At 35.6% G+C, this 288,358-nt stretch overlaps 26 protein-coding genes, 4 long non-coding RNA genes and 1 pseudogene across 47 annotated transcripts; 14 read left to right on the plus strand and 17 right to left on the minus strand.

The window, feature by feature from the left end:
- Positions 1–1,142: 1,142 nt before the first annotated feature.
- LOC100650514 (carboxypeptidase M) lies at positions 1,143–13,267 on the minus strand. 5 transcript variants are annotated; one of them, XM_048409978.1, is made up of 10 exons: positions 13,196–13,220; positions 8,348–8,589; positions 8,022–8,155; positions 7,274–7,410; positions 6,850–7,037; positions 6,537–6,566; positions 5,518–5,813; positions 5,103–5,279; positions 4,824–4,916; positions 1,143–4,550 (listed from the first exon to the last, which is right to left on the minus strand). In XM_048409978.1, the coding sequence occupies exons 2-10, from the start codon at positions 8,586–8,588 to the stop codon at positions 4,365–4,367; spliced, it is 1,482 nt and encodes a 493-aa protein (XP_048265935.1). In that variant the 5' UTR covers position 8,589; positions 13,196–13,220; the 3' UTR covers positions 1,143–4,364. The 5 variants fall into 5 exon arrangements, with proteins under 5 accessions (XP_048265935.1, XP_048265931.1, XP_048265941.1 ...); XM_048409974.1 differs by lacking the exon at positions 13,196–13,220 and adding an exon at positions 10,455–10,921; XM_048409984.1 differs by lacking the exon at positions 8,348–8,589 and having other exon boundaries at positions 13,196–13,267.
- Positions 13,268–16,485: 3,218 nt separating this feature from the next.
- LOC100650632 (sentrin-specific protease 8) lies at positions 16,486–17,743 on the plus strand. Of its 2 annotated transcripts, none has more exons than XM_003393586.4 (2): positions 16,486–16,641; positions 16,894–17,743. In XM_003393586.4, the coding sequence occupies exon 2, from the start codon at positions 16,929–16,931 to the stop codon at positions 17,601–17,603; it is 675 nt and encodes a 224-aa protein (XP_003393634.1). In that variant the 5' UTR covers positions 16,486–16,641; positions 16,894–16,928; the 3' UTR covers positions 17,604–17,743. The 2 variants fall into 2 exon arrangements, with proteins under 2 accessions (XP_003393634.1, XP_003393635.1); XM_003393587.4 differs by having other exon boundaries at positions 16,503–16,817.
- A 49-nt stretch (positions 17,744–17,792) lies between these two features.
- LOC100650951 lies at positions 17,793–28,490 on the plus strand. 2 transcript variants are annotated; one of them, XM_012316509.3, is made up of 11 exons: positions 17,793–19,372; positions 21,474–21,744; positions 22,120–22,246; positions 23,201–23,344; positions 23,519–23,646; positions 24,568–24,759; positions 24,895–25,094; positions 25,442–25,591; positions 25,828–26,005; positions 26,134–26,461; positions 26,996–28,490. In XM_012316509.3, exons 2-11 carry the CDS (start codon positions 21,595–21,597, stop codon positions 27,325–27,327), a joined length of 1,929 nt encoding a protein of 642 aa, XP_012171899.3. In that variant the 5' UTR covers positions 17,793–19,372; positions 21,474–21,594; the 3' UTR covers positions 27,328–28,490. The 2 variants fall into 2 exon arrangements, with proteins under 2 accessions (XP_012171899.3, XP_048265878.1); XM_048409921.1 differs by lacking the exon at positions 17,793–19,372 and having other exon boundaries at positions 21,617–21,744; positions 22,164–22,246.
- Positions 28,225–34,862, plus strand: LOC100650836. Its single transcript, XM_012316500.3, has 11 exons — positions 28,225–28,354; positions 28,458–28,628; positions 29,102–29,372; positions 29,881–30,044; positions 30,216–30,366; positions 30,634–30,804; positions 30,887–30,982; positions 31,066–31,252; positions 31,991–32,316; positions 32,915–33,106; positions 33,571–34,862. Exons 2-11 carry the CDS (start codon positions 28,548–28,550, stop codon positions 33,720–33,722), a joined length of 1,791 nt encoding a protein of 596 aa, XP_012171890.1. The 5' UTR covers positions 28,225–28,354; positions 28,458–28,547; the 3' UTR covers positions 33,723–34,862.
- Positions 34,863–36,370: 1,508 nt separating this feature from the next.
- Positions 36,371–48,610, minus strand: LOC100642438. The gene is made up of 6 exons (XM_048409943.1): positions 47,568–48,610; positions 38,681–40,717; positions 38,093–38,440; positions 37,484–37,717; positions 36,682–37,167; positions 36,371–36,536 (listed from the first exon to the last, which is right to left on the minus strand). Exons 1-6 carry the CDS (start codon positions 47,607–47,609, stop codon positions 36,516–36,518), a joined length of 3,168 nt encoding a protein of 1,055 aa, XP_048265900.1. The 5' UTR covers positions 47,610–48,610; the 3' UTR covers positions 36,371–36,515.
- A 249-nt stretch (positions 48,611–48,859) lies between these two features.
- LOC105666821 (integumentary mucin C.1-like) lies at positions 48,860–51,943 on the plus strand. Its single transcript, XM_012319029.3, has one exon. The coding sequence runs from the start codon at positions 48,952–48,954 to the stop codon at positions 49,648–49,650; it is 699 nt and encodes a 232-aa protein (XP_012174419.1). The 5' UTR covers positions 48,860–48,951; the 3' UTR covers positions 49,651–51,943.
- Positions 51,944–52,713: 770 nt separating this feature from the next.
- LOC100642556 (protein quick-to-court) lies at positions 52,714–70,453 on the plus strand. 2 transcript variants are annotated; one of them, XM_003393680.4, is made up of 9 exons: positions 52,714–52,860; positions 53,089–53,829; positions 56,574–57,143; positions 61,043–61,321; positions 61,978–62,523; positions 63,249–63,485; positions 63,716–63,811; positions 64,839–64,940; positions 66,466–70,453. In XM_003393680.4, the coding sequence occupies exons 3-9, from the start codon at positions 56,637–56,639 to the stop codon at positions 66,673–66,675; spliced, it is 1,977 nt and encodes a 658-aa protein (XP_003393728.2). In that variant the 5' UTR covers positions 52,714–52,860; positions 53,089–53,829; positions 56,574–56,636; the 3' UTR covers positions 66,676–70,453. The 2 variants fall into 2 exon arrangements, with proteins under 2 accessions (XP_003393728.2, XP_012171914.2); XM_012316524.3 differs by lacking the exon at positions 64,839–64,940.
- On the minus strand, positions 57,708–58,465 carry LOC125386281. Its single transcript, XR_007226285.1, has 3 exons — positions 58,299–58,465; positions 58,083–58,218; positions 57,708–58,027 (listed from the first exon to the last, which is right to left on the minus strand). It is a non-coding gene; the product is annotated as an uncharacterized LOC125386281 (long non-coding RNA).
- Positions 63,322–64,062, minus strand: LOC125386283. The gene is made up of 2 exons (XR_007226287.1): positions 63,844–64,062; positions 63,322–63,515 (listed from the first exon to the last, which is right to left on the minus strand). It is a non-coding gene; the product is annotated as an uncharacterized LOC125386283 (long non-coding RNA).
- Positions 70,454–70,694: 241 nt separating the features above from the next.
- On the minus strand, positions 70,695–72,812 carry LOC100651068 (60S ribosomal protein L11). The gene is made up of 5 exons (XM_003393589.3): positions 72,741–72,812; positions 72,188–72,331; positions 71,782–71,931; positions 71,559–71,706; positions 70,695–70,888 (listed from the first exon to the last, which is right to left on the minus strand). Exons 1-5 carry the CDS (start codon positions 72,744–72,746, stop codon positions 70,761–70,763), a joined length of 576 nt encoding a protein of 191 aa, XP_003393637.1. The 5' UTR covers positions 72,747–72,812; the 3' UTR covers positions 70,695–70,760.
- Positions 72,813–80,465: 7,653 nt separating this feature from the next.
- On the minus strand, positions 80,466–81,351 carry LOC125386280. The gene is made up of 2 exons (XR_007226284.1): positions 81,218–81,351; positions 80,466–81,132 (listed from the first exon to the last, which is right to left on the minus strand). It is a non-coding gene; the product is annotated as an uncharacterized LOC125386280 (long non-coding RNA).
- Positions 81,352–81,752: 401 nt separating this feature from the next.
- On the plus strand, positions 81,753–83,114 carry LOC100651395 (malignant T-cell-amplified sequence 1 homolog). The gene is made up of 6 exons (XM_003393591.4): positions 81,753–81,971; positions 82,058–82,210; positions 82,284–82,384; positions 82,511–82,644; positions 82,732–82,799; positions 82,878–83,114. Exons 1-6 carry the CDS (start codon positions 81,961–81,963, stop codon positions 82,957–82,959), a joined length of 549 nt encoding a protein of 182 aa, XP_003393639.1. The 5' UTR covers positions 81,753–81,960; the 3' UTR covers positions 82,960–83,114.
- LOC100651274 (bromodomain-containing protein 4) lies at positions 83,091–86,635 on the minus strand. Its single transcript, XM_003393590.4, has 10 exons — positions 86,229–86,635; positions 86,059–86,105; positions 85,904–85,984; positions 85,588–85,794; positions 85,428–85,512; positions 85,219–85,341; positions 84,984–85,156; positions 84,788–84,889; positions 84,514–84,702; positions 83,091–84,443 (listed from the first exon to the last, which is right to left on the minus strand). Exons 1-10 carry the CDS (start codon positions 86,290–86,292, stop codon positions 83,262–83,264), a joined length of 2,253 nt encoding a protein of 750 aa, XP_003393638.2. The 5' UTR covers positions 86,293–86,635; the 3' UTR covers positions 83,091–83,261.
- A 666-nt stretch (positions 86,636–87,301) lies between these two features.
- Positions 87,302–89,324, minus strand: LOC100651513 (vacuolar protein-sorting-associated protein 36). 2 transcript variants are annotated; one of them, XM_012316560.3, is made up of 6 exons: positions 89,093–89,324; positions 88,842–89,037; positions 88,403–88,764; positions 88,312–88,344; positions 87,894–88,109; positions 87,302–87,834 (listed from the first exon to the last, which is right to left on the minus strand). In XM_012316560.3, exons 1-6 carry the CDS (start codon positions 89,186–89,188, stop codon positions 87,661–87,663), a joined length of 1,077 nt encoding a protein of 358 aa, XP_012171950.2. In that variant the 5' UTR covers positions 89,189–89,324; the 3' UTR covers positions 87,302–87,660. The 2 variants fall into 2 exon arrangements, with proteins under 2 accessions (XP_012171950.2, XP_003393640.2); XM_003393592.4 differs by having other exon boundaries at positions 88,180–88,344; positions 89,093–89,320.
- A 298-nt stretch (positions 89,325–89,622) lies between these two features.
- On the minus strand, positions 89,623–151,744 carry LOC100651631. Of its 2 annotated transcripts, XM_048411730.1 has the most exons (15): positions 151,442–151,744; positions 112,759–112,832; positions 101,820–101,955; positions 100,345–100,444; positions 100,096–100,229; positions 97,965–99,128; positions 97,642–97,861; positions 97,456–97,563; positions 97,279–97,373; positions 97,141–97,207; positions 96,755–97,080; positions 96,282–96,414; positions 95,948–96,202; positions 95,526–95,645; positions 89,623–95,448 (listed from the first exon to the last, which is right to left on the minus strand). In XM_048411730.1, exons 3-15 carry the CDS (start codon positions 101,900–101,902, stop codon positions 95,266–95,268), a joined length of 2,988 nt encoding a protein of 995 aa, XP_048267687.1. In that variant the 5' UTR covers positions 101,903–101,955; positions 112,759–112,832; positions 151,442–151,744; the 3' UTR covers positions 89,623–95,265. The 2 variants fall into 2 exon arrangements, with proteins under 2 accessions (XP_048267687.1, XP_003393641.2); XM_003393593.4 differs by lacking the exon at positions 112,759–112,832.
- Positions 125,642–196,467, plus strand: LOC100642797 (radial spoke head 10 homolog B). Of its 2 annotated transcripts, none has more exons than XM_048411779.1 (11): positions 125,642–127,512; positions 158,712–158,847; positions 159,859–159,976; positions 191,605–191,923; positions 192,332–192,507; positions 193,193–193,393; positions 193,515–193,618; positions 193,683–193,769; positions 194,322–194,469; positions 194,663–194,871; positions 195,135–196,467. In XM_048411779.1, exons 4-11 carry the CDS (start codon positions 191,873–191,875, stop codon positions 195,431–195,433), a joined length of 1,275 nt encoding a protein of 424 aa, XP_048267736.1. In that variant the 5' UTR covers positions 125,642–127,512; positions 158,712–158,847; positions 159,859–159,976; positions 191,605–191,872; the 3' UTR covers positions 195,434–196,467. The 2 variants fall into 2 exon arrangements, with proteins under 2 accessions (XP_048267736.1, XP_048267743.1); XM_048411786.1 differs by lacking the exon at positions 125,642–127,512 and adding an exon at positions 158,404–158,520.
- Positions 156,455–158,560, minus strand: LOC110119868 (annotated as a pseudogene).
- LOC100651747 (tetraspanin-7) lies at positions 166,351–172,306 on the minus strand. Its single transcript, XM_003393594.4, has 5 exons — positions 172,093–172,306; positions 170,907–171,095; positions 170,475–170,645; positions 169,516–169,647; positions 166,351–169,113 (listed from the first exon to the last, which is right to left on the minus strand). The coding sequence occupies exons 1-5, from the start codon at positions 172,168–172,170 to the stop codon at positions 168,958–168,960; spliced, it is 726 nt and encodes a 241-aa protein (XP_003393642.1). The 5' UTR covers positions 172,171–172,306; the 3' UTR covers positions 166,351–168,957.
- LOC105666644 lies at positions 173,668–178,016 on the plus strand. Its single transcript, XM_012318076.3, has 6 exons — positions 173,668–174,538; positions 174,607–175,013; positions 175,086–175,185; positions 175,242–175,343; positions 175,691–175,846; positions 177,770–178,016. The coding sequence occupies exons 1-6, from the start codon at positions 174,245–174,247 to the stop codon at positions 177,833–177,835; spliced, it is 1,125 nt and encodes a 374-aa protein (XP_012173466.2). The 5' UTR covers positions 173,668–174,244; the 3' UTR covers positions 177,836–178,016.
- LOC100651868 lies at positions 178,656–180,375 on the minus strand. Its single transcript, XM_003393595.4, has one exon. It carries the CDS (start codon positions 180,220–180,222, stop codon positions 179,203–179,205), a length of 1,020 nt encoding a protein of 339 aa, XP_003393643.2. The 5' UTR covers positions 180,223–180,375; the 3' UTR covers positions 178,656–179,202.
- On the plus strand, positions 182,063–183,096 carry LOC110119869 (the record flags this gene model as incomplete). The annotated part of the gene is given in 2 exon segments (XM_020866516.2): positions 182,063–182,188; positions 182,918–183,096. Coding segments are annotated over 2 exon segments (297 nt in total), but the record flags the coding sequence as incomplete, so codon positions are not given.
- LOC105666645 lies at positions 183,099–186,926 on the plus strand. Its single transcript, XM_012318083.3, has 6 exons — positions 183,099–185,087; positions 185,156–185,562; positions 185,634–185,733; positions 185,790–185,891; positions 186,285–186,440; positions 186,861–186,926. Exons 1-6 carry the CDS (start codon positions 184,794–184,796, stop codon positions 186,924–186,926), a joined length of 1,125 nt encoding a protein of 374 aa, XP_012173473.1. The 5' UTR covers positions 183,099–184,793.
- Positions 187,122–191,611, minus strand: LOC105666646. Of its 2 annotated transcripts, XM_048411819.1 has the most exons (3): positions 190,424–191,611; positions 189,017–189,235; positions 187,122–188,100 (listed from the first exon to the last, which is right to left on the minus strand). In XM_048411819.1, the coding sequence occupies exons 2-3, from the start codon at positions 189,229–189,231 to the stop codon at positions 187,740–187,742; spliced, it is 576 nt and encodes a 191-aa protein (XP_048267776.1). In that variant the 5' UTR covers positions 189,232–189,235; positions 190,424–191,611; the 3' UTR covers positions 187,122–187,739. The 2 variants fall into 2 exon arrangements, with proteins under 2 accessions (XP_048267776.1, XP_020723993.2); XM_020868334.2 differs by lacking the exon at positions 190,424–191,611 and having other exon boundaries at positions 189,017–189,291.
- Positions 196,468–196,717: 250 nt separating the features above from the next.
- LOC100651983 (eIF-2-alpha kinase activator GCN1) lies at positions 196,718–210,792 on the minus strand. Its single transcript, XM_012316601.3, has 13 exons — positions 210,690–210,792; positions 210,508–210,610; positions 209,630–209,825; positions 209,182–209,521; positions 205,257–209,067; positions 203,692–205,177; positions 202,961–203,597; positions 202,509–202,853; positions 202,190–202,383; positions 201,893–202,104; positions 201,220–201,473; positions 200,915–201,136; positions 196,718–200,821 (listed from the first exon to the last, which is right to left on the minus strand). Exons 1-13 carry the CDS (start codon positions 210,702–210,704, stop codon positions 200,693–200,695), a joined length of 7,944 nt encoding a protein of 2,647 aa, XP_012171991.2. The 5' UTR covers positions 210,705–210,792; the 3' UTR covers positions 196,718–200,692.
- A 633-nt stretch (positions 210,793–211,425) lies between these two features.
- Positions 211,426–216,592, plus strand: LOC100642917 (inhibitor of nuclear factor kappa-B kinase subunit beta). Its single transcript, XM_048411748.1, has 13 exons — positions 211,426–211,957; positions 212,033–212,232; positions 212,313–212,471; positions 212,554–212,771; positions 212,840–212,944; positions 213,025–213,160; positions 213,249–213,437; positions 213,535–213,746; positions 213,870–214,154; positions 214,582–214,725; positions 214,801–215,118; positions 215,223–215,301; positions 215,475–216,592. Exons 1-12 carry the CDS (start codon positions 211,849–211,851, stop codon positions 215,284–215,286), a joined length of 2,139 nt encoding a protein of 712 aa, XP_048267705.1. The 5' UTR covers positions 211,426–211,848; the 3' UTR covers positions 215,287–215,301; positions 215,475–216,592.
- LOC100652104 (translocation protein SEC63 homolog) lies at positions 216,496–222,329 on the minus strand. The gene is made up of 12 exons (XM_003393597.4): positions 221,914–222,329; positions 221,120–221,222; positions 220,923–221,037; positions 220,725–220,830; positions 220,350–220,573; positions 220,100–220,261; positions 219,635–219,863; positions 219,352–219,497; positions 219,095–219,242; positions 218,471–218,954; positions 217,006–217,297; positions 216,496–216,916 (listed from the first exon to the last, which is right to left on the minus strand). Exons 1-12 carry the CDS (start codon positions 222,035–222,037, stop codon positions 216,776–216,778), a joined length of 2,274 nt encoding a protein of 757 aa, XP_003393645.1. The 5' UTR covers positions 222,038–222,329; the 3' UTR covers positions 216,496–216,775.
- Positions 222,330–222,415: 86 nt separating this feature from the next.
- LOC100652220 (ceramide phosphoethanolamine synthase) lies at positions 222,416–227,614 on the plus strand. 3 transcript variants are annotated; one of them, XM_048411775.1, is made up of 6 exons: positions 222,416–222,561; positions 223,641–223,974; positions 224,115–224,443; positions 224,534–224,674; positions 224,746–224,900; positions 225,348–227,614. In XM_048411775.1, exons 2-6 carry the CDS (start codon positions 223,675–223,677, stop codon positions 225,749–225,751), a joined length of 1,329 nt encoding a protein of 442 aa, XP_048267732.1. In that variant the 5' UTR covers positions 222,416–222,561; positions 223,641–223,674; the 3' UTR covers positions 225,752–227,614. The 3 variants fall into 3 exon arrangements, with proteins under 3 accessions (XP_048267732.1, XP_012172035.1, XP_020723994.1); XM_012316645.3 differs by lacking the exon at positions 222,416–222,561 and adding an exon at positions 222,847–223,209; XM_020868335.2 differs by lacking the exon at positions 222,416–222,561 and adding an exon at positions 223,462–223,574.
- On the plus strand, positions 227,528–230,883 carry LOC100642316 (SET domain-containing protein SmydA-8). The gene is made up of 5 exons (XM_003393600.4): positions 227,528–227,669; positions 227,947–228,381; positions 228,981–229,358; positions 229,477–229,812; positions 230,511–230,883. Exons 2-5 carry the CDS (start codon positions 227,960–227,962, stop codon positions 230,815–230,817), a joined length of 1,443 nt encoding a protein of 480 aa, XP_003393648.1. The 5' UTR covers positions 227,528–227,669; positions 227,947–227,959; the 3' UTR covers positions 230,818–230,883.
- Positions 230,884–231,918: 1,035 nt separating this feature from the next.
- Positions 231,919–241,313, minus strand: LOC100642193 (protein NDNF). The gene is made up of 7 exons (XM_003393599.4): positions 240,837–241,313; positions 236,589–236,719; positions 235,370–235,679; positions 234,489–234,732; positions 233,908–234,141; positions 233,069–233,224; positions 231,919–232,390 (listed from the first exon to the last, which is right to left on the minus strand). Exons 1-7 carry the CDS (start codon positions 241,127–241,129, stop codon positions 232,022–232,024), a joined length of 1,737 nt encoding a protein of 578 aa, XP_003393647.1. The 5' UTR covers positions 241,130–241,313; the 3' UTR covers positions 231,919–232,021.
- On the plus strand, positions 234,135–235,729 carry LOC125386282. Its single transcript, XR_007226286.1, has 2 exons — positions 234,135–234,281; positions 234,384–235,729. It is a non-coding gene; the product is annotated as an uncharacterized LOC125386282 (long non-coding RNA).
- A 16,167-nt stretch (positions 241,314–257,480) lies between the features above and the next one.
- LOC100643031 (protein jim lovell) lies at positions 257,481–274,361 on the minus strand. 5 transcript variants are annotated; one of them, XM_048414499.1, is made up of 4 exons: positions 274,149–274,361; positions 273,543–274,041; positions 266,254–266,610; positions 257,481–263,698 (listed from the first exon to the last, which is right to left on the minus strand). In XM_048414499.1, the coding sequence occupies exons 3-4, from the start codon at positions 266,442–266,444 to the stop codon at positions 261,520–261,522; spliced, it is 2,370 nt and encodes a 789-aa protein (XP_048270456.1). In that variant the 5' UTR covers positions 266,445–266,610; positions 273,543–274,041; positions 274,149–274,361; the 3' UTR covers positions 257,481–261,519. The 5 variants fall into 5 exon arrangements, with proteins under 5 accessions (XP_048270456.1, XP_012172056.1, XP_012172069.1 ...); XM_012316666.3 differs by having other exon boundaries at positions 274,257–274,354; XM_012316679.3 differs by lacking the exons at positions 273,543–274,041; positions 274,149–274,361 and adding an exon at positions 271,528–271,628.
- Between the last annotated feature and the right edge of the window lie 13,997 nt (positions 274,362–288,358).

Here is a 288,358-nt window from a genome sequence, read left to right on the forward strand (position 1 = left end):
GGCAGTCGAGTTTGAACCAAGATAGCGATAAAGTCGAGTTGTAACCGGACAACGAGATCGATTAGCGAAACCGAAAGCGATACGCGATGCGATCAAAAGAAGACACGTGTTAATAAATATATTGTTGACCTAAACATCGAGTGATTATTTAACGCACTACACCCAATATCACTTCAAATATAATTTCAAAGCCACCGATCAGCGTGCAGCTCTAGTACCGAGACCATGGCCGAGTTCCTCCAGCGCATTTGATAGATAAATAAGTAAAATAAATACATAATTACACAACCAAACCGCGAATAAACTTTCCCCGGATTCAAAGGTTTAATCGTACGATAGATCTTTAAACAGTTAGCTTTTCGACGAGTATACTTGTCATGCGTGACAAGTAGTTAGAATTTGCTGTCTAAATTGCAATTTAGTAATCGCGGTAAGTTGTAACAATGAAATTAAAACATAGGACAGTTATTTCGTTACAAAGTATACTCGTCATCGCTTACTCTTCGAGACACATTTTAGGTACACGCTTTTCAAAGAGATCGCAACAGCTAACTGGTTAACAGAACATCGTCTTATTTTCACGTCACACTAATATTCAGCTTCTATTTTACGTTATGCTATTTAGCAATTCTTAGATACAGCTCCAACTGCGAAATAGATTTATCTTGTACAATTATCTTGCCCAGTTAACGCCAATATTTTTGTGGCAGCATATCTGTCTTCTTAGGACGTTTCGATTCGAAGATGCCTCACGTAGTTGTTTTGCCACAGAGAATTAACACTGTACGACGCACATAATGTAATAAACAAATTCTGGACAAAGCAATTTCGTTCCTACGTGCAACCGACAACCGGCGACAAGTCCAAACCTTCCGGCACCCCCTCCCCCAAACAGTATAAATAGAAGACCATGTTCTCCAGACATAGTCAGTCAGTCGCGCGAATCAATATCAGCATCGAGTCATCGAGATCATCAGTGGAGCGAATTGAATTGAGCGACATTGAATTTCAAGAATCAATGAATAAAGCTTGGAAATTTGAAGGCGAAATGATGCACAGGCTGCTGCTCGCACTATGCAAAAGTGTATGAAATATCCAAAATGGAGCAACTGTTACGATATTTAAATAATCTTTCACGGTAGTGAATTTCCGGAGATTTTTGTATTTATGTTTCCTAAATTATAGATTAAAATCTTACATTTCTCAATTTCTTGTATGGAAATATAAAATTCCTATGTTAAAAGCCACGCATACATACATACAAGTACATAAGTTTTCCGCATCGTCGAGAGATCTAAATGCTCGCACTATTAATGTATATCAAGCTGAGCTACTACATACTTCGAAAATGATTTCAGTCATTGTACATTCTGGAAATAGTTTGAAGGAGAAGTTTTTTTGTTTAAACTAATCAAAATAATAGTTGAAGTTGTGGAAGTTATTTATTAGAAACTATTAATTTTTAATTTGACTGCTTTTTAAATTCACATATTAGTATCAGTTTTATTATAATCGAACAAAAAAGAATGTTACAAACAAAAATTAGTCAACACTCAATCAAACAATAAATTGCAGTACCAAAAATTTGTTAAATGTCTTTTTTCAATAAATAATCAAGGTTATCTTTATTTTTGTAAATAATACTAAAAAAGTTACGCGGTAGTTACTTTTTTAGTATGATTGTAAAGTCATAAAATTCATTTGGAAAGTTATGAAAATGTTTAACTTAAATCATTTTAAGTAAGTGTTGATAACAATACTTCTCTATTTCAAGAGATAGAATTCAATATATGAATTTAATACATATAATATAAGAAACTAGTAATAAGAATGCAATAACCTCTTTGTAACAGGCACTGAGTCTAAAGTACAAATATATAATAATAATAATAAGATAACAAAGGAAATGTTAGCTGGAGATAAATAGTTTTATGTTTTAAAATCCTCTTCAGTAATTTGAATTAATATTTAAGGCTATTCTGAGCTATTTTATTTCGTTATATTGTGGTAATAAATTTACTAAACAATTCTAAATTACGATGTAATATGAAATAACGATTTGCTTTAAATGTATGACTTAAGTACTTACATTTATTTGATTTCGATAATAATTTAACTTCTAGTTAAATTTTTATTTTCGATTTGCTATCAATGCTATTACATAATTAAAAATTTCAAAAATATTCATCATATTAAAATAATATATCGAAATTGGTACTCAGTCGTAACAGTTTTAAATGTTGCGTGCTATACTTACAATTAGTATCTGAGTTACCAACTTAAAGAAAACGAATATATGGAAGAGTACAAAGTTATAGAGGAAAATAAAAAATTATTGTTACTATCTGCAGCTTAAAAATTAGATCAATTATAAGTATACTTTATTTGTGAATATTAAGTTAATCTTTCTCAATATATTATTGTGCAAAACTGTTTGTTCAAGATATATTATGGAATTATTTTATTGGAAATTACGTTTTCCGCAAACTATTAACTATTAAAGTTAAAAATATTGAAATCCATTTATTGCAATTAGTATTTTGAACAATTGCACTGAACACACATACTGCTTTACTTGAATATATTAAATAGCTAGTTTAAACTAACTTTAATTAGAAAATTTTAATACACTTTTGTATAATTCAGTTATAATATAAGGTTCTTTTTTATTGACGTATCTATACTTTAATTTTTTATTCTTTGGATACTAAATGCTCTACAAAAATATTAATTTCGTACTTGAAAACATTGAATATAATTTTTTTATGATATATATAGATTTTCGTACTATCTATATCGCAATAACTTTCTTTTTCGCTATAATTGCATTTTGTCTTTAAATTAAATATTTTCTCTGTTAATACGACTTCTATAGCAAAATATTATATAGCATATAACGTCGATATTGCGTAAAATTCTTTCATTTAATATATATATATATATATGTATATATATATATATACGCGTATTTTAAAAAATATAATTTGTGTTTAATATGCAAAGAAAAATATATTACAGCAGGTCCCTTCGTTACGCGAATTCTCGACTTTTACCTACTTTTATTTTATTTTATTCGTATGACTAATTGCAGACATTATACGAGGACAACAAAACATATAATTTGAGTAGGTAATAAACGATAATTTTTCATTGAAAGATGAAAAATTATCACGCAATTTTTAAGGCCATTTTTGATGCTATTCTTAAGAAGTTTGAGAATGACAATTTCGATAGTGAAGGCACAATATTTCGGCATGCCTCTTATGTAAAAAACAAATATGATAAACCTTCTCATACATATGTTGCAAACAGTGCAATTAAAAACTATTTTTTTGGACATTATCTTATTGTGTGCGAGTAAAATAATATATATATATATATATATATATGTATAGAATATATAAAATAACTGTGTTTGTTACTTTCATTAGAAGATGATAACGAGTAATTTTTTTGTTTCATTAAACAGTCTTCCTTATTATACGATATGTGGTATGAATTTAAACTATTACGAATACCTATGAAAAGATGTTATTCCTTGTATCAAATATTGTTTCATGACATTTTTGGAGTAGATAATTCGGATCATTATAAGAACAATTAGTCGATATTTATATCTTATATTATGAACATTAGATGTAAATGTTGACGTATGAAACATTTAATTTTCGTTCAAATCATCTTTTAATTAATTTAACTTGTAAAACTTGACGTTCTCTTAATTAAGAGACTAGAATTTTGTTCATTAGGAGATTAGAAATAAAACTTAACGAGAAGAAATATCTAGAAATAATTTTGTTTGCTTAAATAATAGAATTATGGAAATTAATTTTTAAGTGTTTAACAAATATTTTTTATTATAAAATGAAATTTTCTTGGAAGATTAAGTATCTCTCCCAGTACTAATAAATATTTCAAACCATGTATAAAAGTAAAAATAAAAATAATTAATACACATTGTTAATTTTTAAATAATATAAATAAGAAATCTGAACATACGTATATAAAAAATAAATTATCGAAGTTATAGAGACATGTAAAATTAAGAAAATATAAATATTTGCTCACTATATAAATTATGATATCTACACGTTCAATTTTATCTATATACTTAAATTTGAGCTCTGCATCTTTGCTCTGAACTTCTTCAAATAACAAAGTAAGTTTCTTCGTTATTTGAAACTGATTCAATTTCATCAGTAATATCCGTTTTATAAATTATTATATCATCATTTATAACAACAGATAGAGTAACAAATAATGATAAACATTTTCAACATCGTTTCGCCTCTGTTGGTCATTATGAAATTAATATGAAACAGCAATGTTGTTAAAAAATTTGTTGTCCGCTAACTCATAATTAATCACCCAAACCAATTATTAACGAAGGAGTTGAATCCGTTACTAATGGATGAAAAAATTCCGCTATTTGTCTCGGATGCAGTATTGGTTCCAGAATGTGGTCGAAAATGTATCACATGGTCCCGATTAATATGGTCCCTGTTCCCATTATAAAAATTGGATCCAGTTTCATCCTCACCTGGATGTCTCTATTATCAAGCCATGTAAAATAACTTTCAATTAATAAAAAAATTTCGATGGAAATAAATAGATAGATAGGTAGAAAGAAAGAAAGATAAAGAAAGAGAGAGAGAGAGAGAAGAAGAGAAAGGGGGAAGATAACATTTCGAATCTTTGTCTTCGAATTAAATAATATGGTGACTCGGTTAGATTTAGTCATTTTTGTAAACAAAAAAAGCCGAGAAAATGGAGGTATAAGTATTTGTTTACATATACAAATGTATTCTTTAAATTCTACTTACACTTGCTCTGTATAATGTTACGTTGAAAGAGGTCGGATGTTGTTCTACTACTCTAAATTCTACATCACGTGGAAGATATCCATTTGCATATACCTACAAAATAAAACGATAAATATCGTACAAATGACTAAATTACTGTATCGAATGTGGTTTAAAATTATTTTCGAATTTATAAGATATCAACATAACATTGGCTTTATTTATCACAATTTTTAGTTTTGAACATATTAAATGATGATGCAAGTATGAAAATTGTTAACTTGACTTTCAACAAGTTACCTCTAGTTTATACATTCCTGGCAGTAAAATTCTCCAAAATTCACCATATTTCGTAGTAAGGAAACTAACGTCTCGTGATTTCACTTTGATAGATGCTCTCTCAATGGGATTTCCATTTTCGTCGATAACAAATCCACGGACGCCCCTATGAGCTTCCGCTAAAAATTTAATGAGTGCCTAAAAAGAAAATTAAAATACATTGTGTAAATAAAGTACGCATATAGTATCAATTTAATTACGGTAAACTGTGTTTGCATTATTTTATTATGACTTTCACCAATTAGTTTTCCATATTAAGCATCTATTTAAAACATTGGCGAGATAATTCCAGGAACGAAGAGAAGGTACCTTGCAAAGAAATGTTCGACAACGTGCTGCTCTTTTGAAATATATTCTTGTCACTTTAATAACTTACCACGCGATTTTCTTCCCAGTAAAATTGTAAATCAGAAGCAGGAGGATATTTACAACACGAAAGTTCCAATGTAATTTCCATACACCCATTCCATACGTAGTTGAAATCCTGCATTCCACCGGTAAGTGGATACCACTGTGCTCCATTAGTTATACCATTTTTAAAGCCTGGTTGAGATGGCGAGCAGGGTAATCCTTGGTACATAGATCCGTGGTTTCGGGAATACACCAACGATAAATGTTGAAACACGTCATCGTCTGGACAAATGCTCGGCGCCGAAGTATAACTCTGAAACACTAAATTGTTCGTATATATGTTCGATCTGATATATCCTTTCGAAGATTTGTAACATTTTTACAAAATTTTCATATTGAAATAAGAAGTTAGAACTGATAGAACTACGTTATGAAATCCATTAAATGTATTACAAGTTATGATTTATTTAACTCATTGACGATTTATTCCGAGAAACTCTTGGACACGCCGATATGTCGGGCCTCTGTATTTTGCCATACTGACGTGAGTGAAATATCATTGTTATTAAAATTTAGTAAAATCTCCATTTACAAAAATCTTATGTTGTTGTTTAATTACAAGCAAATACCAACGACAGTTATATCTTCGATAGCAATAATACTTTTTTTTTATCTTTTCGTAGAAGCAAGTAAGATAGGTAATAGCTTTGTTTGTGGAGTGATCGTCAAAACAAATGACTTTCAATACATAACATGAAGATTGGAAGATGTGTTGTCTCTTCCGGAGGATATTTGATATTCGGGACAGATATATTTTTAATTGAGATAGACGCCTCACTGTTTCCGTAGAAGCTAAGTTGACTGAGATGATATCTCTAATGCTTAACATATAAACCAATTATTTTCAAACAAATAGTTGAATTATTATTATTATTATTTGCTTTTAATAAAAAATTATTTATCTGCCAATAAAACGTTTTTCACGAGGCCCTTTACTTTTTTTCCACTCTTAATTTTCTTAGCAAGTTAGTAAATATACTATACCTGCACATAATGGCGCTGACCGGCATATTCCTGACAGCATGAAAAGTTATACAATACCATCAGATTACTTTCAATTACATTAATTACGTAATACAATTCACATCACAGCATTAGTGTGTCATGTTGTAGCATGTTTAGATACGGATGTGTAGGTCATTATTATCTTAATCTATATTCTTAACTATGTATTTTTAAAATATAATATTGCTGATCTTTTAATTTAGATATGAAATACATTTCAAAGTAGACGAATGTGGTACAATTAACGTGAACGCATATGAACACGTATGATCACGTATAAAAACAAACTTACGCGAGTTAGGTGTGTTATCGAATGGATAACTTGCAACCAAGGCACCTCCGTGTAGGCTTCCAGACAGAACGAATTGAATTTTAGAGACCCATTCCTTTACAGCTTCTGTTTCCGGTTGACTTTTTTTGTTATTCTGTTTGAAGTAATCGGGGAAATTTCGATTCAGATCGAAACCGCGTGCGTTATACCTAAAGGAACATAGTTATTCGTTTAGACGTAAGAACAAGTTAGATGGTATAGAAAAAATACCTTAACAATGGCTGAAAAATTACTACGACAAAAGTAGATAGGAAGAAAAAGATGTAAATATATTTCATACACGTGCCCAAGATCTTTTTACCGTGTATCTGCTTTTGGTAAAATTATATTTCTTCCATTCCGTACTTTTTAATTTTTACCTTATAGAAACATTGTAAAGCCTTACCTGCCTTGACCACCTTCGCAATATCCTTCCTTCGAAACTTCAAAACCGTCAGGATTCATTGATGGAAGAATATGAATTCTGGTATTGTCTAAAAGCCACGTAATATATGGATCTGATCCATAACTGGTTACGAGGAACTAGAAGTAAGAAGTAGAATTTCTGTATATTAATACCGCTTTATCATAACGAGATCTACATATGTATACGTATAAGTGAGGATAATTTAAAATCTGAAATGTATCATCGAAGATTTTCAATTAATTCAAATATATCGAACTTCTTCATGAAGTTTTCAAAAATAACTTCTTTTCCTCTTAAGCTTTACTCCTTTCTTTTCTACATTTCGTAAACAAACGTGTTAAAAGTATGTAACAGATTTTTAACGAAGCGAGCAAGTTTTGAAATATCTTACTATTTGCGTAAAAAATTTCGCTTCGAATTAACGCGTTAAATCTGAACGTTTCGTTTAAAAACGTACTTAGTAAAATGGTATACATTAATAATTGTAACACACAATATCAAAAGAGGAATAAGGAATTTTAGGCAGGAGCAAGAGATATTAATGCATTCTATAACTATCGGAAATATTAACTACTGGTATAAAATCCTCGAATATATGCAGATAAATTCAATGTATGAAATACAGGCGTTTTTTCTTTTTACGTAAATGCACATATGACGCTGCTCTTTTTCAGAACGTGTAGAAATTCGTTAATGAAGTTGTAACATGTATTATACAGCTACTTACGCGAATTAGATGTAACATTAATTCACGACCTACAGCTTCATTCCCATGTATATTGGCCACATATTTTACATCGGGCTTACCGATCATATGTTCGTAAGGCGATGAAGAAACAACCATTACCCACAAATCGCGACCTATAAAATATGTATATCTTTGTATTATTATAGATATGTAACGTCACAGAAATCAAAGACATATTTGTATTTAAGTAATTGATATAATATCGCGATACAGTCATAGAACGTGAATATATCTGGATAAATATTTTAATACTAAAATGGTACTAATTGTAAGTAGAAGAAGGGAAAGTTTCTCGAGAAGCATACCTTTCACGGATTTTCCTATAGAATATAAGGCAGTGAGATTTTGAAATCGAAGAGACGTTGTTCGAAGAAAACGACTCATTTGCTCGTAATTATGATAGGTGAAGTCGATACTATACGGTTCTTCGTAAACGTGAAAACGAGCATTGTAGTGATTCGTGAGATCTTTGTTAATGTGTTGCGAGGCGGCGGCAATTTCATGAAATGCTCCGAGAATGGTAACGAAGAAAATCGGTCCATACATTCTGCGAATTAAACAACAACTTATTTCATAGGAGCAAAGTTTCGATGCCAAGAATTTATTGGTTTCGATACTATACTGTTTCTAATTAACAGGAACCAGTTGTCTGTAAGCGACGATATTATAACGCATTATGGGCATATTTAATAAGCTTGTCACGCATACTTATACGTATGAGGAAATATCTTATTATTCTTATTATATTTTTCTTTCGTCATTCCCCGTTTTTATGTAGTATACTACATAAGGTATATTATAGTATACTGCTGTAGGTTTATTCGTTATTACATATATTTTTATATGCAATATTAATATTACTACATATATCTATTATACATTATTCGTAACTTATTCGTGACTAACACAAGTCAATTACGATTTACTCGTGACTAATATAAGTCAATTTGTGTAATATTCGCAATTGCAAATTGTGTGTTTAACTTTTGCAAAATTATGCTTTATAACTTTAGTAGTACATAATAGATAAAATGACTGTAAAACGGTATCATTTCAGGCTCACACGATGCATAAAATCAGATCAAGGCTTGATATCCCTCTATGTGAATTATAACGAACCAGTAGGAACTAAAGAAAATTGCGATACATATATTTTTTATATATATATACATATCAAATGTTTTCGATCCACATAGATTCAACTTTTATATGTTAGCTTCTTCACAGCTATTTTCTATACTATTTCCTATTTTCCTCGTTATTTTCGCATTAAGATCGATTTATGTCGAAAGGAACATAATAATCATTTATTAAGCGGAGTCAGCGAGAATCTAAAAATATAAGGCTTCGCTAAAAAAATTGGGTTACAATTATTGGCTTCGGACAAAATTAGTCGTCGATCAATCAGAAAATACGTACTTCTATAAAATCTCTGCAACGGTTAACTATATTCGTTCGAGAAAATCTAAAGATTTAAATTATACCGAACTAGAATAAATTTGAGTATTTTACTAATCATATTTTACTTGAATTAGATTGCAATAGAATTCTATTAGATTTTATTCGATACAAAATTCCTCATTTCGTTATTTTTTCAGCGATTTCGTTTAAATATTCAATATATTATTATTATATGAAATAAATTAAAGATACATAAAGATTATGTAATATAATATATTAAAGTAGCAATCCATGCAATATCCTAATCACAGTGTAATCTATACAAAAGTAACGAAATATCATTGTTATTCTTTTATTTATGTAACATTACAATTTCTCATGATTTCATCGCTGATAATGGGATACTCGTATTTTTTAAGTTTTCTTTGTCGCTATATTTTTATAATTATCGATTTTTAATAAATTTGATTAAATAATTTTACATATTATTAAGTATAATTTCAATTATGTTGCATATAATATAATCTATAGATAGATGATGATTTTTTTACTATTGCTATATAATATATATACAATATGTTTATATTAAATACAAATATTCACATTTCTCATTTTATTTTATACAGAATTTTAGTATACAAGCGTAATAAATATAGCGGAGAATTAAAGTAGTGTCTCTACAGAGCTGTCCTCGCGTTTCAACTTGACCGTGTACTTTCTCCTATATTTTTAAGACTCGTTTGCTATCCAACGCTCCTTGGGAACGATTTTTCATATTCATTTCCTGAATAAATACATTTCACAGGTGCGTCATCTTAAAGCGAAATAATTTTAATAAAATATTGGAACAAATATTGGAACCATTTGACAATATTGCAAAAGGCAACGATGAGTTGAGTAATATAATCCGTCGTATAAGTATCTATTGTTCATGCGATTCTCTACATAAATCTCTAAATGTGTAAACAAAAAGCAGATAATAGATGTATTTTCGGAGAGAAAAGAAATTACCTGGCTTGTTAATTACGTAAAGCGCAGGAACGTTGGTGATGGAACTGTCCAATTCGGTGAATCGTACGCGTGGAGGATCGGCGAATTTGTGAAAAAGATGCAAAGAACACGAAGCACGTGGCGACAGAAAGGTCGCCGAGAGAAATCTGATTCTTCGTTCGTTCAGACAGATCCTCTCAATGACATAGTACACTAGTAACAGTAGCAGGGCCGAGGCCGTTTCTCGCGGTTGAACACATTAAGATTTTCGATCTTTTACAAACACGGTTACGCGAATAATCATAGAAAAAGAGAGAATAATTCCACGGGTACGATAAACGGAATGGAATCGCGCTGAAGGAACAGTTTATTTCACCTGCGAGAGTAAGCCAAGGTGCGTGGTACTGTGAGAACTTACAAAGAGAAGCGCGAAGTGTGCCGCGCGCTCACTACCACCACCTCCACCACTACTAATGAAAGCCACTTCCTTCGTCGCTAGCATCTGACGTTCTAGAACGGCTACCACTACACCTTCGTCGTTTAGTAAATACGTAGTTAACACCATTGCGCCCTACTACTACCACTTTCGGCAAAACAATGAGTAACACACAAACGGTGTCATTCTGGCCCCTTCTCTTCTTTTCTCTCCTCTCCTCTCCTCTCTTCTCCGCCTCTCTCTGGCACCTCATCAATTCCTCATCCTCTTCTCCCACTTCTACCTGCCTCTACCTCTGTGTTCTCCAAAAAATTTCACCGATCTGATAGCAGGATATTTAAAAAAAAAGACTCTTTGTTCTATTCTTCCTGTGTATTATAGCAATGGGCGGATATGCGTAATGAAAACTAGACAGATCACGCTTGACAATACGCTTTTTGAATCACCTACATTTCCAATAGCGTACACGTTACACGCGCTTTCTTCTACTTCCTGCATCGCATTAGCACGCGTACTTGCAAGTACGTTCGTTTCGACTAGCTTTGTACGATAATCGTCGCATAAAATGAAAAATTCTTTGCTAAATCCTTTTCGTGCACATTATTTTCTCTGCGGTGCCACTACTTTCTTCCTTTTTCTTCCATTTCTTCGTGTTCGTTTAAGTTCTCATAATTTTAGAAAAAAAAAAAAAAAAAAAAAAAAGAATCTGCACCGTTCAGTACCTCTTTTTTCGTATGCGCAACTTTTTTGAAGTGTCGTTAGTTCGTTTCTCTAAATGGAAGCACTTGTTCCATGAAAATCCGGTTTCACGTCTTAGATGCTTGAATTCCGAATTTTTTGCATTCACGTGACCGCATATGCGAGGGGAACTCTAGCGGAAAATGAGAAACCTACTTTACAAAATATGAAAACAGAACACGACTTACGAGAGATGGTTGTACGTACAAGTTCACCTTAAATAATGGTGCTGTACGAATACGAGAGAGAAAGTAAGTGGAGCGAAATAATCGATATTTCATTTGAAATTATCGAATAAATGAAAGCGTTTCTAACAATTGAAAGCAAAAAGTAAATGAAGATGTTTAAGCTCGTTTCCTGAACGAAATTCCTGAACGAATATCATTCTATATGAACACTTTCAGTTTTGCAGGCTCCTATTTTTATATTATTTATTTATAATATTATAAAATATCTATAAAATTGTATACAAAATTTTGAGCTATGTAAATACTTTTTTAATATATTCTTTTGTTTAACTTGTGATATGTTACAAGATATATAATATTTTCAGTATCAAAAATGTTTTACATTATTAAATATACTGAAAAATGATAATAATACAATGTAATAAATACTAATTAATTAACTATACTTTCATTAATATTCTTTCGTTATTAAACTAGATGCCAATCATCTATTTTTTAACAAATATTCTTTTAATTTTTAATTAAAACAAAATTGTATATTTATAAATTTTAGAACTTGTTTGGAAAATCTGAGGTCGTTGAACAACGAAAAAAGTAATGTTACAACTATCACAATTGTATTCATCACGGAATAAGTAATATGTCGAAAAATAATATAAACATTCCATATTTCATTTAAACGAAGTTTACATTGTTGAAAATCTCGATAACTTTGATATTTAAATGTTGTAGGTAATTTTATTTATGTATATATAGAATTAAGTTTTTCATAATTTACATATTTATTTTTATTACTGAAGCATTATACTTTACACAAATTCGGTATGTGAAAAGTGAAATGCAAGAAATCGAATGACTATTTACACAGATTAACACTTATACTGGAACACAAAAGCAGCGAAAGTTGTCTAAATTTGTCATTAATTATCACTGATATTTTTAGAATCTTTCGTTCATTTTCTCTAGTATTCCTTAGTATACTACCTATAGGTGACCCTCTATAATAATAAGTAGTTACTATTTAATCCTTTCGTATTCAATGTCAATGAGGTAAAATACAGTAAGCATCGAGCAATTACATGTAGCGAACAAGGCTGCATTTTTATCATTTCTTCGTAATCTATAGAGGATCTAAAGATGCAAGAATGCATATATTGTAGAATGCGAAAAAATATATAAAATATCCCAAAATATAATACTCGTTACGATATTTAACAGCTGAAACAAATCTCTACCTAGACAATTGTCTAAATATGAATTTGCATGAATATTTGCAATCTAATGATAAACGATAATCTAAAAATTGGTAAGCCAGTAAGAAGAACAGGCATTACTTTCGTACCAGCCCTTGTACACGTTTCAAGAGCTATCGAGATCAGTGTCCTACTAGCAGTGCTTACCGAGTAACAGATCATACTCTTGGATGGATCGTTGAACCCTGAAGTGTGGAACATGTTTGAAAAAAATTCCAGTCAGAAGTGTGTCACAGCAGTGTATGATACTGGCTGTTGAGAGTGGAAGTGGGGGAAAATGGGGGTGATGGTAAGGGATAGAGTGGGGAGGCTGGAGAAGAGAACTTCTCACGGTCGATGATCTACCTTGAGATGACCACGGGACCTCATTCTTAAAGGTCAGTGGATATTTTCAGCTTCTAATTTTAATAGTACTTAATATTAGTACTTATTACCCTATTTTATTTTATTAACTGCAATTTTAGATAGTTGAAGCAATTTCGGTATGTGGCTACTGAAAATTCCGTGCGAGAATTTGCGAAGGGGAAGGCGTGCGTGAAAATCAGAGCTTGATGAACACGTACGCTCAGCAAGTATACGGGAAAGGAGGAGGGTACTCGAGAAAAACGTATAATTCCTAGATTGCGCGAACGAATTGTAGCGGAGTGTACTGTCTGTAATGATTAACAAGGTCCTATTGGCATTTTCGTTCCCGTTGAAAGTGTTTTCGTTATGAATGAAAAATAAAATGGAACTAAATTTATGTGTCCATGAAGAGACGAGCTGTGGGTATTTTTATAAGATAATATTGCTTCATTGAAATTACCATTATCGTATCAAACAAGATATCAAGAAAAAATTAACTTAAACGGTTAAATTTGATATATTATCCTATACGATTAACATTGTTCAATTTCGTCTTGTTAATACGTTTATATTGTTTAAATCAATTGCGGTACTTAATTTCTTATTTAGCAAGTGTAAATACTTCGCTGTTACATACGTTACACAATTTCGAGTCTGCATACTAATTCTTTACGAGCGAAGCATGTTTGAAATTTCATACCTGAACCTTAATACTTTTAACCCATACTTTAGTGAAAGGACTATGCATTTTCCCTGTATAACGTGCTTCGGGATGGTCGGTGTTACTTTTTGCGTTACGTCTTTAAGAAAATAACAGTAGTAAACTTATATTTCTTCTCATTAGTTGCGTTTTCGATTTCGTTACAGAATGTAGCTCATTAAGATTTAAATGGTATACATATGTAAATTTAAAAATTTCGTGAAATAGTGAATGTAGTGAAAAATTACATTTTTCTCAAATTCAAATACGTCATCGTGTTAATATACGAAACTATACTTTGCACAAATATTGTAGATACAAACGTACATTAGGTTGAGAGAGAATATAGAGCCGATCGAAGTTATATATATAACTCATATATATATTTTCTTTTCTAATTAATGAAAAACAGCATTCGTTAAAATGTAGACATTTTTAGCAACAACTTGTAACCGTATTTATTCTTTTTCTTAAAATATTCAATTGCTTCTGGATCAATACATTTTTCGAAATGTTTTTAATTACTACGACTTAATTACTGCAGTGATACTTTTCTATTTTAATGAGTTGCCGGAGTTATTGAAACAAATTTGTATGAGGAGAAAGAAATGAATATAACGATTTCTTATAGATAGGGATAATATTTATAATAATTTAATAATAATAAGAGTGAATGTAATAAAATGTCTTTTATACGAAATAATTATAAATAATTTAATTTAAACCACAAGTAATTATGCATCAGTATGAGCGGGTGCTTTAACTTTGTATCAGCTCGGCAAAAGTCGGACGAAATCGACTCGAGGCTCGGGAGCCCGGGATTCTTCGGTTATTAAGAGGAGATAGTAATGTTTAGATATATTCAAAATTTAAGACCGTGTTAAGATTTGTAAAAGTATAACAGTAAAAGACTTTGTTTAAATTCATACCATAACGTTTAGTTACGGACAGGTAATAGTAGTTTAATCGTTTATTTATTATCTTTTATTTAGCAAAAGTTAATATTCTATGTCTCGTGATTGTATTAATTATAAAAATATCGTTCAACTATAACGACCGCTAAAATTTTATCTACTATACGGTTATGTGAACTTTTTAAATTATGTATTTGTATGTAAACAATTACATATTTAATGATGCACATTCTTAATTTTTTTAAATTTAAGGTCTTTGAGGTTTAGCATACCTCGCATTGGAAATATATTAAATATCGCAAGATTAGTAAATCAGACGAAATATTATGCTGATACCTGGTGTCGATTAACTGAGAAATATGGACCTGTTGTTGGTATCGGACTAGCTTTCGACAAAACACTGATTATAGTTTGTAGAAAATCTGCAGTCACAGAGATGTTAAATTGCCCTGAATTCGATGCTAGAGTAAATGGATTTTTATATAAATTTAGAAGTGGTGGCATTCGACAAGAAATATTATTTATAGATACTGATATATAACTCAGCCAAAGAAGGGTTAATTGAAATCAAATTTATTTCTATTTCATAATTTATAATTTGTAAATAGAATTAACTATTCTATGATATCGATTTAGTTATCATATATCAGTACGTTAAAGAAATATTTTTAATATTTGACAAAATTTAACTTAATATTTAAAGATCTATAAGGTATATATAGAATGTTCCAATCTTTCTCTGCAAAATTTACTAGTATATTCTATAAACAATTCCAATTCCTTAGCCTCCGAAATCACCAGATATCACGTCCATAGACTTTTGCTTGTGGAGAACTGTAGAATCTTACACGAATTAATACGCATCAGAAGATAATGTAAAAGATTCATGACGTATTTACTGCAATTAAGAAAATGAATAAGAAATTACTATAAAATACTAACTTCTGAAAAATAATTTTGAAAATAATTTCGTACTTTCAATTTATTTTATTTTTTTTTTTATTACTGTTGAAATACGCCGTAATAAAAAATTTATCAATGAATTTTTGTGATATTTATTATTTCAGTATTTCAATCTATATGATTTTATTAATTGACATATTACAGTTTTATATTCAAATTGTCAGACTCTAATAATTTATATTCGAGAATGGCGTATTGATGTGAAATGTGAAACACAAGCATTGACTTACAAATGGCGGCGCTTAATGCGCTACACCGTGGCAGAACTGCAAGGTTCGTCATAAAATGCGGGAAAGTCAAAAAGAAAATATTTTACAGAATGAGGCACTTGATATTATCAGGTTGAATATTTATTATTGTTGCCAATGTAATCGAAACACGAAAAATTGTATATCGTGAGATAAATAAAAACAAATCCTCTATCTCTAAACTAGAGTATGTTGAATGAATGTGCGCCATCTGTGAGATTGTTGTCATAAGAAAATAGTGTTTATTATTTTATATAAGTTTCTTCTCTATTTTATATTTTAATTTATACATGACATACGTTATAAGATACGAGAGGATTCGAATTTACATTTAGTACATAGAGAAGAAACAAACGTGGTTTGGTTTTCGTTATGTCGAAAGTGATGAAGAAAGTTGTTAAAAAAGATCTTTAAATTTCTATGGTAATATATATAATATGCAGTAGATGGTACTAACATAAAACAGAAAAGTTATTTATATATTATATTTACTTAAAAACAATCGAATCGAATTCTGATTTAAAAATGTTAATACACATTAAATTTCGTCAACTTGTTAAATATTTAATTTATTGTATCATGATACATTGGCGTAAATGGTTTGATTCTATTTATTTCACATGAATATGCTGTATCGTATAGTTTGAAGTATAATTCAAATTTAACTTTCCACAGATTTTTATCTGCATTGTTTTTGATTGCTTGACAACATGGCAACAAACTCATCAAATGAAGTTGTTTTGAGCTACTACGATTGCTTACTGAGAACAAGTGATATTGTATTGCTTCAAGGATCACATTGGTTGAATGATGTTATAATAGGATTTTATTTTGAATATCTGGATGAAACATTTAACAAGACTGAGAGAAAAGACTTTTACTTCATCAGTCCTGAATTAACGCAATTGTTAAAAATGACAGATCCAAATCAATATATTATATTTTTGGACCCTTTTAGTATATCAGAATGCAAATGTATCTTTTTCCCTTTGAATAACTGTGATAAAAAAGATACAGCTGGAGGAACACATTGGAGTTTATTAATATTTTGTAGAGGAGATAAAACATGTTATCATTTTGATTCGGCAAAAGGATATAACGGTAGTATTGCCTTAAAATTTGCAGAGAATGTAATGAATTGCGTACTTGATAAGAATGAAACTAACAGGAGGTTTGTTGAGGTAGATAGTCCACAGCAAAAAAATAGTTATGATTGTGGAATTTATGTGTTATGTTTAACAGATATTATTATAAATCATTTTTTGAAAAATGAAATATTAGATGGATGTGATTTTAACGAGGTTATAAAATTTGTAAATACAAAACGTACAGAATTATTAAACTTGATAAATGAACTTAAACGTAAACCACTTATTAATTTATGATAAATATCATGTAAATATACAATTATTACATTTAATTATTTTTGTATAAATGTATTGTAAGTATTCTATTATCAAGTAATTTGTTTACAATTTTATGTTTCACTTATCATGTAACAAATAAATTTGCAAATATATTAATACTTACTAGCATTATTATTTTACATATTCCTGTATTTTATATATCTATATAGTTATAGTATATAGAATATTATATTATATATCAATACATAATATATTTACAATTTATATGTTGGTGACGTTGATGTACATTCGTGAAATAAAGAATACCAGTTACATCAATTCCTAAATTTATAGATATACTGTACTGTACAGTCGGACACTGTAACGCGGTACTCCCATAACGACGACTAAAAATTGCGCCATGCGTATGACACGATGAAGAAGTTGTTGGAAATGACTCATTTCTGATATGAAAATATGCGTACGTTTGAATTTATTTGAAACTTAGTTTTGCATTAACTCTTGTGCGACAAGGAGGGATTGTTTACAGCGTGCATTATGTAAAAGTTATTATCGCGGAACGCATATTATTTTGTCATACTAAAAAAAGACCACATATTTATTTAGTTATAGTCTTTTTTGTGCTCTTGGATTCATATAACGCGAAATCTGTATAACACGGAACGTGTATCTCCCGTTATAGGCAGTCCTACTGTATTGTACCATAAACTGTGTTGCAAGGAAAATCTAGACTATTAATAAAACAAATCAGAGAAAGAGATTAAATTTCGCAAAAGATAATAAAAATAAGATGTAAAAAAGAACTAAATATCAATAAAGATATTTGAGATATAGCTATGTATTCAAGTAAAAGTAAATTAACATGTTTAGTTCAGATGGATACAATTATGTGCGAAGATATAAAACTTATGTCCAACAGTAAATCACGGATTTTATAAAATATATATAAACATGTATCAATCATACATAACATAAATATAAACATATTTGTGTGTGTGTTTAAGTTATTCAAAAAATTGTACGTAAAATTAAAAAAAAAAAATTATTATCGAATATCAATAGTAGATTTACTTGCAGGCAGATAAAAATAAATCCAGGAATTAACACGGAAAGAACTAAATTTATAAAAGAATTAAATTAAAGAAATAAAAATTAGATAAATATGAACTAGACAAATAGGAATTAGATAAATAGGAATTAGAAAAGGTATGTTTGAGGGAACGAGCGCAAAATTTGAAGAACCTTACGTAAAAAAGGATATGATAGTAGGATGGCCAGAATTGCCAGAAAGAAATCTTGGGAAAGGAAATCAAAGAGAAAAATGTTTAGAGTTCGTTAAAATCTGTTAAATCATGATAAAAAATTGTATTAAACTGTTATATTTTCTGATGAAACAAAAATAAATTTATTTAATGTGAGCTCTATAACTCCGCTAATCTTCACCATCAACACAGATGTACGTTAAATTTTGAAAGTAATTATGTATTTGATTGATGTTGTTATTGACATATAGATCTAATTATGACATGACGTACTTTAGGTGTTACTCGAGATAGTTTGTGTGATATGACAACAATAATAAAATAGGTCTTATAGGTATAGGATATTTAATAAACAAAATAAACCTCAAAACAAAAAACTCAAAAACAAAACTCTGCTGTTATTATTGGTATAAGATTATTATAGATATAGGATTGATATCCTATACCTATCATCACTGTTCTGTACACAGTGCTCCGCGCAGCCGGATATACTGTAATCTTGTAAATAGAAAAGAATTTCATCAGGTAAAATTTTGATTAATCTAGCCGTAGGTGTTCACTCTGAAAGTAGCGGTATTTTGAATATTTAAAAATCACCTGTATATCTTTAAATGGAATTATAAATTTTTGTATACATCGATCGATCTTTATATTATCTATAAAAAGCTATTAAAGCACTTATATCGAGAACTGATTAATTTCAAACATGTTTTAATCTTAACCTTAATCTTGTAAAATTTATTACATGGAAAATGACAACGCAACATTTCCATATTTCTGTTTGCTTTGCCTTTCATACACTCAGTTTGATGAAACCTTTTAAACTATGTTATTTCAGGTACAAATACAGATTGATCTATAAAAAAGATATTGCTATTTCTATATTCAGAGGTAAGATTACAGTAGTTATTACTATATTGTACGGATAAATCTATCACACCGTTCTGAGCCGAAAAAACCTTTATTGCACGTGCTTACATAGACTAGGGGAAAAAACAAAGGAGCATCTTAAGAACTATCGATCGAGTCTATCGATCGCATCTAGAACAATCTTCTAGTTACTGTTTTTTGTAACTAGCGCATCCGCATGTGGAGGGCGAGCACGAACTCACGTTGTCATTTTCAACAAAAGATTTATAAATCTACTTGAAAAAATAGACTTAAAAATAGACATGAAAAATGTGTGACTTAAGATCCCGATAGTGTGTTATTTGAAACCGTTTAATTTCGCTTAATAAAATATTTTTCCATCTTCTACAGTTTCGGATTTATAGCTTGACTTTTTGACAATTTGTTACGTGGGAGACCTCGTATATATATACATGTATACATATGTACGTTCATACGTGCGGACATACATATTATACGTGTAAATGCTTAAGTACTATCTATTTAAACATTGTTGCACTATCGGCATATAGTTGATCATCATTTTACATGACACGATAATTTTACAGCACAAGCTGAACGTTTTGTACTTATACAGTTTCATGTATATTCAGTATAGCGAATATGTACTATTAAACATTACAGAATCTTTAGTAACGTTTTTTAAAGCACTCCACATACAATTGTAATGTATCTAAATCTTTAAAATAATATACATATTTTAAATGAAATATGAAAAACAATAGCTTCCAGGGTAGAATCAGTACATAAAGCTCAAGGATAAATTGATAAGCATCGTTGCATTGCAATGCAACACTGTTATCGCTCTTTTTGTTCAAACGAATCTCTAGTACAACATGAGATTCTTTTGCAAACAATAAATTTATGCTTGGTGGGCTAATCATAGCTAATCATATATGTGAAACAGATAATATTTAGCTCCGACGCAGCCATTGAATAACATAATGTCCAAGATGCACAATCCGAAGCTAAGAAATGTTGCCAAATGTTAATCTCAGTCATCATCAAGCATGAGTCAATGTGTTTTCGAGATGTAATACACATCTTGAATCGCAATTGTGGATACGTTACTTTAATTTTTCATGCTTCGAATGCGCAAACCGTCCATCGAGAATTATCATTGTTTTTCAAGTTTCTATGAATTTTTTACATGTATTAAGAATTTCGTTTTAACATAGCCAAATATACTATAATCTAGATAAGTTGATTTGAGTTGAGTCGTTGAATGTGCTAATATAGTGTTGAGTTCTAAAAGTAAAAATTTACTAAGTGGAAGTTTAATAGTGGAAAGAAAATGTTTTTGTATTGTTATGGTTCGATATTATTTAGGAACTTTATAATAATGTATAATATATTTAATAATCCAAAGATTATTCATTTCCTTCAATTCATCCATTGTAATGAAATTTCAAGATATTATAAACGTATGATATAAACGTGTCCCAACTGTATAACTTGAAACATTAAATTGGAGCATAGCATTGCATACATATATCGCATAAGTAAAAAAAAAAAAAATTACTGCGTTTATTAAAATAGAGCAAAAGAACTTTTGATCTATAAATGTGTACGAAACATACTTGTTTTAATCAATAAATATTTAATAACATAGGGTTTGGTAATTACTGTTGTTAATTTAAAATGTCTTATACGTTTAATAATGATTGTATCGCAACTTTAATAGAACAGAACGTATAATGTTTCTTAATATTTTCAGGTATTAGTTTATTATTTTTAAGAGATTAATGTAGACAAAACAAGAGATTAATGTAGACAAATGTAGACAAAATAGATGCACAAATTTGCGTACAAATCTTGTGGAATTCAGTCGTGTAATCATGTCTACTAAAAAAGACGAAGTGTTATTTAGTGAAAATGAAAATACGCCAGAGAAAGAAACAGAAAATGTACATAATTCCGATGAAAATTTTGATCCACCTGACGGTGGCTGGGGTTGGGTTGTAGCAGTAGCAGTTGGATTTTCTAATGTAAGTTATGTTTATTCTCAATTCTTAGTATCTTATAATATAATAATATTTTTATGATAAAACTTTGAATTAATGTTACAAATTTTATGTGATTTATGATCTAATGTAACAAAGATGTACATAATCTAAAAGATTTCTTCCTACGTAAAGCTTATTGTTTATATTATAATGATTTATATTAAATGTAAATCAGAAATATGTAATGTTTGATTTAATTACGAAATTTGTCATTTTTATTATATTCTGTAATTTAGAGCTTATCTTATTAATAATGTGAAATCATCGTTAAATTTTCATTCTCGCATAAAGAAATATTTTAGATTGGGAATCTATGCTTACTAAAAATATAATCAACTATGAATGGAATTTTTACAGCTTTGTGTATTAACAATGTTGCAATCTTTCGGATTAATATTTAGAGACAGATTTGCAGAACTGGGAATCAATTCGTCACAAACAACGACTATAATAAATATAAATTTTGCAGTAAATTCATGCACTGGTAAGTTGTTTTCCAATTATTCGTCTTCCGTACTGATTTTTCGCTTACGTGCTCCACTTTTTAACTACGTTTCATCGTTAATTATCTTTTCGCTAAACATGACGATATAAAACTCTATCAGCTTACGAAACAGTGCGTTACTGTGCGTAACAGTTGTATTGATAAAAACAAGCATGATTTTATCTTAACACCGAATCGGAATTTTGTGCTTTTCCATTATCTTATAACATATCGCTAGGTGCAGTTACTACCTATCATTTCATGCTGCCAATGGTAGTTATGTAATATTACGAACGAATATCCCACAAATTCATCGAACTTAATTAAATGCAACGATTGTACTTGCTGACGAATAGTTATAGTCATAGATCTTGAGAAGAATTTAAAATGGAAAAGCTTAAGTAGTTGCGATAATTTAAACGTGTTTTCCAAGTAGCGAAAAGAAACATTAATCTATAAGTTACGTTGACCGTAATTTATTTATGTTAGCACGCTGTTCACGTTATATGATATTTATATTTTATTATAATATTTCTTAACATTGACACGCCTGGTTAAATGACCGGTTTCAAAATTTAATTTAAAATTGTACATTCGTTGTTATTTCGTTTATTTATTTAACTTTATGGGAATTCTTATATTAACAAAAGTTAGGAAATTGATTAATCAGATAATACAAGTTTAATAATACAATTTTATGGAAATTCTTATATTAACAAAAATTAGGAAATTGATTAATCAAGTAATACAAGAATGTACATAAAGTTAGATGAACAAAAGAAATAGCAACAAATGTACAATTTTAAATTAAATTTTGAAAGCGATCATTTGACAAAGGTCATTTGATGTTATTATTACTATCTGTTATTCTTGTACCATATCCCCATGATTATAAACAGCGATAAATTAATGAATTTATCTAAAATTCTTTAATAAAGATGTTTTACATTGTAGGTTTAGCTAATGGTCCCCTGTTTAGAAAATACAGTTATAGGCAAGTAACTTTCGTAGGCTCTCTAATTTGCGCTGTATCGATCACAGCATTGTCGATGACAAGAACTTTTACCGGAGCTTTAATTTTCTTTTCTATTTTATACGGTAGGTTAAATGTGATAATACAAGATAGATAAATTTGGGTAATGTTAACAGCGAAATATAAACAACATGATAAAATGTTCATCGCGCAAATTTCAATGATATTCTATTTATAAGTTTATTTAAAAAAAGAAGTATTAAAATACAGATGATTAACGTTTGAGTTGCTGATTTCAGGTGCTGGATTTGGTATAACGATGTCATCAAATACTATAGCTTTAAATGCTTACTTCAAAAAGCAACTAAGAACCGCTATGAGCCTTAGCTATACCTGTGCTGGCATAGGACCAATAGTAATGCCGCATGTAAGTAAGTATAATTTATACGAAGGAAAATAATAATTTTTGAATGTACAATAAATAAAGAAAAGTCAGGTAGATTATGCTTAAATATTTCCGTGCAATTTTCAATTGTGTAACAACTTTTTAATTTCATAAAAAATTAGTGCCACATAAAATAATTCCCAAATTATTGATTCTAGACAATTAGATTAATACAGTGGAATAGACTATTTTTTTCTGAAGTATGACGAAATTGAATATTTCCTTACAAAATACACGGATAGTCGACAAAATGATATAGAGCAACGTTTATGTTGTTCAAGGACTAACTTTACACACACGATTGTTACTTGTTCGTCATAAGCCATAAATGTACGGAGCTTTGTGTTCTTGGTTAACAAGATACCGAGATTAAACATTGCGACGTTTTCTTATGGTTGCATTAAAGTTTAAAAAACCATTTTAAGAACTTGAGATATCATACCTGCAAGTATGATCTATAAATCTATAAAAGTAATCTATGAGGAAAAATATAGTTTTAAAAAATTTCGATATACAAGTACAATGATATAACAAATATTTAAATAGCGCTATGTTGTATTAACGAAATAAAAAAGTTTATCATGAAATAAATTCTTTAAATAGAAAATATGGGCAGCTGTACATACTGTCTTAATTCTAGCGGATTTTTTCCACAGAAAAGATGAATTTATATTAAACGTTGCTTACCTCTTTTAGCTCCGAAAGTTAAGTTATAATAATAACACAATAATATAATAATTTATTTGTACAGTAGGCCCATAGCTAGTTACAAAGAGGTTGCTACACTCTTAGTCCTAATTATATTCCTATTTCATTATGTTATATTATATTACTTAGCTCTTTCTTAATACAAGAGCTAAGTTATAGTTGATACAATATAGTAATAATTATATTAATTTCCAGATAATTACATTGCTGATGCCAATATATGGTATGGAAGGCACTATACTTATTTTTGGCGGTTTTATATTTAACTCCATAGTTTGTGCTCTTCTGTTGCAACCTGTTTCTTGGCATGTAAAAAAGAGACAAGATATAGAAAAATCTCCGAATATCAAAAACGCGAATGCCGAAGAATTGCCAATGACTGATAATGTATAGCGTAAAAATAAATATCATGAGAATCATTTAATAACATATATAAACAATATAAGAAACAATTATAATGTTAAGAAATGATTCTTATCAACGTTTAAAACTTGTATTAAAAAGTAGTTATATTTTTTCTAGATAACAACGAATGTTACTTCTCAAAGTAGATCGTTGGAAAATGTTGCCAAGAATACGCAAAGTAATTATAGTATTTTGAATCTTGTGAAAGAAAAGTTTGGAAGCCAATATTTGTATTACGACGATAAAGAATATGGTGCTTGCGGTATAGACGTAATGAATCCTGGAATACCAATGATGTCCCGAGCTAATGATGGATGGTAGGTGTGAAAATGTATGGAATAACAATAAAAACTGAGACTCATAGTGATTCGTTTTGTCACTAGAAGTGTACACTATAGAAAGTGATAAGAAACAAGAGAAACAAGATTCTTTATAAATAATCGTTTCTTTTGAAGCGGAATGTTACAGTTCGAGCTTCATAAATTTATATTTCAGTTATTAAGTAAAACGTACTATGCGCAGGTAGTAAACTAGCTACTCTACTAAGTAATATTTCTTAAATAACATGCTTTGCATGCACGTCGTTTTATGTGCAATAAATTTAAGATCTAAAAGTTTTCTTTATGTGTAGCAATTTAAAAGATAAGAAACGAAATATACACAGGTTCTCTAGAAGAAATACTTCAACTACGTCGCTGACGTGTAAATCATCGAAAAAGGAAAGCTTGCCACGGACTTCAAGCTCAACGCCATCATTAAATTTATGTAAACAATCCAGCCTTAATAAAAGATGGTCGGTTAAAAATCTTAATAGGTAAATATATAGAATATGGATATTTCGCTGCCAAATCTGACATCGATATTAAATATTTTGATCTTCCAATACTTTAATCTTCGATAGTAAATAAATCAGCTTTTTGCTATTGCTAAATCTAAATTACTTATTTTGTAATTAATATTATGTAACACTTAGTTAATACAAATATAAGCGTAAGTATACATATATACATACGTACATGAAATATACTATTACGTTAGAACTATTTACAGATCAAACAGTGAGACAGAAAAAAGTCGAAGAAGACATTTAGCTCCATTGGTTATCGCTAGCGAATCTTGCGAACATGGTGCGCATCTTGAAGATTGCGAAGACCCAAATTGTCGGCATAAATCGCAAGAAAATTCAATAATGCTCGAAGAATTTGAAAATAATCAATTCTCGAAAGAGGTAAGTTTGATTAAAGTTTTAAAAGTGTAAAAGAAAAGCAAAGAAAAAGAAAACAAATGAAGAGATAAGAAAATTTAAAAATAGAAAAATAGAAAACTAGTAAATATAGAAAAATATATTAATTTTAGGAATGTGTCGAGGAAACGACAAAGAAAACATTCTTGGAAGCATTGATAATCTTTTTCGGCCTGCATCTTCTTCGCGATTTTGTTTACGTGAATATAATTTTGGGTATTACCTTCGCCGATTTCGCAGAGATCAATTTTTCGGTCTTAACACCGTTCATATTGAGCGAACGTGGATTATCAAAAATTGAGATTGCGACTGTAATGTCAATTCTTGCTAGTTTCGATGTGATCGCTAGATTGTCAATTCCTACAATTGCCAAGCTTGTCGGGTGGCAAAATAGGACATTCTTTCTAGTCGGTGTTTGTGCAATGGCGACAGGTCGTATTGGTAAGGAATCAATACAGTCATTTGCTTGAAATTTAGTAATTTCTTTTAGTATATAATAGAACTAATTACATGGAAATGATAAAATTGAGAATGTCTATTCACTTTGATCTTCAGTTTATCAATATGGTATATAAGACGACGTCTCTCATCTTTCGATTATTTTAATTAATAATATTTTATACGTAATTAGTACTATCTCGTTAATATGTGAATTCTTGTATATGATATCATTTACCGTTTTGTATAATACTAAGACATTACGGACTATCTTTCTGCTTACTTACATAATTCCCATCGGAACTGCGTAATATGTACTTACGAGGAACCAATTAAATTTCTCATTTTTATCGGATCAAGCTATAAAAATGGAATGACAATATTTATCGTATTTCTATGATGTTCTTTAGTTCATTTCTATAATATATATACTATTATACGTATATGTAAATGATATATTTAATTTCATAGATATAGATCGTAAGAAGCATCATATAAAGAACATATAATTTGTATATGTCTGTCAACTTCTTTCAGTTTTAGCACACGTTCAAAATTTCGGAGTTACCGTGGCAGTTGCGATTCTAATTGGTGCTGGAAAAGCTTTCAAAACAGTCTTTATGGCCCTTGTACTCCCTAGTCATATTCCTCTGTCGAAGCTTCCGGCTGCGATTGGTATACAACTTTTAAGTTATGGTATTGTTTCATTGACCTTAGGACCAATAGTTGGTTGGATTAGAGACGTAACTTCAAATTACACAATTATGCTTCATTTTTTGAACATTTTTACGTACTTGACTGTAATTTCGTGGTGGTTAGAAATCTACCTTACGAAACGAAAGTCAACGGGAGCAGAAGAAGAAAAATAAATTAAACATTTAACACGCTGACGATTCATGCCACTCTAACACCGAGTACTGTTCTTCTTCTTTTTCGTTGACGTAGAATGAATAGAACATCTGGTTTCTTTTTTTTTTTTTTTTTTTTGAATATGGAAATTTTCATTATTTAAAACAAACTTATGAATTAGCAGAAAATAATCAGTTTGTTAGTTCAGTCTCGTTTAGATCACTGGAACTGAATTTTCTCGACATTTAACAATGTTTTTCTATGATATGGGATCTTTACCATGACAAATAAACAAGCACGTATCTTGTATTTATTTGTAACAAAAAATGGTGTATGATCATATACATATATATTGATAGATAACAAATAATTAACAATGTATTTAAATTATGTAAATGTTAGCATTGAATTTTAGATACGAGCTTTTCTGAGATAAGAAGAAAATATGAATACTACTGATTATCTAACCTTTCGTATTATTACGAGCAATTTTAATTCATTGTCATAGGCTGATGATATTTATATAGACTTGAAGTGCTAAATGACGTAAATATAAAAATTAGGACAACACGATACTATATGATTTTACATTAATAACGAAATATTTTCAGTTTACGCGATATGCAATGACAAAGCATTATAAAGATAAAGATTAGATTAATCAGCGGTACGTACTTGACTTTATCGTTTACAAAGTAGAATTCACTTTGTGCGAAAACTTCTCTCAGTACCTGCTATGTTAGCAATGTAAGACTGATATCAACGTCGTTTATTATAATTACTCTATTATGCTGTAAAATTGTCTTAATTTCGTTTAAGTACATTGTTATGAAATTGTGTGAGCGTGACTCATGTTTTTTATGTTGAAAAGAATGGCAAGATGTGTTCACTAAAAAATATGTAAAACCTTTTACGCTATAATACTGTTATTTGTTATTAGCAATTAATCTATTGTGTTAATTTTTTAAATTGTTATTACTATCAGTGTTATTAGAAGTTAATCTCGTTTAAATGTAAATGATATAACCATATGAAACGCAACATTAGGTAATATAACTTTTAAATATACGTAAGATGTTAACCGAACAATTGTAAAGAAGATTATTTAAAAGTTAATATATTTTCTATTGTTAATGTTCTGTGGACAAAGATGATATAAATAAAGAAGCCACTGCAAATAATATTTTATTATGGTGTGATACAATCTGAACAAGAATAAAGAAAAAAGAAAAAGAACAAAATGAGCGCATCAGACACTGCTAAATTACCTCCAGATGGAAGCTGGGGTTGGATGATTGTCCTGGCATATTCATTGAACGGGGTACGTTGAACGTAATAATAAATTTATAGCAACTTTATATTTATAGCAAATTTATATTTTAATACATCGTTCAAATAGTACAGCTAGCAAAATGATCGTCAGGATGTCGTTATTGAGCCTAAGTATCAGCTTTTTCTAATAAAAAATTTCCATGTCACTTCCTTAATTAAAATAAATTTCCATCGATATACTATCGGTATTACTTAGAATTGAAATATCTCCTCACCCGTAGCACGATAATTTCATATCGTTGCTTTATCATAGTAAAGGATTTATGATTTTTTTCAAGTGGCTTCTGCATTCTATTGTCTGTAAAATAACAATAATTTTTATATTAGAGTAATTTCTATCTTTTTATTAATCGAAATAAAGGTTTTATCATTTAACTAAGTTTATACTTGAAAATTTACTTTTATGTATATTAATGAATTTTTTTCCGACTATTAATAGTATTGAATTGTTCTTATATATAGATATGTACCGTATCGATTATGCAAGGTTTTGGATTAATATTTAAAGATATTTTCCCTCGTTTTGGATTCACTGCGACGGAGGGAACAATCATTATTAATACAAATTTAGCTTTCGGCATGCTCCTTGGATTAATAAACGGTCCGCTTCTACGACTTTTCGGATATAGGAAAATGGCTATGATCGGTAGTATAATATTCAGCAGTGGAGTAATTATAACAGCATTCGTCAAATCTTTTACCTGTTTAATTATCTTCTATGGTATATTCGCATGTAAGTAAAATTTCCATTGTATACTATTATAAAAGGCAATTGTTTGAATATCTAAATAATATAAATAAATAATAAGAAGATTACCATATATACAGGGTGTTTTCTCTATCTTGTGCATTTAAATATCTTCGTTACTTTTAGAGAATAATGTAAAGACTAATTTTTAAAAAACTAGCTATAAAATTCTTTTCTATTGCTTCGTTTAATGTAATGTGTTGGGCTTTCTTCGTGTAATAAACAGAATACGATTGCTGGCTTTCTGCAAAGAGGAAGGCCTCGCTTTCTATTTTTAAATTAATTAACAATAGTTTGTTCCATCATTTACCAAGAAAGTATCAGTATCAATCATTACATAATCATATGAATATGTCAACTCTTTGTCTTATGACACTCTTGCTATCTACATAAGCAAGCATTAACTATTTATGTCCATGTCAAATGGAAAATATTATATTTAAACATAAACGTTATTTATGTTTTAATCCTAAACAGTATTTTTTCTACACAGCATTGGGTACATCGATGACATTATCTGCTTTTTCGTATGCGTTAAACTCTTACTTCACAACAAAAAGGGGACGTGCAATATCCTTAGCAATGACACTTATTGGAGTTGGCCCTATAATTGTACCTCAAGTGACCACTTTATTAATTTCATATTATGGATCTCAGGTATTTTTAAACACATTGTATATTAAGAAATTTGTATAAAGGAAATTATATTTTAATTCTACTATACATATTAGATAATATTTCTTAAACTAGATAAAAATAATTTCAAATAGAAACGTTTAATTAATCCTATATTTAGAATTTTTACATTTTTCAATTTTATATTACTAGGGTACGATATTGTTATATGGAGCGTTCACTTTGCACTCATTAGTAGGTAGCTCGTTACTGCATCCACTCAAATGGCATACGAAAAATGCTACTAAATCGGAAAGTGTGAACGGTGAATCGTCGAAGAATGAGAATGAAAATACAATCAGAGGTAAACATTTCTTCAAGGAGTAGGAGCAGAAACAAACTTTTTTTTTTTATTTAATTTTTACTGTTATTCGATATTTATTTAATTGCAATTATTACCCAAAATTTATATTCTAATTTATATTATAATTATTTTAAATTCATCTTTTCTTATTACTTCAAAATTAATTTTGAAAACAATAATGGACTGTTGATTAGCTTTTCATTTATAAATATTTTCAAGATTAACAAAATTTTGAAAAATTCTAGATTAAAATGAAATTTGTTTTAGAACGGAAGCGCAGTATTTTCCAAGACGAAGAAAGTTTTAAAAGCTCAATATTAGACTTAGTTAATGTACAAAGAAAAACGACTGTTTCAAGCATCGATCACGATGCAGAAATTGGAAGTATATATGGATTTGATATACCCTATGCTCGACAGATGTCTGAAACATTAAGTGGTAAGCGATAGATTTATGATATATCCAGGCTACTGCACCTTAATTATATGAATGATGATTATTAAAAGAACTGTTAACGCAGCTTCGTTAGGAGAAAAGGAAGTTGATATGTACGTAATTGCCGAAAATGGTCAAACGGGAAAAGAGCGTCGAAAAGTTCAGTCTTGTAATCGTCGGTGTAAGTATATTAATTTTTTTTAAACGAGACTAATTAAGATATAAACAAATAAATAATTGGAAATACATACGTTCTTATTTTAGTAAAAAGCATTGAAACAATCAATCTCGGGAGCAGTATAAAAATTTTCGAAGAGAAACCTTTAATTAAATGCAGTAGCATAGATGAACTTGAAACGAATAATTATCAAAGTACGATGGAAAACGATACATTATTAACGAAAAATCATGCAAACTCAGTGTCGAATGGAAATATTGACAGCAATGGAAAGTATGTATACACGTTCGGATTAACGTGAAATTTAAAGGGAATGAGATTTATTTGGATATAAACGTTTTACTGAAATTAATAATATAAAATATATGTCTGTGCGCGTGCATATTCTAGTGTGAATCTCGGAAAGCTTGTGATACCTCGAATAATATATTACTGTCTTCTTGTTGAAACTAAGCATATATCGGATATTATGTTAGCGTAAAACTGCTTCTTTAACGCTTGATACCGAAATTGTTGATTATATGGTAGTTTTTGGTCAAATTTTTAAATATATATATAATTGAAAAAGGAGAACCTTAATTATAATTTGATGATTATTGCCTTTTGGTTTACTTTGTTACGTAGAGTCACTCGTTAAAAATATTTTCCTATTTTTTCTCAACGCTATGTATGACTCTTAGTGTGATGATAAATGTCGATTCGAAATAAATACAAAGAAGTGTACTTTGGAAAATAAATATTTGTTTTAAATACTTGATTTTTTCAAGGATATACGCATTCTTTTCAAAAGAATCGTAAAGAATATTTGGTACGAATTTTTCATTTTGTGGATCTTAAGAAGTCTCGTGGATGACTGTTCAAACCGATTGCTGTAAACAGCTTTAATAAATCTTAATCCCTCGAATACTGAAGGACGATAACAAACAGTGATATACTGAATTCAAAGAATGAGGGAAAAAAGAAAAATATTATATCTTAGCTGTATTTAATATCAAATTTAAACAATTTTAGGTCTGAAAAGGAATCGACAATGACACGAATATTCAAGACGATATCAGAGTATTTTGATCTGGATTTATTGCGAGATCCGATCTATGTAAATATAATGTTGGGAATGTCCATAGCTATTTTTGCTGAAGTAAATTTCTCTCAATTAACACCATTTTTCCTGTCGGATATGAAGATATCAAACAATGAAATAGCGACTGTAATGAGTGTTATTGCCAGTGTAGATTTGGTATTCAGAATTCTTGCTCCTTTCATCGGCGAGTGGCTTCAGCAACCACCAAGAGTAATGTATCTAGGAAGCTTATGCCTCTTAATTATCAGTCGATCAAGTAAGCATCCTATCACATATTTAATAAAAGAACATTAATTTCTAAATTAACCAAGTAAAAATAAAATAATGTTTCATAAGCACTTGCCTCATCAAAAAAAAGGTATTAATTCGCCAATTTTTCATAAATATACATAGAGATGTTGATAAGAATTCTTTGATAAAAATATTTCAGAATATTTCTAGATTTTTTGAAAACCAAGAGCAATAAAAAGCTTGGTCGTAGGTATAAACGACCCAGCTTGCTCGCGGAGGATTGAGTCTACATAGGTAAACTGGGTCGTTGATGATCCAAGTGCTTCGACCTTGAATTTTTTCCTCTGAACCTTTTACTTTTATTGGAATTACTTTGGAACACTTTTATGGACAAATTTTTTATTTAATTTAAAATTTGACTTAATAGTAATCTTTCAAATTTTTCGAATCTAGTAGAGTAAGAAAGATAAGTTTGAATAGAAACCAGCTAGTTTGCCTATGGGGCACGTGAAAGGACATTTTTGGCTACGATGAATTATTTAAGATTTAAAACATATGTTCAAACTTACTATTTTAGCATAGAATATCTCTTCGTAACATGAATCTGTTTAATCTCATTACAGCTTTATTATTCGTCAATGGATTTATTTCATTGATAATCGTGGCTGTTGGATTGGGAGCTGCTAAAGGGATACGTTCAATATACATGAGCTTAGTAATACCTTGTTACGTGCCAATAGATAAATTACCTAACGCATCGGGAATCCAAATGATTGTAAATGGAGTAATTCTTTTGTGTGCTGGTCCTGTGCTTGGTATGTACAAAACTAAAATACATCACGTATATTTGTATATTTATATGTATTATTATTATGTGTAGTATTAGTAGTATTATTACATTTCTTACCACAATTACGTTCATGTTTTAACTGAATGATATTACAAATCAGATTCATACTTTGAGTAGACTGCTTGAAATTTCCTATTTAGTTTAATGTGATCTTCCATGTATTATAAAGTGTCCATTCTGGTATCTAACACATAATTGTTAACCCATTGAGTTTCAATAATTCTTGCAAATAGTTTTTAGGAATCTTACACATGGAATTAGTAACAGCGAGAATTATCATTGAAGAATTATATTTAGTGAAATCTTTTTCTATTTTCCTTAAAGAAATATATTTTTTAAGCGTGTTATATATGAAAAACAAGGAATACGCGATACATTTAATAATTTTCAGAAATTATGCAATTATGTTATTGTTTGTAATTATTGCAGGTATAATGCGTGATAATTTTGGAAGTTTTACACCTTGCATAATTGTGATAAATTGTGTTACGGCTCTAACAGTCACAATATGGACAGTGGAAATGTTAATCATCCGAAAGAATAAAATGCAGGAACGAAAAGAGCAGCGAGACTCTCCTTGAATTGTTCAAGACTCTATACTCTATACACTTATTCGTAACTAAAAATAATGTTTTTATTAAACTTGAATCAATGTATATCACTGTACACGAGACAGAGCATTTTTATCACGAGCTGCCACTGGTACATATAACGTGCATTGTAGTTGTGATTTTTCCAAATTTTGAGCAACGTTCGATGTTACGTATAACATTTTTCCACTGAAGAAACGAAGTCGATAAAATATTTCCATATGATAAGAAGATGAAATATTTACTAAAGTTTACTAACGAAGACATTAGGCTATAATTTAATATATTCATTAAGATAACTCGTGAAATGTTATTGACATATATCAACAGAGATTCATTTTTCAAAACACAAAAGACAAAAGAGATTTCATTTTTCACTTATACACTTAATCGTCCATTTTTCGTTTTAATTAAATCTTTACAAAACATTTCGAATGACAAAAATACATTATAACACGCCTTAGATGCCTGCAAAACGGCTTCGAAGAATTTATCGCTGAAAAAGAATATTTTAATAAGACAATCACGAAATTATTCAATAAGTTAATAGGTAATTTCTTAAAAAATTTGTTACGAATTTTTCGAACTATCCAATAGAATGATTAAAATTTGTTAACTAATTTTAAAAATTATTATATGTATTTAAAAATAATACTTGATGCGACATTTAAAGTATTAACGATTATACTTACATATAGTGTTTATTAAAGAAAAGTTTGTACAGCACTTTCTATACGGATCACAGCAACTGCTATATCATCTTAAGTTTAATTAAGGTCGTGTGCTTATTCAATGTTGTTTGCCACAGAACAGACTTAATGATGTGAAGTGTTTCGTTACCGCAACTCAGGTCTTTTAACAATCACGATCTTCCGCACAACGACAATAGATTCTTTTTTCTCAGAATCTTCCGGTAAAAGTTCTCACACGCTGTTAAAGGCATAACACAAAGGATTAAACGTTTTACATATTTTAAAAAGAGCCGATTACACGGATTAATGTAAATATTCAAAAATAAGCATGATAGTACCAAGAAGTTCTAACTGATTCGGGACAAATGTAATTGTACATATGTATATATGTATGCTTGAGTAAGTTAAATGAATAAACGATTGTTTTTTAAAAACCCTATTTTGAAAAAATTAATTTCCATCGTAGGAAAATATACATACGCTTCGTCATTTTATATTTTTCTACGCGTGTGTATATAATATTTGCAAGTATATATAACGTATATACACATCTATAACTCATATATAATTTAGGTCTATAATTTACAAATAATTTGGTACTTTGAAAAAAAGCATTTTATATATCTTATTTATTATATTTAGTAGGAGAATTCGTTTGTTTATTAATGTTTCACATTACGGAAATCTTTCTTTAAGATCATTGTAATAGATAGAAGTAAGTTAATAAAAAGTCAAATTCTTCTTTGAACGTATGTATTCAGTCAATATATACAAGAAGAATGAAATTATTAATTCCGATAATTTCAATATGCATTTACGAATCCAAGATAAATTTTATACAAATGTGTCTCTTTTTTTTCAAGTATTCACTCTTAGAACTTTCTAATCAGCTTTAAACCAATTTCTGATATAATTCTCGTATCGTTCTGTAAAAGTTTAAAGCACAATAAAATTAGAGAGTGTCATCGTAAATTTCAGTCACGAAATCATGGTAAAATGGTCGCACTTTTCAATTGATGAAACAACGTGAACCGGAATACGATCTCCTTTCACCATATAATTGAGAAAGTCTTAAACATTGTCAAACACGTAGTACGCGGAATACGTATGAGTGCATCACTGTAGCATCTGAATACAAATAGCTCTTTTTGGGTGGCTTCCAAGTGCGCGAAATCATCGAAAGTGACGGTATAAGAAAACGTATATTTAGTTATATATCCAGAGAAAAACTTATTGAGATAGTTAAAAATAAAGTTGAGTTTCTAACTTTTAAACTTACTTTGAATTTAGTTACATTACATTTACATTTACATTAGTACATCTAGTAGTAGAGTTTAGTACATTACAGAGTTGATTCTGCCCCTCTTAAAAATAGCCAAAAAATAGATAATGGTCCCTCTAATTTTATAACTACACTTCGTCGAGTCGAAGAATGTTTATTTTTATACATTTCACACGTTCTTGTTCTACTCTAATGCTGTAAAGGCAAACTTCAAATTCAGAATTGAAAGAGATTTTTAACAACATCAGAGTAATGATTAACGTTATTATGATCTAATTTATTCGACAGTCTATAGCAACTTGTAACTGTTGAATTTTCCACTATTTTACAAAAATAATTATGGATTTTTGTGGATACAACCTTGTCAGTACGTACTTACAATTAATTTAATCCTATTTATCAAACTTATAGTATGTTTACTTTTACGTATTTACAAAGTAATTACACGATCAAATAACAGTTACGTCGATGAAATTGTATTTTTATAGCAATTCTTCGTATAGAGCAAAAAGGGGAAATTCGAAATTAATCCTTAATTCGCAACGCTCGTAACACGTTACCTTTTACAGACGTATCTGCTTATGTTACAAATAATCATCTTATTGTTTTTATATAATAATACGTATGAGTCTACACTGGCCGTAACAAAGTTCAAGTTGTACACATAAAACGCTAAAACAATTTTATTCGTGTCCTGTTACACGCAAATCAAGTAATAGAAAGTCTTTAAGATTAAAACGACCTAACAATTAACTATTCACAATTAAAAATTGTGCTTTTCAGCCTCCATATTTAAGAGATTCTTGCTTGTCATCGTTTAGCTCGTGACACCTGTAAACAATATCATTGTTATTGTCTATAAATTATCTATAAATAACGAGAGAGAGAGAGAGAGAGTTAACAAATAGCAATATTTCTACCATTTCCAAGGATAATAATTGACAGAATATCTTCAATATTTTCAATAATTTATCACCTTCGAGTGTCCAGAATAAAGTATCGGTCCATCCACGATATCTTCTGCTGCTTCTTCTTCATTTTCGTTCAAATTTAAAGAAGCAAACTCTTCGTGTTCCATAATTCCCCATAGAGGAATGTTTTCCTTCCCGGTGGATGCAACAGCAAGATTATTTACCGCTTGCGGAAGCACTTGATAGGCTTTTTCGATCGCTTCAAATTCACTGAAATTATTCTTGCTGTTGCTTATGTCACTGGCGGTCGATTCACTTGGTCGCTCCGTTTGTTCTGTCTCCCCTTGCCCCTTACGATTTTCCATGTCATTTTTCGAGGCTACTTGTGATATCGGTTGTGGCGTTACCACGTAAACTCGTTCTTTATTTATAGATGATATCGATACAGAGTCTGATTTCCACGTTGACTTTTCTTCTATCGTGGGCTTATCTACGCTGTGCAAATCGTTAATTGTCACTTTCGGTTTATCTATTCGTAGAACCTTCACGGCCTGGAAATCAATATTTAAAACAATCAATACGAATAATATTATTTTGTTATTAATATTGTAATTTACTGTTAATATCAGTTAATATCGTTGTATGATGTCACTTACAAGTTAGACGATAATAATATAACGATTTACCGATTATTATATATAGATACATAGAATTATTATTTCTAGTACTGTATTATATAACGTAATGACTAATGTGCTAATTGATATCACCAAGCAATATTACTAATAGATTAGATAATGATCTAGTGATCGTAACAAATACGTAAAAGGTAAAATGTGGAGTACACATTGAATCACATCAAATTACCGATTGGGTCTCCTCGATACGATTACTCGCAGAGCCTTCGTGTTCTATCTCGTTGAAACTAAAGCCAGCCAAAGAATAAGTTTTCACAATTTCATTGTGATTTTTCGACTCGTTTATACGATCGGCTGGTTCTGTTGTTGTTAAGTACTCCGTTGGAATTTTCTTCGATGGCGAAAGATAAGGGTGCAAGGAACTAGGTAAAATTGTACTGGACGTTGTAGGTCTTGAATATTCCTACGGGTAAAAATCTTATATTAGTTATTTTCCTCTTTATGCCTCTATAAAAAACATATTCATTGTAAAAAGCATCAATATCATTTTTAATAATGTGAAAGATTCGAAAAGGTGAGAATCAATTATTGCGAATATGTGCCATGATACGTTTACAAAATTAAAGAGGCAAGACTAATTTGATGGCAAAATTTTATAAAATTTTAATTAATACATCTTACTCTTTATTTTCCAAAAATAAGGAGAATAAAGAAAATTTTGATTTCAAGAGAAAGAAAAAATATGATAATTATAAGTAATAAATAATAAGAAATATCGAGATATATCTCACTTATATTAATGATAATTAATTAATTAACTATATATCTATAAGCTCACTTGTATTGTCCAGTTATCGATATTCTTTTGCAACCTTCGCACATCGATGGAAGTGTTTGCTCTTGCTGTAGTGCTTTTTGAATCTTCTACGGTAGTTGAAGATGGTCTTATCGATTGCACGTTCAATTTCTTTGAGTTATTGACATTAAATTGTGATTGAAATTGATTGACTACTTGAATATCATTCCTAGATTCTTGTTGAAGATAATTGTCAGCGTTCAATCCGGTTCGAGAAGGAATCTTTCTTGGCTGCGTACGTTCAAAATTAGTTTTAATACTCCAATCTCCGTAAGATTGTTGGAACGGAATCGGTGTATATTCCGACGTGTATGGTATAATAACTTGTACCTAAAACATTACGTTATTTTCATAAATTCGTAATCTTTCTCGTCGATAATTGAATTTTACTTTATTTCCATACAATTTATTAGAAACTATGTAAATAAGGTCTCAATGAAAATTGCTGAATACGTAAATAAATATCTTATGTTACTTGTAAATAATTAAAATTTCGAATTTTATATATTCCACCGTTATATTCAAGTTTCGTAAAATCCTAACTACATTTATACGAATAATTTTGCTCACTTGTTTATTTCGCTTCATATTCTGTGGCTTTTGAAGCGTATCTCGCGTATCCTTCGTATCTATACTCTCTTGCTTTTCAGAATTCTTATTTCCTGAGAAAGAATTATTCCATCGAGCAAGATGATTCAAGGAACCGTGATTCTTCGATGAATGATTTCTCAAGTTTGGTGTATTTATTAGCAAACTTGGCCACAAATATCCTGCTTGTCCGGATGGTGGAATATACGAGACGTCTTGTTGATTTGTATATTCTCTATTACCTGTCGACGTCTCGACATGTTGATTAATATTACTATTGGAGAAATCCACGGTTGCGATTGTTGAAGGTCCAAAAACGCTATTAATATTTTGAATAGCCGGAAGAGAATACGATTCGGTCGACTTGACAGAATCGGATGAATCTTCAAAAAATATATTTTCGGTTTCTAAATTATAATCTGTAGTTGTCTTCGCTGTATTGTCGGATACATTATCGATATCGGTATAGCCAATAGTGGAAGTTGGCCATTGTATATCGGCGCGACTTTCGTCTTTTTTCGTCAGATCTAGCAGCGGCGATTCCTCAAAATGTATCGGCCTTTCGTTCGAAACGAAAGAACTCACGAGAGACGATTGCGTCGTTACATGAGAATCTTTAACGACGCTACCGCTAGGCGACAAATCGCCGGAATATTGATAATTCAAACTATCGCTTTCTTGATTGTGAAAGGTGGAAGTTGCGAAGCTAGCCGATGGTTTCAGATCCGGCGATAAGTAATTGAAATCGGTGATAGGAGTTGGATTTGGATGAAAGAGTTCATGGTATTCGTTACCACTTTGACTAGGAAATTCGTGATTTTCGAGATTCGACGATCCTGGAGACTGAGCATCGAGAATCGAACTATCAAATGATTCTTTGTGGTCTGCAGGCTCTTTGTTGATCTCGATCTCATGGCTTTTAGATATGGCACTTACATGTCCTTGATTAATCTCTGTTCCAATGGATCTTTGATCGTCATTACCATAAATATTATAACGCTCGTCCTTAACATCAGGGCTTTTGTGTACTTGTTCAGTTAACGGTGTCACAGGCAAAGCTGGTGATTTGAAATGTTCCACATTTTCGATTGCAGGAGGATTTTGCAACGGCCGAGCAAAGGGCTCTGCTTTGTAAAGGGGAGGTATCGTGTCATGGTACAGCAGTGGGTGCGGCAATGCGCTGTTGAAAGGTGTTTGTTCAACAGGTATTTGAGAAAGTTCTGGTATTCTAATCTCATGCGAAGCCGCGTATTGGACGTCGTGATTTCCTTGATTGCTAGGAGGAAGATAACCGTTTGAAAGTTGCGTAGGAAGCGGATACTTGTCCGAATGAAGTCCGCTATCTTGCATCGGAATCCAAGGAACTTTGTTACAAGGATTACAATGTTTCCCTTTATTCGCCGCTACGTAACTACCGCGATTGTCTTTCGGAGTTGGGAAAGCGCGTTGCATACCGTGAATGATCGTTGAAGGGTTGTAAAATTGTAAGGATGGGCGAGCAGGAAGATTAAGAGATGCATCCGGATGTCCACTAGAAGGAGCTGCTACAGGTGGACCGGCATGTTGAACAGGAGGAAATGGACCGATAGAAGAGTGCAAAGATGGATCAATTTGAGGTCCAAATGGAGGATGAAGAGACGGTCCAGGTTGCAAAGCAGGATGCAAATTATATGGTGGAGGGCCGTAAGATTGAGTTAGTGGAGAATAAAGAGGTGGTGGTTCGAGGTGTGATGTCTTTAGAGGAGTAGAAGTTGAAGAGACATAATTAAAAGGGTTCAACCAGCTCATCAATTGTGTAAAGTATCCTGGAGATTCCGCCGCCGAAGGATTTGCTACTCTTCCAGACCTCACCGGATAAGGTTTCGGTATTGGAGGTGGGACTAAATATTCATTTAATCCGGCCCTTCTACTGCGCCGAATAATATTTGGACCATTATCGAAGGATGGTTCACTTGGATCATTTTTCAAGCATGATGACGTACTGCATGCAAAAACGAGCAGTGATAGCGTTAACGTAACCTAAAAGCATATAAGTTGTTAATTGGATTAAAGATGAACACCGAACTTAAACCGTTTTTATTATTATATTTATATATTTTACATACAGATAGTTTCTAGTACGAAACTATGCGCGATATAGATAATTTTATGTTTTAGAATATTCGATGAATACGTTGCATTTATCGAAACAATTTGATGCGTTTCATGAGAAATGAGATATATTTGATTCAATGATAATTAAAATAAATACATCGCATTCCTAACAGCAGATGAAAATTCATGAACGAATACGCTTAGAAAAGCTTGTGCACTTCTCACAATGGTCAATAACCATGGAAAATAAACACAGGGTAAACTAAAGTGGGTCACTTCCTGAGGAACATTCATTACCGCTCTGAATTATGCCAGAACTATGTAGTTTCACTTGGATTAGACAATTACACTAATTTTTCGTATTCTCCTACTTATATTAGTAATTATATATATAAATATTCTTCTTCTATCGTCTCATATGTAATTAATTATGTCCATTATTGATTCGATGAGATATAAACATTTGGGAAAATAATCGAACTTTACCATAATCTGGAGCAGAAGGTAAAGCAAAAGGTAAAACTCATAGACGTAGGTGATAAGAAAACTTTCTAATATGAAAATCTTTGTTTAATTTAATCTAGAAATAGGATCTTTGATAGAAATTGAATGAATTTTGTAAAAGTTGCAATAAGGAATCAAGCAGAAACATTTCTGCAATATGATAAAGAGTAAGGAATAATTAGTAGCCTTCATCTTCGTTATTGTGTTTGTAAGTTCTAATATTCAACTAAATTATCGAAAACAAAGGGTGAGGAGTGAAAGGGGAGCAAGGATAGCATAAAATCGAGCGCAGAACAGATTTGAGCGACCAGCTATTGCTTACGAGTTTCTCACGAGACATAAATTCAATGGTGTTCCCGTGGAATTCCACGTGCTATTTTACGTTTACCGTGAAATACGCGGACGTGTGAGAGAGAACGAGAGTACTCGCGGATCACCGTACTTACAGCGAGAACCGGAACTGCATAAGAAAGTGAACAAATGAAAAAAGAGGATAGAAGAGATCCCTCATATCACTTTTAAACCTATTAACATCAAACTCGGTGTGCTTTATATTCTTAGCAGCGGATAAGAAGTAGTTACTCAAGCGAAAGTAGCAAACAGTATCATTTTGTATTATCGCTTTGAAACAAGTCCCAGTAGGCAGAGTTACTTGACCTGTTATTACGTTTTCAAATTAACTTCGAATAGATAATATGTATAATAACATTTTAATTGCATAGTGAACTTCAAGCCAGCCATAAGCAAGCCATTCTACCGTTATAATAAGTAATATAATATATAAAACAATAATATGTATTGAAAAGGGAACCCTTAACAAAACCATGAAATATTTTTTAATAATAAATTTTATTATTAATAAAATTAATAATAAAATCTCTCAATTATATTTTACAAACGTTAAGTTACGTATTGTACAAATATATTTAATTCAAGCGGAATTCTAATTTCAATAATTTTACGCGTTGAAAATTATTTCATAGCTAATTTTGAATTACATTTAAAATTAACATTTAAAACTTAACATTTATTTGCAAGTATAAAGAAGTAAATAAGTATTTTATGAAGTTATAACATTTTAAAGGTGTATTCTAGAAATTAGGATATATACAGATAAAATAAGTTTTATAGAGAAAATAAATAATTGCAATGTAGAAGTTACAAGAAAATAATTATAATTATAGCTCTTGTTTCTTTATTTGTATCATTAAATGTATAGAAATATTTTTATTATTGCCGATGTGCCATCGCTTAAATATTAACGCGTTTTTTGCCTTTTCGTAGAATTGAAACGTTTTTCTTCAAGGCGAAGATTGTATTTTCCCACTTTTTCTCTTACATAAAGTACGTTCGCGTTAAATTTATTATTTAAAGCACATTCGTCAAGAAGGAAGGAAATATTACAGTAAAAGAAAGTCTTAAATTATTATTCAGCTAATACAATTTGACTAATAAAGATTTCATTAAAATGAAATGAATGAACGAAGGTCATTAAAATTACATTGTCGTCTAATTTTGGCTATCGAAAAGTAGTATACATATAATCGGTTGTGTTTGATCGTGAGATAAACTATTCTTCATTGAAGAATAGGTAGTTCACACACTGTAATAGTCGAAGTATATAAGAGACGCTTGTGTAGCAGGGGTAATGTAGGTAAGTGGGCTGTGGGTATTACGAGAGTCGACCTATAGTGAGAAGATGTAATATGTGGTTGCATGTAATCAGTATAATGCGTATTCAACAAAGTGTTGGTGTGCTCGTGTGAGCAACACGTGTGCTAGAATAAATGCCAGCGCTAATCGAGACTAACCAATGCCAATAACGAGTATGCAATTTTCTTCTGGTTGTCTATCTCAAATCGAGATAATATCAGAAAGCTTTCATTCTGCTTATCGAAAATAATTTCTGTTGTCCTTAAATCTTCTAATCGTAGGGAGGATAATTGTACAGTAACAAACAAATGTATGTCTGTCTGTGTATTTCTTCGTTGTTACAGTTCTTCATTGATATTTTAAGGAAGTTAATATATCGATGAATAGGATCTTCTAATACTAAGATATTTAGCTTTTAGGAAAATATAATAAAAAGCAATTAATATTGCAAGTTTTTCAATCCTATTAATTTTAGTTGTAATAATCGATCGTACGTATAACTAAACGAACTTAAATGTTTTAGAATTATAATTAAATGAAAATAGAAATATATAGGTCAATCGAAATCAAAATGAATGCTTGCGATATTGATACGAAGAAAGTAAAATTTATTTTAGTAGCGAATAAAATTTGGTCATTTTATATTTCGTCGTATGTGTTTTATGTAAATGTATGATTTAATTACTCTACATGCCACCTTATGTATATAATATAATGTATTAAAGAAAGAAATTCTAATCGTTTTTGTGATGTAACTATAGTAAGAAATAAACTTTCAAACAGGAAGGCTCCATTCCTTGAGAACTTGATGAGAGAAGATAAAGTGAAAATCTTGAAGTCTTATTCCTCACAACGAACAAGCTCTAACGGTTTTAACGAAGCAGTTTACATAGGAAGGACAGTTGTGGAAATACCTTGATAATGAGAGGTGTAATTATCTCGTGCGTTAGATTTCTTAAACGAATGTCAGGAAATAATAGATATAAAATATATTTAATATCTTCCCTAATTTTGTGAAATAAATTCTATTTAGTACAGCATCGCGAACATTATAATATAATGATAAAAAAAAGATGAGTAAATATAAAATATACAATATAAAATATAAAATAATATAAAAATATATAATAAATAAATATAAAAATTAACTTTCTGAACTTTTCTTGTTTTTTCAATCTAAACAAGACTACCTATAAATTTTGCTTTTCCTATGTTTTTGTCGAAGCAGAGATATTCCTCTTAAATACTAAATAATCAATACTATGATTAGAATGTTAGAATGTTACTAATAAACACATAGAAAGCGTCATACATTCCATACTATTACGACTATTATTCCATAATTAGTTTCTACAATTTTATAAGTTTACATGAATGAGGATAATCAACTTGTAATTTATAAAATTCACTTGTAGAACTGTACTCGTTTTATCATCAATCTTGTTACTGTCGTAAAAAACAAGAAAATCTATCAGCACTTATAATTTGATACTTCAGTCTTATCAAATTTCGCTAATAACATTAGTTATGAGAGTATCTTGTTATTGAAAATTTTATAGAAAAGAAAAAATTGGTAAGGTTAAATGCTATATAAATCATGTGACATCTATATAATGTACAAATATTTGTCAGAAGACGAAAGTTTTTATGAGTCACGTCAATATTTAATAAGGCCATAAAGCTTATTCGAAGATGATCGGTATTGACACTGATAAGAGGAAGAAACGTGCAAACGGAAAGCGACAGATTTAGGTCGTAGACGAAAGAGTTTCGCTCCTGTGTTGGCACTATGCCAAACGACAAGGATCACTCGAAAGCGTCCAGCATATGTTTCCCTCACATCGTTCACGATGTCTTTGTTGGATCGTGAACGATTGGCGATTCACGACGTATACAAATCAGACCTAACTTTCAGAAGCTTTTGTAACCGGACATGTCTACAGGTTAATTTCTTGTTTCTTGAAAATCTGCCAAAAAGTTTGTTAGTGGTTCAAAATAGTCAGTAGTCAGAAGTTTAAAGGAGCATTCAAATGTTACATTATAAAAATTCATGGGAGGTATTAAAAAATAACACCGGACATGTAGTTGCCAATAATAAATAAACGTTTGCTACTTCTTTCTTTTTTTAACTATTAAAGGTATACATATTTGTAATTATACTAATATGCATTGTTTATAGAAATTATCCTATTAAAAAAATTGTTTAAAAATTGTTCTATTACGAGCTGTATCTATCGATAACGTTTGGAGAATTTTTTCTAAAAATTTGAGAACATTATAAAGCATTTATTTTTTTTATCTTTCCCTAATATCTTTGTTTTTATTTTTATTCCAATTAACATCTTATTTCTATCTTGATTTCATTGAATTTTCGAGTTAGCGATAATTCCTGCTTTTGAAATAATAATACAATAAAAATAAAATAAAAATAGAATACAATAAAAATAGGTGACGTTAATGTTATTGAAAGTGGTTTCGTCATAAATGTAAGAAATTTTCTTATAATCTTGAAATCAATATATTAGGTCATCCCATAAGTTCGTTCCGTTTTTCGAGCGGTTATATATGTTAAGATTGTTTACATACCTACCTTTCAGTTTCATGAAAAAATGTAACCCCCCTCTCGTTGTACAACTTCTTCCCATTTTTCAAGTGCATTGGTCCCTTATCGCCGTATGTTTATAAATCGACACATGAAATGTATACACAAAAGTCGGCACGAACTTATGGGATGACCTAATACTAAGATACCAAGCTAGTTTTAAATTTCTTTACGAACACTTATGAGTGATAGATTATTAGAAATAAGTTAAATTTCTATTTCATAAAATAAAGGAAATGAATACTCGTATTATCTTACTTGAAAATTCGCAACGTCAGCTAATTGAAAATTCGCAAAGCGAAAGTAGACTAGTCGTAGGTATATTTCTTAAAATAGTAGTTAAATTTGGTCATGTCGCTGGAGCGTCGTTTTACCAGACTTTGAATTGGTGATTTTTAACTTTCGCCTTGTACGCGTCGCATGATAAATCAAGCACATGCTCCACTACAGAATTTTACGTACAAGAACATAGACACTATACAATGTTTCATTCCAATAAACATTATATTTTCAACATGTTTTTTAATATATAACATAATAATTTAAAAGAAACTATGTTTAAAGGAAAACAAATTTAATTTCATTATATTTTTGAAAGGTGCTATTATTTATGTCATGGAATATTTGTAGAAATTCTTCTTTAAAAAGCTGAAGAAGGAAAATAAAAGTATACTTTCTGATAAGAAATAAATTATTTTAATTAATAACACTGTTCTATTTTCCCACCTTTTTACTTTTTGTATTAAGTTATAAACAAAAAGAAGATTTAGAAAAATTCTTATTGAAAACAAAATCAAAGCAACATAATTAATATTTATTATTTATTATATTCGCTAATACGACGTTAAAATGTATCTATATGATATAAATAAACTTATTGTAAAAAATAGTAATTTATCTCTGTCAGTATAGCTTTCGCCTCATAAAATCTATGGTTAAAAAGTCGAACATCTACTCTCACAAGTACAATGCAAAATCAATGAAATACATATGTATAGAGTTTCTAACCATTAATTTGTAACTAAGAGTGTATCCTTACAAACAAAAGTTTCAATTAAACAAACACTTATTTCATACTAAATAAATAATTGATGCTGTTATAAAATAGATTAATTTGTAAATGTAAAATTGAAGAAACGTAAAGAGGTATAGGAAAAATTTGGAGGATATTTCTAACAGTTAAGAGCTATTTGCATATTCATCTTTGGAAGTTAAATTTTAAACATCGTAAAATAATTAATTACAAATGTAAATTTTTATCGACAAAACTGTAAGTAGGTAAAGTCAAATAAAATAGTAATTAATATTTTATACGACTTCTAAACACGCATTTCATTTTATTCTTGTACCTAAAGTAACAGGTACATACTTGGATCGATGCTGCAATCAACATTTCGACAATAAAACAGAAAAGAAATAGTCTCATTGTTAGTACACTTTTGCAAACGAATTATGGAAGAAATTTGTGAGAAGTTTTGTGAAAAGAACTATGAAAAAGCTTTGTTGGAGTTCTATGAAAAGAACTATGGGAAAACTTAATTAACAAGCTTTACTAATGCTAACACTAGGTTGAAACTGTCAGATTTGTTTCATACAAATTAACCCACTCCCTCTCTATTCTTTTTAAACTTACACAGTGTATAGGTATATATATATATGGCAAGCTATAATTTTAATAACATAAATTTTATAATTTTCCTTACATTATTACACCTACATTACATATAAATTGTTAAATATAAATATAAAATTCAATGCAGAGTAAATAGAGTAATATAATATATGTATAACATGTACAATGTGTAATATAAGATTAAAAAAATAAATTTCTAACGTCAATTTTTGCTACTTATCCTGTGTCAAGATTTGCTCGATATAAGATACATTGTTTAATCAATGGACTATTGTTACATGTTTAATATAATAAGTTTTAATAATTAAAATTACTATGTCACGAAATATAACTCTGTTATTTAATAAACTTTCGTAATGTTTTAAAATGTTATTTATACTCACTCGAAGCAGATTCATGTTTCGCATACTGTTATGTAGGTCCATTTCGTCAGGAACATATCACAAGAAACAAGGTGAAACTTTTTAATTCAATGGTCACACATTTTGATTCGATAAAAAAGAATTTATTGAAATCACTGCAAATACTGTTTGAAGATTACAACGATGTAAACTCGATGTATTATTTTTGGTAACACATAATTAGAAAGTGCACGATGCGAAAGAGTTACTGAACTTCCTCGCGGCAAGATCAAGATTGAAGAGCAAGGACGTCAAATAAAAGGATTTTATAGAAAACTTCGAAGAGTAAGGAGATTGGAGAACGAAGAAAAAACGGGAAGAAAGGTGCACGCTTCAGTAAGGTCAAAGAGAGAGTCCATTGGCGCGTCTTCCACGCAAGTCGCTTATATACATTTGCTCCTTCTTTCCTTCCTCTTCTCTTTCTTTCTTTCTCTATTCTTTCATCCTTTCTCTTACTCTCGAAGAATCGAACTCCTTTTCTACCTACCAATCTCTCTCCTACAATGTATACCTCTACGAAAGTTTTCTTACCTGCGAACCCCCTGTTGGAGAACGATCTAACTTCGAAGGAAACTTACGTATCTGTTGGGGTTGTTCGAAACAAATGTTACAAACCATACAACTGGTGAACCGATTAACTATAATATACTCTATTTACCGAATAACCTATTTCAAATAAAAATACATTTTTTACAATATCTAATACTGTGCTTAATCACTATACTTGCTTATTGCTATATAATATTTTATTATACATACTTGTTCTTGTTAATCGATTAAGTAATCAGGATCGTTTCATTAAACTCAAATAAACAATTTTTTGCGCTTTACAAATTACCCAACAAAGCCTGCATAGGTATTTTCTATTTCAGACAAACGAATTTTCGTCAGTTGGACAGATTAATGATATTTCGATATCAAATTTAAGAAGCAGCTTGATTTTAACAAATTTAGCTAATTTACTACCGAACAAAATGTGTAAAACGTATATCATGTGAAATAAAAAATTTAATTTCTTCTTCTTTCTACGCTGTTTTTTTTTTTTTTTTTTTTTGATTGTTTATCATAAATTCTTTCAGAAGAAAATAGCTCTAGCAAGACTAATTATTAATAGTACGTTCATATGTCGTACACAAAGAAGCAATAATAATCCGCATATCTCTTTTACTCATAAACCAAGTATCATAAGATATTTATTTTCAGCTCGTATTTTCTCAGAATTTAACAGATATTCGTAATACGCGATAATAAAACAATAAATTCAACGATGATAATATATTCGCTGCAGTGATGAAACTAAGAAACATATTCTCTTTGATTTTCGGCAAACGAGCATCGTTTTCTGTAAACCAGTAAGATACGCAAAATGAACGTATTCCTCGTTGCGTTTGAAATTCTCTTCATCTTTAATTCGATTTCCATTGGGGCGCCTCAAATAATTCCATCTAACCGAACATGTGTAATGCAAGGAACATTTGAAATCGTGGATGGAACGTGTGGTAATTATTATATATGTGTTTTTAACGGAGTTGAATTCGTGTCATACGATATGTCGTGCTCGCCTTCGATGGTATTTGATCCCTTGCTAAAATATTGCACATCGCCTTCGAATTATATCTGTAAGCAAGTTACATCATCGACGTCAAGTTCCACATCATGTTCGACATCAAGTTTGACGCCCAGTACGACGCCCAGTACGACACTAAGTACGACACTAAGTACGACACTAAGTACGACGCCAAGTACGACGCTCAGTACGACACCAAGTACGACACTAAGTACGACGCCAAGTACGACACCAAGTACAACACCAAGTACAACACCAAGTACGACGCCAAGTACGACGCCAAGTACGACGCCAAGTACGAAATGCGTTACAAATGGTAGATTTCCAATAGATGACCCCTACTGTGAGCAATATTATTTCTGTTACGTGAATGGTGCAATGATCATCAGATATGATCTTAAGTGCCCAAAGGGTTTAAAATTTAATAGAGTAACACAAAAATGTGTATTACCTTGTCCAGGTATCAATTCATGTCCACCTTGTGCATTGTCTAAATAAATTTTCTTGAAATAGATTATAAATCTCTTAAAGATATTTTCAATATATCGTTCGATTATGTTCTCATTAAAATTACATCATAGATAATAAAATTATCGTATGTATATGTGAGATTAAATATTGTGAAACAAAAAATTTTCTGAAATGTAAGAACGTATTGAATAATTCATCATGATAAAATCTCTTTTGAACATGTATCTAAGTTTTAGATGCGAATGATATAAATTTTTGACATAGATACGATATAGATACAAGAATGTTATATATTATGAGATATTCAATATGTATATATGTACATTATATTTTACTTATCTTATTTCAAAAAGAGTTTTAATTACTTGATCTACTAATACAGACAAAAGATATAGAATATCGCTTATAACGTAGTTCCATGATGGTGATTGTATGTGTAAAAATGAATCAGTAATGTAGAATACAATCTTTTTGTACAAACAAATTACGTCCAATGGATAGAGTAAAAGACCAACGAAAAAGAAAAACAAGAAAATGTACGAAAAGAGCAAACAGATGACCAATATCTTATTTCTGCGAACAAATATATCGACCAACTACATCGATCTTTACAAATGTATTAAAAGTAATGCTTAAAATTAAAGCTGGGACTTAAAATTCAGGGTTAAGACTAAGATTTAAAACTATAACTTAAAACGAAAAACAAACAATGAATCCTTCGTTGATCTCCACCGTCTAACACAGTTGCTTAGTATTAATTTAATCGAAATCTTAGAACTAGAACCTATTTAAAAGTAAAACTAAGGTATTTTATGGAGGTTAGAATATTATTAAACTTATACCATATATTATATCCAAGAATATTAAAATGCACGGCAGCCTTTCGTATCAAAAGATTTGAAGCAAAATTTTAAAAAATGAAATTATAACAGTCTGTTAAAAATAATAGTAAAGAAATGTTTAACCTTTCGTTCTAAGTTAAACAATGTATCTTTGTAGAAAAAGCATGCATATATCATAAATTAATTCTACTTATCAATAAAATATCTATTCTATGTTATACGTTTCGTTTGTTTTAATTTAATACATAATTGGACAGAAGAAACTGGATAAATTGTGTAAAAGATTCTTAAACATGCTTGTATTATATTTGATACAGGAGTAATTAATATTATGTTAGCGGGAACAGAACATGGAAATCTTTTTGATAATAAAGGAGTACTGAGTATTGAAGTTTATTAATAAGGATCTGAATGTATTTAGAAGACTTGTAATAACACATATAGTGTGCAAGTTAGTATTATCTATTTCCATGTAGAAAATTATTATGGACACCAAATCACGTTATATTTGACGCTTAAATAATTTCATTAAATATGTTTTCGAAACCAAAGTACCACAAGGTATGACAAGAAATTTAAATTCATTAAGACAAAAATAAAATTTAAAAATGACTCTGTTAGCCTTATGCACGATGATAGAGATATCTTTCAAATATCTGTCAATAAAAATGTTATTGATTGTCGTTAAAAAATTATTGAATCGTGCATGAGTAGAAGTCCTGGAAGTTTAGCTCGTATGTAAACTTAAATAATCATGTTTGAATATTGAACTTATTACCAAAAGAACCAAACCATGTAACTTACCAATCGTAGCATGCATGATTGGATAACGAAATTTCATTGCCTTTGTTTTCATTGCCATGTCATTTGCTTCCTCAAATCCATAAACAGAATTTGATTTTATGACTTTGTTCGGATATGAAATGTTAAACTCAAAAACATAAAACATAAAACATGATTGTGTTTGAAATAGTTAAGTGAATAGCTAAATGAAAACTGAAGTACTACCTTAAAAATTAAAATATAAAATTAAATGGAAATAAGATACCATTTGAGAAATTTCAAAGATTTAGTTAATATCAGATAAAAAGAAATAATTTATTAATTTAGTTATTATGAATTGATAGTGTAACTGTTCTAAATTTACTGTAGAATTGTTATAAATTAATAGCATAATTATTATAAATCGATGGTATATTGTTGTAAATTAACAGCAGAGTTGTTTTATAAATGGTATATTTTCTTCCGAACAGCAGTGTACGAAGTTTCATGTCTGTATGAGTTTGCGTGCGAGTTCAATACTTATACATTTGTATGCTTATATGTACTTGTTGTGATGCACATACGAAGTGACTTAACCTTGCCAAGATTAGTCGAAAGTTAACGATTTTTCCAATGTAATACAATCAGATCTAAATGTCATAACATAATAATTAAATTGTTAATAAGTAAGTGAAAACGCTAGTTTATGGCAAAAATAATTGTATTATAGTAGTTAAACATGAAATTGACCAAAGGAAAAAGAATTTATATAATATTTCAGTTTGTAATAATAATAGATTTTTCGAAACTCTTTTACAAAATTTTTAATTTTTAAAACCGAGCATAATATTTTAATTAATTATTAAATGTATAAATATCACGTTTTCACACATACACACAACTCTGTTGTTCAATTGAACCTGTCGTGCGACAAATACCTAACTTCTAAGCATTTACAATTTCTTGTTCAACTGTCCTGTTTTTGCGTCCAGGCTTTCAGGACATAAATTAAAATATCGTACATAAGCACAGCGCAACAGCGGCTTAATTTTATTTTATTTAACATTAATAATCTCAAAAAAAAAAAAAAAAGAGAAAAGAATGTAATAATGCATGGCTACGTCGTACCGTCGCGTATCGGTACTCTTGCCTGTACCACCCTACAATTAGAATCCAGCGTTTATTCTGGAAAAAAAATGATGTAAAAAAAATATGCAAAAAACCTGGAATTAATAAACAAAGATAAAAAAAAAAAAACAATTTCTTGTTCAGATAAATGAATTCAATAACCAAAAATTTATTTAATCGAGCACTACCTAAAATTTTGTTTAAATAAACAGAGCGCGTTTAGATTAATTACAATCGTCGCGGTGACATTATAAATTATAGAGGGCGCGAGAAACATTGACTTTTAGCGGTCGGTATTTCAGACGAGATCCCATTTAATTTCACGTCTATTCTATTTTTAGTTAATGATATTACAGTATATATTACTTGATATTACATGTGACGCCATGACCCGTAAGATGTGACAAGTCTATTTTTATCGTGTTCGACGATTAAATTGAATTACAAATTTTTATATTCGCCATAGCAAATAGAGAGTGTAAGAAACATTCTGATCTTTTTCGAGGTTGGTATTGCAGAACGTGAGACACAAAGTCCTTCGTCGATACTACCATGCAGACGAATATCCACATAGTGTTAGATCTATCCTGTACATACATACATCTCTATCCGTTAAAAAGTCGCCTGCTAACTATCAATAAATAGCTCACACGTATATACACTCTGCTCGAATTTGACGAGCGAAATACATACGGTGTCCCATTATAATTTCTCATTTGTTTTTATATCGTAGTTAAGAAGATCAAAATCAATGAGTCATGTTATTCATAAACGCAGCAAGGAACCAAATAAACGAAGAGCAAGGAAAACGCCACGTATTGATCGTCGGATAAGTAACCGCTTATTGGAAACATTCTCTTCTAGAGGAGAGAAAACAACGACTTTAGTATATTAAAATAACCTGACTTACCTACAATCAGTTAATCGTTATTGTATATGAAACATTGTTAGATGGCGCTAATATATCAAAACCACGACATTGTCAATGATCGGTGCCCATAATACGACATCTCGCGATTGCTCTAATGCAACACTGCTTGCACGAGTCGTGTTAGGATCGTGGGTGGATAATGTTCGGGTAGTGAGCATGTTATTTAATCCTATTCTAAAAGTGCTAAAAGTACGACGATGAGAGTGGTGTTCAGTGGTTTATTCGTCGAATATTCCTTACATAATCCATAAACATTGGTTTATTAGCATAAACATATTCTTATAATTTACGTTGTATAACAGATTTAGAATCGCTGAATTAATACTCGCAGCTATATTCAACTCCTACACACGATAAGCCCGCGTGGCACGAATTAACAGTGAAACCAAATGTTCTTTATCCATAATTTTTCTGTGTTTTATCTTCGTTTCTAAGCTCATAATCATAATAATTGCACATAGGCGTCTATAATACATGTTAGGACTTTCTGAAGACTTGTACAAGCGAAGGAATCTGTTATTATTCCAAATTCATGTTTTAAAGGTAAGATACGATTCCTTACCTGATTTAATTATTACTTTCTAATTGTTAATTACTTCCCATTCGCACGACACGTCATAAGAAACTTACAAAATATGGTAGCTGGTACAACATAGGTAAACTTTATCTATGTAAATTGCTTAATTCGAATCAGTCATGCGTACATCGATTTAATTTCTAATTTTTCTTTCTTTCATATTTTGTAAGAACTAGTCAGAACAGATGCAAGATTATGTAATAGTTACCAAGCACTTAACGTGAATATTTTAAAAGAAAAAAAAGGATGGTAATACAAGATATAAATTTTAAAAGATGTTATCACTATTAACTCGTGCATTTATTTCCTAATCAAAAAAAAATGCAAAGAGTAATATTGTTTTGAGAATTTTAAGGATAATGTGGACACTGCATAATGCTGCAGCATGTTCTTGAAATAGGACACCAAATGATCGATTACTTTATACCAATAGACCTTTCCCTGCTCTAATTCGTGTCGGTTGTGTGTGATACGATGATACGAAACCACACGAATTTTAGTTACATGACAGAAAATATCAACAAATATAAAATTCTGCGAATGAATACACGATCGCTGAATGTCAAAATTTCACGTTCTTCGTATGTTGGTAATATTTATGTGAAGATATTGTGGAAAAATATTAACTCATTCAAAAATCATACATGTTTTATCTCTCTCTAAAGTAATGTTAATCTTACAGGTATGTGATAAGAAATAAAAAGCGCATTTTGTAAAAAAAGAGATAAGAGTGATATTGAGAAGATAAATACATTTAAATATGTGTGTCTAAAAAAACTGTTGATAATGCAACGTTTATTTAACCACTAATGATGAAGGATACGTAGATAAGTATTTCGTGTTAAATATCAAGCCTTCATCATATAATTATTTATTACGCAAAAAATATTGTTTTTGTTAAAAGACGACATTTATAAAAGAAGATATTACAAAAAAATTTCAATTAAAACCAGACGAACGTTAATTAAATAAGAAAATTTGAGATTGTAATTGTAATAACGGTATAACTCCTTTAACCCACTATAGAATAAACCTAATAACCTTTGTCTCTATTATAACGCGTCATTGAAGCCAGAGAATATGTTTCCTTCACACGATTTCTTTTTTTTTATTATTATTAAAATCTAGTCGAATTACTCTGTGAAAAGGAAGATAGAAACTGCCTTTCCTTCGGGGTGTAAAATTCCGTTCAAATTAGTCAGCATAATTTTTTTACTCAGATTCTTTATTAATTAATTTAACAATAGAACGATTTTCTTTTAATACAATTGATTTCGTAATGATACACAAGTGTAAAACGGTGTAAGATAAATGTAGACACATCTCGGTTAATTGATAATTTCATATCTTATTTCTTGTGTATATACAAGTACAATACTTAATGTTTCATTTAATTGTATTTTTAATATTTACGCTACGTTTTCTACACTAGTGTAGGTTCTTACCTATCTAGGAATTTAAAATAATAACCATCTGAAAACTGACCAATATTTTTCACCTTAAATTATACGCAGATTTCAATTGCGGCTTTTAGTTTTATATAGCTTGAGTTAATTCTAAAATACTAAAAATAGATTATATTTATACTATCTTAATAACTTATAAAAATAATTTTAATATTTTTGTGATATATAGTAATGAAGGCAGAATAATTTTAGTATTGGTAAAATTTAGAAAAAGAAGAATTACTGCAATAGTTTTAAAATTATAACTGTTTACTTTCTTAAACAATTTAAAACTCTGAGTTGTACACTCATTTTGTACTAACGAAGAAAATTCATACCGAGCAAATATACTTGTGGACAAATCTGTTACGAACGGAAATAGTTCCATTAAAACGAATAATCCAACGCAATGAATCTTTGTATTATAAGGTCGATATTCTTCAAGTGACCAGCTTTCAGCATGATATAGTTGGTACATCTAGAACTTACAATAAAATTTTTCATACAAATAAAATATAAAATTTGTTGTATATCAAAATTAATCACGTAGTCACATTGAAAAAAGATATTAGAGTAAGTTTTTTTTACGCAAGCTTGAAATGCAATATTCAATTAAAACTTACAAAATAATGAACAAAGTTATAGCTGTATAAACATTGCTATTAGATTCTACTTTTAATAAATATTTGTACATCATCAACTGATTTTCTACAAATATTGCAGCTAGTGCATTATAAACTCCAATGAATTTCCGGCTTTTGAATGCAGATCTTAAAATGTTAATAAACCACGTTAGTGCTGGTATTATAGTCAAGTATGTATGATCCCGTTTGTTAAACGGGATAGATTCTCACATACTATACAGTTAAACGGAGCAATTTTAAAAACTGAAATACATATATTTATTGTTCATTGTGTATTATTAACTACAATAAGGGAATACTATATTAGTAGTGATAGTACATTATATTATATTTATTAACAATATTTTATAATTTTATAATAGATTTATAATTTCGTAAATATATATATATATATATATATATATATATATATATATATATATATATATATATATATATATATATATATATAATTTATATAATTTTACAACTTTCCATCTGCTAAAAAATCACTATAACCATCAGCTAGATTTTGTTCCTTTTTGACAAGTGACAAAGGCAGAATAGGATAAACAATTAAAAATATATGTGATGTGAATATACTTTACTGCTGCTATCCATATTGTACATATTTTCTTATAGGTGAAATTCGACGAAGTTTGACTTTTTCGCACAGGAATTTTGCGAAGACATGAAATAAGTTAAATGAACAGGATGGTTCGTCACGGCAGCGAAAGGTCCTTACATTCCCCGCAATCGATGCATGCAGATTATTCAGCTCATGTAAACAACACCAATGAATCACCCTCGATGGACTTAGAATCGTCAGAATTAGCAACATGTACTGACAACAATAGCAGCACGCTCAAGGTCAATGCCGATAACAGCGTGGTTTACACGACAGGAAGTGCACCGAGTACCGTTCCGTCACCCTCGGTATCTTCGGTATCCTCTTCGTTGGATTCTCGGATTCCACGTCCCTCGCCGACAGGTCTACGTCGTTCGGTTAGCATGCGCATGCGCGGTGAGCGAGTTTCACCGAATCATCCACCACCACCACCCAGTACCGCGGTCACCGCGGGTCTGAGTAGGTCTTATCAACAGTGTCGTCGCTTTAACCTCCTGCACCACCAGCAACACCATCATCTGGACCATCGCACTTTTCCCGTCATCACGGAGAATGGAACCGAATCACCCCGACAACGATCTCTCGTAAGTATTTTAATCTTCCTTGTCAACCGATATCAGCCATCTTTCATGTATATTCTATATAAAAATTGCTCCAAGTGGTTTTCTTACATCCTTCTGCAATATTACGCCGTATCCTTCGTTCGATGCAGATCGCAGATGCGTGCTGACAATTGCGTCTTATTGACTATATCCAGACTGCATTCTGTTTTCGTGTGATTTATAATGCAATGATTAAAACACAAAAGGTATTGAAAGGTATAGATTGGTAGTGAAGGAAGGATATATGGATGATACGTGCCTTATCAGTGTATATTAAACGCGATATAAACGAAACTGTTTTTTGCAAGTGCTAAAGGACCTATTGTCAGCCATCGGTACACTTTTGTAGGCAATAATGATGGCAAACTATCGTTTTATTGTTAATAAAATGGTTGAGGTGTAAAACAAGTACGTGTACATAAATCTTTTTTCTTTGTTTCTTGTTCAAATTTTAGTAAGCGTGTAACTGTTTATGATTGTAATAATATTTTATGCGTTACACATAACTGTGACAGATATGGAACAGAAAAAAATATATAAACTGTAGTAGTAATATTATTTACAGAAAATATTTATTCCAGTTATGATTTTAGTTAATAGTTTCAGTGATTTATGAACTTCATAAAAATATGACTACAGCACATATGCTGTATCGAAGCTTTGTCTTATTTTTAAGTTCAATACAGTCTAATAAAATTTCCATTGCGCAACCAATGCGTTATCTTTTAGTTGAGTCATTAAATAACATAGAATAACAAATAAATTCGAATCGCTCAAACGATGGAGTAAATATAGGCAACTTGCCAAATTCAATTCCCTTTGATAACTTTGATATCACGTTTAATAAAGTCCTTTCGATTCATTCGCTGTAATTGAAAAGTTCATTTATTATTGAATAAACAACTTTCCACTTTCTCTGACCTGAATAAATAAGAAATATTTGCGAAGGATCGTATAAACGTGTAACGACCTCCATTATAAGCCGCTTTCCTTCATAGAGACAGAGACAAAAGCAAGAGGGACGGCGTGTATGCATGAAAAGATGCCTGGCGCTTACCTAGACAAAATTTGAAATATCAATTGTATCTAAATTCAAGTAGATTCAAGATAGCCAACAAAATATGGAGACAGTCTGACCTTTCTGTAAGCAATGCGCCGGCGCACATGAAACCTCTCCATTGCTCCTAGATCGTAGTGCTGCGAGATCGTGCTCGGTATTTATCAACGCTTTAATCCCAATAGGCGTTACGTTGATTTAACTCTCTCATTCTTAACACTAGCTTCAAGCCTCATTCACGGCATGGTCTGTGAATACTATGTACATAATATCAATTCTGGCATTGACTGTAATCATCGTCTAGAGTCTAAATTAAGTTGTTAAACATTCAGTAAAGATATATATATACCCATTGATAAACTTTATATTTGCTTCGTATTCTTATATACATATATATGTATGTGTAATATATAATATATATAATAAGAATATAATATAAATGCATTATATATATCTTATATATTATATATATTATATCTATTATATATATATTTACATATATTAGTTATCTCATCGTTTGCATAATATGCATAATACTATTTAGTAATCTGCATAACGTTACTCTAATATTAACTGCTCAGTCTAGCGAAAGAGTACAATACTTCTTTCTTCGGACATCGAAGTAGCGAGAAAAATAAAGAACCAAGAAATATTCCGATTATCGACATCTGCGGTATAACAAAAATTGGCGCAATTGTCCGCCAGTGAATGTTGATCTTAGCAGCTATTTCAATTTTTGATATTAATAATATACAGTTTTTTATTTGAATTGATATTTAATAAACAAAAAAAGACCAGCATCAATATATATTATAGGGAAAGTTTCATGTGCCATTAAATTTGTAATATTTCCTATGTGTTTTATGAAGGGTATTTTCCAATTGATAAAAAAATTAAATAATACTTATGTATATATCGTACTGATACAAAGATGCATTTTTTTTTTTAATTTGTTCTAAAAGTTTAGACTCTCCTTGTTACAAAAAATATACCGTCTTTTTCGTAGACTACTAAAAATTAATTAATAATTACAGTTTATCTTAAGAAACCGTAGTTGCAATTTATAATTATATTTCCATAACTCTTTCTAAAATGTACAATAATTTCAACAGACTTTATACTATCAATTTTATTTCTCACCTTATTATAGGTAATAAAGACGATAGAATATTATGTGATGATCTTTTCCTTTTTAAAAAACATGCTCGGAATAAAGTATTTTTCTACACTCTAATTTACGAGTTTACTTTAGTCCACTTGTCACGAAAAGATAAAATCATTTTGCAACAACGGAAACTAAATTTGTGTGATACATTATTCATTACAAAGTAAGAGCGCGTTTAAGTTTATTTATAACTGACACATTTATCAAGCGTAATCTATTATTGAAAAGTATGTAATTTATAAAATATTTTAGCCACTTTTATTTGAAGACTGTTCTCGTGCAGATTCGACAAGCTTCTCGCCTTTAAGGAAGACTTTCATATCTTTCTGCTCAATGGGGTGTTTGATTTTGCCTCACTTTCAAACCAGACTTCCTAAGTTCCTAGTCAGAGAGCAAGAAAGCTTCTCCTTAAGTCTAAGGTAAATTACCCTTAGGTCAACCAGATATAAAAGCGATGAACTCTTCTTTACGTTTAATCTTTCGTATGCAACCTTAATGTAAACGTGGAATTATTTACTGATTATGAGTGACTGATGTTACGAGATGAATTTTCTTCTTTTATATTTAACAGTGATGCGATTGTGATAAATAAATGGGGACATTTGAAAATCTTATTTAAAAACCTTGTAAATTAGAAATTACTTAAAATGGAAATCAGACGTGGTAAAAATGACTTGTTTTAACCATTCACAACACTAATTTGCTTGTTAACGTTATTTACTAACTTTTCCAAAACTAATTGTAGTTTTTTATGTATGAGTAACCCTTCTTTATAGTGTATTAGTCGAACTATGTGTTCAGCCTTCTTCGGATTCGTATTTCAACTTTATGAACAATATATATTGTATGTAATGTACTCAACATTTATCTTTACCTTTCCTTTTATTTCTGTGAGAAATTTATAACATCTCAAGATAATCTTCCAAACTTGTCACGTAAAAAACATAGAAAAGGAATTATGGTAATTTGTAACTCTTGACATCATATAAACTTCATTTCACACATTTTGAAATACTCTGTGTACTATAACGAAATATATCTATGATCTTTATTACATTGATAAAAAATATTTAACTGTTTACCATAATAATAATTCCTTTCTAGTGTTCCTTTTCTTATTTAATACAGTGTAATATGAAGAAAAAATACAATTTTAGCTACGAAAAAATACTATATTGAAGAAACGCTAGTCAAGATCGATATAACCTTGTAAATCATAAATATAAAAAGAAAATAATAATCCTAAGGGATTTGTAACTTATCTTTTGTAAGAAAATACATTTTGTGTAGTTGACTTAACCTGGTTCGCATGATTTAAGTTCCGATAAGGTAACGTTCTTTGATATAATGCTTATGCTTTCAATTAATCCTACAGATAGTAACGAAATTATTTATAAAATGACCAGAGTAATATGAGATAATAATTCTGGCGAAAAAATTAACCCTTTAAGGACGAACTTTATTACATAAATAAAATTTATAAAATTATACCAAGATCTATTTTTCGGGAGAGACTTTCACTTTTTTTTTTAGTAGATTGAATGTATAGAATACAACTACGTAATATTACGGAGGTTTAGTTTCAATAAAAATGGGCCTTAAGGGGTTAAATTACTCGAAATTAATGAAACTATCGTCTCGTTTTTTTTTACTCTGCAGAGCCTTTCATTGACCCCGGCGAGGCCGCGACCTGGACACGCGGCCTCCGGAGGATCAAGCACTGGAATTGCCGATGACAGCGATGCAGAAAGCGTAAAAAGTTACGGAAGTGCCTGCAGTACCGCAAGCGCCTGTGATCATGCTACGTTTGCTCTCAACGGTACCACGTGGTCGGGTAGATCACGAAAATACGTTGTTCATTGTTCAAACCATACCGGGGACAATGAACAATACCTTACGCCTACTCAAAGAGCAGCTAGACAAGTTAAAAAATTTCAGGTAAACACCAACATTGTTTTTCTTTTTTTGGAATGTTCTTCGTTGGAATTTTTACTTAACGCTTTATTGCAACAATTAAACCATTCGTAATGATATCGGTCTCAAACCGCAGACGGTAAGAGAATGTAACGCGTCTAGAGCCTCTAGTTAAGACATGAACTCGCTTCATATTTCTTGTATATTTCTCTTAAACTTCTATCAAATCGTTTGACTATAAAATATAACAAAATATTTTGTACGAGAAATTTTCTTTGCAAAAAATATAATGCTTTTATGAAATTACATACGTTCTTCATCTTCATATTCATATTCACGTTCTTATCTGTATATTATTTGTAATTTTTTTCATTTTAACAGTTTAATTAACATTTTAAGTACTTCGTGGAGATGGTCAATATGTTTTTAATACATATACCAATATGTACCGATATGTAATTCGATATGTAAGTTGCTAAGCTAAAAAAAGGTGTCTTTTTATACTTTATCATGGTAGTCAAGTATTTTTACCCTTTGGTTAAATAAATAAAATAAATGTCACCTCGTAATATTAATAATATGGTGCATATAGCACCTTCGCCGTATCATTTATCATCGTAATAAGAACAAGAACATCTATTTTGAATAATATACATCATTATAAAAATCATATTATTCAGGCTTTGTTAAAAGAAGCGCGAAAGGAGATTGAAGAGAAAGACCAGGAGATATTTCGACTAACGAAGGAAGTAGTGGAATTAAGATTATACAAAGCTTCTCTGAATAGCCCCGATGAAAGAACAGATAGTAGCGATGCTCTCACTGTACGAGAGAACAATCCTTTTTCACCTGAATCGCCAAGCAAGGATTTACCGGACGAAGGTACACTACAAAAGGTCGCAAGTCCAGAAACTCCAGAAAAATGTGCCCCCTCTGATCTACCTTCCTCCCTTGCGGACTCGGGTCATTTTGAAGACGGATCCGTCCATTCGAAAGATTCTGTATATATACCAGAGGTGCAACCAGAAAGTACACATGTTACTGCAACGCCTAATACAGTTCCCGAAAATAGTACTTCCGATACGTTTGTAAGATCCGCTGCAGAAATACCAGAAAGAGATGAAGTGAGACGCAAGTTGGTGAATCTTTATGAAAGTAGAATTGAAGAAATGCATCGTAGACATGTTGATGAACTTCAAGAACTCAAGCAAAAACACAACGACAAGGTATATATCTCAAATAAAATAGTCATATTGTTGGATATTTATAATTGATTAAAAAATAAACAAAATGAAAGATTCGTATTTAGTCTAGTTTAGTCAAAGAAGTTTAATTTATAAGAACATAGAAAGGTTAATAAAATATAGAACAGTAATGATAATGGTTTTATATTTTTATGTATAGTAAAGATCATAACTAAATCAATAATCGCAAATTTTTTAATATATAACGTATCTTTAACGTCATATAAAAAAGCGTTGCAAAACATCTTTGTATACGTATTGATTCACAATACCATTAATTCGGTGCAATGAGCTAACACCTTCGTGTTTTATTGCCCGCTTTACATGAACACAGCACTGAGAAATTTGATCGGTGCAGATTCTATAGTATCGCTAAATATTTGGAAAATTATTGATTATTTAAATACATAAATATTAATATAATTTAATTTCTTTTTACTTATGCACCATCGATATCTTAATATGAAAATTTTGTATAGTTCTGAAACGTTTATGATATAAAATAATAAATGTTTTTTAAAAGCAAAAATTCTAAGTATACTTCTAAATTAGAAATTTATTAGTCTTAATGTTACATGATAAGTAAAATGCCAGAATTACAGTAAAAATAGAAATAAATTGTTTACGTAAGAATGCATTAACAAGCAACATACATTAATACAATATGTATTTTAAAAATTGGCATAATGAATTGCTTTATATTACAGGTAGAAAGTTTATTGAATCAATTGGCTGAAGTTAATACACGTTACTGCGAAGTGAGGCCTTCTGTTGATGCTGCAGAAACCCGTGCTCGTGAATTAGAAGCGGAACTAGAAACCGTGAAAACGGAACTTTCTGAACAAAAGGCTTTGTTAAACGAGCAAGAAGAAAGAAATAAACAAATGTACCTGAGAATGTATGCCAAAGGGCAGGAAGCTGCACGCCTAGAACAAGCTGATCAGGTGCGTTACACGTTAATCATTACATTGAATCTATAAACATGAAACAAAATTTCATAATATATTAACTGCATTATTTTTTAAAAGATAACAAAACAATGTCTGTAATATTCAATATCTCGATACAAATGCTTTAACTTTTAATGCTTTTAACTTTTTTAGTATTTTATGTTTACTATTTTTAGTATTTTTTAAACGCATAAGTAAAAACTAAAAGTTGATATTTATTACAGATATATGAACATGCGCATCAAACACCACCAAAGGTTACTGTTGCAGAGCTACTTCAACAATTAACAATTACACAAGCAGAATTAGAAAATATCAAGGTAAATGTTTTTGCTTTAGTTACGATATTTACTTTCATGCAGGGAGTTCCTCTCACTAATTAACTCAAAAGCACCGCCGATCACATCGCACATCATACATTCCCGTTTTCACTTTACGATTACATGTACACACAGCTATACAGCCGTGTCTGACACAGAGGCGATATTGGCTTCTAATATATGTATGTACATTTGTACATTAATATATACGTATACTAACACGATGTTACCGCCGTGATGTGATTGCTGGTGCCATCTTTGAGTTAACTAGTAAAAGGATCGCCTTATATATAGTTAATACTTATGATAGTAATATACACAGTGCACATTAAAAGTGAAAGAATAAAATTCTTTATGCCTGACGTCATTTATAATTGAAGCTTTATCTTTATTGCTATATAAAATATGTAGCATGAACTTCATTTTAACACATATTAAAATTTGTTATAACTTGTATAATAACACTAAATTATACTATTAATATGGTAACAATGTATTTATAATAACAAACAATATTTAATATAATTATTATTTATAATACTAAAGATAATTTTGAATTTTGAATTTGAAAACATCTGTATTATCGGATTTAAAATATTTTATACATATATTGTTTACTGATATCATTTATTTCTTGATTTTGTTAATTTCTTTTTCTTGTTGCACTCACAACCAGCATTATTTAATTATTTTAACTATCTTTTTCACATATAAACTCTAAAAACATTTCAATAGGATGTTTTATACTTCTTTGTAGTACAACAACAATTTAAAATTGTATACAGTACCATTTATTATTTTATATTTTTCACACTGTCTACATAAGTTTGAAATTCGTTCATGGAGAGATTTAATAAATTACATCTTTTTAATACTTTTAAATAATGCATAATAATTCAATATAAATAAAAAAGATACAATTTAGGAATCAGTGTTGTTTGCGCATCACTTTCTGTGCATCTCTGTCATTCACAATTCTCTTGTACTAATGATGTGCCACTTTTTTTGGTCGCCGCTCACACTCCAGGACACAAGCTACTCGCCTGAACCTCACATTTCAGCCGATCGTAGCCAAAGTTTATTAAGTGCTCAGGAGGCTGTTTCTCTCTGGGTCCTTGGCACACGTAAGGTCTGTATTTTTGCTGAATCGCCACGTGATGCAATTCTCATCCACTGTTTCTTAAGCATTAATGTTGTATTTGTTCACGTACAAATGCACAAACAAACGAATATTTCTTTCTTTTCTATTTTTGCCCTTTTGAAGTTTTTTTTGCAAGATGATGGATTCTTATAATATCAAATGTTTATTAGTAGAATATCTGCATTTCTCTCCTTAGCAAGGAACAAAATAAAATTATTAATTTTGCAAATTTTACTATTTAAATAAACCTTTCACTGTTATTTATTCATTTCCACTTTATATTTTGTTCTAATATTATTGTTAATGTCTTCCTGAATATTATCATTAATTTTGTAGTAACACCACATAATTGTTGTTCAGAACATGTATACCCAAAAAGATTTTTTTATATATTTGTATATATCATGTTTCAATTTATTTTTATACATAATTTATTTTATTACATCTTAAGCAATTTTTTTATCAAGCTGTATATATATCCTAATTTCCACAAGCATGAAATTAAATATAAAATAAATGTGTAAGCATAATATTAAATAGTTTATATGAATGCATATATTTTTATTTTTATTTTTATTTTTATTTTTCTAAAAAAGTAGTGTATAATTCATAGTTGTATTAAGTGCAATTAGTATGTCAGTTACATATAATAGAAACTTATATAATACTAATATCAATTTTAGTCAATATATTAAATATTTTTTTCATAATAACTTCTATATTCAATCAACAATTATATTGTTTATTAAAAATAGCTTAGCCGTATAATAACTAATATTTATAGGTACCTGCTTTTTGCTTACAGAAAAAACTTATAAAAAATATAAATAAAAAGTAGAAATTATTCTAAATTTGTAAAAAGATTTTATCATTTTGATAATTATTAAAAACAAAAGCTTATTAGCTTTTAAACTATAATAGTGGCAAGAATTGGTTTCACGTGCTTTCATTTATAAGTTATACATATTAGGAACTTATATTTATGAGAGAATGTATTTACAATTGAAATGCTTCGCCACAGCGATTGCATGCGAATTGTTATTGTTAAGCACAAATGTAGGTGGTTCCTGTTATTATGCAGTATTATTAGGTCAATACAGATTATTTTGTGCACTTGAAAGAAACAGCCTCTTATTATCCTTCAGTTAATGTAAGTTTGCACGTGCTTAAGCATCACATGCTTGTACCATTTCATACAAATCACATCACTATAATCATGTCAGATCCTGAAAAAAAGACGACTTTACATAATATACATGTATATACATGTCTACATACATATATATATTTTAATATATTTTTTCATTCAATGTGTATTTATAGCTTTCAATAACTTACATTTATTGTTATATATATATTTAATCGCTCATTTTTCATTCATTTGACACCATATCTGAATCTAATATTTACAGTACACAACCAAGGAATGTATCAAATTTCAAACAGCACATAAGTTAATCTGTAAAGAAAAAGTTATTAACAATATTATTAGCAAATATAATTTTTTCAACAGGCAATGTATCGACGTATCATAGAAGCGCGAAATAATCAAGGTGCCCTTGATCCAGAGATCACATTGCAGTTCCTAAAATCGGCGATTTACTATTTCTTAACGGATAAAGAAAATCATCATGGGCATCTGAACGCAATTGAAAGCATTCTAGGATTCACAGAAGTTGAAAAGCACAATATCGATAAAATATATCGATCAATAAGAAAGTAATATTTACAACATTTTAATTATTAAATTTTAATGCATACAGATCTAGGATTTCCGGACAATTCGTTTATTCTTAAAAAATGCCAACTGAAAAATATGTAAACAGGTATGAATTATCTTTGACTTACATTTTGTTTGAGATCAGTCTACATAAACTATGAGTTACATACTTGCATTAGTAAAATAGCATATAATATTGTTATATAGTCACGAACAAAAATATTGGCATACTGTTTAAAACAGTATACATTTTTTTAAATTGGATCAAATGATTTGATTTTTTTAAAAAGATGTTAGAAGATTAGTCGACAGTTGGTCGGAATATAGTAAAGGTAATTTTTTACGACTTCTTTATCTGGGCCTGTAATAAAAATTTTAACAACACATTTTAAAGAGTTATGTCAGTTATATACTTGCTAAAAATTTTATCGAAATCGGTTGATGCAAAAACAAACAACAGGTATCGAAAGATGAACAAAAATGTAGATTTATTATCGTTACGAAAACTGTGTTTCATCATTTTTAACCTTTGTAGCTTATAGCAATGTTAACAGATTTCGACGAAATTTTCATCATATATATAACTAACATAAATCAACGAAGTATACTTTTTAAATTTTTATTACTGGCTCAGATAAAAAAGTTGTAAAAAATGACCTTTACTATTTGCTTCGTGATTTCGACCAACTGTCGGATAAGCCTTCTAACTTCTCAAAGCAAGTTAAGCCGACTGATTCAATTTTAAAAAAGTTATTTTACTTTAAAGGCTGTGTTAATACTTTTGTTCGTGTCCTTATATATTTTTATAACTCATGACGCGAAATTTTATTTTACCTGAAATCCGGTATAAAGCATTCATATCATGTCTTTTACTCATTTTTTCTTTTCTTTCTTTTCAAATTAATTCGTTTAACCAATAAGAAAGTCATTATTCAGTTATCTTCACCGATTTTATTTATTTCGCATAAATTATTTAATAGTCAATTGTATTATAAATTTCTTACATTGATAATATGGAGAATTGTTACTTGCTATATCCAGGAAATGATAACTTACGATGATAAGAATATTTTTTTACATCATGTTCTGTGACTTTCTAATTTTATGTAATATGAGGATTCAATGGAATACAATTTCATGAACATATAGTGAGTATCACTTAACATTAAACAATTTAATATTTATTATATTTTTGCATATAAATTTGTTTTTATTATATTATAACTAAAATAATTTATACATAAATACTTTAACATATTTTTATTCAATATATAGCAATTGCAAAGATTCTCTCTCTTTTTCTTTTTCTAATTACGTTTTAAATAACAAAACTTTACATTTTATATAAATGTAACTTACTAAGTTATTTTCTATAACAAAAAGGAAATAGATTTTGAATTATATTCGTCTAAATTTAGAATTAACTTATTGTATGTAGATCTTCAATTTGACTAATTCAGTCACTAAAATTGTTACACTAACATAAACATATGTTTAAAAATTTTCTGAATATTGAAAATGAATAATAAATGATAAATATTTATTTTAAATGTATAAAATATTATGAAAATATTTGTTTGGCATGTTTTAAAAATAAAACATGTCAAAAAAATATAGTAACATTGTGCAAAGTGCTTAACATATGTTATAAGGCTTATAACATAAGCTATCAAGAGTAATTCTTCTATTTAGCGTTATTAGTTTGGTATTTAATTGACTCAGATAAACATGTATTAAAAATGAAAAGTGATATAAAATGTATATATATATATGTATAAATGTATGAAGTACAGAGTACAGTAAATGATTTAATCCTTTGCATTGGACTTGAAATTATTGGTTGACAATACATTAGCTAATATATTACATAGTAATAACTAATAATCACAATTCTCACCATAAAAAATATTAAAAAGTTTTTATAAACGTATAACATGCATTACATTATGTAACATATTGTACAAATTATACTATCACATTCAGTATTATTACATGTTTGATATATTAAATGTATGTTTTATAAAATACACTTTATGTAATATACATATATGTTTGATGTGTTAACTTTATTTATCAATAATACAAGCAATGCAAAAGATTAAATATATTTACGTACCTATGGTAAAGGGAAAGAATTTATCAATTCTACTGTGGAAAGTAAAAAGCATTATGTATTTGTATAATTTACCATGGCATAAATATTATATTGAATTAATTGTACAGAATGTGAATTAATGTTGCAAGATTATTTAAATTCTTCAACATATATCTAATTGTTATTAAGAAGAATATAGTATATATAAATATTTAATTATATCATTAAGAATATGGCGTCCAGATAAAGAAACAATTTGGAGACTGAGGGATATATCTTGCCTTTTTATCTGTCTGATTACGTCGAGTTAGCTAGATAAGAGAGAGTATTATAGTGCAATGGTGTAACTATTTATAGATGTCACATGTGAATATTAAAAGAAGCACATTTCTTATATATCTGTTATAATTCTATTTCACATGTTTTGAAGTGATTGACTATATATACCATTAGATTAAAACCAAAGATAAATTTAAATAGTAAAAAATTATTAAACATAAATTGCAGATTACAAAAAAAAATCATATATGCTTTGCTATATTACTGTCAAGTATCCTAATATTAATTAGGTAATAGAGTTCCAAAAAATTAACCTTATGCATCAAGTTTTATTACTATTTCATAATAGTATTACGGTATAAGGGTACTGGAAAATAAGCTTATTCTCATATAATAAGCTGATGTGTTTATAATTATGTCAGTCATTCAATAATACAACAGGTTTTAGTATAATATATTCCAGAAAGTAAAAGTTATATAAGTGTTTCATACGGAAATGTTTGCACTTTTGTATCATTTGAGTTAGAACTGTTACAAGTAAATTATTTATTATCATAATTTAGTCTAATAGGTACTTGTAATAAAAATTTATATTACCAATTTTTTTACTTAAATTACGCAAATTTAAAGGATTAAATTAATGTACTAATATAATTTTCCAATACCCTGAGTATTTTAATTTTATAGATATATGTTAAAGGTAAATAATAAAAAAATAAAATATAACAATTAGGTAAATATCAAACTTTGATTTTCATTTCGGAAAACATATATAGAATGTGTTTGTAATAAAAGTGTGAACATTTTGCTTTAGTTATCCTTTTTATTTGAAGTGGAAGAGTCTAATATGTTTCATGCGTATCATAAAAAAAGAAAATAAAATTTGAAATTGAAAGGGAAATGTGTGACAAAATTAGTTTTAAACGATGTGTTCACATCTCTAAGTAGTATCTTTGCTCTAAAAGATATGCAGGACTACAACTATGAAGTTCCTTTCTCATAATTTAAAATTAATCATGTACACACTTAAAAGTCAAAATATTCAATGAGATTCCAGTTTCCATATTAATTTATTTACTCATAATTTCTGTAAAAAGAATAGCATAAATAAATAAGTCATATATAAAAAATAATACATAAGATCATGTACTGATACAACAAGGCCTTTTGTATTTTCACATTCTATACTATCATTACTACAGTTTTCACAAATCTGATCTGATAATTATTTGAAGAACTAAATGTTAAGCTAAAGCTAATGCCTTAGTTATCCATGGCGTAAGTTGTATGTAGAATATTCTTATGTTATCTTCTTTATGGAAACATGAATGTGTCAAAATATTCTACTCATGTATTAACGCACTGGTGACGATATAGTAGTCATTAATAAAGTCTATAAAATTCTAATTTATCTACTTGTTATAACCTATCCTTGTTATAATACGAAGTATTACGTCACCAATTCTTAATTTGAAACAAGTTTCGTAATAAAATTAATAATTGAATAACTTTATACAATTTATAAAATTGTTTCTAATATTTTTATAAAACATTAATATTATAAAATTGGCATTCAAATTATGCTTCTTAGACAAATAATATATTTATAAGCATGATAGTGAAATATGTGATGAAGGTATTAATAAAATTTGATTAAACAAATAGTTTATTTTTAAAATTTTTATGAAAGAACTGTAAAATACAAATATGTATATTACTTCTTCCCAGCTATGATGATACCATCATACTTCTGTTGAAACCATTTCATTGCATCTTCTTTGGTAAGTCTATGTTGGAAACCGACTTTCCCAGTTTTCCTCCTCCTGTGAGCTACATTGAAACCTTAACAGAAGAAAATATTGCAAACTGTATATAAAAGAATATTTATTTGATTATATTGTAATATAGCTTGATTTAATTTTTACAGTTGCAATATACACAAGCTAATATATCATTTATATCAATTAAAATAAATCTATGCATATAGATTGTAAATAAAGATCTGAAAAATCTGTTAACTTATTCAAAACTAATAATTCAGGCATTAAGGCATTCAGTCATGATACCTCTCAAGATCTGAAGGTCAAGGGCTGAATGTCTAAGTCATCTACAGAGATTTATATTTTCTATTAAATTTTTGATTAGAAGAAGAAAAAGGACATTTTGTTAAAGAGATGAATTATAAAATAGTGTCTACAGCATCAAATAGCTCTTAGTTCTAAAATTAAGTAAAAGGATAAATAAATATTCTGCAATTTAAACTCTTAATTTATCAAAATAGAATTATAACAACAATGTTAATATTCAAATAAATATGAATATAAACTGTAGCTTCATTTAAGTAACACACCCAGTATTATAAGTGGGCATGAGTTGCAAATACGAAGCCTATATTCTAGCACATATTGTATAAATATAGGTACAACTTGAATATAGTAGCAACTATTATGCCAGATGTGCATATATTTAATATATTGATTTATTATAGAATATTAAATGGTAATAAACTAACCTGGTCGTCCAAGTACAACATAGAAATCCAAGCCATAAATACCAATGCTGGGGTCATATTTAATACCTAAGTCAATGTGTTCTTGAATACCAAAACCAAAGTTTCCAGTACCAGAGAAATTTTCTTTTCTCAATTCATATTCCCGTACCTTTAAAAGGAAAAGCAAAATTGAACACTTAAAAAGAAATTGAACATAAAACATTCTTATCAGTGATAGAATTACCTTCAATCCACGTTCAAGAATTTCCTCTGCTTTAGCACCTCGTACTGTACAATGCACTGCAATTTTTTCATTACGGCGAATACCAAATGAACGTACAGTATATCTTGCTTTAGAAAAAACAGGTTGCTGTCCAGTTAATTGTTCTAACACCTACAAAAATTTGAAAAATCTTAATAGAAATGAAAAATTTGTTACTTAATTTGAAAATCGTTGTTTATATTAATCTATATTTAATTAGAAAAAAGATTTATTTTTAAGAAACCAACTTTTATTATTAGAGATATAGAAACATATATATACAGTATATATATATTTATATGTCAATAATTATAATGTAATAAAAGAACACGAAGAAGTTAAAACAATTTGAAATGAACAAAATACAAATAACATCTATAATTAGTACCTTTGCAGCACGAGTGAGTCTATCACCAGATTCACCGACACAGATGTTTAAACAAAGTTTACGAATGCGTACTTCACGCATCACATTCTTGGATGAATCCTTTGGCTCTTTCCGCACTTTTTTGGCTACCACTTTTTTTACATCCTGTAAAAAAGTTTGTCAATTTAATGAAAACTGCTCATTTTAAGTATTGTATACAAACGTAAAAAATATTCGAAATATTAACTTGTTTTATAACAATAAATTATGATATCAATATGTTTAATCTATTCATATTAATTTCTTGAACTAGTATTATAAACAACTATTCTATAAGTCTCATAAACATCATGAAACAAATTTAGGTTATACTCGCAAACATGCTGATAAACCTCGCCTAACTGTCATATATAAAACTTTAAAGATTAAAGTATTAATGAAAAAGAAATTGATCAATATTAAATTAGTAAAAATGATTTCTTTGTAATATATAAACAATCTTCCATTTAGGCATGATGTCTTTGATATTTAAAGATTATAAAATTTGTTTTCAAAACGACGACTCCACACTCACCGCCATGATGAAGAGAAAAGAACGGAACTACGCACGCGCACCGATTACGATGCATTCTGGTGAGTAGTAGAAGAATGTGATTCTAAAGTAAAAGATTGCCAAATTAATAAAAGTAAATTTAAAATAAAATTAAAACATGTTGTTTATCCACATACAATCTGATAATATAAAAACAGGATTATTTAGAACATATGTAATTAAAATATATTTAAACTCTGTTATAGCTTCTATGTATAAATTATAATTGTGTGCATGTCCATGTGATTATTATTTTTTATATAAAGTTGCAAATAATAGTAAATTTGAATAATTTAATATTTTATAATTCCACGTTATATGTTAAAATATTTAATAATATAAAAGAAATACAAAATAAAAATTACTTGAAAAAGAAAATTAGTTCCTAGGATTAATAATATTAATAATATTGCGTTAAAAATAATACATATTGCGCAATTAATCTTTGATTAAATAATATTAAGAAAAAAAACAGTACATGCGTATATTTTACTTTATAATATATTTTTTAATTTCGCCGCTCCAGCCAATCAGGAGTCAGCTAGGCGGGATTGTGGCAAGATAAAGCATCACTTTAGTGTTGGTAATCGTGCTTGCTTTTATATCGATAGTATTTTCATAAATATATCTTTAAATCTTTGTAGGTATATACAGAAATTATAAAAAAATCTTTTAGATTTCTGGTAGGTAAGATTTTAGTCCGGTCAAATTAAACATAAAAATAGTGATCAAATAACAAAAATTCCGACAGAGCTAAATTTTGGTAGAGACCTTGGGTACACCAATAGAAATAAAGTGCCAAAAGTTTCCATTGATCCCATGGGTGCTAAAGAAGTTATTCAAGGTCGAAGTCAAAATTTTCGGATTTTTTTTAATTTTTTTTGAAAACGGCAAATTTTATCGAAAATATAGCCCAGACAAAAATTATAGATCATAAAATTATCTACAAAAATGTTCCTCATACCTTTTTTCCTAAGAATCACCATTCCTAAGATATCGCCATTCTAAAAGTTGAAGGAGTTACATTCTACATGATATGCACACAAATACCACATATATACATAGTCAGGCACTTAATATAAGTAAAAATACCTATTTGTATCTCTTATATGTTTAGAGTCACAAAGGGTATAACCTAGCAAACGCGAGGATGGTGCCCCGCTGGGGATAGTCACCCACATTATAATCAAACAGTTAAAAATTTCTTCCAAATGTCCAAATTGGACAAATTGAGAATATAAAGAATTAAATTAAAAAAGATATGTTTAAACCATACAATTCTGATAATATACACTCAAAAGAAACTCAGTCCCTTAGCCAGTCCCTTCTGTATATCCGCATGGCCTTGATCAACATCTGGCTATTCTATAATTGTTTACGTGGCGACGTTCTGCTTTTTTGAAGTAAGTGAAATACTTTTAGTGTTAGGAACGTTCCTTTCGAGTGAATACATGTATTTATTGCTAGCGTCTACTATTATGTTTGTACCCAATAATATTTTTAAAAAAATGTCATAATTGTGCTTTATTTGCAATAAACTTTCGACGGAAGGTGAAACTGTTACAGTTAGTCGTGGAATGAAAACTTTGATCGATGCAATTATCGAAAGAGGCGATGAGTTTGTTGATTATCTGAGAAGCGAAAAGTCTGTAACAGTTCACGTGGATTGCCGAAAATCATACACCCGGAAAAGTTCAATTGCTGCTATCAAAAGACAACATGAGGATGGACAAGCTAGTACATCAAAAGTAAGTCCACCTCGTATTAGAGCACGAGTAAGTGAATCTGACTTTTGTTTTAAAAAATGTTGCTTATTTTGTGGCGATAAAGCGGATAAAGAGGCTGAAAAAAAAATTGCTGCATCGTCGTCGAAAAATTTATAACGTTGCTACACTTTCATTCAAAGGATCCATTTTGGCAGTAGCGTAGGATCGTTCTGATGACGTATCAAAAGCTGTTACTGCACGCATTAATTTTGAGTATGATTTAGTTGCTGCTGAGGCTAAGTATCATGACAAGTGTTACAAATCTTTCCTGAGACCTAATACTGACGGTAGAGTAGACCGTCCTCAAGATGAGACAATAAACTCTGCGATGGAGGAAATTTATAAGCTTATAGAAAGTAGTGATGGTTGTCACTTTACATTGAATTCCCGCAGGGAGGGCTCGCTTTTGCGAGCCTATGGGGGCTGGCAAACCCACGTTCCCGCAGCCAGGGGGACCGTCGGGACGCTTACGTGAGTCCCTATGTACACCGCAGGGAAGGTCGCCGGGAGTGTAAGGCGTTTAAGTACGGTTACATTCTCTCTACGTGGCCTTGGGTAGTAACGCACCCACGATCCTGATGCCAAGGATGGGACCGTCGGGATAAGTTCCCGGGTACGCAAGTACCTTGAGGCCCCCGCTTACGTCGGGGGAACTTTCCCATCTGGAACTGCCAAGCACGGTTAGCAGGTCGCCGGCCGGCAGTGACGTGGCCGTACATCCATACGATAGTTCCACCAATGACTAAGGTTGGCATCACGGGCGGTCGAGTTACAGCCCGGAGAGAGTAGCGACCCCTCTGCTCGGCCAATTAATGGGTATGGACTCGTGGTGGCAGTGGTTGATGGCCAAGATGCTGGCAAGAGGGCCGAGTTAAGGTGATTGGCTCCACCGAATGGCCTTCGGCGGATGAGCAGCGTCCCACCTGCTCCGGAACCGTCCCGGGAGACGGGAGGGCTTAGAATGTGCCCCGTTCGACCTGAGACCTGTGGCTGTAGAAGAGTAGGGTTGTCGTGTTTACCAGCATGTACTAATTGCCAAGGTCAGTCTTGCTCGAATGTTCAATCGAATCCTATAGACGAAGATCCGTGTGATATCGATGAAGAGACAGCTGATTCATCTTCAGTTGAACAATTTATGGACATCCAGCAAGAAGAAGAGGAAGAAGAAGAAATCGAAGAAGACATGACTGTTGAAGTCGAATTTGAAGAGTATGAATCAGATTAAAATATTAACATAAATTAGAACTACAGTTTAAAATAATCACCTATATCAATATCAATGCCACCAATCATCATGCAGTAAATACAGTATTTTCCCATAAAACTCCGTCATAACAGATCATGAAATAGGCTTACCGGGGAAACCACGTTAAAAAAAAAGCGCCAAGTACACTACCTCATAGGTAGTATGGAAATGTGTGCATATCATATAGAATGTAACTCCTTCAACTTTTAGAATGGCGATATCTTAGGAATGGTGATTCTTAGAAAAAAAAAGTATGAGGAACATTTTTGTAGATAATTTTATGATCTATAATTTTTGTCTGGGCTATATTTTCGATAAAATTTGCCGTTTTCAAGAAAAATTAAAAAAAATCCGAAAATTTTGGCTTTGACCTTGAATAACTTTTTTAGCACCCATGGGATCAATGGAGACTTTATTTCTACTGGTGTACCCAGGGTATCTTCCAAAATTTAGCTCTGCCGCTTAGACCATCACCCGCGGACGCAGTTCCTGGTCTAGGTGTTTTCCTCGCCTCCATGAACATGTAGAGGTGGTCCGAGAGTGTCTCGACCTTCTCGGCCACTCTCCAGCCTGAAACCCGTCTGAACGGGGGTGGCCCATATGATGTCCACAACGGAGCACCCCCTCCGCGCCACGCAAGTGTTGACCCCATCCGCGACCCAATCCGAGAGCTCGCGACCGCGCGCGTCGGTCCTGGGGTTTCCCCATTCCGTGGAGTGAGCGTTAAAGTTCCACAGGACGAGCACTTGCCGAGGAAGGTGCCGCCTAACGCAGTCGCCAACCTCGTCCAGGAACTCCTCGAACGCTGCCCATCCGCAGTTGGGCGACACGTATACTATTCCTGCCCACTCAATCACGACGTATCCGTTGCCGCGCTCCAGCGGGATCCTATGATGCGCTCCTAACATCATCGCTTCCATCGCGTGCTCCGCGTCAACCTCCTTGCTCGCGGGCTGAGGGTCGGGGTACCCTGCGGCGGCGAGCCTTCCTTTACACCACTTGGGACCGCGGGTTCGCGGTTGGTTCGCGGTTGGTTCGCGGAAGAGCGCATACCGGTCCCCTCATCCTGTGCGCCGACGGTGTTCCGAGCGCCTTGCAGAGCGGGCATTTCGGGTTTGTAGCGGTACATCTCTTGGCTCGGTGTCCCGGACCACCGCACCTGTAGCACATCTGTCCCCTCCCTATCCTCCTTGGAGGTGCACGTCCTCCTCACGTGCCCGATCTCCAGGCACCTTGCCAGCCTGGGCCAGTTTCCTCACTGCTCCAGCCGGGCCTCGCATCCACACGGATCCAAGATCGTTTTGGGCGGAGCGGTCCTCGCCCAGTTGAACGTTCTCCGCCTTGCAGCCAACCTCCTTTGCCAGGGTGTCCCTTATGTCTTCTTCGGTGGCCGAAATGTCTATCCCTACCACCCTTGCTTCCGCGGCTCGGAAGCGTGCCGCTACGCGGACCTTGCTTGGATCCAGGATCCGCGTCAGTTGTGCTGCGAGCGTGGCGGTCTTTTCCCTCTTCTGGTCTTCGGAAAGCTCCAGCACGTCGCCTCCAGTCATGGCTTTGCGCATCTTCAACGTCTTGATGTCAACCTCGGCCAGAGGGATGCTGTCTCTGGTCGCAGCCAACACCTCCGCATAAGATTGGTCCGATCCTTCCTTCACCCTGATGGTGACCGCCGATCTTCGCGGTGTACGTAGGAGAGGCAGCTTATCTCCCCTTTTTCCCGCGATCTCCGTTCTTCGCTCCGGGGCTTTCCTCGAGTTCTTCGACCCTGACCGCGGAGTTGTCTTCGCCGGTTGTTTTTCGGCCGACGCCTTCTTGCTTTTTCTTCTTCTTTCCACGGTCTGCCATTCCATGACAGTCGCTTGTCCACCCTTGATCGTTGGAGTGTTTGGAGCTTCAGTGTCCATCCTTCTTGTGGTCTGCTTGGAGACGGTCTCCGTTTCTTTCTTCCTATAGGTGTCTTGTGAGCGTTCCTCTATTAGTTGGATCTGCGCGGTGCCCAGCTCATCCATCTTGCGCTCGATCGCCCAGATCGGAGCTCTGTAAAGGAACGTACAACTGGCGCACTCCGACGCCAGCCCCCCCCCCCCCGCTCCCGGCCGAGGCAGCAAACGTCCTAAGGTAATCGCCGTCGCCTCGACCGACGGTGCCAGGCGCTCGAAGTGATCGCCGAAGGTCCAATGACTGTCGAGCATCAGACCCAAATACTTCATCCGGGTACCGATCTCGATGTCGACTCCTCTCAACCGTAGCCCGTAACCCGCCGGAGGCGTCCCGTGATTGGCCTGAGCTGTAAGTTTTGTCCTTGATAATTGTAGCTGCTGGCTGTAGATGCCACTGCTGGGGTACTGCTGTATTTTCTTCCTATTTAAGAATCGTGGATGAAAAATCGGACTACGGTGGCCGGGATTTAAACCCCGGTTCCGAACGTTCGTAACCTAAGGCGTCAACTATTGACGCGATGTTAGTTAGTGTCGAATGGTGGTATTTGTGGTGTCGAGTGCCGCCACATGCCCTCTTGTACAATCACATGGCTTTGGACTTTTTCGGGAATACCACCAGCCCCCAAATCCCCGATGGCGGCGACGACGCAGGCCACCGCTAACTTCGCCAGACGGACGGTCCTATCCCACGCCGAGCCCCAGACCAGCACCAACGTGTCATCAGCGTAGCTCGTCCACGTCGAGTCATACGCGAGAACTCACAGTAACGGTCCTAAGACCGACCCCTGCGGGATCCCGCGACGCACGGCCCTCCGAATCTTTCGACCACCAGAGCCGGCACAGACAATACTCCGGTCCCGGGGGAACGCCCGAACTATGCCCCGCAAGTAGGCGGGCACCTGATGATAGTTCGGGGCCTCGCCTGTCCTGTTCCAGGGAAGGCTGTTGAAGGCGTTGATCACGTACAGGGGCCACGCCATGAATATTCGCATAATTTTGGCTACACATAATTTAGGAACTATTATGCAGGAAACATTTAGTACAGGATCTAAGGAAGCTTCACCAATTCCTTAGAGAGTGAATTAATATTGTATAAAGTTGGATATTTTACAACATTGTTAATTTTTGCAACTCGACAGAATATTTTATATCGATTAATAAACTTTCTCAACTTCATTCCAAGCATATACCGTTATTCAACAATTACATTAATCATTAAATATACATGTAATTTTGATATTTTCATTCAGATAGTTCTGCTCTAATTCTGTTTCTAATATAAGATTATGTTAATGAGATTTTTAGGTGAATTATTAATTTATGTACTTACATTGTTTTATTTAATAACGTTTGTAATTTGTAATTGTAATTTAAAAAAAATAAAACAGAAAAATAAAAAAGAAAGTACGAGTCCGACACCTTATCGCAAAGCTAATCGGGCTCTTTACGTGTCGCTTGCTTAAACCTACATTTATGGCTGATCCATTATTCCCACAACCACGGCCTTTTTCTTCTTCTATCTTTTCATCTAAGAAATATTTTAAATACATCCTGTTAAGTTATACACTTTGCTCGACCGTTCGCGGAGAGACGCGTTCGCGAGGAAGCGCGCCAACGGGAGTTGTAAATTTCCTTTACGATTAGATAATCGACGCTACAAAATAATCGATCCCCTATTTCGTTTACGATAATAGAGGTGGTTGAACTGGTTATAACATTGAAGTAACAGGTTAGAATATACACTTTATTCCAACAACATTTTAGACATAGACAGTTACGTTCGGTGCGTATAGATAAGATAGACAGATGACTGATCTAAGACTGATAATCCAGTTAAGATGTTGACTGATCAACGCATGGAAAACCAATCAAGAGATATTTATTGATCTAAAGATGGAAAGCCAGTGAAGTTCGGTGACGATATTGTAGCGGAGGAAAGTTATTAATAGGTGTGTCTAGTGCACAGGACTATCGGATTCATTGATGGCAATTTTGACTAGGAAAGTGAGGGCAATAGTGATTACTTCTAATTGGATAAGAAAAAAGTTGGTGGATGCGGAAGGGTTCTAGCCGCTCCCGAGAGAAAGTTGCTTACGCAAGCACATTGGAAGGAAATGTTTGATAACTAAATTATACTTTTTCTTAAAGATATGATGCATATACTTTAACATTATATAATACAACTGAGTATGATATATTTTAAAGCACGGTACGACACAATTTTCACGCTCATAGCGCGATATTGTTTTTCACATTGCTCTCCATTTTCTATTTTGAAGCGACATTTTAATATTGAAGATTCAAAAAAAAAAATTATAAGGATACGGATCGGTATGTTAAAAAGAGCATCTAGTAATTGGTATATTTATTTTAATGGAAAGCAACAATTGATACCTGACACTGGCGTGTCAAAAACAAAGACTATATATTCTGTCTGTCTATCGTTAACACTGTTATAAAACGTTGTGAGGGAAAAAGAAGTGTGAAGCAAGACAAATGAAAAAGATCATTTAGTTCAAACGGTGGGCAAAAGAGTTGGTAGAGTGAGCCACTATTGTGGCGCGTCTTAATATAACAAGAGGTTCGCGAAAGCCGCTAAAGTGACGCGTCGTAATATAAGACGACATCCGCGGAAGTCACTATAGTGGCCTATCGTATCTAAGAGGTTAACCTTTCAAAACTATTCTATATATCATCTATATGTCAACCCTAATTTCACAATTTATGGTCAATGGCCAAATAAACAACACGTATATACATCTTCTAAACGTATCTTTATTTATTCTTTAGTCTTTAATTAATTAAAACTATATTGCATTACGTATTACCTGTTATATCATTTTATACTCCCTTTTAACTCTTTTCTTACCTATGTCAACTTCCACGCGTCTAACCTACGATCTTTATACATATTTCACAATTTTCACAAAGTTAACCCATGTTTCGACAAACTCTCATGCTGAATCAACATCGTTATTACATTTCCCTCTCCATCTTTCGCACCTCCAGATTAGATATGCGTTTATTTCATTTACGCATTTTTATTACACACTTAGTCCTTTCACCCTATACTTCACTTTGCTTTTATCACTACCTGCTTTACGCAGAACGCTTCACATTTTCAAACACTTTCATTAACGCTTTCATTTACACATTCTTATTTACACATTCACGCGCTACTTCTCCCTGCTACTTCTTGCTTTATTTCACACTTTTTCTTCCACGCTTGCACGCAGCCAATGAGATATTCAAGAGATTTCTCATTGTCAGCGATAAAACAAGCTGCTTTCCTTCTTCTCATTAGTCCTCCTATTGCTTCTCGTCGTCATTCCACTTGTCACAGTCTACTTCTCTATCTGGACCGTCTAAACATGCTCGCCGCCAATTTATACTAAAGGAAACAAACCGGTATAACCTATAACCTATAACATGACAACTAGAATTACCTTTCGCCTATTATATTTATCTTAATCCTTTTATGAGTATATCAATCTGCGATCGACATACCTTTATGCTAAACTTCCAGATACAAAAGTATCTTACGCAGCTTCCACCATGCGGAAGATTCCGCAACTATCAAAAATACGCTCGTACGACAGCCGAGAGTCACCGCGGACAAGATGTCGGTCATGAACTACGTAGAGCTCAGATCGTCCACACTACCCGTTTACAATAAACCATTCTGGTACTTTCAAAATTTAAATTTAACCCGTATAAAAGACCCGATTAGCGAATCGTCCTTGTTCTATCCTTTCGCGACGACATAGTCTTATTTCCCTATAGTCTTCCATGTAGTTTTAGCAGAGCTATTACTATTCCCTAACTAGACCCTTAGAGAAGTGAAGCTTTGAAAAATTATAACCAGCAAGTATGTAATTACAGTAGCCAGTAAAATTCGAAATAAGTGTAAATCTAAGATATTACATTCTTACATTCTATAATCTAGTATGTAAAAAGAAAACTAACTTTCCCTCGTATAATTATATTTCACGATTTTATATATATATATATATATATATATATATATATATATATATATACACTTACGTGTCAATGTACATGCATTGATCGGTATTTGTATTTATATAGTACTGCAGCTTGAAATTCACGCGTTGCATATACCGGTTATCCTTTAAACTTTTGAAAAATTAGAATTGACATCGAGAATTAATAAGTAATTGAATGTAGTTTTTTGTAAACTAATACGCTAATTCTGCAACGTTCGATATTATTTTATAAAGGGGAGAAAAATGTTTAAAAAGTATGTATGACGTTCTGTCTCTTATAAGAACATAACCTTTTTCTAACAATAATAATATAATGATATTGCTTTCGGTGTCTTATTAGATTCGACGAAAAAGATAGTGTTTCTGGTATACAACAACTGAAATCATCGGTTCAAAAAGGAATTCGTTCGAAGCTTTTAGAGCTTTATCCCCACTTAGACGGTCATATAGATGCTATCGTTCCAAAGAAAGATGCTTTTCGAATTATAAAATGGTAAACTTTCTCAAAAGTAATGGATTTTACGTTTAGTATTAGTTGATTTTGTTTATGTTTATTTTGTGATTAGTCACGACCATATAGAGATTATAGTAAATGCAGCAGGAGATCTTTTGTTCTTTCGTCAACGTGAAGGACCTTGGATGCCTACTTTAAGATTGTTACACAAATGTAAGCGATATCTTTCTACGATAAATAAGATGAAACAAAGTTTAATTAATAGAAAGTTAATTTCAAACAAAATAGTGTTGTATTTTACAATTTATTTTGCTTCGACACAAAATTTAAACATTCTAGACCCATTTTTTTTACCAATGGAACAAGTTGATAAAGGTGCTATCAGGTTTGTTCTTAGTGGAGCTAACATTATGTGTCCTGGTTTAACGTCGAAAGGTGCAAAGATGACACCCGTAGAAAAGGGAACAGTCGTTGTATCCTTTGTTGAAATAACTTGAATGAGGTTGTTTACCAGTTCCCAAAATTAATTGAGCATATTAAATTCTTAACTTGAATTATAGGCTGTTATGGCAGAGGGTAAGCAACATGCTTTAGCTGTGGGTGTTACTACATTGTCAACAGATGATATGTAAGTAAAGGAAACCTAGTATAGAATGTGTAAAAAATATGAAGACTGCTCCTTGCATCATAACGATGTTATTTACAGAGTTAAGGTGAACAAAGGAATAGGCATAGAAAATTGTCATTACTTAAATGATGGACTTTGGCAAATGAAATCTGTGAAATAGAAGACTGATGTATATTGCCAAAGGCATATTATACGGACATATTGATCATTGTATGAATGCACTTTGTAACATTTTTAAAGATGAGATGTGCTGTGAAGTGATAATTCCAATTACGAAATTACTCTTATAAATAAAAATGAAAGATTGACAATGCATCTTTATTGTACAAACTGAATGCATATGACAAATTTATTACAACTGTTTAAATGCATCGATGTAATCGATGTAATTTTACAGTTTACATAAAATCAAGGGAAATCTATAAGGGAATAGATAGAATAGTATGTGGTTATAAAAAATAATTAACCAGATCCTGATTTAATATCTGCTTGGCCTTCTTGATTTTCTGAAGGAACGGAACGTTCATTTTCACAATGTCCCGATGCTGAAGAGTAAGATGAATTACTAGCATCGGAAGTTGGTGCGGAAGTGTTGCTTGAACTCGGTACGCTGTTGTTAGTAGTATTATTTTCGCCAACGGCATGAGGAGATTGTGGATGATAATGAGGACTGTGCGGGCTGTGAGGACCATGGGCGTGAGGACGGCCCATAGTATGTGGGGAATATTGCGAATATGGTTGATGGTAATACGGATGTGCGTATTGAGGATATGGTTGATGATATGGTTGTTGTTGAGAATAAGCATAGGATGGATGAGGAGGTCTTGGAGCTAGTGGAACATTTTGAGCCTGCTGAGTAGGTCCTGGTTGATATTGCTGACTGTAGCCTTGATTCGGTGGAATCATTTGCGGTGTATGTGGATTAGAAACTGGTCCTTGAGGTGGAAGCACCTGTGTTCCCTGGGTTCCCTGATGAGGTGGTATTGAGTGATTAGCTAACATTCCTTGTTGATGAGGATTATGTTGTATAGGAGGAGCTGGCGAAGAAACAGGAGGCATATTCGGCGTATTTGCAGTTGCATTTGCAGGTGCATTAGTGTTAGCAGAAACTGCTGCTGTAGTAGTAGTAGCAGCAGTAGTAGTGGTAGTAGCAGTAGTAGTAGTAATAATAGTAGGTTGCTGTGATTGTAAAGAAGATGGTTGTGATTGTTGCGTTGGTGGCTGTTGTTGTTGTTGTGGATGCTGTTGATGTTGAGTTGGTGGTGGTGGTGGTGGTTGTTGTTGATGTTGAATTGGTGGTGGTTGTTGATGATGTTGAGTTGGTGGTGGTGGCTGCTGTTGCGATTGCGGTTGTGAAGACTGTGGTGGTGGTTGTTGTTGTTGCTGCTGCTGCTGCTGTTGTGCTGGTGGTGGTGGTGGTGGCGGCGGCGGCGGCGGAGCTTGTTGTTGCTGCTGTTGCTGTAGTGGACTAATAGTTCCACTGTACATTCCAGAATTGGATGTATGTTGATTAGAATTTCCTTGAGCTGATGAAGGTTCTGCTTTATTTTCAGTATATGGTGGTGAGGATGTTTCCTTTTTAATTTCATTATTAAGTTTTTCAGTTCCATTTGTCTTTTTATCCATTGCATCATGATCAGGAACCTACAAGGAAATAGTAATGCATAACGATACTTGTGCATCAATAATAACAATTGTTACAGGTAGTACTTACATCGGATGGTGTTTCATCGTTAATAGGAGCAGGAGTTGGAGTAGGAGTAGAATTTGGAGTTGATTCGCTGGATGCAGGTCCATCCGAGCGATTTTCTTCTGCACCTTTTAATCTATCTCGCCTAAGCGCTTCGTATTGTCGTTCCACCATCTTATTGAATGTTTCTTCATCTACAGCTGGTTTACAATGCTAAAAGAGGCATTTTGGCTTCGGTATTTGAATAATTATCAAATAATAATTAAAGGAACATATCTTATTAAAAATAATAACCTACCTTCTTCAATTCTTCTTGAAATATTTCGCTTGTCTCGATAAATTTACGTTTCTTTGCTTCAAATTTTTCTTCTATTTGTTGTAATTCAGCTTCGAGCTTTTTCTGTAACATTTAATGCCACAATATAGTAGCTAAAATAATATATATTATATTAATATAATTAAAAATTAACTTCTCTTTTATTGTATGTATATACCTGATGCATTGTTAAAGACTGTACTTGACGGCGTAATACTTGCATTCGTTGTGTAGTAACAACCGAGCGAACATCCGGAACTACAGTATCACTAAATATCTCGTTAATAAGACGATGGTTTCGAGTATATCGAGAGTACGCAACGTGTTTTACGGAATATCCATCATCTTGATCTGCAAAATAAAAAAGTCATTTATATAACTTTTACTTGTCCGAATTATATAAATTTATATACCATCATCATCTTCTGCAGGTAAAATATCTATTCTTCTATCTTGCGCTGCTTGTCCTTTGGTACTGCCTGAAGAACGTTCATGACTTTCTCGATCATCATTATTTTGTTGTGCGGCGCATAATGCTATGATAAAAATAACGATATATTGTACTAAGAATGTAATATAAATAAGTAGTGTATTTATTTACTTACTAATGTAAAATATTTACCAGATTTTCCTCTATTTTTAGCTGCGATGTAAGCTAAGTACGCAGGCGAGTTGTGATAAGTTTTCAAACTTTTCTCATACTCAACCTATTGAAATTCAAGTAGTATTAATAACTAGTTTTACAGTTGTATAAAAATAATACCCATATATATGCTCTTTACCTTTTCAGCTTCATATTCTTCGATAAATTCTGTTTTATCCTCCTCTGGTAAATCTCTCCACATCTGTCCAATAATCTTTCCTATTTCCCATAATTTTAATTCTGGATTTTGAGCTTTCACTTGATCCCAAACTTTTCTACTATATCTCATATAAGGCATAAGAGGTTTTTCTGGTGGCTTGGGTGGTTTGGGCATACGGGAATCAGCCTACTCGATATTAGCATGAAATAAAATTTTGACAGATTTATAAAAGTAGTGTTACAATTTTAATATGACTTTATTAAATATTTATATTATATATTTAAAAAGTACGTACGTTTGTATTTTTCCCAACTTTTTGTGGTGTAAATCCTGGATGACTATGAGGCGTTTGAATGAATGGGCTTTGTGCATCTTTCTATAGATTGTTATAAAAATTAGTTTTACATTTTGAAATGTGTATAAGCTCATTTACATAAGAAATTTACTTACGCTATTAGTTGAACTACTACTACTTCCACCAGAGGCTCTAAGTCTTTCTGAAATGTAGCAATTATATATATATATATAACATATTTCTTTTTCTTTTTTTAATACGTACAAATTAAAAAGGAAAAACGGTATTTAAGATAATTAAACAATTTAAAGTTAACAACACTTACGATTAGATGCAACAATATTTGAAGTAGCCATTGCCACTTGCTTATAGTTTGGAGGTAAAGCCATTTTGTACGTCAGTGAGTTTTATTTTCTTGAAGGTATAACGAACACGCTCAATAACGTATAAATATTATTAACATTTATATCGTTTATGATAAAAAAGAAACATAGCGTATTCCGAATTTCAAGAGATTCACTCAATCATATCGCTGTGACATTACAATTGTAGACAACGCTCTTTATACCGCGATAAAAATATCTTTTTCTTATTCTAACCTTAAACTAAAATTGTAAAGTTTGTCGAACGAGTCGAGTGAGTGTAGTGAACGAGATGATCACGTGATGTATTGCAACGGATTCAACCATTGGCTACTAATTGTTAGTTAATTGCTGATTTTCATAAACAATTTCGCGTTACTATAGTAAACTTATCAAATTAATATCTTAATTTCCACTTTTGTATTGACCAATCTTCACTTAAGAGATTAACGTCTTAAAAAATTGATTTCACACGGCGGGAGAATTAGGCACTATGTCCCTAGTTTATTTTTCACTAACTTGTACACAGAATTCTTAAATAACCAATACTTTTCAATAACTTTTAATATCTGCTATGGTGCAGATATTACCTCGTAATTATTAATTTGATGTTATTTACGACCAATTCATGACTGTGATCTTCTTATAATTGTACATCAATGCTTATAACAGTTTATAATAATTTATATTACTACCAACTTGTTAAAACCACTAAATATATGTCACTACAGTTGCAAGTTAAGCTTAATTTTTTTAGTTGTTCTCATAATTCGTTGACAATTGACAAACGAAAGCAGATATTTGATATTGTATTTATTTTATATTCGCGAAAATACCATCGTTATTTTTACCAGTCTTGAAAATTAGTTTCATGGAGTGTCATCGATAAATACACGTTACATTTATACGTGTATTATAAACTGTAATCATCGATATCTCACTTACTTATACTCGTTATTTTCGGTTTATTCACTCGAATTCGCAAACAGTATTTCGAGTTATTGGAACAAGTAAAATATTTATTTACAAATGCGTATACATATATTGAATAATATATTTACTTATGTACATATTCTTATAAAGAATTCTTAATGATTACATTTTACTGGTTTCAATGTAATATTTATAAGTTACTCATTCGGAGATTTACAAAAATTATTTCCGATTAAAATAAGTATTGATTTCAAAGAATACATTATAGATTTTGTTTCCCTTTCAAATCGATGCATCGTTGGTATAGCATATATGGCAATGCTTAATATTTAGTTTTGATTCATTTTATATTGCAACATAATGCAATTCTATATGTGAAAGCATAAAGAATATAAGAGATTTTAAGTTATTTTTTACATCACGAAAGCAATACATATGATGGCAGTGAGCAAATTGGCAGTGTTAATCATTTTGTTCCAAAAATAAATTAGGGTAAAATCTTAAAGCTTCAATTGTGTCGTCTCTACATGCTTTTCCTCTTTTTTCAGTCACTAACAGTCTTTCGCGCGCTAAAAGGACTGATATACCCTCCGATTGAGCAAGTTCTTCTGCTGTTAGAGATCCTCTTTCTCTTATCTGTAAAAAATAAATAAAGTTAAGTTTTATACAAAAACTGTTTGAACGTATTTACTTACTAGATCTGCTATAATATCAACTATGACATTATCATCGTGTGATCGTGACTGAAGGACCATAACTCCGCTATCAAACACTCTCAATACTATAGGTAAACCTAAAGATGCTAATTGTCTACTGGCATTTAGTAAATCTTCTGGTGAAAGAAGTTCTAAGCCTCTAGCTCTGTTTACACGACAATAAACATCTGTTAATGTTATCATTCCCCCAACTTCCTGTGGAATGAAATTACTTAAATATTTATCATGTATGAAAAATTTAGTAACGATTACTAGGAATATTAACTTTAATTGGCTCTTCTAAAATATTTGCAAGTTGTTTTGCCAATTGCTTGAAATATTCATTACTACTTTTATACGCATCTCTGGTAACAGGGTCATCAATGCCAAGACTCATTAAATAGGACTTAAATCTAACCGTTTCATCCTCTGTGATGTCTCCTTGTCTCTCCTGCAATGGTCTTTGATTATGAATGTCAATTTTACAAAGTAATCTTGTTGAGAGTCACCCGTATTTTTGCCGAGATGGTTTTTGAAATGGAAACCATGTCTTTGGCTACTTCCATGAGCTTCTTAAGATCTTGAAAAGCCATTGATATGCTTTCGTCTGTTGCTTTCTGCTGTTCCTGAAGGCTTCTTTCAATACCTATGATACCAGTTCGTGTCTTTATTTGTGGCAGAGGCTTATTAATATCTCTACTATTTTTTGTGTTGCTATCAGGATGTTCCAGAGGCATGATAGGTGTAAATTCCCAAATTCGTCTCGTAATAGCATCGGACAAATGCGTATGAAAATTTGGATCCAAACCTTCTTTAAACGAGAATTTAATATAGTTACATACGCTATTATCCAACGGACCAGGCATTTTATCTGTAAAGCAAAATGTAGTATAAGCATTATTACATAGTTTGATTTACAAATATATTCTTCTAATAGTTGTAATATACCGATTGGAGCTTCAGAAAGGTGTATAACAACTTTTTTACTGCGTCCAAAAGAAAATGGTCCAGGAATTTCTTCCTCGAAGAAAACTATATGACGAAGGGATAATGAAAGGCATGTATGACCGCGTGATATATCACCAGGTCTTCCCCAAAGAAATCTGTGGCTGGTAAGTACTAATTCACCACTTTCAAAATTTGTCTGTCAAAAAGTCGAAGGTTATGTTTTACTTTGATGTTACGATTAATATACATACCTTGATATCTCCATCGTATATGCATATGCTAACATCGCGTCTTATATAAATTTCATTCGGAAGAAGTCGAGAATCAGCGTATTCAAATCTATTCATTATTTCTAAAGATTAAGATGCAGAATCAAGTGTGTTACAAAGACACGTTGAAAACAGTTTATCTCGGGCATAAACTGTCTTACTGGCAATTTTGACGTATTCTAACCGCAAGATGTCCTTCGATTTCGTTATAATTTACCTTCACTCTAACGCTAAATTGTTGATATATTTTATGTTCTGTTTATTTATGCGTTTTCTAATAGCAGAATATCATAAATTTGATAATTGATGTAATAATTGATTTTATTTTGTAAATTTTTTGCTTTCGACTATGTAATTAGTACTAACAATTGCAATTTTATGTAATTTAAAATATTCACTTCATTTTAAGTAATTTAAAGATTGAAATTAGGACAACTTGCAAAATTATATATGGATATAATAGACAAAAATTTATAAAGGAATTCAAGGTGATAATCATGAAATAGATGACATTAGTTGTTACTTTAAATATATTTGTTTGGAATTTATTCAGTAAACGAATCGTGTAAATAGAATCGCAACCATGATTAACAATGATCATGTATGTATAGTTAATAGTACGTGATTCTCCGTGTACTTGTTACATTACACGATTGTGTATAGTGATTAACCTTTTCATTTATAATATATTCCTTTCACAGATTTTAGCGTAAGGTTGTTTTTCGTTTGTTTATAATTAATATAGCATAATGTAATGTGTAACAATACACGTTATACCTTTCACAAGCACAAGCCCGAACGTACCTTATCTTAAGGGATATGTTACTATTATTAAAATTAATAATTTTAAATCTATACAAATTTCCATATATATTTTCTGCTCAATGAATTTATACTTTTAAATATACCATACTTTTAAATGTAACATGAAGAGGTCGTAAAAACTGAAGAGTAAAATTACATACACGATCGAATCGAACTATTTAATGATATATGGGTAATTTATTTTTAGATTTCGTTTAGAAACAAGTAATTGGAGGCAGAATAAATCAAAATTACTTTATCGGAATTGATTTTGTTAAGTTTTCGTTTACATTCGTTCTGTTTACTCTTCTATTGTAAACTGAATAATAGCAAATAAAATGATTTTTCCAACATAAGGGGGAGAATTAATTTTTTCGCGAGAAATAGATTCCTCTCCAGATTCTTAATTAATTTGTTTGTAACTGTTCTTTCCTTAACATCGATAAAACAATAATTATTAAAATTATTGTAAATTAAAACATTTATTGGTATGGATCGTTGAAAATCATTACCAATACTTTATATATGGTTATTTTAAACGATTCAGTGTCTGTCGAAGTACATAAACGCTTTAACAATTCCCTTAAGTTCATTTAAGCAGGATAGCGTCAGCAACTTGCTTGAATATTTTTATAATCGTTTAAATTTGCACGGTTTTTTATTCGGTTTTTGAATCTGGCGACGGTACGCACGAGCATAATCCGAAATGTAATTAGGAAGGGCTTGGCAAGGATTGTTCTTCATAAAGTTTCACCTTAGTCGATAAGATACAAAGACCAATGCATATACAGGGTGAGGTGAATGTGCCCTTATTATATCACAGAGAGGCGTAACAAAAATATAAAACAATTTAAATTTTATAGTATTTTTGTATGAATCATATACGCTCATGCAACGGCTACGCGTTGCGATTCGTCCTACAATTCTGATCGCGATTTCTAAATTATAAGGCATCGTAATTCCTTTTCTCACGAATTCTGATTTTCTGATTAATAAAAATTTTATACGTGATTAACGATACAATATCTAGAATATAAATCAAGAATACCCTAAAGAACGTAAGATACGAGTGAGACAGCTGTGACGCGAGAAAATATTATATCGGCGTGATAAAATAAATGATAACGTTTATACAAACATAGAATGTTTCAAGATAGAACATTCTGTGTATAGAATTGATTAACAATGTAAAATATTGAATTGAACTCGCGCATAATTAAGCAAGAGTATAAGAAAGTACTCTTTGAATATAACTAATAAAACTTATTTAAGACATACATACATATATGCATATCGGCGAGTTCTATTATTTAGGTGGTTAACTGTATCGTTTGCAGTACGAATCGCATTGGCATTATTATTGTCATCATCACTCCTTTTTCCCTTCTTTCCCCTATCCGATGATCGTTCGTTCTTATCTTATCTTTCACGCTATTCTTTCCTCGCGTTCTCTTTACATTCTCTCGTTTGTCCACGTCCTCTCACTTTCATTTTCTCTTGTCTCTTGCATGCTTCTTTCTTTCCCTCTCTCTCTCTCTCTCTCTCTCTCTGCCCCCCTCCCTCTCGCGCTCCCGTTCCAACTCTACGCTCGCTCTCTTTTATTCTCGTTCGCTCTGTTTCTCTTAATTTCGTCTATAGCTAGCCCCTGACAAAACTAAATTCTGGTAAACGAGAAGCAAGCTATTGAATGCCTTCAATATTGTTCTCTCCCTGTCTCATCGTTCTGCGCCATACGTTCAATGTATTCCAGTTTTTAACAGTAAAACTTAGTAATACGTATCCGTAACATATGCGTACACGGACGCAGACAGACGTACGTGAACAATTCCACCTACGCGTGTGTGCGGGCGCGTGTGCGCCACGTTGGTATTAAGAATAAAAGATCAGTTTTGTGCTGATATACAACAGTGTTTTGAATGGTAATTTGACTTACATGTATACAGATTATACATACGTACTACGTACGGTTTCATGAGTACAAAGTGAACGCGAGGACGATCCAATTGATTTAGCTTCGTCGCGTCGAGTCATTTTCTTCCATTCTTTTCTTTCTCGTTTTTCTTTTCCGTCTTTTTGTCATTAAGAGCTATCTACGAGTTGTATTTGAAGGAAAAGAGGAATCGATTGATTTGACTCGATCTGGATCGAACTTGCGATCCAAAATTTCCCTTTATCCGCGAATGCTTTCTCTTGATTTTGTACAATTTTTTGAATTTTGAAGAATGAAGAAATACTCAATATTTCGTGAATCGATTGTTGATAGTTTATTTCATCGGCATTAAAAATCGTTCAAGTTTCGATCGAGGTATGCACGTAATAATTAACCACAATCGTTCTCGCTGACCACTTTGTATGAAACGATGCAGAGATACATATCGTTCACGATGGATAATTTACAAATATAGTTATGGAGTTAATGAGAGTTCAGCGATATTAGTCCCATAGTAAGTTAGCGATAGAAAATATTCTGAATAAGTTCATAAGTATGGATTTAAATAGTCGGCAATTTATGACAAAAAATGTATAATATAGAGTGTAAAATTCTCTCGTAATGTAACTATACATATATATAGATGTTGTATATGTATATATACACGTGGCGTATGCGTAATGTGTACGTGTAATACGAAGAGTTAGGTTTGTTAAATTTTATCGTGTACGAAGAGGTACAAAATTTATAGGTATAGAATAGACTATGAGGTCCGAAAGGCTATCTAATTCGTTCGATTTGCGTTAACGATCCCGTTAGTCGAAGTATCGCGTGGTTTTCCATTTCTGTCGGATCTATAAACGTATCGTTAATTATAAATTAAGATTTCCATGAACATTCTTCTGTATTTCGAACAGCACGCATCATCCAATCACGATGATAATATCAATTAACACTAACGACTAAGAAAATTATTTTAATAAAATATTCATTTTTCATGTCAAATCACAAGAATATTTGTTTTCGTACCTTCTCCTAATTTCAATGACATTCCGCACAAATAATTCCGACCAAATGATAACGCGTCCAATTATATCAGGAATAATCGAGTATTATCGTAACCTCGAACGCTCGATGGAATCGTAATGGTGCAAATTTTGTAGGATTAAGTCGACGTAAGATTTCTTCTATGAACTGTACCGTGTACGTATAAACAATCGACAACAGATTTGCATCGACCAAGCATTGCTTGAAGATGGTGTAATTCGGTCATGTGCCAAGTACTGTCACGAACGCGAACAGGAAAGAGGAGAAAGGAATCGAGGATAACCATTTGATCGTCGAAATGAAATAACAAAAAGAGATGGACAGACTCTCCGAGAAGAAAGAAGGAACAGAAGAAGAAGAAGAAGAGGGAGAAGTAGAAGAAGAAATATGAAAAGGATGATCGTTGGTCGTTAGAGGGGAGAAGAATATAATCAAGAATTGCGATCAATCGTCCACGTTTGGAAAAGAATGCTCTGCACGTCGAGTACGTCGTTAATAAACTCTGTACAAACATTAACAGTTCATTGGGAACAACAACATTTACATCTTGATAAAACCCTGAAACAGAGCTTCCATCGTTCATAAATTTTTCAACGTCGCAATGAATCTTTTAATTGCGGCGCAACATTTCTTGTTTCTTTTACTTGCTCTTTTTTTTCTTTTTTTTTTTCTTCAATTTCTTTTATTCCTCTGTAACTATGTAGCCAGTCATTCAACGAACAACGAGCAAGATTACATCGATACGCCAGAATAGAGGCACGAAAAAAAAAAAAGAAAAGAAAACATGTTTTCTTTTTCTTACAAGTATCGTACAAAAACTAATAAATAATCCTGGCGTTAAAGAACACGATGATTATCCGAAAAGGGTAATTTTTTTCTCTCGAAAAAGAAATAATCTGCATTCTAACTAATATCAACATAAGTACATACGGAATACATACAGAAGATGTCTCTGGTGGACATTTCTTTATACACGTAAGGAAGGTTCGATTAAGCTTGTTTAAAATGTATCGGTTTATACGCGTATTCCTTTCCAAAGGAAAAGAAACTGAGAAAGAAGAGGAGAACACATTTTTTAATGCCATCGCTAATTCGTACGGGTTGATTTGTGCATAATTTCGTATGCAATTTGATATTTAATCCACTCGTGCAATGAATCAGACGAATAAAGGCAAAAAGGATATTCCTTGGCTCTGACATTCGACGGCCGTACACGATATCTCGATACAAATATTTGAGCCTCGTAGCGAGAATCTGGCGATCTCGTCACAAAGTTCGTTCGAACCTTCCTCGTGGAGGGACACACGGTATGGAGAACGATGTGGATCCATTTAGAACTTACAGCGATTTGTGCTTGACGATGACTTTTGATATCGATATATCAGTCTGAAATGATTGATATCAGCTCCGTGTTACATCCCGATTGATTCTCACGTTTCTTACAATTTTACTTGTTTATCTTCCATTTTAACGGTAACCTTGTGTCATGATTCACGTTGGAGCAAACCATGTGAGCTTTAATCACGGAGCCGTCAATTCGAATCTTATCATTAGACGAAACAACATATCATGTACATCCATTTAGTACATGTACAATAGGATACGAGTTTGACATTGAAAATTTTATACCATCAAATCGAAAACGATGAATTGTAGATTTTGTTGAATTGTCATGTTTCTGCTTGCAATGTGTTGCCACACGTTTATGAGTGTGCTTCCTCGTTAGAGCATAGAGGAGAACGGTTAAAGAGAGAAAGCTGGACATTCGGTAAAATACTTACAAGTAATCGTAACGTGAATAGAAAAATCTTTCGCATTGAGGCCTTAAGTTTGTCAGCACCCTGTAAATTCACGAATTTATATACAATAAATCCAACGAATTGTACGTGATCGTTTCTTTCAAAGGTCAACAAAATTATCTAGGTTTCTCTCTTCTACATTCTTTTTGTTAATGGAAATAGACTATTAATTAATACTGTGTATTATTGGGTTATTCTAAAAGATCACGCAGTTTCGAACGGTCTATTTTGAAAAAACGTAACTTCATTTCCTTCTCAAGCTTCTTTCTCTTGAATGGAAATATTCTCAAAAATAGGAAGACCTCGAAAATCGAAAATGCTTATCAGAATTTTCCTATTTGAAAGATTGAAATTTCTATATCGTAATTTGCAATGTTGCTTTAATTTCAAAGAAAATCGTTGAAGCATGGGAAAGTATCTAATGCTTTTTAAAAGTGAACGGCTGAAAACTCGGACGAATATCCGGATGACTTACTACAACATCGTGTCTACGTAATCCTACCGTTCTCCCAGTATACTTTAAATCCGTGCAGATTTATTATATATTCGCTTTGCCAACATCCTACGCGATCCTTTCATTTTCTGAGCGGATGCCACATGGCGACAGGGCGTCTTTGAGCAGCCAACATTTGTCTCCAATGAACGAATGCTCGTCCTGCTGACGTAGGTCCCACGATAACGTGTCCGACGGAGTACGGTTTCGAATTTACACCCTGTTCATTGTTTACTTCCGCTACAGTTAGCCTTATCTGTATGTTCTGAAATTAGGTTGAAGAAATTAGCACGCCTTTCTCACAATACCTAACAAATTTGATAATTAAAAATTATTCGAAACCTGCAGAATATGACTGGGTACGTTAAAAATAATTGCCTCGTTGAAGATTGGACTTTCTTCTCCCTTTTTCACAGATGTCTTCTTCTTGTGGATTTTTTTGCCTTGTTGTAGCAAGTAAACCTTTGGAACATAATAAATGCATAATTCAATGATCAATCAGTATCTATGGATCATACGTGATCACAATAATTTCAGTTAGCCTATTTAATTTTGAAAATGTTTAATTTATATAATATAATAAATCTTATCTTTCTTTTTTCGCGTTTATGTGTATAGATTCTCGAGGGAACTATTTTGAAGGGGACAATGTACATTTTTCATTAAATGACGTATGAACATTTTTACGGGGTCAGTCTCCTTACTTCTTAGACACACCTCGGTGCGTACGTTGAGATTACAATGAGAAACAAGCACTTTATTACCTTAACGAAGAAATCACCGGGCACGGTACTGACACCATGTAAATTTCTAGCCTTCACAACCACCAGGGTGAGTCTTTCAGCCGTTTGCAAGTAGCTCAAAGAGAACATCAACTCTCCAAGTCTTGGCGTGGGCAAAGCTGATCCCAGAAGTGGTAACCACGTAGTTGCAGGTGCTCTTGAGGCGGGTCCTAGACGTAACCTAGCTTCCCCGATGAGGGATGTTCCATCACCTATACTGGTCTCGTCAGAAAATACCTTAAAAATTTCCCATGCAGATAATATCGCTTATCAAGCATTTTACATATTTTGAATTACTTTAATTAAAATAACATACTTCGACGAGAAGAGTTCTTCCAGTGGGACCATCGTCCAGGGGGAACAAAAAGTTTTCTTGATAACTAGGTGACGGACTGCCTCTATACAGCCGGGTTTTCACGTGTAATTGTCTGTTCGGTAACAGACAAACTCTAAAAGAATAAATAAGTATCGACGGTTAATTTAACCATCTTTCTTTCTATGGTGGATATGTAATATTTAACCCTTTCATGTTTGACGCGTGTACGCAATATTGCGCTTTACAAATTATTCGCTAACTAATAATTGGTTGTGCAATAATAAGCAATAATGATCGATAAAAACAAATTTTCCACAAAATCTAAGAACTATTCGATCCTGAAACGGTTAAATTTAGATATTTCTACGATCTTTTCCTGATATAATTAAATTTCGGACCTGGAAATTATTTCGTTCATTGGATTATTAATCTAATCAGTATCAAACGTAATAAGATTGACGAAATGTTCAAACCTGGCAAAGGTATCTTGAGCAGGTTGTCCATCCGAGGTGACGAGATCTCTGGCTTCGAGAACGCTGACCGCGAGATCACCCTCGCTATCAGCACCTCGGCCACCCCATCTGTCGTACTGGACACCGACGCACACATGACCGACGACAGGTGCTTCTTCGAGATCGTTTAACACTACACTGGTATCCGAGCATACACTTTCGCAGCTTATTGCCCTTTTTAGGTTCGATTCATCCGGCGGTGGCTCTGGATCCGGCCCCTGAGGTCCACGACGACTTCCGGGATTGATGTCATTGTAATCGTTCATCGTGTAGTTTGTGACAAATGCCTGCGAATGAAATTATATTTGAATAACAGAAAATCAATATATCTGAAAGTGAAATTGTACCTGAGAGAACTTTCGCTTCAATTGCGCTTCCTCCAGTGCGACAAAAAAGTCGTGATTGTTTCGTTTTCTGTGAAATAAATTAGAGATTAATTTGCTTTTTAAGGCAGATCGACCAAGTTATCGTATATCGAAGGCTACCTTAACGAGTCAGCGTCATCGAGTTCGTTGAGTTCATGGATACCGTTCAATCTCTCCATACTTTTTTTTCTTTGCTCGATACTGTTTAAAATATCCTGAAAGTAAAATGATATATACGATGATACGATTCATCGAATAAAGTTTAAAATATAACCAAGATCGATAGTATAGTCGTACCTCTGAGGTTCTCGTGAAGCTTGGGTCAGTCATATACGTGTAAACCTCTTGGCTGTGATCTTTAACTAACAACGGCGACGACGGTGGATCTTGTAAACTATTGTACACCTAAAATCGTAAAGATTTAATACGATGATTAAAATTTTAATAATATTCTAACGTCTTCCTAGACTCGACGTATACTACCTCTTGTGCAGTTCTATGTGCTTCTAAATTCAGTTCAGGACTGTAAAGATCGGAGCTACGCCTAGAGCCGTCAGGACCTATCACATCGGAATCGTTTTCCGCGTAAATATCTTGAACTTCATCGTGCAACCTAGTAGTGGAGTTATCCTCCACCACCAACGACGGAGATCTCGGTGGGAAGGTGAAACGTTGAACTTGTTGTGCCGAGGATATGACTGAGCTATAACAATCAAGAACAAAATCGTTAATATTTATTCGTACGCAAACTTCTTCTAGTTCTTTTCTTTTTTTTTGTTTCACAGAATGATCAATTTGACGTATACTTGTAAAATTCCGAGGCGTCGATGTAGCTGTGAGACGTGACCAATCTGAGAGCGTTAAATATTCTTTCGCCGGTTGTCTGTCCGTTCTTCTTTGGCACATCTTTCGGTGGGTCAGGTGGCGCGGGTGGCGGTGGTATCGGACTGGAAGCTGCCTCACTGTTGACCTTCAACGCGTTGATCGATGTTTGAATCGTGTCATCGTAGAGGATGCGATCCTGATCTCGGTGGAGTCCGAGCTCGTTGATCGAGTCGTATATAGGAAGATCGGGTAAGCTCTGAATATACTGCGAGACCTTTTGCAACCCTTGATTCTCGCGATACAGGTAGCACGGGCTGATATCGTCCTGAAGGCTGGAACTTGTAAAGGGCGTCATCTCGATGCTTTGCATCTCGTTGCTCTTACGATCGAGGTCGTTGCCGAGACTCTGAGTGCTGCGAAGCATCTTGGATAGTTCCTCGGATCCGTATATCGATCCCATGATAGTCTGGCTGGCGGCATTCGAAGAATTCGTCATATCGAAACTGCTTGGCGAGCTTCTCGAATCATTCCGGACATGTTGCCGTATTATGTGACTCCTTTGGACGATGTCGTAACTGCCGTAGCTTGTGTTGTTGTCCTCGTCCCCTTTCCCATCTAGCGTAGCTATAGGTACACCATGTACACCGTACCTAATTCTTGTCGATTCGAGGCCGGTATCGAATTGCTTGTAAGGATTGTGCCTATTCTGCTCTTTCCTCGGTTCTTCCTCGAATTCGTATCTCAGTCTTGCGTCGATGTGATTTTGCGAGCCGTACGGTGTCATCTGAATATTTTCATTCGTCATGGTGTTCGGTTTCTCGCCGTCGAATCTAAACGAACCGTGGTCGTTCGATACTTGATGTAGACCATAATTTTTCATGGGCTCGCTCTGGAAAAGAAAGACCGACGGGCCGTTCGACCTCGAAGGAATCGCTGTTCTCTGCAACGATGGCGGCGGTGTCAGAGGTACCGGGCCAGCTTCTTGCATTCTCAGGTAGTCTACTGTGCTGGAGGTTTGAAGCGGAGATGGCCTTGGACGTGAAGTTGGCCTTGGTTGAGGTGCTGGTCTCAAAGGCTGCGGTGGTATGGTGCTGCCGGTAGCAGTGCCCAGAGGTGGATGAAGATCTCTATCTACCGGTTCGAATCTGCAAATATCGCAAGTTATATCGTTTTGAGACGAACAACCTTTTATTCTTTCCTCCATTGTATGTTCTTCGTCAAAGCGTTTACTCTCTTCGTATTTCTCGATTTATACGCGAGCGGCGAATTTGGTTGGAACATTGTTTCTCGATCTGATTTTCATTTCTCTAAATATGATATTTTTATCACACTGATGATATCGAACGCTCGAATCACGTAGATATGTATCGTTTTGAATTCGGCGCATAAATTAAGCCGAACTGTTCATTTGTCGAATATGAAATATTGGCCGCGTGACACGGCGCGAGATGCAGATTTGATTTCATATTTCGCAGCAGCGCGGTTTTAGCTCGTTATCGTGTGAAATATTAGTAAACGAGTATCGACCGGTTGTGTAGACATCGCACGCTTACCGAAGAAAGGAAATCGCGTAATTTTCCCTTCGAATATAAATACTTTAACGATTGTTTCGAACAGAGATTTATTTAATGTTCGTTGTTTGAAACAACGAATGCACGAGGAGGTCGAATAACGACAATAATTAAGATTTAATGCTTTCAATAACGACACTGTTATTCGATTGTAAGTTAGTCGAGTTATCGATGGTTTTAGCCAATTATTTTCCGAGTGCTTGTTCCGGAAAAAGTTATCGCTGTGTCATCAAGTGGTCGATCGCATCAAGCAAAATATAAGAAATACCGGCCTATCGCTTCGACAATGTCCTGTGTCGTAATAAAATTAACGCGCGATGGCTCCACCCTATCGTAATTTACTCGGCGATTTCTTCCACGGTTCGGTTAACGATAAAATTATATTTATTATCCGTCGTGGTTGTTTCGTCCTCGTCGAAGAAATAATCGCTTTATCGGTTCACAATACGCGATATGGCTTTTCATTAACCAACGTCCAGTGAATTAGTAATCTATTAGTAATCTAATCGGGAGTTGATTTCGCAGTTCGTTACCGCAATACCTGGTGAAAGCTCCTTGCGCGTCGAGTCTGAGGTCGCTGTCGCTGTGAAGCAAATGTTGAGATGCATTTCCAGGTTGTCGATATAAACCGGGAATTGTCTGGGCTATTGGATGTTGTGCTTTCACTAAACCAACCTGGAAAATCCATCGTAACGAATCGTCGGAATTTCAACTTTTCGAGTGACAAATTTTAAGCGAATTCTCTATTTCTTTTTAAAGTCTCTATTTTCTTAGTTTTACCAAAGTGTACCTTTTCTTCTCGCGGCGCCCATAACCACGATAGCCTTTGTCGCCATTGCTCGCAGATGTTCCAAATGTTTCTAGCGCTCCATTGCCAGTTGATGCAATACCTACGGACAATATTCCGAGCAATTGTTATTATTAGTAGCCTTGCTAAAATTACATTAGTATGTTTCGCGTTAAATATCCGTTACTTATCGTGTGAAAATTGCTTTTACGGTTAGATATCGAGCTTTTGGACTACGGGTATGGCAGTTGGATTATTACTGAGAAGGTATTTCTGCTGGTATTTCTAGTTAATCGACCGATTTTACATTATGACAAAAGTCGTCGTGAACATTTTCCTTCCTCCTTTTTTAACGTTCGATATACTAGTGAGAAAGGTGTTTGGTCACATGGAGTGTTCGACGGCGGACTAATAACGGGAATATGCTACTATTAAGAGTATGGGGGGATGTGCGCGCTCGTCAAAGGGATGGAGCGAGGAATCGATCAACGAGGAGAAATGAATTTTATCAAGTGTGATATTGAAAGGTAAAATAAAATTTCGCTGCATTCCCGGGCAACAGTTGCTTAATCGATTGCGTGCGAAAGGCTCGGCACACGCTTTTTGAACTTGAACCTTTCCCTACCATAAAATTGTTCAGAGATATCTATTTTTGTTTATTGTTCAGAGATATTTATCTTTTTCACTTGTACCTAAATACTCATTATGTATTCATACGTGCTTGTTTTTATATGTTATTGACTTTTTATATGATTTTGTGTGATATGATTTCATACGTTTGATGATTTACGATTAAAAGGTAGAGCATTATCGTACAGAGATCAAAGCGTTTAACAAAGCTTTCTCCCTCTTAACAAGTAGAGTGTAGAGTTCTCGAGACGCTCCTGCCTAGGGGAGGTTTTCTAAATGTCGTCACACCTTCAACGATCCAACTTGAGGCTATCGACTTGTTATTACGATTATCACAAATTCTCAGGTTTCTCAATCCTTTAACGAATCTAACGATGAACGACGCCTGCAGGTCGTAAAGAGGTGGTTTTGTTGAAAAAAGGATAAACTGGATGAGAGAAAAGGGCAGACGAGATAAGAAGTCACTGATACAATTGGTAGCTGAACGACCCTTTAACCTGTTGCACGTGCCGTATTTACCAGTCTTCGCGAACGTACCTGTTGTGTAACGCGAGAAAATACAGAAACAAGAAAACACTACTCGAGCTTATCACGTGAAAGAACGTTTCTGTTATCGCGGGCCTGTACAACGAGCCTATAGAATCGCAACAACTGTTACCATTGATGTTTCAGCGAAGAGGGAAGCAAGGAGTTGAAAGATGTTATCTATTCGTTACTAAGAACGGTAAATGTAAGCTTCGGAGCAACGAGACTAAAATTTCCCGTGAATCGTGAATTGTGAATCTCGAAAATCTCTGGTGCCAGCTGTCACCGAACGTGTTTGTTAAAAAATATAGTGGTGCAATTACCTCCTCCTGTAAAGTGCCAGGGCGGCGCTAGCCACGACGACAATGGCTAAAGCCACCCCAAGAACGGTGAGCGTCCAACCCATCCTTCTTAATGCTAAATCCAGGCCCGACCACAAATCCAATCAGACCGCCGAACCTGAAACACACGGAGTAAATCCGTAGAGAGCATGATCCGATTACAGTTACAGGAGCAAGATTACCAGTGGATTAACGATCTTTATACATACCAACTGTGTGTGGACCCGTTTATTCGATTTCTCAGTATTTTCGGCAATATATTACACGGGTATCCCATCTACTTATCGTAACAACAACCATTTTACCTTTGCTCCCATTTACGTTCTTATCGTTACGTTTAATATCGAAATCGATCGTTATATCCGCAAATTTATATTTTTATGTACACCACTGGAAAAATGTGCGATATATATATACAGAGAATCATTTCATTCGCTAAATATTGTAACGAGTGTTTGTATATCTTATTTTCGTCTGTTATTCGTTTTCCCACCTTTAACGATTTTAACGTTAACGTAACGGTGTAGCGTAAAAAATAGCGTTCGATGAAACTCGCGAAGGACGCAAGTCAGATGGAAGCCGGAAATGTCGATAAAAGTTAACGAGGCGGTACCGTGAGCGATAAAATCTCCCCTCGGGAAGTTCTCCGACGATTCGTGCCTTTGCCGACGACACGAAAGGATTTTCAAGATTCGCAAGAAACTTTACCGCAAAATTAGAGCCGCTCGTGGCGGCGGTTTCATCTCTGGTTACGTCGTGAAGGGTCCCTAATCTGGTCTTTCGACGTGACTGACTCTATACGAACGTGTGGTGTATTCACCTTCCTTGTCACTTGTATACCAATGTACGCGTATATATACGTCGTTTCCAGTCGAACAGACTCGTGTTACGAATACATGCGTTATGTAGAGGCATGCATATGCATCGAGGAACAAGTAGGTACATAGTCGGTAGACCAAAGACGACTGGAGAACGCTTGGCCCTTGACATCGCATAGGTTGCTTCTGCCTCGAGCAACAACACACGATTTAAAACGCCATTCTCTGGAAATATACAAGGTGGTTGGTAACTGATGGTACAAGCGAAAAGGGGGTGATTCTACGCGAAAAAAGAAGTCGAATATATAGAATAAAAATTTTTCGTTTGAGGCTTTGTTTTCGAGAAAATCGACTTTGAGTTTTCGCTCGGTACGCGTGCACTTTATTGTAGCCTTTCATACTTTAAAACAATCGAATACGTTACTTCATATTATTTCATTATGTATTCCTAATTTTCCGTTACGGCAAAAACAAACTTAAACTGCGATAATATCCATCAAGACAACGATCTACAGTGAGATCCGTTATAACGAGACGCGATAAAGTGCACGCGTACCGAGCGAAAATTCAAAGTCGATTTTCTCGAAAACAAAGCCTCAAACGAAAAATTGTTATTCTATATATTCGACTTCTTTTTTCGCGTAGAATCAACCCCTTTCCGCGTGTACCACCAGTTACTAACCACCCTGTATATGTCGGAGATGAGGAGCATCGAGGCCTTTCTTTCGGAATTTTTGGGAAGATCCCCAATACTTTAGTCTAGACTATTTATTATAGCTGTACTTAAATGATAAGAGTTAGAAATAGTTGTTATGATTCAATCCTATTATGTTTGCCCGTGATTTGTGACGGTGGGCTTGGGCTCGATGTGACACAGCTGGTCGCCGAACGTAGTCACGGTCACGGGATGAACGTTTTTATCTAACAGAGAAGTTCCAATATTGTGGGACACACGTTGTATTAACAATCAAACCCCGGGCAGAAGCAATGCCAGTTCTACGCGGATCTGCCTAGCAACGGCGGCTGGAATTTTGTTGATATCCCCGGCCAATATGTAACGAACAAACGCGATCGTAAGGAGAGGAAAATTTCCATCAGTCTTTTATTCTTGCGATCACCTTGGAGAGTTTGCACATCGTCTTTACGTGCATTGTTATACCGAGCGTCACAGCAAACGTTACTTTGTGCTCCAAAATATATTCTACGTTTAACAAAGAGTTAGCCCGTTGACCGTGGATTCGTTATTGAACCTAAGAACATTGTCACTAACATCTCGAGTGTTTAATCACCACGGTTATTTTTCAACTTTGTAAAAATCAATATTTATACCAGTAAATATAATCTCTATTGTACAACAACGATGGCTAGTCCGAATGAAGATTCGTTACACGCCCTAAAGCTAAACGCTTAATAAACCTAACGCTTAACCCGACATATATTTACGATAAAACGATTTATTTTCTCATGTAAACTTTTCTTCCGATTAGCTTCTAGTAGATTAATTTATTTGTCAACCTGGCTTGGCACACTCTCGTATTTTGTTCGGAGCACCAGTCCGCATTCCCACGCCAAATCTCTCAATATCTCGTGTCTCATATCGAACAATCGCTTAACATACACGCGTATATCTCTGTTTCTCGAAACCAATGCGAATACACTATCCTATACTTACTTAACCTACTTAACATACCTGTCGCGTATCTACCTTTAAATTAACCGGCTACCTATACTCTTACGCTATTTTTCATCACCGCTCCATTTACCCAACCCTCTGCTAAATCTTCCTCTCTTAAATACGCTAGAATCTGATCTATAGCAGTCTATATTATATATCTATATATAATATAAATTTTGGGTATGTAGCAAAATTGGGTAATTAGTTTCACTTTGTAACATTTCCTTGATAGATATATGTACAATCATCCCGCGCAATTTTACAACTTAACATTTTCTAAAATATACATGTAGGCATTTTTAGTCAACTAAACTAAATAAAGTTCATATCCAAAGATATCGGTCGAGGGTTAATATTAATTTGTTACAGAGTAACAATAATTTATAGCTGGCAATTCGTTCATGGTTTTCTAGTTCTTCTTCGTACTTTGTTCGCGTTTGTGATTGCTTAAGCTTCATACACGTATCACCGGGAAGAAGTTGAGGTATCGTGTTCTTCTGTCACGTACATCGGAGATTCTATATTTTTATCTGAGAAAGGAACGCGTCGTCCATTTTCCGCGCACAGGGTAATGCTCCCCCTTTTATCTCAGACGTTTTGACACAAAGTACGTGTGTGGCTTAGCTTAGGTGTAGTCATGTACTCATCTTCTTTCAAAAAAAGGAGAAAGGAAAAAAGAAAGAAATAAAGAAAGGAGGGGGGTCGGTAGGTTAGCGTGGAGGAGGAAGGGGTGAAAGAAAGAAGGTGCACCACGGCGTGTGTGTGAAAAAATAGGCCAAGCCAGCGGAGTCGGTGAACTTTGCTCAGATACTTCGACGAGCATACAACGAGTATACAACGAGCATACAGCAATCCGGATGGTTTCCCCTTCGAAGATGCAATCCGCTCTTCAAGCGCTATAGATACGAACGATCTAGCCTATAAATCGCGCATATGACCACGGTATTTCTAAATATCGTACTTTCAACGCAAGTATCTTCACCAACCAAGAGAATTCCATTGGTATTTTTCTCCTGTGACCTTATTTTTTTATCGTGATTATCGATTATCGTTTGTGTTTCAAAGTAATTTTTATATGCTTCGTTTGCCGTTATTCGAGATAAACCATTTAATATGAATAGTATGTACGAAAGTATGATTGACGGGGTAGGTAAACTTTGGCTGGTAAACTTGGATTTATCAATTTTCGCAGCAACGAAGCTTGCATGTAAATAGCGAAAATAAATAAGTCAAGGATTGAAAAACGGTGTATGGGATATGCCGGGAAAGCAAGACAGTACATAGCGAATAAAAGAGCGGTGAAATTGTCTGATAGAAAGGATACGAAACGAACAGGTGGAGAACGACAGTCGTATTATGTTAGGAAAGTAGAAGCGAGGAAACAAACGGGTAATAACGCCGGGTGGAAAAGGATTCTTATCCACAAAAATCATCCTCGTTCTAAGCGAAAGATGGAGCACGTACGTTAACATCAGGTAGAATGTACTTTCAATGGTCAGACGCAGGACATGCGCGTTTTCCTTGTGTTGAAAGCTAAAGTTACGGTTAAACGAACATCGAAGAAAATTTGACGATAGTTACTTTGTTCTCTGTTACACGATGGCAAACAACTTGTACGCTATTGACCTCGGTAAAATTTCAAGCACGGGCAACGATCACGATCGGTCGACAAGTATACGATGGTATGCGCGAAACTTTTCAATTCCGAGGTAGATACGAAATACGAAGGGAAACAAGTTAGCAAGAACTCGAAGGCAGGAGTTAAGAATCGAAGGAAATAATTCATTGTCGCGTTGGCTGAGCGAATCGCGATGGTATACATATATGTACATATAGTTGGTTAAAGAACCGGCTGTGCACGTGGTGCAGCAAACAGCAAGTAACTAAGACTTTTGGCAAGATGGAAGGAGAAGGTAGATCAACGATAAGATTTAGCAGGAAAGAAAAGGGCGGTGGTTGCGGGTCGCTACCGCTGTAGGTGGTGGTGGTGGTTCGGTCTTTCCCATCGGAGACAATGGTAGCAATTAGCGGCGTGTAAGATTTTAGCCCGTGGGGGCTGCAGAGAAACAGAAAGAGAAGGAGAAAGAATACGAGATGCTCCGATTCTCAAGTACGCTCATTCAGGGGTTAGTCTCTTTTTCGTTGTCTGGACGTGGCAGAGAAGGGAAAAGAAAGGGGGTCATGTACATCTAATCGAGCTCTCAAAGATTCATCGATCCACTCACCACCTATCGAACATTACGCCTATTCGAAGCAACAGATATTAAGTATCGGACACCGGTTCCAGATGTGGTGTCCGATTCAGGAACGAAAGGGTTCAGAGTTTTGCAGTTTCGCTCGCAAGAATATCATCGACGCGATAAATCTATCATGCTCATTATACTTGCGTAATATTGAAAGAAAACTTGCCAAACCGACGTTTTTATACGTTTTGTTCACTTCTTTCGAACCGAAGATAAACTTTTAACGCGACGATAAAATAAACGTTGCGTCATGCGTAGACTTAGGATCGATCAAGTTAAAAGATAAAAAGTTATTGATTGTAAAATCTTTGCTCGAATCTTTTACCTCGATCTTTGCAAATGCTTTCAAATACGTTGTTGTCGATAAAATAGAGTCTCGTGACATGTATAAATATACGTATAATGCGCACATCCATTGTTACAAGCGCGCAAAAGCGCATTGCGCCTTTTGGCAATCAGGTATCCATTGGGAATCGATGCAAGGGTAACGCATGCGGAACGGCGAAATAAGGACGGCGAAGTAAGTAGAGGATATTAAAACCGGGTCAGACCAGAGCGTTCTGCCTCTGTTTACATTTGTGCCACTGTGTCAAGGTAACCGATGTCAGATGTACATGACGTATATACAAATCAAGAGCAGTTGATCAGAGACGAGAGAAAAAAAGAAGAGAACTTTGTCAGTCGCGTCTATCGTCGCGTATCAACCGTTTCGATTTGGCTCGAAAGAAAATGTATTAAACATAAAAATCCAGTCGAAACAAATACTCGACGACGACGATATCAATTTTTTATTATCTACGTGCTCTTCGACTAAGGTTGCATTCGCTTTTCAAACATATACGGATATATATACACGGATTTTTTGAACGTTTTGATATTTTTGCCTTTCTTTTTCTCTTTTATTAAACACGTGGACGTTTTGTACGAATTCCGAGCGATATTCGTCAGACGAAATTTAACTATCGTAAGGCGCATCGGTTATCGTTAAAATGTGTACCGTTCCGTTTATCGCAATTGAGAAAGTTACGAGATCGGAATTCTTGACTCACCGTGAATAATTCACGTGCGAGTTTCGCTTGTTATTGACAGTTGGTATACACGCTTCGACTCGGTTAATAAACGCCGTTGATAAACCATGAACGCTGTAAGCTGTCTCGTCGTTGATTCTTCGCTGTCGAAAATAATAAGAAGATAATTTCCTATTCTTGTCAAAGTTAGTATCACTTTATATCACTGTGTTTTCGCATTATGGTAGGTGAACGATAGTTTTACGCATTTAGCGATTAAATTCGGCGAAAGAAATGTTTTCCTTCTCCGCATTTACGAACGTTTATGCCAAGATATTTATCCGAGTGTCTAGTCAGCTGCCTTATGAAAATTCGTTGCGGTGAATCGATGACAGGACTTGACGTTGTGCATGCAACGAGCGAGACGGCCATGGTCGCGAAATATCAATGCGAATATTTTAACAAGAGAAGTTATAATTCCTTGGTCGTTGAGCGAGACTTGAATTCGTCGATTCGTATTTCGTATTTAAATATATTCGTCCTGTTCATCTGATATCGATATACGGATTATCCGGATTAAAGCAGATCAGAATACGATGAAAATGCCTTTGTAAGAGGAAAAAGTTACGATACATTCGTTATATTTATCGAGAGGATTAATTAATAATGGTGGATGCATACAGAAATGCGGCAAAGTACAATAAAATTAAAGGGACAGATACTACACGAATACGTAATAATTTTCTGCCATTTGGCATTATAGGAGGACAAAAAGCAATTTTTGCATTTGAAAATTGATAATCTGAGTAGAGTAAGGAAAGGAATGAAAGAGTCGACTGAATGATTGGTAGAAAAAGTTTAATTCGGCATCGAAGAATTATATGATACCGAGCAAGTATCTACGAATAGTCAGCTTCTATTTGTTCTATTTGTCTAGCGAGCCATAAAAAGTTCTTTCTTTTTTCAATTTGTAACAACAGGGGACTAATAGACTAGTAGAGTATTTACTTTGTATTTTAATTTTCTATCCTGGTTAGAACAGGTGATTCGTCTGTTTGATGAAATTTGTCTTTGACATCAATTCCCTGATGTAACCGTCCCTAATTTGTGCAAACGAGGGGAAATGAAAGGGGGGTGGAAGAGGTAACGGGAAACCGTTGATGTCGCGAGTGTTTCGTATGAATATTTACGAGCTAGATAAAAGTAACGCGAATACTGTCACTCGATTTCGAGCTAAATCGATCGTCTGTAATGTTCTATAAAATGTTTTGTCGCATTGGAACGTTTACGATTCGCAGGATCGTGGTCACGCAGAATTTTCGCTTTCGCGGAAGAGGAAAAGCGAAGAAGGCGGAGTTACGCGATATTTGCGTTTTTAATTTCTTCGATGTCAAACCGGTGACCGACTATTTTACACGAAAATTCTGTAATCGCGAAACAACGATCGCGGAGGCGGTGAAGAAAGTTTTCGTGTAAATTGCAACCGAACAGAAAAAGATTTTAAAGTACAAGTAGTAACTGTTTGCATCTTGCGATGAAAATTAGTCCACACGTTGTTTATGAAAGAAAGATACTTTATATCTCGTATCGTAAATGTTGCTTCTTGAAAAAAGAACGAGATTGGAACATGACAATTGTTGAATTTAAAGAAACCAGCAAGATTAGATATTTATTAACATTTTGTAACGCTTTTTCGTCTTCCTGCGCTTGTTACGCTTGTTACGTTATCGGTATATAATTGCTACGTGGCGACACTTGAAAATAGAGAAGGCCTCTAAAACGATGATTAGCATACGCGAAAGAAGTTGGTCTGCAGCGAGTTCGTCTAATCGAGTGGTCTCGATCGATCGGGTCGTCGGTCCCGTCCCATCCCGTCGCGTCGCGTCGTATACGCGGCTGCAGGAGTGCGCTGCAGGTTCGTTGCACTTTCGGCCGCATTTGTAAAACTGCATGCCACTGCACCATCGGATCTCTCGTTCTCGCTACGAAACTGCTGCGATGATCGAATTCCATTCTTAATCGATTCGATGGTCACGGTGTAGTATGATATCCGCGTATACCGCGAGCATTAATACCGATGAAAAATGCGGCGAAAATAAAAATGAATATTTGTGATATTTAATCGAAAGCCGTAATCGATCCAAATTAAATTGACCTGAATTTTTAATAATCGCATGCAAAATAAATAATTAAGAAAAGATTTCTCGATGCGTACTCGCTTTGAACTAGAAATCAAGCAAGATTTGCCATCGACAAAAGATATTATTTCCTTTCGGGAACATTATAATCTTGGTATGTGCGACCAAAGCGAAAGGCAGAATTATGAATGTTGGATGAGTAAACGTTACCTACAAAATGCAGCCCGTCCGGGTAGCGGAAGGAAGCTGCGGGGAAATTCTTATGGAAGATGTGAGGAAATAAGAAGCTGGTCATTCATAAAGTCGGCGATGTTGCTAAGGGATCTTTATCCGGTTCGGCGATCTGTCAAAATAATCGAATCTCTATGTCAGCGTTGTGGCGACCAGCAGGCACAAGCAGTAAAAGTGGATATAAGCGGAGAAGAGGAAAGGAGACAGGAATGCACAGATGGTTAGGCAGAGAAAACAGGAGGAAAAGGAAAATCAGGCGATCATAGCCTTTAGCGATGTGGTTGGTATTCGAGTTGATTACACGTATTGGGCCACGTTCAGCCAGTGGAGCTCATGCTGGCAGAAGGAGCAGAATGAAATGAGGGCTGAGGTTGGTGGAGCTGGCCGATATGTTGGCGAGGAACGTAGCCGAGGGTCGATTAAAATGCAAAGAAAACTACAGCGAACTATGCAAGGACTCGGAGAAGAAGGTCTTTCTTCGTCGACTCGGGGAGGGCTGTAAGAAAGCAGAAGAGATGCGAAGGGTGAATGGGAGGGGGGAACAAAGGAAGGCGGTAGTACTCGTATCTAGACGCAAAACAGAGAAGAGAAGAGAAGAGAAGGAAAAAAGAGGGGAAAATAGAAAACTGCGAGAAAAAGGAAAGGAAAGACCGTATAGATAGATATTCTATAAGTACGTATACCCGCGTATCTGTTCTATTCTCTTCTTTTTGTCTTTAAGAGAATATCCCTCCTCCTGGGACATTTCACCTAGTCTCTTTTTGTCTCTCGTCTGTTTTACTTCCACCCCGTTTTTCCGTACACCGGTAAGGAGTGTGCTAGGAAGAAAGGAAAGAGGTGGGGCAGGGAAAGCGAAGGTGGGTGCGTCAATGTGGACGAGTGAAAGAGATAGTAGGGGTCGAAAAGAGATGGAAATTCTGGGTAGCTGCCAGATGGCGCATTGCGCTCTAGAATCTCGCTTCCCGAGTTTCTAACGTTTGCAGCCAAACACCAAAATTCTGTGTGTGTGTGTTTCTTGCGCGGCTGTGCACGATCGCGTGTATGTTACGTAGCTTCACGGACGCGTATCCGTATATCTCAGCAAGAGAGAAGATTGCGCGCGGGCTTTTAGGGTTTCCCAAAATCCGGGGCACGAGTGCTAGCTCCGCTCGAAGCCCTAAATTTCTCTGCGAACTCTCGATTAACGACACCTAGGCTCGCGTCCTAAGCTGAAAGTGTCGCCCTAGGCTAATCGGCCTAGAGACGCGTACTCGTATCGTACTGTAATCGTATTCCCAGGCGGAGAAGCGTAAGGTTACACGCCCTCGAGGTGAGATCGATACTTATAATTACATGTACGATTCTTTCTTTTCGTCTCGAGATCGTTTATCGATCCATATTAAATAGGACGCGCAAAGTGCGTTGGTTATCCGGGCCACGAATGCAGCAAGTTTTCGAATGCCGTCGCGTTGATCTTGAATCACTATGGTAGATTTGTTCGAGTCGAACAAATTTAGTTTAGAATCGAATAATACGCGCGTTTGTACACAATAGCGCGTGTTTAACGCCGATACAAAATTAGTGGGAAAGTTAGAATAGAACGGACACAGAGCTCGGATAGAGAGCGTGAAAAGGTGACGGATGTTGGAAACGGTATACTCTGTGCGCACGATGTATACACCTCGATCGCGATATAACAGCGTTCTATGTCAATGCCTATACGCTAGTGTGCCTAAACCATTCGGTAGAGACTCTAGAGCAGCGTAATTATACCTTGACAGCTAATTTCAATTACAAATAACCGTGTGCTTTGTTATTCTCCTATTGTCTTTGAATAATCTCCTATTCAGCCTGTCGTCGAGATTTCCGGACTTGTGCGGATTTTCCGACTTTCATTCTGAAACGGTTTTTTATATAATAAAGTTTTCATACGAAATCTATCTTTATATTTTATTTCTTTGTTTAAGATTTTTTTATATAATCGATAACTTGAATCGATACGAATCGATGATTTTTTCAATCTTCGTAGTACGGGTCATGTAATTGGCGCTACGCGTCACCCTCTACTAACGGCGACCATGAATTCCCGCAGCAATCTGCAAGGCGCCATCCGGCAGTCTATCCTTGATCTTGACGTGGCTTTCGCAAACTTTTCTCTGATCGAGCGACCTGCCTCGACGGGTACTTCGATATGAACCGTTCGCTCCTTTGTTTACCGCTTTCTCTTCGTCCTATCCTACTTTTTTTGTTCTTCGCAAGTACTTGGATGGCTAAAGGATTAACTCGAGTATACTTCGTGTCGTGTGCTTTCTTTCGTATCGTGTCCATCTCGTTAACGATTCAGAACAGTGTTGCACTAAAAAAGCGCACGAACCGTTCGTTCGCGTTATCCTACTCTCCAGCTATGCGTTTGCCTGGGCATCGACGCGAGATTTCATTTCAGATGCAAGGTAATCTATACACGGTGTTGGGACGTGTCTGTTTGCGAGGCCTAAACAAAAGCCATCAATGATCGTTCCTCGCCGTTGGAGAAAAAGGAGGCGGAATGAAGCGAGATGAGATGAAACGAGGGTGAGATATACGCGAGGGACTCGCCAGGCTGCTTGCCTCGCTGTTAAAATCGGTAAAATCGATCGAGTCGGAAGGCGAGACACGGCTGAGACCGGAACGTTTACACAGCAGAAAAATAATATCGCGTCACGATCCTTCAACGATCTTTCGCTTGTCAAAGTAACGTCTTGCGATTGTTAGCGGGTCGTCGGTTAGATGGATTTAAAATATGGCTTAGGAGCGCGTGGAATGAGAAAAACTTGCCGCGTTCTTCGCTTACCCTCCCCTCAGCTTCCTTCCTACGTCCTTTTTCCTCCCTCTGTGACCAAACATACAAGGCGGTGTGTGGCAGCTCTGGAAAAGAGGGAGGAAATTGCGCGAGAGAAGAGGAGACGCCGAGAGAAATACAAAGAAGAAATACAAAGATACGCTCCATACGTATATTTGGGGAAACAGGAAGACTGAGGGTGGGTTTCTTTCTTCTTTTCTGCTATGCTTCATCTTCCACTCTATGTGCGCGCGTGTACGCGTGCATACTGGTGTGAATACGTACGTGTTTATGTGCGTGTAGTTCGTGCGTTTGGTCGTGTCACTATGTTTGTTGAAAGGGGACGGCAAAAGATGGATAGAGGGTAGAAAGAGACAACTTTCAAGAGCATTAACCGCTTCGATAGAACGATTCCGACTCTCTTTTTCTACTGGAAATAACAGAAATCCAGAACCTCATGAACGTTGCGTTGTTTTCGATGAGATTCGTTTAGAATAGAAATTGATCGTCCTCGACATCGTAGCTTCCTTTCGCTTGTGAATATCTCTAGGAAATTCTGCGCTTGCTTGAGAAAGCGTGTGAATCCGAGGAAAGATCCTCCGGTTCTATGGAAAAACGCGCACGTATCGGAATTTCCGTTAGCGATACGCGATGGACCTTTTGTACGGAGTTGAGAAAAATGGCTCTACAAGTCTCGACTGGTGACACGCACGGACCAAAGAATGTAACTGGGAGGATGCTGACTACGACCTCGTGATGTCGTAAGAAATTGGTTTGTCTATCGTCTATTCTTTCCTCTCACGTTCTATAGGATTGCATGAATCTTCTGCCTTTTCATCTTTTTCTTCTCTTTCTTTTGTTTCGTACCAAGGCTCGGTAGGTACGTTCACGAAGACAAAGAGAAAGAAAACACGAACGCGAGACGAAAGTAACGAGAAGGCGAAATGGAGAGGATAGGCAGGAGCGAGAGGCTCGGTATCAAGAATTTTGTTGACAACTTCGTAAAGAATGTAACGAGGATCTGTTTCAGGAAACGAGGCTCGCCCGGTAAACACTATCGTCATACGTTTCATCAGAATATTTAACGAGAAAGAAAATGGGATCTTGTCTTACGCGTGAGCATGTTGCCCAATCGAATGGGCAGTTAATTTGACAACGTTTCGAACGTCTTGATGCTATTTTCATACGAATTTAAATAAAAAAAGAGAAGGCAAGAAAGCGGATAGAAAAGTAAAATATATTTTCTTGCAGCGAAATTAATTTTCTGCCAATCTATTATTTACCTATATTCGTTGATCGTCAGTTTCGGTATAATAAACGGAGTCCTACGTTTGCCAATAATGCCAAGTTTGTAGAACACAGCCGCGAGTTAATATCCTGTCTGCACAGCGGCAAGACTCGATAAGCCTTCGCCACGAAACAATTATATATTGGTCCAGCGTGTTCAGGCATTCGCTGGCAACTAGCGTAATTAGTGACGCTACTTTATTTACCAATTTATATGAATACGCTTAATTTACCAAGAACATGAAGTTTATAAATTCCTGGCACGTCCAATCTCTGCATGAATTTCTATCAAATTTACGGTTTCAAGATCGACAACCATCGTAATGCTTCGATATGACTTCGATATGACGGCTTTCGTTCGAGTTATGAATTTCATTTCGTATGAAATAGTCCGCTGGCAGAAGGAAAGGCAAGGATAATTTCCTTTTCCCTCGAAAATAGAATCACGTGGTAGCTTTATAAACAGCGTAGAACGACGTATTCTTTGATCGATAGGAAATTGAGATTTATCGGGTACGTGAACTCGGCAAAAATTCCAACGACCAAACCCGACTTCTTTCCAAGAAATGTTACGCGTTTTTTCTCCTCTTATATTTTATGGCGAGAAAGTCGCGTCAAATTTCCAGGACCGCTTCCAACGTGGCGCAAAAGCTTTTACGGTGTACCCAAACGAGGATGGCTTCCGAAGAAAAAGATTTTATTCGATCGTAAAGATAAGAGAGAGAGACGGAGAGAGAGAAAGAGAGGGAGAGAAATATTCAAACATTCGTATGACTGCTGTATCACGTAGAAAATCGTGCGAGAGCACGCGCATCGATTTATTCGTTGACGGATGAACTCGGCTTCTCGTATTAATTTCATCCCCCCGTAATCGTGAATTCAGTCGAACGGATCGATTGATCGATTTATCGAGGTTCGGTAACAACTTTCGCGCGTGTACGATCGAGTTATCGCGTCGATGGGGCGTAAATGACGAGACACGAGGAACTAAGCCAAGGATAACGTGACCCTGACCTCTTATGGCTGGGAGGGGGTGGCGGCGGCGGGGTGGATTCGGAAAAGAGCTCGAAGGGTACATTAACGGAAAGCGGCAACGTACCGATTTCCGGGTTAATCAAACTCAGTTCCGACCTGCGAAGCGACTAGCTTGCACGAAAGATGGACGATCGACGGTTATCGTCGTATGAAACTTGTCTTTCACATGTTCTTATCGCATCGCGGTTTAGACGAGCACGAGGAGACTATCAATTACTATTCTTTTTTTGTATCGAAAGTATAGTCTTTTAACCAAATTTTTTATACGCTTAATACGCTAATTCATCGAATCATGCTTTACTTCGGAGAGATTACTTTCTGACAAATTATAATTAGGAGAGTAGTACGCTTGTAAATTAAAACGTATTATCGTATTAACTTGTGAAACGAAGTAAAGGAAACATAAATAAGCGAAAGAAATTTAATTAATTAAATTCGTGTAGTTAGAGGGAAGGTAGGTTGAACGCGTGTTTGTACATACAGAGCGTAATGTTGCCGCTATTCGCGCGTGTATGGATGCATCCCACGCATTGTGCAACAACCCATAAAGAATAAATTTAGTAAATATAAATATTCGATGGAAGGAAGGTAAAGAGAATCGATAGAATGGATAAAACTATGTAAAACGTTATTTCGTGATGATCGTAATCACAGTGATGATAATATTCGAAGAAAGCTTAATTAGAAATATACAATTAGATGTAAGTAATTAATGTGTGATCGTACAATAATTATCGAGGAATAACGTAACTTTCCAATTTCTTTTTCTTCGTTTCTTGTTTTTTTGGAACACTCTTTTTGCCGTAAGTTAACGTATAGCAAGAAAGTTTCGATAAGAGTTTCGTTTCGAGTCACCGACGAAAATCGACTTTGATCCCATGGAAGTTACACGTGTAAAAGATACACGTGCACATACAATGCTTTACGTAATGATTGTTTCATTCGGCAAAGGGAAACTCCACCAACGGTTTGTCGTGAAAGTTTTCACGGAGAATTTCTTCTCGTTGCTGCCTTTTCGATTGGCTTCTCTTTGCTTTTCCTGCGTTTCTTCTCTTTGTTGGTGTCGAGTCCTTCGGTCCACCAGTTCGCTTCGACTTTCGATTCAGACAATTCGCCGATACCTTTCCTTCGCTATCGACGAAATTTCCGTGAATTCGAAAACAAGACACGAAAAAAGAAGAAGAGAAAATTCACGAGAAGCGAAGAAGTTACACTTTGATGGATGGTTTCGATATTTTCTTTATAAGCCGTTACCAGAAGACTCAATAGTTATCACAGTAAAACTCTGGTTTCGTTTTATATTTGTACGATTTTCGTTTCTTTTTATCCCGCCGCCCACACCACGCCTAACCCCAACCACCACCGTCCCGCCCATCAATTTTTCCAACAAGACGGGCGCAGAGGAGAGCGTGGAATTAAAACGCATAAAGAGCTGTTGATTCATTTTCAGAGAACCCGGCAACAGGATATGGGATACTATTTGCTACTTGTTTTCATTATCAACGAGTGCAGAAAGAAAGTTCTTACTAAATAATTTACCACTTACACTTATCCCTTATACAAGTTTTCACTGTAAAATACTTCAATCTCCCGCCTTTGTACCGAACTTCTTACATTTTTTTAATTCAAAAGTTTCACATAGGAAAATTTGTAGTACGCGATTATCGTCGCAATTCGTATATTTGTATAAAATTTCTCCGAAATAAAGTGGACGTGACAGAAATGAACAAATATTATAAAATAAATTGCACGAAATGGATGGATAGGGGCCTGTGGCATTTTTTTCTTTTTATCTCTTTTTCTTTTTTCTTTCGACTCGTTTTCTCTATAAATCCTGCGGATAGCACAAGGGGAGTATAACGGAGGTTGGAGCGGTGGTCGCCTTTGTGCGAGCTTATTGTCTTATTGGCTCGCTTGGAAATCCATTTAGGAGGGCAAACGGCGTTAGACAATGGGTCGCATTCAACAAGTAACGAAGCCCACCGATTGGCAGTCTATTCTCGGTTACTGGTCGAAACTACTCCAACTAGCAGATCCTGATTTCGTATGCTTAGAAGTAGGATTTTCCGTGGCCTGGCTGAGATGGATCAATGTGTCTAGACGGTGCAATAGGTCTCGATCGCGATGTTGTTGCAAGAGACAGGTTTGCAGGCTATCGAACGTTCGTTCTCGAGCTGTTCGCATTAAAGTTGTAGGAAAATTGGGCATTTTCTTCGCAGAAATGTCTGGCTACTCGAGTTAATTACTATTTGAATAGATAGTGCGGGGTGGATGATCGAAGGAGAAACAACAGCGTAGGATAACAGCAGGTTAGAATTCTTAGAACGCGTTGAATGATTTAACCTGCTCTATTTTTCACTGGCGGTAATGTCTTCCCCCTGTTGGTTAGAAGAAGAAGGTATCGATGAAACGTTACTACGAATTGTTACTACGAGGGTTTTAGGTATACATATTACGAAAACATTGGGGATAGTATAAAATCGGTCTTTTAATTTCAGCTTTGCTTCTTTCAGCTGATAATTCTATGATTAAATATTTGCCGAGTAACAATTTCATAGTCTCGTAATCTTTGATTCTTATCGCATATTACTAAAGAAACAACTATTAATGAAAGTCAAATTTATCGTGTTATAAGATTTCACGATATTCAGTCGTAGATTCGTACGTAGTAGATAGTAACAACGAATTACATCATCACCTTTTTTGCATCTTTTCATCTTTTTTAGTGATAATTGTCGTTAGGTAATTTGGTTTCATCGTGTCGGATAGTAAGTAAATGTACGTGCAAATACTTTTGAGCAGTGATAGAACGACGACAATTATAGTATCGCTGACAATTTAATTAACCGGAAAATAAAGTCGTGAAGGTTTTTTTATTTGCTACCATCTCCTCTGTGACGATAAACGGGTATAGATAGCTGGCAGATGGCCACGCGAGTAAACCTTTCGCGAGCAATTACAGGTTCGAAACCGAAACGTTTTGTCAAATCACAAGCTGAGTCACGGGAACATGGAACATCACCACCTGTGCTCTCTCAAACGCCACTTTCCTTTTTTTCGTTACTTTGTCAAACGCAAATAATACTTTTCTTCGTAATTGATCGTTCGTGATGGATTATGGACATTGAGAATTTGAATTCGAACATATTCAGATCCAAGATGGTAGAGTTTTTCATAAAAGAAGCTTTTCAGAAGTACATATTTCTCGAGATTACAAGGACCCTGGAAAGCGAGAGGAACAGAAGAGAGAATCGGCGTGATCGTATTGCCGCCAGATATTATCGGGATTTATTCTTTTTCGTTGCGATAATTATTGGAAATGAATCGGTCGAGCTCGAAGATACTAACGAACGATACTTACGAAGGAATGCTAGATCGAAATGAAAAGCCTCAGGCTTTCGAGGAATTTATATTTTCAATAATAATTTTACGATGTAAGCAATTTATTACATTCGAATAATATCCTTTATCTTTTTTATCGTCCTATTCGAGGACATAATCAGACGTAATAGGAAGAATAACAAGCACAGAAGTACGTTTTTTTGTTTCTCTTGGTTTCCTCGAAATTTCCAGAGACTACGGATAGCGAAAATAAACGGATCGTAAGAGTTTTTCTTTCTGCTGCTTACATATCCTGCATATCCCGCATCCAGCAACACAGGTTGCAAAGTTTCAAGGATCTTAGATTTTACTCTCGTACCTCTATTTTCGTCTACCTACACCTTTCGCATCTTTATCGCATTACAGACTGGCTAAAAGTCTGGCACCGTAAGAAAATTCTTCAGCAAGGAAGAAGGTTTGCTCGTTAGATGGGGAAATCATGGCGGTCCGTAGTCGCTTCTACGGATATTCGGTTTGCGAGCAAACTGCATCTTACAACGTAGAAACGCGTGCCGCGTTCAGATAAGCTCGCGTAATTTGCTTCTTTCAAAATTCTTTGTCGCGATGGTTTCTTCTTCTTATCCTTTCAAAGTAAGTATAAATTTCAAAGAACCAGTAACATTCATATTCGATTTCGTCTCGATTCCATAATCTCCGTATTTTTGCTTACTTTCCTCGGAGTAAGCCGTTCTAGAGTTTATTTCTCTCAAGACCTTGGCTGCGCTTAAAGCCGGAACACCGACGGGTCCTTACGATTCTTGGCCGTTATCTTTTCTTCTCAACAACGGTCACGTCGGAGAAAAGGAAGCAGCACGGAAACGGGGAAAAGAGAAGAAAATAAAGGAGGGAACGACGGCGATGAAAGATCCTAGGGAAAATAGGCGAACTGGGTCGTGGCCAACAGCTGCCTTCTGCCCATTATTTCCGTCTCTCATTGGTGCACACCGTTACTTACTGCTTCCGTTCGGCTGCACGGAAAAAGAAAAAGAGAAAAGAGAAAAGACAACGGACAAAGGCAATCGATACCGTAAATGATCGGATATTCCGGTGACATGATTCATCCATGAACTCTCTGGTATATGATTTGCGCTTTTGTAATTATATTATCGAATCGTGTGCGTGGATTCGTGCAACGTGATAGATACAGGAAGAATAGACAAAATCAGAACGCGGTAACATTTTTATCTAAACGTTTCCGCCTGATTTTCGTTCTTATTCTTTTTTTTTTTTGCTTCGATTTTCGAAGATCTTTAATACACAGATTAGCCTCGTGTCTCACTTTGTCATTTATTTATTACTTTATTATTTATTTATCTGGTTATTTATTATTTTTACAGGCTGTCTTCGTAGGTGATTCGCGACGTGCTTTTACTTTTAATCTTTTTTTAATTTTTATGCCAAAGAAACGGCTGCTGATCCATCGTGCGATGCGTCGCTTTCAAATTTCACGAACTTGCATTCAACTTGCTGAATTAAATTTACTCGACGATCGATCGAGGCTCGTGTGGCATTCTGTTGTTCACCTGTTGGCAAATTCTTCCTGTCCACATTGATTATTTAACCAAGTATGTGACACTGATTTGCGTCATCGTTTATCGAACAGTTCCCACTCGACGCGAGTCACATCCTATTGCCGTTGGCGATGTAATTAACGTTGTCGAAAACAGATTGACACGGAATATTCAGTGCTTCGTGGAGAAATACGTGCACGACTTGCAAACAACACGTATATACGTTAAACAAATGTAACAAGGAACGGGCGACATAAGAGAAAGTTCATTTCGATTCAGTGGCGTAAATTAATCGCGTGTCAGACAAGGGGCAGTGGATCGAGTAATCGTAATCTCTGTCAGTGTTTCTCCTTTTACACGCCAAATAAGAATTGCAAATTTGTTATGTCCACAGAAATCTATATGTTACTGTTTGCCGCTCACCGAAACAATATCTCGACAATATGTATCATAAACGAACGTAATACAGTTGTGAAATTAAAACAGCCTGGGGGTACGATTGGGTAGAAGCGATATTTACGCGTCGCTGGAACGACGAACTGCATTCTGAACGTTGCAAAAAAAGATGAAATACGTTTCCCGTAACGTACGGCGCATACACGTCGAAGCTGACGTAAAATGAAACTGCTGTCTTGCCGGCAGCCAAAGAGTACAAGTAACTTGGATCGATGCCTAGTCAGACAAGGGTATTCGTTACACCATCGAATGGTAGCTCGTTTCTCACCAGCCGCGGCTGGGAATATCGTGCGATAGCGCAACGTTTTCACAGAGAGCATTGGACCTGTGCATACGTACACACGTGGCGTCATTACCTCAGTTTTCTTGCCTTTGAAATTCTCGCCGATGCGGTGACGGTTTAATAAATTTCGCATCCACGAAGCTGCCGAGTGAGAAAGATGAACGAAGAAGGGATGAAAGGGGAATTTAATAACAGGATAGAAATAGAGGGAGAGAGAGAGCAAGAGCGAGATCGAAAGAGAGAGAGAGAGAGAGAGAGAACGAGGAAGCAAGAGGAGAAGAGAATCCAATAGTCCAACAATACCCGGCTAGAAGCGAAGCTCTTTGTCTCCCACTCGGATGCCAATAGCTGGCATGCTTCGGGCTATACGCCTACACACGATGGCAGGCCACACCGGTGTATCGTAGCAGCGCAATACGATCGGCCGTTGGCTCGTCATTTGCCGCAGGAATCTTTGAAATAAGTTTATTTGGTTCGAGCGAAACCGCTCGATGCGCCGTTAAATTTATTAGCCTTGTACCCCTGGCTGCCTCGAATTAGATTATTTTCTGATTAAACCTTGCGAGTTTATAACAATTGTTATTCATCGTCTTGCGTTGGGTTCGCTGTCTTGGTTACTGATCGAGCAAATACTTGTCTAATGCTTTTCTGGTTGGTCGGAACGCGTTCTCTTTAAATATCGATACGCATTTTTGTGGAACTTACAGTCTCAGTTACGGGAATTGTGGGTTTTTATTACCGGATGAGATAGATTAATTAGATACCGTTTATGCAGGTTTTATAAAGTAATCGTTTATGAAATCGTTTATGAAAATATGAAAATTAATATTCGAAGCAGATTCGTTTGCTCTGTTCTCGATACTAATATATGGAAATTCCACTGCACTTTATCAAGTATATTGTCCGCGATAATTACATTACAGTTGTAAAGCTGTTTGTTACATAATATCTCTGCTCACATATCTTTGTTACAGTATTACGTTTCTCTTTTACATCTACTTTCTGTGCTACGCTTCGCAGCGTACAGGCACTTACTTGATTTCAATTGATGCTTTTATTCGAAGGATATCGATATCGAGCATCTGTAGATCATTTGATATTTTGCCGCCATCGATCGGTCCAGGCCGAAAGATCCATCGATCGCGTTCCATTAATCGCATTCCATGTTTAAAATCTCAAGAGGCTCGTTCGCATGCTTGTTCGGAAAGGAAAGCCTTTTTTCTTCTTTTTTCTCTGTTTCTTTTTGTTGCCGCGTACGATCGAACAGCGTTTTGTTTTGCCGTGTTCGTGCGAAATCTCTCTTTTCTATTGCATGTGAAGAAAATAATCGCGGCGTAGCGGTGGCATTCGGAGCAGCAAGTTGAGGTGAACCTTTATCGATGGAGCATAATGTGAGTAATACTTTTAATTACAGCATCGAATCGCATCGCGTTCATTAGAGTCGTAAATGCATAAAAATAACGTTGGAAATTTCTGCGTGCTTTTCGTTAGTCACTGACTGCGCCATGAACTGACTGGAGTTGCATCTCTGCTCCAAAGTTGTTGGCATTTCGCCGCGGAAACTTTACCGGAGCTTTTGTTGTTTGATCTCTAATTCACTTTTACGTGCATTTGATAATTTTCCATGGCCATATTTAAACGATGTAGTTTTATAAACAACGTACTGATCACGGTTACTAGCGATTAAGAAACGAGTTGTAATATTACTACAAAAAAATGATTATCTCCAACAGGTTCGCTGCTGTTGGCGTACCTACGTTACTGCTATTGTTTATGTAATCATTGAAAAAAGTATAGAGGTAAAAGTGTAGAGCGAGTAATTTCATTTGTAACATTGACGTATAATTCGAAGACTTTCAATATGTAAATGAAGACGAATAAATCCTCTTTATTCTTCGATTAACGGTTCTCGATCGTTCCATTCGTCGCCGCAGCAACGAACAACCGTGTATCATCGATCTCCGATTTATCTATATTATTTATATATAGTGATAAATATTATTAGAAACGTTAGAGAAATCTCGAGAGATCGAACGATATGAGAAACGGAATTATATTCTTACGAGCGTTATGTGTATGTAGATCCGGTTAATACGGCATGGGCCGATTATCGCTATGCTCTTGTAACAGTTTCGTGAAACTTGTCTCTTGCGAATTCTTGTCCGGTGTCGAGCGAATTTACTTTAGTTTCTCTTAATCTTAATTTCCTTTATCTACCGTACTTTTATCTAGTTTGAAGCGTCGTTGAACCTTAACCCCTTAACCTACAACTACGGGCATAGCCCGTAGTAGATGATCGGACCAAACGTAAATTCTCGAACGTAAATCGTAGGCTAAGGGGTTAATATTATCGCTTAATGTCAATTAATGACAAAGTCTCGCGTTTACGATAAACATCGATACTATAAAGACGTGAAAATTTCAATGGTTCGTTTCAATGAGACGATATGAGATATTCTACGAACTTTAAATTTTCCATTCTTCGTCTATGAGTTACAGAAAGTGTAGAAGCTCGGTTTCGTGGCAGATTCGAGTTTTTCGGTTCATAAATCGGTTCGTATTCTTAAAATATACGTATACCAGGTATGTAAATATGAAACCGGAATTTTTGTATAGAAAATATACGTTTATTGTATAAAAATGATTAAAAATATTTTATTCGAAGTATTGCCCATCGCTAGCTATACATTTTTCCCACCTGTCTGGCAATTGGTGGATGCCACGCCAAAAAAACTGTCGCTCTTTTGAGGCAAACCAGTCATCGAGGTATTTTCGTACATTTTCGTAAGAAGCGAAGTGCTGGTCAGAAAGTGCGTGTCCCATCGATGCAAATAAATAGTAATCGGACGGAGCCAAGTCTGGTGAGTAAGCCGCGTGCGAAAGTATTTCCCAACTGAACGCTTCGATCGTTTCTTTGACCGGTTTTGCTGTACGTGATGGTGCATTATCATGAAGCAAAATTACTTTGTGTTGCCTTTTTTGATATTCTGGTCGTTTTTCATGCAAAGCTTGATTCAAATCGATCATTTGTTGTCGGTAGCGCTCAATATTAACGGTTTCGCCAGGTTTTAACAGTTCATAATAGATCACACCCTTCTGATCCACGTTCTTCGTTCCTCACGTCAAAATTGCCACTTCTGAATTTTTTGAACCACTCAAAGCACTGTGATTTACCAAGAGCATGCTCACCGTAAGCTTCGACAAGCATTCGATGCGATTCTGCAGCAGTTTTCTTCAAATGGTAACAGAAAATCAATGCTGTCCGCAAATCGTAGTTTCCAGGCATAAAATTCGACACGTTCAACGCTATTACAAACTATGCTGTTGTATGAAACTTGTATTGTTCTGAATCGAAAATGTTTGTAAGATGTCAACAAAGACTTTTGGCATCAATGACGCAGTTTAGTGATAACTACATTATCAGCTAGGGCCGTCTATAGGCAAATTCCGGTTTCATATTTACAGACCTGATACGTACATTTTAGGTGGGTGGCACGCGACCTAAGTATACGCGTATACAGGTTTCCTGGCCGGTGTTTAAAGTTTCACAAAGACACGAACAAGGATCGAGTTTGAGTTGGAAAGTTCCATTTGCAGAAGGCTTCAGTTTGAGGATAATTAATGCGCAGGATATAACGCGACTAATATATCGCTTGGCGAACACTGCAACGATCTTGCTGTAACTGGTATAGAACTTTTGCACGGACAGCTATAGTTGAATGAAATTTTCCATGCAGCTGAAAGACACGAAAACATAAATATATAGAGATATGTGTAATACCTATCGTTTAAAGATCTAAGATGACTCGAATTTTTCAAAATTCTATTCTTTCGGCTTCGGAATATTTCTTTGCTAAGCTATGACAAGTATATGATGACGACTAATTCGTGTCGTGGCCCGTTACTATATATCTATTAACAGGTGGAGATCGATATTTTCTTATGGTATGTTGTTACATACGTACATAGCGCGAGAAGAAGAAAAATGTGTAGGAAAGATACGCGGATATCGGTGGTGTTTCGAAGCTTTCCTCGCGGAAACCGTCCGAACGCGAGAATTTGCACTTATACGGCAAACGTAAAAGCAACGGAGCGCGCCCTCGAAGAGCGAAACATTTTTACGCTTTTTTTAGCACTTGCAATTTTTGCAGCATCGTGCAAGTTGGTGGCTGTGGTTGAATTCGGCAAGCGGACGCGCATTTCGCGGTCTGACGTGTCGCGTAGTGCCTTTCTGGCACCACTCTCGCCGAGAAGGAACGGCTTACGTACGAAAAAGGCAGTTGGCGAAGAAACACCGCGACGTTCGACTCGTGCCTTGCACGATGAAACGAAAGCTTTCGTCTTTCAAGCGGAAATCGTGCTTCGAGGGAATGGAAACTTTCTTTTTCTTTCAATCCTGCAGAGACGATTAAGGTGGATATTGAAAAAGGCGGGAACAATTTTATCGCTTAATGGAAGCTCTGTAAACGATAATTTCACGTTTCAAACACTTTGCCATCTTTCTTTTCAACCAACGTACATTTTGTCGATGAATCGCTATTAACGGAGTCGTGGTGACATTTAAACGTCGGAAACATTTAAAATGGTCTAATGCTACGTTTCTCCGAGTATTGGCAATAAAAATGTCGGCACACGCTGCGGAAGTTGGACTATGGATCTCGGAGGTATCAACAGAGACTCGTATATAATTGAAATGTGATTTAAGAGGACAAAAATATCCGGCCGATGGATTTGATCTGTTTGGTCGGGAGAATGTTTGTGCAGTACATAGCGGGCAATATCAACTGAAAGCGACACGAATAACAATGTAAATAACGGCGTTCTGTTGTTAACTGGATCAACAGAGTCTATTCTTGTTGACGTCAATTACAAGCGGACGATCGATGATTCGCGATTAATTTGCATCATCTGCCGCCACGTTTCAGTCGTAATTAAACGCGTCGAGAGCAACGTGGCTATTAACGGACCGACGTATTTTGCATTTTAGACTTTTTTCTCGTTTCGGCTGGCTTTACACGTGTGGGTGGCGTACGCGACGTTACGCGTCGAGTTTGCCATTCGATAAATCGACACGACGTACTACGAAACGTGGAAACTGAAAGGTGGAAGAAAACCGAATAACAACGGAACGCAACGTCTCTTTTTCTTTCCTCTCTTGTAACGCGACTCGCCTGTAATCCTTGCTGAAATTCGTATGGAGCGCGAACGTTGGAGATTGCGGTTAGGTCACAGATAGTTGGACAGTGAATATGGATCGAATTGAATAATTTAACGAATTGAATAATAAAAGAAGCGCGAGTATTTAAATGCGTTTTGACAAATAATTAATTGGACCGATTAATCGGCAAACGAATATTCCCTTTCGCGTTTGTTCAGTTTCTTCGAATCCACCAAATTCAGCAGCTTTATTAGCTAAAGAAAAGCTTCTAAAGAAAACCAAGTTGGGATAAGGAGGATGCGCGACGTTCGACCCGATGACAGCGTTGGCGAATTCAAGCAACGTTTCGTTTCTTTGGAATATTGAAGTTGAAGCGCTAACTGTTGGAATTAGGAGCCGAACGGGACGAGTTTCTTGGAGTAATCTCCACTAAAGTAACTACTTTTCCATAGAAGCGTTCACTTGCGAGATAAATACGACAATTTACGTTCGTAGTAAGTCACGTCGGAGTAAGTAAAAAGAAAGAAGGCGTTGCTTTTGATAAAAGGGAGCTTCGACGAAATCCTTTTTTTCGTTCGACGAGCAAGATCGTGAAATATTTCGACGTAAATACCGATAAACCACGATACTTTTATACCAATTTAATTTTTATCTCTCGAAGGAAGAAGGAGAAGAACGAGCTTGCATCGGCATATTCGTTTACGCGTTTCAACGTTTCACTATAATTATTATCGAGTATTTCGAGCGTCTTAGACTAATTTTCGTGGGCATGAATTATCAGAAACGCCTCGGTTCTCTTCATTCCGAGGTGAAACAGAAGGCGAACAGAAATTATGTAAGACGCTTTTCTGACCGGGCATTTCGCTGCTGACGAGGAAAACAAAGTTTTCGCTTGAAAAGTTATTGCTCGACTTCTCGTGGCATCGGCCGATTATTTGATAAATTCGTTACGTCGAACGAAACTTCTTAGCCTCGTGGGATAATTTCATGGTAGGTAGCAGAGGGATGACGACGCCGCTCGCTTAAATTTTTGTTCATTTATTGAGATATGTATAATTTTTGTGCTGGACTAGGTCAAATGCGTAGTGGAGATATTTGTATGTGGATATCAGTGTGTAGAGATATGTGTGTACACGGCGACTGAAAAATAGACGAATATAAACAATTCAGTCGGTTAACAATCGATAAAAGGTCGGGTATGAAAGAAAGTGCTGAGACGCGTATCGATGAATATTCTAGAAATCGTTTATAAAATAAATATGTGTCTACGTTAATATTAATGCCCAGTGTAAATTTAATGTCTCCATAACAATATTTCGGCCATCAAGATCCACAATTCTCAACATCATTAAATACTTGATCGTTCGTGCGAATTAAACGAGCATGTGAAACGATACTTTTCTTTTCGTTTGGTTGCCGTATTTACGAACAAAGTATCGTCTGTCCGAGATCGTACGATATAAAAATGAAATCGAGCAAAGAAATTGACTTTTACTCGGATGTCAGGCAGTGGTTGGCGGCATGGATCGATGAAAAAGGGTTACCGTGGTAAACCGTCGAAGAGGCTAACAGTCGGAGATGGACTAAATTTTATTTCACACGGCAAAGCACCGTTTCCAACACAAAGAATACCGTCATCTCCGAACCGGAACAAGGTAATTTACGAGTAATACGTAATCCTTGGAATTATTCCGCATGAAATCAAACGTCTAAAGTAAGAGTAAAAACGCTAAAGGAAATAGGGGGCAAAAGCAAACGCGTTGGCCGATGGAGCACCTGCAAAGAGACTGACTGTCCTTTTACGGCGATGTTGGACGTCGAAGAAACCGGGAACAAGGTTAGCGGTGGAAAGAGCTGATTGACATCGGTGGCGATGATGCATCCAAGCGCGTTATTAACGTTGCACCGCTACGAGCAGACTTCAGCCTCTGTGCTCGTCTGTCTCGATGCCGTGTGCTCGGCTCTCAGGCTTTGATCGAACGGGCAATATGGCGAGGCTAGGATGTAAAATCTACGACGACGGTGCAAAGGTGGTCATTGTCGTGCTTGGTGCTCGCGCGTAAGCATGTACAAGTACGTTGTACGCGAATGTTGGAGGAAATAGAGTGTAGCAACGGAGGAAGGAGCGTAGCTGTATGGCAGAAGGAAGAAGAGAGAGAGAGAGGGCGAAAAACGTTGTAAACGCTGATGGAACGCCAAGCCCATCGCTCTCTCGCAAATCTGATTACCTCCTCCGCTAATTCCGGCCGTGCTCGTTCACCGTCAGTCGTTCCGTTAGCTATATCGGTATCCCTGTGTGCACGTACGGCCAGTCTACGAACGTGTTTCGTTGACACGGTTAACCACCAGACGTTGCCGGACGACGACCGTGTCTCGAAAATCGAATTCGCCGCTTCGGACGTTTGTCTCCGCCATTGATTTCCGGCCAGTTCCCAACACCCAATCCTTCGAAACGACGGTCGTTGGCTGAAAATTGCCTCCGACAGTTTTTCGCCAGACGCCGCCTACCAACTGCACACTTGCGTCACCCTGGATCATAATGGAACAGGGCTAGCGAGGGTTAATTTGCAATTATCGCTGGATCCTGTAACTGGATCGAAAACGTGTTCTCTCTCTCCGTTGAAGCTTCGAATCTTACGAATAGACAAAGTATCTCTCGACGTGTTTTTCGCTTCGCGAGATTATTGAGAGGGAAAATTCGATGTATCGTAGTTTACCAACAGTGGCTTCCTAGAATCGTATCTCATTTCTAGTTTTCCTGCTACAATTCTCCGACTTTCCCACAAACCATCGGCCGTCTTCGATTCTGTATCCGCACGATCGAAGATATATTATCTTCACAGAGGCGAATTTGATTTCCAATTGAAATTTGGTTTCATCTTAGAAGTACGTAAAATAAAACTTTTCACTTTGGTTTTACTGGATTATAAACGGCTATATCGTAATTTATGTACGTAATTTATCTCGTTTTCTTTTGCTTTTTTCCAACGATTCTTCGGCGAGTGTTAAATCTTCCGTATCTTTTCGCCCGTGTCTGCGGAGAATAATGCCTCGCAGATGGCAAATGTTCGTTTCTATCTAAAAGGAGAGCAAGCTTAACTCGCTAACGCCGACTGTTTGCTCTCTGCCGTACACACCATCGTCGATATCCTCGCTTCCGGGCTAGGATGAAACATTCGCGCGAGAAACGAGAATACGAGGACGAAACGCTTTGTGTGTGTACGCGCGCGTTATGGCACATGCCTAAATTTTTTAATTTTTCGTGTTTTTACAATCTGAAACGGTGTCGCTCGCGATCCGAGCGCGAAACGCGCATCTACGTGTCGTTTGGAGATACGCGACAAATTGGCCACGTACATGCGACTATCGATTCGTTTGCGCAAATTGTTTGTTCTTACATGGCCCTGCTGTGTCGACCAAGATTAAACGATTCCAGCTGCATCTTGCGCTTCATCGAGTCTCTTCATCTTGAATAAGATTCTGATCGATATTAGCGGAGAGAATGTTGCTCCGTTCGTTTCGAATAATAATCAAAGTTTGGTATATTTTTGGTGATTTTTCGATTTTAATGTCATTTAGCAGGAACAGATAATTATCGAACGTGAAAATGTTGCCATGTATCTTCGATCAAGTTTGGTATTTTTAACTTCGCAGTAGCGTTGCTTGAAATATTAAAGGAAATCGCTGCCACTTTAAGCTTCATATTAATAAAATATTCAGGTCGTTGTAATATAACCTGCTTAGGATCTTTACACGTAACAAGATTATTTTTACGCGGAAGAACGAGTTACATTTTGCCTTGCAAGAGGATAATGCACGAGTAAGGCACGGCTGACGATCTCTCGCAAAAGGAATACCGTAAAGTGTGCACTTTTCCAATACGATTATTTGTCGGTGGTCGTAACCACGTCACGCTGAAATTTCTAAAACATTCGTCGCGCGATCTTCCTTCCAATACGTTTTCTCCCGTCCGTTCGACGTTTTTTCAATCCGCTCGTGTCCCGATCGTTAAACGATGCAATCGGGATATGATTCGTCGATCCTGGCAATTTGCATGCATGAAAATGCGGCAAAGAAAAAAGAAAGGAGAAAAGAGAGAAAAAAGTTAAGAACGACAAGAATGAATTGAATTTAAAAGTCGCGCGTTTTAAAAATTAAACTAATTAAATAAAAAATTAAATTCACGTTAGCGACCGATATACGCCAATGTATAATAACGATGTATAGAGTAGAATAAATTTTCGTTCTAATATCGAGCAAAATGACCCGGTATTTAGCAGCCTCGATGAAATAACGCAAGCTCGTCGCCATAAAACCATTATCTCGTCGAAGCTCCTCTCGTCGTAAATGTGGATGGTAAAAAGCGGGAAATAAAGGTTTATAGGTGCGCGGATTATTCCTTTGGAATTGTCAAGTTGCCTTATGCCCGGGAATTACGCATTGTGTCGCTTCTTCGGAATAACGTAATACCGGTTAAAAGCGGCGCAAAAAGCTTGAACGCTCTGTAGTAGTAACTTATTATATCGCGCTAATAGTTTTCCGTTGTTCCTTGGTAGTTTCATTGATTTTTCTACTTCCATCGATTGAAATTCTAACGGCGGTCGTTAGTCTGCACTCGCGCGCAATATATTAACCGTTTCAGTTTCATGCCGTTCACAGGCAAGGCGAATGGCTACCAAAGCGTCCGCTAAAGATACAGCAAAACGTTAGATTCGCGATTTACACTTTTTCCCAACGTGCCAAATTTCTTTCCCAATTTCTCTCTTCGTAGTTTCCACTATTTTATCAGTATGTCCGTGGTTAACGTTACTCGCATTTTCGTTCGCAAAGTTTTTCGTCGACGATGATTACCCGGTTTTAGGTAACCGGTATTTTTAAAGGTAACGCTTAAAGTCCAGAAATAATGGAATTTCTAGCGAATAAATTTCACCATTTGTTGTGCTTTCGTGATGTAAATAAAATCAACTTGCGTTAATCGCGATAATTCCGCCTTTCAGCGCCGTTTCTTTTTTCTTTCTCTCGCATCTTTTTTAAACACAAATTTTTTTTTAATTTTCCTGCAATTGCAAAATACGTTATATTTTTATATTCCCTCGTTGTCGTCTGGTCGGCCTCATTCTTTTAAGCCTCTTAAAAATTCTGTAATGGGATGAAAATATATCAAATCGGTTAAACGAGAGGCAGCTACCTGCTACTTGCAAGCGGTCGTTTTGTTCGCATTCAAAAACACATGCATTTAAAACGCATTTATAACTGTTTGGCAGAGAATCGCATACACGAAAGTCCGGCAACGGACGTGATATTTTGCTTGCTTTCGTTATTACTCGTTCGTTTTATCGCATCGTTGTTCCGGCCGTAGTCACAATGTTGTGGCGATTCATCGTTCCACCGGATTAGACACGTTTGGTCGTTTAATCGAACAAGTTGTCCGTATGCGATTAAATAAGGATATTCAAAGGCTAGTTACGTCCGCATCGTGGTTACAAGTTTGCAACAGTTTATAATTTTTCCTCCTTCTTTTTTTTCATTTCCGCGAGCTCACTCGCTCGTTTCGCCTCTGTGTAAATCGTTACAAGTTACGGAAAATGTTTTGGATATCGCGCTGATAATTCTGGTGATGATATTTTGCGGAATAGTTTCGAGATCAAACGTTAGGCGTTTGTTTAGTCGTTCGAAAGCCCGTTTGATTCGTATAAAACGCGATAATTGCCTTAGACTATGGGGGAAACGATTAATCGGTTGGAGGTTTTTATTTATATAGGACAACACGTCCATTAGGAAGTAAAAGTTATTGAAAAGAGACGCCGGATGAAATAATAAACTACTACGTGTTGTTAGACTGTAGAAGCTGAACAATTCTGTTGAAAATGAAACGACGTGAGAACGATTAAATTTTAAATACGTACGTAGTCGCTGTGATTTCTAAAATCTGGAATATCGAACGTACAGATTCCCCGAATGCTTTAAATAATCGTTGAACGTTTCTAACGAAGCAGCGATGACTTCGTACTTGTGAAAGTGGTATGTGCATGCAATAAATACGAAATACTGTTATTTATTCGTCATTCATTAGCCGCTTTCGGCCGGCCAATTGAATTTCCGTCATACTGTGAAAAATATTTTCTTCAATCGTCTTGAAAGACGTTATCCGTTGACGTAGTGTTCGAATAAGTCGTTGAATCTTTCACGAGGAACGTTTCAGTTAGCTTCCAGCTGATTAAATTTAGAAAAACTTTTACCCGTTTCGCGTTCTCGCAACTTCACTCGTCCGACTTTTCTATTTTTATATATTTTCGTGTTATCTTGGTGTGGCGGGTGTGAAGTTTGGCGAATCTTCGGCACAACGTAAGTAATTTTGCCGGCGAGCGCGGTCCATCGGTAAACACTCTCCGTATACCGTGTAAAAATTAGGTTTACCTAATGTACTGTGCATTTGGGTTAACCATGTTCCCTTTAATATTCCGTAAGATCATCTTCGCGGTTAATCGATTTGGACAAGTTTCGAAACTTTCCGCTCTGTTTAACTTTGAGTTTAACTTTTCCACTCTGTTTTCACTATTTGTACGGTATTGGGTATATTGGATCTGCAACAGACCGAGAGGGATGAAACAGATTTATCCATACACGTCACGGCAAATACGTAAGTTCTCGCTTTCCCTTCGTCTATCAAATTTTACATTCACGATGTGATACTTGTTATAAAGAGTAGCGATACTTGTTTATCAAGATCGATCAGAGCGGACAGACACGTTTCGATGGGTTTTTCAACGAACTCGTGAAAAGCTGCTCGCTCATAGCGGATGTTTTTTCCGGTTGTTATTTTCTTTTTCTTTCGGACGCGGTCGCTTTTGCCGTGATCAATTAATTTTGGCGTTCCTTTGAGCCGCGAGATTAATTTTCAAGAGATCGCGACTCGTCGCAACAGACTCGATCCCAATGATCGTTTTAACTTGCACCGGCTTTTACACTGGTAAATACATTTGCCCCTTTTTCCGCCCACAGCTTTTTCTCTCGTTTACGCTAAATCAAACGGTTAATTACTACTGCCATTAGAGCCTGCCAACGAGCACGATGAAAGGAACCACCTGGAACAATGATGGCAAAGAGTCCTGCCCCTCTCTTTCCCTTTACTTCGCCTCTTTGCCTCTTTGCCTCTTCGTCTCTCCGCCCTTCGCAAAAGCTAAATAAATTCTCGATTGATCGTGTATCGATTCGTATTACGACGCCCGTTGATCGAGTTGCCCGATTTTACGTTGTGAGACTTCACCTCGCCGAATCAATGCTCTTTTCACCAAAATAAAACTCTGCCTCGTTATTTCGTTCAGCGGAACCGTAATAGATTCTTACGAGTCGAAGAAGAAAGAATCGTTTGTTCCATATCTTGTCTGTTTTTATAGGTTGACGATCTTTCGACGGATTTTAATAGTATGACACGAATTGGGCAAGACGAGGAACAAACACAGATACGATTCCACGAGCAAGCTCTCAGCCCACGATTTGATCGGTACCGCCATGAATATCTTTGAAGAACGCCACAGTCTGTACATAAATTTTTCCATTACACTTTTCAATTAGTTCCGTTCCTTATCGCATTTGAATTATTTACCTAGGAATTCGGTGATTGTGGCCGCATCGATTCTGCCTCGTTCGCGTAGTACGCGTAGTTGTCGGGGAAGAGGATCGTGAACAGCGAAGCAATTACTGGCATGGTAATGTTAACGAATGTTTATCGAGCATTTGAGGCTTTATCTTGCGCTTTCGTCAACTACGAAATAAGCAATTATTTAACGAGCAATTTCGGACATCATTTTCCCTGTTCACCAGTTTACGAAACCTTTTATATCTTCTTCGTATCGGATAAATAATAATTTATTAATTAATATTACCAGAGAATCGACAAGTATATTATGTTGCAATGGTAAAATTGTAAAATTGTAAAATTCATTTGTAGATCTTTGTTTCGTTAGGAGAATCGTTATTATCATGCAGGATCGTGCAAAGTTCTTAACACCGATAATTGGTAACTTGCGATTTGTAAAATTTCGCCAACGGATAATATAAGTTGAGCCGCGAACTAGTCGTGCAAAAGTTCTATAAAGACTGTACAAATTAGAAGCACAAAGTAGGATAACGTAGGACGTCTGGTAATTCCGTTCAGTCTGTTACGCAAAACTACTTGAAAACAATACACCTGCATCGAGTACCGAAAGTATTCGTCCCATTGCCGAGGCTTCGAGATTGGCTGTTGCAGGCAGATAACGTTATTACACCGTTCGTGTATTTACAGCTGTGAATGGAATATACGTATGGTGTTTCAACGAGCGTATCCACGCAATGGACAAAACGGATTATCGATGCTTGGATAAAGAAACGTTAAAATGGATTTTCATTGTGTCTACTACTGTTGCAACCATACGATGCTTGATCTCGTATTTTAATAAACTTCTATATGTTTGATATTTTGCGCCACTGTTCCCCGATTTTATACAGAAGATTAATTAATTTTATAATACTTTATCCTTTTCGTTCTTCTACTTGTTGTTCCAACTGAGAGAATAATTCGTTTTAAAATTGTGTGAAAAAATATTTCGCGAAGAAACATTCGATATGCGATTCGAATACGTAAAGAATATTTTTCAAAAAATTTTTAATATAATTAACGCGTAGACTACAAAAGTTTATGCAAATTAATATTTTTCACAATATAGTTCAATTATTGTGAAAAGTATCGTTAAACCGTCAAAGTACTATTTCAAACATTTTTTCATATTCCGTGCAATTTTCCACTCTGAAATTTCCTATAAACCCATAAAAAAACCGCAATTTGTTAACGCGTGTTCGAACGTTGGGAGTCGAAAAATCGCCGTTTAAACGGCGTTTTTTGGACAGAAATTTGCTGTTACATCTTATCCTTGCAAGCTTGATATTCTAGAGATAGGTGAATTTGATGTACATAAGACCAAATGATGAAACTTCGTTTGAAAACGAATGGTAAAACGAATGGACGATTCGAACGGCCGAATAGCACAAAAATCTAATTAAAAGAGGAAATATCTGTGAAATTATTGGGGCCACGCGAACTCTGGATTAGTCAGTCCTGATGTACAGGGATTTTACATGCACGCTGCTATACTTTTCTCGAGGAGCACACGAGGTGCACGCAACGTGCTTACGCCGTTCCTTCAGCCCGCGAGCCGTAAACTCTCGTTTAGCGAATTTTCCCGCTAGTGCGACATTTTGCGCTTTCGCTAATTGGAAGACGACCTGGTTTCGTGCTTGTGCTCGACGGTTGGCATGGATCGTGCGTCGACGTAGGAGCGTTCGAGCATGGTGCTAAAATCGCGCATAAAGTTAAAATAGTGGCGCGGCGCGGTGGCAGCCAGGATCACGCGTTAAACTGGCGAAGCTACCCAGCCGAGGAACATTTAATTAACGGATGATTTCGCCACTTAGCGAGCTACCTTCTGCTGTTGCGTTTCTCGTTCGAGAAAGACGAGAGACAGGCTGGCTCGTCGAGCTTCCTTGTTTCCAGCTGAACGTACCAGGTAAATCCACCGTCGTCTCAAGCAAATCGCACAAGAGTTTCGAGCTTTTCTACTAACTTTTTCAACTAATTTTTTCAGCCAATTTTTCCATCGTTAGCTTTAAACCGCTTTAACGAGAGCTAGGGACGCGGAACTCATCGATTTCATTGTAACTCGTTTCCTTTTTAGAGACGTATAAGCATTTGTGTTGTAGGAATTGTGTTGGGTAGCGTATAAAATAAAGTAACAAGAATTATATCTAACGATAATACGATAGCAAGGTCATTTCAATTTTCGCACGACTCTCTCCCTCCTCGATCGTACCACGTTCGTACTTGGCGGCAGACGACAATCTTGCCACGTGCAACAAAATTTCCACACGCAGTCTTCGAATCGTTCCTCGCTCGTCGCCGACACTCGAACATACGAATTTTCACTTTTCTAGTATGAAATCGTTTCGCACAGTGTGAAAACACGACTGTTATGTTGTATTTCACATTTAGATCTTTGCACTTTTCTTCTGTTCTCTTCTCGAACGCGGTAGTTCACGACTTTTGAAACATGAAAATAGAATTCTCTTCTTATTCGAGCTATCGTACCAAGCGATTAAAAGGCTCAGTAGGTATAAGGCTCGCAGCTTTTATCGTTGTCTCGTTGCCTAATTCCCGTCCTAATGTTTCACTTATAATTCTTTCCAAGTTGCTCGATAGCGACTCATATTGGTTCGTTATCTGCCGATCATCCGACGGCAGACTCGGTCTTTCCGCCGTTTCAAGAAATATTTTTTTTTGCACCGAAAATGGGGATAATCTGTGAAATAAACTTACGATTCGCAACGAAATCGCCAACGTAGGAAAACATGTATAAACGAGATTAAGGCTATCTCAAGAGAGGGAAGGAACAGCAAAATTAATCTGATCTTCGATCAAGGTCAAAGACAAGCATGAGGGGAGGAGAGTACAGAAAGAAGAGGAGGAATAGGCAAGGAACGCGTTGAATTGAACTCGAGCGAAATCATTCAAATCTTGCTAGTAATTATCCGACAACTGTTTTGCCGTCGTCGAATTAATTGAATGGCGCAACAAGAGAGCAGTTTAATCGAGTTTTGTATTAATTCGTAACGGAGTGAAATAACTACAGCGTGGAACGGGAAGGAACGAACAACCAAGTAAACTGTCATTTCGTGAGAAACCGTGCGAAATAGATGGCTACTTTCTTTTTTATGCCCGGATAACTTTTATAATTTCCTTCCTAGTTCAGGCTTGACACACGTAAGATGAGAATGACAAGAATACGGATGAAGTTTAACACGTATATACATTTCTTGCATATATTCTTCCTCGACGGTCAAATAAGAGCAAAAATATTCACAGTTCTGCCCATAGTGGAAAGAGAGAGAGAGAGAGAGAGGGAGTAGGAAGGAGGAGGAGGAGAAAAGAAGAGAAAAATTTCTGTGGATGAAAATTTCAAGTTGGTCTTTGCGGGTATCCTCGTCTGCCTGGCTGTATTTTTGCGTAGGTACGCATTAATTATACTCGCGGTTTTCAGCACGGTATTTCGCTCGGCAGGAATATTTGAACGCGGCCAACTCTCTTTCCCCGCGGACACCAGCTAAATGAAGTAGCAATTCCGTCGAGATTAATCGTCGGTAAACGATCAAAACGAAGTTGATTTTAGCTGTTTTATAAACGTAGCGATCATTCGTAATTGCTCGCGACTTTCTCCTCGCGCAAAAAATTCTCACTGATAAATGTTAAATGAGTGTACCGAGGAAATTCTGTCAAACTTTTTGCATCTTTTTATGGTTAAAATAAATACCAGACTATAACGTTTATAAAATAAATCTACGATTATTATCTATGTTTTCCGTATTTTTAAATTGAAAAAAAAACGATAAAAGTCCCAAAAATTAAAAGAGTGGAACATTACAAAATTCACGGATTTAGCAAGATTCTGGAAAATGTTATTTTTGAAATATCCTATTTTACCGCCTCGATCCACTATATAAAGTTACCTTTTCCTTGATCCCTAAAATTGTTTGACTTTCCTTTTCTATATTTTGCCGTACCACAAGACACGTATTTGCTGTTTTACAAGACACGCGCAACGTTGGATATCTTTTTTTATTCGGTAAAGATATTTTCTTGGTCCGTTTCGGTATACGACTTACCAAGTACATGTACCTGTGGAACACAGTGTTGAAATATAAATGCCTCCGTATTACGGTTTATAAATATAAATCGCCGTTTGTCCCGCAGGTGTGTATTCACGGCGGCATTATTCGCGGGCGGATAGTCTCGTAGCGCGTGCTCCATCTGATAAGCTCGAGAAAACTGGATAGACGCGTACAAAGATATTTCCCATCGGCGAGGGAAAACTTATTCTCGAGTATCGTAAAATGTTATCGTTGTCAGACGATACGTGTTATTTTACGTTTGTTCCATTTCTCACCGATTTGTTCGTTCCTTCGAGTGTAACGCCAAAATGTAACGCTCGTTACGATCGACCGCGTCGAGTAATAAAGTGTCACGAATAATCGATTCGGTGGCTGTTGAATTAATCCAAATGAAGAAAAAAAAGAAAGAAAGAAAAGAGAGAAATAAAAGAAGCGACGTTGACTTTATCGCGCCACGTTTATTATCATATATCATACGTCTTACCATTTTACCCCTTTTTCTACGATATTCGTCGTTTATGATATTTAATATTCTTTAAGCTACGTCATAATATAATATATATAATATGGCCAACTATCGATGAGCCTTTCAACGATAAAATTTATGGCATTAATGGACTAAATGCGTTCATACGTCATGAACGTTAGTTACGATTATAATTCAAAACCTATATCCACATGAGTGTAATTTATCTGACGGAATCAGCGTGCTTTCGCGTATTCGTACCATCATTTTTCTACGTGCAAGTCGTCCGTTCTTTTCGTTTTTAGTTTTACCATGATAGCATTTAGCTTCGACACGATCTTTATTATCTCTTTTGACGTTCTACTAAATTTGATTCGGCCGTGATGAACGTTATTTCTCGAGAAAGATGAGAATGTATCCGTTTCACGAAGCTTAATGGCATCGTCGTTATTAAAGGGGAAATATAGCTATATCAATATAGGCGAATATACGCGCGGTTTTGTGCAGCACATTACGGCATGATACGAATACTTTTTGTATTATCACGTATTGCGTGAACTCGACTCGGATTTCATCGACATATTCTATGCGCTATTTATATGCGAATAAACCTTAGTAAATAGCATACGTGCAATTCGTATTTCGGCGTGTTCGTTTCCGCCGCGATCACGTGCCTCTTAATTTTTGTGATTTCTTTATGGTTTCGTGGTTTATTAATGGATCGTAAAGGCAAGTTCGTAACAAGCTCGAATCAGTAAACTTAATTACATGTCTGCGAGATTATCAGAACAAGGGTGAAATGTATGTTAATTTAGTGGTAAATTTTCTTTTCATCAGCTTCGAGAGAGTGGAACAGGGGATACGTTTAATTAATTGGTTACTTTTTCGAAATGAAACATTTTTATCAGATAAAAGTCGTCGTTCGTAATACCAGCTCTAGTTTATGTGGTATCTCTGAATTGGATTAATATGAAATTTTCTCGCAACAGGAAATGCGATTTTTAAATGTTAACGATGTATAATACTGGAGAAACGAGTACAAGAGAAAGACGAGGATTTTTAAATGTATCCGTTGACAATGAAATTGTCAACAAATATTAACAGAAGCGAATTTTGCATGGAAAACTCCATTTGTAAGTTGATTCGTGTTTCGTTCGTAGATCGTCTGAATACTTTTGAACTAGCGAAACGACAGCTCCGTGTCGCGTATCGCGATGTGTCGCATTTAATTATTTAACGTTCTTCACTGTGCGACCAATTGTTAGTATTCCAGCTACTCGGAGTAGAACGGGTCGGGTCGATCGTTAAAAACAACGTACAACGATCGTATAGCATCGGATGCACGATTTAATTGAGTGTTGCGTGATTCTTTTAATCAAATCAGTTTTAAATTAATGTCTTTGATTAAACGACATCATCTTTCCTCGAGTATACGCGCACATCTGATGTTCGTAATTTTATTATTCTTAAATCGTTAGTCTACGAGCGTATATACGTAACAGAGTTTGGCAAAACGTAATCTGATCAATGATCGATTAATGTACGATGATTAACGTAAAATCAGGTGACTAATCGTGATTACTCGTCGTTTAATAATCGTTGGTTAACGAGTAAGAAAAGGATCGATCGTTCCATTGATCGTTAATTAGCAAACAATTGGAATTTTTTTATGATTATTTCCCATAACCATGATTATTTTAATGCTACTGAATCCCGCAGTCACAGCACTAAGCAATCTGGATTACGCGAGTAATCGTAAAGTAAAATTACGCGAATGATTAAAAAAAAATTACCGATTAACGATTACACGTTATAGAAGCAGATTAGCTAATTACAGATTTGTAATTAGGACTTATTTGTCAACGATAATCGGTTGATTTTGTAGGAATAGAAATCTCGCACCAACAGAGCAGCGACGAAATGAAGCTTTCGATATACCACCTTTAACACAGGTAAATCTCGCCATTTCTCATCAATCTCGTCGAATCTTGCCATCTTTTACCTGGTAGTTGGTTCAGTTCACCGTTTCATTTGGAATTACGAGCGTACGATCGCACGCTGACCGTTTAATTTACCTGTGGTTATCTGACTACTAGCTCTAGTCCTGAATATTACGTTCAGCTCGGTCGTTCGTCAATGCGTCGTTAGATGCTACGTACTGACCGGAAGATAGCGTTTCAAACGTCGAATCGTGAGATTTTGTACACCGCTGATATTGGTAAATTTTTATACGACGTATTCACCTGTGCGGTAATTTTAATGAAAATTGTAAATAAGAGAGCGCGCAACGTATGCGAGCTTGAGAATTTCTTAATTCTATTAGCACCGAAACATCTAGTTAGCACGTAGCTTTTCGAAACTCGAATGATTAATTTGGAGGAAACGCGAAAGCTTGGACGCGTACGCGAGTCGCGCTAATACCACGTTTATCACATTTCCCGCGATAAAAATGATGAAAACGATAAAAACGATAAAAACCTGCTGCATAAATCGGCTTTCTACTTATTCTACGTCTATTTTACGCGTTCGAAGCCACGCGAGCAACCCTCCGGTGTGGTTGGCTGCGCGTTACCCTTGAAACATAGTCTTAGTATCGATGACAGAGTAATACGACGTCTAATACGTACTTGCTCGCACGCATGCACCGTTCCCGTATAGAGGTATATGTACCGGAGAACCTAGAACGTAGGTTGTCGAATATATCCACATAACGTATATTCGATACACGTACATATGTAGCCTGTAGGTTTAACGTGACCAGTCTCGCTTCCTCGTCCCTCGCTACGAAGCGATAGACGAAATTGGACAACGAACGTAGCTCGATGGTGATCACGAGCAACTCTATCATGCGATGCTTTAGTCGCCGATCGAGATCTGTCGAAATTGGCTGCATCGCGTGGCGCGAAGGTAGGCGTAGAGCCTAGTAGTTGGTAGCCGCCTTTAAACGGGAACAGAGTTGAACGAAAACGGACGAGAGAAGCGATTGCATCGAACGGATAACGTAATTACCATTCCTATCGTTATCGTAATTATTATCGTCACGATGACCGCGCATCGCCACTGCGGCTAAATTAACGTTGCCCTGGTAATTAACGTTCCTTCGCGCGGTTGGTTCAAGTTATGCGACGAACAGGTCACACGGCGTCGATCGATCCAGAGATGTCGCGTACGTACGTGATTTCTATGCGTCCCAATGTATTATTTTAAATCGTTCGAGCTGATCTCACGCATAGCTTCTCGACCATTCTCTGCAGGCTAAATACTTTAAGCACGTGGTCGAGTCTGATTAACTTAGCAAACGTTGTTTAGACCGAAGATTTATCCGTCGATCAGCTATTCTTCTTGTTCTACGCTTCTCTTCTAACGGACAGTGAATACGCGTTCTAAGCAACTGTCGCTTTGACGAATGAAACACATGAAAACAAAAATACGCTGTATCTGTATACAATGGATAGTTGGGCATTACCTTATTTTCCAAGCATTTCTTCTTTGAAACATGACATACATCTACTGCTAAATGAAATTCAATATGCTTCGACCTAATTAACTGGTATGTAAATGCTGTGATAAATTGACATTTTTATAGAATTACCTACTCTTTGCTAGAAACGCGCTGATCTTTAAATATTAAATAGAAGATGATTTAGAATTCTGATTCTGATGGAAATTTTAAGTAAGTCTTTAAGCGTAAGTCTTGAATTATGTTGGGAAAATGACGTGCAGCGTTGTAAGCACACCAATGGGGATTTGTGGATGCAGCTGTGTAACCTTGTAACGTCACGTGCGTCCGTAACTTGGCAGAGCTACTCCATAATTGCCTATTCCGATTTTACGTGAAATCTAACGCTCGTGCGCGTTTCGGATTAAGTTGCTCCGATTGAATGAACATTTCGGGTTGGTCGGATTGAAGCAGAGGATTATGGTGCCGCCATAATGGTAGCAAGTCGTACACAGGATGACGATGAAACACGCGCACATGCATATAGATAATTCTCTTTAATTATATTTAAATACAAATTTTCTCTTCGATTGTATCATATTATGAAAATTGATTTCTTCTATGGAAGCATATTTTATGCCTTTTTTCGATATTTAGGCAGATGGTTTAATAAATGACGAATAGAAGATAAGGCATAGACCAATTTACGCTTAATTCGTTGCACCCAACTACCTGAAAACAACGCACTTGTCTCGAGTATGGAAGATACATATTCCCGTGCCACTGCAAGCTACTTGCAGATTAGCCACAATGTAGATATAACGTTGTCATATTATACGCGAAATTGCAATTGCAGATGCAACGAGTGCGCGCTATATTTTATATATTATATTACATATGCGCGGAACAAAACGGATAATCGGATAAAGGAATTTGAAAATGCAATTCCACCATGATCAACGTGATTATAATAAAATATAAAGTTCGATTAGCTAGCGCGCGTGCGAGCTCGAAACCAGGAGCAGAGGGGGTGCGTGTATCGTAATAATACCATGTTTCTTCTTTAATTCTGCGAAAGCATGAAACCATTCCATTCGTTAGCCACAATGTATTCTATTCGTATTCTATTCGTATTCTGAAACTTACCGCAATACTACGCTACTGCAATATAAAGCACTTATTTTCAAATATTCCGAAAGCTGGAATGTTTACGTTAATAGGGAAGAGATTACGCGTTTGCTAACATTCATATCCAAATAAATCAGATATTCGATATCATCTCGGAATATAATATATAAAATGGTTCGAGTAGATTGGATAATTAGTAGAAGAAAAAATAGTAGATTGGATCAGAAACGAGTAATGTACGAGATATATCGAGATAACAAGAATAATAAATTCCGTTAATCGTTAAGATGTTAAGTCCTTTTATTTTGAGTTTCAATTTATTTATACGAATCAACGTGTCTAAATGAAAATAATAATTAATTGCTTGCCAATTTTAATATCTAACGAAGTTAGTAAAGTTAGGAAAGTTTCAGCGAAGCACGATAAAATATACAACGAATATTAGTAATTTCTATGCTAAGCAGTTTTTATCGGTATTAGTAACGATTACCTTTGGCCGAGTATTTTCCAACTAAACCGTAGTTCGTACCAGCATTGTTGAAATCGCATGAAACATCGTCAGCCTACAGAAAGGGAACCCGCCGAGTAAAACATACTCTGATATTTTCCATTCTTTGGTACGTCCCAAGTACGTAACGTACTTTCCAAGTACTCGTGTATCCAATTGCACGGATAGTAACACCTCTGGTTTTTATTTTATTCCAAAGCACGTTCTTCGCTTCCTAAGCGTTTCATCTGTACGCGACTCGCGTAAAATAACGTACGTCATAAAACCGGCTGATGACGTGTACGTGTAGAAATACTTGGGGGTGCGTCGCCTTGTATGCAAAACTTGGTTCGTCGATAGGTGGTCGTGATTGCACTCGTAGTATTCGTCATGGTTGCCATGGCAGTGTAAGGAAACAGTGGAACGAAACTATGCTGGGAATGTCGAAAGTTGCGTTACAAGTGGAAAAGAACGTGGGCCGCGTTCTGATTTCGGCTCTGGCATTTTACGCTCACCACCTACGCGTGCAAGATTAATCTCACGGTGAAAAGGTAAAAGAAAATTACGCGTTGAACCTACGCGAACGAATATGAAGAAGAAATGTTTTTCTCATTTTACAAAGTACACATCTTGGGGAGTGTATAGCGTGCGTGATACGTCACTACGCTAAGTTACACGAACAGAGTATTCAAATACGCTCGATAGTATTTGTCCATTGTTGAAATGTATCATAAATCTAGCGAATAAAGGAATATACGTGATTTTTCGCTTTCACATTGTCTCGAAGCTACTCCTAGGAAGATTAACAATGTTTTCGCTTGTTGAAAGATAAACGAGATTGAGAAATAAAAATTGGAGAATCGTAATGGGATTAAGCCACGTGATCTGACGAAAGACTCGTGAAACATGAGACGTAAAGAAAGAAAAAGAAGAGACACGTTGTCGAGTGTTTCTCTTGTACACTATTTGTTTGTTGTAGCTATAGCGTCGAGACTGTAATGGTTACGAATAAATAAATGAAAGAAAAATGTTACAAAGTGGTGGGTACAGCAACTACGTTCGATAGTAGGTACCAAGAATTCTTTTAGTCCCTGAGACTATATGGGAACCACGTACCCTCGGAAAGTTTTTACGTTTATGATCTGATTTAATCTGCGAAACCGAGTTCAAGAAATCGCCGAGCGGTACCGATTTGAATATGATATTGACTTTAACAGCAGGAATGTTGATTTGAACAAATTTCAATCTAATTTGTGGAATTCTTGTCTGGTCGATGTTACGTATATGCCTGTTCGTTCTTTTAACCTCCCTTTTCTCATATTCTGTAGGTATATTCGCTTTCGATCAAGGTTAATAGTTTTCCTGTTATAGGCTTTAGAACGTACTGCTACTTTCTTAAAGTCAATTATTTCAAACTTTCTCTAATAAAAATAAAGATTTGAAAAATAATCGAAAGCAAGTAGAAGGGGGTGATAAAACTTTTATTAGATTGTCTCGTGACTCGGTTTGCCAAGCTGATAAATATTTCACTATGTATATTAAAGTATAGGTGAAATTGCAAAAAAGAAAAAAGAAGAAAGAAGACACAATTTCTTTGAATACTCTTCGCAAGGAGTTATTTTTAATTTATCGAACGAATCGAGACGTACGCGTCCGTATGATCCATCGATATTTATTATTCGTACTTTGTTAAACGAACTGCGGTGATCTTCTCTCGTTTGCTCGTGGAACGATGTAAGATTATCAGCGTGGTAATTTAGTCGTTAATTGGTGCAGTAAATTTCTGCTTGCCTGGTGCAGCGAACGGATGAAACGGACTACGATATATAGCGCCAATTATACTTGGCAACCGAAGTTAATGTAGGCGGGGAGTGTTAATGGATTAATACTCGATGGGGCTATGAAACAGGATGAACAATGTTCAATGTATACCGTCAAGTCGACGAAAGTTGACGAAAGCGAAGCCCCCGGCAGTTTCGTGGAAGCTGGCTATTCACGTTCTTCTCTTGTGACAGCCGGGAAACAAAGTGGAGCGCGATAAATCTCGATCGATTTTCTTCGTGACTATGGAGTGACACGGGGCACGGTGTAGTAGACACGTCGAACGTGCAACTTGCACGGACTTTGATTTACTTGTTCGTCCAAGTGCTCTGTTATTTTACTTTTCCGAAGTTAAAGATTCTTCCAACGTGCTTGGAAGACCTTGCACGCAATCAAAATTACAATTTTCTCAATAGAAACATCGGTTGTTTCTTTAACGAAGAAATAGTTCTCGCGCAGCCGTGATATTCCGATTACTCACGAACGGATGTCCAACGAATTAACTACTTGTTATTTAGGAAGAGAAAGATTAATGGATCGTGTTGTTGGTTCGTGATTGAGTAGGTTCGATATTTGAAAAAAACTATGCCCACATTCTTTGTCAAGGTAAACGTAACTTGCAAATAATTTCGCTTCTAAGGATGCTGGAAAAAGGAATTAGGCTTTACAAAGGAAATGCTTATACGCCGAGCGCAACAGTTGAAATTTCAATTTCATTTAAATATCAAACATAGCGATGCACGATCGATAGTAAGGTAGACTCGAGATAGCCGGCCATCCCTACACGCTTATTATTTCTAGTTTGATTTTCTAATTGGTAAAATTTGTTTCGATGGGATGAGAAACGGCATACGAATTACTGTGTCCCTAGACCAAGTTTATTAATTAATGATTATTCAACTTATAGTCTGGAAAACGCGGATTTACAGTGGTCGGTAGATCGTTTCTCGACCGGCAGGTGATCGAGGTCGTGTATCTGGCGTTCAGTAAACGCTCGATCTCTCCATGCTCGACAACGATATCCGATGTTTCCTGATTCTACTTTCGTAAACGAATGGACTAATGCTGGTGTATATGTGTCACGCGTACACTGTATGTATAGGAAATGCAACACGGCTACGATACATGCACTGCATCAATGTTTAACGAGCAGTTCATGCTCGTGTAAATAGCTTTCCTCACGATGATAACTTCTTTTCAACGTTTTTTCAATCTTCCACCTTATAACCACTAACCGCTGAACGCTTCCGATCTACTCGATAGTTTGCGCACTTGTGTGCGTGTAGTAGTAGTAGTAGTAGTAGTAGAGCGTTATAGTTTTGTCTGATATTGAATTTACGTGACAATCCTATCTTTAGAGATGGCGTGATGAAAGTTTCTATCGACTAGAGTAGGATAAACTATGTCTTCCTTTTCCTCAACTTTCTCTCTCTTTCTCTCTCTCTCCACTCCTTTCTAAAGAATGAACAGAAATGTCATTTTATGACTTTAGTTATTCGCAGTCGTTGTTTCTACAATATACGCATTTCACTTTAGCCTATGTGAGATTTGCACTTGCTTTTGTCATCCAACTATCGGAATGTAATGAAAAATAAAACGGACAATACCGTGCGTTTCATCATTAAAGCGTGTCTACGATTTTTATGCGGCAAATACGGTCGATGTGGAAACAATACGCGCGTAAATAGCAAATTTATATGAATTTCCTTGCGCGTGCGAGCTCTGCAAGCAGTTACGTTGATTAGTATTCGCAAAGAAAGAAAGAGAGAAAGATGGAAAGAACGAACGAAGATAAAAAGTAAAACTCGATAAAGATAGACGCAGTTCGGTTCGGGGAAATTTATCGTTCGCAAATGAAATACCCGTGTACGCTCTGGAAAATGTCGATGGCTTTACTCGTCTGTGCGACATTACCAGGATCTTGCGTTTAGGTTATTAAAATGTACCGCAGCTACGCGAAAATATTGGCAGCTGAAAGTTCTTGCCTCTTTATTTCAAAGTTGGACGCGTCCCGGCTTTACGTTTGGAAGCCATTATTCCCGCAAGTTCGCTTTTAAAAGCTACGGAGAGCAGGTGGTCCGGTGGCAGCGGCGTTACTTCTTTTTTTTTTTTTTCTTTTGCGAATCGAAATTGAGTCATCGAGGATTCTCGTATCGTAGCGTGACACGAGCGTGTTTTCGCGAGGGAACGTTCATTCGCTAGGCCACCGCTCGCTTGGCATCTCTATGCTTCCATCTGATTACGAATCTTTGAACGCTCGGACGACATTGAATTCGATGATCTAACTGTTCGAATCTTCTCTTAAAAAGTTACGTTATGCCGATACATTCTTTGGGAAAGAAGCTAAGACGTTCGTTCTCTGCGTCTGCTTGCACCGTTTAAACGATACATCAGTCCAGTTATTCGTATCGAAATAACCAATCGAGGATTATTATTAACCGCGTTATGATATACGAATACTTTTGATAATTGCGAATCGCGAGCAGGTCGATGCTAAAAGATTCTTCGAGCAGGATACTCAACCGCAATGACCAGGTTGCCGTATGTCCAGTACGTGTAACAAATACGTACCTCTCTGCATAGGTACGCGTGGGATGGAAAGCGGTGTATAGTTAAAACGCAGTGTAATAGACCGAGAGAGCTTACGACGTGCAGCACGTTTTAGGCGTGCAACCTTGTACTAGCTAGCTGTACTCGTATGTGGGTGCAAAGTTATACATACGTGTACGAAATGGACGCAGCTGGCTTAACAAAGGGTGTACGCGGATAATATCGTTGGCGCTGCTTTGCACCGTGTAGCTCGACATCCGTCACACCACAGTGGATACATTCTCCTGTGAATTGCAACTTTTCAGTTTTCTTTTGCCCGTTCGCCGTTTCGTCGATACTCGCGTTTCTAGAATTTCGTATTTCCATCACTCTTCTTTATTTAGTTCTTCGTCGGCATCGATCGTCCTTCCTCACGACTTTTACTTTGTTGCGAGTAACCATTCTGTATACCCGCTGAGATACCTGCTGTTTCCTCTGCGAGTTGACTGAATTCCACGATGGTTCAGCCACATTTAGGCGATCAACGCGTTTCGATGGTAATTGGTAATTTGTATTTTTTCTGATTAACTTCTAATCTTTAATCGTATCGTAAGAATCGTATCAGTTTCGATCAACATCGACTGCCACTTTCGTCGTGTTCCACAAATACGTGGAATTTTCAAACGTAGAGAGAATAAAACGAAGCAAATAAAACGAAACTTTGAGATTCGACGCTTCGAGAATCGCCTTCTTCGCTTATATTCCTAATAAAATTTATATTCTGCATAGGTTACTTTTCCTTCTCTTTCGGCTTACTTCTACAAGTTGCGCCGAGTTTTATTCTCACCGACGAAGCCGTTTAAAATGGAATTCTAGTCTGTTTATCTACACGTGGACGTACGTCTGATGTCATGGACAGCAATACGCGACGAAAAAAACTGTCAGATTGGTTTGCAGCGGTAAAGCAACTGACACGCGGAAGCGTCGATCCTATTCGTCCAACTATTAGAGACAAGGCAGAGAGAGCCAGCATAGGACGAAGATGGGTATTTTTTCGTCGATATTTCGCAATTCCAGGAGGCGCGAGCCTTGCGTTCCTCTTCTTTTGTGTCGATTGCTCGTGCACGCGAACCAGCTGCGCGAGACATCGCGCGTTTCCTTCTTTTTAAAATCATTTAGCACATCGACAGCGATGTACTCGTGCTGACGAGATATCGAGTTCGAATGACCCTCGAGCTCGAATGTTCGGTCGATCCATCGGACGAGCGTACACGAGGCAGACAGGCGAAAACAAAAAATGCTTTTCAAATCACGAATCGATGTTTTACGCCACGCCCGATCGAGTTTGAAATTTAATCGGTGCGCTTGAAATACGCGCGTATCGCCGGTTTCGCGTTTAGATCGAGCTTTAACACCGTCTAGTCGTAACCGTCGAGCTTGGCCTGTTGATTCGATTCGATGTTGATTCGATTCGATGCTGATTCGATTCGATGGTGATTCAAGGGTGGAAAAATGTTAAAACGATCAAGACGATCCAGACGACAAAGTAAGTGAGCAATTAAGTCGCTACAAGTAGTGGCCGCTACGGACGAACGGACCGGGATAACTTTAAATAATACGTCTATTTTACATCACGTAAAATACGAAACGAACGATTAATCGGTTGAATTACCATATACTATCATAGTATAGAAATATCTCTGCTATTGGTGTTTCTTTTTCTGAATCTGTTTGGAAAATTACAACTCCAACAAAGTGCTCGTCGCTTTCACGCGTATCTTCGACCTAAGTCTAAGTAAACGTTTGAAGGAAAATTTAAAACCTTTTAACGTAAGAATTTCATGTATACGAAATCTGTGGATTTTATTAGTCTACTTGCGTCAAACTTGCGTTGAAAGGTAGGTGGGTTTTTGGATCAAATATTTGAACTTTCCGATGAAAGATGGCAAAAGTGCGGTAATTGGCTAATCTCGACGCTTTTACGTAACCGAGAATGTCTCGATGAATAAAATATGAGAAAAATGTTTGAAATCGATCTTTGAAACGGACGCTGTGAATATTTAAAGAATTTAATTTGAGGATAAAGGATACCTTTACTGCATTGTAGTAAAAATAAAAGAGGAAAGAAAAAGAAAATAAAAAGGGAATAAAAAGAAAAGAAGAAAGAAAAAGGAAAAGAACGATATATCTGCACTTGTGCTGGCCTTAAATTCAGGAATTCACGCGTATGCTTCTTTTTTCCTTAAATATCGATCCTACTCGCTCTGACTAGACCATAAACTCCGCTATTCCGCAAGACGTGTGCTGAGCTTTCGGATCTCGTTTACCAAGTTCGTCGATCGAGATAGAAGGGATTTCGGACGGTGGCCGAAGAAGATGGAAATGAAACTACGAGATGGAAGAAATCCGGATTAGGGTTGATTAGGAAAAGCGTCCTACCAAAGGAAAAATAATTTATCCAACGTTTGCCTTATTTTAGTTTGTTCCACCCACTCGTAAGCAAATTCTGATTCTACGTTTATTTACGACCACTATTTTTATTAAGTATCAGAAATTACCATTGTTTTTTATTTAATTCCTCTTTATCTATTTATTTTGTTTCCTTTGATTAATTTTTCTATGGTCTTTGAAGTTATATCTTACGAAACTATTAACGCAAATTTTACGTATTTTTTTCTCGTAAGACACATTTTCTCTAAGTAAGCAAACTTCTGTTCTTGATGACAACAATTTCGATGATTTTTTATGCAACTTTTTATCCCTGTGTATCTAACAAAGTTTACAAGTAAGAAGCAGGAGTACTCGAAGGCGGAAGACATTTTCCGTGTCAAAACGTATCGTTATCCTCGAGTACCGAACGAATACGTACGTTAACCTTATTAACGTTTACCTTGAACTTCACTTTTAGCTTTTTGTTACGTACACGATGGCCTTTAAACGCCTAGGAAACAGTTTTATTCGATTCTTGCATGACTGGGAACAATTTTTTCCCTCGATCTTCGATCAAGGAAAATCCCTCGATTTACGTACGAATTTAAATTCTCTCGTATAATTCTCGTGGTCGAATCGTGTTTTTCGAAAAACTTTCAAGGCGAACGTCGAACTTTGTCCGATTTTCCCAAATGCACCAACATCTGTTCACAGACATTCGCTCACAGACAACGTGTCCACGACAACAGGTTTTAAAACAGGTGCACTGAAACGAACGACGAGTTTTCGGTTGAAAAAACGTTACGCTGGAAGATGCACAAAGTACAACTTGCTGGCCGAATATTCACGAGAGTGCGGGTATCGCGTTCAAAACGTAAGAAAGAAGGGAAAGAGCTTGATCGCTCGATGGAAGTAGCGAGCCGTATAGATAGAACTGTCGTCCTGTTAGCGAAAAAAAGAAGAGGAAAAGAAAGAGAAGAACGGCCTGGCAAAGCTGGTCGGGCGCTCTTACCGACCGACTCGCGCACGAAAAGAAGAACATTCGCCACGAGGTCACGTTGCACCCCGTCTTCCATCCACTATCATTCGTTACAATGTATGTGCGTTTACGTATGTGCGCGTGCCGTCGCGTTCCTAATCACCCTGTTTCACGGTTAATCAGCCGAGTGGCCGGAACACGGAGAAGGTCAGAGAATAGGGTGAGGCGCAAAACAGAGGAGACGAGATAGTTAGGACAGACAGAGAAGAAGATCGAACAACGGATAAAACGAGAAGGACGAAGATGCAGAGAAAGGGAGACAAAAATTGTTGCAGGAAGACACAGAAAGAGGCCACTACTGATACGAAAAGAGGAAGCGAGCGAGAGCAACGTGAACGAGAAACAACGAGAGACAGACAGATACGAAGAGAAGGATTCGTGCTAGTTAGTATAACATGTATTACGTGTAGCACAGAGGAGAGTGAGAGAGAGAGACAGAGAGACAGAGAGAGAGAGAGAGAAAGAGAGAGAGGATGAGAGGGCTGGAGAGTGGAGGAGGGGAGAGAGCGCATATCACAGTTAAGTGCTCTCGATATATATCGCACCTGATCAATTAAGCTGCTTATCACGCCGAAATCACTGGTTATGCTGCCGGCACTCCATCCACCCCTTTTCAACGACAATTATCTCGTGTATCGTTCGATCGGCCCGCGATTCTTTCTCTTGATCGACGTCGGCGACATTTCTGCCCACGTTTCGCGTCTCACACGGTGCGTCTATTGTTGGTTTACGCGACGGTATGATAAACAGGTGGAGTCTGTCTCGAGGCAAGGGTGACCAGAACGGTCGCAACGAGCCTTCCACCCTAGCGAGTCCCGCTCCTCGCACGACTGACTGAAGCCTAGAATCGAGGCTTGCAACCAACCCTCCGCCCCCACGACCCTTCACCCCTTTCAAACGTTGGGGAGGCCACGCAAGTGGCGCCACGAGCTTGCAAAACCTCGCCTCATCCCCTTCTGCCCACCCATTCTGCATCCTACCATCGAACGCTGCTCTCATCTACGGGGTGGCGCGCGCGGTTAAATTCTGGCATCCTCGGGATCCTCGTGATAGCACGGTTTACATCGTTTGGCCCATCGGACCGCGATCATTTTCATTTCGTTCGACTATACCGGCTCGTCCGTATCGTATAATTCCCCGTGTCTTCGTTACAACCGGCAAGAAATATTTTTCCTTTTTGCATCCCTATTCCCCTTCTTCCTCTACCCCAACTTGTCCTTCATTAATGCTTATAATTGTGGTTGCAAAGAGGTTGCTTCTAGTATCCTCAACGACGACGAACCCTCTTTATTTTACAATTTGCAGCACCATTTAACGTGTGTTATATCTGTCGAGCTTACTTCCAACAGGGAATTCCAAAATTTCTATATCGAACGTTGATTCGAGTTAATAATTATCAATCGAATCTAATAACTGATCGATAATTTGTCGTTCGTTCGAATTGTCTTGTCCGTAACGATCCACTCTGCGCGTCTCGTTGATAAGTCGTTGATCGTCCAATTGATCCGAGGAGATCCTGTGAGACTGTTGTTTAGCGCACGCTTGACACGAATATCGGCCGATGATTGTTCGAGAATCGTTCCGCAATCAGTAGTTCGAGAGATACTTGGTATCGCGCTACTCCATGTCCATTGCACGTTACACGGTAATTTACTTTTCGTTTTGTATGAGAGCAAATTCATCCGTGGAACAACGGTATCGAGCGTTCGCTTGCGATATAAACGGTGAAAGGGATAAAACGTTCCACGAGTTGTCGCGTGTATTTTGTACTTCGTTGTTCGAGTTAGGTTCGACGTAGCTCTGTCGGTAATGAAATTGCGTGCATTTCGTGCACGGTCTTCTCCAGCCGCTTTTTTCGTCGCACCGTTTTCATTCAGCCACCTTCTTCGACGCGTTCCTTTCTCTCTCTCTCTCTCCTTCTTTCTTTCTTCCAGCAACAACCACCTGTAACCCCCCAACCCACCCCACCCCCCGGAGACAGACGTTCGTTTCAAAGAGTACGTTCTCTCCTCCTTCTATCATCTTCCTTCAGCCACCCTCCTCTCTTACACTTAGCCTTGGCGGCCCTTTCCGCTCTTGGTTCGATCGACTGGATCGCAAATCGCACCAGACGATCCATCAAAAGACCATGCAGCCATACAGTACCCTCTTTCTCCTTCGTTTACCTGTGACTATCGACAGCACTTTCCAACTTATCTTTTTCTCAACGTAGTGTACATAATTTTCGACTTGGGAACTTTCATACTTTATAGAACGTGAATGAGAAAAAGACGAACCGATTACCCTTATAAATGAGAGATAATGTTAAAAAAAATTGGATAAATGTAGTTTTTCCACAAACGAGATAAAATTGCGATACGTTACATGCGTATTTAATCCTTTTGAAGGATATTGTTATGAATTTTTAAGCACTAATTGACTACGTGTGTACCTATAAATATTTTAATCCAAATATGCGTAATGTATTATATTATCTCTTCGGAAGGATGATTGCGAGATAATTTTATTATTAATTTCATTGCTATCCTTTCCTATTACTCTTCCTAATTTCAATCTCCAAAAATTTCAGCTTGTATTAACACTAACATCCGAAAAAGCACGAACTTTACCGTCAAAATGTAATTTTATTTTCTCATTTGTATCGCTTTTCATTAAAGTTGCCCGAATCTTAAAAATTAGGTTAGGTGTTCAAAATGATTTCTAGCACCAAATAGCAACTGCCTGATGAATCGATTTTGTTGCTATCCTCGAAAGTTTTTCATTTAAATCTTCTAACTTCTTTTCCATTTATTTTGTCGGACCTTTCGTAGATGGAATAGATCAATCTTGCGTGGCAATCCATCAAAAGAGCTTGCGATGCGCCTCAGTGTGTTTTCGGCACGTTTATTTGTTGCCATGTACATCGTTTCTTTAACAACGTGTTTCCCTCATGGAGGAAGCAGTATAGCGTGCCCTTTTTTGCGGTATTCGTGGCTTGATAAAACATCCAAGCTTTAAATAAATTTTGCCCGTTCGCGTCCACGCGATCGAAAGATTTTTCTTATTTTTTTCTAAAGGCTTGCGCGTTCGTATAACATAGAGATTTCTGTATTTGGCTACAAAGTTGCAACGTTATCACTTCGCGAATAGATCGAACCTTTATTTCTCTGTACGCGTAACTTTGAAAAATTGAAGTTCCTACAAAAAAACGTGATCGAATGCAACTCCGCTTCTATGTGTATGTATAGAAGCCTGTGGTTTCGAGAATCTGTCTTTTCTCAAATTTCGAATCGCTGATATTACATGTGTTTCTTTAATATTAATCCACAAGATGCATCCTGCCTGTTTAACTTCTGTCCTCTCCCCCCTTCCTCTCTCTCTCTCTTTCTCATTCTCTCTCTCTCTCTCTCTCTCGCTTGTTTGACGTGGCCATCATTTGTTTGGGAATTTAAAAAAGAGCATGACTGATTATCGCGCTGATTGGCAGTGGACAAAGACCACGATATTTCCTTTGCGCGAATCTGATCATCGTACTACGATACACAGTTAAAACGAGAGAGAAATGTGACAAAAGTTGTAATAAAAAGTGCTTCATTCAGTACACGTATCGAAATTGAAAAACTGTCGACTCGGTGCCTCACCGCGTTACTGTTGTTGTTGTTGTCGTCGTCGTTGTTGTTGTCGTCGTCGTCGTTGTTGTCGTCGTCGTCGTCGTCGTCGTCGTCGTCGTCGTCGTTGTTGTTGTTGTTGTTGTTGTTGTTGTTGTTGTTGTTGTTGTTGATATTATTGAAGTGCTGCACCATGCGGTCAAGTACTGAGGTTAACCAAAGCTAGCGTATACAAGAACCTATAAAATTAGGCATCTGCCCTGTTCGGTTACACAATAGCATAGACAAGAACCTATTTTAATTGTACGGTTCTGCATAGAAGAGTTCGTAGCCACTTTTCCATCAGAGATAGGCAAGTAGAGAATGACAAAATCGCGCGATAATAAAATTAATTGCCAGTTGCTTAAAAAAGAGACATTGATTGTATACTGGATTTTCTTTAGAGAAGAAAAGAGAATATTCTATTCCGATACAATAATTTTAATATATTTCTTATACGCGACAATGTTTTAGATGTAACGTTGGACCTACTTTCATGGCGATAATGTTTTTGTTATAGTAAAACTTAAATATCAGTTTTTTATTAGTAAATCGGTGAACGGCCAATAACATTTCAGACAAAATGTATGTCTGGTATTTGTCTTACATGCGTGTTCATTTACATAGACGATAGAAACAAAAAAGCCAATCGATTATAGGCGAGATGCAACGACACAAACACGTAACGATTAATTTGTGTAATTAATCACGCTTTTTATCCATCTTACTCGAGTTTATTAATTCCGTAAATTTTGACAAACAAAGTATGAAACAAATATGGAGAGAGATGATATTTGAGACTGAAATAGAAATCACTAACTTATTATGTGTAATTTTACTGATTTTCGCAAATTATTATCACATATCCGATTAACTTTTTAATCAGTAGTACGTGTATGTATAGTTCAATTCATACCTGCGGTAACATTAACTAAACATGTATTTAAAATATATGTCTAACGTAGAGAACCTGCGGTTACTAGATTTTCAGAATTCAATCTTTTAGTAGATTACTTTTAAAAAATATGCTTATTAGAACATTTCATTTTAAACGATCGTTAAAAATGTGCTTTATATTTATAATTGAATGAAATTATAAATATACTCTGATCAATATTTTTGTACAAACGCATTTTGAACATTTGCTTGAAATTTATTTCGATAATGAAAACTTTCCGTTAAAATCTTAATTTTGTGTCAGAAATGCAAAAGTGCATTTATGTTTGTAATATTTCTTTTATACTTTTGTCATCGTGCTTTCGCCTCTTTACATTATATATATAATATCAATGACCTTTGCATGTTCAACTATAAAAATCATTCAACGAAAGTAATTTGTTTAATTATAATATATTTCCCCATTCCAGCTGAATGGCAACCCAACCACAAGATTACTGTCTAGCATCTAGCTTTTGTTCCATGCAATAGTGCTCGTTTTCCCGTAGCATTGTTTAAGAACAGGCAAAAAAATATTCATAAACCATAGCTATATACTAGCCACCATCTCTCTTTTTACAAGCTTTTAAAAAATTCGTTAGATTATCGTTAATTATTTATTTTGAAGTCTAGTTACGAAACAAGGAAACACAGAAATAAATTTTCATACGTTCGAAACTTCGAAAAGAACGGAGATTTCGAGATAAAGAATTATAGGAATCGTGAAATTGGTATCAATTACATTTTCAAAGAACGTATCGTGCGTTGAATTACGCAAAAATTAGCTGGATATATCTGTTATTTCTAGAAAATATTCCTATTTGGTATACTCACCGAAATCCTGGAACGTAGAAGCTATCAATTGATACGTCTTTGTCCATGCAGCAACAATAGCGTTTTGCTTCGTTGGTATTGATTCTCCGTGATATTCGGACAGAATATGGGCTTATCTAACAATAGTTATCTAAGAAAATGCAAGAAACAGATAATAGATAATCAGAAACTGGAAAAAATATGTTCGGGAAATAGAAACAAATATAAATAAATGTGATCGTATATACTTACTTTACATATAAAAGTAAGCCCATTCGCTGCGCGCAAACGGTTAAAGTGACAAGTAACGCTAAACTTTCCTCTAATGAAATTTTGTAAAGCGATTGTATGTATCGAGCTTATATCGAATGCATCGTTGGTGTTCGTGTCCACGATATTCTTAAACTTTCGTCTTGCCATCGCGGTTGCTCTATGATCTTTAAACTCGACGAATATGAATCCACGATTCAACGTTTTGTCATGTACACTTGGATACAGACACATATCAGTGATACCCTCGAGGATCTTGTTCTTTCCTGTAGAAATTCTTCCTTTCATTTGTTCTTAGATACACCACCGAAGAAAAGTCGGCGATTATCAACCGACTTAACGACGCCGATACGATGTCCATGCCTGATTTCATAACCGTCATGTTTTGCGCGCGCGCTTCTCGCTACTTTTGAATCATTGAACGAGGCGAATGCATATCCGCGAGTTGTACCAAAAAATCATTCGTAATCCGATCAAACGACCGACTATTTCGAGCATCGGTATTAATTCCACCTCGTAACAATCTCGTAGAAGACGGCCAAGAAACAATTTCAGCATCTTTCACGCGTTGCTTTTCACCACGAATGATTTCTCAAGCAGTTAAGCGGCGTTGTCCATTTTCTTGTATCAATTCGTGTTTCGTTTCTTGCAACATTTCCAATAATCTGATCATCAACTGGCACTCTTCCACAGCATTTTCCCGCGTTTTCTTAGTTATATCCATCATGAAACGAAATAAAGAACTTTTATCACAAATTTATGCATAAAGAAAATACAATCTAAATAAGCGGACTGTCGAGAACTAACTGATCTTCCTAAGCTCTTTTCCTTATTCCCTTCTTCCTTTTGCTTACTCACACAACCATACAGAATTCGTTGATATACTCATGTGATGGAACTTTATTCCTCAAATGGACCAATCGCAGTGATCAAAGCGTCTTACTGCCAATACAGCTACATGTTCTCAGATAGAAGAAGATAGCAAAAACATCTACAGTTAACTCGGGTTGAAAATGCAGGTATAGATATACATATGTACATCACAGGAGAGAGAACACGTATCCTATATTACATTTCACATTGTCTATAGCCTATAGCGTTAAACAAGTAAATGGATTAGTAGACTTACTTATGCTCACTATGAAATTACTATGGAAATTAGCATTATGGTAATATGAATACAGTCCTGACCTCTAAAAACTATAAAAATTAATGAATTCTAAGTAGATAATTATAATAGAAAAATCATCGACTGTGAACTTGGTAACAATTGCCTATTTTTGTATGTGTATATGAACTTCCGAAAGAATTGATTGCAATTTATATAAACAGTATCAAAAATTGTGACAGGAATTTATTTGCTACTCAAACGTTGTATCAAATAGATTACAAAATTAACTAGCATAGTTGTAGAATGCGAACAAAGCGGGCAAGGACTATTACAATTAGAGCGCTTACCTAACCGACGATCTCTGCCCATTTTATTTATTATACGTATATTATCTTTTGATAATAATTACATTATGACGTATTACGTATACTAAATTTCTAAACGCAGATATCCAGGTTTCGAATTCATAAATTTTGTTCATGTGATTATATTAGCTTACGCTTACTTTACTTACGTGTTTAGTTTCTACGCGCATCTTCGCGTTTCGCAATCAGTTTAACGTATTATTTCTTTATTTGAAACATAATACCCTCGCCATCGAAACTATATCCTTTCCAGGAATATAACGACTCTTGTCGCCTAAGTATATGTATGTATACGTTCGACCTACCAGAGGGCCTCCTCGCTCCACTCCTTACCAATTGAAATTACCTAAGTAAACAATGGTGCAGCCAGGGGGTCAGTCTAGTGTCGAAAGTGGAAGCGATTAGACGTGTTTTAGTGTCACTCTGCGATAGGTGTTGATTATTTTATTGCGTAGAAAATGCTTTGTGCTAGCAATTGTTAGTGTAAACTTCGTTTAACTAAGGTACATTCTTATTCAATAATTTAATAAAATTCCTCGTACTCTAGTATTTGATTATCTTTTTTTCTTCGATCGGTCTTTCTTTTCCCTTTTTCTTTTTTTTGTTATGTACCGATAGCTCGAATATCAAGCTTTCAAGATGCAATTTAACCTTGATTGTTTCATTATATTTTAATATTTCCTCTTTTGTGCAGATTATTGCTTGGTTGCGAGGGAAACTTCGGAGCATTAATAGAAAGATACTGCGAAATTCGAAAGGACGAGAAGAAAGTCAAGACGGCGCCATCGCAGCGATCGATGATAAATGTGATAACTGTTCGTCGGAACGTGGTAATATTTCATTTATTCTAAGAAAAGCAAACGTATACATACGTTTGTTTTCTCTACTTAATTAGATAATTGGTAACATTTATTTAATATCTAATTGACTTCGTTTCTCATACTCGAAAAAACTCATATTTCGTAATATTGACGTAATTGATATGTAATATAACAAGTTCTAAATTCACGGTTTATTAAGAATACCAAGATGAAAAAGGCAAGATTAGAGAAATTCCTTTTTTTATTTCGAAGAAATTAAATAAATTGTTTAACATTAATTGGACATAGATTTTCTGGCTTTTGTTCCATTTGAGTAAGAAATTCAAATTATATTTTCATTTTGCTTCGTTACTCGTAAATCGACTATGACAAATTGTTATTTCGACTTTTTCGATGGGTTACACTACATTCGAGAAAGTACATTATCACAGACAGGTTTGAACAGGCTCTGCGCATCGCGTTTTGTTCGTATTGCGCAGCTTTGTTTAACTGTCAGTAGAAACGCGCCATGTTTTATTAGAACGAAGTCATATAATACGCAAAGTATTTGAACCTATAATGGCAGAGATTCGATTTGATAGATAATTGTTACAAATTGATCGTATTATGAAATATTCATATATATATTTGACAATAGTAGAAAATACTACATTTTCTTTCGTATTCTTGGTATGATTTTAATATTTATGTTTTTGTATTCTTAATATAATATAGCGTACTGTCTGTGGTAAATGGATAATAATTAATTCGGCAACACGCAGTATAATCACAGTAAAATCAGTTCTAATTGCATCCAGAGTATCCGTTAATGTTCGCTGTAGAGATACATATTTCATAATATTCGGAAATTCGTTGATTCGATACAATCGACTCATTTACGACTTGCCGTGACTGTCAATTTCCGTTGTTCGCGACTTATTATTGTATTTATTATATTTGTCTATTACGTAATAATTATAAAGTATAAAATATTGTCTTCAACAATAAACTGTATATATATTGTTCTATCTTTTGTTACAGGTATTACACAACCTGTACTTTCACCATAAGGTTTGATAATTCTTCCAGGATGACAGCCTTCATGATGGTTTCTTCTGAAGTACATCAACATCGTCGACATCGTTCTTCGTGTGTAACTGTGAGTCGCATGCTTTTTTTGTCCCTCCAGTCGCTCAATCATGTCGTAGGACAAAAGATCCAAATCGACACGAGCGGCTGGTTGTATCACGTAGAATTTTTTACGAACAAAGTGACCGCGGGTATTTATCATACCAGTGGGTGGTAGTACGTATTTCCTTTCTGTGTGTTTTATTTACTAGTTCAGGATAGATCTTCTTGCACATCGCGATTTTTAGCAGTATGAATAAAGTTGTGTAATATTAATAATTGATTAATTAATTACGAATGATCATGAATGAAGACAAATATATTCATGCAGATATAAGTACGCGTATGAATAAAATGTGAATATTTGAATATTTAATCACGATCGTAGCTAGCTTCATTAAATAGTTTCATTGATTTCTGTATGAGTGAAGACGACATAGCTTTTTATCTTGTAGCTCTTTTCGAGTCAAATATCTTTCTCAATTCTCAAAAGCTTAAAAAGGTGTCATTGCATTTCTTGAAGTTTATCTTACGATATTAAACGATATTAAATGCGTTTAATTGTACGTTAAGACGAACAATTATTAAACATATTCGTAATCGTAAGATGTGTCGGTCGGTATCATCGGCTGGACCACGTCCTATGGATAAGGTAGAGTAGGTAAAGCGACTTGTTTTATAAGCAAGGCAGTGATCCTGTGTTCCAAATTTTATTAGTTGTCGGTACTTTTCAACGCGTGAGTTTTTATCGTCTTAACTTTTCACGTCTTAATTTTTATCATCTTAACCGCTTCTTATCGAAACTTTGAAATTGTAGTTTTTGGGAAAAATAAACTTTCACGATTCGCGATTATACGAAGTAAGATAGGAAAGCACTTGTTTTTCCCTTCTTTTTATTTCATAATTTTATGAGAAAATTATTCTTCTATTCTCTTTATTTGATTTTATTGCTATTCTCTTTCTATATATTAATTTAAATACTGTATATGGCCACGATATAGCGGACGTTGCTACGATGCCTTGATCAGCGGTAAGTGAAAAACTAGTGGACAGCGTGAACAATAATCTTAAACGTACAATTAGTGGTAAAGACGGTTTCACGATCGATATATGTATATTGTGGCTTATTAATATACTGAATGTTTGACTGTTTAAATACTTTGGTGACTTTTGAGAAATGTATGATTCTAGTAAGTATCTCGTAATTTTTATATATGTTTTGAGATGCGTTTCAAATTTTACCGATATAATCAGTGATCATTAATCACGATAATCGTGTCTCGTTGGTATTACAAAGTGCACATTTCAAAATGTTTTGTATACTATATAGAATAGAAGTTTGTAGGAAGATTAATAGGATTTTATCTTAATTCTACTTGCCAGTACGATAACCTCACTTCGCTTCTTTGAAACATAATACGCCCATTGCTGAAAACATGATTTAATTAAACCCGACTAATTGTCAGAGAGATGTTAGATATTACCATGTCGTTTAATATTTGTAACCTGCCTGTCTGTTGTGTGCTCTGTCGCTTCTGTTTCATTCAACTGATCGCAATTATTTACTACATGAGTAATTATTTCCAACAACGATCGCTATTACCGCGAACTGATAACAATACGATTTTTCTTTCGAAATCGATATCAATTTTATGAAATGAATTAATCATTTTATTAACCTTACTAATTTTATTTCTTAATTGTATTATTTAAATATGAGGGAGTAAAGTAAATAAAAGAGACCGTAACTTGATCGTTACGTTCGATTCTTTTCACTTAAGTAATTCCGTCCTAGTCAAAGGGCTTCTTCTCTGTAATTTAACCCCGGCAATTACTGCTTGTGTCGACCCTCTAACCATAAAATGTCGGACGTCTGAGCGTAAAATAAATTTGGTCCAGGTTCTCCGTTAGAGAAATCTGCCTATTTTTATCAATCAGCTTGAAATAAATCAGCAGAAGTTTTTGACAAAGTTTCGATACTTTATCAGAGAATAGAACGGTTTTGCTTGAATTTAACAAGACTCGAAATAATGGGAATAGGTTCGACTTGATAGGAAATATCGAAGGGTTGAAAGACAAGTGAAATTAGTTGAGAAAACAAATCAAGTTCTTTACTATTGGTTTGTTCGTTAAATCCGAAATTTTCTGTCGAATTTATACAAAAAACTTTTTATCGTCTTTCTCTATAAAATAGATACTTTGAGGGATTGTTTTTTAAAGATTACTCTTCTTTTGAATTTCATTGCATTCTTACTTATACGTGTGATATTTTAACCTAAGACCTAAATTAATGATCAATCTAAAATAATAACATCATGCATATTCTAAAAGACGAGCAATGAATGCAGTTTATATTTCTACGTTGATTTCGACCGGTGAATCGTACGAGACAAATTTTAGAACGCTTAGGCGGCATTCCGCCTAGTGTTCTTAACCTCTTAGGTACAGTTGAATTTTGTGCGGGGTTGTTTCTCTGTACGGCATAGTTTGACGCGAATTACGCCTAAACGATACAGCACTGTAATGCTGTTCTTTCTACGTAAGCACATTGGAACGAAGTCTTTGATAATTAAGTTATAATTTTTCTTAAAGATACGATGCTTTAATAATCTTATACTTTAACTTTAACAGTTAATAATACAATTGAGTGTGCTATATTTTAAAGCACGGTACGACACATAGGCCCACGTCACAATTTTCACACTCATAGCGCGATAGTGTTTCTCAAATTGCTCTTCGTTTTCTATTTTGAAGCGACATTTTGAGCTTGAAGATTCTAAAAAATTATAAGGAAAAGGAGCATCTAATAATGATATATTTATTTTAACGAAAAGCAACAATTGATACCTGACACTGGCATATCAAAAACAAAGACTATATATTTTGTCTGTATATTGTTAACACTGTTATAAAACATTGTGAAGGCAAAAAATTGTGATGCGAGACAAATGAAAAAGATCATTTAATTCAAACGACGAGCAAATGAGTCAGTAGAGTGAGCCATTATAGTGTATATATATGTAGTATCGTGGGCAAAAGGCCCAAGATATCGAACCGTATACAAAGTGGCGAGAGCCGTGGCGCCGTCGAGTACATCAATGTGTCGTCGGTCCTTTCAAGTGGACAGTTTTGTGCAAAGAGCCTGCGTGACCCTGGCCACGGGGTTTCGGGACACGTGTTCGATGGGACGAGAAAAGACAAAGAGACGCTAAGGGTAGAGTTAGTTGAGACGCCAGCGAGAACGAATGCAAAAGGCGTGCAGTATGAGTTGAGAAGCGAGAGCGTGTGAGTGCAGATGCCGAAGACGAGAGTTATAGAGTTGCTAGCGTTGTAGAGAGATCAAGTTGTCAGTTATAGAGTTGCGAGAGTGATTTGAACGGAATAAGACTTTTGTGTTTTAGTTCAAGTTGAACATTTATCGTTCTCTGTCCAATTAATCTTTGTTATTTCTATTTATCTTAATAAATAGTATTAGGAGAATTTTACAAACCTAAATTATCCGAATCCTATCCCTTTTTCGATACTACATATATGGGAAAAATGAAAAATTACTTAAAATCAGTCAGAAACGAACTAGTATGCGGGCTTAACCCTTTCGCTTCGGTAGTCCAGTCCGCCGAAGTACTGTCACTGAACGGAAACGCGCGCCAGAAATACGCACAGTGTGCGTGGTTGCTGTATATACATTTTCCTAAGTCTTAAATAACAATAATTCTTGTAAAAACTGTATTTGAAATACTGTTTCACTGTCAATGGATTTAATAGATTTTTTAGTATGAAACAGTATACGATCGTTTGGATGTTTGAAATATATTACGTGATTTCAACAATGAGTAACTTTAAGAAGTGATTAATCCAACATGTCAATGAAATCAACAGGAAATGTTCTGCTGATAACGAAAAAATATATTATTGACTATAGATAGCACTTGTATATGCATCATTTGGATGCTGGGTATATGCGGCGTTCGTACCCATAGATCATCTTGCGAGTACCACCTATAAGCAGCACTCAAAGCGAAAGGGTTAAAGACGACGGGTTAAATATATTGAAATACTATATTTATTATAATGAAATATAATTATACATATATTATAATATATACATGTATATATATTTTTAAATATTTGAATATAATACGAATATAATAAATACATGTGTAGTATCAAAAAGAGGGGGGTGTACGCTTTGTTACGCTGCGAGGCTTTAGTATGGGTCGCGTTTCTGGCCGTCGCTCGCGGTCCTACAATGTCGCAGGCGGATCGCCTTATCTGCCCGATGAGGGGCATACAATGTATCGACGAGCGCATAGTTGTCGCCAAGCAGCGACTTCCAGAAACGTCGATTTCGGTCTGTTGTTTCATCCACAAAGAAGGCGGCATACGTGATTATAGGCGCGAACGGTGGCGTGATCCGACCGTAGTGGGGGTCGTCTCCCCAAGAAGACTAAGAAATAATCTAAGGTCAAGTCAGTCCTTTTTGAAGACTCTAAGAGCGCACGTCGAGAGGTCGGGTGTATAAAGCCGCTAAGTCGAACGAACATTGACATTGTTTATCACTGAATAATCTGTCACACTTTATCATTATATTTATCGTTATTGAATACACAAGCTATATCAACTAGTTAATAAATAAAACATCCTTACTTGTCCTTACTCTAGACCTATTTAAGATACTACACATGTATAATTTGTTTTTTGTTATTTGTAAGATAATAATAGTTTATGTATATGTGAAATCTATTTGTGACTGTTTGTGAGCGACGATGTTCGTTTAATTTGAGCTTTAAATAGCACCTGTGCTTAAAGGCACCTGTGCAGAAACAGAGGATTTACGTATATCAAATTTCTTGCGCACTTTAACACGTACGGTATATCGTATATTAACGTAAATAATTTTTCAAATTTCTGTAAAACAATATATCAAATAAGTCTTATCGTATGTGTATAATTCAACAATGTACAATTGACAATCACTTCTATTCGGTTAACAATTCATTTCTTTAATATATTAGTCTAAACTTGTTTTAAATGTTTGGAGACAGAAACATTTAGACGAGAAACATCTGTATACTACGTACATGGAATTTTGTTTAATTACATACGAATACGAATACGAATATAAGCAATGTAAAGATAAAACTATAGTAAGCCATTTTTGAAGCACGTAAAACATAGTCGTGTCCTTTAAACAAAAAAGCAAAATGATAAAATTGATGATAAAATTTGTCATCTTATTTTCTTATGCGACGAAATATAGATCAATGTACTACGTGCATATGTATATCTAGAAATATAGTTTTTTCTTCTTTTTTCCTTTTATTTTTTTTTATACATGGGGATGTAACGTAAATCACATCAGAGACCAGGACACACACACCTCGGGCAGGATGGTGTCCCGGTCGGCATACTTCGCACCCGATGGACCGACGAGAGGAACACATGATGACCTTGGCGACAATGTATATTGGCAGAGTACCTAATGATTCATTTATGGCCTAACGGTCCTACCATAAAATGTTCTAGAAGCGTAGCAACGGTCACGTACGCCTACAGGGTAGTGGGGATAATGAGAGAACAGATGACCGAAAGTAAAAAGATTGTAGGGACTCATTCGGTAGTCTACCTAACGCTTAATAGGAGTTTCCTGGGACCATCTAGCAATATAGTCTATAATCTATCTAACGAAATGGAATGTTAGAAAACAGAATGTTTTTCATATATATATGTCGGAGATGAAAGAGCACCTACGGGAAAATTGGAGAAGTCTATTTTTCTCACGAACGACGCGGCCCGATGGCGACTTTCTCTTAAGGGCGGCTAGCACCCTTCCGCAACCATCAACATGGAAATTGACCAATTAACAGTAACTCCAATTTCCCTCACTTTCCGAATGAAGACTTTTCTCCACGAATCCGATGATCTCGTGCCCTTAGACACACCCATCATAGTTTTCCTCGACAGCGTCACCGTGATGGAGAGACACTCTTTCGTACGATTTTAACGACGATACAAGTAATTCTCCGGTACGTAGTGCTTGTTCTGTGGCGACCTGAATATAACTTAGACTTCCACGAAGTATACACGTTCGACATCCCGTTGACCGCGGATTCGTTACCGGACCCGAGGCCATTGTCATAGCGCCGCGAGTATCTAACATTGTGATTAATTACCAACGCTGTAATACCACTCACTTGTGCCAATAAACTCTACCATTGTTACACCGCATCGATGGCCAATATCAACGAAGATTCATCGAACACCTCCACCCCCAATCCTATCATCCAGCCGACATATATATTATGTTTGTGTGTGCGCGCGCGCGCGCGTGTGTGTGTGACATATAATCGAACGATCTTAATTCTCCATTAAATATTGTATAGACGTAAATAACGTACAACGTAGTTCTCAAGAATAATAATTCTCTGCAACAACTTATATATGTATTTATATGCGCATAAAAATATACATTACACATGTCGCAAAGTTGTAAGAACAAGAAAGATCGATGTATCTCTGGAAAAAAAAACTGTTTCTGCCATTTTCTGACATATTAATCAGAACGGAATGAAATAAAATTCTTAATAAAAAATAACGTAAAAAATACAAAATGATAAAAGTATTTTTTAAACATATTTTTATCCGTATACACGTACATGCGTATATATATCTGTATAAGATGGGAAAATCACAATTATCGAAAAATAAGTTGTTTGTTTGTTTCCTCTCTAACGTGAAAATATTGTTTGGGATTTGGAGTGGCCGTCTCGTTTATAACTCGGACAGCACATCTCCCTTTTTTGGGAAAGTCAAATTTTGGGAAAGGCAATTCGGACTTTCCCAAAAAAGGGAGATGTGCTGTCCGAATCATAAACAGACGGCCACTCCAAATCCCGAACAAATATAATGCTGAAAGATAATATACTATCGTAGTCGAAAGGAGATACCATGTGAAACAGGTAATAATTCGACTGGAATTACGGTAAAATTATGATGGCGTGTCTCGCGGCACAATGTAGCACCGTTATGAGGTAAATGTTCGCTATAAGATAGATATATACCAACATATATGCGTATACATGCATACATATATGCATACATACATACATACACACATACATACATAAATACATACATACATACATACATACATATATCACAAGGCAATCGCGTCACCTTTTTTATATTTAGGAAATCATCAACCATTAATAATCAAATTTTAGCCAACGATGTAACATTTTAGACGTAGTTGATACACGCAACTAACAAGTAAGCTAACAACTATCGCAAGCAGAACAAAGTAATTACGTTAAATCTCTAAATATTATTATTAAATAGTACCGCTAAACTGATAGTAGTAAATAGTATGTATGGTTTTATTAAAAATATGAACACACAAATATGAAAAGTTTGTAAAAATTAGTGTAAACATGAGTCTTGTTTAATAATAAAAATAGAATTTGAAATTGTATCTTCAAGCCTTTCGCGTATTACTGTAATTAACGGATCTTTCTCTTGCCAGTTATATCTGGTTATTCGTCGATCGATCATTATGGTACATTGATGTTTCGCATCGTAATTGTACTTATCAAATGGACGTTACTTTGCCTTCTAGTCTTTAAACGTGTTCAATATTGGCGAAATATATTCCGAAATATTTTCTGACAATTTCTGAATATTAAACTGTATCGAGCTACAAACGTTAGTTTATGCTGTTTATATTTGTATTTTCTTAATTTAAAGGTTAAAGATACTTGATAAATGAACTCATTAGTTATACTCAAAATGATAAAACAATAGGAAAAAGTAGGGGTACCATCGATGATAACAAAAGAGCGTATAGATTATGCAGGTATATCCATAAAATATACACTTGAAAAGATATATACTTACACGATATTTCATACATGCATGTAGTTTCATTTACCTTATATAAATACCTTTAAATTACCTTGTTCGAAAGTATTATCGTACTTGAGGTTTTCTTGGAATTGGCTATTCTGCTTTATTAGATAGAATATTTTTCAACACAACGATCTAAATAATTAATAAGATCCGTTCCATCTAGTTGGATTATATTTCAGTTTATTTTATGGAATTATGTATGTTCTTCTGTGCGCTCTTATCGTTGCAAGATTGAACGGGCAATTTATTATGCGATTAACTGCATAACGAAATATTAGCATCATCAATCAGACGCAGTTATCGACTTGTTCATTTTCATCGACTTAATTAAAAAAAAAAATACAATCAAATTTGCGCTAATTAGACGCATCGAAGAACTCGTATCTTTTTCTTTAATTAACCTCGATAATCGTGGATCTGTTTTTCATGAAATGTGAATTCTTTCTTCATGCAAACGCGCATATTTTATCGTATTTAATATTCTTCATTCCCGTTTTTTCCTACGATTGTGTTTTCTTTCTTGTGCAACTATGCAATAACTGTTTATGTTCTTACAAGAATCTTATGAGAATCCAACGTGACAATAAAGATGTTTAAAAGGTTTTTACAACATATACGGATAATAATAACATGTAGACGCTTGTAATATGTAAAAAATGGTCAATTGCCCGTTTCTTCGAAGGATGGGAATGATTAAATTCTGAGAAAAATGTCGAACGTGTAACTCTTTAACACGTTTTACGTAGTCTGCAGATCCACGTTGAACTTTTCATTCGAATCGCTGAGATTTTCAACGTATCTGTATTTATAAGCGTAAGAAGTAATAGCAAGATACATGCTCGCTTGGAGCTCAAACGGTGTGCGTAGGATGGAACGTGTCGAAAGAAGTTGTCGTAAAAAACGGAAGAGAGATTCGTATTTGCCTATTTGAATTTAATCGTTTCGTAGTAAAACTTTGGTTGTAAAAAAACCACCGCTTAAGCGTAATAAGAAAAATAACAGTCCCGTTCTTTCCGAAATTTTGTTACAAATTGTAATTGTACAACTTTCGAACGTTGTGCATTTTTCTTACCGACATGACGAGCTTTTCTGCAACCGGCGCAAATTCTAAGCAACCTGCTCGTACTTGACTTTATTAATGTTGCTTGCTAAGCAACAGGCTAAGAAGACCCCTATAAGCGGAAAGAATGCTACGCCGACTGCTATTCCAGCGACCAAGCCGATGTTGCCGTTTATCAGTCGTAACACACGAGTGTAGCAGCCCTGAAAATTTTCATTTGAATTATTGTAACTTTTTGCTCCGAACAACTCATCGTTCCTATGATTAGTTTGAAATTATAAGAAACGTGCCTGAATCCTTGTACGTATGCATAAATTACGTACTACATATCTGACGGAATGTTTCGTTATAGAATAATATAATATGCGCGAGTGTAGATGCGCTACTTTTGCACTCTTTTACTTTGTCCGACAATGTAAGATGAGTGATAAGAAACAAAGTATATTCGTAAATATCTTTGTTACAACAAGGTTGTGTTGTTCGAAGAGGCACGCGTGACGTACGAACAAAATCTTTCTCAACGTAATTTGTATTTCTAAATCGTTATTTCTAGATTCTTTATATAACTTTCGCTAATTACTATATCGCTTTCGTTTTTATCTTACCTGGGTGTAAATGTCGTTTACGTCATTAACGTTACACTCATATTCTGCCACTTTGCAGCAAGACAGTGGAATTTGCATCGGTGGAAATATATCGGCCCAATCTGTGAAACCTCTGTTACCGCAGCAATGCAACTAAAATCAGAGTCCACCACTTATGCAACGATTCAGTCTGTTTATAGTGAAGCCGGCAATATGGATCATCGAGGTGCAGACGAATTGTTCATCGTTCAATTTCTTGGTGTCGGTTCCTGTTTCCTGTTGCCGCGTCTAAAGGAACTTACACCTACGAGGCTTTCATTGTCCAAATATCGTTTATTTCGTTCGGTTCAGCTCTGAATAGCACGAGGATAAAACGAGCGCTGTACCTTTAGCGATCCATGTTGCCGCCCACACGAGTCTCTTAGTAAGTGCACTCTTTTATACGCATAATTTTCTTTATTTTGCTATACCAATCTCTTGGCGGCTGTTTCGGTGTTTCGTATGGCTCCCACGTTTCTCATATATTAGTAAGGGATTTTACTACTCGAAATATCTCCGTTGCTTTTAATGGTTAAGGAAAAGTACGCTAGCTACCATTGCTAAGTAGTACGTAATATTAAAATTATAGAATTTGCTCTTCAGAAGAAGTGATATACGTTTTAGGTTTGATTTGATTGAACGGATGTTACATTAGCTTCTATTAGTTGTATCAGTGCCACAGATAGCTGTGTACTTAAACACCTCTGGCAATACAAATAGTAGGTAATTACCGTTTTTTACGATGTCTTTTTGTAAAAATATCTATTATATAAAATAATATATCACATAATGAAATTAAGTAGGTAATTTAAGTATCGATGAATGTAAATTACGTAGAGTAAGAGAGCAATATTGAATAAAATAATTTAAAAGAATTAAACAAAAATAATTTGTTCTGTAGTTGTTTTGCATTTGTAAATAGTAAATATACGTTCGCTTACTGTGGACTGCATAGTGTCGATGTGGATGGTCTTGGTCTCGTCGTGCCTATAGGCAGACATTGTTTGATTGAGATCGTGGTCGAATTTTTCATTTAAATTGGTACGGTAAGCATAAATCGATGCACCAGCCGCAAGTTCCAGTAATGCAACGATAGCTAAGAATGCACCGTACTGCAAACAAAATCTTTAGTAAATAGCTTGTAAAGTGAAATTCCATTCTGTAAGGCTAATGATATGATTAATTATAGATTTAACAAGTCAACGTATTTAAGGACAACGGATTTTCTAATCGAATCGATGATACGCGTTTGGTAGAAATCAAAAAATTTATCCACACGGTTTGAAATGCAAGTAGTGGCACAACTTGTGGAGGTGAAGGTGACAGAGATTTCCCGTAAATAACAAAGTAGCAAGTAAGTATAATTCGCTTACCAGGAATAAGAGGGCTGGATGGCCACGAGTTGTGCAACAGCAAGCGAGCGTCGCTGTCAAAGTTAAAATACCGCCCAGACAAGCCAATGCCAATAAAGCTGCCCTGCTGTTCTCGGGACTTACGTCCATGTAATCGTGAAGTTGAATTCGCATCCAAATTCCGATGCACAGTAGCAATATGCCAAATACCTAAGTGATGTACACAAATGATTTACATAAATTTTACTTATGTGTACTATCAAACCAAATGGAAAAAGATGGCATCTTGTCCAGTCGAGTTGTAATTCAAATTATCTATCTTTCTCTAAAGTAACTATTACAGTAATTAATTATTGGAACGTCAAATAATACAATTATTACTGGTACAACGTACAAATATTTTATTTTTTACATATATAGTAACTGATATTTTTAGTAAAATAATGAGTTTTACTTAATTTAGCTTAATTCGAACATATGTTATACAATTAATGATTTGTCAGGGAAAAAGCTTACGATAAGGTTGAAGATAACGTTCATCTACGTAAGAACAGGATGTTGATAGCACGAATAACGTATACACACCGATAACAAACCAAATGATATCTCGCTGGTGCGAAGCAATAAATTTTGTTCATTTTTCCAACTAAATAACAAATATTCAACAATATTAAGTTTAACCAAGTAAGCAAATTCTATACTAAAATGCCAACTTGATCGTGTAACTAAACTCGTTGAATACACTCTTGTCTTGTTACGCTAATAAAACGTAATTTTATCTTTAACAGCTCCGATACTTTCAGTCGTTGTCAAACAATTTCAAACTATCGCAAAGTATCTTTGCCTATTAATTTTCAATGTTTATTGATAATTTCTCATCAATTTGTTCCAGATCTCCACGAAACATCGGTAAACTCTCTTTGAAATGTTCTTGTTCGCAGAAAAATCACCATGATTGCCCTAATGATTCGAACAACTGTAAAACTGTTGCATCATCTTTCGAACTTACTTTCTATGTCCTTTCTACGTAATAATAACGAACGATAAAAGAATGGAATAAGGATAAGTTGAATGGGGAAAGACGTTCGAATAACGCTGTGACATCGAAACGATAATATATTGTGCAACAGTTGGGTGAAAGGTATTCCAAGGTTTTCTCGAGTCTACGTGTCAAGGGTGGATTACAGCAAAAGAAACAGCCTCTTACCCACAAAACACAGTTGAACAGCATCAGCAAGCCTTTCATGCAAGCCATCGTGGCCACTGTTTCCCAATCCTTCGTCATGTTGATCGATTTTGAAATTATTTTCTATTCTCGTAGTCGAATTCGTGTCCTACGATTCAATTTTCGGAGTGTACTACGCACTACACTCTCGAAACAAGTGAGAAGTCGATCGATTTGCAGCAGGGTTGCACGAGTTTACGTGTTTGCGTGCGTGGCTAACCCCACCAACCGTGCATGCGCTCTGTGGCATCCGTCCGTCCTGTTTTAACAGCTTCTACCAATAAAACAGAACGCGATTTCCGTGTTAAAATTATTTTAGAATAGATAAAATTTTAATTATACGTAGTTCCTTCGAAACGCGATGCGGGTTACTGTTCGAAAGTTTGCGATCATGTATTAGATGAGAATGAATTTACACTTTCTAATGGAAGATTACGCAGCTAAATGTAGATCGTTTGAGATTACGAATCTGTAAATAAAATCAATTTTATCAAAATTAATGTTGCACGCGTATGTAGTTTTCTTGTTAGCGAATAGATGATTTAATATTAAAAAGAAAAATTCACCTTTGACTTGTCCAATACCCTATTATCTATAGTTTGATTGACTAATGAAACAGAAACAGGAATAAAACTAATCATCTCTGAATGAATAATAGACCAGAATGTCGTATGTTTTCCATCTTTTCGTCATTAAGAACTCTCATCGATAGAAAAAGTAGTTGTTATTTAACCGTTCCAGAGAATCTTCTCGATCTTGAAATGTCATTGATTTTTCCCTCGGTGTTCGTTCTTCCCTGTATTATTCGTTATGGTTGTTGACCAAAGACTCCGTAACATCTGCCAATTTTTAAAATTAATCAATCGATTATAAAATGTTATCATTCTGAAACTATAACGAACACTAAATGTCACGTTAAACAGTGAATAAAATTCGTTGCACCTACACAAACCATCTTGGCTCAGAGTGTACTACGTTATTGTAACGAACAGTGTGAACTTGCGAGGAATACTCTTCAGAGCAACAACAATTTGTCTCTCGAAATATTTTCGCATGTTAGAGGCGATCCATTTTTGACAAAGGATCGGTTAGTTTAGTGCTATTTAACTTTGGAACAATTTACAATGAAAAATTTGAAAAATTTGAAAAAAAAATTTGGCCCAGCAGTGCACCGCCCCTGTTATTTCCTATCAAAAATCCACGTCCATATCGGACGATTCTCCGATATACCACTGTATCACCTTGAGACAAATGGTTTCATCTTCGCGGTATCCAATCACGGCGGCAACACTTTTTCTAAAATATTAACGAACAACGAACTCTTCGTAGTTGGTTCCGATTGTTCACCTCGAACTTGCACTTGGAACATACTTTACGTATTTTATCTCTACATATATGTATATCGCTGTTTCAATTTTTTTGTTTCAATAAATTTTTGCGATTCTTACGTGCATTTAGCTCTACTCAGTTTCATTATAGTCAGTTTCACAATAGTCCTTTCAAATATAAGATTAATATAAATAAGACTAAACGTCTAGATAAACTCGAAATATCCGTATGTCTGATACACAAATAACGGTATAAGAGAGTCTGTCAGTCTTGAAAGAAACGCGTATCGCTAAAGATCCTATAAATTATCACGTTCTCTACCTCTTCAGCTATTTCATAAGTATCGCCTTTTGTAAGTGGCGCGAGTAAGCTCTCCTATAACTAACTGAATATCTAACTTATCGCATCCAGAAGTATGTGATTTCCTACCAGTTACAGACCGTTTTATTACACGTCATATCCACGAACGCTAACTCTGTTGCGTGAGATTGCCTCCCTCTGCACCTGTTTGCCCCTTACCGCAACCGGCCTCCATGTATAATGCAAACAATAATTGTCATCGTCGAATCAACCAGCAGTGCAAGAAACCAGTAGCGAAATCAACAACCCTGTCCGCAAGTGTAACGCATATGATTTATTAAACTGCTCGTGTGTACAAGATAAAATTTCATACGGATTCAAACGTGTGCAAACGGCCAGTTGTCTTCGACGCGACGTAGCAATGTTTTGAACTGAACGAATATCCTTCCGTTGAACTTTATTAAACTCTATTTCGTTCGTACGAAGTACGCAGTCTCTTGATATCATGCCGAAACGAATGACGCCGGAGAAAGTGATCGACATCATTTGGTTTAGCGTAGCTTTGACTTTCTGTTGGCCGCTTCCTATCAATAGCAGTGGAACGCGAATTCTGGTTCACAAAATTTTGCAGATCAGTAGCGTTATTAGCGCTTGCATGCTTCTCCTGCCTCTGCTATATTCGATTTATCTGCACCTAGACGATATAATCATTGTTTCCGAATGTATCTGCCTATTTTTAGGTGTGAGTCAAGCTGTAGTTCAGTCTATTATCTGCTTGATCAATCATGATTCTCTGCAAGTAAGTTTTTATTCGCTTCTACCTTACGTTTGATTGAAAAAGATACGCGCTTTAACAATGGGTTACAGCACGTAGTCGAGGAAATGATAATCTGTGTTAAACAAGCGCGAGAATACGAAAGGGATATTTTTTCCAAGCATATCGCGCGATGCAGCGTCTTTTATGCAAGTTCTATTATGTGCATATACCTGGCTGCGACTGCTTTTTCGATAGGACCTGCAATCTTGCCGCTATCCTTCCCAAGCGAAGCGGAATACCCATTTCGCGTTAATTATACGCCAGTGTACGTTATCATATACATGCAGCAGTCTATCCTCAGCTATCAATGCGTTGCACATATATGCCTAAGCATGTTTGGATCGCTTCTGTTTTGGTTCACCGCCGCGAGATTCCAGTGTTTGGCCATGGAATTAAAAAAGACGTCAGACGTTAGTACGCTGATCGTTTGCGTCGAGAAACAATTACATTTGAGAAGGTAAGAGTGAGGTTTTACGACGCGTGGATGAAACGGAGCGTTCATGTTTATCGCGAGTTCTTTTTTTTCTAGATACGCAAAAGAAGTGGTGAATAATTTTCGCTTCATAGTGCTTTATGCTATAGGAGTAAGCACGTCTGCTCTAACTTTATGTGGCATTATATTGCTCGTGGTAAGTGAAGCTTGTAATATTTTGTGCGACGAATTCACTAAATAGCTTACGTCTAGGATGTACCGCCGATGGTGAAAATACAGTTCGTAACTGTATGCTTCACTGTACTTACGGAGATTTATGTATACGCGTGGTCAGCCGATTACATGAAAGATATGGTAAACCAGGTTTTATTGTTTAGGTGTAAGGAAAGAGGTAGTAATATGACCACTTTTATTGATGAAACCCTGATTATGTTTATGAAACGTTTCAATGTGCAAAAAGATATTTAACAGGCGAATATTGCTTTCATAATTGCTAGCGATTGACGATGCAGACGTTGAAAAGGTAAAAGAACAACAACGTGTTGTAAATTATTGTTGTTGCCGCGACGAGATGTTGTATGTGATTTCAGAAATAATTGCCTGTTTCGTTTCGTTTCTCTCATTTCATATTACTACCTTTTTCCGTGTATAATCGATAAGTTATGCTTCTTTAAGTACCACTAATCCTTCCTATGCCTTAGAGCATAAATGTCTCACGGAGTGCATACGACATAATATGGTACAAGCAGAAGTTAGAAATGCAAAAAAATCTATTGACTGTGCTGGAATGTCAGGAACCAATAACTCTCTCTGTGAGTTGTATAATACCAGAGCTTTCTTTGCGTTATTTTTGTTCGGTAAGGACCAAATATCGATTGGAAGGAATTGCAGCAATTTCAAGCTAGCTTCATTTTGTACATATTATTAGTTATACATACGTATTATTCCAATTTATAAAAGAAAAAAAAAAAAGGAAGAATGACGATCTTCTACTTAGTAGCAAGTTCTAAAACGCAGTTTTCGTGATTTCGGGGTAATGGAAAAATATAAAATAGTTATATAAAGTCATATAAATTACCCATTATAAATAACAGACATCATAGATTATAAAATTATAAATCCATATCATGAAATAACATAAAGCAACGTATAACTTTGTAATGTACTACTGAAACTAAACACCCAGACATATTTGAAAAATTAAAGTTATAACATCTGCTAAGCTGATAGTTTTTCAACATAAATAGATTGTTACTTTTTCGTAGGGAATGCCAAAATGGTTCGATTAATGTATGGCAAAATGTATGGTTTTATCTAAAGAAATTAAGTTGTTCTTGCACCTTACTCGACTTACAAAAACATTTTTTCCACCATATGATGTCTCGCTTTAAACCAGACAACGGTTGTTAAAACATTTTGTTGGTAACTTTAATCCCTCGCGCAGTATCGTGCCATTTTCACTTAAACAAAGCACAAGCAAGTGTACATACTATATACATATACACAAGCAGCACCCCAAAAATACAGCTATCTCTGTATTTTCTTCCTGTAACTATCCAAATCGAGTAAGGTATGCCTTAAAATTGAGAAAAAGAATGAAACTGACGTGCAAATAAAAAGAGAAAGGAGCGAATGTACGTAAAAGTGAAAAATAATCCTTTTTTCAACATATAAATTTCAACCTTTTGCAGTCAATATGGAGTCGGTGTCGATTGTAACGCAAATAATTTACGCAAATTTTCAGTTACACGATAATTTATTTAATACAGTGAAATATTCTTAGAAATTGTCGAATATTCCTAAAGGTTCTTAAGACGACTGATTCTGAAGTACAGAAAGATAACTGAAACACCAATTTATCCACACATTTAGGGACAGCACGCATTGCCGATCAATTGCTGACGATTACTGGAGTCGTTGAAGTATACGAGCGCGTACGCAATTGGTCGTGGTAATCAGCGAGTCTTTGATGATCACGGAAACACGAGCAACGCACAAACGGTCGGTAGGCCACGATGACTAATATTAGACTGATATTTTGTAAAGGATTATTTTTCTCTACCTAGTGGTATCTCTTCCCTTCTCTCTTTTTTCACTTCTTTTTTCTTGTTCTCTTTTCTTTTCTTTTTTTTTATTTAACATCTTTTAGTTTCTTAGCTTTATTTTTGTAAAGATATGGATTACTTTCTAAAAAAAAAAAAACTATTAGGGGACCACCAGAGAAACGTATTCTATATATCACTCTTTTTTTTACATCCTTTCTACCTGCTTAGGGATGAAATTTCTGAGAACAGACTTTTACAGATTTTTAAATGACATCTGTATGTTAAAGAGGAACGTTGTAAGTGAAAAAAGTATAGTCCTATAAATGACATCTGTTGAGTAAGACAAAATTTTGAATTACGCCTCCATATATTTGTATAGATACCGTTTCTAAGCTATACTTAAGTCGGAATCTCATTCGACCTAAGAGACATCGAAGAGTCCGTAAAAACACATTTCACCTCGTTCCATTTCCTTAGGACATGATTTTGAAACAATCGCTTTTTAGTGAGACGGTTTATGTTGTGGAAGAAGCATATCCTCCAGATTTTATGTTTCTATGTTGAGGAATTTAAGCTGTGCATTGATGAGTTAGTCAGAACATTGTGTGTGCATGTGTATAGGTTTTTCTCTTAATCAAATTGTCATAAAACGAAGATATAGCTGCAATCTCTTTAATTGTTACAAATGAATGAATTAAGAATAACATTATGATTAATAAGTTGATAATATTTCAGTATCTATCCAATACTTTCTCCATCTTCACCACTTTACGTATCGTGATCGAAGATAATGCAGAATAGATACGAATAAAAGAATATGGACATTGTTTTAATTATATATTATGGAACGATGCTTTCATTGTGGTAGTCGCGATTAAAATCCCAATTGCAAACTAAGCTCTGTAACCACCAAATTATTATAGGAAACAGGTTTATATCGAACTACAATTTTTTTTAAATATAATGCTACAATAAGATACGTTGTTGGAATATATTTCTGGCTCTTGCAACAGCTACGTCATTTGTAATTACCCGTTTTATGATAATTATTCTGTCAACCAATAGCTTTTCTTTTGTCTGTAGTATCAGGTTAGTTCATAGGCCTGTGCGTATTTATATCTAAAGGGTGGCGGGGGGAGAAGATGAAACCAAGATTTTGTTCAATCTACGATGTATTTGCCACTGTATACACTTTCTAGTTCTAATTTGTGATTCTTAATTTCATGTTTGTAAATATGCGCCCGAACCTGCAGACTGACTAGATACTTTTGTCACTAATGCAATATAATATAATATGAGTCGTTCCTACAATCGAATCCTTCGTTTACTTAGATAATCTTTTATTATTATTGTTGTTATTGTTGATAATAGATATTAAGAAAAGATATAAATATCGATGAAAAAATCGATCGAAAGTCTAAAATAAACTTTGCACAAGAATTTGTTTCGATGCTCTGTTTTCAAGAAAAATAACATTGCACACTCGATAAATGCAAATGCGCTTAACCAAAGTTTAGTTTATTAGTATTATTCCTATTCAACGTTGCGTGCATCATCAAGATTGAAGGAATATTACTTAAAAGAGGTTTCTATCGGCAGTCGAAAGATGAAAAACACAGAATTCTCGGAGGATGGAATGTGGTAACTTTATTTCTGTAGAAAAGTTGCATGTTTACCCGGTGCGGATAGCATTTGCGATACGAATCGTATTTTGATGTATAAATGGGCATGAAAACTAATAAACGCATCGGCAAGATTAATAAAACTAATAGACTCTGAAATAATGTTACACCGGAATCGTTGTATGTAACATGCTTGGTCGAATGAAATTTTCCATCTTTTCGTCATTAAGAACTCTCTACTCATTGATAGAAAAAACACAAAGCAGATATGAAACTGATTTGATAACTGTATTAGTGACGAGTTATAACATAATGATTTGTATACGAGACAAATATAATTTATTTTCCATCATACATTTACGAGGAATATGATTGATAAAATTATGATTTTGATTTGAAAAGTTTGATACAAAAAGGATGTATTCTAATAGAGCGGAACGATGTTATACAGATAATTTTACGTGCATTTATTGTTGAAACGTTTGTCAACGTTATTGTTGAAACGTAAAATCAAATCCATCGCGTCGTGAAAATTTGTCTTCTAATTTATTTTCGTGGTTCATTGTAATGATGCGGCGAATTGGAGGGGCTGATGTTTTTAGTGTAATTTAATAATACACTAGGCCAAACAACTTCGTTATCACCTATAACTGGTTGTTGTTTAACCGTTCTGTATGATCTTCTCGTTCTTCGAACGTCAAGAAACTTCTTGGTTCCTTCCTCGGGCTGCGTTTCCTTCGTGTTGTTTTCATCTTGGCCCACGCACCTTAATTGCGTTCGATTCTTCAAGTTCGTTTCCACGACGGTTTCTTCGTCCTGGATGTAATTATTATTCGTTTGCTCTTCGTTCTCGAAAATTGTCAAACCGTTTTCATTATTTAGCTGATTGGTAACTGTCACGGTGATGTTGTCTTCGTCTAAATCGAGCTTCGACAAATCCACGTTGAACCATGCGACAGAGTCAAGTTGCCTGTTGGCATCCTGATGAGAATTTCTTGGTGAATCCAAGGCATTTTCTTTATCGTCATTGACGAACGTATCTTCGAATAGTTGACTGGCGATAAATCCTGACACTGTATTAACGTGCCATTCGATCAGCTCCTCGCTGCTAACAGAAATCCCATCTTCTTCTCCGTTCGTGGTAACATTAACCTGTTTCTTGTCATTTTTAATGTCGCCAATCGTCTTGAAGTAAATACTATGATCGTATCTATAGGTTTCCAGGCAAGAGCTGTCCAAATTGCTGTTCGATTGATAGTTGAGAGTTGCGCAGCAATCGATTTTGGTTTCCTCCGGCCGAGATTTTCGTCGCGACTTTTTCAAGCTATGAAAACGCGGACTCCAAGAGCAATCGTCGATGATCAGCTTGTTGGAGGAAATACTCCAGCGTGGCTCCTGTCCTCCTTGCATAGTCATACGACCTCTTGATAGTCTTTGTGACCTCAACCGGTTGTAACCTCTTGCGTACGCAGCCCATCGCTCGATTCGTTGAAAAATATACTCGGTTTCTTCGTTCCACCATTCCGACAGGCCCTTTTGAATCGTTACACTAACATCCTCGGACATTATCACTGTTGCGGAGTACTTGAAACGATGGTAATCGCATGTATTACGCGCGACCGTCTTTATTAAAGCGGCAACCAAATGCCATACGACGAACGATGGATAACGAACGATAAATTTAGGTGAGGAGATAGGAAACGATTGGATTTTTGAAGAAACAACGGTTTGATTTATAGGGTACCTTCGAAGCACTAGAAATACCGAAGCCATCGAAGAGCTGTCATAATCCATGACCGTGACTTCGTACAAAGTTACGTGAAATTTTGTTTCTCGCTTCGTTGCCTGTGTGGCGTATACGAATTCCGCACATACTGTGGTCACAAGCTCCGTAGTAAGCGAAAAGATGTATGTATCTGTAAAGTTGATCGCGCCAACTGTCTTAGATAACAAGCATCGCTGGATTAACGTGGAGGTGATTCGTATAATAATTTTTATGAAACGACTATTCGCTGAATTTCACGTGTGAATAAAATTTGATATACGTATAATAATATTTAAAAGCTGTTATTGCCAACATTTTATATCGAATTTAAAAGTATCGCTATGTAAAAGTGAATAGAAGTTAAACAAACGTTTTTTCTTATACGTACGTAATTAGTCGCGTTGTTGCGTAGTATATCTGATTTGATTAACTGAATAAAATTACGTTAATATCGTGAATAATAAATAGTTTTTCGAATACATTGTTCAAATTCGGAAAAGTAATTATAGCAAATAGATGAAACTTGGTACCGTTATCGAAAGTAGTGGTCGTACCTTATTACACGTATATTTAACATGAGAAACAATCGCGTATGTAAACGATTTCACAAGGTAAGTGCGTTTAATATCACTTTGCATGTAATATCAGCAGTGATAATATTTCACGAAAAGATGTCGTCCATATACGTGTAAAGGCACCACACATCGCTTTGTTCAAGTCCTCGTGAATCTTGATATCGTTAACATTTATTTAATTACAATAATCCAATAGGACAGAATAGAAAAATGGAAAAATGGAAAATTGAAAATTGAAAACTCTTACGAATCTATAAAATTTACCGGAGGTACGCAATTAACAATATCGTAAAGCAAATTGAATCATCGTCTCGCAATTCATCGACTCGGTTATCAAGGGAAACGGATCTTCTTATGAATTGGTCAGCTACATTCAAAAGCACACGCATATATCTTTTTATTTGCACGCAATCGTGTTTCGTATCTTCGCATTCCTATACTATATTTTTATATACCTTCGCTTTATCGTGGATTAATGTGAATGATTGAAAATTCAATAAAACGAAAATTGTTGTACGTTATGCGGAAGCTCGTTAAAAGCGGCAAACGTAATGTACAGCGTTATTCACAGTTTCACTTAGTTACTAAGTTCGAGTTAAGGGCTAGATGAAACGACCTACACTGTTCAACAGAGAGAAAAGTCAAGATGGTAAAACGGTAATACGGTTATTCCAACTGCCAATCTTCGGATACCGCCGTGGAATATTGAACGTTCGACACAGGAGATGTCTACGCGGTCAAGAAAATTCTTTATCAAATCACAGATACGTGAATTAAAATTCAAATAGTCCCTCAACGTTGCCCCGGGATACCGAGGATGATGGAGTGGTTGTTGTATAAAAAGCCACGTGCAAACTCTTCCGCCGATTTTCGGACCTCTATCATACAGGTGAAGAACAGCTAATCTCGGCCCATCTGTCCTTGCGGTAACGTGAACTGTTAATCCTATGTGCTTGCGTTCAATAATATAATTTTGTTACGTGACAGTCGTTCGGAATATTAATCGTATTTAATCGTAACGTATCGTAATAATTTTGATTGAACATTTTAATCGATCGAACTCTAACGTTTTCTAGATATAAATATAACTTTTGCTCTAATTTGCATGATGCCGGTCATTTGGTTATTTTATGCCAAATATGAAACAGACACCGAACTTGCTACAAGAGTGGGTATAAAGTTTACTCAATTTGTTATATGTTTAATTAAAAATATTATATATAATAATATTGAATATCATATGGAAGTTGTATGTAAATAGCTTTATAAAGATTAATTCGGATACGAATAAAATAAATACATAATAATATAATAGGATAATACATAATAGGATAATAACCTTTTCCTAAAATGAATTTTAAATTAGTTGTAAATTCTTCTTCGATGTAATACACTGGCATGGGCACCGATGGATGTACGTGGCGGACGATCAATATATTCCATGCCACTTTGTCATTTTCTTTCAGCCCAAGTACATAAATGGTACACCGTCGATAGTATATGTTAGCAATTTTTTTTACAGACGTTGAAAACGTTAATACATGGTTCCAATTGAAAGTTGAATGTGTACGAGAGACCGTATGGTAGCCGTGACACGAAACGTGTTAATGTCATTTTAGAAAATATAGAAATACAGTCTAGAGATTGTATCTCTTTTTCTACGACAATCTTTGAACTTTTTTACTTCGCTTTAACGTAACATACGACTTGAAAGCTACACATATCGCGCCCTTACTTCGAAAGTGGCACGACTCAAAAATATCAAGTTTGTCAAAAATGTGAGAAATCACGAAGGGAACAAAGAAAAACAAAATCGATAATTTTCAACTTATTAAGTTACAAAGGTGTGATGAACTTCCTCATAGCGACAACTCGAAAAACACTTTTGTTTGAATTGTGTCAAGAACTATATAATATATAGAAAATATAATATAGAAAGTATAATATAGAAAATCTGCTTGTCGACCATGATGATTTCGTAGATTTCGTAAGTAAACGACAACAGTTTGACGATTATGGTCATATAAAATTCGGGAAAAGGGAACAATTCAAAGATTATGGTTATATGCAATTTGGCAAGAGGTACGATTAACTACCGATGATACTAATAATTTTGAGATGATAATTCCAATCGTGTGGCGTCGTTCCACTATCATCGTCGCAATACTAGATGAAATGTATTTTACATTGCAAATACGCATTCTGCCCTTTCTTCTGCCTTCTTCTTCTCATTGAGTTAATTGGGGAAAAAACACAATGAGTTAACATGTAGTATTATAATAACAAGCGTAATTACGTTTTAATTTTCTAATAATTACGTTCTTCTTCTCGTGTATTAATTATTAATCATGAGACAATGATAAGATGATGACAATGATTTTAATTAAAAAAATAATTTAATACCGCCGTCGTCGATGAAAGTCTTCGTAACATCTATCTACTTTTATCCTTTAAAATGATTCGATACACATTTTAGTTGTAGATAATATACCATTATTATTCTGAAAGTATAACGTACCTTAACTGCTCTTACACTAAATACAGTATAAAGATCGTTTCATTACTTCACGAATCATTTCGCTTTAGTGTGGAGATGCCTTATCGTCAAGGAGAAATTTATTGCGAGAAATGTTCACCATAATTTGTCCCCCAAATCACTTTTACATGTTAGCTAGCGACGATCCATTTTTGGCGTATGATCGGTTACCTTAGCGCCGTTCAATTCCCAAACAATTTGTGACAGATTTGGGTATTTATCGTTGGACTGCGTGTGGCTCCTGGTAAGAGGACTGTGACGAACGAATGACGCGGCACACACCTCAGCCATTTGCAATTGTATGGGTATTTGAACAATTTGGTCCAGCAGTGTACCGTCCCTGCTATTTCTTATAAAAAATCCAAGTCCTTGCCGGACGATTCTCCGATATATCACTATCCAATACCTTGAGACAAATGGTTTCATCTTTGCGCTACGCAATCACAGCGATGTGATTCTTCTTGTCGACGATCTTCTTGTCAAATGTCAATGAATAATAAGTTTTCCACTGTTAGATCCCATCTTTCCCCTTGAATTTCGACGTGAAAAATCATTTACATATCTTGTTTTTCACATATACGTATGTACATCGCTGTTCCCATCTTTTCATAAATCTCTGTTCACAATAGTCCTTTCAGGTTCAAACATAAGACTAAACGTCTGGCTAAACTCGAAATATCCGTATATGTGATACATAAATAACGGCGTAAGAGAGTCTGTCAGTCTTGGAAGAAACGCGTATCGCTAAAGATCCTATAAATTATCACGTTCTCTACCTTTCCAGTTATTTCATAAGTATCGCCTTTTGTAAGTGGCGCGAGTAAACTCTCCTATAACTAACTGAATATCTAACTTATCGTATCCAGAAGTATGTGATTTCCTACCAGTTCCAGACCGTTTTATTACACGTCATATCCACGAACGCTAACTCTGTTGCGTGAGATCGCCTCCCCCTGCACCTGTTTGCCCCTTACCGCAACCGGCCTCCATGTATAATGCAAACAATAATTGTCATCGTTGAATCAACCAGCAGTGCAAGAAACCAGCAACGAAATCAACAACCTTGTCCGCAAGTATAACGCCGAATATGATTTATTAAACTGTTCGTGTGTACAAGATAATTTCATACGGATTCAAAGGTGCACAAACGGCCAGTTGTTTTCGACGCGACGTAGCAATGTTTTGAACTGAACGAATATCCTTCCGTTGAATTTTATTAAACTCTATTTCGTTCGTATAAGGTACGCAGTCTCTTGAAATTATGCCGAAACGAACAACGCCGGAGAAAGCGATCGACATCGTTTGGTTTAGCGTAGCTTTGTCTTTCTGTTGGCCGCTTCCTATCAATAGCAGCGGAACGCGGACTTTGGTTCACAAAATTTTACAGATCAGTAGCGTTATTAGCGCTTGCATGCTGCTCCCGCCGCTGCTATATTCGATTTATCTGCATCTAGACGATATAATCATTGTTTCTGAATGTATCTGTCTGTTTATGATTGTAAGTCAAATTGTGGTTCAGACTGTTATATGTTTCATCAATCACGATTCCCTGCAAGTAAGTTTTTATTCACTTCCACTTTACGTTTGATTGAAAAAGATACGCGCTTTAACAACGGGTTACAGCACGTAGTCGAGGAAATGATAATCTGCGTTAAACAAGCGCGAGAATACGAAATGGAAATTTTTTCCAAGCATATCGCGCGATGCAGCGTCTTTTATGCAAGTTCTATGGTATGTATTTACTTGACCGCGACTGCCTTTTCGATAGGACCTGCAGCCTTGCCGCTATCCTTCCCAAGCGAAGCGGAATATCCATTTCGCGTTAATTATACGCCAGTGTACGTTATCATCTACACGCAACAGTCTATCCTCAGCTATCAATGCGCAGCACATATATGCTTAAGCATGTTTGGGTCGCTTCTGCTTTGGTTTACCGCCGCGAGATTCCAGTGTTTGGCCATGGAATTAAAAAAGACGTCAGACGTTAGTACGCTGATCGTTTGCGTTGAGAAACAATTACATTTGAGAAGGTAAGAGTGAGATTTTACAACGCGTGAACGAAACGAAGCATTCAGGTTTATCGCGAGTTCTTTTTTTCTAGATACGCAAAAGAAGTGGTGGATAATCTTCGTTTCATAGTGCTTTACGCTATAGCAGTAAGCACGTCTGCTCTAACTTTATGTGGCATTATATTGCTCGTGGTAAGTGAAGCTTGTAATATTTTGTGCGACGAATTCACTAAATAGTTTACATCTAGGATGTACCGCCAATGGTAAAAATACAGTTCGTAACTCTATGCCTCACTGTACTTACGGAGATTTATGTATACGCGTGGTCGGCCGATTACATGAAAGATATGGTAAACCAGGTTCTATTGTTTAGGTGTAAGGAAAGAGGTAGTAATATGACCACTTTTATTGATGAAATTCTGACTATATTTATGAAACGTTTCGATGTGCAAAAAGATATTTAACAGGCGAGTATTGCTTTCATAATTGCTAGCGATTGACGATGCAGACGTTAAAAAGGTAAATGAACAACGACGTGTTGTAAATTATAATTGCTTGCTGTCGTTGCAACGAGATATCGGACATAATTTCAGAAATAATAATCTGTTTCGTTTAATATTACAACCCGAATGTTCAACCCGTGGTAATAAGTAGGTAATAGTAGATTCATATTACCACCTCTTTTCTCGCGCAATCTATGAACAATGCTCCCTTAGATACAACTAATCCCTCGTATGTCATAGAGCATAAATGTTTCACGAAGCGCATATGACACGATATGGTATAAACAGACGTTGGAAGTGCAAAAAAATTTGTCGATCGTGCTGGTATATCAAGAGCCAGTAACTCTCTCTGTCAGTTGCATAATACCAGAACTTTCTTTGCGTTATTATTGTTCGGTAAGGACCACATATCGACTAGTACTTGTTGCAATAGAACAAATAAAGTTCTACAGCTAAATTTGACAAAAATTTTTCAAATAAATCAAATGCCATATTTGAAGTTGTTCAGTTACATGCAACGGTAAATGTGATTGCAATCTTTCAAATTGTTAATTTTACTTTTAAGACACTGTTCGCATTTTCGGTTGATCGCGATGCAGCCTCATTGCCAAAGTGTAAATGATATTCTGTCTAATGTTCTGTTTGCAAGATTATCAATATCACTTAACTATGAATATAGTGTCCATATAGATCCATATTATATATTTTTCTTTTATTCAAATTACCATAAAACGGGGATATAGCTGCAATCTCTTTAATTGTAATCAACGAATTAATCAGAGATGACATATGATTAACAAGCTGATAATATTTCAGTATCTGTCCAATACTTTCTCCATCTTCACTGCTTTGCGTGTGGTGATCGAAGATAATGCAGAATAAATGCGAATAAAAAAATATGGACACTATTTTAATCTTATATTACAAAACGATGCTTTCATCGTGGTAGTCGCGATTAAAATCACAATTGCAGAATGAGCTCTGTAACCACTACAGTATTATAGGAAACAAGTTCCTATCAAGCTGTGATTTATTTTTAATACGATAGTACAATATAATTATAATAGTTGCATTATTTGTAATTATCCGATTTATCATAGTTGTTTCGTATAATGTAACCACCAGCTTTTGTTTTATCGGTAGTATTGGTTGAATTCTTAGGTCCGTACGCATTTGTAATTGAATCAAAATAAAACGAAACTAACTTTACTTTTCCATCTATACTGTATTTGCCACTCTACAATTTCTCTATACACTTCCTGGCCCTCTTAATTTATAATTTTTAGTTTCATGTTTGCAAATATGCGCCCGAACCTGCAAACTGACTAGATGCTTTTATCGCTAATGTAACACGAATCCAACAGGAATGCAACACAAATTCCTTCGTTTACTTGGATAATCCTTTGTTGTTGTTGTTGTTATTATTATTATTAATATTATTATTATTATTAATATTATTATTATTATTATTATTATTACGAGTAGATTTCCATATTGTATCCTTTCTATTCTCCACATCTTAACACGCGTGGATGTTCATGTTTCATATTACGTAGAAAACTCTTTAACGAGCAAGTCACAATAACAGAGTCACAATAACACTTTATCAGCATACTCTCTAACGACAATAATAATTCATTTCTTTCGATGAATTCGATAAAATATATTCTCGGTTATTTTTGTACATTCCAATTTTCAATCCTTACAGTCTTTTATATTAGACACATTGATGTGTTCGGAAGGCTGACTGTCTTGAAACGTACGCGGTTTGTATCTTCTTGATTTTAAATCAGCTATTTGTTTATGAAGCTCCATATTGTCATCTAAAAACGTGTACGTCCCGTTTCGCTTTTCTAATTCTTCCAGACTATATCCGATAGTCCGTCGATTTAAGAGCCATGGTTCCGGTGGTGGTGGCGGTGGCGGCGGTAACGTTCTTCGTTTCATGGGATGGGGTGATCTGTAATGAATTTTCGTTGTTGTTCGATAATCCATGTTACGAGCTTCATCGGCATCGTACACGATATCCGTCAATGTCTCTTGTTTTTCTTCGGGCCTGCGATATATTTTTCACATGTCATAAGAAATATCATACATATATTTTTTACAAACGTGTAACATTATACTTGTATGATATAATTGATATATTATTGTATTATTATTTATTATTGGTATTATTTTGTGATATTACGCGATATTATTTTTCTAAACTGTCAATATATGCTGATTCATCGGGTCATAAGTATATAAAGTGATTTCTTCTATAGTATTCTCTTTACCAGTAGTAGATATTTAATAAAATGTAAGTCTAAAATAAAATTTGTACAAAAATTTGTTTCGGAGATTTCGGATACTTTGTTTTGAAGAAAAATATCTTTGTAAATTGGACGAATGTCCGTGCATCTGGCTAAAATGAAATTCTGCTTATCCATCCAACGCTGCGTGGACAAATATCATTACGATTGAATTTTCCTCGAAGAAGATTCCTGTCGTCATTCGAAAGATGAAAATTACGCAAAATTCGTCAAGGGTGGTACGTGGGAATTTTATTTCTATAAAAAATTTCCTTATTTACCGTATGGATAACATTTGCAAACAGTATTGCGTTCTTATATAAATGTACATGAAAACTAAACGCTTTAATTCTATACTCAAACCTAGTTTCTTAATGTACAATATACAATAACTATAGTATTTGTTCCATTCTTTTCAATTTCCTTCGTAAACATTTTACTCTATATTTAAAACTTTCTTACGAGAGATTGTTCTATTCATATTTTGGTGCTACTAACAACAAACCTATACACAATACGCGTCATATTTTTCATAATACTCCACTCGCTATAAAAGGTAACTATGATTATAGTTTTGAAACAATTGCCATAATAATAATCATCGTTTCACATTAAATGGAATCATCTATTTTTACTATTCTTTAATATCGAATAAAAAATTATTTCACGAATACATACTCTAACGATGCAAGTGACTTGATATGAAGTAGAGTACGTTGCGGATAAATTGGTTTATACGAGTCTTTTAATTCTATTTGAGACAACATCGCGTGTGTTTCCGTAATTCCTGTACAAGCAGGTTCTGGTCCTAGTCTTTCATACGATGATTTATGAAGATTCCCTTTCGGTGGAAATATGTCTTTGTTATCTCTGGGTTCAGCCAACGTATGCATTTGCCTGTAAATAGCAAATTTTAAGTTTTATCAAAGTCTACAAATAACGACGTATCGACTTCTCATATGTATATACATGAGTCAACTGTGTACGTGTAAGATCGAAAGTTTGAGCAAAACGGGAAAATAAGGCGGGGAAAGGAACCGGATAATAAATAACAAATAAATATAGGTGGATTGAATATAGCTGGACTATTAAACACGACAAACGAAATAAATGTTTTTGAGAATTTCATCTTCCTAAAGCGTAAAAGCATGTTTAAAAAATATACCTAACACGTTATATAATAGCATTACACGCGTATTCACATATATATATACATACATATACGTGTAAATATTATTAATTATGTCTTCTTGGCTAAAAGTTTCGGAAAAAGTAATACTTACATTATGGAAGATGATATTTAGCTTGATAATTTACTACGGTAAAAATAAGTAATAATTAGTATGTTTAATGGTCAATTTGTATGTCCTTTTCTCCATTTACCACTTTGCATCGTAATATTCAAGACTTTATTTATTTCGTGCTACGTAGAAAGAAAAGTACACGCACAATTGAAAGCTGTTGCAGTTTGAGTGGTTTGACGATCTATATTGACTATAGTGACTGTAGTGACTATAGTGACGAAAGTGCGTTGCTACGCACAATAGAAGGCGGAAACAGTTCACCCTTCTTCGTTTTCCTTGTTACAGTTTGACAACATAGGGAATACTATCGAACACAAGGAGTAACAAACGCTAGGAGTATATACGATGCAAACTTCTGTATCATATTGCAATTTAAAAAATATATCTTATACAGGAAGTTACATGTCATGGCAAAGTTTTGAAAGTATATAAAATAATGCGCATAAAATATTTCAGAATATAATATTCGGATAAAAGTTAGGAATAGATGGTTGAAGATATAAACTAATAAAATAATAAAAGATAATAAAATTAGTGAAATTTAACATTTTTACATAAATAATACATATAGATAATATATGGATAAAGTATTTATATCGGAAGGATCGACCAAAAATCTTTTTCGAAGCTTCGAATCGATTAAAAATTAAACGAACGACAGACATTTCCCCAAAATTTATCACACTGGTATAAATATTCATTACACGTGTATCGAATAACAATAAAATATTATTTTTATTTCTGTGCATATTTATATAAATAAATAATGAAATATCCTTACCAATCATGAACCTTTACTTTGGTATTGTAAATAGCAGGAGTATGAAAAACAATCGGTTCAAAATCTTTAAATTCATCTTCACAGGTTGGAAGGACGACCTACGATTCAACCAGTATATTGTCTGTATTTATAACACTTTGTATACAAAAATAAATATGTACAATAGTATTGATTTTAATTTATACGCCATTGTAACAGGCTATTATACGTATATAGGTAATGGAAGGAACTTGCGGAAATAAATTTAACGAAATGTAAAGAAAAGGACTGAGATAATATCTATTTTTGTCGAATAAAATCAAACATAAATAAATTAAACATGAAGTTTTGTGCGAATACAAACTTCGTAACATCTTAATCTTATCGTATAATCTTACATTCAGTTTCCCTTTCGTCAACATTTATTCTTCTTTTCAGTTAGGCAACTTGAATATTTGTTATTTTTCTTGATATTTCATCCTACGGGATAACGTGATTAATCGAAAGTTAATCAGAATCTAGCGTCAATTATTTTCAAAAACATTTCAAAAACATTTCAAGAACATCGCGTAAAACATCTTCTTGTTGCGTAAAATAACGTCTGTCGAATCTCTGATATCTTCACGTTTCTTAGATTCTACGATATACGTGGATGTAAATTATTAAAATTTTACCGCAGAATTGAATATTACTCTTAAATAACTTTAGCGAAAGTATAGATTATTGCGAGTTTACTCGGAAACATATAAAAAAGATGAATAGTACGCTAAAAGAAGTGATATCAGAGAAATGTCGGAAGAAGGTTATTTCTCTGGAATCGTATGGCGAGAACGAAGGAGAAGTGGAAGAGATGGAAGAAAAAGAAAGCGAAATAGTAGAGGAATTACCTTTCGAAGATATTCTCGCTGACAAACGTCGTAAATATAGCGCTAAAGAAGAATTCATTTTTCTTCTTTATAATGACACTTTGCAGTATTTTGTGAAAGAGTAATCGTTTTTATTTTCGTTCAATTTCGTTTAAATTTTTACTGAAATTTTGATATTTCTATCAACTCTCTTTGATACCTTTATGAACTGTTACGATTTAAAATTCTACATACGTACAATTTTCCCTGTTTATTACGTTTAACAGCCGAGTAAAATACGCGTTAAAAATGTCAATTTCTCGATGTTTGTTATTTAACGTTCATTGTTTAATATAGGTGGGATGGCACGTATTTAAGAAAAAAGCCTACGAAGATATTGGTCGATGATTCGAGAAACTCGTCCAACGATGACGAAGATATAGGTGAAAGACAAGATTACGAAGATGTAAATGAATCGAAAGAAAGCGACAATAATTCCGAAGAATTTAATAACGATACAAATAAATCAAGCTTCGTTTCGTCTTGGAAATTATCACTGCCCGATGAATTTGCAAATATAAGATTTATTAGTAACAATACGTACAGCGGTCGTATTAGTAGAAAAATGATGGAAGGTGAAGGCGTATACAAATGGTCTAACGGTGCTCGGTATAAAGTAAGAATTTTCAAATTTCCTATTATTACGATACAAGTATATAAATTTCAGCGATACGAGTCGTTAATGGAATTCATATATGCAATACATACAGTCATCATTTTTTGCGGTAAATATGCTTCTTATGCATTAAACATTACATCAATGGCAAAAGCGATTGTACATATTTTACAAAAAACCTTGCACTTGGTTACCAATTACTCTAGTTATTAATCATAATATACGATTAATTTATATATATATAAATTAATCGCAAAATTTAATATATTAATAATATTATTATTAATATAATAAATAATTATATATATATATGATTTATTTAAATTTTGCCCCAACATAAGTAGAAACGATAAAATAAATAACTTTTCCTCACTTTTCGTTATTATTGAAAGTTGTGTGGTTTCATAGGGAGAATTCGAACAGAACCTTATGCATGGCAAAGGTCTATTAGAATGGAACAATGTTTGTTGGTACGAAGGTGATTTTTCGAACGGCTACCGACATGGTAGAGGAATTATGGTGGATGGAGAAAATCGTTACATGTATACCGGTCAATGGCATATGGGTCAAAGACATGGGAAAGGGTAAGTACGTAACAAAGTACAGGTGAAATATTTTCACAAACCAGAGAAAGACCGTTTCTACACCGATGTAAAATCGATGATTATTAAAATATCGCAGACATAATTATGTAATACGATGAAACGTTTTTTAACACGTAAAACTTACGTCCTTTACAAATCTACTAGTAAAACAAAAACTCGATTAATTCGATTTATGTCTTAGGATGTGTTAGTTGTCGGTGTGGCTATTATTATTAGATATATGTTCAGGTTGTTATAAAAGTGTTAGAATTGTACGTAAATTACCATTGTGGAGTAATTCTATACACCGAAACAAACGCGAAAATTCATATGCAAAGATGTCGATAGAAGCTTATTTTTCAATTTAATTTTCGTCTTTCGACGAGAAACATTCGATTTCGACGCGTCCTCTTGACGGTATCATTTTGAACGCGTGATTTACTGAGCTGCGTGCACATGGGATTGTTGCCACTTGTTACCATCTTTAAGTATCTTGCTTAGTAAGGCAACATTTTTGCTATATAAAGACAGACGTGTTCTTCTTCGGTACGCAATCTGTTGACGACGATTTTATTCTCTGATAATATAATTATTGGCAAAACGTGTCGTTATCATATAGTTATTCACTGCGATACAAGTTTTTTTGTAAATAATCAGTTTTTTGTAAATGTACTTGTTAAAAAAGTTATTCCCGTTACTCTGACAATGGTTCATACGACGGTGATTGGGTAATGAACAAAATGAACGGGATTGGATTACGAATTTATCCAAGCGGTGGCCGTTACGTGGGTCAATGGAAGAACGGAGTTCGTGATGGTATCGGAACCATGGTTTGGCCCAATGGGAGTCTCTATCGTGGGGAATGGAAATGCGGTGCAATGCACGGGTTTGTTTTGGTCTCTATGGTTTTATAACGATGAATGAAAGAAATATAGTTACGTTGGAGGAGTGGTTAAAATACATATGTTAGATTTATTTAATATTACAAGATAATACAATATTTGCAGCTACGGAGAGTACGTATGGAATGGATTTTTTAATAAAACGTTTGCTTGGCCGCAAGAAGCATCGTACGTAGGTTACTGGCGTCGCGGAATGCGTCATGGCAAGGGTGAATCTATACTGTTATTCTGAAACAATGTTCGATAAAGATAATAATAAGATCGTTATAATAGGGGAGATAAAGCTGAATTCTGTCGGTGGAGCTAAATATTCTGGTTATTGGAAGGATAATAAAAAGCATGGTTACGGAGTTATAATTGGTAACGCGAACGTTTTACAAAATTAAGATACTTGTAGCAAAGATACATATTGTTGACGCAGCCAACCTCGAGAACTCGAATCACAAGGCAACGACTAAAAAAGCCTTCGAGCTGTGGAGATTTTACTTTGTCTACGAAGAAGAGAGGTTTAATATTCGAAACGAGTCGAACAAGTTTTGCGCGAAAGTCGATATTCTTCGAATTGTAGAGGATGTAAAGACTCAAGTTCTAGAGGTCAATTATTTATTTGAAAAATAAGCGACAAAGTTGAGTCGTGATTTTTCATTGTAAAGCGTAGATTCATATATCGTAGCTACGTATATTATAGGACACGTATACGATATTTATATACAGTTTTCACAAAGAAGCGGAAGGTAACGAGCAAAATTGTTATGCGAGTTATCGAGGTTCGACTAATAACGTAAGCTAGTTATTTTTCATCCTTTATTATCAACATGAGATTGTATTACAAATGATTCCCTTATATTTGATATGACGTTTTTTGATGGAGCAAATATTGCATCAAAGTAAAAATATTCGTGTTTTATGCAGGAAGTAACGGGCACAAGTTTGAAGCTAATCCATTATTTTCAAATGATATTTTGTGTGCGCCGAACATTGTAGCCGATAATTTAGAAACTGAAACGAAAACGAAGGATGAAGGAGAATACGTGCGGACAGAAAAAGAAATAAAACCAGCGTAAGAATGCCATATGCATATACATCATACATTGTACAATAACGATCATAGGTACAAAATGAGTACAATTGATGTAACAGTTTATACAAAGTCGGTAATAAAATGTATCTACGCACATATATACAATAACGAAATATAGGAAATATATTTCAATGTAAATTAATATAATTAATTTCTACTTAATCATTGATAGATTTGCCGAGAAACCTGGTCAATTAGTAGAAACTTGGCCAACACCTATTCTGAAGCCAGAACAGTTTCTATGTTTATCTTACTATATAACTCGTCTATTGAATCCAAAAAACATGGAGCCATCATCTGTCGTACTTTCGGCTTCATCTGGAAAATGCTACAGTTGTGAAAGAGAATCTTGTTCTTGTTTGGCACATCCGCTTTCTATAGGTCTATATTTTTTATTATTAATTAACATATACTACACGAAAATTACGCAAATTGCAAGTGTAAATGAAAATAATTCGAAAATACGATTGCATTTCTTCTTCGTATTTTAATCGGATAAAGTGTCACCGTTATTTCGTTACACGATAATAACAGCGACATCTTTAAATTCTTGTTAATAAAATAAAAGTATTTCCACTCGTGTATACTAACTTTTGCACTATATGAAACTTATATGACGACTTATATGAAAAACTTTCATGCAGATACGATTACAAGTGAACGAAACGACATCACGCAGACACATGCGTCTGAATCCTACAGCGAGAATATGATAGAATCTGTCTGGAAATACGAAGAATGCTGGACATATAATTGTTTAACGTTTCACATGCTCCGTTTACGTGAAATTTACAACGATTATGCTACGTTATTTGCCAAGTCGGCGCCAAAATGCAATCTGGCGATGAGTAGATTATGTTTATGGCAATTATGGAGAGATTGTGGTATTCATAAGAAAGGACTTAGTCTCACTGAAATCGATAGTTACATTGGTGAACGTTAATTGATAACTACTGTTAACATCATTGTATATTATATCGCAGTACTGTACAAAAGTCCTTTTCTTGGACCGTCAGTAGTGATCACTACAGAGTAGTAATCTCACAATGATGGTAATAATATTTTTAAGGGATACGTATTTGTGGTGTTTGACTTTCTTAAGTAATAACGATAAACTTAAGACAATATCAAGTATCTTTATATTCATTTGGTAGGTAGCCTAAAATTTTGCACAGTACTGTGTACCAGTTACATATTGTATATGTATATGAGTAAATTAGTTTTTAATGCAACAAAACAGTACTTTGGAATAATATCCGCTATCGCAAACACGTCTCGGTATAAAGTTCCTATATTAATGTGAATCGTTAAAATATTAGCGAAAAATGAAACCACGATGATGAAAGATCCTCTTCATCCGTTCGAAAAGATTGAAATCTGGCAATTTTTGCACGCCTTGTTAGAAGTTTCCTGGCACTTATATACTAAACACAACGACGATAAAGTCGAAGAAATGAACGGAAAAATCGCTGGTGGTTTGCACAAATTTTTAAAAAACTATATATATCCTCATGTTGGAAATCATGTTGGTACGTAAGTACATACCTAATACGGTAAGATTATCATAAATAAGATAATATAAATGTAAAAAGTGGCTTTTGGAAAGGAAAGGTGATATTGTTATGAAGACAATTTATGTCATAAGGAATATAATTTGCGTCTATGTAAGTTTTTAGGAATTTTCATTAAACTAAATGAAACAAATGTTTATGACTCTATGAAACAGCTAGGAAGCCTTTGGTGTTCTTAATCATTTACACAGCGAAAACAACTTTTTTAAACAAAAACTTTTTTAAATAAAATACAATTTTCCAGGTAGTCTGTGCCGTGAAAATCAAGATTTGCTACCTATATACTGCGTCTTTGAATTGTACCAACAGATTGGTTATCCAATTTCTGCAAAAGATCTCCTTCGTGCGACGTGCGTTTTAAAACGTAAGCTGTGTTGTTTGTTATTTAAATTTTTCAATTATTAACTTCCGAAATTTTTGTCAACTTTCGATAGAAAGTAAATAAACATTAAATAATGTAATAACTTTTGAACGTTTGCAACTTTGAACGTTGTGTAAATTTTTGTAACGCTTGCAAAAACGTATTGATGTTTTACAAATTAAATTTGTTTTTATTTAAGAAACACTGTTGCTATATAACAGCTATATATATATATATTTTTTTCTTTTGGTATTTGAAAAAAAAGAAAGAAAAAGAGAGCAATTGGAACAAAACATACAACGTTACAGTACTTTATTAATAGTAAACATCTATGTTGGTAATTTTACATTGCGCGTACAGTTCCTAAAGCAATAGTATCTTTACATTGAAGCGTATGAATATTTTAATGATGCAGACAGGGCAGATTCAAAGCTTTCTTCGACTACTGCCGAAGCTGTGGAAAATTTTCCGGATGGAATTAATTCTGTGACGATAGGCGAAAAAGTTAGCTACTTACTGAAACTTGACGAAATCTTTTCGTCACCCGATTGTACGATTAATATATTAAGAAGATATGCAAATAATTTATGTAGCAGTGGGTATAGCACATTCTATAAAAATTATCGTACATGCTTCGTTTGCGTTAAGGACGTCATTCGTATTACAGCTAACGGATTGTTGGTCTTTACACAACTAGGGACTAGAAAAATGATAGAAATTATGATGCTAATATGTCCTGGAATAAAAGATGCAAATAGTGGTGTAATTATAAACATGGATTATAAGGTATATTATCGTAATTCAAATTTTGATATATTTGATACAAATGAAATTCAATAAACCTTTTTAAAGATAAACTATTGATAGAACGATCTGGTTGTTATTTGATTATACTTGACTTGCTTCGGTGTCTCTTCAGTTTTTAACATCATAATATTTAAACGACGTTGTTATGCTATTATATTACTATTATCAGGTTTCAACGCATCGGTTTACATATATAAACACAAATTCTTGGTGAAACGCGTTATATGAAACAAATGAAAGATATGGCAGCAGTCAGATCGTCTCTATACATAATTACTTGCGATTAGCCTTGTATGTTGCTCGCATGTAAAATTACATAATGTCGATAACTACGAATATCGCTCGATAACTTTATTAATAGTTATGATTGTTATCACTATTCTTATTATGCAATTTTTATTTTATGCGTACTACGTGATACGATAAAGATTATAAAACTGAAATTGAAAACCGGTAAGTTAACAAACAATATGAACAGTAATATAAAATGCAAATTATGTCAGACTGGGTTTCATTGATTATTTAAGTATCAAGTACATAATTATAGAATTATCATCGATTATATATATAAAAAGCATAAAACATTATAAGTAGCATAGATCGAAATGCGTTTATTACATCAATATATATGAATATCATAAACCAATATTGAATATCATATTTAATTTAACATGTGACTAATATTTTAATCAATGGTTATTTACAGATATTACAAAAATTGCGTCTTCCCTAACTTAATTATCTCTCGCTTAAATGCATAATATATTTTACAGACACATCGTATACGGTATTTTTTTTACGGCATAATTTACAGTATAGAAATTTAATGTTACAGCTGACATTTCTCGAATTTTATGAAATAATACTAGAGGCAGCAAAGGAGTTACTTTCTTTAAGAAAGAAGACTCTAAAAATGTTGCATACAAAGAACATCGAGGAGGAAACCCTATCGTTAAAAGCCAATAATTTACGAAAAAGAGACGGTTCTAGAATTAACGAAATGTCTCCGATCAAGATTTCAAAAACAAAGAAAGAACCCTAATATAATTGGATAAAGTAATAATAAAAAAATCTAATTTCACTTCTGTTGCGTGCAAACCTTATCCTATTTCTCATTTGTTTCACATTGATCGTCCAAAATCATCTATATTATGTTAAATAAGATTGAACAGTTTCTACTGTATCTTACTTTGTTTTAGGAACATACTTATAGCATGGAAAATTACAATTAAAAATTAGATTTTAAGAAATAACAGAATATTATATCGATTGTTAAACTAGAATTTCATTGGCACGTCGGTACATTTTTAGATAACAAGAAGGCAAAATATGGAAAAACATATCAGCATAATATTTCAGATATCAAAGTCGATTAATAAAATAATTTAGACATGATATTAATAAGAACGATCTATTACAGCCAATGTTCTTCCAGTTTTTAATGACAGCATAAATGAAGAAATATTGCTTTTTGAACGTATCGTTCTATTTGTATCACGTACATCTGTGCATACATAATTAACAATTGTAAAATCATTAATGGAGCACGATAAATAAATTTTTTTCCATATAAGGTCATTTTGTTAACGTAAAAAAGCACACAATCTTTTGCAACATAATATCTCAATGAGATGCTGCAAACAAAATATTAGAATGTTAAAAGAAATGAAATAAAATCAATCGAACGTACGAGGGTTCTAGATATTAGGAAACACGGTATATGCGTAGATGCATTGGATGTCTGAAATAGAACAAAACAAACTTAAGTAATAAAAAATAATGAAATGAATGGCATTCGATTCGCTCAATCATGAACGCGCGAGTATGAAACACGCAAATGCGTTCGTCTTTGAAACAGGTACAGATAGAAGATTGCGATTCATGAAACATTATAGAATTGAAAAAAACAGAAGAGCAGTTGGCTTTTCTTGAAGCCACGGATGGAACGATTCAGTCTTGAGCGAGCAATAACGAAATTGTCGGTGTTATCGGAACAAGCGAATCCGTTACGCATTGTCGTATAATAATGTGATGGAACTCAATCGATTTTCTTCCTTCTATATACGTATATATAATCCAAATATGCTTTCATAAAAGTCCCAGGGCTCAGGAAGTTAGAGAAACGACAGTGTGCGACCAAGTCGCTGACTTACACTAATGTTTCCATCTAAAATGCAATGTATACGCGTTACTTTTAATCCATTACGTTATCGTTATCATATTTTCTTATCTTCGTCTTCCGTAATATTTACTCTAATAAGATATTTAATATATATTAAAATTTCATTAACATGTAAGATTTGATTTTTTCGGATATTTATTAAAATCCGTGCTACAAAAATATCGTCTAAAACTACACGTAAGCAATTTAACGGAGGAATTTTATTTCATTTTCTACCAAAGTAAAATATTCTAACACGCATAAACTGTAGATGAATGAAGAATGAACGTTTGATTTGATATTATAAAAATAAATGTTACACGAAGTCCCACATTTGTTTGCCATATTGTAACGTATCATAGGACGTATATACAGAATATGTTGCCGAATTGTAAGTAATGTAATTAATGTAATCATAGACAAATCGAAAATTGTCGAAAATAGAATACATTAGAAGACGAAGACTCTCTACTGATAGATTTACAAGTATCGTGTCGTGTTACGGTACGGCTTAAGCCGGCTCAACAATTTCTATAAGTAATTCTAGAATATAGACTATATACCGATTTATATAACTACAATACAGGACAGCAAAACACGCTTCTATGACAATAAAAGCGGGACACTGTTCAAATCCTCGATAGTAAGTAAACATTTTACTCGGTTTACCGACATTCAAATATTATATATATTCGTGATTCCCGGAAAAAAAATGAAGTAGCCATGCACTTCCGTTTAAAAACAATTTTTTAGCTTCCCACATAAGTAAAATAATTTACTTTTAGTTATAATATTAGCAAAACATAACAAAATGTACAACATAACATAAATGAAGAAGGTAAAGCATGAATCTACAACGCGGTCAATATATAATTCGTATTTTAAATCATTTTCACTATTCTCCTGTTCAAATTCAATATATTTTATGTCACTTTCTATCGATTCATTTACAAATATGTATCCTGGAGACAAATACGATTCACTAATAATTAAAATATAAAGAAACGGATTAATAAATTGACAGTAGAAAACATTTTTCGTAGAAATATCTACAACATGTATGCGAATCACTCGGTAAACGGGACACCTTAATTTAAGTAACTTGAATACCATCGAGTGACTTTTACGTTTTACTTTGTTTAATTGATTATCGAGATACAATATGGAACGAACTAACGTCTTTATAATGTAACTAGTACACGAACAGTAAATCATTTTATAAAAATCATTCGAGTAATTATTAATAGTACGACTATAAGAATGGGTGTAGAGCGCAATGAGCCCCGGAACATACAATATCTCTCACGTGAGTAATGTATCGTCCAATTCTTCTATTTTGCCTTCAGGCTGCGATAAAACTTTGCGCAACACTTTGCTGACTACATCTGACAATGATTCCCTTGCACCGGCATCCAAAAAGGCCATGCAACGCTGAAAAAATCAATTTATAAAATTATAAGTAATATATAAATACCCGAGATTTTCACTTCATAATTTTATACAATAAAGTTGATAGAAATATACCTGATGTTCTTCTTCCCCTTGCCTCAGTCTAAGTACTGCTATAAGAGCAAGTTCACTGTTGGCTTTCACGTAACCATTTTTCTCTTTTGTTCCATTTACCAACATAGGTAAAAGCGATTTAAGTAATTCTGGTGACATCTTCTCAGGTGGTATATTACGAGCCAAATGAATGCATACCTTAGCTAATAACTGTTTTACGTCGTTACTATTGTTATTCATTGACTAAAAGATAAATTACACAATAAATTATTTATATATAAAATTACAAATATAAATTTACATATAATTTGTTGAAATATTCTTACTCGCACGAAAGGAGATAAAATTTGTTGAGGTATAGGTTGTCGTTCATTCATAAGATATTGAAACAGATAACCACAAGCTCGTACGCCGTTCATGACTATTTGAACTCGATCTGCACTTAAATACGAAAGTATTACTCCACAAACACGATCTTTCTCTTTACTGTTGTAGATAGTTATTGGAGATTCCTTTAACGCAACAAATAATGCTGCAGAACGTCCGTGTCTAAGCATCCAATCGACGCTGGTGTCACTACCTAAAATAAATTGAATAACTCCTATGTTATATATATTTTATAAAAAAGAATCTATGAGATGATAAACTATAACTCGAAGTGTGCGACAACCAGATGTTCAGTTCGAGTCGAGTCAGGTTCCGAAAACATCTCGGGACTCGAGAATGTTGGAATCCCCGAGAATTTCGACAAGACGAACAACGTTTCAGGAATAATTTGATAAAGCTGGTTTAGAACCTGACCCCGAGATCCCGAGAAAAAATTTTCGTATTCTCGCATACTTCTAACTGTGATTAACGCTAATTATGTATGATATTGTAGCATATGTCGTTTTCTATCATCTTGAACAAAAGGATATTTCACATTTAAAATATTTGTTTTCAATTGTAATTGAATATTCTAGAAATTCCATCATAATCCCAAATATAAAATAAACTTACATAATAGATTTTCGTTAAGAGCAATATTGAGTTGGTCTAGACTGAGCCATCGTATCAACGCCCCAAAACAACCGGCTACGGCGTTCCTTGTAACATCTTCCGGATGTCCAAGCATACTACTTAAAGTAACAAATACTTGTTTCTTCATTGGTTCTGTCATTTTGTCACCAGCAGGCGTAAGCACACCTCTTAAAGCTTGTAACATTGTTTCTCTAAATAGAATGAATATGTATTGGTAAACTTCAATGATGCAAATATATAAATAATTTATGAAATGTATTCAATTCTTTAGTTTACCTAATAGCTGGATCATCTCCAGTTTTAATGCCAGTATGAAGTTCTGTGAACAATGGGTCAACACGAGTATGAATTACAATGAGATTACTTAAAGCATAAGCAGCTTTTAATCTCACTTGTCTATTACTGTCATTCAATGCTCTCAAGAAAGTGGTTTGTAATTGTGGTAAAAATTGCTTTAACATTACTCCAACCTAATCAAAGCATTTTAGGTATTAATTATTTACTTTTGCGTTATTCTTATAGCTTATTATATCTTTATAGTATATCTTTTTCTTAATATTGCTCATACATTATAGCTATTATTAGATTACCCTACCTTGCCGAGTAAGATTGCAAGTGTTTCTAAAACTGCTGCTTTAACACTCCAATTAAAGCGATCGCCGAGAATACGAATTAATGGCCCTGTAATATGTACAACACTTGGTTGTAACGCTGAGGCGCTAGTTAATTTTATAACTTCTCCAAGTCCTTGAGCTGCTTGTTCTTTTGCTTCTGGTAAACCATTTAATATAGCTTCTCTGAATATCGGAAGAATGGGAGTAATTCCTTTTGGCAAACAGAATCCTGGCAATAATTCTTGTCCCTTTAAATCAGACACTGCAAACCGAACAGCTTGTCTAATATCTTGTACATGAGCAATTTGTTGATTAGATGCCAAAGTCTAAAAATAGAATTTAGTATATTAATTCCAATAACATTAATTGAAAATTATTAATTAATTAAATAAAAATTAAATAAAAAATTTTCATTACTATAACGTAGCCTTACCTTAGTGACTGCTGTAAGAGCTTCCCAACTCATCTGTAGTACATCCTTATCACTGTCTGTAAATAAGTGAATGAGACCTCGTAATAATTGTGGAACATATTGACTATAATCTGCACGTGTATCACGGCAAAAAGCACATAACAAAGTTGCAGCGCTTCGTCGTCTAGATGGATCGTCTGCTCTTGTAGCTTCCATGAGCTGATCCATGACTGTTCTAATACCAACTTCATCGGTAACAGATAGGATCACTGCTTGGCAATATTCTAACTCTTGAACTTCATTCGGTGTGCCCTGAGCACTAGAGAGAGCAGTTAATAGTGCTGGTAGAATTTTGTGAAGAAACCTTGTTAATGCTTCGCCTGCTACGCTAGCCAAGATTGATAACGCTTTTGTATTGACAGGAGGAGTTGTCAATTGAGGTACTAAATATGGTAAAACAACACGAGATTTGATTGCCATTACTTGGCGTAAACCATCTAAGGTATTCTCTGCTTCTGCTGGATCCGGTGAATTTAATTGTGTTAACATTGCTGGTAATATATCATCTAATGCTCTAACTCCTACAGTTGAATGCAAACCATCAAAGGTTTTTGCTGCTGCCTGTCGAACTTCTGGTAATGGATCGCACAATGCTTTCCTACAATATAAAAATAATAGTCTTTCTAATTATCTGATTATTATTTCAAAATTTTTCAATAACATTCTTTACATATAAACATAAATATTTTTACCTCACTGTTGGAACTAAGCTGACTACAAAGGTTATCACCATGTCTTTATTTGTACTTGTCATAATTTCTGATAATCCAATACATACACCTTGACGTTGATCAGCCTGATCACTTTGTAAACCTTTCTCTAAAATAGGTATAATTTCTGGTAACACCCTTTCACCTAATTTTCTAACTAGATCTCCTAAAGTCCTCGCTGCCACCTGTCTTTTATCATTACTTGTACTAGCTAGACAGCCAAGTAATAAAGTAAACAATGTTGGTAATATTTCTCTTAAAGTTCTCGGTGTATTCGTTACAACAACTTTCCATACATGAAGAGCAGCTTGGCGTACCATCAATGCAACATCCGATCTACCCATGTATAATCCCGCTAAAACACGATTTCGCCTTTCAGCACCAAGTGCGTTAATAATGGCATAATGTGACTGTTCAGTTCCAAAATTATCATCTTCGCTTGCTGTTTCTGTTGACATCTTTCCCGAAACTCCAGAAATTCGATATAACAAATCACCAAGTAATTGAACCGATGAGTATCTAATACGCCAATTATCATCAAAGAGACTCTTTTCCAATTCTGGTAACAGCAACATAATAGCAGAATCAGCATAAAGATTAACGATACGTTGGCCCGCTCTAAGTGCTGTTTCACGAACATATTCATTCTCATCAGCTAAAGCTTTCAAAATAGGATTAATAATTTGTCCAATATAGGGTGTAAATTCTGTAGTAAATGCACTTGGCATATAAATAAACATCATAATATAACCATCCTTAACATGAGGAGCTATGTCGGTTCTTTCGGCAGTACTAATAATTTCAGGCATAAGTTTATGAAGTTTTTCAACACCTAATCCCCTTACAACTTCTGAAAGGCCTTGTGCAGCACCTGATCGATCAACGCTACTTGTTTCAGATGTAAGCGTTTGCATTAACCAAGGAAGTAAATCTTCAAAGCTAGATTCACCCATTCCTCGTACCATAGCACCTAATGCTCTTGCAGATACACTTCGTACTTCTGGTACAGGATCTAATAAACTTGTTTTTAAGCCGGGGATGATTGTTGGCAAATATGGAGTTAAATCTTTTTGATCGGTTAAAGAATACATATTTCCAATAATTTGGGCAGCCATTTTTCTTGTTTCTGTTGAACGATCCAAAAATGCTCGTTGTACTACAGGCATAATAAGAGCTAATGATGGAGCATCGATAAAATGTACGAACTGAGTGTCTAAAAGAGTTTGAAGACAAGTAGCTGTTTTATGAGAAGGATCTTGTAAGGCTTTTAATAAAACTGGTACAATAGCTTGAATCTCTGGATTACGAATTACGCTTCCAATAACTTTAAGAGCTTCTGCACCAGCCTCTTGAACTTTTGTATGTGAATCACTAAGTACTTCAATTAGCTTTGGAACTATACTTGGCAAACAACTACTAAGCTGTTTTGGTGCACAATACGCCATTGCACCTAATAATTCAACAGATCCTTAAAAACGCAAATAAAATTATGTAATATGTAGAACAAGATTATTAATTTAAATAACATTAATATTTAAATTATTTACCAGTTTTAGTCCTCCAAGAATCTTCTTCTAATGCTGCTAATAAACTAGGTAAAACAAGCTTTACCCCATGTGCAGATAATTTACTCATAACTACACGAGCTGTATCATCGGTAGCCGCTCTGACATATTGACTTGAATCTCCAAAGCACAGCAACAAATGTGGTAATACGTGAACGATGTATGGTTCAAATAACCTACCAAGCATTGTACATAACATTTCGAAAGCAAATAACGCTCCTTCCCGATGCCTATAGTTTTTCTTATCCTGAATGGCATTAGTTAATGTGGTCATAATATCGAGTTGTTTTAATGCTAGTATCCCCATACCCTTGATTATACCTGCTAAACCATAAGCTGCACCTTTACGTTCCCCATATTTGTCTGATTTTAACAATTGGTCCATTAATTTGTCCACAATCTTTGGTGCATCTTCCTTAATAGAAGGTACAAGATGTGGTAGACAATTGGCTACTGCTTCCTGTACTTGTTGCGATGGTGTGGAAAGAGCAGCGATTAAACGCATAACTATCGGTTTAATACGTGAATCATCTTTGTCCAAGTGTCTTGCTAATGATCCCATAAGAATAACTACAGATTGTTTGATTGAATCGAAACTGCCAATTTTTGGCGCTTTATCCATAAAGTCTTCAAAAACTGGCAATAAAGAAGTTATATTTGCTTTTCCATGAAGATCAACAACAGCTACAGCAGCAGTTAACATTTCTGTACGAACAGTTTGATTTCTATCTCCTAAACCAGTAGAGACGAAAAATTGCACAAGTTTAAGTACTGTATCAGCACTGAGAAGAGCTGCCATTTGAGCCAATGCAAGTGCTACACCTCGTCTTGGACCCCAAGTATCAATCGGCTGTTCAACCACGCGTCCAAAATCGTTCAATTTTGGTGGAATCATGGCTAACTTTTCTTGATACAGTTGTAGTAATTTATCCAAAATTTCTGGTACTAGGTGGGGAACGTCAGTTAAACACTGCGCCAAAGCACAAGCAGCTGCTTGCTGTATAGGTTCTACCGGATGTGTAATGTCTTGGATCAGTTCACCAGAAAGTATGTCCGTATGCATTACTAAATCTGCAGCATTCCATAACTCATTAGCAAGAATTTTATTCTCGTCGCAAACATCGAACTTAGCAATCCATATTTTCCTAACAAGATGAGATAGTTGGCCAGCATCCTCTTTCTGAGATGGGAAAGCTTGTTTCACGACTGTTAATGCTCTTAATGCTGCATCTCTTATTGTAGATAAAGAATTTTGTAATGCACCAATTAAGGAATCTATATCTTCACTAGTTGCTATTGCAGTACCTGGTTGACCGCTACCGGATTGAGCAACATCTAGCAATGTTGCAACCGCATGTGATTGTACTCTTCCGCTTGTGATTTCCATTAATTCTATTAATAGATCAAACATATGTTTGCGCGGAAGCAATTGGGGATGTCTCATATCTTTAAAATCAGAAGAACTTCCTCTTTGTTTAGCATGTTCTTGTATTATCTGTAATCCTTGAACAATCATATTATCGTCCTTATAAGATAATAAGGTCTTTTTTATAAATGGAAAGACGTAGCAAAAGGTCGGAGCTGTAAATAACTTCTTTTGTTTTATTGTTGTTGTGTGTAAAAGATTCAAAGTTCTCTTTACCGCTGTATCAAGATTTTCCTCTTCCCAAGCTTGATTCAGATCACATTGTGGTTGTAGTTGTCGTAACGTAACATGTGCTACTAAATCACTAAGAATTGGATTATTTATTTTCACAATCCTCTTTAAACGGATATAAAGATCACACATTGCAGGAGCAGCTAATGGTGATCTTAAGTTTTTCAAAATCGGAAGTAGAAAATCTTTTAAATAAAAAGACAATTCTTGTCCATTTCCACGCATAGAACATAAAATTAGAGATACAGCATTATTTATTCTATGTTTCAATTCTGTCAATCTTTTACGGATTGCATTTTCTTTTGCCATTTGTGCCTTAAGGATTTCTTCTTGTTTAGGTGTTAATTTAGGTTCCTTTATTTTTCCTTCTTTCTTTCGTTTTTCATATAATTCTCGCCTAAGTTGCAATTCTTCTTGCTGTTCTTTAAACGAATACACCTTACTCTCTCTTTTCATGTTCATTGAATTAAGAATATCATTTTCATCGCTTGTTGGTAATACGCTTTTGTCATATAATTCCCCCTCTGGAGTGAGATAAGTAAAATATTCGTCTTTAGTGACTTTTAAGACCTCTGGATCATCAAGCTTATTTGTAATGTTTGACACTATTGCAGGTAGTATGATGTCTGGTATAATTGATATCACTTTTGTCAACGCATTTTCATAACTAGGAACAGGCTTATAATTTTGCACAAGTATTTTTTTAATTTCATGATTAAATGAACATAAAAAATGTTTTGGAACAAGATTAAAATTCTTTGCAACTTTGAACCATAAGTTTGGCATTGCTTTATAGATTGCAGGATGATGAGATGGTATTAATGCATCTCTTGTCATTTGCATAGCAGGTAATTCAAACAAAAAAGAACCTGAACAAATAGCAAGTAATCCATCTGCAAGACATCTGCCAGTTGTCTCGCAATTAGAAGAATCTTCTTTATTTTCTTTATCATGTTCAGACTTGATTTTTGCATTTTCTAAGAATTTATTATATTCCATTAATAGTTCTTGTGCAGGATCATATGTACTCAAGCCAGTTAAAACTTTTTTAATTAATGGAAAACAACGTTTCCTTATTTTATACTTGGGGGCTGTTGCACATGCCACAATTGCTCTATGTACACCGTTTAAAGCTTTTTCATTTAATCTATCTCCGAATTCAGTAATTAGTCTTTCACAAAGCAGCATGAGGTGATATAATATATCATCTCCACAAGCTGACAAAAATTTTTCTGAAAAGAATATTTGCTCATCAATAGCATTCCATAATATAGTTTGTTTGTCATTCTCCACTTGATTAGCAAGAATAAATTTCAGTAACAAATAAGAAGCCACTAAACCCTCTGTAACTGCAGCTGGTTGCGCAGATTGTTGCATAGCTCTTATTATTGCTTGTACAAGTAATGGAGTTATTGCTGTAGAATAAGAATCTACTGGTGTGGAAAAGAAAAGTTTAATATAAGCAGTACGCACTGCCGCAGTTGAAGTTTTAGCACTCATGCCCTTTTTAAATGCATCTATTACGCATTTTGGAACATTATTTGTAAATTTATTGGACCACAGGGCCATCATTTCAAGAGCATAAATTAAAGTTTTCTCATGAACCTCAGTTTCAAGAACTTTGATAAAATGTTCACAAGCTGTTTCAGCTAATTTTTCAATGCTACTTCCTGAAGCTGCATTGTAACTAAGATTGCCAGCACCTTGTAAGACAGAAATTTTATGAGTTGCAACTGTAAGTTTTCCTTCTGATCCATGAAATACAGCAAATACGGATGACAATAAATTTTCCAAAGCAATATTATCTGAACATTGAAGAGCAAGTCTACGACAAGCTCCTACAGCTTCATCTCTAACTAAATCTTCCTTTGAATGCAAATTGGCAAATAATCCTTTACTTATATCTTGACTATACTGACTTAAATCGAGACTTAAACCACTTAGAATATATCCAACCGATTCAATGATAATTTCTGGATTTCTTAACATAGCTTTTTGCAAAGCCGGTAATAGTTGACTTTTAAACTCGTCATGAGATATTCTACGGAGAAGAGGTATAGCATTATGAACAACATATAGATCTGGTTTTTTCTTACAACTAATAGTTAGTTTTATGAAAGCATCTATGGTGTTTGTCTGAAAAGAAAAACAAATATTTATTTGGCAATATTTACTACAAAGAATAAAAGATATTTCTGATATAAAAACAGATTTTTCAACACAAAAATATATTATCAAATATAAATTTACCTTCAGTTTCACCACTAATTCACTTTTCTTTGCATTAACTAAATACTTAGTGAGTAAACTAGCAAGAACAATTACACCGTTTCCAACTTCCAATTTTGTTAGTGTCTCTAAATACACAATATCAATATCTTTAACACTCAACCATTGATGCGCTAGTAAAACATATACTTTCTCCGTCAATTTTTTATCCCTGGATGCCAAAGCTGCTGCACTCAAATTTGCTTGTGCTTCAATGAGTTTTGGTAATTCCGGATTGATGTCTGAATTGGTTTTATACCCATGTAGAACAATTAATGTTGACCACTTTAATGCAAGATATGCCGTTAAAGCTGTATTCAGACTACAAAATAACATTTTGTTAGTAACTTATGAACATTAATACATAGTTCAAAATACAAATTTTTTTTTAAATATATGCATTTGGAGAACTATGTATGTAATTACGTACGTAGGAACTACATTTTTATGCCATGTAGCTTGTTCTATGACAACATTTGTCATATGCTTTATTGTAGGTGCTGGTTGCTTTCTCAACAATTCTTCGATTAAATTTTTCACGTAAGATTGGGAAGCAGTATCCTTATATCGATGTAAAGTAAGAGATATGGTTTTGCAAATTCCATTAACAATTTTCTCATTGATACCTATAAATATAGAAATTTAATAAACGTTATATATTGACATATGAATATTCCTTCAATCATTTATAATATGAATTTATACAATTACTTATAAGCAGAATTTTATTTTATACATTTTCCTCTTATATAAATTATAAAAATAAACATCTTACACATAATTATAATGTAATAGTATACATATATTTTACATTGTCTTATAATATAAAAATTGAAACAATGTAATTATTTATTTATTTTTATAGTGAGATTAATAAGGGATAATTTTATACATATTTTATACAACATAACATTATATATAAAAATATATAATACCAGATACATATGACTGAGATACATTAATTACTATATATAATATTATATATATATCTTGTAATTGAATAAATATTAAATCTACATCAACATATTAATATTTAAGATGTACATTGAAAGTGGGAAAAAATCGAAAGATTAAGAATTATAAATGCAAATTATATACATATTGTAAATATTATAATAAAAGAAATAAGTAGTAATTCAGTCCTGTATATTATTTAAATTCTAATATTCAATATTATCTTTCTCTCTATATTAATTTCAAAGTATATTTATAGGATACAATATAATTTCCTTTTTCTATGAACAGATATTTTCGATCTAAAAAGTTATACATTTTTATCAAAAGTTTATTCACATTTTCGTTTCTTACCAGGATTTGACAATACATTGACGACATTTTGTAGAATCTCTCGCCGCTCGTTTTTACTGGCGGTTTGAACTCGGTTTGGCAAATCTTTTAATGCTTTCGTTAACTGTAACAAAATCAAATTTAAGTAGTTATTAATTACAAGACAATAATACAGTTTCTGAACTTCCACGTGACAGACTCACCTCGACATCCGCCATATTTCTTCAAAAACCGGACTGCCCAAAGCGCCACCCTCCATTGGATTAAACAGCATCCAAAATAAATTGTATACATACGTACTATTGAAAATTGTTATCCTTTTGAATTATATATTTCATTCAATTAAATATATATTTCAGATATATGTGTATTTCAAGTACATATTTCGTTTTAAAAAATTGACACACAATTTTGTGTAAGTGTATATGTGCGCGCGCGCGCGCGCTTGTGAATGTAATCCTATATTTTATCAAAATTGGTTCATATTATTTAAATAGTATGTTTCCATAAGTTAAAATTTTTTATTTTATATATAACAAAGTAGGATCTATACACTTTAAAATTTGGAAAAGTGCAAGGTATATGTAAGTATACCCGCTACACCTACATATTTCATAAGCAAATATAACTATGTGTGTGTGCGTGTATGCGTGTGTGGTGCGTGCGTACGTGCGTGTGTGTGTGTGTGCGTGCGTGTGTGTGTGCGTGTGTGATTGTAAACAAGCTTATTGTTTAATATCAAATTTTAAGATATTCTAAAAGGATATAATATTTATTAACATTAAATTGGTTTTAAATATCGGTAATACTAAACGTTGAACAATATTATACAGATGCATGCTTACTAATTAAGCAATGACGACAATTAAGTTGTTAATAACATCTATGAAGCATTAATAATTGTTTAATCGAATTTGTTAAAATTTGATCAAAGTATGCTATTATCAGAAAGGAAATCTATTATTATCATATTAGAGTTTGAATTTTCATATAAATTATTATAAAACTTCGTTTATTTTCTAATAGTGTAACGTATGGCGATAATTGATAAGATAATACATAATTGCTGTTTTATAGAATTTGTAACGCAAATTTTTATGTTGGCAGTATGTATTAAACTGTCATATGTGTCGAGTGTTGTGAATGTCTACATTTATTCTTTTAAAAAATTAATATATTATAAACATGATCGTTGTATAGCCGTGATAATTAGTAAAATCAATTTGATTTTCTTATACAACTGATGTATGTATATGCTCAAAGGGAAAAAGAGTTAACAGTATTTTTTTATATTTTAATCTGAATCTTTTCAAAAAATTTCAATATCTATAATTTAAATAATGTTTAGGCAAAGCATTTAATATGACTGCTACACCAGCATTTATTGAAGGTTGGAGCCTAGACAAAGTTTTAGGTTCAGGAGGATTTGGTATCGTCGAACTTTGGATACATAAAAGTGGTAAAAAGCTTGGTATGTTTTTTTACTCTTTAACAAAAAAAAATAAACCAATAAGATTCAGTATTTAATATTTTATGAAAACACTAGCAATTAAAATATGCAAACGGGAGGTTGCACAATTAAAAGAAGCACAACGAAAAAGATGGATTAATGAGGTACAGATAATGAAACGTTTAAAGCATCCAAATATTGTTAAAGGGTTAAATTTACCATTTAAACATCCTGATGATAAAGTAGATTTACCTTTATTATGTATGGAATTTTGTAGGAAAGGTGATCTGAGAAAGGTAAATATCAATATATAACTTATCTCTCAATCAATGAAACGTTAGTTGTATTTATATTAGCAATGTTTGTTAAATTGCAGGTTCTAAGGAAAGTGGAAAATTGTTGTGGTGTTAGTGAAAAAGAAGCAATTAGTGTAATGAAAGATATTTCTTCTGCGATAGAATACTTACATTCCAATAACATTACTCATCGTGATCTGAAACCTGAAAATATAGTTTTACAAGATGAATGTGACATCGTAAGCAATATTGTATTAAATGTAGATTTTATTAAATATATTACAAGTGATATTAATAACATATACATGAAATATGTTTTAGATTTCATATAAATTAATAGATTTAGGATACGCAAAAGAACTTGGAGAGGATAGTACATCTGGATCTTTAGTAGGTACATTAAATTATATAGCTCCAGAACTACTATGGAAACAAACATATAGTTGTTCTGTAGACTATTGGAGTTTGGGCATTCTTTTTTATGAACTTGTTACTGGAACAAGACCATTTTTACCTAAAATGCAACATACTATGTCGTGGTATACTATATAATTATGAAAAGTTTATAATAAAAATTTAAACATTGGTTAACTTATATATTTTTTAGGATGCAACATATTAGAAATAAAAGATATGATGATATCTGTGCTTTCAAATCAAAAGGAAAGGTAGTTTTTGGTCAAGATATTACTGGCCCTACAAACTTATCAAGGTAACAACTATAACATTGTTTGATAAAATGAAAAATAATAAAATATTAATTTTATTTAAACTGGTTATATTTTTTATTAGAAATCTTCGAAATAAATTAATAGAATGGTTTAAGGTTGTGTTACAATGGGATCCAAAGAAAAGAGGGAAACAGTATGAAAGTGGAATATCGAAGCTTGTGGTATTTGAATTACTGCATTCTATTTTATCAAAACAGGTATTTTAATGTAACATTCTTCATACATTGGTATTTGAAAAATCTACATAATTATTTAAAATATAAATAACATTTTAACTTTTGTCAGATAGTTCATGTGTTTGTTGCATCGATGTATAAAATTAATACATACGAAGTAGATAGCACTACTAAGATTACAGATTTACAATATATGATTGAAAAGGATATTGATATACCAATAAATCAACAAATTTTAACAGATTATTTTGGTAAAATTCTTATTGAAAATCAAACACCACTTTTATCACAAATTCAGGTATGATGATATAATGCTTTGCACTTTTTTATGTTTGTAATATATAAATTTATTTTATATAGTATTATTTTGATTTAAACTATTAATTTCCCTGTAGAATACAGATTTATTTGTCTTTAAAAATGAGAGTCCTTTAATAGAGACTATCCCTATACCAGCAATCCCTATGGAAATTCGAAAAATGATAGAATCGCCAAAAGGTTTGTTGGATTTTGAAACGTTACAAGATTATTGCAGAGTAACAATATTTTTTATCAGGCAACAAATAAATTTGTTTCAATTGTATATTTTTGCCTTAACTATAAAATTGTAAGTATTTTATATATATTTTTATATATTAGTTTGTAATCTATCCACAGATTCATCTATGAAATTAGTAGTAGTTTATTACAAAATTTTACTTATATACATATACACTGTATAATATTTCAGAGATTTGGTAATCGCAAAACTTGATACATTTAATAAAAATATGACAAATACATTAACAAATATAAATAATCTTCTAAGTGAACTATCTATAATTCGTATTAAATGGGAAGGAAGAACTATAAATAAGAAAGAATTGACAGCTTTGGAAATTAATTGTAAAAAAGTTGCTAAACTTGTTAAGGCTGCTAATCAAATAAAATTAAAATTTAATCCATTGATAGTAGAAAGCAGTAGATTAAGCAATGAAGTAAAATCTATTGATTGTATTAAAGATATGTATGAAATGTGAGTAAAGGACAATGTTAAAAATGAATTTTGATACCAATTGAGAAAAATTCTTTTATAGTACGATTGTACGCTAAAGAATAAGAAGTATAGTAGTAATTTTTCCGACAAACATTGGAAATGTTATAATAAATGCGGTTAAATACAAGGATACATATATGACTGTGATTATAATTTATTCAACAGCAACTTATCGATCTCATTTTAATAATAATAAATAAACCATCATTAATAATCCATTGGCAACAAGCAATTCTTTTGTAATACATTATTAATGCTCTGAACAATCAAAGACAAATAATTGTTTATTTTACAAACGATAAAGCTTTTTGAACAAAATTTTTCCTTTCCGATTTGTATCAAAATCCACCGCCCATTTTTAATATTGTCCTTTACTTTTTTACTATCATATTTGAATTTTAAACAGATATAATAAAATCGAAAAAATCTATGAATTGCATAAAGATGAATATTCTCATAAAAATGCAAGACCAACAGAAATAGCAAAATTAATTTTTGAATTCTTGAAAGTACAAGGAGTAGAATTTCACAATATTTCTGAAATTATAAAGTATGTATATGGTCAATGAATATATTGTATATTAAACTATAATTGATGTAACTTACATTGATATAATATTTTCAGACAAATAGCGAAATTAGAATCAGAACTCCGAACATTGGAAATGATTTTTGATTCAGTTATTGCTATGAAGACAGTGTACTGTGAAGAACTTCAAAATATAACACATCTCACTTCTAATGTGTTCGATATTTCTAATAAAGAATATTTAAGACTATCTACCTCTACAAATAAAGCTACAAACACTTTATTATACGATAGTACGAAAATATCAAATGAATTTGATAGCAATCAATTTCTAAATATATCTAGTATGAAACATAAGGAAAAGCTAAACACAAAAAATGATGTGATATATGATAACTTAGTAATACGTTACACGTATGTTTCATATTATGATTTACAGTCTAAGAAATAAGTACATATATAAGTGTACAAGTATATAAAATGAAAGTATAAAATATTTTTATCTTTTATTTCGCCAGGTTAGATAATCTTTTGATAGAAATGCAAAAAAAATACATGGAACTGCTTAGCTTGGAACCATAAACACAAATATAGAATGTATGTATTACATCGTATTCGATTTTCAAAACTTTATTTTTCTATCTCTCAACAATATTTCATTATTTTTAGATTAAAGATATTTCTCTTTGTCAAATTTAATATTAATTTATAAGACAATAATTCTATAAAATATATCTTTTAGGAACTTATTTAATTATTTATGATTGCAGTATATCGTAGTGATCTTGATGCTCTTGGAATGTAATGTCGCACGCCCCATTTAATATTAGCATTTTCGTCTGTTTTGACATATGTATAAATGGGACCATTTGTTATATTTTTCAGTCTCATTTTCCATCCAACATTATTTGATGATGTTAAATGATCTGTAAAAGATTATATATCAATATGAAAGGTATTGAAGATATTCCATTAAGGGAATACCAAAATTTTATTTTATATGCTAGTCTAAAATTAACTATGAAGATACAAAAAGTATGATAGTAATATATAACATGTACACATGTATATGTGTAGTGAAATTAAATAATTCGGCATCAAGATAAGAATACATGATGATGAAGCTTTTCTATAAAGTGTCGTATTATGCGCAAAATTATTTGATCTTTTCAAGATATCTTACAGCTGTTCTTACATATTATACGACATTTTATGTGAAATCTGCACTATACATTTATGGTTAGTGTATTATGTACATTAATGATTAATATATATTATATATACGTGCGTATGCATATTTTTCTTTATATATTTTAAGTAGTGTTGTAAAATTACTTTAGAAATAGGATTTATAAATATTATTTATAATTTGGTTTTATAAATGTGTTTTAAATGTTATTTAACGTACCTGTTTTAAAAATTACACACAGGATCAAGTATATAAAAATAGTTTTTAATATCTGTAACAGAATTAATCCTTTATATATATATATACATGCCATAATTATTTGTAATTAAACTATACTCACAATCCAGATGTTTAAAATTTTAACATCCATTGTAACCAACACGATAGTAAGATACTGAATATTTTATAACAAAACAGTATCAGCAGCTCTTATACTTTAAACTTAACAAAAACTTACATGGTTGAATGAATAAGTAAGAGGTATGTTTTTATCACACTTTCACTTATAAAGAAATTAATATTTTAAATTTTTATTAACTCATTTTTCTAAACCTTACATACTAAGATGTAATAATTAAAATACCAGGCGAAAAATAATACTATTATATTTCAAAATGTGTTTTATTAAAAAAACTGTATATACATCCTAAACTGAGGATTAAACAACAATGTTAAAATAAATATGATTTTCATTTACTATTACTTTCTCTTCACTGAAAAACCTTATACACTATACTATTTTTCTAGATTGTCCACGTACATTAACAATTATGCAATTTCACATATAAAAGTTCATTGTACATTAACTTGACAAGTAAAAAAAGAGGAAAAATGCGAACCTTTTAAATATCTATTTATCAAATCTTCCGTGAGAAACAGATATTATTCATTGTCACTGATATCTTCGTCAGTTGTATACTCGGAATGTTCATCAACTGCATCTACATCTTCCGCAGTTTCTTCATCTGAAATATCCCATTGCGGATGTTCCGTGGGTACTTCTGGTGCCTCTTTCACATCCAACTGTAAACAAATATTTTTGTAATAATCATAAAGTAACAATAATATTGAAATTTTCATTTACGTAATATAAACAAAATTTCGTTACATACCTTAATATCTTGAGCTTGATCAAAGCCAAGATAAGAATCACTACGTAAACATACAGTAAACGTATAAACACCTGGCCACCGGGGCGCTGTGAATTTCAACTGAACTTCTTCAAAATGTGCTAACGACGTAACATAAATAGGAGTTGTTAGCAAAGTTTGACTCTTGCGATCACAGATGTAAACCCACCAATATTCCTGTTTCACATCAGGAAAGAGTGGACAATGAACTTCATGTGATATATTGCTTCTTCCTTCTAAAACTTTCTCTCTCTTTGAAATTCTTTGCTGAAATCTGTTTATAAAAACCTTAATACGTAAATACGGGAGATGGACAGGTGGTGATACTATGTGAAAAGATAAAAACTGAAAAATTTAACAAGTACACCTAAATCTTTTCAATTCGGCTATTTTTTTAGAGTAAATAATCCACAGAATTAGAAAAAAAATTTAGAATAAAATCTTTTCGTGAGATGCTTCATTTTCAAGAAAAATAGGCTTGAAAATGTATCATGCGCGTGTTTATCAGACCAGTTCTTAATTAAACATGTTTAAACTTTATTTTCTTGAAAACGAGGCTTTAAACTAATAAAAAAATTTTATTTTACACTTTTTACTTATTTTCATATGTATAATAACTTCCTATTGATTGTTTACCCATATCTAGTCGGTACATAGCCAAGTTAAAGTATATTTGGTAAATTTTTAAGCTTGGTTTTCTCAGAAACGAAGTGTCAAATGAAACAATTTTATTCTATATTTTCAACATATTTTTTCACGTAGAATCACTCTCTGCTCGGTTGTACTACGATTACCACCCTACCCTGTATACAAAGCGTTCTGTTTAAATGGAAACAGTAGAATATCTCACGAGGGATTAAAGTTATTAAAAAATTGCTTTTAGAAGAGTTGTTCATTTTAAAGGGGCGCATCATATCGTGCAAATTATTTTTTTACGGATCCGGTAGTGGGGAAGATTTTAAGCTCAAGTTCATTTTTTTAAATAGTGCCATATATTTTTTTATACTTTTTAAATACTGCTTCGTGTCTTTCCTCGTCTTTCATATGATGGATTAAAGTTAAAATATCCGCTAAACTAACAGTTTCCCAACATGAATGGGTTAATACTTTTTTTATAGGAAATATGAAAATCGATTGATTAGTCTATTAAAAAATATATGGTTCCATCTAGGGGAGGGGGGGAGGGGAAGAACAGAAAAAGAGAAAAAAAAAATTAGAAGAACAGAAAAAAAGAAAAAAAAGAAAAGAGAAGAGAAAGAAAAAAGAAATAAAATATCTCCCACTACTGGATTTGCAAAAGAATAATTTGCATTATCTGACGCTTATCACTGAATCAAACAACTTTTGTACAAGTTATTTTCTGATAACTTTAAGCCCTCGTGAGATATTCTATCGTTCTCAGTTAAACGAAATACTCTGTATATTAAATTATTATGAAATATTTTACCTCTCCCATTCTGTGTCATCATCATCTATGGACACATCTTTTTTTTCATGACCATCTTCGTCATTACTTCTATCACTATCAACATCGCTGTCACTTACATCAGATAATTTATCTTTGGAAGACTCTTTTTCTACCTTATCTTCTTTCTTTTTTGCATTAGGAGTATTCATTTGTTGAGCATTATTGCTAGACTGTAATTGTGTCTGAGCATTCTTTGTGGAAGCAAATTTTTTACTAGTACCTTTCTTGTGGGACTTTTTTTGACCCTTTCTTTGCCTAAGCCATGCTGGCCTTTTAACAGATTGGCTTTGTTCTTCTGATACTTCATCAGGAGCTTCATTGTTTATTTTACTGTCATCGATCATAGTTTGTTCCTTAATAGAATCATCTCCAAATAAATGTTTCATATCGTTACGGGTTAATGATACTGTTACAGTCACAATAGCACCAGCAGTATAAACAGTTGGGTTTTCATCGTCAATTACTGTAAGATATATTTTATTTTAAAAAGTATTTAAACATAACTACAAAATACGTACATGCAAGTGTAGGAAATATTAAATATTAATAATATAATAATAAAATATTATAATTAAGTATTAAATAATATTAAATAATTTTTACCTTCAGACCGTACTTTAAATTCTATATATGGCATACTTCCAAGAACTTTCATTACATCCTCATATTGGCTATCTGATAAATGTCTAAGGGTCAGTCTTCTTTCTTCTCCTTTTAATTGTGCGAATTGTTGAAGACTTTTGATTTGATGCTAAACCAATTACAAGTCTAGTTAAATTTCTAATTATAATATATAATGAGATGTAGATTATCCTACTTTAAATTAAAGTATTCTAAATGGTATAACAAATGAATGATACCTTTTTTGGTAAGAAACATTTCAGATTATCTTCTGTTATATGTGGTAATTGTAGAAGAGGATTTTTAAATTCCCAGAAGCCTTGTACTATCATTGCACACAATTTCATACAATTTTCTACAGTTTTTATAGTTGGTAAACGTGGAACTACAGAGAAAAGAAAACATTCATCAGATTACCAGTGTTTAAATATGTATTGCTACTATAAAATTTTTTCGTTTGTATGTATTTAGGAAAACGTAGGACAGGTTGGGAAACCTACAATTTATAGCATACATATGTACCTCTTCTAGCATAAGCTAATAGAATCACTCGATTAACACAAGTTACCATTTCTTGAATCAAATATGGACATTTTTTTACTATATATTGTCTATCTTTTTCTAATGTTTCTGGATTTAATAGTATACGAAATAAATGTGCATGAATTAGAGCTCTAGCTTTAACTGAATATGAGTCACATAATGGTGTTGCCTTGTTTTTTGCACCTAGATCTGGTAGCTGCTTAATAAGCTGAAAATGAAACAAATACAAAATCTAGAATTACCTTAAGCTATTAATTTCTTCAGATAAAGAAATTTTCAATTTCAAAGTAAACAATAAGAGCCATACACCGCTTGTTTTACATCTAGTATAAAATTGTATTAAACCTGACATAAAAAGAATTGTACATTACAATAAAATGTATTCTATATATATTCATTATAATTATAATTGTAAAAACCATTAAAATATAGTGTACATCTTACCAAACGAACTTCTTCGCTATCTGTATATCTCTCGACTATCTCTGCATTTCGTTTCTTATGAAATTCGAATGAAGCAGCAAGAATCATAATAACTCTTTTTAATGACATTGAAGGATATTTAATAAAAAAGATATAATATAATTGAGTGGTTGCCAACAACACCTAAAAACCAATAATAGATTAAGGATTATTAATATTTACTTTTTACTAATATTTAATTATATGTATATTATAACGTATATGTATTTACTTGGTCACCAGTATAACGAATGCTTTTATACCACCACATTCCAACAGCCGTTGGTAAAACAAACATGAAAACCATTGAATAGAATCCTAAAACCCAAACTGAATTTTTTTTTTCGACTATCCAAGAAGGTAAAGCAATTCCAAAACTCATTGCTCCTGGACCATCCGGATTTCCATACTTTTCCCAATTCTTTCGTGCTTCCTCATCCGTTAGGGCTTGATATGCTATTAATTAATGTAAAAAGAAATGTCTTCGTTTCAACAACAATTTAAATTATCATGAACAGTTACTATTATTTTTATATTTTATTTTATTACACACGCACGCACGCGCGCTCGGACGCACACACACATGCTATTTTATGTTTATTCTAACCTTTGGTTAACCTCATAAAAGCTTTTTCATTCCCAGTTTCTTTATCAGGATGAAGAATTAAAGATAATTTGCGATATGCTTTTTTAATGTCACTTTGAGATGAGCTCTATAAATAATAATAATATCATAAATGTTAAGTAAATATAGATGTATAGTAAATAAAATTGATACTTTTTAAATTGAATTAATTGTACGTACAGAGGAAACACCAAGTATTTCAAATGGATCAAAATTAGCCATTTCATAATCGAATTGTGATACCTTATATGTCAAAAAGATAAGGACTACCCATCCAAGAATGATAAGAAATTTGCTACAACAATATAGCGATATTTTAAACATCTAAATTTTATATACAATTAAGATATATATATTTGATATGTAAACATAGTTACTCAAATAATGCTTTGGTTTCTTTCCAAGGTTTATTAAGTCGTAGGATAATTTTTTTCTTTTTACATCCATCGCATTGACACTCTTTTGCTTCTTGATCAGGATCTATTTATAAATAATAATAATTATATGTACCATTCACCTTATTATTACCAATAATACGTAATTAATTATATGAAAAATATGAAAGATTAAATTTTCCATAATACCGAATTTTAAAATTATTAAGAAAAGAATATTTATAAAATTTTATATAATTAAAATTTATTTAAAACAACATAGTAATTTGTTTGAAATTGTTAGAGAATAAAAACAGCGTTTATTTGTGCATGTTCTGTGTATGTTATGAATTATAATAATTTACTGATATAATATTTTATTTAAATATTCTCTAATTTAAAAAATCTATCTTAAAAACGTAAAACCGATGGAATCTCTTAAATCATATATATGTACGTATATATAAGATACTTTTTTATAGGAATACATTATTAAACTTTGAGCGCAAAATCGGAATATTAGTAAACCTTAAATGTTTTACTAAAAGTGATCAAATATTATATAGCGTACTCTCAAATATTATTGAGAACATTAGAAAATTAGTAACGTAATATTCATAATTAAGAGCTCATTAATCCCTTGCCACAACATTATAAAGTGAATGTGATAATGAAAAGAGTAAATGTAAAACGTGGTGAAATTACATAACTCGGTTGAAAGTACGTATAAACATAGAACGTTATCATAATATCACTTATTTTCTATGTTAATCTAAATAGATTCGTCTAGAGCTAACCTTGTTTGGGACGACGTGGCCAAAAATAATATGTCACAGGTATTTGAAGGAGGGCCGAGAATGATAGTAGAAAGTAGAAAAATGTCCCACCACTTTCGTCGTATTGAAATTTTTGGCCGCTCATAGCTCATTAAATTACAATCTTTAAGTATATGGTTTAAGTACATTCATTACTAAACTCCACTTTGAATTCACGGTATCATTCAATATATACAGTACAGTTAGAGTTGTCGTCGTCAAGACTGCCAACTCAGCACCGAATGCTATTAGTTTAAGTCTGATGTGCAATTGGCGCTGTCGATTATGTTTATATACAACTAAAAAGAAGAATGAAAAATACGTAAAAAATCACAATGATTAAGTCTGTTAACAAACGATACGTCGCCCCCACTGTAAAGTTACAGTTACAGACTACTTTACTGTGTTTAAGTGAACTTAGAATACGCCATTGCATGATAATACGGTAGTTTTGTAATTCTGTTGCATCCTGATCGTGAACAACGTCACTAATGCCAACGTCATGCAACTATTAACTGTAAACAAGTCCTGAATCGAGATCAAAATCGATAGATATATCGACTGTATAAATATAAATCCAAAAGTGAAGGGTCACTATCTTTTAATATGCTGTTTTCAAAAGAAAATTAGGTATCATTTTATTCTAATTCAAAAGTAGAGCAGAAATATATGTATATCATATTAATCATCAGTATTAACTACAGTATCATAAGAGAGTTACGTGGAAATATATACTAAATATTATAATAGCCTTTTATACATATCGTAAAAATGAAAAGTCACTATTATGTGGTTGGAAATTAAAATATTGAACAGGACGGTTTATATTTTATATTTTAATGTAAAAATTCAATTACTTATAGAAATTCAAATCTACATTATTCATTTCATTTTAAAGTTACTTTGATGTATTTTCATTTTGTTTAGATTTGTTTCATGAATATATTTGTTTCTTATCATTTAAGTAAATTTATTAATGTGATCAGTATAATTCTGAATTGAAATTGCATAAAGTAACTATGAAGTTTGTCGAGATATGTACACCATACTCTAAATCGAAGAAGTAAGAGCTGTTAAAAGTGATGAACGTGTTCAACTGTACTCATAGCATTCTGATCAATGGTTCTGTCTGGATTGGTTTATTTACAAATACTGCCAATGTATGGTTTTGTTTGACAATAAGACTATGATATTCATGATATATATTCATTATGTACAATAAACGCACGAAAAAATTGTGATACATAGCTTTGATAATCCATAAATTAAGTTTCTAAGGTATGTCGTATTTAAATAGGTATTTATATAGGTTAAATATATTTTAAAATGTAAATGATTTGGACAATTATTTTTAGAAGAATATAGAAAATTTCTTCGTAAAAAATTCATATAGAAATATATTTTTTATTATTACATTTTATTTATTCAATAATTTTATTACCGTCAATATGCTTATGTCGAAACTATTTTTATCGTTAATACGATGATTTACATTGATAATGGAAAGTTACATAATATTTTTGTATTTTTAATGTTTTCAAAATCTAACATTCTTTTCATTTCATACGTTATTTTGGTGAAATATTTCATTATATTAACTAATAGTTCTCAACAGTTTTAATTGTGTCAAAGTAGCAAAATATGTTTGTATCCAGTGATGGCTATAATATAAATTGTTAACAAATTATTTCTTGTGCTTCTTTTTTTAGGTATGATTAGTACAATTTTGTATTAAGATAAACAATGTCTGAGAAAAATATAGTTGAGTGGACGCAAAAGGATGTGACAAGATGGCTTAGAGAAACTGGACATGAAAAATTTGTTGACTCATTTCTTGATCAGGAAATTGATGGAAAAGTGCTCTTGACCCTGAAAGAAGATGATCTAAAGTTAATATCCACGAATTTACAGAAAATTGGTGATATAAAAAGATTATATATAAGCATAAAACAATTACAAAGGGATAATGTGGCAGTATTGTTTGAATTAGGATACATTGATATATTTCCATCATCAAATTTTTATAATCATCATAAACATGAAGTAAGAAGGAAAGTTAAATACTTAATATGAAAAATTTTTTATGATATATGTTCCTTTAATATATGAAATGTGATAATAAATGAGATATTTTAAAATAATATCAATTTTCCATAGTAAAGGTTTGTTTTCTATTTTAACAGATGCCTAGTAGTGGTATAAATAACGAAGGTTCTATTGAACATGAATTTTATTCAGCATCTGTATCAGAAGATGGTCATGCGTCACATTTGTCACCTGAAATTTGGAAAACTTTTATTAGTTTGGCATATTTATTTATTGTTACATGGATTACTGCCTTTGTGATGGTCATTGTTCATGATAGAGTGCCTGATATGAAAAAATATCCTCCGTTACCTGATATATTTTTAGATAATGTTCCACATATTCCTTGGGCATTTGATATGTGTGAAGTTACTGGAACTATACTTTTTGCAATATGGCTGATTGTATTAATTTTTCACAAATACAGGTAAGGTATATTATAAATGCTACTAATATTTAAAATTAAGTTGCAAAATAGATGACTTGAAAAGTATTTAACAAATTTTTGTTAACACAGATTTATTTTATTGCGGAGATTTTTTGCTTTATCTGGCACAGTCTTCCTGTTAAGATGTGTTACAATGCTTATTACTTCCTTATCAGTACCAGGCGCACATTTGCAATGTCAACCAAGGAAAGTTCCCGAAGATTGGACAAGGTGCGAATAATATTTTATCCTTTAAAGTGACTAGTATGAAAAAAAATTATATTAATATTTTCATTTTATAGTTCTGCATATGTAGAGTTATATAATAAAATTGCTATGGCTTATGTTATATGGCGTGGTGCTGGTATGTCGATTCAAGGTGTTAGAACGTGTGGTGATTATATGTTTAGTGGACATACTGTTGCGTTAACTATGTTAAATTTTTTCATTACAGAATGTAAGTATTAGCATGTTTCTGAATAGATAGGCTATAGGTAATATGTATATGAAGAGCCCACGGGTAAAGAAGGTAATGTCAATTTTTAGCATTTCTTAGAAAACAAAAATTTATTTTTCGTTATATTAAATTCGTTATATTATCAAAATAAAACATTTTATTCTTCATTGTATTTTACATCATTTTCAACTTTATCTTATAACTGTAAGTGATATATAGCGCATTAAATTGTAAAAAATGAAAAGTACACTATACACTATATAGTATAGCTACTGTGAAACTTGGAAAATTGTTATTCAAATTATTGCGACATGATGAGCCAATGATAAAGAGCACACGCAGGAACATATGAGAAATATTAAATTCAAAATTTGTTAAAATTGACATTCCCCCTTTTCACCGTGTAACCTTCATATAATTCTTATTATGATGATATTTTATTTACAGATACACCGCGACAATTGTATTTTTTACATACCTTCACATGGATGCTCAATATGTTTGGTATATTTTTTATCTTGGCAGCACACGAACATTATTCCATTGATGTTTTCGTAGCTTTCTACATTACATCACGACTGTTTCTTTATTATCATACTTTAGCCAATAATCAAGCATTGATGCAACGTGATTCAAATAGAACCAGAATATGGTTTCCATTATTTAGTTTTTTCGAATCTTCTGTCGATGGTATCGTTCCAAATGAGTATGAATCTCCGTCTCTGATCGTTTGTAATCTAGCATGTACTGGGAAAAATATATGGCATTTGGTACGATCCTCAATTTGCTTCCGTAAATCATGGCGTGATGTAAACGGCAGTGTAAAGAATAGCACAAAGAAGGAGCACTAGCCAGTATATAAGTTACTTCAGTTTTATATTCCTTTGATAATAGACTTTTGAAAATATTAATTTTACTTGATAACTCTCTTTATACCATTTAAGTAACAATTATATAACAAAAAATATTAATTGCAAATATTTATTTTTGGAAGTGAAATTAGTTAGTTAGCGAAATCTCCATTATCAAAATGAATTTGTACGATTTGTTTAAATATTTCTAATCTTTACGAAATGACTATTCATAATAGTACATTTAAATTATTGCCTTCCAAAAGAAATTTTATTATTATAATATTATCATATTTAACTTGTACAATTCCTATTAAAATCAATTTTCACTATCTCTTCTGAAACTTAGGTTTAGACACATTACTTTTTCCCTTATTGTTAATCATGGAGAAATTTGATTTCTTTTTCGTGAATAAATATATTATAAAAATTTGATTATGCAAGTAAATTTTGTAAGTAACAAGGAATTAAAATTAACTGAATGTATGACTATATGTTGGAGTTAACGATCATGTGCAATATAATTTGTTGTTAACTGAAGCTATCGAATGAAAGTTATATTAATGAAACCATAAATAAATTGCAAGTAACAGTAATAGTGCATAAAAAACTGATTTGATACGAAAATTTATGTATTCGTTTACTTCATAATTTTTGATACGAGATTTCGGGAAGTAAAAAAATTGGATACAGTGCAGTACCGTGTAGAAATATAAATAGTCTTTCCACTTTTTATTTGTATATTTTTTTTTACTAAAATTAAGCGTAAGCGAAGAGATTTTACTGATGAATCGATTTTAGCAACTATTATGTATTCTCGTCTTATTGTGATATCCTCCGTTTCTAAACGCATCATCATAAATAGAAGTAACAAAACAAAAGATAATTACGCACGACCAGAATATAACTGGACATATGATGGTCATGATCAGATATGTACATTTACACGTAATATGTGCGATTAAAATACATTTAATGATGACGCTATTCTTTACGTGATTTAACTGAAGTACAATTGAATGAATATTGAACTTTTCGCAAGAGTTAATTAGTAAGAGGCTATGTATGTTACAATGATCTGTAATATTTATATTTGTTATAAATAGAGTGTATGATCATTTAGATTCTTAAAAGAGGCTCTTAATGTTATGCTATCGAAGAGGAAGAATGATTTGCACAATAGTAAAAAAAAAATTATATATATAAATATTTGTACATATAATTGTATTCTACGATCATTTTATATTAAGTTGATAAAGTTATTTTTCTATATTGCTTTATTATGAATACTTTTTATATTTTCCTTTTTCATAAATAGGTGCACATTCGATAAGTGTAATGTCGTATAATATAATCACAATACTCTTATAAATATCTATTACCAAAAACTTTTGTAAATACAGTATTTAAATTATCTTTATAATTAATATCGAAAGGTGCTAATTTTAACGTAAATAAAAAATATTATAACAAACATTTTTCATAACGTATTCTCTTAAGGATATATTTGATGTTCATATAAAAAATAACGTGCACTTTTCAAATTTTAGTCGACGAATATTTTGTTTTGTATAAAGTTCACTGTCAGACAATAAATGATATATGTATAATAATTAAGTAGGATAAGTTTGTATTACGCCGAATAACAATCTTTTATAGAGTTTTGTCAGAAATAGAAGCGCGTCTACGTAACTATACCGCTCCTATAATTAAACCACCGGTGTATATAGACCGTCATAGTTTCAGAGTCGTAATGTCGGAATTTTAAAGCAGTGGTATCGCAAGTTTCAGCGTTTTGCGTATTAATTTCTTATTCTCCTTTGAAAATGACAAAATTAATAAAATACTTGACGTAAATAAAGATGTGCTGCACTCGTTTTAATATTATTTCTACTATATTCATGTTCCTATCTTACAGGTATGTATTATAAACTTGAAAATACTTTAAAGGAATTTTGAGTGCAACCGCTTTATCAAACAATATGATAAGTATTCACCATTTTATTTCGATATTTACCTTAAAATTATTCAATCGCGCATTTTATTCCTAACATAATCTAAGGGAACATAAAAATAATTTTAGCATGATATTTATTTAAATTGCAAGCTGTTTCTAAGTACCGATATATCCTTTATACATATATAGAAGATTAACAAAGAGCAGAGATTTAATTTTAAAACTATTCGATGTTCAGTAATTGAGATAGCATGGAATCGCAAACGGAAGGCATCTGCCCGATCTGTAATCAACGTGCAACGCTGAAATGTAACAGTTGCAAGCAGCAATTTTATTGCAAAAAGGAACATCAGCGACAGGACTGGCCTAGGCACAGGTCAAATTGTCAAGCATGGGAGATTCGTGAGAGCTGCGAACTCGGACGGTATTTAGTGGCATCAAGAGATTTAAATCCGGGCGACGTAATCCTATCAGAGTCACCTTTGGTTTGGGGACCGGCATTACATTCAGATCAAAGAGTTTGCGTTGGTTGCGGGAAACAATGCTATAGTGGCGATACAAGATGCACGAAATGCCTTTGGCCGGCGTGTGATACAAATTGTTCTGGTCTTACTGATAAAAATAGGCACGGTCTGGAATGTTCTTTTCTTATAAAAGCAAGAATCATTCCTAGGTTTGTAACATTTCGTCAAATACAAAAATACAGCTGCATTTAAAGTGTAAGAGTGAAGAACAAGGAGAGTGTCACGAAACAGTTTTAGCGAGGAGATCAGTTTTAATAATTTTATTAGTTGACGATTAAAAGGCACATGGTTCGGTTTAATCGTATTGTTCGTAGCACGAAGTTTATACATTTATTGGATATTCAGAAAGAGGAACAAAGAGATAACTGTCTTACATTCGCTTTCAAATTGAATACTGCAGGAAACTAGAGCAAAATAAGAGGATTCATTTGTATTCATTTGTATTTATATACATAGAAATGTTTATACATTGCTTAAACGTTATTTGGAAATTAATAAAAGCACTGTCATCACTTTTTAAAAGACAGTGAAGGAGCGTTATAAAGCGTTACAATCGCTCACGCTTATATCGTATACAATACAAAATAATATGACTAGTGTATGCGTAGCACAGAAATAATATAAAAAAGGATAGAAATGATATAGTTTAATATTTATATGTATACGTATATATGTATATACATATTGCTCTACTTTGTGTGTATGATTTCATTCATTCTTAATTAGTGTTCATTAAATCATGTTTCAGGTGCGATGTTCTCTTAGTAATACGTATGTTAATATTATGGCGCAAGAAATTGAAACATTGGTATTCTATAGAAAAGTTACAAAGTCACCAAGATTCTCGTGGTCAAGGAACGAACGCATATGAGGAAACGATGAACATATATCACCATATCGAACGTCTTTTACCAGACAATCCCTCCAGCAAAGATATCGTGCACAAAATTTGTGGCTTAATAGACGTTAACGCGTTGGAGACTATACCACCTGAGGGCTGCGTTGCGATTTATGAAACAGCATGTCTTTTAGAGCATTCTTGTTTGGCTAATACGAGACACAGCTTTAAAATCGACGATAAGGGTAGACCTCGAATCACGGTCATAGCTGTTTGTCCTATACAGAAGTATGTAAATATAATATTTCACATTACAGTGTTCTCTTTCGGTTTTTTTCTTTTTTATACATCTTTTTATGCTTTTTTTAACGAATAAATCTAAAAGCTCTCTTTTATAACGTTATAGGTGGGACCATTTAAGCACAATGTATACACATGCACTTTGGTCAACGAGGGCACGAAGAGCTCATCTTTCGGAAACGAAATATTTTTCTTGCCATTGCAAGCGATGTGCCGATCCAACAGAATTGGGCACGCATCTTGGAACGTTAAAATGTCCTCACGACAACGATTTTATTTTACCTAAGGATCCATTAAACTTTGATTCGCAATGGGGATGTAATTCGTGTCCTGGAACTCTGACTGCATCGGAAGTGATGCAGTTTGTTGGAAAATTGGAAGAGGATGTTGATGAAATTATGTATCAAGCAAACAAGAATAAATTGGTCGATCTTCTGTCACGGTAAAATAACTTTCATTTATCATACATTGGATAAAAAAATAATATCGTATCTATAATACTTGCTGCGGTATACAAGAGTAGCTAAATTATTAATTTTATTATCCATCATTGCGTATTGTCTCTTTTTTCTCTTTGTTTGAAATATTTTTCTATCGATATCCACTCTATTTTCATTGTACATAGAAAGGATAATTATATAATATAAAGTAAATATTTTTATATTACATTGCACATGTACATAAAATTACAATTCGTCGCTATTGTTTATCGTCAATGCGTTGAAAATAACCAAAAATATGTTAACCATATGAGATATATGTATATGTACTTACGTTCACTCTTAATAGCAATATAATTACGCTTTTTGGAGTCGTTAAAGCTTACACATATGCATGTATATATATATATATATAGATACATGATTTTGAGGAAGTTTTTCTTAATAAACGAATCCAAAATTAGCTAGCTTTTGTCTAATGAAATTAGCTATTTTATTTTATTTTTTCATGCTTTAATGCAATAAAAAATCTTTTCACGAAACGAAAATATGGCTCGAAATTCTATTAAAAGTTGTCTTTTCGTTTTAATAAAATAATTCCGAAAAAAGATATTTTCGTAAAGATCACATTTATACTGATTTTTAGACATTGTATGGAACGAAAGTTAATGATTCAACTATAATCGTTATTTAATTCTAGGCTCACTACGTTATTGCATCCTGGACATCAATTGTGTACAAGCGTCAGTCATTCATTGATTCAGCTATTGCCTGCGAGCGATCCGAAAAAGCCTGAATTATGCAAACGTATCATAAAAACCACCAAAACATTAGATCCTTATGGTGCAAGATTAGCATTGTACACTGCGGTCGCATTGAGAGAATTGTCTACTTGTCCAGGAGAAAATAGAGAAGGCCTTCTGTCAGAAGCAATATCGTTATTGCAATTTGAACCAGAGAATTCGCCTGGTGAAAAGCTTCGAACGTTAATGAAATCTGAGTTATGATAATTCTATTAGATTTAACATTTAATGAGATAATCGTAATAAAAATTAAATTATAAAAATTGTTCATATCCTGTATTATATTTAGTAATTTGCATTTAGAAAATGAACTTATGCCGGAAAAAAGCAATATGAAAAATGTTTTCCTTCGCATGATCTTACGCCATAATAGCTATGTAACATGACGTATCGTCTGTATTGAACGACAAAATGATTATTTATAATTATACAGTACGCATAATCGTGATCAGTAGCACTGTGCTGTATGTATAGTGCTATGGTGGTTCATAGTGCTGTTCTTATGTGTCACATTTTATTACATAAGATAACGTTGTATTTACAGTGTAAATGTTACTTGTTTCTAGGTCAACGATATTGTTAATGCGTGTTTGTCGTTGCAGAAGAATTAAGTAGTGAAAACCTGTCTTACGCTGGAGAGAAAAAGTAGAAATTCCAGGTAAACGTTATTGGATTACGGTAGCATGTAAATCTAGACTAGATTTAGCCTCGAGATGGAGTAACATATTTTTATAACAAGAATAGTGTCTTTTTTTCTTTTTTTTTATAGCAAAACGATTATCGAACATTAATTTACTTATACTACACATTGATAAATACATATCATTCTATCGGAGTAATGTTTAAATGAAATAGTGACACGTAAATTTTGTTCGTAACAACGAATAGATTTGAGTGAAAATAGATTCGTGCGTGTATTGGGAATTTAAAGACTCGATGACTTCTAAATGTTGGCTATTTAAACAATTCGTTAATGAACATTCAAACTAGAAGAACTAACAAGTAATTCGCACCACGGTTTTCAAAAATAGAAATATCTTTGTTATCGTACATAATATTCGCTTAGGATAATTCTTCTTATATTCTCAATAATTTCTGTTTGTATATTCTGACCGATATTTTAAATCGGACATTGTCTGTCAAATAAAGAATCACGTTTTAAATAAGATTGCATCTAAACAGCAAAGTTCTATACAAGTTATATTCAAAAGATCTTAACTTTTTACAATTCGTCACAGTGTATCTCCAAATAATTACTAGTAATTGCTCGATTGTCTGTGCGTTCATTTCATCATAAGAAAGAAAGAGAATATTAGAATTTATTAGTTAAGAATAGGAAATACAAAGTTCTAAACGGGGTAATATATCGTGCGATCAAAGTTCCTATGCCTAATTTCCTTGATGATTATCAAGGTAGACAAGAACGTCGAGTGCGTACAGTCAACAACGGATAGGACAAGGATTGTCCCTTTAATTGAGCCGTAATTTGTAAGAGATAAGATTTCCCTGGCTGTAATCTTTTAAGGGTAAACGGAAGCGCTCGATCTTTCGATGGACTCTGTTTCTCTTCGCAGACCTCGAATGTATACTCGGAACGTCGTCGACGATGAAGACCGCATTGGTCTGGAATTGTTGTCATGCTGGCCAATGACGAACTGCTCTTTAATTCTCGTACGAGGATGCAATACTTAGCAGAACCTGCCGACTCTACCCCTACTGTCACCTCGTGGCAAGTTCTTAAGGATCTGTACTCCCGTGGCGCACTTTTAGATGGTATCTAAACAAAGTGTTCACAGCCTTTCTACATTTTGACTTGTAGAATCATCCTTAACTAATCGAACACTCTTAACACGCTTCTCGGAATCAACATTCATCTAATTCTGTTTATCTACAAAAATGTCGATGACAATTTGTTTCGAGTGAATTTTTTTTTCTTAATCGTATTTGATCGTATTTGTATACTCATTCTATATACAGTGTTCTATATACAGATTGTAAACAGTGTTAAGTTTTCTGATAATTTAATCCAATTAGAAGCATCTATCTTATGTACCGTGGTAAATTTTACGTACACATTCGTGTTAAAGGTAAACGAATAATGCAAAAGTAGTAGGTATGTATAAAGCTTATGAATATATCGATATTTATGTGGCAATCAGCGAATAAATATCATTTTGTTTCGCCTGTATTTTAATAAATAATAAATTAATTTTTCTATTTACAATTGTTTAACACGCGACACATGCAACATACGTGCGTTAAGATAGACATAACGACACCAAACAAGCGATAGCTCATTTTAAAAACTCTATTTTTAAATAGAGTTTTGTGATAGCGTATCGTTTCGATGTTGAAATCGTTAATCGTTTTGTTCGTTATCAAAATTCTAGCGTACTTAGAAGGCAATTTTACGCTTTCAATGTTATTCAGCATGTTATCAATTTGCATGAAATACCTGTGGATATATCGCGGATGATTGTTGGGTGGCTAGTACTTTAATGGCAGATACTCGTACTAATTCCTGTGGTGTAGCGGATATCCGTAATGTGTACGTCTTCCCTGATGTTAAAGGTGGTACTCTTAACGATGCATATCCTACTACCTCCTTCTCCTACAAATGTTTGTAAATTGTCTATAATAGTTTGATATCAATGCCAATAATTTTTCGTTTCGCTATTTCAATAAGACTGTTCCTTAAGTAAAAAATCTAGGTAATATTACACCTTAAGAAACTAATTTGGTTACATCCATAGATTTATTATTGTAAATTTGCGGTTCGGTATAAAAGCCGTATAATTGCTTTCATCGCATTATGTAACGGCGTTAATATATTACATATTAACATGTGTATGTTACCTAGATCATTTAAATTATATTTTTCACTTTTGCGAAATTGAAAATTATGTTCATGAAAATTAGTTTTCACGAAAGTCTTTTTTCCTCTCAACTTTATGATCGTTTTAATACTTTAACGTGTCGGTTTAATTCGCTTCACAGCATACAGAGTTCTAGAAATCTGATTATTTTCACATACACTCGAAACATTTTAATTTTGGATCGTAAAAGTTAAAATGTGTAAGTGAACTTAATTACTCGATTATCTAAGTAAGATATTAAACGAATTCCATATTATCGTGCTAATCATTTAAAAACATGATATATATTAATGAATATAATGGATGTAACGGAAGAAAGTTTTTCAAACAGCGATATAAAGATTCGAGTTTTTGATTTTCGAACGACGAAGATCTTTGAATATACAGCTATAACTAGTGATTATCAAAGTTTTATTACCCTTAAAATTCCTGGACCACTTAATTTTGCTCTAACGATGCCACCGCCGCAAGGAAGAATATGAAAGGTGCTCGAAGTATTTCCCGGAGGACGATAATGGAAGCTGATGAATCCATCGGTTTTGCGTAAATTAGCTGTGGTATAATGTCCAGTGCGTAGTCTTAACTCCGGTGTTTTGCGAAATTTGATCGTGTCAGTCGCTATTCGATTTGACACATTATTTCGCGTATTTACCTAATACAGAATAAAAATAAATGACTAAATATCGTTCACATATCAAGAAAATAGTTGAACTAGAGAAAAAAGAAAGAACGCGCGACTTTTAAGATACAGAAGAATGATAGCTGTAACTGTTCTCTTCGCTGAAATCAATGGTACGCTTAAACTAATAAGAAAAGAAACGACTGCTTTCAAAAATGAATATTCTCGTGGAAAAAGTTCGTTCTTCTAGTGTCTGACATTTTTCTTTGTTCTAGCAAGAAGAGAAACGGTTTACTTCCCTTTCACTACTTTTACTGAAAAAAGGCACGATGCAAGCACTTTATTATAGGATTAAGTGTTCTCTAGTTGAGATTACTAACCACGTATAAGGTAACATTGTACGTAGTATCGTACTTCATCCTGTGAAGCGTCAATTTTGTTTGACGCACGCAATGAAGTCCTTCCGGAATGCCGCGATGTTGCTGTTCCTTAGAAGAGGAACTCCCTTTCGTCGAATGCTGGTAAACGCGTAGAACATTTTGCGCGGCGCAAAGGGTCAAGGGGTGAGCCTGAGACCCTGATGTCACGGCTAAACAGTAATGCGAGAGGTGGGGATCTATGTTGCTGTAAAAATAAATGGATTTTTGTCGAATTCGTGGCATGAATCACACAAGCCTATTTTAATTCGCTGGGACGTTAATCGTAAACTTGATATTTCGTCGACCAGCCAAAGAAAATCTTTATTCCTCTAATTTCTATTTTGTTCAAAAATCAATCTTTCTATTATTCTTTTGAATATGAATAGTAGAGTTCTAGCGATAATCAATTATCGTATGTTGTTATTATTATTATCATTTAAAATTTTAAAATAAATTTAACAAATGATATTTGCGAAAACTGCAATTTGTTTAATTCGTTGCTTGTATGGAGTTAGATTGGCGAACAAGGTTTGGACATTTTTATATGTATGCGGGAAATGATTTCGAAGCTTGTATTACAAAACTTTTGTCCAATATTACATCGAGTTTGATTTAATTTGCCAAGTATCTCTCAGTTACATCGAAATTACAATTTACGAGCTCGATATGTCCATATGATAAGGCAATTTTTATTACATTTCGATTATTTTTATCTCTTGGAAATAAAATGTGATTAGGAGTTGTTACACGTTGAATATAACTGTACGCGATACTATGGTTAAATATGACAACTAAGTTTTTTGCCAACAACTTGCGCGTCAAAAGAAAATTATTAGCCATACCTTTTATTCCAGGATATCGTAAGCCGACGTTTGCTTCTTCGTTGTTGAAATCTTAACGAGCGGTGACGATTTTCCATTTCGTTTGCATACAATTCCGGGATATGGCTCAAACTGCTTGATGTGGCGTACAGCAGCACCGTGCTCGGTGTTAAATTTTGTAAACTGGCACCAGGAGGGTTCACGGATTTAATTTCGAACCAATAAAGACCAGCGCGTGTCTTTGATATCGTAAAATTCTGATCCTCTGCACCCTCGTACGTGAAAAGAGGGGAGCCTGGTTTCAAACTCTTCACTGGCCACCGGGTTTGAACTGTTGTATCGATCATAATATACACTTTATCATAGATTCTCTCTTGGATACATCGATGTCTTACGTTTCTTTTACTTTCCTTCTTTTTCCCCTCTTTCCTCTTTTTTCTTTTTCATTCTAACTTTACCAATCTAACTTTATCGATTTCTAATATTTCGTATTGTTTCCACGGTACTCATTTAAATAGGTGCAAAGATAACGAAACCTCGTTAAAACATAATTAATACATGTTTCGATGAAAAGCAATTTGTGCTTGGTCATATAAATTCTAAATAAGAACTTAACGACTGAATAATTCTACTAAACATTATTGCAAGATATACTGCTATTCATTTTATATTTGAACTTATTTCAAACGATTGAACCTATGCATTTAAATATGGATAAAAATTTACTGAAAATTGGATGTGAGAAAGTATATGAAATAGAGATTATACTGAAATATATTTATTTTATAATTAAAGAAACTATGATATATATATATATTTACATATATATATATATAATAGTTGTGTGTGTGTGTGTGTGATATGTATATTTTTACACATAAAAATGAGAAATGGTGGCTTTTTTAATGTAAACAATGGGTACAGAATATGAAAGAAATTCGAGGTACGTTCGTTGAAATACGGTATGGAATATAAAAGAAAAATAAATTGTATTCAAGGATAAAATATCTCATTTGACACACTCTATAAATGATAAAGGTATAAACTTGAAAAATATGAAATTTCATTAGGTCGTATGGTATCACTCTCCACCATTTCTCTCCATCAATCGATCCATCTAGCTTGATAAATAAACCACATGCTTTGTTCCTTTAAACTTTAAAGTTTAACGGAGCAAGGTTCGTTTGGTTCACTGATTGATTTTAATCATATAGGAAACAATTTCTAGAGTTCTCCGTACATTTTGCTCCTTCCGTTTCTTCAATGTTCTCCGGTGGCTCGACGTAACTGACCGTCCATGATATCGGCCCGCTACATGGGCTAACGAGTAACGTGAGAGGTGGTCCTTCACGTGGACTCAGGTAATAGAACCTGCAATAATTTTATCTGCATCCAGTATAATATTAATGTTCGATACGTATTAATCGTAACCAAACAAATACAAAGAAATATTTTAATTAAATGGCGTGCTTCTACAAAAAGATAAAAAAGATTGTCTGTGAACTGTTTTTAGAGTATTCTTTATACATACATACATATCTACATATATATATATGTATGTAAATATCTATTTTCTATTTAATAATAGAAGAATAATAGAGCAGAGTAGAGAATAATAGAGTTACACGCTGCTTTAAGTATTGTATTTCACGACATAAAAAGAAATCGTTTTTTACAATGGAAATGTGAAGAATTTGGATCATAATCATCGATATAAAGAGGTATTTATTCTTTTCTCTCTCTTTTTTTTTAATAGAACACGATTGACTCCTTAAAGACGAATTATGAGAAGAGACAATGTTACCAAGGTTTATAAATAAGAAAGAATAACCGATAAAGGGAATTTTACTGAACTTGTATGTGATTATTTGTACAGTTATAAATTCTGTACGTGAAAGTTTTTCCAGCGGTATTTCTTTTTTCGGTGTTAAATGAAAAGTAGAACGAACATCTTATTGTTGCTACTGCCACAATCAAGTATCAACAAACCGTCAACCAGAAGTTGAAACGACGTACATTCGGAATAATCTTTCAATATCCAAAGGCAAATAATTACTGAATAACAACCGACTATAAAATCCAACGAACATACATATACATGCATGGTACATAGGCATGGACGCGCGCGCATAAATGGCTATACAATTGCAGCGTGTCGTTTATATTTAGTCATAATGTTTGATCGTACAAAAGTTCCCGTTTAAAGATCGTACCGGTTAAGTTTACGCCTCGACACAGCCGTCACTGTTTCTCTCTCTGTCTGTCTGTCTGTCTGTCTGTCTCTGTTTCGACCCAACAAGATCTGTCCCTCCCAACGGCTAGTATCCCCATCATCCTTTCGAACGTCGTCGCGTCGCGTCGTCGCTGCTCGTCCCGTTAGCATAGTCCGAGAGAGCGTCGGGACGCCGCGCCGCGCCACACGTGCTCTTCGTTCACGGCCTGGCACTGAAACGGCTATTGTAAAATTAGCGTCTACACACAATGCTGGCGTCGCGGCGTCTGGGGTCGCGCATCCACGACCCCCGTCGTCTAATTTTGGCGTTTGGTTCGTCCCACGACAGACTCGAATTGATTCTGTCATTCAGCCGGCAGCGCGAGGCCGTCTACCGACTTTCGTGGAAATCCACGCCAATAGCAGAGCCTACGACGCGTGGCATCGCGACGCCTTTTCGCACGCGCCTTAGCCTAGACATCACTTTCCAGGAAACGTCGCGACCTTTCGCTTTAACCTACACCGAGGGAGAGAGAGAGAGAGAGAGAGAGAGAGCGAGAGAGAATTGCGAGGGAGAGGGGAACAAGGGGGGGTTCTAGGAAGGGGGCGGAGGGGAGGGAAGGAGACCGGACGACGAACCCCGGCTGAATGAAGTTCCCGAGAAAGATAGCGTGTGCTTATTCTGACCGTTCGATCCTTCTGTTTCTTCGTTACTTATACACCGATCTAAGTGCATACTCATTCTTTCGGATCGATCGACGTCTCTCATCGCTGTTTCTGGCTACAGTTTCTCTCAAACTTTCTTACGATCGTCACGATTACGAATGACAACGGTGGAAAAGAGATTACACGTGTTAAAAGGAGATTATATTGTCGAGTCGTGTTACTTCATTTAGTCATATAACGTATGGGTTAATTTATAATAATGTTTTTTTCGACTATATAATGTTAAAATGTATTACATGCCTTTGTTTACGTGTTTTACATTGCAAGGATTTTAATTTACTCTGTTACTTTAATTTACTCTTTACTCTGAGTCGTGTTACTTCATTTAGTCATATAACGTATGGGTTAATTTATAATAATGTTTTTTTCGACTATATAATGTTAAAATGTATTACATGCCTTTGTTTACGTGTTTTACATTGCAAGGATTTTAATTTACTCTGTTTTCGAAATAATTGAAAAATTGTTAATGCGCTTGATTCTGTAAATGCACCTGCCTTCCGCAAAAGTTAAATATACACGCGTATGTTAAGTTCAAGTTTAACGCGTAACCTAGCGTTTCAGTGTTCAGAGCAATTGTGCAATTAGACTTGCGTATGAGTTTCAAGGAAACCATCTGATAGTAGAACTTTACGATGAGTAGCGTCGCGACGCATCGAACCATCAAGTGCAAAATAAAGTTTGACTGATGGTATTAGTTTTATCCCTTTAGAAATTTGCTAAGAATTTCGTATAGCACACAGAACGATAACTGTAGTTGAAGATCGAAACGACAAAACAATCTCCAATTAAAATAATTCATTCGCTACGATTTCCGATGTATTCGAATTTTCTCTTCAAAACGAAAGTAGCGGAACATCGCTTCGTCTTTGTATTTGATTTATTTACTTATATATATGTATTATCGCAAGTAATTTTAATAATTGTAACTTCGGTGGTGAAAAAATAACGACAGAATTGATCGATACGCTTTCACAACTATCGTAGTAATAAGCGATAAGGGTCGCTGTCTAAAAGTATTTCGAATTGCTTCCCGTTTCTTCATATTATCTTATAGTATAATAATAGAATATATTCGATAATGATATTCTTTTAACTGGAAGTAAAAGATGCCGTTTAATGCGTGTGAAACGATATTCATGCAAACAAGAGAAAATGATATGTATGGTAAAGGAACGCAGTAACGAAAATTTAAAGGATCATTTTAACAACCATATTAACGCAAAAGTTCGAACTGATGGTTCGAAGTATAGTTGGTGCGATACCATGAGAATTACACATGTATGTCATCTAGCAGTAATTCGAGTCAAATTGCATTCGTAAAATCTGTGCTACGGTTGATGAAACACGGTACGGGGTTCGTGACGTTCTCGTATAAACGTTCAAAGCTCCATAGGCTTGGGTACACGTGCATCGAATAAACAAGCTATGTAACCCAAACGAAATTCGCACGAATTGTTTCTATGGTTCGGCGAAAAGTGAATGCACCTTTCTTGCGGTGTTGTTTATCTTTAGATCAAAGTGTTACTTTGTCAAGAAGAAAATCTGGATTTTTAACTACAAAAATACACCTTCCCTCTTGTTCCCCTTGCTCGAGTAATAACTTTGTTTGTAGCGAGGATTTTAGGATAAACTGGATGTTATCTCGTTTGCGGTCCTTTATTACGAGTAAGATGTAAAAAATGTTTCAAACGAATGGTGTCATTGGTAATATATATTCGTAATATATTACGATAGAACACGATTTAAGTTGATCCCAATTGTTCTTTCGTATGCGAACGATAGTTGCATAGATTATAGATGAACTGGCAGTTTCTAAGATACATTAGTCATTCTAGCGTATCTCGATACTCGATAGTCAGAAGTGTAATACGTTCTCGGTAATGTAATCTACGGGTATCTACGTTTCTATTATATTGCTTGGCCAAAGGATTTGGCATTCCAATCCGAGTGAATTGGATTGTAACTTAATCCGTGGTGTTTCAGTGTAAAATAATTTTATCGTTTCACAACGGAAGAAACAAACGGAACGTTATTCGTAAAGAAAGAACTAGGAAATAAACGTTAAAATCACCATTCGTTTCGTTGTTGTTCGGTAAGACAATCGTTTGCACGATTGCTACTATTAATAATTTGACGATAATTTGAACGCGTTTAACCGCTTCTCTAAACAACCAATTTACAGTTTACCGATGTAGACTAAATTTACATCATTACGACAGATAGATTATTTAAAAATTACAAAATAGATTTAACGAGTAGATGTGGCAGTGTGGTGTGTATGATCTATTCAAAGTTACAACGGAATTATTTTAAACAGCGCGCTCTATATTCCGATGAAAAGGAAAGTCGGTAAAACTTTGCTAATTATAATAAAGCGGAAACAAGTTTAGAAGACATTTTTCTCGATTCATGAGAGCAACAAAACGATTAATAAGAGAGGGAAAGGAGAATCGTTGAAACGTTGCGCTACAAAATTAAGTTGAAGATTTAATGGGAATCGACGAAGCTTGGTAAAAGAAGAAGACAGACAGGGTGGTAGATACTCACTGAGATACGTTACCGGGGCGAAGCGTAGCTGGTATCTGGTACTCGGGGTGCAGCACGCCAGTCCTGTTGAACTCCTGCACCCTGGTCGGTTTCTCGGCACCGAAAGGCCTCGGGCTACCGATCGTTTTGTACCCTTGTTGCTGGTGCGGTTGTTGCTGCGACAACTGTTGTAGCTGGCGCAGCTGTAGCTGTTGCTGGGACAGTGTTTCGCAGAAAGCGCAACCGGTGGCACGGCGCGCGTACACTGACACAAATACGAGAAGGAAGAAGCCGAGTGGTTGCGCGTGACGCATCGTGGTGACCGATTTTCCTGAGCTACGATGAGAAAATATGTGGGATGAGAAGGGCGGCGACGACGACGCCGCGACGTCCGTCGTTCAGTGGCGAACGAGTTCGACTGTATGCCGAACGGTAGACGATGCCAGTCGGCGAGCGAGGCTGCCGCTTGGGAAACCACGCTGAGACGAAACGAAATAACCCCTCTTCGCTTCCTACCGAGGCGACTTCGTGTTTGCCCCATCTTCTGGAAGGAACCCTCCTTCCCCTCCTCGTCCTTGCCTCCTTTCCCTTACTCTCAACCCTGCCTCGTCCCCCACGAGCGACCAAACCATATATACTCGTTACGTTTAGCCGTACATGTGCTAGCACGTGTATATACGTGGGTGACCCTGATTCCGAGGAATTTTAGACGAACGAATGGTTGCCGAGGTCTCCGCCAATTTGTCCACTGAGACGAAAAGCAAGTGCCAACACTGTTGTCCTCGAGGGGCTGTTCGCGGCTTTACCCCTTCGACGCTTTCTTGCGTTCTTGCTTTTCTTCATCCTTGCACCTTGACTTTTACGCTCGACGAGGACGACACATTTCGCAGCGGTGATTCGCTGGACGATTCGTTGGATTTCTACGTCCAATTACGATCTTACGATATCGAGAATTTATCGAAACTGCTAAATCCTATTGTGCCTCCGCTGGAAAATGGCCACGTTACACCGTTCGTTCAGATCAGGTCTTACGATGAACGTAAACGAAACGTCTCTTTCATTTCCTCGAATAGTAGAAGTAAGATAGATGAGGCGACCACTTCTCTAAGTTTGGATTATGCGTGTAATTGTTTATGTTTGTAGCATGGCGTACATGCAGCGATTACGTACAGAGAACGGTAAGAGTAACGACCTATGGCACGGAATCGTTGAAACCTGATTCGTAATTGAGTACACAAGTAAAACTTTCACGTCATAAGTATTCCTGCTGGATGCATCAAGCGCACAAGTGTATCAGCCTTCACGACGAGAGACACGGTCGCAATTAACAGCAGTCTAAAAAGAATAATTCGAGGTGATTTCTACGAAACGCGGCTAACCGCGTTACCGCTAGTGAATCAACTTTGAAGTAAAGGTACCGTTCGATAAACACTGCCGTCCTTGCTTGAGAAAGAGAAAAACAGAAGCCGTGTGTGTTACCTACGCAGAGATAATGCTGGCGAGGGAGATAAGAAAGAGGTAATTATTAAATAACGACGAGAGAGATAGATAGGTAGATATCGGGCTACATAAGGTAAAACAAGGTGGATGGACGGTTTTAGAGCGGCATCGAACGAGACCTTCCTGTTTCGCCGGGGTGCGAGGAAAGAAGGAGTTGATATGGCGCGAAGATCGTGCAGAAAGGGAAGTTATATACGGTACGCTTCGCTGTATCTTGGACCAACCATGGGACGATGATGACAGCAGGTCTGGCGGGTGGCAGGCCAATAAATCATGGCTTACAGTGTGGGAACCTCTGGCTATATGCTACTCTCTGCGTGTATGGGGTATGCCATCGGTAAAACCTTTACTCCCGTGAGTCGATCGCAGGGTGACCGTACGTCGTACGTGTATATAACTCTTTCTCTTTCTCTTTCTTTTCCTCTTTCTCTTCCTCTTTCTCTTTCTCTTTCTCTTTCTCTCTTTCTCTTTCTTTCCGCCTGAGCCCGTTCTCTTCGACTCCACACGCTTCATCGGTGCATGCTCGAGCCCGGCCGCCGCGCCGCGCCGCGCCGCGCCGTGCCACACCGCGTGTAGCGAACATCAAGAGACGAATATGCTGGTGCAGGCGTTGCATTTCGTGTAGGTGTACATCCTTATGAATACATCATATATTGTTACCAGAAGGAGCACCATGTATCTCGTGTAATCGGTAACGGTGCAGCGGTTCATCGAGATCAGCCTTTTTCGGTAATCGCTTCTTTCCCCATGCTCTCTCACAGTCTTGCCATTCAACTGTGTCAGCGATATTGTACTTACGCTCGATGGTCTACCGACCGCCCATAAACGGCCGATACATCGGCTAAAGAATATGACTGTCCGAAACGTTATATCGACATTGTCATGTTACATCGAGTTTGACACCGTTCGTCTTTCTTTTTGGTAAACATCGCCGTCGAACAGAGTCCAAGTATAAATTTACACGAGGCCATTTTTATGATTCTCTCTTGTCCATTTGATTCTACCGCGTGGAAAATTGTCAAACTTTAATATTCAGGGTTAATAGACTAACGATGTTTTTATATCGTTCGTATCGCAATAGCTAAACACTATGAAATCTAGGTGATCACAAAGGAACAATGACAGCAAGATCGTCGTATATGACAAGCAAGCCGCACGAACGCAACGGCTTTTTTCATACAAGTTCCCGCGCTCTAATTTTGCGCGAAGAAGCTTGCGATCAATGCAGACGCGTGCATCGAGTTATTCGCGTAATGCGGAACCCCGTTCGTTACGTAACAGTGTAACGTAATTCGTAAAAAGGGACACGTATTTAAACAGGATCGGGTTCCGAATAGACTCGTACCGAAAAAGGAACGATAGGAAGGAAGGAATTGTTCGGCGAAGCAAAATGGTAAGAAGGGATAAAAACAGCTGTGATACGGCTTCCACTGGGTATCGCTTTTGGCTGAGTTGTCGTTTCGATCGGTCCTTTTAACGTTATACCCGCGTTTCTTTCTCTTTTTTTCTTTTGCGCCATCGAAAAATCCTTTGTAGATATTTGAGTAGCTGTTATCGTCCTAACCGCTCGCTCTATTGTATAACTTTGTTACAACATGCTCACAGTAAGTCCCGAGTTGTGGTCGTTTCATCGTACACGTAAGTACTTTATATGTTTGTACCGTTTATGAACCTATATGGGAAATGCAGCCAAACGAAAGGGCTACCTCAACGAAATCGCTTCTTTCCTGTCGATTTCAGCGCGAATCCTCGATATGGATCGTTAGCAGACATTGTAAATATTATAATATTCGTACGATTCTTGTCGTTTCGTTCGTTTCATCTTTTTATCGTACTTGCGAATATGCTAATGTTACCTTGGTAAATAACACTCGTCATATTGTCAGTGTGTATCGTCTGAATGCAACGATAATGTAAAAATTATATTCTAGTTTTAGCGTGCGAATATACGAACTTGAACTTTGATTTATCCGTTGATATTTATTTTAACGTTAGTCGAAAAACGCCTAAGAATATGATTGTTTAAATGTTCACCTTATATAGACGGAGTTGTACAATGTGCAGAACAGAATAAAAAGTACCGTTAGTTGCTCGCGTGATTCCAGAAGATAAATTTGATTTTATTCAGATCTCGAGCAATTAATTTCACTGAAAATACACACAGAGACAACAAAGTTGCAGGGCTGTCGCCGGCGAGTGCTCGAGTAATTTCAATCTCGAGAACATACATAGTCTCCGTTAACTTTTTTCCACCACTTGTCTGTTTCCGGCTTAATTGCCTTCTTTTATTTTCCTTTTTACTCTTTTATTTATTTTTTCCTTTTTTTTTTCTTTCTTTTCTTTCACCGGACTGGTTCAGGGCAACAAAATGGTGGATATTCCGTGATCGCCCATATATTGGGTCCAAAGTTTCGTTATCGAAACGACCGGCCGCAATAAATAACGGCTTCGCTTTAAAGAAGTTGAAGTTGAAAGTCTTTTGGTGGTCATTTTGGCAGCCTGGGGATATGTGCGGACGTCGATGATCTATACCTGCAACATTGTGTGCTCCACGTCTTACATATAGAGGCAATGTGTTTTTGTAGGCTGATCAAAATCAAATCAGATTTCACGATCGCAAGTTAAGATCGATTGCTTCCGAATTCCCTGTAATTCGTACATTCGCTCCGATCGTCTTATGACATTACTGTTCTTTATATATTTACTTCCGGCGTCGCACTTTAAGCAAAGTAAGCGAAGTTTATCGCATGATTTAAATCTCAAACGATTGTACCTTTTACCGAGAAACAAGTTTCCTCCAACCGTTATTGCGAATTAGTAAATTAGCAATTGCGTGTTTAAATGGCAATTCCTACGAAAAGATATACTGGTTAATTTTGTGATCACTTTGTTTTACTTTTCCTCTCTTTGCTTTTCTTTTCTATTCTTTTCCTCTCCTTTCTTTCGTGGTAGAAAACCTCGTTATCAAGAAGAATTATCCTTCGTAATAAACGTGTATCGTTACCGATGTATATAAACGTGCCTGATGAGTGTAATAAAGCGAAATGCTATCATTTTACATGTTATTCTTGGAGGTTGCGAGAATATTTCGAAAGCCAATCTGTCCAGATATTTCGATCTTTCTTTATGGTAACTATTCGAAATAAAGTAATGTCTATACGATCGCGAATCTCGCCGTAATTGTATCTTGCAGTTTCATCGGTACACAAGGATGATATTTTCCCGTTTATCAACGATGCAGGGTTATCAAACATATTAGCGATTTATTGCTTATTAAATGTTATTTCTTAATTTAGCTGTATTCTAATATATTTTATTTCCTGGTCTTATTTCATATATATATATATATGTCACAAAGATTACAGCTTGGTGCATCAGTATCTTGCCACGCGATGAAACCGTCGTAAATACCTTTTATTTTCACCGATTTATCCACGGGACAATTTATTTTTGGTGAGATTTTGAAAAACTCGAGACAATTCTTATTTCTTACCATTGATGTTCACCCACGCTAACAGTAAGTTACTCGAAAACGATTTATCTTAACGCGCTCTTAAATAACTCTTTCTTTCTATTATACGTGATATTACGCCGATTGATAATATGATAAATTATATTGCATCATACGTATAATATTAATTATGATTAGTAGCAATCTGTATCTACTGAAAATTTGTGTATTATTTTTATTCTTCTTCTATCCTTTCCTATATTTGTCAAAATAAGTCAAGCAAAAACTAAATATAAAGGGAGACATTTAACCAAGGGATAAAAGAGATGCGTGCTGTCAGCTCTATTCCGAGGTATCCTAAATTTTGTTGCATGTCTTAAGTCTTGAGAGAGGGCAATTGGACGGTCGTAAAGGGCTGAGATAAGACCCGCGGACGATGTACGTACTTACGTAAGTATACATGTGTTGTCCACGTTACCTTCACTCTCTACCGGGCTCTCGCATAAATTTCAATCGAACGCATCCCTGTACTCTTTTATTTTCTTTTCGCCGATTCGATGCTAAATAAAAACGCGAAAAAATACGTTCCCACGAGCGGTTAGACCGGACGTTATCCGTATGTCACGATCCCGGTTGCGTATCAACTACACGAACCAAACTTCGCTTATTTTACTTTAAATTATGCTTTGCATTTCGTATTATTGAAACGACGCTACAAAGCGACGCGTTAGACGTATCCTCCAGGTTATTTCGCACGTTGTTCTTTGTCGTCGGAGACGAAGGAGCTCGTTAAATCGTTGGGAATAGAGCGAAACGCGACCAAGTCCTTTCGTTTTTGTTTTAAAAAGTCAAAGGCTACCGCGGGTCAACAAAATTGTGAAACTCGAGCTCGTTGCTGGCAAGACGAACCTTAGGAACCGCCACTGTTCTTGCAAATGTTTCGCTATGAAATTTCTGTATTCAGCGAACGCGAATCTGTTCTCCTAATCGCACGTCGCATCGACCTCTCAAAGGGACAATGACGCGTTTTAATTGCACGATCTTTCTCGCTGATAAGAATTTTTGTACTTCAAGACGAGATAATGCGAATGTTACCAACGTATATTTTAAGGCGCGTTTCGTGGAATACGGATGTCAGATAAGTATCTTCGAAACATTCAAGAAACGTAAATTTTTACTCGAAACGCTTTCTATGTCAGCGTTGTTGAATGGGTTACGAATGGAATACGAACATAATGATTAATCGTATCGATAACAACGCGATTTCTTTATTTCGTTTCTTTACATAAAATAAGAATTCGTCAATATCGAAGATTGGATATAAGTATTAAAGTGCGCTATGATATTTGAAGCAATTTTCATTCGTTATTTATCGTGTTAGTATTATTATATTTAGGAAACGTTAAAACGAAGGAAAGTAGTACGCAAGGAAATTAAATATGTTGCTCGTCTTGAGAGGTTCCGTTGTATCGATACTTTTTGGGTCAGAGAGGGCAATAAAAATTCTTCGTTTCATAATTATTCGAATAAATACGATGAAAGGTATACACGATCACAAATAGACATAGTTATGGATCAACGAATACATGTACATACGTATACATGTATGATAAACTAGTTGCAAGAGAGAACTATTGGCTAGCCACAACTTATTGGAACAAACGAGCAGTTTGGTAGAGGCGAAGTGGTATAAGCAGGTTTTATCTAAAAACGAGTCAAGCACAGGGAACGATATAAAGAATTTCGATATAAATTTCCAAGTTTCTTTCTTAATTGCTTTCATCTTCTGTAGTAGAAATATAATTAGTCGACGATACGAAGATACGAATCATATTTATGCTCCCTTGCAGCTGAAGCCGTGATGGTAGTGTTTAAATTTTAACCGAGTAACGCTTCGATTCACTGTAGTGCAATTAAAACGACTTCGAGTCGAGTAATTTAACTTGTATAAACATAAGTTTCAGGCAGCTTAAATTCAATTAGTTTGACTAATCCGAACGAGGTTTTAGATCGAACTAGCCATCATCGAGCCGCGAATGTCAGGTTCCGATGATCCACCTAAGTATCGAGTTTACGTGTAACATGCACGAATGCTGTTTTTCTTCTCTACAGCTGTTGTTTGCGCGACGAAGACCTACTCTGCGTTCGCTGTCCACCGCTTCGCGATAGTGACCCTGGCCGAAGGACCCGCCGACACCTTCCAAGTGTTACGCGGTCCAAGTGTTACCGTATAACAGTGCAAGAAAATCTCACCTTTCGTGTACTCGGGTGTCACACTGGCAACCTGAGATCTTATTTGGAGCGTGTACAGGTATACGCGTATGCATTATAGCTGTATTCTTCCATGTTGCTCTGTAACGTGACCTATCAAATTCGTTGTTATTCGTTTCCCTCGATCAACACCACGTTTCCGTCTGATCGTAATCTATTTCGCCCTTCTTCTCGTTCGATTTCCACTTCGTGATACCTCTAGTTGTTAAGTCTGCGTAACGGAAGTAACAGCAACAGTAACATAACGTCGGGAATAATAGTATTCACTCTAACGTAATAGATTTACTTCTCCCTTAATCGTCCAATCTCTTAATTACATTAACTTTTCAAGCTTATGTAAATATATCGAAAGTATGACCGCTTACTTTTATTCCGTGTTTTTTTTTTTTTTACCAACGGGTTTCCCTCTCGTGGTAATTCTGAATTAATATAGAGCGAGCCAGAAGTAGAAGAATGCCATACATTGCTGAAACAATCCACGGAAATTAGCTCGCATTCGTACAAATTATTTTGTAATTTTAAACTTTTCTTGAAAGTTCGCTTCAGCAGATTTCCGAGTAGGACCTATACATACATACGTACATACACACACTGGCGCGCGCGCGCACGCACACACATCCATTCATCCATCCATCCATACATGCATACATACATATATATGTACATACATATATATATATTTATACATATACATATGCTTTTTTCTCTTTTTAATTAGCTGACATTTCATTAAAAGTTTTAATTTCCCCGTGTAATTTAACATATAATATGAAAGATAATCATATCTGGCTCACTTTAATGTCCTCGTGAAAGCTTTGGAAATACGTATCCAGTATTGTTTTAATATCCCCCTGGTTCATCAATTACCATATCCAATTAGTGAAATATGTACGTTGAAATAACATGTTAAAACAGATAATAAAGTTCAGTTTTACAACAAAAAATATTTTCTACTCAATCTCTTCGTTTATTATCTTACGAAAATAAATTCATTATTAGACGTATCTTTCTCTGAAAATATTGAAAATATAATTATCCTGTAAACGATGAAACTTATTTAGTAAAATTAAAATTAAAGTTATTTGGTATTACGAAACTACGTCAATAATCGTAAAATGCAACTGCGTGCAATATACTGCGTGAATATATTATATCGATATTACCGTCGTTAAATTACTGGTATCGATATTAATATTACAAGTATTACTAAAAAAAACTTTACGTTATGCATGTTTGCATTTATATAAAATGTTTCCTTACTATGAATGGGATTCCTTAATCCATTAATTCCTTATCGAATGTTCCGTTTTTATACAGTATTTGTACTTGCAGCGTATAAGTAAATGCAAATTCCTATAATTATAAGAGAACGTCGAATACGTCATCGTTGACGCGCTTCGTCAAAGACAGGCTCATAGCTTCGGGCGAGGATGATCGATCGATGCGGCAAGAAATTTTACCAAATAAAATATTTCACGGCTGTTCGACCAAATACGCAACATAAACATCCCGTCTCGGTACATTTGTCGCGTATTGCGTCCCGGTATGTCCGTATTTATAGGCCCCTTCAAAATAGTTTGAGCGCAGTGTTGCAAAGACCGTAGAAATTCACGAGAATTCACGCGTGTTATATGTAACATTGCTCGGTCGACTGTATTTCATCTTCCAAGTTTCTCCGCCAGTCTCATCCTCCGAACAATTTTAATTATACCCGCATTATCCGATTTAATACATCGGTTCATCGAGAAGTTAGAAAGTATAGGTAAGGGCACGTTAGTCTATACGTATGTACATATCGAATCATTTTATTACTAGACAGTAGATATTCATGCAAATTCACATGTTCGTGAAAATAAACGAAAGAATAAATCCTATACGCAGATTTGTCCCATTTATTAAATACTATATACTATAACGAGTACTGTGCTTGATCATTGTGTTTATATCGTCTACTAATATTTATGAACTCTATTCGACATAGTTTAACATTTTTCCTTTATAAATCAATTTCCAACGTCAAAGATAAAATTAAAAAGACAACGTTGTACTTGGATCTTTGCCTCTTCGTTCTTTCGTACGTGATAATCTTCGTTCGTTAAATTAGATCAGTTTAGTTTCGAAAGATCAAATATACGCCATTCAAAATTACCGAGTATCTCTGTCAAGGCGTTTAACGCTAAATGAGAACATCGATATCACAGCCGTTTGGCCGTTTCTGGTAGCAAATAAATCGCGAGTATAAATAAATCATTCTCGTTCAGGTACGTTTACGTGTCCACCATGCGAAATAATATGCCGATCCCGGCGTAACAACAAGGTGTCCGGTGATTAATTACGCGTGCCAATCCCGTAATCGTTAGAGCAAGGTGTTGAAACGACAATTACTGTCACAGCGATCTCGCGGTGTATAATACATACGGTAAAGAAGAAGATGTAAAACTAAAAGAAAGAGAGTAAGCACGTTGCGAGAGGGACACTCCTCGAGCCCAAAAGTGCACGCGTTTCGCTCTCGGCATACAATGCATCTTCTTGGCCCGCGCCCCTCCCGGAATCCTGATCTTTCGGTTCAACCGACGTATTACTTATTTATTAGGACCGTGCCCGGGTGGTCCGCGACATGACGGAATCGATTACGCGAATTCGCGGAACTGGCCTTCCTGGCCCGAGTCCCTTCGGAATTATGCTTACACTCCTTCAGATTCGGCTCTCTTCTCTTCTCTACCTCCTCCTTTGAACTCGTTCGATCCTCCATCTTCTTCCGTCCGTCCCACCTTCGCCGTTCCTCACTTCTTCTTACAGACCTCCCTTCAACCTTTTTCCAACTCACACACACACGCGCGCGCTCGCTTACCGTATTCTCACGCATACCGACACACCCACCCTTGTTCTTCTTTTCTCTCCCTTACCCGATTCCTGTCATGCATCCAGCAACTATCCCTTTCCCTCCGCTTGGTAGAACGCCCTCCCAGGACCCGGTCGACGTTAACGTTCGGCTTATTATGTAATCAGAATAACAATAATTGTTTCGGAACTTTCGACTACTCATCAATCCGGGTGACAGCCGATTGCCCGCAGCTACGTGTAGGCATCGCTCGTTTAGCAATCCATGGATAAGGATCAGAGGGCGGCAGGTTTCGAAGAGCTTCGAATTATCTTCGATTTTGTGAACTTTATCGGTAGGACCGGCATGGAGGAGGAGCAGATATTGGGAATGGTTTTCTCGCGAGTTATGGCCTCCTCTCGTTCTTGGAGAGTACTAGAGGATGGACCGGATCCTAAGTGCCCGCGGAGGAAATTATTACGTTCATACGTAATTGTATGGACAAATTTTCGCCGCAACAATGTGATTTTTGCGGCAATGTTGGTCACTAGGTGGCAATAATACAGTGTTCGATCATATAATATTCAGCGATAGTAATATATTATATATTTATGTATACCTACGAACTCTTATTTGAAATTCGTTTGCAACGTTTTAGATTATTGACGCAAACATTTTCAACAAGCGTTACCTGAAACGAGTACTTTTCTTTTTTGTTAATCAAAATGTTACGAATTAATAATTCCCTGTTAACTTGCAGTTCCGCGTAATGATACTGTTATGAAATGAAATTAAATTGAAACGCGTACATCTACCTGTATGTACCTTATCATTACGTGGGTGTGTACCTTAGAGGAATATTTATTTCTTGCGTAAATATTCACAGCGTTGACATGCAACGCACGAGATACATATTGATACAAGTATTTTGGACAAGTTTCGTCTTCTATTAACGATATGTGTATTAAAAGTATATTATCAATTAATTATTTTCCGTCAAATTGCATATTTCTGCAATCATATAAATTCGAACGCAAAACATGTACGTTAGAAAAATTGGAAAGTAACTTTGTACGTATGTCAATTATAAATAAGAATAATTAAATACAATAGGATTGTTACAGAGCAATTCCCCACTCACCTATAAAAAAATACATTTATTCCATGGTTTTTGACAATCATAAAATTTCATTGTCCGAACAGTAAATTATCGATCTTAAATATCTATTTTTGTTGTCGGCTGAACAATAGGTATGTATGCAACTTGAAAAGATCATACTTGAAAAGAGCATTAAAAACTCTAAACTACCTGCTGAAATATCTCCGTCATTCTTCAAATAATATCATAAGTGGCAAAGTGTAAATTAACGATATTCATTGATATAAACAAAATCTATGAAAAGCCTCTAAACACTTTTCTGTCTGTGTACTTATTATGGTACGGAACGAAGAAATGCGATGTAACGTACCACGTGAAAAAGGTGGGGATGGGACTAGATGTTGGTAGGGAATGAAAGAGGGTTAAGAAACAACACTATAAACGTTGCAATTGTATGTACATTTTTTATTTGGGGTTAATATAATAATTTTCGTAATCGGGGCGGGTGAATACGATTGGGTCGCGCGCGTGTTTTGTGTGTATATGCGCGCGCGCGTGTCTCGTGTGTGTGTGTGCGCGCGCGCGCGTGTGTGTTTTAGTCCGAAGAGCGAACGTGGGATTTAGGTAGCTAGCCTCGTCCTAGCCTCGTGTGCGCATTCACACCGTTAATTAGTCTGCAACGTTTTGCGTGTTTCGCAATTATTATTACTTTTTTTTGTTTGTCGTTTGTTCGTTCTCGTTAATCTCTCTTGTAAATACTTTTCATCTAATAATTTAATTGCGTACGTAATAATTCGATTAATCAATAAATCCGTAATAAATCGGTATAAATGTTGAATCGTGTGCGTGAGTGAACTAGTGGTGCCGATCCTGTCGTAGGGCCGGCTAGGAAGTCTCGGTAGTAACCAGCGGTAAACGTATCACAAGTCATGTAGCAATCATTTATGCATTATCGGTACGAGTGTTCAAGAATCGAAGCTACTTCGTGTTTTCTCTCTCGTTCACTCCCTCTCTTTCACTCCTTTCCGCGCATGCTCTCTTTCTCTCCAGAGATGTAAATTTTTGTTTGAAAACTATTCTCGGTATATATCAACGAACAACGAGTACCGGTACTTCGCTGCTTCCTCGTCTTAACGTAGTGAAAAAAAGAAGTCTGTATCTACTGGCTGCGCAAGACAACAACAGCAAAAATAACAGCGAAAAATCTCTGTCTCTCTCTCCCTCTCTCTCTCTCTCTCTCTCTCCCTCTCTCTCTGTGTTTCTAGTTCTGTCTTTATCCTCACGAACGACTTTAGCGCGAGTGTTGATCGATATTAATTAAATTGTACTCCATTGATCGCAGCTAAACGACTCTCTGAATTTATCTATAGTAGAAGTTCGCGCCGCGTCACGCGTGAAATATAACACGATCGCGTGTATACATATATTTATATTATATATATACACACATACACATACACACAAACACGCACGCACGCACGCACGCACGCACACATATTACGTTAGTTACGTATAGATATGTATATCGTAGCTAACGTTCAGCACGAAAAATGTCTTGCATATTCTCGCGAGAAGGCCCGCGGCAATCTCTGATCACGTTTGCCCGATTCTGTCCTGTCGATATACATTCCCTATGTTATAGCAGCTACGAGTTCCGTGTTCGATTCGTCTGTCTTCAACGATAACGTCGATTCTCAAACACTCGGAAATATTGTAGTTATAGCGTAGCGCAGTGCCGCGATGTTTATCGTTCCGCAGTTTCACCTATGTAAATAGGTGTATCGCAGGACACGCGTTTGCCACCACGGCCCCCTGCGCTTAGGTAATTGTTATTGTATATCAAACTTTATAAACTGTAATACAATGTAAACCTGTAAAAAATATACTGGGTGGCGGCGGCTCTGTATAATATAATAAGTAGTATTATAATCGTTATGGTACAATTGTAATTCGTATAAATATATCGTTATATTATATTTCTGTAATGTGCGCTTCCTATGTTGTTGTTTCTTTTTCTCGCGTTCCATGTTTTCGTCATGTAGCGTGCAAAACGGCAGCGTACCGGCCGCCGATTGCGTTCTATTATTTCCTTCTGTTATATTTCGTATAAGAGCTTGGTTCGTTGTACGGTAAATGCAGCTCAGCACCATTGTAGGTATATCTAAACGTACCAGGGTACGTATATCACTTTATACGTATACATGGTCGTTCGGCGTCTGTACACATTCTTTGTCGCAAAGGAAACTATATACGCGTAAATACGTCCCCTTCTAACTTGTTTATGGTAAAACTAATTATTGTTTCTTAAACACTGCGCGAAATCAAGGCATATAAATTATTTTATCATTCGCTTCGTATATTATGTATAATCTTGTGAAATATTTTACATATAAAAAATTAAATCGCTAATTGACAAGATAACCAATAACGACGAATATATACTCTGTTGGAATGAAATTCAGCGCAGTGTTTAAAGAATCGTCACTCAAGGTAGATGTACATTATGAGGCTGCGAAAACTCATGATCGCAGGAGGAATAATATTTTGAATGATAGCGATAAAGATATATAATAATTATTCCTTCGATCAAGAGCATCGAAGGCGCAGCGATTACCGTACCACGAATAAACAGCGTTAATTTGTTATCTTCTCATGCGCTCGGGGCGAGGCTAGGGCGATTTAGGAACTACGTGACAGCACAACCGATGCAAGTAACTATTTCATCTGTTTTCTGGATTTTGTCCTGTTGCTTTATACAATGAATTCTCGGTGAAACTCGATATTGACGGTTTCTATGTCACGACCATTGGAACTCGGTCAAGACTGACCGATGAAATGTTTCTTGCCTGTGTCGAGTGAAAAACCGTCAAAACTTTGAAGAAATCGGAGGCAAAATTTTGATAAATTTCAACTTTTTGTTAGATCGATAATAACGAGCCGAAGTGATTTTATCCCGATACAAAACATCTGTTTTACCTATATAATGCAAGACCCATGCCGACGGTTGATAATATCACGACGGAGCAAATAATTACAATCTGCGAAGCGCCATCTCTTAACGGCGACGCGCACCCTCCGAGACAGTTTGCACTCGATACACGGCACTTTCGAAACTTTCGCATACTCATCACATAATAATATCGCACGACGACACAGAAACCGCGTGTTATATGCACTCGTCCTCTTTCTTTCTCTCCCTTTCTCTGTCTCTGTCTCTCTCTTCTCCTCTCAACATACATTCATCCAGTTTCTTGTTCTAACTAATTTCGCGCACCCTAGCAAATTTATATCTTATTTCGTCTTTCTAACACTCGATTAAAGGTTGTATCCGAAGAACAATATTCGCATTGCACAATTATCGGTAAATATATATAATATATATATCGTACGTACGTATATATTACGCATAAATAATCGATTACGCGCTCTTTGATCTATATACAAGTGTAGTTCCATGTAAATTAAAAATAATTCTTTCTCGGAGGCGTATTTCTTTCTTGCGTTTTCTCATCCTCGCTTTCTTACTCTCATACTCACATCCTTCCTCCCTCTCCCACCCCAGTTTGTCTGTCTCTCTTTCTCTCTCCCTTTCTCTCTCTCTCTCTCTCTCTCTCCCTTTCTCTCTCTCTCTCTCTCTCTCTCAACATGTAAATACTTAATATCTTTCATTCTTGTTGCAGTTCGTTCTTTCCACTGTTTTAGTTTTTTCCCTACTTTTGTCAGATAAAACCGTACTATCTCATTCTCGTACTGTAGGAACTTAAGATGGTGACTTCGGTCTCGGAGTCCCAGAAAAATCAAAGGTATTTCGTCTGTCCTATTTGTGTCATTCGATATAATATAACTGTACCCATAGGAGTAATGTGATTATCAGTGTAACAGTGTATACGTTATAGCGGCGGTCGCAGCGGCGATGGTTTTAAAAATATTTATGTTTGAACGGTGACAATGACGGTCGTGGATAGTGCATATAATGACAACGATGATAATGATACGATATCGAATGAGAATGATCACGACAATTACGATGTAATGCCAGCAATGTACCGATAACAACGTAGAAATGACAATAATTTCTTCCACTTAAAGGCTAACGAATAAGAAGATAACGAGTAATAACATTGTGCGAGAAATTAGCGCGATAAAGATTCGGTAGCGGAACGAAATGACGCGTTGGACAGAAAATAGAAGGAAGGATATTTTAAGGAATCCGTTTCATTTCGTTACAAGCCTTTTCACGATCGGGAATCCTTTCCGGTAATGATCCGATAGTAATGACAATGATGATGACGATATAGTTGGTATTATCTCGAGGCGTCGTTTGAAATTTAATGGTCACCGTATTGCACTATTTGTATTGCAACAGGAAGAAGAACTATAGAATTGATTGGAATCGACTAATGTAAACAGAAATGGGGGCTAAGATAATACGGGTCGTTAACGCAAGCTTGTGAAACGGGACGAAACAGATTCCTTAAGACATTTTCCTTTTTATGCGCGTCTTTTCGCTGGTTTCTGTTAAAAAAGTGTTAGAAAAATCTGTCGGACAGTCGGAACAGACGTTTGACAACGTGACACGCGCTACATTTACGAGAAACGCGTTAGCGAACTATTAAAATTAACAATACCACGATAGAACTAATGATATGTGACGATCGCGTCTTGTACGGGGAAATCGTTAAGCGGTGCGAGCAGATTAACCTTCCGGATCGACTCGAGTTATATAGTACGTAATATACATAGTAAATTTAATTCTAATCACAATGCTAATAATGACAATAGTCAATGCCAATAATAATAATAATAATAGTAATAATAATAATGAGGATAATAATAATAGTGATATAACAATAATAATAATAATAATTATGATAATAATAATAATAATAATAATAATAATAATAATAATAATAATAATAATAATAATAATAATAATAATAATAATACTATAATAATAATAATAATACTATAATAATAATAATAATAATAATAATAATAATAATAATAATAATAATAATAATAATAATAATAATAATAATAATAATAAAAATAATAATAATAATAATAATAATAATAATAATAATAATAATAATAATAATAATAATAATAGTAATAGTAATAGTAATAGTAATAGTAATAGTAATAGTAATAATAATAGTAATAATGATGATGATGATGATAACAAATATACGAATAATAATAATGAAGATGTACATCATAGAGAATTAATAATTGTATCGGAATATATGTAACAACGGCAATCATAACGGCTGACAGTTTTTTGTGCTGTCCAGAATTCGAATACAACCTTTCGCCGTGTCCTGTTCATACGCGTAGTCAAGATTACTAACAACGAATCGATAATTATTATCGGTTTTAACCATTACCACTGGTTTCGCGTGCCGTCGCGACAATTCGACTAACTTGTACTACGCGCAATAATATCCGTGCATTTCGCGGTAATAAAGTAACCAATCGATACGCGCCGCCTTTCTATCTATCCACTCTTTTCTTTTTCCCCCGTTTCACCTCTCTACTTACGCCCTATGCGACAATGTGACAATGTGACAATTTTTCTCGATACCGTTCACGCGAGTACGCGTACGCGCGCGCACGTATGTGTGTGTACGTATGTGTGATGTGTAAGTGAGCGAGTTAGTGAGTGAGCGAGCAAGTGAGTGAGCGCGCGCGTGTGTGAATACGTGTGAATATGCGAGTCGTGAGCCCGAGACATGTCCGTATATCCGCCTGTATGAACGCGTATGTCCCTCTTATGCAGCTTCCGAGTCTCTCTTTCTCTCTCTTTCGCGCGCGCTACCGTACTTCTCGTTGTCAGAGATGATCGTCTTTCGCGTATATCTTGCACGTTTTTCGCTTGTCCGATCGTTACGTTTTCTTTTGCCCAAAATAAGTTACTCGCGAATCGTCCGTGGCCGATCTCGGCTCTATGTGTATGGGGCTCGGGACACGATGGAATATGTTTCGCGATCAGGAGCGGGTCGGAACCCGTTCGAATTTACCTGAAAGGCATACGAACAACGAAACAGCCGTAAGCTTTGCTCGAAGAGTATCCGACAACAACGTATGGAATTCGTGTGTTTACGATCTTTTCCCTCGTTTAACTGTAAAATAATACTGAAGTGTGCACATGGTGCCTATCACATATTTCTATGTCCGTACTTTTTCTTTTCACAATCGCTCTAATAATCACGCGCACGATCAGCCGCACACATTTTTCTTCCGATTTTTTTTTTCTTTCCTCTTCTTTCTTTCTTGTTGCTTTCTCTTTTAATCGTTATACGCACTTACAACTCGCGACCCAGAGAAGAGATCCTCTGTCTTCTCTGCTTCGCTGTTTCATCTCGCTTTCGCACTCATTCCCTAGATATCTCGCTAGCATTTCATTGGCTTACTCGCACTTCTTCTCGTTAACAGAGTGGATAAAAAATTGTTAAAACCAGTTTCCACGTGGTCATACCGCTTCGTATGTCTCCGCCTTTTCACCCCTTTTTTACGCGTCATTGATACCGGTAAAGTCGTTAAGGATAAACTGTAATCAGCCCAATTTCTACGTATGTAAATCATCCGAGTAACTTTAACGATATCTGTTGGTTCGTTGCTAGCATGAGAAACGGCCTCGATAAAACACGCGTAAAAGTAAAAATCGTAATACGAACTTTTAGGCATACCATTGTTAACTATTCATAAATAAAAAGGTAAAATATCGTGATTATTGTTACTTCTATAAAATACAATTGTACGAGGAGGCTGAACTCACGGTATAACCCGTCGAAGCAGTTATAAACTCTTTCGAAACACCCTGTATATATATGTATATGTATATATATATACATATATACGTGATATATATGTATATGTATATATAATATATATGTATATGCATATATAATATATATAATATATAACATATAATATATATATGTGTGTGTGTATATATATGTATATATAATATTAATAATCAATAATAATATCAGTTTGTATCGTACAGGCTATTTCGGGGCTGAAAGCCTGTGGTTTCTTTAATATCTTTGCTTAACCTCCTTGTTGAACCCATACGCTTTCTCCCATCGTTACATTATACTTACAAGTTATTCTTTAATAATATATTTAATCTCGCTCTCGCTAAGTGTAGCAAGGTGTCACGTAACGGAATTAACCATCTTTATTCTTGCCGTTTCCTCACCTCTCTTTGCGTATCTATTTTTTTTTTTTTTTTACTTTTTTTTCTCATTTTCTTAAGATTCATTAACGAAATAATCATCGTAAATGTATTATAGCTTTACGTTAATTTTTGTTTGTTTCTTCGTTATCATTACTTTTACAGTTTAATACGTTAGCTTTTTTTTCTCTTTATCTATCGTAGATTTGTCTGTGGCTATCCCTGATGTGTTAGTTACCCTGCGCTTCCGTCTGGTTGTCGAAATATTGTTGCGAAATTGTGGTCTACGATTAAAATTTCGTCGTTTGTTCCATGCTTCGAATACGAATTTTGTTCCTCTTTCCTTGTTTCTCGTTTCTTTGCATTTGCTCGTTTCCACTCGTTCGTTCCACCCCTTGTTTCGCACTGGCCGAACAAGGTTCGCGTTTCCAGGAGCTCACCAAGATTTACGATCGAACGGACACGCGCGGCTTCGTCTTTTCCTCTGGCTAACTTGCCGAGCTTTCCGGCGATTCGGCCGGTCATCGAGTGTATATCCGCGTGCTTTAGGTGGCGCGTTGTTTCTCTCGAGTCGGGAAATCTCGATTTGAAGAAGAATTATCGCGACAAAACAAAGCGAAAAAAAGTGAACGAAGCGTCGCTAACGATCGAGGGTACAGTTACGTATTTACAGATCAATGTGCAGACGTCTGTCCGTAGAGGATATCGCAGCTGTTGGCGGGAGTAGCGCGTGTACTAGGACAACTCGTGGCCGCGATACTTCTTGCGTGGCAAGAGAAAAAAGAGAGAATCTTGGCAACCTCGCACCACCCTGCGCGTGATTATTACGTAAACCCCGTTCCACCCTAGACTCTGGCGATCGTAACGTGATTTTACGAATGCACATAATTCCGGTGGTCGCGAACGTTTCTTTATCGCTTTCGAAACCCTATCGAGGACCGACGCAAACGGCTCGCACGAAAGTGACGTTTATCCGTAACGAATATCGTTATATCAAACTGAACTATATTCGCGGTTAACATCGGGCAGGTAGCGTAAAATAATGGTAATCAATTGGAAGCTCGTTTCGACGCGCTTCAACGGCGGCAGCAAGACGATCCAGAGATACGAGGTATTAAGTGATTGGTCGGTTGATTTCGTTTTAATCGTGGAAGCATGGCCGATAATAAGTCGAGTGGCTAGAGTCGATTCGGATAAAAAGAGATATACAACTACGTCGGAAAAATAGAGATTGGCGTAAAATTAAAAGACAATGTTTCGGATTATTGCGTATGATTGTCAAACGAGTAACGATCGTTCAACGCGTCAGCTTGCTGCCTCCGAGCGCGAATTGCAACAGGTATGTTAACGATCCGCGTATTAAACTATCGTTCGAGTCTTGTAAACCTTAACTCGTGTACATCACAGGCCACCAGGATGTTTCCAAAGTATTATAGTAAGTAAGCGCGTGTGCGTCTCTCCCTCTCTCCGTTTCACTCTTTTTCTCTTTTACTGGCGTACGTCACTTTCTCAACGAGAAGTCTGCAAGTCGAAACAGCCAAGTATACGGAGTATTCTTCGACGATTTTTCCTATTTCACGTAGGGCGGCCGTTGCATTTGCTTTAGCCGTTTTACAGTACTATTATTTGGTATGATCGCTGTTGTAACAGGAACTATTTATAGCGACGATACGAGGAGAGTCGTGTGTCTCGCCCACCAGCCAAAGTCTCCATTTCCAAGCACCTTGTTGCGTTTCTTATCGACCGAAGGGTAGAAGATTTTTTGGTCAGGACGCGTAGCAAGCGCGTAACGGGGGAACGAGCACCATAAAAGACACCGTCGATGACTCTTCTTCTTTCGAGCTGTCTCTGGACGAGTCGCTAATTTAGCTAAGAAGAAGATACGAGAGAATTTAGTCGGCGCACTCGACCGAGTTTCGGGCGTTTCGCGATCGACGGACAAAGGGAGTTGAACGTTGATATTTTTGTCAACGGAGTATGACGGAGTATGACGGAGAAAGACGGAGAAAGACGGAGAAAGACGGAGAAAGAAAATCGGAAGAGAAAGATGGAGAAAATGAGAAGAACGGGCGGTGGTGGGTCATAAGCGTGGACCTTGTAAGGTGGAACGTCCGTCGAGCTTACACCCCGGCAGCTATAAACCCGGCGTGGTAGTCAGTCTTGCGAGAAGAGAAGAATTTCGCGGGAATATCGGGGGTACGCGGCCTATCGTTCTGCTCGTTTATATGTAAGTATCGACGTGTCTGACGTGTGCATGTGTCGAGAAATCGTTAAAAGGGATGGTCGGTTTGAATCGGACGTGTACGCGTCCGTGGTCCTTCGACGAAGACGACGATCGGCGTGTGACCGCGCTACGATATTACGCGTAAAACGTTCTCTTTTCTAATCCGAACCATTTTGTTGAAGTAGCGTGGGTGCCGACTGTGGCGGTTGCGGCTGCAGCGAATCGGAATGATGATGACGAAGATGATGATGATGATGGCGATTATGATCAACCGGCGATGGCGATCGACTGCTAGCGATCGAAGTATTAAGATCGCCGCCTGTGTTACCGTTGCCTCCACCGCCACCCCCGCTCCCGTTTCCGTTTGCGCTGCTGCTTGCGCTGGCGCTTGCACTCCCGCTTGCGTTGCCGTTACCATTCCCGCTTGCGCTCCCGCTCCCGTTCCCGCACCCACTCGTACCAGCGGGATTCGCTGCCGGTTCGAAGGCCTTTTGTTCACTTGGCGGAAGTAAGTGCACCATACTAACCGGAACGGGGAACGCGGCGGCTGCAAAATCAGGAAAGAAACCCTGTGGTAGATTAGCGCTGAGCAACGAATGATGAGGAAATACACCGTCGTCGCCCGGGTGCGGTGGTAGACCGGCGAGCGGATGTGCCATCTGCGTCGGCGGCTGGACGGCCTTAACATTGTTGTTTAATGAATTTATTACTACTTCGCTAGTTGTCGAGCCCGTGCAGTCCCTTCTCAATTGTTCGAGTTTCAAGCTTTTTCCGTATTTACCTCGCACGTACATCAATAGACTGTTGTACGGTATACCGAAGATTCTGCTTGCTTGCGACGTGGTCATCTTCTTATTCCAAACGTGCTGCAACGCCTCGGTCAGCTCCGCGTTCGTCCAAGACCGTGGCGGTCCGCCTCTGGGTGCGCTGTGCTGACCTTTCGGCCTTCCTATCGGTAGTCCTCGACCGCTAGGGTCTGGCCATCTGCGCGCCGCGTCACTGTCGCCCCTGTGTTTCTTTGGCTTTTTTCCCGAATGATGGCCGCTCAGACCCGCTGCGCCAAAAAGTCCGTGCAACGTTTCCGGTTTAAAGCTATCGTGAAGATCCGCCAAAAGGGATCCTCTGTCGAGAGCAGCCGCGTGCGGAAACAGTCCACCACCTAGAGACGCGACACCATCCAGCGGGAACATAGCCGTGACGGAACTTCGTCGTGGTGTCAACGGAGATTCTTGTTGCTGCTGCTGTTGTTGTTGTTGTTGCTGCTGCTGATGTTGCTGCTGTTGTTGTTGTTGATACGAATGCGTCCGATTAGTGCCGTGTGGACTGCCATCCCGCGGATGATGACCCTGAGGTGGAGGCGGCAATTGGGTCTGCGGATGATTCGGTAACCACTGGGCCGCTAACTGACCCAGACTCGTCAGGTACTCGCTTTGATGATGCGGCGATGTCAGCGACAAGGCCGACATCGTCGGTAAGCCCGCCGCGGCGGCAGCGGCCGCCGCTGCTGCCGCAGCAGACGGAATATCTTGGATGGAACCGTCAGGATGCAGCAGACTCGTGCCGGTTAAAGGAGATCCCCTCGGACTACTGGCCGCTTCGCTGCTCTCCGCTTTTATGTTGTGATGGTCGGCTCCGTTGGGCGACAACGATCTCTTCATCGAAAGATTCTCCGCCATATCCTCCTGTTGTAGGTGGTTCTGCATGCTCGAGTTCAAGGGCTGTTGGTGTTGGTGGTGTTGCGATTGTTGATTAACGCTGGAGAAGTTAAATCCGCTCGCTAACGGGCTAAGACTCGACGGTGGATGAGGTCGACTGAGATCCTGCGGCACCAATTCGCTGGATCTTCTTCGCGGCCGAGCCTGTTTTCGTCGAGGTAACAGCGGCGATCCACAACTCTCTCGCGGCTCGCGTATCCCGAAGTTCAGATGGCCCATGTGCGGCAACCTATCGCGGTGGTCCCTGCTAGGGTGAAAAATGGCGGGTGTCGCTGCCGGCACCGGCTCTCGGGTGGACGGCGGCGCCATGCTTTCCGAAATGTTGTCATCCTCCTCTGGAGTTTCCTGTCTCGCGCCCTCGGGTGTCGGCGGCTCTCCAAGCAGCAGATCGGCGGTCGGCGTTTCCGGCGGTGATGTCAGCCTCGGTTCCGACGAAGCTAATCCACGCACTTGTAGACTCTCCGCGGCTCTCATCAGTCCTGCGAGTTCCTCGCGACCGACCCTCACCTCGCCACGGTACATAAAGTCGATCAGTGCCGCTACTTCGTGACCGGGAAAGTCCTTTAGTACGATCACCGGATGTTTGCAGGGGTGCTCGGAAAATATCCTTTCGAAGAATGGGCTGCAATTCAAACGTTTCGATTTAAATTGTGATTCGATAAATTTACTCGATCGCTAAAATCGTTTTACTAAACGCGCCGTTATCTCCGTCAATGTCGATTCGCGATTAAACGTACGTCGCTGCCGCGTTACCGTACGTTTCTGCCGAATCTGTTCCTGAACTTTTCCAATCGGTTATCCACGCTGTGCGTTTAATATTCGTACGATCGAAGAGTAACACGACCGGAGTAGCTCCGTTATGTCGTTCTTCGGTCCTTTTATTCCTCCTAAGACGATTACGTTTCATCTACGCCGCCATTGTCAAACGCGCGACCCTTGCTTACAACGAGAACCGAGTATGCACGATCTTTACGACGCCGGAAAAGAAATTTCTGCAAACTGTACCAGCTATTCGTGTATTTACAGTGTGTTCGTTACAGAGTTACCGTTTTAAAATCCTGACGAATATCCGACTAGAATGTAAATGCAAGCGGTAAATTTGTAATCGCTGCCACGGTGTTCGTATTTCGCCAACAAACTATTTACGCGAAATATGGATTATCGATTACCACCTTGTGTGCCATGCACGAATAAACAACGTAGCGATCACCGACTTTCTAGAAGAGCGACGCGTCTCGGAAATCTCGCGTCGCAGTTGCAAGAGACGGGAGCATTCGCAACTATAAACGGGCGATAAGCGAAGGAAATTATTCGTTGCTTGAAACGTGTGTCCCCTTCGTTGTAGTTTGGCCAATCGGCAAGAGAGCGGCGGTAACTCGATTTGCTGGCAGAAACCACGGGCAAAAAGTTGCAGCGAGAATTAGTAACGTTTCCATACGAGACTTTCGCTCGTGGTTGCTTTTACGTGGTACGTTGCGCGTGGTGCCGAGAACAGCATTGCCGCGTTGCGTACAACGAAACTGACCAACGAGCCGCGAACAAACGAACAGGCGAGTGTCTCGACGGACGAAGAACATATCGTTCGATAGAGATCGACACTGGGGAAGACGACGAGTATAAAGTGTAAAATGGACGCGTGTACGTCTATGAGGACATTTAGGTAACGTTAGAAGATATTAAATTATCTATGCTGGATGCGTTAATTTTACGAGTAGTAACTAAGCTTCGTTCAAAGCTATCCCGTACTTGAGCTTCTTATATCGTGCGAGTTTATCAAGTATATCAACGATTCCTATCAATCACGTAATAACATTTCCTTATTAACGATATTTTTACCAAACGTATATTACAAATCGATATTTAAAATATCTAAAGGGTCAAATATTTCTAGAATCTCTAGCAGCAGATACGATGGGCCGTCGGAAAGTTGGAAGCCGAGCTTGAATCTTTTCCAATTTGATATCGCCCGAATAATCGTCGCCGATTCTAATGCTGAAACTTCAAACGAAGAGCATTTTTTCGTAATTTTATCGTCGAGAACGAAAGAAATTCGTATTTTCGACACTGGTAATTCAAAGTTGGGAAAATGGCCGTTGAGAAAACTTTGAGCTTTTATTAACGCCTATCTCCGTTAACGAACTATCTGAAACGCGCAAATTTGTCAAATAAATAATTTACAAGCTGTAACGCGAGGTAAAGCGGTATACGAATCACCGAACGATAGAAATCGTTTTCAAAATTTATGTACTGTATTATGTATTTTTATAACGACGAGAAAGAACAAACTAAGTAATTTTAATTTTACTGTATATAGGTAGACATTTTCGCTTAACGTTGTTATTGTATCACATACTGATAATTTAGCGAAACAAAGCCATCTTCGTCGACAGTGATGATTCGTCGATATTGTTTACTCGACGTATGTCATGCTGTTTACATAAATAAGTGGACACGTGAGTCATGCTCGGACCACAGGTATATATGCAAATGTAAATCGGTGCTATTCAATTTCTAATATGACTAATACGTACGACGTCGCTTTATCCGTCTGACCATCATAACTTGTAACTTTCAACCGTGCTTTCCAACACCATCGTACATTTATTTCAATTCTTTGGATATTTACGAACGTTCTCGTGTTTTACCGTTTCGAAAGTTGATCAACTTCTATAACGGAGAAAAAAGTATAGCTATTTAAATACGGGTAAATTAATTAGTATCGATGATTTCAGTAAGCGTATACATAGGTGTGCAGATATAATTCCTACTCGTGCTGTACGATCGACCAACTTTCTTCGAAACGAAATACCGTAGAATATTCGAAGGAAAAACAATCGTTTTCTCAAATCAAGTCGATAAATGATTACCCGCAGTTAAATATATTCTCGATCGTTCGTAAATATTGTACGATATAAGGCAAAATACGTCAACGATATTTCGACAAATTGTTCGATGAGAGAGAGAGAGAGAGAGATGAAGTGTGTGTGTGTGTGTGTGTGCGTGTGTGAGAGAGAGAGAGAGAGGAAAGGATAGGAAAGAAGATGAAGAGAGAGGAAAGAGGAGCGAATGGAAAGAACGTGAATGAAAATAACGCAAATACAAGTGTGTATGGTTGGAGACAAGGTATACGAATTAACCGAAAGGCCGCACAGCCTTGAATAGCGTCGAGTTTCTTACCTGCAGGCACTAAGCACAACCTTATGCGCCCTGAGGCTGGTCTCGGCGCAGACCAGGGTCACGTCGACAAGTATTTCTGCGTGTAGTAACGCCTCGAAGGACTGAAGTATGTGCGTCTGATGATTGTTCCATCGTAAGGAATAGTGCGACTGCATAGCTATCCCATCAGGACTGTTCGCGGCGCTCGACATTTTCTGACCGCCGCTCGTGCCGTTAGCGGAGCCACCTTGCTCCGTCTCGTCTTCTTTTGTACCTCGAGGTTCTGCCCTCGTTTTTCTCTTCCATGCACGCACGCGGCCACGCACGTCTCGCCAACAATATCTCCCTTTCGACACTATGTTGAACGGCGTCGTACTCCTGAAACGCAAATTTCCAAATGCCGTTATTAATCCGGCGACCGTGTCTAGCGCTATAGGAATCGCATACGACCGATTGAAAATCTCTGCGAGACAAGAAATGATGCTAACGTTAAGGCAGGAATAAGCAAACAGATGGAAAGTTCGAGCTGTTCGAAAGGAAAATTGGGAAGAACCGTATGTGGTTGATCGAAAATCGTAGAAACGAGAGAAGGTGAATATTTCGAGTTGAACCGGAGATCTATGGTGTTTGCGATATTAAAACGTTGGCGATGTACCAATGCCTCGTCCCTTTCGTTCTTCCTTCTATATAGCTAAATATATGGTAAATATAAATGCTAACATACGATAAATGTAGTAAATTAATCCTTTAACCCTTCAACGACGAACCAGCGATGCGTCCGTACGTCGTCGTACACAGTTTTCGACCGCAGCTCAGTTTGTTTCTTCGTACGTCGCGACGCGGCGTCCATACTTCGCATGGACCGTAGTTGTCGATAGTTGTCGATAGTTGTTTCGAATTGTACCATGTCGAATTAAATTATCAAGCTTTTCCATATTCTTCGTAATATTCCTTTCATTAATATTTTGCTTTTCGTATGTTTTCCTTTTCACTTTAATATCGTTCCGCCACGTCCTTGTTTATTTCGTATTACGAACAAACAATGTTTACAAGTTTGACGTTAATTGCGATAATCGATCGTTTTAAATCCATTTTATTTAGACGAGAGTAAATCAAATCGATAAAGCTGAACAAAGTGGAAATCAGAAAGCGCGATGAATATTTTATATAGAGCATTTATATAGTTTCACGAGAGTAGGTACATATAATGTCAATGAACGTTAATTACATTTCTATTTCAAAATATCGCAGTTTCAATTTAAATCGTCATCGATATACAAATTTCGTACGCGAGGTTCCTCCTTATGGAGAATAGAAGTCAACAGCGTTCTAAATATTTCAGATGCATTTCGATTTTCTCGCAGTTCTTTGATAAATATACGATCGACGAATAGTTTTAATTTTATTTTCTGGTAAGCAAAAGCAATATTTTCACGATCTAATCAACTACATTTACGACACTAATGAGCTTAATCGCTTCTCCGATATCTTCGTCTTGCGGTAGCACCGCTTAAAAATCATTCGAGTTATTTTAAACGGGTAAATGAAATAATATTATGTCAAAGAGATTGAAGAATTTGAAATGACCCTCTGTGGAATTATACACATACGTATGCATGTACGCGATATTAGCAAATCGCTAAAAAAAGGCGTTAGATAGAAAGCGTGCGTTGTTACGGAACTTGGTACGATCAACCGATACTTTGCTCCACGTACGAAAGTTTCAGAGAATGCGACCAACGAGATCCGACTGCGAGTTTTACGAAAAAGATCCGACAAAGATTCGTTGTCTAATCTTATTAGACTTTATGTTTACCATACTCGCACGGTTTGTCATCAAGACAAATCCATCGATCGTTGGAACGGTGTTGCAGAATATTTATAGGCACGCGGCAAGAATGTTTCACGAATGCAAAGCTTATTACGTTTGATAAAGGTTTTCAGCAGAACGTAAAAGGAGAACAACGTTAACTATCGGCGAATTAAATTCAATCGGGCGGCGATTTAGCTGTAACGCGTGTAATTTTCTAGAGAAGCTCGTGCATCTATATGACGATGTTCCGCGCATTATTACCCGGAGAAAAAGAGATTTATTGATTTCCGTTGTACGGATTTATTAGTCGGCTAACGAAAATTACTCGAATTTGCAATTTTACACGGAATACGTTTACACGCGGCAAACGTTGATCGAACTTGGATGCTCCAGGATGTATACGAATTAATTAAAATTATTTAAACGAATGGTTGACGCAAAAACGACGTATTCTCGTGACTTTCGCATACGGTGTCACGGTATCGATTTTATATTTACGTTTGTTGCTTTTCCAAGGAGAATAAATTATTTGTAAACAAAATATTCGTAATATGGCGATGGTTGAATATGGAGAAAAGGTTGAACCGGCGATGACAATCATTAATCGGTAAATCGTTTGTTGAAAAATAATCATACGTATCACACGTATGTAGAAATGGTAAAATTTCGATTAAAGACGATGCTAGGCTAATTTCAAGCTAATGACAAGCTAAATTCGAAGTAGGCCATTGGTTTGATATATATATGTATATGTATACGACGATCTATGATATATAAAAAGAATTGGGTTCGTTGTCATCGAAGATTCGATATATCCTTTATGGAATTATGGAAACGAGAGAATAAAATTAATAGGAGAATTAATTATGAAAATAAACGGATAATACGTAAATGAACTCGGAACGATGGTTACGAGGATCTTTACCTAGGCAAAGATATCGTGTACAACTTTGGAACATTACGGAGAATCAAGGTTATACGATATACGGTAGTAAGAGACTTTGGAGCAAGTTGGAGAATGAAGAAAAAGTTCGTCCTTTAGCGCTTTACTCTCGATGTTTACGATACGAGTCAACAACTCTATTTTGAAACAATGTACATCTCAACATCTCATTGACAAAATTCCGTGTGGTACATGTAGTATTGTTATAGAATCGGAATACGTTAATCGGTACGGTTTACAGTACGTATGAAAGAAGAAGGAATTCAGCGGCTTACGGAGGTTCTTACTGTTCTTTTTGTTCGCGGGAACAAAGCGTCGAAATCAAAGTTCACGGCAGGGCTACCACATTGCGATCGGACAGCAAGAGGACTGATCGAATTGGCGTATCGCTGCTTGGATTATTCGCCGATAGTGGCGAACCTGATGCAACGTTTAAACACCGAAACTCGTCGGAATTTCAGACCGTGCGTTATTCCTACACGCGGCTGGCTGTCAGTCGGAGGGGAAAAGAACGTGAAAAGAGGAAAATCGTTGGAGTTTCGATTGGCCGAGAGTGGACCCGCAGGCTTCGCGAAACCGCGGTACGTCACTGTGCGCCTGCCGAAAACTCACCGCAAGTTTGTTGTCAAACTCGCACGTGTTCAGAAAAAGTACAACACGGTGTCTGCAGATACGGCCCGTGTTATCGTTCTCCTTTTTTCTTATCTCTTGCTGTACGTTTACACTGACGTCGAGTAGTTTTGCGAGCGTGGACTAGACTCGGACGAAAGAATATACGGAACACGGATGATTTCATCGTTCGCGGCATCCTCTCGAGAAAATCACCTAACCTCTATCTTACGAGAAAGTTGCCGACTCGTTTGTTCGTCTTCTTCTAAATCGCGGAAGAAATGATAACAACGCCGCGTTAAAAGAAAAGTTGTACGTTCTTTCTTTGCCAATGTTTGGCAACTTGGTGGCGATCAGCGTACAATGTTCCATCGTACTTGCTCCCTCGATTCTTGAAAGGATGAACTCTATCGAAACGGGACTCTGCGGCAATTTATCGATAAATAATTTATTCGACAGCGAAATTTCGCGGATAATGGTAAATCTGAAAAGATGATGCGTTCGAAAGCGAGCTTTTCAAATTCGTATCTATTCTCGCGTTTATCGCAGAAACACAGAGTCTGATAACTTTCAAACAAAGTTAAAAAGACACAATACGTTTTAGTTTTGTTTGCTTGGCGTTAAACGACTATAATAACCATCGGCCGTGTTTCGTAACTATTACGTTGATTCTCGCTTATTCTAAATGTACTACTATAGGTACGATGACTTTTCGACGAAAGAGCGTATATTCGAGCGATTGGTTAAACTTTTCGTCGTGCAAAGATCCGGCAAAATAGGACGAATCCTGATTTTGTCGAGCACATGAACGGCTAACGATGGGGGTAACGATAATTTCACGTGAAAATGTGATTTGGTGGACAGAGGAAGCAGAATAAGAAATTACGGTTAGAGATATGGACAAAAGGAATCGTCGTAGACGTTACCGGTATACGGACGCGCGACGTAATTTTCAAACGATCTCTTTTCGTTTGTCGTTGCTTGGAGAAGCGAAACGCTAGCCAGCTGAGCGAGTGAAACTGGTCAACCGGACTACTTAAATTTGTTACCTTTCTGTCGCTCGAACCAGACACGCGTGATTGTTTCGATGTGCCGGTGGCAGTATCGATACTGCAGGACGAGATCTATTTACCGACCGATCGATCTTTTTTCACGTTTTTCACGGTGGACGACGTTACACCTAAGACTGGTAACTAAGTGTAGGGTGCATTTCTCGCGCGAAATTGGCCACGACGATAAGAAAAACAGAAGACACATAACACTGGATTCCGATGACAAATGGATCGCGTTACATGTTGGAAAAGTGGCGGGGCAATTGCTTCATTTGCTGCAGGGCCGATCCTTCTCGCACTATTTCTCGCACTGATACAGGGTAGAACGACGAGGTATCGACGACGAGGAGCTGCAGAGACGACGAAAAGCGTAACCGTGCTGCACTGATTCGATGAGGAAAACGCGCGAATACTTGGAGGGAGGTTTCGTTGGCGGGAAAACGAAAGACTGGCGGCGGACCGCGTGGTTGCTGCCGTGTATATGCGAGGAGGAAGAGGAGATGGATAGAAAGCGCGCGCGGGACACAAGAGCGTGGCGCCCCTAAACGATCAGCTGATTTCTCACTGTCATCCACCACCGTCTTCTCAATAACGTCACAAACATTTTCGTTGGTACGTAGATTCGGCTCCTTCGCGCGGTATCCTATCACTCGGTTGACACTCGGTCACTGTAGATCGGCAGCCGATTGTTTGTCGCGCGAGATAATTATTCGATTTCACCATGCGATCACTGAGCTGACTGTGACTTCTCCGAGCGAGAGTAGATCGACCCACGCGACTCGGTCAACTATTAACCATTTCGAGGGAAAAACTTGCGAGGAGAAAATTTGAACGGAAAAACTCGGGCGTCGCTAAAGAAACGTTAAGAGAAAACTGACCGTATCGTGTGGCTTGCGTGTGCGGCACAGCGGCGTCGGCGACGGCCGGTGAGTGAATGCGCCGTGACGTTAGGCGCCCCTCCTAAATTCCCCGCCCCTCTCGCTCCTTAAACATCTCCCTCCCACACGACGCGTCATCTCTCTTTTCCTGCACGATACATGCCGCCGCTCGCTTGCTCGCACACTAACCAACCAACCTCCCTCTCTCTTACCGGCCGCCTGCCCCCTTTCGCCCGCCAACCCCTTTCCCATATGCTTTCTCCTCTTCGTCGCTTTACCGCGCCCCGCGCGCAATCCTACCACCACCTCTCGCCACCCCTGGCGTGTGTCCTGCCGCTCCAACCAACATTCGCGGACCGCCAACTACCCCTTTCCTTCCTTTCTACTTCGGCCAAATCTACCGTTCCATGCGAGACGCGCTCCTTCTTGTTGCCCTAACTCGCGCCTTTCCTTCCCCCGGCTATCTATCCTCTCTCTACCCAACGCTTTGCTTCGCACCACCGTTCCTCGCTAGCTACCACGAATCCACGCGTTCATCCGCCAGCCGATGCAACCGATAAGAAAAGTTGCACGTGCACGCGACCGATTCCACGTTTCTCCACGTTTCTCCTCGTTTTGCCCCATTTCCAAACGCCAGCATGCCGTCAGACAGTATGTTTTCTTGGTAGTTTCGCTCGATCGTACGGCTTCCATCGAAACAGCCGCACACGGCCGCTTCCTCCGAATTCCATCTTCACCTGCGTTGCGTTTCGCAATTACGCAATTACGTACGCGTGGTCGTCGTTCCACGTAATCTTTCGTTTCTTTCGGATCGCTGGAAATTCTTGGATTCGCGTCGTCTAACAACAAACGTGATTGCGCGCGGTCGCCAGCAACGATCCAAGAAAAACGACATCCACGCCTCTTGCGAGTCGCCGGAAACTCGAAATACGCAAGTTCGTAGATCGATGGCAGACCGGAGACGATAAATACGAAGCAGGTGTCGTAAAGATTTCGAGGACGGTGAAAAGCGGAGGACGAGGAGTCAAGGCCGCCGCCGGAGGTGGCACTAAGAGGGTGAATTCCAAGTTCAGCACCTTTCGAAGGTTCTAGGATCGCAACGGGACACCATAGGAAGGTAAGAACCGTAGATAGTTTCCCCCTTCCCCTTACAGTCATGCTGGCTCTCTTCCGTGTTTCCGTCCGTATATATACTGCCGCCGAATACTCTAGGTCCCTTATTCTCTAGTCGATATTTTTCCACTACTCCGACATCGGGTTTAACAATTTTCCTCGATTTATAATACGTTTTTAGCTTCGATTTATTTTTAGAAATATCGTCCGAAAAAGTGAAGTTTTTCTATATATGGTAAGTGACCTATGTATACCACTGACGAACAATACGCGTATACGATTTAACGTTATTAATCGACTAAGTGATAGATATACTCGACGCTATATTCGCTATATTCGCTATATTCGACGATCTTTTGATCGAGAAACGCAACGTATACGTGTACGTACGCGTAATTGTTTCGAAGTAATCGTCGATGAAAATTTATTAAACGCTATCGCGTGTATTTGTTCGACGTGGTTGTTTAAAAATGAAGATGAAAAGTGCGCTATTAAACATCGGTATTGTCGCAAACACCCTCGAACGTAGTTCGTTGTCCAAAGTTTCGCGAATGAAAGCCAAATCACGTTACTAGTAATTATACCAATAGAATACAAACTTGCACGCCCGTGCCAGCGTGTAATCTCGAACTTGTTGTAATTATATATTCGAAAGGAATATGAAATCTCGGATGAGTTTCGATCGATCGTTAACACGTAGAAAGCCGAAAGACCGTACTCTCGCGTACGCCGTGCGCGATGCGAATCGCGGAAAAAAGCGCGCGTCCTTTCGTAGAACAAATTCTTGTACGATTCCGAACGAATCGCAGAGTTTAACACGTTATTTTTACGTGACGTAAACGAGAGGCGCGATCGCGTGACAAGCGATACAAACGTAGTAATTTCAAGAATTCTTTACTTACCCTTAGAACTTTATGTTCACGGTTCTATAAGGCGTACGCTTTAACAGCGGCTACGCGATTTCAGCACAGATTATTACTATCACTACTGCTCGTCTTTCTATACACGTGATTCCACGAGGGATGATCGACGTAACGCGAGATCCGGTAAAGCTTAATATGCCACAACACGTCTAGTATCACTATCCGTTGTACACTTTGAAGCGTGTAAAAAATATCACGAGTCACATCATCCTGTTCGGTACACGTGGAACTTTACAGCTGTTACGCGAGAAACAGGTATCACAAAGAACGGTGCAAGTCGTCCCGTGACGGAATCCACGATGGTTTCGGCACATACGACGAACGCATCAAGCAAAAGCTTGATCGTGATTTATCATCGACTAGCGTTCCCTCGGGGATGTTTTATCACAGTCGTGTCGGACGGGTGGTCGATCGCGTGGCACGCGTGAAATTCCGCAGGTGGTGGACGCAGCGCATCCACTCTCGTCTTCGGGTTTCCCTGTGAATGTGTAAAGTAGACACACACACACACGCGCGCGCGCGCGCGCACACACACACACACACGCTTACAAACAAACAAACAAACAAACAAACAAACACACTCACACGTACGCACGTACACACATATACAGGCACATTAACACGAACACGAACACGAATACGATCACGAACACGAACACGAACACGAACACGAACACGAACTAGAATACACACGTGCACCGGTGTGCGCGCATAAATACACGATTTCCACACAGGTGTGCGGTGGAGTGGCGGCGGGCGGCCTGGCTCTTAGAGCAGTCGCGTTGTGACTGCCTCTTCGGACTTGCCACTGAAAGTGGAGAACGAGGCGAAGAGTCCCACCTCCTTGTGCCACCTCCAACTGGGTGGGTACCAGCCCATCGGACCCTCCCTCTCCTCTCTTGTCTCGTCCAACCTTTTGCTTCAGCGCTATACACACCGTCCGTCCGAAGAGCCGTCGAAAGCGTATAGCCGATTTTACGCGTAACGTGCGTGCCTCTTGTCGAATGAGAGCTACGTTACTGTGAGCGTTTGCCGTCCAAGTAGCCGGTTAATACGTCCCTTACCTACGTTCTCGAGATTCTCTTTTACCTGGGTGTGAGTAGAGGTATGCACTTTGCTACCTACTCGGATAAAATTCGTTAACTGTGCCCTAAATGTTATTGCCTTCGACGGAGGTACACCTGCTCGGCAACCTGTGGCCCTTTGGCTCTTTTCGCTCGCTGACCATACAACCTACAACCTACGACCTTCGTTACGAGCGATTGTTTCCCGGTGTGTTTACTCTTGCCGAAGGATTCGTAAGCGAGGCCTTTTCGTTAGATCCGCAGGATTGTCCTTGACGCTTTGCTAAGTTGCTTGTCCGTCGTTGAGGTATGCAGGTTGTTTCGGTGGAGGTTGTTCGACAGAACGATGATACGCTTCGGTAATTTTAAAAGGTATATAGCTAAAAGTGTATAGTTACGGTGTTCGTCTTTTGTCCGGTGTCGTTCGTTTATCGTTAGTAACGAAACTATCTGTCGAAACGAACCAACCTTCCGATGCTGATTTACGACCAAGATCTGCTTCTATATATTTCCGGTACTTGTAATTTTATATCCTTCTGTTCCGTGATACCTCAAGTCAGAGTTTGCACGCAGTAGATAATTGTTTCCACGTGGAAAACGTTATTTCGTTCTTTCTTATTTCGAATAAGACGATGCAAGCAACGACACTGAAATTTTACGTTAGGTCAACGACGGGTATGATCTGACGTATAAGAGTACGTATTCAAGCTAATCGCTAAACTGTTTATATCTGCTAACAGTTGAAATCTCGATAGGGATTGTAACCACGATTCCATTAGAGTTACCACATAAACACATACCGTGTTGTATCGACATAGTCATATGTCAAACATAATTATATTTTATATATTTGATTTGTGATGTCACATGTGGCATGTAACGCTGTTGTTGATATCCGTAATATCATTTTGGTTTTGGAAGCATAGTTGATTTAAACTCTCCGTCCAACGACTAGTTTACAAGCATCGCGCGACAATACACAAAGTACGACGAAAGACGTTGAATATAGTCGTTTCTATTTTGTTATTAGTTACATTTTACTACATATGCCACGAATTGCGATAACGCATATAATAGGATAGGTTTGCCTGAGAAGCTGTTGACATCGTATAATGCTATTACATCCGTTGCTTTGTGATAATGTATTTACATGTGCGTACATATATGTACGCTATAATGGTTGTAATAAAGGAAGAAAATATGTATATTTCGATTACTATCGATACGGTGATCGTGCACGTTTGTTTCGACGATTGCTGCAACTTTTCCATTATTAAAATATATCAAAATGAATAAATATCACAATACTAATATACTAGGAACACACGTATTATACACGGCACCGATAACGAAGTGGCTAATGTGTAAATGAATTTGAATACGTATATTTCGAGGGTTGTAAATTTCGCGTTATCGAACAAACTTCCTGTGTTTAAATTTTATCAATGCTCTTCGTAATGCGTGATCGATGCGTAAAGGACGATAAATCGTTAACCTGGTACGTTGTCATTTATTTTGCCGGCAGAAATATGCTTAAAGTTCGGATAATCGGTTCCTCGATAACATACCTATTTCGATACACACACGTATTGAATATTATCACAGGAAAGAGCGATATATACGGTAATTTTCGAAGCGATCTTCGTCATCGCACTATCTTAACGTATGATCCGCCTTGAACGCTGTCAAACGCTTAAGACGGCTAAGACGTGAAAAACATACATATAAATTCCTTATAATCGAACGATATTTTTTTATTAGCGTCCTACGTGTTCATCGTTGCTCGTTAAGCGATCTCAGCACGACGATATTTACTATATTCGATAATTCAATCGCTTTCGATAATTCCGAGAAACGTGGATAGGAAGAAAGCAATGAATTATCAAGTTGCGCTATCGATGATCCTAAGGCGGTATGTTTAAAAATGCGCGCATTTAGCATTAGACTGTCGGTCGTGTTTTACACGAGGCGTTCAAATCACAAAATTTCTCGAAAGCATGTACGACTTCTTCTACGATTTCTCCATTCTCTACGTTATATCGAATTTTTTATAAAATCCAGTGTCTGTGATTACGATAACATCGCATTAAATATCGAAACTGTACTAATTTTCTTGCTTGTCTGTTAGGCGGACTATCGTTTGTTTCGAGGCACGAAATCTACATTTTTGAATACCGATTTGTCTCATGGAAACGCATGTAGCAAATTATTTGGAAATCTATGACATAATGATAAAAAAGAAGCTATGTGAAAATTTTACACGAGAATTTCTATAAGAACGACGAAATGGTTTACGTTCGTTTCTTCGTGTTCCGTTCCCTCGATGATTTCTCCTAAAAACTGTATATCGTTCGTGTAGTTAAACGCGTATGTGGACATTACGATAAATCAATGATATAACTTTTATTTATAGTAAACGTAATCTTTCGAGTACTACAAATTATACAACTTGTACGTGTGTAATTGAGTGTACGTAGAAACGAATACGAAATTATTGCGAATTTGTTGGGAATAATTTACACGTACTTGGCCTGAAATTTATTACGTACGATCGAGCGTAAATTAAAAAGCTGTATTCGGTTTAATACGGAGACAGAGATAACACGGGGATGTAACGTAAAAGTTGAACAACCTTGATTTTGGGCCGAACGATCTAGACATTGATACCGATGTAACCGATCGACACCTGCTTAATAACTTTTCATGGAAAACTCGCAATGTTGAGATGTTTTTCTACACAAGCGGACATGGAGCCGTGAAAAAAGAAAGAAAGAGATTTTTAATTGTTCTTACGATATCGCACCGTGAACAATTTACACGACGCACAGTGCGTTTTATGAATTTAGAAAATGTTGCCTCCCTAGCCACGCAGAATGTTATAAATTACGTATGCTTTCTTCTATACATTACGGCTTATAAATCGACTTGCGAATGCTAATGCCTTAACCGTAGCTGCAACAGATACGTAAGGTAACTTTCTTGAAACTTTCTAAGCAAGCAAACGCAAGATTTTGAACAAATTTCTTCAAATTTATCGTGGCGCAACGTTAAAGAAAAGTACCGTTATCACGATTGTCGCGTGTAACCATGTATAACCGTGTATGAAGTATTAACCTCTGAGGCACGTAATTATGGCACGTATATCTGGATCGAGCCAAAAGACCTTGTAAATATGTTTCGGAATTTTAAGTAATAGCCTTCCATAAAGCGTCTGGATTCGTGGTTCGTGCAACGCTTTGGTCGTCCCCCGGAAGCCTCGAGCGCGGATCCGTCGTGTCCGCCGTTCGCTCGTGGTCGTCGAACCTTCGCGAAATTAATTAATATTCCATATCGTGTTGATAATCGTGACGATCGAAAGGCTCGCAAAATCAAGTTGGCCCGTCGTATTTGATAGAATTTGAAGCGTCGTACGAGGGAATAGGTACTACGAGCGATGATTGTAGGGGGGCGGGGGGAAGAGGGCACCGAGCGAAGGTGGGGCAACACGGTTAGGTGGAGGACGGGGGGAGGGTGGCGAGGTGGTCGGAGGAAGTACCTACTTCCGTACCCATCCACTCGTCCTTGTGTCCCTGTTTAAGGGTCTCGCCAGTGCAGCCTGGTACCACTGCACCCCTCTCCCCCTAACGAGCCAGGCTCAGTCACCCCCTGCCAGCAGCGTTGCTGCCACTACCACTGCCGCGTCTCTCCAAGCCCCGAGTCAACCCCCGTGTCGCCCCACTACCCACGAAGAAGCGGTCCCAGTGGTTCTCAGACGGCTGGTTGCCGCGCATACACCTATATAGATGTACAGATATATACGCAGAGAGGGCTGGTGGGGCGGGTAGTGCCGAGCACGCGTCACGAGGCGCTAGAAAAGCGAAGGTGCCCACGGATGTATTTTTTAATTATTGATTTTAATGACGAGGGGAGCCGCTGCCAACGCCATCTTGGATGCTGGGCGGAGTAAGAAGCGTCTCTCCCCCTCCCCCCACCCACCCACCCACCCCCGCCCCGCCGCCCTCCCGCCCTCATCGTCCTCATCCTTCTCCGGTCTGGTACACTCTTTCCGTCTTTCTTCGCCGTTCGTCCAGCGCTTCCTACGTGGACTCTTTCCTCCTTCGTTCTTTTGCTCTGCACGCGTTCGCTCGCGCCCACCCACCCCTTCCTTCTGTCTTTTCATCCTTTCTCTTTCCTTGCCTCTCCCGCTCCCGCTCCCTTGCTTTTCTCTTTCTCTGCTTCCTTCTTTTGCCTCCTTCTACCGTTTCCTCGCTCTTTGTACCCCGAACGCTCGGCCTTTCCTCCTGCCCTTTTCCCTTGCTTCTCCTTCTCTCTTTCTGTTCGGCGGATTCCTCGTAGGTTACCCCGCATCGTTGCCCATCTCCTCTTCTTCTCGACTAATGCCGAGAGATAGACAGATGATGATTAAGAAAGCGCCGCTACGTGTGAGGACAACGCCGCGACGCTCTACTCCTTCTCTCTGTGCCCCGCTTCGCCCCGCTTTGGCCCGCTTTGGCCCGCTTCGCCCCGCGCCAACTCGCGCCACGACACTCCGGACCCTCTCCCCCCTCCCTCCCTCCCTCCCTCCCTAGCCCACACTCCGTTTCTGTCGAGTTTTCTTCTTGATTTTCCTACGCTTCCTTCGTCCGTTTTTTTCCTCGTCGCTTGATTTCCCTTCTAGTTCCTTCTTTCCTTTTTCCTCTCGCGTTGCAGCATTTTCTCGCGGTTACGTCCTTCTTCCGTTACGGCCTGACGATTCCCGATGACGGTTTTAGGTTAACGTTGGTCTATCTACGCTCGTACGGGACACGCGAGATCGGCGACGGGTAGTCGTTATCCGTAATCCGTTCAGGTATGCGTTGCTACGTTGTCGAAAATCCAATCAATTTTATACTTAACTTTCTGTTGTAATCGCTGTCATTGGGTCACAGCTAATCCACGACAGTTTGGATTCAATTATTACATAATTTTTGAATTTTACGACCCGTAAAATATTAAGTATACAAATTACAGTTGAATATCGAAAAATTTGCCATTTATATTTATATATCGTGACTTAACGATATCGTTGACGAAAATACTTCCTTCTTGCCTATATTTGGGACGACAATCTAATCGGAAGAAAAATAATACAAAGTAAATGTATCTTTGTGCGGTTTTTCTTAAAGTTACAAACTTGAAATTATTAATTAAGATACAATCGTTCGTGAGTTACGATCGATCTTTATTTATTTATATCGAGTGCATTAATATTTCGAAGGTAAGCGTAAATCGTCGGAGACTAAGTTAAAAGAGTGGCAGTTTTAAAAAGATCTAAAGGTACGTTTTAAGAAGCTGCAGTTGAAACGCACCGAAACCCACGGTAGGACTTTTAAAGCACGCTTCTGTAGCTCGTGTGGCTGCAGTAAGCGGCTAAGTGTACGAGTTTACTCTGTACGTATTACGTACATACGGTGCCTGAAAATTGAGCCTAGCACGCGGCGAACGTGAACTACGCTATCGGTAAGCTTATGTGCAAGTTGTAACGTTTTCTTGCGTCACAAGCTTCTCTTCGCATCTACCTAGTCCATATGTCCTCCGTACGTCGTACGTCACTTCTTTTTTACTGTTACCAGTATAATCGTATAATAATAGTATAATATATGTAAAAAGTAAAAAAATGAAAGATAAAAATTGCCAACTTTTATATTGGAATTTATTCGTCGAAACAACGGTTTAACGTTGCTTTCTAAAAGAAATACTATACTAACTTATTATCGAATTAACTTATTTAACTTATTACTAAATTCTGAAGTAAATGTCGATGTACTTGAAAGCGAAGAAGTATAAAACTTTTAAATGCAATTCTTGTTTGTACGCTTTTATTACGCTATTCTTTAGCTCGTAATTGATACGGTCGTCGTACCCTCCTGTAAACGGTGTACGATAGTATCCATGGGACCCCGTGGATATATCGAAATTTATAGATCACTGGAAAATCAGGAATTATATTTGTCGAAAAAAATGATACTTTGCCGAAAAACTGCCCAAGCTATAGATATTGAGTGGTTAACAGATAGTGATATGTATAGTAGGTTCGCGATAGGTATTTTCTAAATCGCTACAAAAGTAAAAAGTTATCTGGATCTAGTGAATCGCATATTGCCATTTACGGCCTAAGAGACATACTTTGTTTAGGTAATCCAACAGATGCTAACTCGTCACGAATGAGGCAAATAGGTTCGTACAAGATAGATAGTGATACATTCGTAGATTGTGGAACATTCCTTATTGTCGAGTATGGGGCGTATTTAGAAGATAGCCCAGTGCTAGGGCTTTAACTGCACGAAGATATTAATCATAACCGATGAGTGTTTCGTAAAAGTTACCGCGGTTGTTTACCACTTTCTCAGGTTACCGTAATTTCGAACGTTATTTTCTGTGTTTAGTCATTGTACATATAGAAGGAACAAATAGTGAGTAGTCAAAGTTCAAGTATACATATATGTATATATGTATATATGTAACTCCGTTACAAATCGCATTTCTTTTATGGTTTAATAGTTATTGTATGATTCACACACCCTAGTAAAGGCGAAGCGTGTTTTTTCTTCGGATTGCGGTAGTTCTTCTCTGTTTATAATCGGTGCAAGTATGTTTATCTGTGCGTGCACCTAATCACAAAACGTCCTCGTATGCAACATATAGCTGTTACGAGTTTCTTGGAACATGGCCATTAAAGAAGTACTTTCGATCAGGTCGAACGCTTTTGCGGACCGTTAATTAGCCTTTTGGAAATTCTTGTCAGTTTTCCGGTAAACGTAATTACAGCGTGCAGACTATTTCGAGAACGAGAAGGATGGGATTAGAGCAACGAAAGCTGACGATCAATGTCTAGCTCGGTCAATTTCTAATCTTATCGATCGTTTTCTTCGATCGGCTGACTCACGGTGAAGTCGCTACGGAGAAATTGAATTTCACACCTTCCGGTGGAAAGAACGCGTTTTACGATTGCACGCACAGTTCCTTATGTTTTTGCACGGTCGAACGCGGTACCGCAGATTTCTAAGGAAACGGTGAAACGTGTAAAGATACGTATTCGAGTGTATGGTAGAAACGGCTAACGTCGTTTGCTATTTAAATCAGATTTCTTATTATTATTCAGATTCCTTAATTTCCGTAGACAGTAGCGTTAAGTTAATATTAGTCTCGTTGACTCTATCACACGTTCGTGCGTTTCAAACGTGTTCCATCGATATACGTATCTAAAGTGTGACTATAATAACGGAGCTTTTGAATCGTTAATTTCTTCGTGGAGCGATAGCTGCGGTAAATATAGTAGACGTATTTCTTGTTCTCGTGGTTATAACATCGTTACGCGTTTCGTTAAACAAGTAATCGCTACTATTCGCATTTTAATATCGTAAAATGTATCGTGAGCTAAACAAGCGCGGCAGGATAATATTCATTTGCATGGTTGTGCTAGATGGAAATATTAATTTGCAAAATATTAAGCTTACTAATCCAACGCCTTAACGCACAAAGCACGGACTATAGAATTGCTGTGATATCCTAACGGAAGTGTGACATTAACCGGCAACATGTATGCGACGATACACGCGATCGATAATGTTTAATTAGAGGAGAAAGTCTTAGATGTTCAAGATCTTATTCTCGATTTATACCGGTATGTTACGTGTAAACGTGAAAATATATCTTTTTCTCTGCGGTTTATTCCGGAAAAAACAGTAAATCAGAAATGATTACACCAATGTATCGAGAAATACCTGACTATTACTATCACAGCTGTAAGAATAACCGATCGAATTTCATTAAAGCGTCCATGTCATCGATGAGGCATCTGTATCTGTAATTTCGGCGACCGAATTAAAAAACGCTGTTCTATCGTAATCTGCGTGAAATTTCGCACAAAATTCACGGTAGCGATCCTTCGATCCACTTAAAGCCTATTATGTGTACGAATTAACCGAGGGAGGTATTTAAACATATGCAAGATCGATAGTAGCGCGAAGACGAAGATTCGTACGCTAGGTATGTGGAGAAACCATGAGAATACGAGTTACCTACGAAGTGGTCGAATCACGGCACCCTATTGTCAATTAATTGATCAGAATCGTTGTAGGGGGAGGAGGCAAACATATTTTCCTCACTTTGCGATAACGCCGAGTGGCAATTTTATCAATTTGTTTTTATAACGCGTCACCAGTTGTATGTGAACCGGATCCGGTAACTTCAACGCTGCACGTACAACAAACAACACACGTACTTTCCTTTTGTTTATAATATGGTAAAAATAACAGGCGAAATGGAAAGATTTCTGAGAAGAAATGTATTGGGACAAAGAAACAGTTTTGTTTGCTTTTTTTCTTTTATACTTGTAATAAACGAGGAATACAGAATGTTTTATTAATTATTGGACTCGAAATTAATGGATTCAAAGGCCTTTCGTATTTTTAGTTAAAATTCGTCATCTTTGAAGAGCTTTGATCTGTATCCCTCAAAGAGACGATGAGAAATCATCGAAGACGTCGTAAGTGAGAAGATCGAAAATAATATTAAAATGTCGTTTCGTAAACAATCTTTCGCGCGGATTTTATTTTAAACGTAGATGATTTTGCATCGATATCTCTCCATCTTGAAACGAATCGTTTGAATTTCAAACTCAAATTTAAAACCCGTTTGTTAAAAGAGAAACGGTTAAGGCGGAGGGGAGAGAGAGAGAGAGAGAGAGAGAGGCAGAGATTATCTCTGTTCGGAAAGTTTGAGAGTTTGATAGCAACTTAACAGGTGTCCAGCTCATAACGCATTAATGATTTGCGAAGTGTTAAACAGAAAATTTGAAGCGTTGTACAGGAAGTTTCTTCGGCACTGAATCGGCTTACAGATTAATCGTCAGAGGGCCAGCGTTTATCTAATCCGGTGTCATACCTGCAAGTTTTTTTCTTATGAAATATTCGTAACGAGCCCTTAAAAATAAGCTTTAAACGAAGTAAAATCGTAGATATTGATCGTGCGCATTATTTCTATAAAGTGTTGTATCTATATTAATGTATCGCGACAGCAAATGAAAATGTCAGTTGGCGAGAATTTATTAAAAGTGGAAACTTGGTCGAAACTCGTTTAAGAAGCGTCGATCGGTGGTTTCTACTTTAAGCGATTTATTCGACAAAATATTCGAAAGATTATTTTGGCATACGTTTCGTAACTTTATAAACAGCTCGTCGCAAATTACGATGAAAAGATGTTACGACTTCCACGAATTTGTGTCCATCAGGAAATATTTTTCCGCATAGAAACGCTAAATTCTGATTTATCCGGCTGTATTTGTCGTATAAATTGAATAGACGATAGAATAGAAGCGATTAATTCTCGGATTTTCTAAAATTATTCTATCAAATCAATTTCATCGTTCAACATAGTATTCTTTCAGGTATAGAATTTTCATTTAGACGTGAATAAACTCAACGATCTATTATTCGACTTTGTAATTTTAGAATCGCCTTTGCCTATTTTATAATTAAATCTTGTTCCATGTATATGTTGAGATTCAGCGTACAAGAATAATATATTTTTAATATGTTAAGATCGTCGCGAAGACTTTTCTTTGAAAAATATCGATTTCTCGCTCCAGTCAGATTTTTAACCGTCATTCTCGGGTCCAGAATCGGACAGTGGGAAATCAAAGAGTCTTTTCTTGATTCGTCCGGCTACACTTGCCAGCGAAACCTTTTATCTTCTCGCTCGTTCTCCGATACAAGATAGCGAGGGCTGATCGGCCGGAAAGAAGAAGCAGCCGTCGCGTGATGTGGTAAAGTAAATGGGAAGTATGTTTGCGGGTGGAGAAGGGATCGGGAACGAGGTAGAGATGGCGCAGGAAAAGATACAGGGGTATAAGAATGGGAAAGAGAAGAAACGCACGAAGAAATAAAACGAAATCAGATCGCAGCATCCGCCGTGGCTTACACGAAACCCGTCGTGGGACTTCTCTCTGTCCAAGCGAATTTCTAAGCAGTGCCGAGAAACCGCGTGGACCGAGGCTAACCTTCCGTCTCTCCCTCCTACCTGTATTTCAGTCGCGTCCTAAACTTTCTGCAAATAACGTCCCTCCGCTCATGCAGGATTTTACCGCTTTGCGCAGCGGCATACGAAACAACGAACGAGGATGACAAGCGTTTAACACGCTTACTGCCCAACGAATTTCTTTGTTTGCCACTTATTTTACTACGATGTACAACGATCGGACTTGTAGATTTTTACGCGTTTATGCGACATTTACGTGACATTTATGCGACATTTAACGATGCAAAAGCTAGAAAAGAATATATTCAAAAGACGATGTGCGCAATTGATCGAAGAAAAGATTGGGACTACGTTATAGAAATAACGTTACGTACGACTGTAATATTTCAAATTGATAAATTTTTCTTACGAAAAATCTTTCGATATCTGTCTCAATAAACATTTGTTAAGGGAAATATGTAAGTACTTAATACAGGTAGGAAGACGTGTTAATTATCAATTGAGTTATGCTGTTGGGTATAATGTTCTCTCGATCTAGCTGCACCCTTCTCGTTTCTATTAGCACGGTACGTAGCTTGGCAAGTGTCCAGCAGGGAGACTCTCCTACTTCTAATGGAAGTCAGCGAGGGTTGCGAAGATATCGGTATGCGAGAAGATTATAAGTTACTTGTGCAAATACTTTTGTCCGTTATACTTCGATTTTTAAATCACGTTGCACGCTATGATGTATAACGAAGCTAGTTTATTATATTCTTTTATCAAAGATTAGGGATTTGTATAATTATAATTATAATTTACCAATGATCAAAGAATTACAATATACGATTAATAAAATGTATATTTTTTGGGAATGGAATATCGCGAAGAGCATAAGAAAAGTTTAAGCATATTATTGTATAGATATGATATTGCATAGCCTGTTCGTAAGATGCAAATTGCATAACGGGGCTTGACTCGTTATTGTAAAATGTGAAATGATCAACAAAACGTTGTCGCGTTGCTTCGATCAATAGCTTTTCATCGCGTCCCGACGACACTTTCGAATCTATGCCTGTATCTTTACATCGGAAACGGACTATAAACAACACGTTGCCACGTACGGGTACGAGTAAAGAAAACGAAAGATCTAAACAAGTGCGCGTTTAAAAGCGACCGATTCGAGAAGAGGAAAGTCGTTGGAAAACAACGCGAGTCGACTCGGCTGGATAATTGTAAATCGCTCTTGTGTCTGACTGTTGGTACCATGTGCTTTCACGAGAGGCGAGGTTAGATAAAGAGAATCCACGTTGACACGGATTACCGACTGGCAGAAGCAAACACGTGAAAAGAGCATGGGGTTCGAAGAAAGGGGATGTAGGAACGCGTAAGACGGGATAAAGTAACCGGGTAAACGAGAAAGTACAAAATGCTGAAAGATCGTGAAGGGCGAACCTGTTGTCGAGGGATTTATCGAAGGCGAATATTTACAGTGTTTCGTTGTTCATTTTCTTTTCAAATATCGAAGATCTATGGGAAAACTGTGAGACAGCTATGGGAATATAAACTATGCACGAACTATATATTTAATATGAAAATCACTAGAAATAGCGAAAGGTTCGGTTTTAAGAAATTAAAGTAGCAAACTGAAGGTAGCGGAATTATTTCGCGGACGTTTGTTCACGGAGAGGAAAAGTGTGGGAAAGAAAGAGACAGCGCGCGCCTATATCGCGAGAAGCAAATCTGTCGCGGAGAGCGGCGGCGTGGCAGGGACGAGGAGAGTGACAGGGACGAGAATCAAAGCTTAGGATACAGGACCACAGACGGCCTTCGAGATGACGCGGAGGAAGGACAAGAAAAGACGGTGGAAGGAGCGTCAGATTTTCTTAAAACGCGTCTTGCGCTAGCTCCGGCGAAGACACCGTTGCGGCGAGAGTATAGCAGATCGCCGAATTCTCTTCGTCGCGCGTCGTACCCTTCGTATCCGGCTGCGTGCTCTCATAGGCGCCGAGCGTTGATGAGTCGAGGCAGGAAGACGCGGAGAGGAAACGAGGGCGTGTAGGATAAGAGGGGGCAAGGGGGAATGTGGAGGAGTCGAAACGAGGCTGAAGAGAATGAGCGGGACCGAGAGGGTGTACTAAGGACACCGGCCAGAAAAGGAACGAGCCAGAAGGGTGGAATGGGTGAGAGACGGAGGTGGCGGAGGTGGAATTAATGCACGCACCGGGCCACGCACCCAAACCCCTTACAGTCAGCCAGCCTACTTCGTTATACGACAAGTATAAGAGGAGAGCATAGAGACTTTTATTGATCGCCTGGCAAAAACTCAGGAACCCTCATTTCGTGCTCCGTACCCCCGACTCTTACCCAGCGAGCTTCCACCAACCATCTACCCCCTCATCCTCCTTCTTTCTCACACTCCTCCCACCCCCCCTTTCCAAAGCCGTTCCCCTTTTGAGGAAAAAGTGGGCTGCCGACGACGTCGTCGTCCTCCTCATCGTTGTCGTCGTTGCTGGTGCTGCCGCTACTGTTGCCGCCGCTGTTGCTGTTGCTGCTGTTGCTGCTTCTGCTGATACCGGTGCTCGGTGCTCCTCTGCCTTCCGATAATCTTTTACACTTAAGGCCTCTGTAACCCTTTCCCTTTCTAAGAATCAGCCTCGCTTATATGCCGCTCCCCCCATCCAACCCCGTTTTGTCATTCGTTGTCCTCTTTCTTTTCTTTTCCCTCGTCCTTGATTCCACGCTTGTTGTCTCCCGCCGGCTTCGAGACCTCTCGCTCCTTTCGTCCTTCGTTTTTCGTCTCGCCTCTGTCGATGCTTTTTACTTGCACCATTATCTAGCACCTGCGAGGGTCAAAGAGGGTCCCTACCTGACGAAGGTGTATGTATACGTAGCAAAATTACGTTGGGTACCTTCGGACAGGCTACGGGGCTATACGCATGATTCTAGATTTCTTTTCTCGAATGCATGCAAAGCTTCTCGGTTCGGCCGTCGTCGTCTCATCTTCCTTTCGTATCGCTCCTGTTTTTTTTCCTTCTTTTTCTTTTTCTAACGCGATCCTTGCAGCAGCTCTGTTTTGTTTCTACTCCGACATCGGGCAACTTATGGAACGACGAGGACGATGATGCGCGAGGGGAGTGGAAAGTTTTTGGATGGTCGGGCGGAGTTTAAAGTTTTATCGTGACCGATTTACAGCCAAGCCCCGTAAAAGCGTCGATTATGCGTCCAAGTTACGAACGGATCGTAGTTTACCGAATTTTCGCATCGTCGGCTAATAAGGACGTGATTACAACCAGATTACAACGTAATTATCCTTTATCGACAACAAATTTCAATAGAATAATTAACAACTTGCGTTATAAAACATTCGAAGGCTCGTTCGAGAGACGTTATTCCGTAGGTGCGAAATCGCGACAATTATAAATCCACCATCGGAGATCCACCTCGGGCTTTCATTCGTAATACCGATAGAGTGTTCCGATTGTGCCGATCCGTTCGAGGAGAAAGAAAATGAGAATCGTTTCGCTGGTCTCGGCGATTCGATGTAACCTCGTTGCAAGCATCCTACTGAAAGAATATAACGTCGGATATGCTTTCGATTTCTGCTTCGTCGGGCGATAGATGTCGAGCGATATCGTTCGTGTTCGTGTCCATGCGGCATTTGCCGCATGCTACGCTATTTAAATTTCCAATCCACGTACTCGTGCCGTTTAGGACTCGATTATACGTAAATTTCTGTTGTAATTTTCAATAAACAAC

The sequence above is a fragment of the Bombus terrestris genome, chromosome 2, assembly GCF_910591885.1.
Source record: "Bombus terrestris chromosome 2, iyBomTerr1.2, whole genome shotgun sequence".
NCBI lineage: Eukaryota > Metazoa > Arthropoda > Insecta > Hymenoptera > Apidae > Bombus > Bombus terrestris.

Bases quoted from the DNA above. Each gene is read 5' to 3' on its own strand.
- LOC100650514 (XM_048409978.1), bottom strand. From the start codon at position 8,588: ATGTATGGACCGATTTTCTTCGTTACCATTCTCGGAGCATTTCATGAA. The intron at 5,814-6,536 runs GTATAGTATATT...CGAACAATTTAG, and splicing joins GTCAGCGCCATTATGTGCAG to TGTTTCAGAGTTATACTTCG. The intron at 5,280-5,517 runs GTAAGTTATTAA...TTTTCTTTTTAG, and splicing joins ACTGGGAAGAAAATCGCGTG to GCACTCATTAAATTTTTAGC.
- LOC100650632 (XM_003393586.4), top strand. From the start codon at position 16,929: ATGGCAACAAACTCATCAAATGAAGTTGTTTTGAGCTACTACGATTGC.
- LOC100650951 (XM_012316509.3), top strand. From the start codon at position 21,595: ATGTCTACTAAAAAAGACGAAGTGTTATTTAGTGAAAATGAAAATACG. The intron at 22,247-23,200 runs GTAAGTTGTTTT...TTTACATTGTAG, and splicing joins TGCAGTAAATTCATGCACTG to GTTTAGCTAATGGTCCCCTG. The intron at 26,006-26,133 runs GTAAGTTTGATT...TATTAATTTTAG, and splicing joins ATAATCAATTCTCGAAAGAG to GAATGTGTCGAGGAAACGAC.
- LOC100650836 (XM_012316500.3), top strand. From the start codon at position 28,548: ATGAGCGCATCAGACACTGCTAAATTACCTCCAGATGGAAGCTGGGGT. The intron at 29,373-29,880 runs GTAAGTAAAATT...TTTTCTACACAG, and splicing joins CTTCTATGGTATATTCGCAT to CATTGGGTACATCGATGACA. The intron at 30,805-30,886 runs GTAAGCGATAGA...CTGTTAACGCAG, and splicing joins GATGTCTGAAACATTAAGTG to CTTCGTTAGGAGAAAAGGAA.
- LOC100642438 (XM_048409943.1), bottom strand. From the start codon at position 47,609: ATGGACCTACATAACAGTATGCGAAACATGAATCTGCTTCGA. The intron at 37,168-37,483 runs GTAATTTGATGT...ATTGATTTCCAG, and splicing joins GTATCGAGGAGACCCAATCG to GCCGTGAAGGTTCTACGAAT. The intron at 36,537-36,681 runs GTGATAAATTAT...TATTGTTTACAG, and splicing joins TTTATTCTGGACACTCGAAG to GTGTCACGAGCTAAACGATG.
- LOC105666821 (XM_012319029.3), top strand. From the start codon at position 48,952: ATGAACGTATTCCTCGTTGCGTTTGAAATTCTCTTCATCTTTAATTCG.
- LOC100642556 (XM_003393680.4), top strand. From the start codon at position 56,637: ATGAACAGGATGGTTCGTCACGGCAGCGAAAGGTCCTTACATTCCCCG. The intron at 57,144-61,042 runs GTAAGTATTTTA...TTTACTCTGCAG, and splicing joins CACCCCGACAACGATCTCTC to AGCCTTTCATTGACCCCGGC. The intron at 63,486-63,715 runs GTGCGTTACACG...TATTTATTACAG, and splicing joins GCCTAGAACAAGCTGATCAG to ATATATGAACATGCGCATCA.
- LOC100651068 (XM_003393589.3), bottom strand. The intron at 71,707-71,781 runs GTAATTCTATCA...TTCCTTTTAAAG, and splicing joins TTCTTGAACGTGGATTGAAG to GTACGGGAATATGAATTGAG. The intron at 70,889-71,558 runs GTTAGTTTATTA...TCTTCTGTTAAG, and splicing joins TGTTGTACTTGGACGACCAG to GTTTCAATGTAGCTCACAGG.
- LOC100651395 (XM_003393591.4), top strand. The intron at 82,385-82,510 runs GTAAGCGATATC...TAAACATTCTAG, and splicing joins TTTAAGATTGTTACACAAAT to ACCCATTTTTTTTACCAATG. The intron at 82,645-82,731 runs GTATCCTTTGTT...CTTGAATTATAG, and splicing joins TAGAAAAGGGAACAGTCGTT to GCTGTTATGGCAGAGGGTAA.
- LOC100651274 (XM_003393590.4), bottom strand. From the start codon at position 86,292: ATGGCTTTACCTCCAAACTATAAGCAAGTGGCAATGGCTACTTCAAAT. The intron at 85,513-85,587 runs GTAAAGAGCATA...GAATTTCAATAG, and splicing joins AAGAATATGAAGCTGAAAAG to GTTGAGTATGAGAAAAGTTT. The intron at 85,157-85,218 runs GTATATAAATTT...TTTATTTTGCAG, and splicing joins ACCTGCAGAAGATGATGATG to ATCAAGATGATGGATATTCC.
- LOC100651513 (XM_003393592.4), bottom strand. From the start codon at position 89,188: ATGAATAGATTTGAATACGCTGATTCTCGACTTCTTCCGAATGAAATT. The intron at 89,038-89,092 runs GTATGTATATTA...ACTTTTTGACAG, and splicing joins TATACGATGGAGATATCAAG to ACAAATTTTGAAAGTGGTGA. The intron at 88,345-88,402 runs GTGACTCTCAAC...AGACCATTGCAG, and splicing joins CCATCTCGGCAAAAATACGG to GAGAGACAAGGAGACATCAC.
- LOC100651631 (XM_003393593.4), bottom strand. From the start codon at position 101,902: ATGGGTTGGACGCTCACCGTTCTTGGGGTGGCTTTAGCCATTGTCGTC. The intron at 100,230-100,344 runs GTACACTTTGGT...TGGATTTTCCAG, and splicing joins GGGCGCCGCGAGAAGAAAAG to GTTGGTTTAGTGAAAGCACA. The intron at 95,449-95,525 runs GTTTCGAATAAT...ACCTAATTTCAG, and splicing joins TACCCAGTCATATTCTGCAG to AACATACAGATAAGGCTAAC.
- LOC100651747 (XM_003393594.4), bottom strand. From the start codon at position 172,170: ATGACGAAGGATTGGGAAACAGTGGCCACGATGGCTTGCATGAAAGGC. The intron at 171,096-172,092 runs GTAAGAGGCTGT...TACATCACTTAG, and splicing joins TGTTCAACTGTGTTTTGTGG to GTATTTGGCATATTGCTACT. The intron at 169,114-169,515 runs GTAAGATAAAAA...GAAAATTTTCAG, and splicing joins TAAACGACATTTACACCCAG to GGCTGCTACACTCGTGTGTT.
- LOC105666644 (XM_012318076.3), top strand. From the start codon at position 174,245: ATGCCGAAACGAATGACGCCGGAGAAAGTGATCGACATCATTTGGTTT. The intron at 174,539-174,606 runs GTAAGTTTTTAT...AATGGGTTACAG, and splicing joins TCAATCATGATTCTCTGCAA to CACGTAGTCGAGGAAATGAT. The intron at 175,344-175,690 runs GTAAACCAGGTT...CCTATGCCTTAG, and splicing joins CCGATTACATGAAAGATATG to AGCATAAATGTCTCACGGAG.
- LOC100651868 (XM_003393595.4), bottom strand. From the start codon at position 180,222: ATGTCCGAGGATGTTAGTGTAACGATTCAAAAGGGCCTGTCGGAATGG.
- LOC105666645 (XM_012318083.3), top strand. From the start codon at position 184,794: ATGCCGAAACGAACAACGCCGGAGAAAGCGATCGACATCGTTTGGTTT. The intron at 185,734-185,789 runs GTAAGTGAAGCT...GTTTACATCTAG, and splicing joins GTGGCATTATATTGCTCGTG to GATGTACCGCCAATGGTAAA. The intron at 185,892-186,284 runs GTAAACCAGGTT...CGTATGTCATAG, and splicing joins CCGATTACATGAAAGATATG to AGCATAAATGTTTCACGAAG.
- LOC105666646 (XM_048411819.1), bottom strand. From the start codon at position 189,231: ATGCATACGTTGGCTGAACCCAGAGATAACAAAGACATATTTCCACCG. The intron at 188,101-189,016 runs GTATGTATTCGT...AATATATCGCAG, and splicing joins AAGTCACTTGCATCGTTAGA to GCCCGAAGAAAAACAAGAGA.
- LOC100642797 (XM_048411779.1), top strand. From the start codon at position 191,873: ATGATGGAAGGTGAAGGCGTATACAAATGGTCTAACGGTGCTCGGTAT. The intron at 192,508-193,192 runs GTAAGTACGTAA...TTGTTAAAAAAG, and splicing joins GGTCAAAGACATGGGAAAGG to TTATTCCCGTTACTCTGACA. The intron at 194,872-195,134 runs GTCTATATTTTT...ACTTTCATGCAG, and splicing joins GGCACATCCGCTTTCTATAG to ATACGATTACAAGTGAACGA.
- LOC100651983 (XM_012316601.3), bottom strand. The intron at 209,826-210,507 runs GTAAGAAACGAA...CTATATTTATAG, and splicing joins CAATGTATTGTCAAATCCTG to GTATCAATGAGAAAATTGTT. The intron at 202,854-202,960 runs GTAAGGCTACGT...TTCTATTTTTAG, and splicing joins CTCTTACAGCAGTCACTAAG to ACTTTGGCATCTAATCAACA.
- LOC100642917 (XM_048411748.1), top strand. From the start codon at position 211,849: ATGACTGCTACACCAGCATTTATTGAAGGTTGGAGCCTAGACAAAGTT. The intron at 213,161-213,248 runs GTATTTTAATGT...AACTTTTGTCAG, and splicing joins ATTCTATTTTATCAAAACAG to ATAGTTCATGTGTTTGTTGC. The intron at 215,119-215,222 runs GTATGTTTCATA...TTATTTCGCCAG, and splicing joins AACTTAGTAATACGTTACAC to GTTAGATAATCTTTTGATAG.
- LOC100652104 (XM_003393597.4), bottom strand. From the start codon at position 222,037: ATGAGCGGCCAAAAATTTCAATACGACGAAAGTGGTGGGACATTTTTC. The intron at 220,262-220,349 runs GTAAATACATAT...ATTGGTTTTTAG, and splicing joins TTCGTTATACTGGTGACCAA to GTGTTGTTGGCAACCACTCA. The intron at 216,917-217,005 runs GTATGTAACGAA...ATTTGTTTACAG, and splicing joins ATCAAGCTCAAGATATTAAG to TTGGATGTGAAAGAGGCACC.
- LOC100652220 (XM_048411775.1), top strand. From the start codon at position 223,675: ATGTCTGAGAAAAATATAGTTGAGTGGACGCAAAAGGATGTGACAAGA. The intron at 223,975-224,114 runs GTAAGAAGGAAA...CTATTTTAACAG, and splicing joins ATAATCATCATAAACATGAA to ATGCCTAGTAGTGGTATAAA. The intron at 224,444-224,533 runs GTAAGGTATATT...TTGTTAACACAG, and splicing joins TTAATTTTTCACAAATACAG to ATTTATTTTATTGCGGAGAT.
- LOC100642316 (XM_003393600.4), top strand. From the start codon at position 227,960: ATGGAATCGCAAACGGAAGGCATCTGCCCGATCTGTAATCAACGTGCA. The intron at 229,359-229,476 runs GTATGTAAATAT...ATAACGTTATAG, and splicing joins GCTGTTTGTCCTATACAGAA to GTGGGACCATTTAAGCACAA. The intron at 229,813-230,510 runs GTAAAATAACTT...ATTTAATTCTAG, and splicing joins TTGGTCGATCTTCTGTCACG to GCTCACTACGTTATTGCATC.
- LOC100642193 (XM_003393599.4), bottom strand. From the start codon at position 241,129: ATGCGTCACGCGCAACCACTCGGCTTCTTCCTTCTCGTATTTGTGTCA. The intron at 235,680-236,588 runs GTACGGAGAACT...TCGATACAACAG, and splicing joins AGAAACGGAAGGAGCAAAAT to TTCAAACCCGGTGGCCAGTG. The intron at 232,391-233,068 runs GTATTTCATGCA...CACTTTGTTTAG, and splicing joins CATCCGCGATATATCCACAG to ATACCATCTAAAAGTGCGCC.
- LOC100643031 (XM_048414499.1), bottom strand. From the start codon at position 266,444: ATGTCGAGCGCCGCGAACAGTCCTGATGGGATAGCTATGCAGTCGCAC. The intron at 263,699-266,253 runs GTAAGAAACTCG...TTTGAATTGCAG, and splicing joins GTTGTGCTTAGTGCCTGCAG to CCCATTCTTCGAAAGGATAT.